The 243,793-nt window shown below is 41.0% G+C and overlaps 1 protein-coding gene and 1 long non-coding RNA gene across 11 annotated transcripts; both read left to right on the top strand.

Annotated features, from left to right (window-relative positions):
• Window positions 1–109,437: 109,437 nt before the first annotated feature.
• Window positions 109,438–234,116, top strand: RET (ret proto-oncogene). 10 transcript variants are annotated; one of them, XM_043551594.1, is made up of 20 exons: window positions 109,438–109,525; window positions 183,788–184,039; window positions 185,493–185,786; window positions 186,109–186,350; window positions 189,185–189,386; window positions 191,178–191,377; window positions 198,712–198,970; window positions 201,590–201,715; window positions 202,767–202,877; window positions 206,971–207,084; window positions 208,399–208,655; window positions 211,100–211,247; window positions 216,374–216,481; window positions 219,250–219,464; window positions 219,586–219,708; window positions 222,346–222,416; window positions 225,163–225,300; window positions 228,234–228,333; window positions 230,090–230,237; window positions 232,157–234,116. In XM_043551594.1, exons 3-20 carry the CDS (start codon window positions 185,669–185,671, stop codon window positions 232,312–232,314), a joined length of 2,838 nt encoding a protein of 945 aa, XP_043407529.1. In that variant the 5' UTR covers window positions 109,438–109,525; window positions 183,788–184,039; window positions 185,493–185,668; the 3' UTR covers window positions 232,315–234,116. The 10 variants fall into 10 exon arrangements, with proteins under 10 accessions (XP_043407529.1, XP_043407522.1, XP_043407523.1 ...); XM_043551587.1 differs by lacking the exon at window positions 109,438–109,525 and adding an exon at window positions 110,009–110,974 and having other exon boundaries at window positions 185,493–185,798; XM_043551588.1 differs by lacking the exon at window positions 109,438–109,525 and adding an exon at window positions 110,009–110,974.
• On the top strand, window positions 132,093–148,060 carry LOC122466614. Its single transcript, XR_006292267.1, has 3 exons — window positions 132,093–132,233; window positions 133,540–133,544; window positions 148,051–148,060. It is a non-coding gene; the product is annotated as an uncharacterized LOC122466614 (long non-coding RNA).
• Window positions 234,117–243,793: the final 9,677 nt, after the last annotated feature.

Below are 243,793 nucleotides of genomic sequence, written 5' to 3' on the forward strand. Positions count from 1 at the left end.
GACTTTGTCTTTAAGGTTGTCCAGTCCAACTTAATTTCTTAACCCCTTAGTGGGTTTTTAGGGCTGGAAGTAGGCCATTACTTGGACAACAAGACCCACATCCTGGACCTTTATAATCAGTGGGAGCTTGGACACTGACTTCAGCCAGTGTAGGTGGTATCTCAGGATAGAAAAGAAATAAATAACTTAAATGTAGGGCTATTTTCTCATATAGACATGCTTGGGCATGCTTGAGTTCAGGAAGGAATCTTTATCCAAGGATATATTGGGGTTTTTCACTTTCCTTTGGATCATTGAGCAGAATGGTTACAAACAGTCAATGTCCTTTGATGGCTGGGGATGGGCATGAGTGGACTTAATTTCCCATATACCACTTGCCTGTTTCTGCATTTCTTCTTTGAACCCTGCACTGGTTAAATTGCAGAATTAAAAATAAATAAACATCAGAAAATATAGAAGCCAAGGTTTCATCAGCAGTGTTAATATGATCACATTAGGTGCAGATTTTATATACATAGTAATATATTAATCTAATTTATCAACAAAAAGGATTAGAAAATACTATATACCAATATGTACAACCTTGAAACCTTAATTTTCATGTTCTGACTTTTATTTTTATTTTAATTAAACAAATGTAACATTGCATTAATGTGTTTTTTAAAATTTAATTTTACTTTTATTTTAGATTGAATGTTAGCATTAAAGTGATCCCAATTAGGTTAAATATATGAAATTAAGAGTATGGACACTCAGATTTGGGCCTCTACTTGTGGTGTCACTACCCTTGTATATTGTTCTTGGGATGCTATTGTGGTCCTGAAAGAAAAGGAGTACTTGTGGCACCTTAGAGACTCACACATTTATTTGAGCGTAAGCTTTCATGAGCTACAGCTCACTTCATCGGATGCATTCAGATGAAGTGAGCTGTAGCTCACGAAAGCTTATGCTCAGATAAATTTGTTAGTCTCTAAGGTGCCACAAGTACTCCTTTTCTTTTTGCGAATACAGACTAACACGGGTGCTACTCTGAAACCTATTGTTGTCCTGCTCTCTGTTCTTTTCAGGCTTTCATACTGCCTTGCGTGGTGAATAATAGTAGTAAGTAAGTAATGTATATTCCACTCAGGGATTTCAGAGCCTGTCATGTAAATTAACTAACTCCCATGACTTCCCCTCTCCAACAAGCCTGGGATGTAAGCCTGATTCAAAGGCAATTAAAGCCAATGGAAAGACTCCCATAGAGTTCAGTGGGCTTTGGATCAGGCCCAAATTAGCAGTGGCCACCCATGAACTGAAAAAATGTGGCCAGTTGTAGAGGTGGTTGAAAAATTTATGATGAAAGTTGCCTGTTGAAACCTAAATGCTTTTTCCAAATGTACTGGTTTTGATGAAAGTTTCAACAGGAAGGTTTCTGAGGTCCAGGATGGAATATCTGGTTTCTCTCCAACACAAAGAGAGAAATCCACTCACCTGATTTGGAGCAGCAACTTGAACCCTGGTCTTCCACATCCCTGGGGTGTGCCTTAACCACCAGGCTAGTGGCTGTTCTGCAATCTCTCGCTCTCTCTCCCATTTGTTTGTTTTTGTTTTCTGGACCAAAGACCAATTTTGAAACCTTAATGTTTTTTACAGTATGGAAATGGTTTCTGAACAGCCCTAGCCAGTAGCTTTTAGCAAATCACAGCAACACTTCATAACAGTTTAGGGTAGGAAGCAAAGAATACCCTGTATAGTTGATTTGCAACTTTCCACAGAAGCTGTGACTGAGCTCCCTAGACGATCCATGATAGTGGATACTCAGTCTATAGGTTGTTATCAAAAGAAAAAGTTTGAACAAAGTGAGATGCCGGATATACTAATCTAAAAGCACCAGATTCAGGATCAGACATGTATCTGGCACATTGGAATTTCAGAGGCAAGGGCCTGCTCTGTTCCTGGCTCTCACAAGCTTCACTCTTGGGGCATTTATCTGGAGCATTCTTTCTGACTTCATTCATCACAGAGGGGCACAAGCTGAAAGCGTAACCTTCAAAGTTAGTTTGAGATAGAGCACATTGCAGTTATCTAGCTTTGAGGTAATAAAGGCAGGGATTACCAGGGTATTCTAGAGGAATAAGTTCAGTCTCTCTTTGTCAGCAGAAGCTAAATGAAAGCATCACTTTCTACTGCTCTCTGGAAATCCAGCATCAGAGAGGAATCTAGTAGGACTCTGAGATAAGTAGATAAATTTGGCCCCCTATTTTGGCCAACTTTCAAAATGCTTCCCTTTGCCAATCAGCATTGCCTCTGACTTACCTAGAGCCCTCTCTCTCTGCTGTACATAGCCAGAGCAGGAAATGGCTTTGTTCTGGTCTGCTGAGATGGAATTACAGAGCAGACTGTCATCAGCCTTTTTCCAAATCCCACTCACCTGCTCCTCATAATCAAACAGACCTCCCTTGCACAGTTTTAAATAAAGTATCATTTACGCTTAACTCTTCGTTTTGTGTAACACCAAGTACATTGTAGTGATTGTACAATATATAGTAAACCTTTGCAGGTCATCTGGAATTATACACCTACATTTCTGTGCATGAATTTATACAAATTTCTGTGGCCAGTTTTGAGATGAAAGCCCAATTTTTTCATTTAATGTCTAATAGTCACATTTAGGGGTTTTTTTTAATTACGAATCTGCACAGAATGGATGTAGCAGATGCCTACCCTTAGTTTAACAATTTAGCTAGTGTAAATGATAACCCTAACTCTTTATAACTGACACATTCAACTTCTTATTTCATGGTCTTAAAACTGTGTATAGACATGTCACTGTTTTAAAAAAGTTTTCTCTTGGCGATTTGCAAGAAAAGAAAAGAATAAACTAGTCACACATATGAACATTCTCTCTCTCTCTTTCCCCCCTTCCTCTACTCTAAAAGCTCTTAGCTTAATACCAACAATGTGTTCTTTTCTCCTTTATTGCAGGAACTATACAAAACTATGTAGCGTTTTGATCCTGAGCGTGTTTTAGGTACAATCAACTCAGTGGTGGCTTTCTTTGGACTTCAGCTAAATTCAAGCAACAGATTACTCATTTTAAATACTATTTAAAACCTGTTGTTTCACAATTATAAAAAATAAAGCCCATTTACACTTGAATAATGTCCAGTATATATTTTTACAGTGTGACATCCAATACGAAACTACATTTTAAAGGCTAGTTTGAAATACCTAGTGGGAAATAAATTGAAGTTCTGGAAAAAAACCATAGAAATTCTCCTATTGGAGAATACCGATAGTTAAGTATCTTGCTTATATAGTGGGCTATAATACATGCTTAAAAGGAAGGCAAAGCCCCACAATGCACCTGGTGAATTGTGCAATAATTTATCTTAGGCAGAAGATTCCTGCCCAATCCCAGCTGGTCCAAACTTATTCCAAATTTGTGACTGTTGGTCTTCTGTGTAGCTGTTACTGAGCAACCTTGATAAATGCAAGCAACTTTTTTAAAGTACTCCATTTGTGTAGCTCCTCATTGGACATATGAGAAGAAATGAGACAAACAATGTGAAAACTGTGTGTCTCAATAGCTCATAACTCTCTAGAAACAACGTTCACATTCGTTATCAGTGAAAAATAGCACAAGAATTGAAAGCTTATCCAGCAACTTTCATGGAAATTTTGAGTGGTTTAGAATTTTCAGAAATAAACAAGGTAAAGACAGGTAAAAAGGCTTGATAGGCAGCTTCATAATCACCTCTGATCTCTCTTTAACTCATGCCTGCTTAACTTATTGAATAATTCCTTTGTCTTAAAAGTTGTTTTTCTATGAAAAAAAATGCACACTTTCCAGAAGATGATACATTTTCCAGTTTGGAAATATCAATATGCATGAAAGATTATAATGTAGGATGCTGCTCCAAACAGGATGCCCAGTGAAGGCTGCACAACCAAATAATTCTGCAACTTAGAAAAATGAATAAGGCAGACCCTTCCTTTGTCTGTGTCAGAATACTAATACTCATGTCAGTGCCCCATCTTCAGAGTGCGGAGATTATTAGGTGAATTAGGCCATTAAACAAAGTGTTGGACTATCACTTGTATTTGAATGCGTACCTGTAAATAATAAATGTATAAATATGTGAACTGTGTAAAAAAAGACCAAACAAACATGCACTCATAAAATATACTCTGTGTCTGCACTGCAATTAGACACCTGCAACTGGCCTGTACCAGCTGACTTGGGCTCGCAGGGCTCAGTCCAAAGGGCTGTTTAACTGCAGTGTAGATGATCAAGCTTGGACTCCAGCCGGAGCCTGAATGTCTACACCTAGCTGCAGGTTTTAATTGCAGTGTAGACATACCCAAAGGAGCAAGAGCAGTCCTGAAAGAAATTTCATTGTCTTTGATGTGGAGTGGACCAGGGCCGGCTTCAGGCACCAGCTTTCGAAGCAGGTGCTTGGGGCGGCATTCAGAATGGGGTGGCAGTCTGTGTCCTGTGGTGGCAATTCGGCGGGAACTCCGCCGCTCTTCTGGGGGCGGCGGCAATTCGGCGGCACCTCCGCCGCTATTGCGTCGGCGGCAATTCAGCAGCGACTGCTTAGGGCGGCAAAATTGGTAGAGCCGCCCCTGGAGTGGACTTTCCCAGGGCCCTGATCCTGCCAAGACTTAAGTACATTCTTAACTTGGGATGCTGTGAGTGGTTCTGTTGCAGTCGATGGGACAACTCAGAATGCATAAAGTTAAATATGTGCATCTGTCTCTGCAAGATTGGGGCCCAAATCTTCGTCTTTAGAGAGGACTATACTGTACTATACATCAAGTACTAATACGTACAGTTTGGGGCAGTTCTTGTTTTTTTCCAGTTCTGGGCCCTTCGGTACCAGGAAGATGCAATCAAATTTCAGGGAATTTAGAGTACAACAAATGATTAAGAAGCAGGAGGAACTGATTTATGAGGAAAGAATAGGAGACCTAAGTTTGTACAGATTGGCCAAATGTCAACAAAATAGGAACATAACTGCCTACAAATATTTGAAGAGTGTAAACAGCAAAAATGGAGAGTAACTTTTCTTTCTTACAAAAGAACAAAGGGATAGAACCAGGAGTAATGGGATGATATTGAGAAAAGAAAAAAATTAGCTTAAATAACAAGAAAAGATTCTTGACAGGGAATTTTATTAGACTGTGAAATCGACTCCCAAGGGAAGTGGTGGGAGCCCTTAAGGTTGAGACACTTAAAACTGGCTGAGAAAAATGTCAGAAAATGTACTCTAGGGGACAATCCTGAACTGCTTTGAGGATGGGGGATTGATCTAATATATCTTTTTCCATTTTTACCTTTCATAATGTTATGGTTCATTAAATGACACCCTCTTTTCTGTACCCTGGCTTACCTAAGAGATGTCTTTCAGGCAGCTTATGAAAGCTCGTTTATTTCACGGCTTGAACAGCTTTTGTTCTACACCAGGATACCCACAAGCATCAGCAAGATTATTTTATGTGGCCTCATGCCCACCTGGCCTGTTGCCCTTTACCTTGAACTCCCATTAAAATCATTTGCAAAGGTGTTTTTTGAGAATTGGGAAGTCCAAGCATAATGTAGGTAATCTTAAAATGTATTGAGGGCTTTTTTTGAACAAAAAAAGTGTCTATTATTTCTGCTTTCTAGCATTTTTAAAGACTTAAGCTGTTTAACAGATGACCTGGGTCCTGACAATGTGAAGGAAAAGAAGAAGAAAACTTTTTTTGTTTTGTTTAAAAAGTTTTCTGAAATGGGACATTATTCTAGTTCTTGGAAAAGCCACCTTTTAAAAAAAGATTTTATGACTCCCTTGCTTACAGACTAGTTACCAGTAGAATTTTTAAACATAAAGCCTGTTAAACTTTATGGGACTCTTGTTCACTAATTTTATAACCGCAGTTAATTCTCAGGCTTGTACAAGGTGTCAGGTCTGTCAGCTGTGAGAGGGAGGATTAGAAAGCAAATCAGAATGAATATTTTCCCCAATGTTTCTCATTTGTTGTCAGTGGCCTTTCAGCAGAGCACTCCTCCAGTACAGCTGCTGTGTGACATCATGGTGTAGACTAGAAATCCCCACAGACGTTTGCTATGTAATTTGCTGAGATGAATTTGAATCTTTCAGGGTATTAGCTCTTTGCTTTTAACCATTTTAGTGTTTTAATGACTCTTGCAAGATATTGTTTGGGTAAGGTTATATCATTTTAGGCTCTTTTAAAGATATTTCCTTTGGATAAGCATAGACAACATATAAATATCTGTTATATATAATATGCTATAATCTACTGTATCAGTGCGCTCATTTGTGTATTGCAAATATATAATGAGCTAGCATATGTACCACTGCCCTGGAGGAAATTTAGAACTGCTTAATTGTCATAAACCCTATAGGGCTAACAGCAGGAGCAATTGGGAAGTGGGTGTGGTTTAATCTCACTACCATCAAGGTTCCTAATGACTGTTGGATTCAGATGTGACAGCTGACGGAGTATATCCCATGGCATAAAATGATCCTTTTTTCTCCTTTTGAGAAGCATTTTCAGTTCACAAATGGGCAGAAAGTTCTATTCCAAAGAGAACAGAATGAGGGTCAGTCACCACTAGTCTTGGTCTCTGACGTTTATTTAAATGGTTTGTTCATATAATATCATAGAAGTTGATGGAAAATGAGTCTAAGTTTATACGTTTTGTTTACTTCCTTCTTGTACGTGTCTGTTTTATATTTATGAATAAGCAGCTTTTATTGTTGGCCTGCATCCTAGGTTGTTCCCCCGCCTCTTCCCATGTAAAAATCAACTGTGTTAAAAATGGGGGAGGCACATTATAGAAGGTCACAGTTGGCAGATTTACAAGTGGCCCACTCCTCCATCCCCACCCATCTGACATCAAGGTAAAAGTTGCCTCCAAAGTTAGTTTGCTGCTGAAATCCATAACACAAGCACCCCTTTTACCTGAAATGTTCTCAGACCTAGTAATAAAAGCGACACTGATAGTGAATCAGCTTTGTCCATTATGACATTAAACTTCACTGCTGTGATTAAGGCCAGTTTCAAGTGAAATTAACTTTTAGAGGTGACAGAGCTGCTTGTGGTTGATTGTAATAGTAGACTGTCTCTTAGAAAGCTTCTGTTCTTGTAAACTCTGTCTTTGCTTGTTACAAAGGGTTTCTAAGATTATTTTTAGCTCTCTAAAAATAGAACCTAACCCAAACCACAAAGATTCATGTTTTAAAAGAAAAATTGATAATCCTCATGTTTTTTCATTCCCTAAAAATTGTAGGTGATCTGCCTAATGAAATACTTGTGTGTGTGCTGGGTCTGAGCACAGAGCAGGGAAGAATCATAAGTAGAGATTTAAGACTCGTTTAGCTGGATGTATATCCAAAGTCTCTACATCATAGGGTATCATCTTATGGGTTGTCAATGGATGTAAAAAGGTTGCAACTATTCTGTCCTTTCCATATTGCTAAATGGGAGAGGGTCCCAGCTAGATGGGAGTCTCTGTGGGAAACACAGTGTGGAAAGGCTAAGAAACCCCTGCTCTAGAGCTAGAGCAAATACTGAAAGAAAAGTGACAGACATAGTTTGTGTATCTGACTGTCCATAGCAGAAGGCGTTTCCGATGAAAGCTCTTTGTGCTGCACCATTGGACTTTTCAACATGACCAATATTTAAGAGTTGCAAGTCCCTGGGCAGCCATTTTAAGAGATCTAGTTGAATGGAACAGTTTTATTGTGGGTGAAATCCTAGCCCCATTGAAATCAGTGATGATAGGATTTCTCTCTCTCTCTCGTGTGTGTGTGTGTGTGTGTGTGTGTGTGTACACAGCCTAGTTCAGTATGTAAAGCCCAGGTAAAGAGGATCAACAGGAATAGAAGTTACCTAACAAATCTTTATTTTCTCCTTCCTTAATTACTATTTTTAAAAAACTTCTTGACGGAGCTTAAGTTATTTTTATGGGGAGAAAAAAATTGCACCCCAATAGGGAACTTGTATTTAAAAGTTCAGCCCAGCCTTCATTAAAATAAATGAGTTATAAGCCCTTTAAAAGAGACATTATTACTGCAAATTCTGATGAGGTGTGTAAAACGTTTCCTTTGTAACAGGAAAACTGAGTTATATTTTTTCAGAAAAGTTTATAAAATTGTTTTGTTGGGTCTCAGAATTATTTGTGAACGTGAATGGCAGATTTTGAATGCAAAAAATGCCCCCACCCCACCCCTTATATTTTGCCAAGCAAAACTTAATGGAACCCCTTAGCAACAATGACAGTACTAGGCACCAGGTGTAAGGAATGGGTTTAAAGCTCAAACAAAAGCAGAGGTCTCTGCTTGGTTGCCAACAATATTTTAACCACTTCTGTCTCCTGCAAATGTGCCTATAGTTCCCCCGCATACACCCTGGCTTATTTTTCATCATTTCTAATTCATAATAGAAATAAGACAGTCCAGACCTTTGGCCTCATGCCTTATTATGCACTCAAAGCAATCATGAGTCGTCTAGAAATTCACTGCTTGTCATGCCTTGTTGCTTAAATATCCCATGTTTATGTCTTCATGCTTCCTTCAAGGACTCTGGACATACACCTTACCAGCAAAGGACAATGCCATGTATGAGGTTAATTGGACAAATTAACTATGGGCAGCCTTAAAGCTGAATTTTAAAGGGCTTTGAGGTAGCAGTCCACAGTGTCTCTCTCTCTCTCTGTCCTTTTAATGTGATGTCTTCAGTTTATCTTGATTTCATTTTTTGAAATAATTTACAACTTAATGCAGAGGAAACCGTGGCTGTGTTCACCCTTCTGTTTGGTTGAAAGCAATCTGCCAACATCATCCATCCTTTTTTGTTTGGCAGGAAAATAAAAAAACATTTTCTAACTCAAGATAAAAAAAGCACAGTGGCTTGGAAAGTGGAGATGATAAACCATGTTACTTGTAGCAACTCTAATGCTGTTCATTCATCTCTTCAGTCAGAAATTTCATTAGCCACTCACTGCCCTTTGCACAAGGGTGGTACAAACAAGAAATCTAGCACATACCTTTACAACTAACTTTATCCCTTTTTAAAATAGCTTTGAAGCATTCTCAGTCTCACAATTAGACTACTAATTCTGTTTAGAGGAAAACTGTTCTTATGGCCTGGAAGCTGAAATATGCATACATTTTATTGCATTGTCCTGCTTTGAGCAGGGGGTTGGACTAGATGACCTCCTGAGGTCCCTTCCAACCTTGATATTCTATTCTATGATTCTATGTTCTGAAAATCGGTTTTTATGAATCTTAGCCTGTGGAACATGCCTTTTTTGCTCAAGGGTAGCTTTGTGTAGTAACATTTTAGTATTTAATATTGACTTAACACAATTCAAATTCATAGCAGAGGAACACTGAAGTCAATGGTTGGAAGTCAGTTTTTGTCAGATTTGTCTGATTTTTGTCAGAGTTTGGTTGAAAAGGGATCCAGAACAAAACCACTTGACATTGGTGCAAAACAAAAGCCTGAGCAGTGTGTTTTTACAGAGCCAAACCACCTGTTGTCCGTTGACATCCATCTCTATTCAAGTCTAGGGACAGGTCAAAACACCTTGAACTCTGTGTGTTTGGATGCAATGGGACCCAAATTCAAAGCAACCCTGCAAAATCAAAGCCAGTGGCACATTTCCCTGTCTTGGTTCCACCGATGTTTAAAGTGTGGTACTGCTCTGAAACTTGACTTAAAAAATGACAATGCAAGGGGATGTATGTTTGTTTTGTTTCCAATAATTTTTATATCAAATGTACTCATTTACAAGTGTCCCCACAGATTGGGGGAAATGAGTGGAGGGCCAGGGTGGGGAGCTTCCTGACTGTAGAGGAAAGTGCATCCCCATAACAGGTGTGTCAGAGATTCTACTCCTTATGCATTAGGATAGGAACTGAGCCGAACTTCTGTAACAATGGAATAAAAGCAGAAAATAATGGAAAAATAAATTGAGACGCTTTATTCTACAGTTCAATTTTTGAACACTTTGGGCCAGATCCTCAGCTGGGGTAAACTGTTATAGCTGCATTGTGTAAGCAGATATATCCCAGCTGAGGATCTGGCCCTCTATGCTCAGTTTAGTGGCAGATCCATATGAACCACTCTGTTTCTGGCTTCTCTACATCTGGACTTATTAGCTACATTGCCATTGTTAAGACAGAGGAAATGCAATAAATCTATTTAGGTAACAGCCACAAGCCAGACAAATTGGACTAACACACTCTGTACCTCAGGACATCTGTATTTCAGGACACACCGGGAGCAAATCCTGTTGGCTATATAAAAAAAGAGTACTTTACAAGTCAGAGAGACAAATGCTGGAATTGCAAGCAAATGAAATGTTTTCCAGATGAGCTGGATAAATCCTGGTGGCCAAATTTTGAGCGGTGTTCAGTACCTGCCAAGCTCTCACTGAAATCAATGGTAGCTAGGACTACTCAACACTTCAGTGTTTAGCCCTAGATTATTACAGACACATTGCACTGTGTGTTGTTATATCATTTATGTTTGTGACTTTTAAACATTTTTTATTGTTACATGCTAAACACACTTTTTTTTTTTTTTTTTACTTTTTTGCCCCAGGTACCAAAAACCAAGGTTATTGTGTTCAGAGTTTTTCTCTTCAACCTACCAAATGTCACTATTCTAAGTTAACAGAGTTTCAAACAGAGAGAGAAAAACCAGTTTGGATAAAATAAGCCTACTCATCTCCACCCAGCCACTCACCAAATTTGGACCTGATATTGTTCTTTCAAAGAGAATGGGACTTTTGAACTTGATCCAATACCCACTAAGTTTAATGGGAGTCTCTCCATTAACTTCAGTGAGTTTTGAATCATGCCCTGGGTCATCAGTTGTAAAGGGAACTATTTTTGGTATCCTAAACCCAAATTCAGATGAAGCCCTTTTTGAACTTGAGAACCACCCACGTTACCTCCCGCCTTTTTTTTTTTTTTCATCTTCCTGTGCTGCTGCTCTTCCTTATCCTCTCAGGGACAGGAAGTGATGAGATACCATGAGGGGAGGGAGCGTCATCTAGAAGAAGGAAGTACTGGAACTCTCTCAAAGTCTTCTTTCTCTGAATTTCTTGCTCAGTTTGCAGACCCAAGCATATTGGATAAACCACACTTGTGGCTAACTTTAAGCACATGCTTAAGTGCATTGCTGAATTGGACCCTTAATGCTTTCTTCAAAATTAACTGGTTTGGGGGTTTTTTTCAACAAAGTATCACACTGCTCCAGACACCTTTTTATTCCTCAGCACAGGAAATGTTTAAGGTCTCCAGATTTTACACATGTATGCAAGTCTTTACTCTCGTGAGCATATGTTAGTGTTCATGGAGCATTTTTAAAAATATATTAATGAATCTGTCATTTTGAACTGGATCTACAACAGCTGCTTATGATTTAACCATTTAACGGATTGATGATTAATGTTTTAATCTCACAAAATGATAAACTTATCACTTGCTGATGAGATCAGTGTTTTAAAAACTCCCAGTGATTTCCCAGACAACTGCACATTGTATTACTTAGTTTGAGTATAAAAAATAAAATTTGATATCATTAATTGGGCGGATGATATTTAGATTTAAGAGTTAGAAAACTCATTGTCCGTTTTTTAAAAACTATCCAGACAGAAATTTCCAATCTATGGTTGTGTGTTGGTAAATGGTGTGCTAAGCTAGGTATCAAAATATATTTAACCTTAGTTGTTGATTTCCGTTGGTTTTGTTTGGTTTTATTTATAATAGTGTGTTCAATAGTGCATTGTCTTTGCAGCATTTATTATAAATTAATGAACCTTTTTGTTTTGACATAGGTTATTGACATTTGCCTAAGTGCAAAGTGTTAGTCAACTGCATGTTTTGGGTTTCTTTCTTCATTTTACCAGGATGTTTCTCTGTCTCATTTATGGTCGGACAATCATCAGTCTCCAATGACAGGCACTGGTTTTCCGACTGACAAAATATTTCACCTCCGAAGCTTAGCTCTGTAGTAACAATACTCTACTTTTTTGTGTTTGTCTTTGACTCTCTTTCTTGGCTTGTCTGCATGTTATCAAAAAGGTCTCTGTTTATCCACTGAAGATGCCACAGAGACAGCTGCAATTTTCCCACTGCTTTCTTTTGGAGAATTTCAAGGTTTCACCAACCCTTCCTTACCCAAATCTCCAAAAGTTTAACTTTAAAATCTGCCTATGGTATGCATTTATGTACTTTCCTGCTGAATCCCACCTCCCTCTCTTTGTTCTTACCGTATACCTGGGCAGCCTTTTGCAGGAATTTTGCTTTAAAGGGTATTATTTATCATTCAACATTAGTATGAGGTGCCATAAATATGTATGTTGCCTTAGCAAGGGTGTGCCTGCACCTGAGCGGTTCAGTCCTTCATTTAGGGCAATGACGCCACTCTACCAGTAAGGCACAAACCTTCTCAGATTTCAAATGTACATGGAAAGTGGGAGGGTCCACTTCTATATCCTGGTGTTTCTGGCCTGAATGCTGCCTCCATGACACTTGCCATTCTGTTCGGTTGTGGTTTGTGTCTGCCTTTTGTGTCCTGGTCCTGGAGCAGTGCATTATATATATTCCAGAAAGTAATATATCCTTTATTTGTTTTAAACTAATTGCCCTGTACTTTCTTTAAATGAACTTGCATGACTATTCTTTAAATAATCATCTTTCAAATATTTGATAATGGTCTCTTCAGTCTAGCAGAGAAAAATATAGCATGATCCAGTAGCTGGAAGTTAAAGCTAGACAAATTCAGACTGGAAATAAGGCATACATTTTTAATGGTGAGGGTAATTAACCACTGGAATAATTTATCATGGGACCTGGTGGATTCTCCATCCCCAACAATTGTTAAATCAAGATTGGCTGTCTTTCTAAAAGATACTCCCTAGGAATTATTTCAGGAAGCTCTATGCCCTGTGTTGTTAAGGAGGTTACACTAGATGATCACAGTGGTTCTTCTGGCCTTGGAATCTATGAAATATATGTATATAGACACGTTCAAAAATGGGTCTGATTTTCATTCTCACTTACTCTGACTGTACACAAATGATTAATTGGATGGTTTTGTGTCTGCATTTGATGTGTTTGTAAATTTGATAACTGCATGTGGAAATTAGCAATGCAATTGTGTGATTATTTTCCACAGAAAGTTGTATTTTGAAATTATATGAAGATTAGGCTACACACAAACTTACATAAGGCATATTATGTCCTCAGTTACATCCTTTTGAAGGCTAACTGGGGTGAACATGTGCACCAAGTGCAGTCTCTCTCTTGCTGGTGATGAATATATCAGAAAGGGCGAGCCCAGGTTGTCTTTCCGATTGCTATCAAAGTTTGTATAATTGGCAGTTAGACGGGGAGGGGAACCTTTTTAATTGTAAAGAGAGAACATCTGATATGGAAATAGTTGTGGAACAGCAGACCCGAAATTTCATAATGTCATTTTTGCAGAGTCACTTTTTAGAGCAGGCCCGCACATGAAGGCTTAAAAGCAGAAAGGAACTGTGAGTTCTGAGCTCTTGCTGTTTCTTTAAGGCAAAAGCAAGCTGTCACTGCAGGTGCACCCTTGCTTTGCTGCTGAATAATTTAATGTGGTGGTTTCTTGGAAAAAATGAAAAATATGCTGAAATCTGAGGATGACCCAAGTTACTCGGGGAGTGTGTATGTATGTGTGTGTGTGTGGGGGGGGGGGCGAGATTGCTCTTTTGTTTTGTACAAACTCTGTCTGGCTCACTCTCTCTGCAGTAGTTTTCCATGACTACAAACTGCTTTTTTAATTCCCACGGGTGACAACGAGCCACGTCACTGTGAAGCTCCCTTGATGTCAATGATGTGACATCACCTACCAGGTGTTGTCTTTAACTGGATTTTCTGTCCTGCCTCTGTCCCTTTCTCTGGGAGACAAGGGGAGGGGAAGGCTGAAATGTGTCATTCAGCACACGTGCATTAACAAGCCTGTTAACAATGACTAACGGCTGTTTTAGGTTCTTGTTGAAACTTCCCAAAGAGCCAGGAGGCTCCCACTGATAGACGATTTTGAGACTGGCTCTTACAAGAGTTGCAGTGCACAGTGACAGGCTGGACTTCATGCTCCCTCCCATATTAGAGGGTAAGCTGCATGACGCAGGTTGTTGAGTGCTGTGCAGAGGTGAGTGACACAAGAGTCTCACCTGGCTGAGTTTTATGTACAGTTTCCCAAAATTCTGAACCTTGTTCTTTATGCCAGCTGCTGATTTTACTTTATTTTTTAAACTTTCATGCTGTGTATTTAAAGAGTTACCATGGGATTGAAAAATCACTTTGCATGATTTCAGGGCCATGAGCCCTCCTGTAAGCTAATATCACAAGCTTTCCATTAGAAAACTAATTCCCCCTCCTTCCATGTCCAAGATTATCCACACAGCAAAATGGGGCCAAAATTGAGATTGACGACTCTTTTTTTTTTTTTTTTTTGCTCAGCCCGTTAGTTCATCTGAGTAAAAAGTCATCAAGTACCTCAAAAGTTGGTCCAATATTATCAACAAAACAAGACCACCATCTTATCTCTTCTGTGATGCATATGGAAAACCACCATATGTTAATGGCTAGGCATGTGACAAGTCGTGATCACTGCTGCTGTTTGGCCAAGAATTGTTTACCTCCTGTTGTTTTAATCCAATCCCCACTCTATGCTGCTTGTGTATCTTATTCCCAGGTCTTTTATGTCTTGTCTTTCAAAATGTAAACTCTTTAGCCCGTTAACTGTCATTAACCATATGTTTGTGCAACCCGTAACACAATGGGACCCTGACCTGCTTATCCTGTAGATTTGACCATAATATAAATATTAGATTATCTTAATTGTTTTCCAATATGTATGTTATCACTGCATTATATCAAGAAATGGACTGTACACTGATATCATCCAGTCTTGTTTGCAATGTTGTTGTGACCATGTTGGTCCCAGGATAATGGAGAGACACGGTGTGTGAGGTAATATATTTTATTAGACCAACTTCTGTTGGGGACAGAGACAAGCTTTTGAGCTACACAGCGCTGCTCTTCAGGTCTGATCATCTAGGTCTATCATCCAGTCTTGTGATTAAATATCATGATCCATTGGTATTACTACTTCTGGCCTTTTCTTTTTCTGGGTACTTTTTTCCATGTTATTTCAATAATCCATGACACAAGACACAAATACAATACAAATTACAGTAATTTACATGTTATATTGTCTTACATCCCAACATACTTATCTATCCATATATGCTTTCTCTCTTTCATGCTCTCTAACATATGGTACACAACTAGGTGTGGGACTCATACAATACATTGAAGAGAGAAATGATAAATTGGATTTATTATGCACTTTTGACTGTATCACCTGTACTCTGCCCAATAATCTCAATTCACCTCAGAACTTCTTGCAGCGGATATTTAAAAAAAAAAAATCAGAGAAACATTTCATTCTTTCCCCCTAAAACTACCCTGGTTTGAGATGCAGTATCCGCTATATTCAATCCTGGACCACTGACCATTTTAAGAAAGGTCCCATATTTACCGAACAGTCAGTGGGACTCTGCATGGCAAGATGATCTATCACTTGGTGCAGGGTCAGGGCTTTAGAGAATATTGACAAAAATTGCTAGTAAAAAATAAGTTTCTTTTAAAAAATTGCTTCCCCTTCAACTAATTTATTCTGTTTGCACTAATGGCTCTACTTGGCAACATTTCAGTATCAATGGCAAAGTTTTATGCTTATCTTCCTGGATTGCTTCCTACCCAAAGAGTAGCGTGGAACAGAGCCATAAACTAGCATCCACTTTCTGCCAGAGGATGTGTTTATCGGTGAACATATTTTTCTATGCAAATGCGTTAGGTAGTTCTCACCTCTGTATTAGTCCATTGTCAGGTCTCAGCTCAGTCTACTAAGTGGCAAAAATCTCATTTAATGTCAGGTGATGACTGTGTGATTTGAAGAGTTTTAAATGTATGTGGAAACAGCTTCCGCTTTGGAGATGCGATCTCTGAAAGAGCTCACTTTTGTAACCTGCTAAGGATCTGCCTTCTGTTGTGAAGTCCTGACCCCGTTGATGTCAATGGGAGCCTGGTCATTGACATCACTGGGGCCAGAATTTCACCCTAGGGTCTGTTATGTGCTCCGCCACTGATTGAGGCAAGTCCTTTAACTTCTTTGTGCCTCTGTTTCCAAAGGTCATATTTATAAAAGTATTTGGGTGACTAGGGAGATGCAGATAGATGACTATGGAAATTTTCACAAGTGCCTGGGGCCTAATTCCCATTGATTTCAGTGGGATCTGGCCTGTGGACCTGCATTTTTGGGCCCCTAAGTACCTTTAAAAAGGTCAAGCCATGTGGCTGTAAAATGGGGATAATGCCACCAATCTCACAATCTCAAAATTCTTTAAAAACAATGGGCCAGATCCTCCCGTGGTCATGGAGGCAGCAGTGGGAGTGGAGGGGCAGAAGGAGAGGCCCTGAGATAGGACAGATGCTTCTGCTCGGCTAAGAGTATATAGTTGGATATATTAACAATATTGCTAGGTGGGTTAAAGGACACCATCTATTCAGGGGACACCATCATAGGGCCTGATCACATCAGCCACACTATCAGAGGCTCGTTCACCTGCACATCTACCAATGTGATATATGCCATCATGTGCCAGCAATGCCCCTCTGCCATGTACATTGGTCAAACTGGACAGTCTCTACGTAAAAGAATAAATGGACACAAATCAGACGTCAAGAATTATAACATTCATAAACCAGTCGGAGAACACTTCAATCTCTCTGGTCACTCGATTACAGACCTAAAAGTTGCAATTCTTCAACAAAAAAACTTCAAAAACAGACTCCAACGAGCGACTGCTGAATTGGAATTAATTTGCAAACTGGATACAATTAACTTAGGCTTGAATAGAGACTGGGAGTGGATGGGTCATTACACAAAGTAGAACTATTTCCCCATGTTTATTCCCCACCCCCCATTGTTCCTCAGACATTCTTGTCAACTGCTGGAAATGGCCCACCTTGATTATCACTACAAAAGGTTCCCCCCTCCCCCGCTCTCCTGCTGGTAATAGCTCACCTTAAGTGATCACTCTCCTTACAGTATGTATGGTAACATCCATTGTTTCATGTTTTCTATGTATATAAATCTCCCCACTGTATTTTCCACTGAATGCATCCGATGAAGTGAGCTGTAGCTCACGAAAGCTTATGCTCAAATAAATTTGTTAGCCTTTAAGGTGCCACAACTACTCCTTTTCTTTTTGCGAATACAGACTAACACGGCTACTACTCTGAAACCTAAAAAAAGCCAGAAACTGATTATGAAGGTGTTCTGGTTGGTGTAATTGAAAATCACCATGGCTTAAAACAAAACACAACAAAACGAGCCAGTGGCTGTTTGCAGTTGATAATGGATGAATGGGGTAGGCTGTAGACAAATTGCCAACACTCGAGACTCCATTACCATTAAAGAAAATCTTTTTTTTTTAATTTTAGTGTGAAAATCAATAAGCAATTATGATATAATATTTTACCATTCCTCAGAAACAATGTAATAAAAATTGGGATCTTTATGGCCATTTAGTGGCATGTTTAATTCGCTCCCCTAGCATAGTGATGGCTGCTAGTTTATGCATGTTAACTATGTGAATAGCTCTTCTGTAGTGCCATTAACCAAATCTGTTTGAACCTATTAGTTAATCTATTTGTTTCACTGAAAAGAAAGTGGGCAGAGGAAACTTTTCATCGAGGCTTAACTGAGAAATGCATGAATTGTTTTTGACTAACCCTTGCCGTACCCTGTTTCCCTGTGGGGAACTTTTTGCACAAGTCTGAGAAGTCTATTTTCCCCCCTCTTCTTTTCCTTCCACTCTTGGGAGTTGCCCACTGGTTTAATAAGCTGAGTTTGTGGTGAAGTTACGATGGGAAACATATAGATGGAAGTGATTCCAGTGATGTTTCTTAATGTGGTTATCGGTGTTTGAAAAAACCTCTCACTGCAGTGAGCTCGCAGAACCAGCTTCTCCCTGGCATTTCGGAGAGTTTTGTCTGTGAGAAGGATCAGGCACTTAGCTAAATCGATATCTACTAAGGACATGTCTTAGAAATTAATTCTCAAAACGGCTACTGCTTCGCTATCTTCACAACTAACAGAACTGATCCCTTCTGTCTGTAGGAGCTCCTATTTCTCAGCAGCTGGGCCATTCTGTTAATGTACAGTAGTTTGACAAAGAAGATGCAGTTTGTCATTGACAATGTTGGGTCAGGATTTCACATATTTAGTCTCATGCCTTGCCCATGCATTTCACTGGTGAGCTGCATTTTTTGTCATCTTAACCTACAGCATCAGACCTTCAAAATGATGGCTTCCTGCTGATTTCTAATGATTCATGTTTAGTCTATTGAAATTGCTTATGAACTTGTTCTGTGATTTACTCTTCTGCTATAACAGTTGCAGTTTTCCTTTAAAGAGTTAATCATTTTGGACTCCCTAACTCAGTCCCGAGTCTATAAATGTTAACTGAGGAATCAGTACCTCTTTGGAATATATTGTATGATTTCTTTTCCTGAGTGGTTTCCCTGTGATTCTCATAAAGCAACTCTCCAAGATTGGGCTGCAAAGTAATTTCATGTTTCCTTACAGCATTTCTCTGCCAGCACTATCTTTGACTCTAACAAATGCTGGCTAGTGTAATTATCTGAGACCTTCCTCCCATCCTTTCCATTTCCTTTCTCGGTCCAGGATTGACACTCTCTAATCCCCAGCAATTAGAAGCTTTATGAGCAGGATATCAGATTTGGGGGTGGGGTGGGGAATAGTATGGATTAGAAAATGAGCCAGTGGAGAATGCTGTTTTAGAGAAGTGGAAATTATCTGTGTATAATTAAACCAATATACAAAGGGCCTATTCTGAAATGTTTTTTCAGAAAATAAATGAAGTCACTGGGAGTTTTACTTATGTAAGGACTTCTGGACTAACTCCCCAATATTTTTGTAAATTCTGACTTTAGAGACATTGATAGCTGCCTGAATCTATAAAGACACTTAATATCTGAGGTACTAAAGTGACTGCACAGTTTTGCACCTAAGTTCAAAGCCAACTTACTTTCCCTTGATTGCAAAATGGGGCAGAAAATAAATCGAATTGGGCCTTAATGAAGTTATTACACTGCAGTCCTTTTAATTAAATGTTCTCTTTTGAAGAGGTTCTTTCAGGTACTCAGAACCTTATCAGATAACAACCTGAAGCCCCATCTGTGCACACTGGCACACAGTATGAGGGAGAAGGAGTGGAGAACCACTGGTGGAGGCCCAGAGGAGCAGAAATTGTCACTCCCAAAATGAAAGAGGGGGGACTCTTATGAGAATATTTTTGTTGAGTCCTGTGTGTTACTGAGCACCTCCTGCAGGGTGCCCTCAACTGCTATTAATTCCGTCTAACAAGAGGTACTCAAATCTCACAGGACTAGGTGCTACCTCTCAAAGGACTGACTCTTCATGCTGAATCGCATACCTTACTTTGTGAAAACAAAAGGAGTACTTGTGGCACCTTAGAGACTAACAAATTTATTTGAGCATAAGCTTTTGTTAGTCTCTAAGGTGCCACAAGTACTCCTTTTCTTTTTGCGAATACCGACTAACACGGCTGCTACTCTGAAACCTTACTTTGTGAGAAAGCAGTGGAGTAAGCATGGAGTAAGGTACTATTCAGTGTGAGTAAGGATGGCAGAATTGAGCCCTAAGTAAACTGTACACAAGTCTGTGGTAGGAGTTGTGACCTGCCACCCTTCTTTTCCTGATATGTCGTTTAGCTTCCCCTTGAGTTCGCATCACATGCTTCAACCTGATCGCAGTATGACTCAGTGAGAGGACAGCTTTTTCCACGTCCCTTCATCAAGACTGACAGGGGCATGTACGTTACAGAGACTCTTTATACCTCAGCACTTCTTGTGGGTTCTCTTTTCTCCTAGGACTACTGTGTGAAACTACCCATTCAGCTGTAATCTTAGAAAATGCAATATTTATTAAAAATACAGACACAAGCCAAGTGTTCATTTTGATTTAATTGGATAAATACATCTAGATTTGCCCTTTTCATAAACTAAGCTAGCCAAGTCTGTGCATGGTTCCTTTCTTTAGAAATTAGCTTGCACCCTTCTGCTGCATCTTCTCTCTCTGCTACACACAGAGATAGCTGAGATTTAAATTTTTCTTTACATTTCTCTTACTATAAAACATAAATTGACAGACCCTAGAACTTCACAGAATCTTATAAGAGAATCCTACAGGGATCCTAGAAACTGTGTCTAAAGTTCCTATAAAATACATTAGGAAACCAGGAGAAAAAGACAAGTCAAGTCACTCTGGCTAAGTGTCATCTGCTGACATAAACATCAGCTGCTTGCTGTTCTTTCTTTGGAGACCACTGTTGCTGTAGGAGTTGAAGAAAAGAAACAAACATTGGCAAAACTGAGATCCTGCCTTCCTTAAATTATACTATTAAGCATATGCTATGGTCTGTACTCTTTCATACAAAACGTATCTTTCAGTTTTCCTTAACCCCTTGCTTCTGTCACCTTCCTTGTAAGCAGGTTATAAATAATATGGTGCTAACAAGCCAGTCATGCCATCTTACTAAGTCGTTAATGAGGCAAAGCTCCCATTGATTTCAGCTGGAGTTTTGTTGCAGCAAGGACATACAATTTGTTCCTGAAAAAGAATACGTTTCAGAGTAGCAGCCATGTTAGTCTGTATTCGCAAAAAGAAAAGGAGGACTTGTGGCACCTTAGAGACTAATTAATTTATTTGAGCATAAGCTTTCGTGAGCTACAGCTCACGTCATCGGCTGCATTCAGTGGAAAATACAGTGGGAAGATTTATATACATAAAGAACATGAAACAATGTGTGTTACCGTACACACTGTAAGGAGAGTGATCACTTAAGGTGAGCTATTACCAGAAGGAGAGCGGGGCGGGGGAAGCCTTTTGCAGTGAAAATCAAGGTGGGCCAATTCCAGCAGTTGACAAGAACATCTGAGGAACAGTGGTGGTGGTGGGGAATGTCCACACATCTATTCAGGGGACACCATCATAGGGCCTAATCACATCAGCCACACTATCAGAGGCTCGTTCACCTGCACATCTACCAATGTGATATATGCCATCATGTGCCAGCAATGCTCCTCTGTCATGTACATTGGTCAAACTGGATAGTCTCTACATAAAAGAATAAATAGACACAAATCAGATGTCAAGAATTATAACATTCAAAAACCAGTCGGAGAACACTTCAATCTCTCTGGTCACTCGATTACAGACCTAAAGCTGCAATTCTTCAACAAAAAAACTTCAAAAACAGACTCCAACAAGAGACTGCTGAACTGGAATTAATTTGCAAACTGGATACAATTAACTTAGGCTTGAATAAAGACTGGGAGTGGATGGGTCATTACACAAAGTAAAACTATTTCCCCATGTTTATTCCCCACCCCCCACTGTTCCTCAGACATTCTTGTCAACTGCTGGAAATGGCCCACCTTGATTATCACTACAAAAGGTTCCTGCCCCCCTCCCACTCTCCTGCTGGTAATAGCTCACCTTAAGTGATCACTTTCGTTACAGTGTGTATGGTAACACCCATTGTTTCATATTCTCTATGTATATAAATTTCCACACTGTATTTTCCACTGAATGCATCCGATGACGTGAGCTGTAGCTCACGAAAGCTTATGCTCAAATAAATTTGTTAGTCTTTAAGGTGCCACAAGTACTCCTTTTCTTTTTGAAAAAGAATAGTCTTCCATCCCCGTCTCAGAGTTGATACATTCTCTCAGGCATTTTGACTCTGCATTGGCTGTCATACTCTTAAAAAAATTGGAAGACAAAATAAAAACAAATCATAAAATCCCCATTTCTAGAGTATGCATTCTACAGCAGTTTCTGCAGAAGAAATGGGTTAGAACAAGAGCTAATTGTCAAATTTCTGATGGAACATTTATCTACTGGAAAAAGCCATTTTGATTAAACCAAAATGTGCCATGTTGATTTTGATGAATTTTTGTTTTGAAAACCATTGAAAAAAACATTTATATGAGGTTTAAGATCTCTATTTCAACCTTTTTGGAATGGAATGTTTTGATTTTAAATATTTCAAAATGACTTTTTATTTAAAAACTCATTATATATACAAAAATAAATCAAAATAGAAATGAAACATTTTGATTGACCTGAAACTATTTTTTTTAAAATTTCAAAATGCTTCATTTTAATTCCAAATCAGAACAGAAACACAATATTGAAATCACAGAGTTTCCCATAAAATGAAAATTCCAGTTCCTGCACAGCTCTGGTTAGAACCCTGTGGATTTGGAATCATATAGAACATTGCAAGCAGCTCCAGTATCATTTGTTTATAAAAGTGGACAAATGCCATAGGCTTTAAGTGTTTGAGAAGTTTATAATGGTGACTGGGTATGCCTAGTGTCCAGTAACTTTATCAGTCATTCTTTACGTTCAGCAGAAAATAGACATTTCTGGGGAAAATACCCTTGTGAAAAATAAGACACATGTTCTGGCCCACCAAAGCAAGGACATTGCGAATGTATTCATTTCAGATTAGCATTTACAGAACATGAACATTACAGCCCCATTTTAACTGTGTATCTGATCAAGTTCAGAAAGTTTGTTAGAAAAACTGTGTACACTAACCCATGTTTGGTCCCTCTAACACACCCAAAATCCACATAAAGATGTTCCCAGTGATGTTAAGATATGCAACCTCTGTTTGAATTAGTAACTAACCTTCAAATAAGGCTAACCACCATGTGGTTTTGCACTGTACTGCATCCATTATTGCAGTACCAGTGGATATAGTCCTCCCAATGCCTTCTCACAGTGCGCTGGTCACTGCTGATATGGGCTGTCTGACTGGTCTCCTTTCTTAACTCCATTGCACAAGTTTCCCATAAGCTGCTTACATATAGCACCGTGAGGCTCAATTGTGAATGATTTTCTCAGTGATCAACTGCTTATACTACTACCTCTCCAGCTTCTCACTGCCTCTAACATCTGCCTGTCTCAGAAGAGGACACTGTATGAGTGTGCTACAAATGTGTTGGGAGACCACACCATGTTTAGCATGCCTACTTTCCTTAGTGCAGAACAAGACCTTACAGTAATCTCTTCCTTGGTGCCAGAGGTTGTGCTTCAGACTTTTTTATACCTATTTTCCATCTCTAACTTCTATAATGTATATTCAACCACAGTGAAGAAGCACAATAGCTGGGCATTTCTGCTGTAGTGAACAGAAGGAGAATAGCTAACAACGTTGACATATAAACTGGTGCCATCCATCACTAGAGTTATTTCCTATTGAATTGAATGGCGTCTGTTTGCAGGCCTCCAGGAGGCTTTTTTTTTTTTTTTTTTTTTTTTTTTTAAGTCTGGCTGCCTGCAGATTCAGGAAGACAGCACAACAGAGGGTCATACTTGAAAGGTATCTTTGCAAACATAAAGCCAGAAACTTTATTTAAAAGAAAGCTTAAGTTTTTCAGAAACTGCTTATGGACTATAAGGTGGCTAGAAAGTTGGCTAGATTGTCGGGCTCAATGGGTAGTGATCAATGGGTCCATGTCTAGTTGGCAGCCGGTATCAAGTGGAGTGCCCCAAGGGTCGGTCCTTGGGCCAGTTTTGTTCAATATCTTCATTAATGATCTGGAGGATGGTGTGGATTGCACCCTCAGCAAGTTTGCAAATGACACTAAACTGGGAGGAGAGGTAGATACGCTGGAGGGTAGGGATAGGATACAGAGGGCCCTAGACAAATTAGAGGATTGGGCCAAAAGAAATCTGATGAGGTTCAACAAGGACAAGTGCAGAGTCCTGCACTTAGGACGGAAGAATCCCATGCACCGCTACAGACTAGGGACCGAATGGCTCGGCAGCAGTTCTGCAGAAAAGGACTAGGGGTTACAGTGGACGAGAAGCTGGATATGAGTCAACAGTGTGCCCGTGTTGCCAAGAAGGCCAATGGCATTTTGGGATGTATATGTAGGGGCATTGCCAGCAGATCGAGGGATGTGATCGTTCCCCTCTATTCGACATTGGTGAGGCCTCATCTGGAGTACAGTGTCCAGTTTTGGGCCCCACACTACAAGAAGGATGTGGAAAAATTGGAAACTGTCCAGCGGAGGGCAACAAAAATGATTAGGGGACTGGAACACATGACTTATGAGGAGAGGCTGAGGGAACTGGGATTGTTTAGTCTGCGGAAGAGAAGAATGAGGGGGGATTTGATAGCTGCTTTCAACTACCTGAAAGGGGCTTCCAAAGAGGATGGATCTAGACTGTTCTCAGTGGTAGCTGATGACAGAACAAGGAGTAATGGTCTCAAGTTGCAGTGGGGGAGGTTTAGGTTGGATATTAGGAAAAACCTTTTCACTAGGAGGGTGGTGAAACACTGGAATGCGTTACCTAGGGAGGTGGTCGAATCTCCTTCCTTAGATATTTTTAAGGTCAGGCTTGACAAAGCCCTGGCTGGGATGATTTAGTTGGGGATCGGTCCTGCTTTGAGCAGGGGTTGGACTAGATGACCTCCTGAGGTCCCTTCCAGCCCTGATATTCTATGATTCTATGATAGGGAAGTGGGCACTATTGACCCCAACAGATTGCCTGCGGCTCACTAAGTCCACCACAGGTTTGTTGGTACTGTAAAGTTATTAAGTGAAGGGTGTTGTTATAGTTTGTAAAGTGGGAGACATATTGTATGATAGGCTTAATTTAGACTTAAGCTCACAATAACACATCGGACCATCCTGTGAGGTGCCGGGGGGTATACCTACAATACAATTGGATGTGTGATTGCAGCATGTGTAGACATACCTGATCTAACTAGCATGGATACCAATAGCAATGAAGTAGTGGCAGCATGTGTAATGGAATGCTAAACTATATTATACTGTTCAGCCAGTAGATGGCACTGTGTGTAAAATACCTTAGTTAATGAACCTCAGCCATATTTGGCAGAGCATTAAATGATCTAATGATGATCATGTCTGTGTGTATAAGCAAGCCCCGTGATCATGTTGTACAGAGGAACATGACATGGTGTCAGGAGTAAACTGAGAACTAGACAGAAGGAACAGCAACTAAGGTTTCAGGATCTCATCAACATGCCACTCTTTAATGCTCCAGAGAACTTCAGCCTTGACAAACCTTCACAATGGACAGACTGGAAACAGTATTTTTGCAAAATTTTGAATTGCTACCAAGCTGCACAAAGAAACTGCAGATATACAGGTATCGTCTTTAACTTATGCTATGGGGAAGCAAGCAGAACCTATCTTTAAATCCTTTGACTTTTCTGAAGACAATCACAAAGATGACTATGAAAGGGTTCTAGCTATGTTTGATGCACACTTTGTACCTCCAAGGAATGTGGTTTATAAAACAGCATGTTTTCATCATAGAATTCAAGAACTAGGGGAAAATGTTTAATGTTTTATAAGAGCTGTGCATACATTGGCTGAAAATGATGATTTTCAGGAATTCAAAACATGAAAATATCAGAGACAGGCTGGTTATTGTGTTAACAGATAAAAACCCTTCACAGCAACTACAATTGAAGAGAGATTTTACCTTAGCCACAGCTTTTCAAATAGCAAAACACTCTGAACTGGTGAAACCGCAAAACCTAGAGAAGCTTGACAAACTTGAAAACTGTGGAACTAGCATAGAAGCTATAAACAGACACTTGAGTATTAAAAGTCATTACCATAAAACCCCTGAGGCAAGGAGAGAACTCCTCCCAGCCTAAGAGGGACAAATTCCAGTCTCCATGCACAAGGCATGGAAAAAGTCATATTCCCAAGAGATGATGCATGTCCAGCCAGAGGCACGTGGTGTAATAAATGAATGAGATATGGACATTTTGCAGTTGTTTGACACACCAAAAAGCAGTCAGAGAATTGACTTATACTGCAGACAATCAAAAGTCATTGTTTTTGGGATCTATCATTTGTGATGACATAAAGCCTGTCTGGAGAGTGAAATTGAATATTCATGGCAAAACTGTTGACTTTAAAATTGACTCAGGAGCTGATCTCACAGTCATCTCGGGAGGGACTTAAAATCACCTTCAACCCCTGCCAGAGCTGAAGTCACCTGACACAGTGACTAGCCCTGGAGATATACTGAACTGCATGGTCCAGTTAATCACAGACAACTTACACTCTGAATGCATACCTTTTGACTTTGTGTGTGATCACAGGACCGCAGATCAACATCCTTCTCAGCTGCAGCATGGCGCAAGGATGGGCCTAGTGAGAAAGGTGGAAGAAATTGGTGGAATATTTGGTAAAACTGAACTTTAGAAAGGAGATCCAGTACAAATAACCTTGAGACAATGCTGAGCCATATGGTATACATACACCTCCCAGGATTCCTGTCCTATTACTTCAAAAAGTGGAAACTGAGTTAAAGAAAATGGAGCGAATTGGTATAATCGAGAAAAATCTCTGAGCCCATAGCATGGTGTGCCCCTGTTGTACGTTATAAAAAAATAAAAATGGAAAAATGTGAATGATTGTGGACCTTTAAAGACTTAATGAAGCAGTTATGAGAGAAAAATGTGTCCTCCCAATGCTGGATGACTTCCTCCCCAAAGGGAAAGGAGCTACAGTATTCTCCAAGGTGGATGCCCAAAGAGGATACTGGCAAATTCCTTTAGTCAAGGAAAGTGCTAAACTAATTACATTTATCACATCCTTTGGGAGATTTTGCTTTTGAAGCTTACTCTGATTTTCCAGTGCACCTGAAATTTTCCAAAGACAGTTGTCAGAACTGTTAACAAACATAAATGGAATTTTAGTTTTCATGGGGAATATTCTGATATATGAATCTTCAGTGGAAGAACAGAACAAAACCCTCAACGAAGTCCTACACCTAATCAATCGGTCTGGACTGAAGCTTTTGGGCCAGACCATAAACAAAGATGGAACCAGTCCTAGCCCTGAGAAAGTAAAAGCCATTTGAGAATTGAATACACCAGCTAATATACAATAACTGAGACACATACTGGGGGTGGTAAATTATCTTGGTCAATACCTAAAAGACCTTCCTACAGTGATCAAACCATTGAATGAACTGTTTAAGTCCATCACATCTTGGCTATGGGGCCAAATCAAGAAATTACTTTCCAAGAGGTAAAAAGAAATGATCTCAACAGCTCCTGTTCTCATGTAGTACGATGTGAACAAACCCACAATGCTCCATGCAGATATAAGCAGCTATGGGCTAAGTGGTGTATTGTTGCAGCAACATGGTTCTGAGCAGAAGCCAGTTGCATTTTCCTCTTGCACACTCCCAGAAGCAGAAAAGCGATATGCCCAGGTTGAAAAACAGTGCCTGGCAAGCGTATGGGCATGTGAGAACTTTTACAGATATCCAAGTAATTGATTTCAAATTACACAGATAACAGACCATAAACTGTAACCCTCATCAACAGAAAAGATCTGGATCAAGCACCACCAAGATGCCATCATCTATTGCTAAGGTTAAAGTGATTTAACTCAAGTGCTAGATATGTTCCCGGGAAAAATTTTGGAAGTAGCAGACAGTTTTTCATGGAGCACAGCATCCCACTCACCTACCTGTGAGCTTGAAGATGATGTGAAGGCGTATGTGGGTGCTGTGGATTCATGCAGACCAGTGTCAGAAAAGAGACTACACTAGCTAGAAAAAGCAACTTCAACAGACATGCAACTTCAGGAAGTTCTAAGTTACATTAGAGGTGGCTGGCCCAAGTATCTAAAGGACACTAACAGTGATAAGAGACTACTTTGTGGTATATGGACAATTAAGCAAAGTCAAATGGACTAATGATTAAAGGCAAGTGCATCATAATTCTAAATGAAATGAGAGGGGAAATCCTAAACCTCGTCCATGAAGGACATTGAGGATTAACTAAATGCCGTGAATAGCCAACCAGTCAGTGTGGTGGTCATGAATTGGCAACAACATAAAGAATAAAGTTTCTGCATGTGAACATTGCAGAACTAACAGACAAACACAATACAAAGAACCTTTAATAACAGCACCTATGCCAGAGAGACCTTGGAAGAAACTAGCTGCAAATTTATGTGAGTTCAGAGGACATCATTACCTCGTCATTGAGGACTATTTTTCCAGATATTATATAGAAATAATGCATTAAAAGAAGTAACATGTCAGTGTTGTTGGGAAATTGAAGTGCACTTTTGCTCACTTGGGTATTCCAGAACAACTAGTGATGGACAATGGACCACAATTCACAGCAGCAGAATTTGTCATTCCAAATGAAATATGATTTTGATCATATTACTAGCAGCATATTACCCACAAGTGAATGGAGAGAATGAGAGAGCTGTACAGACAGCCAAGAAAATCCTACAGCAGGAAGATCCGTTCCTTGCTCTTCTGAGTTACAGATCAACACCAATAGCAGCTGCTGGATATAGTCCAGCACAACTCCTAATGAGAAGATATGTCAGAACTATTGTTCCAACTTTGGAAAAGAATCTATCGCGAAAGTGGCCAGACATGAAGAGAGTCGCCAAATCAGATAAAAGGGCTAGAAGAGCCTACAAACACTTTTACAACAGATGCCACTCAGAGAATGGCTGGGTCTAGTACCCGGTGACTGTGTTCATGTCAAATTGGATGGAGAAAAAGCACGGACAACTCCAGCTGTTGTAAAGAAAAAATTCAGCACACAGATTATATGTGATTGAGACTGATAGTGGACAGTTTTCAACAGAAACCATAGACATATACAGTTAGTTCCTCAGAGAGAACAATCAGAGCAAACTTTTCAGATGGTGGATACAGAGCAAAAGGAAGACTCAAGGATTCTGGACCAACCACAGCCAATCATGGGAACTAATGGACAGCCAGATAATCAGTTATTTTGTGTTTGGGTTGTGTAATTTGAAAACTAGTATTATTCAGAGACACTCAACAGACTGATATATACTGAACTTCAGACAGTGTGATAGTGTAAATACTGTAAATGGTAGGAATGTAGAATTTAAAGGGGGAGATGTAATGAAATGATAAACTGTATTATACTTTTCACCTATGAGTGGCATCATGTGTAAAATGCCTTATTTTAGCTAATCTCAGTCATACCTGCCAGAGCATTAAAGGATCTTATGATGAACACATCTTGTGTTTATAAGCAAGCTCTGTAGCCAGTCCATATCTGATACAGAAGAAAACGACAGCATGGACTTCAACATGGGCTGTACAAGTCTGCCTAGGACCCTGAGTATGTACTTGGGCAGCTAGCCCCCACAGCTGCAACTTCACTAGCACAGGTATGTCTGCATGTGATGTGTTGCAATCACATCTCCGATTGTGGTGTAGACCTACCTTGAGTGTCATCAACTCCCATTTGAAGCTGATGGTAGCTGAGGGTATTCAGCGCCATGTCTCTTTCAACTTCGTGACCTAAAAGAGTAGACAAGAATTCAAAGTATTCTAAATGCTCCTCTCTCTTTCTCCATGCTGGACCAAAGGCTTTTAGCAGAGAAAGGAGTGATAAAGAGTGTAACTTTTTCTTCGTTGTTCCTTCTTTCCCTGGCTGGGGGAAGAGGGGGGAAGAACAGCTTTATGTTGGTTATCAACCAACCAACCTTTGCCTTCTTCTGAGACCGGTCTATTAATGTCTGCTTTTCATTTTGTTTTTCTGATTTTTAGGCTGGAAAGATTATCCTAATGTACCATAAACAACCGCTGAGCGTTGGAAAGAGATTTCTCATCTGGGCTGTTTTGCTGGTGAGTTGCTCGAAGCCTGATGCTATAAAGATAATACAATTAGCAGAGCTAGCAGGCCTCATTATTTTTAATTACTCAGACTGCTGCTCACATACTACATGTAATTTGGTAAAGAAAAATAATCCCTATGTGTTTACAATAATCCAAAGCATACAAGTGTTTGTCAAATCCTGCAGAGGGTTGTGTACTATCAGTGCTGATTTGTGTGTAATATTCTAATTGAACAAATGTCCTCACACGCAGCAAGGCCAGAATAAAACTAGGATAGGAAATGTGGATAGTTCAAAATCTAATTACCTTCCTTTTGCAGCTCACATTTTGGTCCATTCATCAAAGTCAGATCGACTCATTATTATTAGCCTATTATCATTCTTCTAGTTAGCTGGTTTCATTTTAATCAATATTTCAGATTACTCTCCATCAAATGCAGTTTTAAAATGAAGCAACCCAGTGCAGTTTAGGTTAAATGGATGTATGCATTAGGTTCAATGCATTGTGCTTTATTACTCAAGATTTCTTTTGAAATAAGTAAAGCAATGTGTCTGAGGTAGGTATTGCAAATTAGAGCTGATGTTGGATTTGAGTTTTGTTCTGGTAGCAATCTAACCATTATTTTCACCTGGGATATGTGCCTCTAATAACCAGCAAATTACTTGTTTATCTGTCTGTTCTGATAATCATGCACAGAGAGGCTTGTGGAGGAATAGGAAGAGTGCTGAGTCCAGTCCTTTTGAATTCACCCTTTCTGTGCTTCTTACCACCTGCAAAATGAATTCTTCCTAGAGGAAGACATGTGGCACAAATGTCCCATCCTTTGGTGGCTGCTCTTCCCTCATCTGCATCTGCCATGAGGGCTGCTACTATTCTCCCCTTCTGGTCACCTGGTGTCTGTTTCTTCCATTCATCCCCATTTCCCCCACTTACAAAAGTTCTGCCAATGAAGTCAATGAGGCACTCTGCATTTGCAACGATAAAAACAAGAGTAGAATTTAGCTCATAATTGGTAAGTCTCTCTCTTTCAAGGCCTGCACAGCTCCAGGCAGGGGCCTCACCTTCTAGGAAATCATGAAAACTTCACCTACTTTAAACTGGGCTTTATTAAGGGCCCCTCGGCACTAGAGATACATGCATTGGCAAGATCCAGAGCTTCCTTAATGCTTGCAGCCCTGCACTTAACTCATATTAATACACGTACAGTAGCTCAGTAATAAATAAAAAAAGGTAAAGCCTTCTGTGATTAGGAGTGGTAGCACTGATATACAGCCGGGCTCCAGCCAGTAGTTAATTATGCAAGACAAGTTTCTAACTGGGGAGATAGATATCTATACCAGGGATGAACTTGTGCTTCAAAACTTGGACCCAGTTCCAAATTTTCCCATAATGCAGGAGTGTTCGGATCTGGACATATTCCTATTCTGTACTGCTCTACTACAGCAAGAGAATTCCAAGCTCAATTGATGTTATTTCTATCTGTATAAATAGGGTGGCTTCTTTCTGAGGTCGACAAATGAAGGATATTATTGGAAAAAGCATAACTTTGCTGCATATGTATTAAGGTCAGTTTTGAAGCATGAGCCCAGCTAGGGTACAGACTGTTCTGTATCTTTCCAAACACTCCACTTTCTATTTTGTTTTAATCAAATTTGGCTCTGGATCAAAACTTTTCATTTAAAAATAATTCTAATGCCTCCCCTGTCTGATCATATATCATATCTGGGTATCAAAATGTTTTACTGATCACTGCAGATTTAAGCATTTGGCCAAACAGCTGCAAGTTTCACCTTCACATCCCCTGTCTTACACTCCCCCAGTAAGTTATGTGCACTGTTTTGCAAACTGCTCTAGCCTCAGGTAGATCTTTGCCAAAATGCAGGCAGTTTTCTGTGTGTATCGCTGGGGAAAAATTGTAGCTGTGCAGGCCACATGTTTAACATTGTCAACTGTGGAACACAAAAGAATTCCCTCCTCCTTACCGCTGAGGCCTGCCACAAGCAGCAACATCCCCTCCATCCAGTTGCTTCCAGTGAAGAATCATTTAGGACTCTCATGCAAAGCTCCCACTGATTTAATTGGTTGCAGGCTTCAGCCCAAGTATGGATGTTGTTTTATGGGACTCAGTTCAATATTTATGGTAGTCCTGTGACTCTGTGCTGCCTTGAGAGGCTCACCAGGAAACTGAAGGCCTCCCAGAGATATCCAGAATTCAAAGGGAACATGTCTGGTCTTGCCTCCACCTGCTCCTTTGGCCAGCACTGCACACCCCTGAGGGGACATGAGGCTGAGTCCCTGTGGTCCAGAACACACAGTTGTACATAAACCTTCTGCGAACCACACAAATGGGAAAAGCGCCTTGGGCCCATCCCTTCCACCATGCATCTGTGCAAAGAAGGGCCTATATAATTTGTTTCTTGATGAGGTGAAATCTGTGAGAACCAAAATGTAGGTGACTTCCATCTCTCACCTAAGCATTATTTCCATTAGCAAAGCACTGTATCTGGCTGTTCTAGTTTGGCTCTAACGTTAGCAGCTTAGCAGATGTTTTCTTTACTTTTCCCTCTCCCTCCCCTAATATTTACAGGTGTTTCTTGACTACAATTGTGCATACTCTCTTAACTAATGTACTGTAAGTACGATGTGTGTGTTTTCAAGTTGAAATACCACTTTGTCTGTTGTTTCACTTGACTCAGATAATGCCCTCTTGTATATACCATAAGGTCCGTTGCAATTACTTATAACACTGTCAGAGTGGTGCCCTCGTGAAAGGACGTAAGAGCATTTAAGAGCATGAAGCTAAATTGACCAGCACTGTAATGGGATTATAAGTAAGTGCAAGTAACCATATTAAAATATTATAAAGCTCTCTTTCATGTTGTACATATGTGTGTATAGTTTGAAAGAAAGCTTGATAATAATTTAATGGGAATCCCGTTTTATATTGCCTAAAAAAATCTACATGAAAAGAATGTTAGGTAGCAAACTAAGCACTCAGATGTTTAAGAAATGCTAGAATTAAGTTCATCCGTGCTATCTTGATTCAGCCCCCTTGTGCACATGCATTATGATACAGTCTTTAATTACAGGATTACGTATTAATTTGTCTCAATCTTCAAAGGAACCTGTGGGAGTCAGGTATCCAACTCATTTAATTTCAGTGGGATTTCCACACCTAACTCCTTTAGTCTCCTTTAAAAATCCCATCCTGAGTGATTTGCCCAAAGCCATGAAAACACTTTAGTGGAAGAAGTGGAAGTGGAAGAGCTGGAAATAGCACCCAAAAGTCCTGACTTGCAGTCATCTACTCTGACCCCTAGACCATACAGTCCTCTAAATATTTACGTTTTTCATCCCAAAACATCACTAGGAACTTTGGGAACTTAGAAGTCAATGGGACCACTCATCGTATGTAAAAGTTAAGCATGTGGGACCAGGGTTTATATTCCTGATTCTTCTTTTTTCCTGCTGAACGTATTTAGGGTTTTATAAAGTTGTTAGATCCAGTGCCTTCCTAGATAGTTCAAAAAATTCCTTACAGTAGCAACTCCTGCTGTCTAGTGTCTGAATTAACCCTTCACAGGCCAACATACACTTTTAGGTCTCAACTTCAGTGTTGCTACTCATGTGCATTGACGGGCTATGATAAAAGTTTAATTTAATTTCTTCTTTTTTTTGAGTATTTAGGCTTTGGATTTTTTTTCAAAGAATAACATTTTGCAATCACACTTTCTGTTTAGAATATGAGTTATAGAATTTCCTGAGGTGACAAAACTAATATACTTTGTGGCACAGAAAATAATTACTGGGGTATGAATTAATCTTCGTGCTCAATATTCCATTATGAAAATGAAGTATTGAATAAAGAAAAGTGCTAAACTAAACATATATCACCAATATGAGTTGATCATGATTTCTGTCTCAAAATCAGGTGAATGTTTCTGATTTTGCATGTTTTCAAAAATGCAGTATACTGTATTGTACATTTCATACAGCTTTGCTAGGTTATGATACACAGTCCCGGACTGAGGTAAAGGTATCAAAAAAAGTTGAGTGCAGAAGGCTGAATTTGGGCACATATTTACTGAGTGAAATGTCACATTAAAAAAATTCTAGGCATGCGTATTATCACTATTGACTTAAATAAGAGCAGAGTTAGGCCAATGTTTAGCACTTTGAAAACCCATTCAAATGTAATAATGGGCCTGATCCTAGGTTCCTTCCCCTAGACCATACTCCTCTGAAGTTCCTTTGGAATTTTGCCTAAGTAAATAGGTCAGGGTATGTCTCAATATACCTGAATATTTTTGTAAAGATATGGGGCTTGAACAACTTTCCAGTGGACCAGTACTATCTTAGGATATTAATGGGGTTCGACACTTAACTCTTGCTGTCCTTGTTCACATGTACAAATTAGAAATGATCACTGACTTTGAAGTTAGGACTTTTCCCTAAGGCCATATTGATAAAGTCCTTGGAGGACTTTCACCTTGGGAGTTAAGCAACGATTGGGTGAGTGTTTCCCACATGATCAATTAAAGGGCGCATGGACTTCAGCCCTTCATGTCTCTGATTATTTGTGTGTTAATACTGACTTTAAGTATGTTCCATAAGCTTAGCATCCAGATTCTTTATTGCTCATTTCATCTTTCATTCATGTAACTAATGAGATGTAAAATGACTTTCATGTCAGATGAGTTCTATAGAGTTTCTGGAGTTTGTCATAACATTCATGTCTTCTCTGTGTCATTCCCCTGAGCTGCTGTTAAACAGCAGCGCTAAGCTGGGTATGAGAACTTGTCTCTGTGAAAGTGAAGGAAAATGATACCACTGCTGAAAATATTTGTTTTGACAGCTTTTTCCATTGCATTGTTGTTAGCTTATCAGTCAGGGATTTCTTTGCATGTTGTTAACCATAGACATTCCACATGAACACAAGTTGTGTTATTCTTAAAGAATCTAAGAATGTGAAAGGCAGTGTTCTTTGCTAGCTATTTCTTTAGCTACTAGATAGCATTTGCAAGTATAAAATGGACAAGTCTTATTATTGAAGTCTTAATTTTGTCATAAAAATTGGAGATGGCCCTGTACTTGACCTGCAGTAAAATTATCAGTGACTGTAGCCAGACCAGACATAACCAGTTCATCTGGTTGGTCTTTTGAGTTGAATTTCTCCTGATTCCCAATCATCTAACAGCCAGAGTTGTAAATACTTAGCCACTCTCCATTGCTTTTCATCCAAATATCTCAAATCACTAATGAAAGAGAGTAAATATAATGTTCCCCATTTCACAGATGGAGAAAGCTGAGACAAAGAGATGTCAAGTGAGTTGCAGTCAGTAGTCAGTAGCAGATCTGGCAATAGAGCCCATGTCCACTGACACCTTAGGCTTATCTAACACAATGATAAAAATAGGTTCATTCTTGGAAGCCTTTCTTACAGGTTCCCACTGTCTTTAATGCCAAATCAACTGAACCAGTGTTAGAACTGGTTTTACTCCACTGTAAAGAAGACCAGGCACACAGTTTACTCTCTCATATTGTCCTCTCGCTCCTCCATCCCCACCTGCTCAGCAATAGCAGTCAGTGAGCACTGACATGTTATCAGTCCCAGTCAGATGAACACATGGGTCCACATCTATCGTACGTATGAAAACTCAGTGACATGATGCCGTGGTGGCACAAACAGGCAATACCATCAAGTTTAAGGCATTTATCCTCTACATTCTGCATGGAAAAACCACTGGAAACCCTTAATAGAATAGAAAGAAAACCCATGCAAATGAAAATGCAGTGGTTTAGAAGCTGTGAATGTTTGCACATTCTATTGCTTGTGCTGTTTTTCAGTTTCTGAGATGCTTAGGGGACTTTGAGAGTATCCTAATGTTGGAAGAAAAACTTAAATAGACTTTTACACATCCGTCTGAGTTTCAGGTTAATTAAAGGGTCAACATTCTTTGCAGGATTAAGGATTGTTTAGTTTCAGTGGGATGAACTTCAGAAGAATGTCAGTGTTTTTATCCATTCATATGCATTTGTGTATATATAAGTACAGTAGTTAGGCATCTATTATACAATAGACCACTCCAAGGATTTGGATAATAGATCATTCTAATGTAGGGAAGGGTTAAATTCATAACTGCTAACAGTGGGAGAAGTGCTAGTTCCTATGGCAATTTGAAGAAAGCAAATTGCCTAGAAAATTTATAGTACCACTGTACAACAAAAATTATTGATTAGTAGATGAGGGACTCCATTTTTATAAACTTAATCAAGGCTAGCATTTTATATTCAGCCACTAGTCTGTCAAGGAGAAAATGAAAGCTGCAGCCCCATAAAAAAACAAGTTGGTAGTTATCAGGGGTTTTCAAAAACCTAATGTGATTTTTCCATGAGGACCGAAGGATAAACCTTTAACAGGACAGAGAAAAGGGGTTTAAAGGGACAGGTTTCCTGCAGAGATCTTTGTTTTGGTATAGTTGCTTGATATAAAACAGTGACATTTTTACAAGCAGCTGCTATCTTTATCTTTCATCTTTAATAGTACTCTATACAAGTGTCTCGCACAGACCAACTCAGAACATTCAGTGGCTTAGCCAAGGAGAGAGATTCCCATAGAAATGTTGGTTTTGAACTACATAGGTCCCATTTGCACTTTGCAGTCATATGCAGGATGTATGAACATAGACACGAGTCCAGGGCTGGACTTAGGGAAAATGGCACCCTGGGTGAACTTGCATTTTGGTGTTCCTGGCCCCCATGGGCAAGGTGCCCCCTTATTGCCCCTGGCCCCCATAGACTCCCCAGGCTCCTCACCCTCCCTTTGCTCCAAAGGCCTGCTCCCCCTCCTGCACCCTTAATCCCTGCACCCCCATCACTCCTAACCCCTGCATCCCCCTTCTGCTCCCAAGTGGGGAAACTGACCTGGATGCATGAAACAGCTGGCATTGCTGCTCACTCCTCTGCCCTGCACACCCCTAGGGGGCTGTGAGGGGGGTGGGAGAGAGGAGCGACATCAGGGCTTCCTGCATCCAGGTCACTGTCCACGCCTGGGCTGCTTAAGGAGAGGGCCCGAGAGCAGCAGCTCCTGATGCCTCTCAGCACAGCACAGGTGGGGAAAGTGACCTGGATGCAGGGAGCCCAGGTGTGTGTGTTGGGGGGGTGCATGGGGGTTCTGGTCTCCCATGTTTAAGAAGGATGAATTCAAACTGGAACAGGTACAGAGAAGGGCTACTAGGATGATCTGAGGAATGGAAAACTTGTCTTATGAAAGGAGACTCAAGGAGCTTGGCTTGTTTAGCCTAACTAAAAGAAGGTTGAGGGGAGATATGATTGCTCTCTATAAATATATCAGAGGGATAAATACCGGAGAGGGAGAGGAATTATTTAAGCTCAGTAACCAACGTGGACACAAGAACAAATGGATATAAACTGGCCACCAGGAAATTTAGACTAGAAATTAGACGAAGGTTTCTAACCATCAGAGAAGTGAAGTTTTGGAATAGCCTTCCAAGGGAAGCAGTGGGGGCAAAAGATCTATCTGGCTTTAAGATTAAACTCGATAAGTGTATGGAGGAGATGGTATGAGGGGATAACATGGTTTTGGTAATTAAATATTCATGGTAAATAGGCCCAATGACCTGTGATGGGATATTAGATGGGGTGGGATCTGAGTTACCCAGGAAAGAATTTTCTGTAGTGTCTGGCTGATGAATCTTGCCCATATGCTCAGGGTTTAGCTGATCGCCATATTTGGGGTCGGGAAGGAATTTTCCTCCAGGGCAGATTGGAAGAGGCCCTGGAGGTTTTTCGCCTTCCTCTGTAGCATGGGGCACGGGTCACTTGCTGGAGGATTCTCTGCTCCTTGAAGTCTTTAAACTACGATTTGAGGACTTCAATAGCACAGATATAGGTGTGAGGTTTTTTGCAGGAGTGGTGGGTGAAATTCTGTCGCCTGCGTTGTGCAGGTCAGACTAGATGATCATAATGGTCCCTTCTGACCTAAATATCTATGAATCTATGACTGTTTGAGGGAGACTGTATGTGTGAGGGAGTGTGTGAGTAAGAACAGCTAGCACAAGCCAAAGCTGGCCAAAACACCAGCCATGTGGTGCTCCCACTGAAAGGGAACCATCACACTATCTCATCCTTCACATTTCTCAAAGGAACTTCCAGGGCTTGAATTAAATTTTTCTAGTGACATTGGGGCGAATTTAAAAACTGTTTAAAAAGTTTTAAAAATATGAAAAACTTTAATCCATTTTATTTACAGTGTCATTATTCATACTAGTCCTTGCCCCCATGCAGAGAGGCACAGAGACTAGGATCAGGACCAGCTCTGCTTTCAGGCCAACCCTCCAAATTGGACCTGACCCACATCCCTCCCCAGACCGAACCTCCTAAACTGGACCCGACCCACATCCCTCCCTAGACCAAGGCGTTGGTGGGGCGAGGGGGCAAAGGGACACCAGTTGTCTGTGGGGCCCACACCGACAGGGCTTACCTGGAGCGAGGAGCACCCACTGGTTGGAGTATCCGTCCACTGGGTACCGTTGCCACCTCCTGCCCAGCATGATGTGGGATCCCCACGGAGTTCCCCAGCCTCTGCATTCGAATAATGGCGGGGTCAAGGTGGGTGCATGGGGCAGATGCGGAGCACCGCGCGCAGAACCTTCCCACCAGTGCTGCCCCAGGCCCAGCATGGCCCCGAGAGCCCACGGAGGAGGCAGGGGCCGCACTACGGGGGAGCCCAGCTGTCTGCAGCATGAGGCAGCCAGAAAACCCCGAGCCTGCTGCTGAGCCTCCCCCTCCCTCCCTCTCCCTCCACCAACTGGTACAAGCCTCTTGGGGGAGGAGGTGGGGCCGAAGCGGAGCCACAGTGGCTGAGGGCTCCTCTCCATGCCTGTCACAGGCAGGAGCTCTCAGCTGGTGGCCAGCCAAGAGGAGGAATTGGGTGGGGAGTGGGAGAAGGCAGCCTGGGGCCCGCCAGCCGAGAGGAGTTGGGGGGAGGGGAACCACCAACGCGGCTGCTTGGCCACAGCACACAAGTGGAGCGCCAGGCTGGGCCAGTGCATGGCTGGCGCCCTCTTTAGCAGGCCGCCCTGGGCAACTGCCCTGCCTGCCCACCCCAAAGCCTGGCCCTGCACGAGTCCAACCACCAGCCAGGAAACTCAGCTAAGTTCTAGATTTTTCTGTCTTCACCGTTTGGTAGATAAAATAGTGGCCCGTGCTGAAATAGAGTTTAAAAGTTTGCTAGCAAGAATGGGATTTTCCTCAGCTTCATAGAAAATGGCAAAAAGCCTTCAGTGTTTACTGTATCTGCTAAGGGAATTATCTAGGTTATCACATGCTCTGTTGAGTCACCTTCACATCTTTTAGAGCCTGCTTGCTATTCGTGTATATTGAATTAGTAGGCAGCACACTTAGTTCCACAGCTGCACCAGAGAAGAACAGCTTGAGAATATGGGCTCTTGAATCACATGAAGGCTATGCATCTTTGGAACCACGGAGTCTAGTTATTAATCAGTATGTAGTCCATGCCTGTAATATATATCCAATCAATTATACATTCCCAGTTAAATATTTGCTCTTGGTGCTGTAGAGTCTGTGGGGGATAATTTTCTCATTTCCCGACTTAGAAACCTGCTGTTCCACCAGTGGAAAGGGGACTAACTCCTGAAAAGCTTTAACATATTGATCTATTTTAGAATTATTTAGAATCATCCACGATTGTGGATGGTGGGTCCCTAATAGGCTAGTGATGGGCAGGATCACCCCCATCATTTATTCAGATGAGACCCAAGCCATTGATTTATCAATTTAAAACATCATTCGAAAGTTTAATCACAAAAATAATCAGCTGGCATAGTTCTAAATACAATCTTGTTTCCTTCAGGGTAAAAGGCAAGCGCCTGATTAATGGTGACAGCAATTGAGCGAACAGGAAAAAATGCAGCTTGGCCTATGTACCCAGTTAAAGTCGTAACAGAAATGTATAGTTAACATTTTTTGTTCTTATCAAGTTGTTTTTTCCCCCTCTGAATTTTCACTTTTTTATTCACCAGGGATTGGGGAATGGTAGCATGCAGTGTTGATGTCTGAGGCCACAAACCCATGTTATGAAACCTGAGCTACAATTATAGAGGCCCATTCAGGTTCACAGCCCCCTTGGGCCAAATACAGCATACAGGATGGTTCCTGCCTTGAAGAGCTTATAGTCTAACAATGACGATATGCAACCAATGAACATAACAAACAATTTGAAGAAAAAGAGGAGTGCAGCCAAAGCAAGTGCTGAAAAGAACATGCAGTGACATAGGCCAGAGATGTGCACAGCTAGATGTGGTGTAGTGGTGGTTGGTGACTGTCTTCTGAGGGGGACGGAGGACCGGGGGTCGGTGGCGGGTATGCTGCCTGCCAAGGGCCCCTATCCGGGATATTACAGAGGGATTGTTGAGGATCATCTGGCCCTCTGACTACGACCCCATGCTACTCATTAATGTGGGCACTAATGATACAGCAAGGTATGACCCTCAGCAGATTGGAAGTGACTACAGGGCTCTGGGAGTAAGGGTGAAGGAGTTAGGAGCGCAGGTGGTCTCTTAGATCATTCCAGTCAAGGGTAGGGGCAGAGACAGATGCATCCTGGAGGTGAATGCCTGGCTGCAAAGCTGGTGTTGCCAGGAGGGTTTCGGCTTCCCTGATCACAGGATGCTGTTCCAAGAAGGAGGACTGCTAAGCAGAGATGGGGTCCACCTATCAAGGAAGGAGAAGAGCATATTTGGATACAGACTGGCTAACCGAGTGAGGGGGGCTTTAAACTAGGTTCAAAGGGGGCAGGTGACCAAAGCCCACAGGTAAGTCAAGAACATGGAGACCTGGGGGAAGGTTTGGAATTTGGGAGGAGGATGAGCTGTTACAGCAGGGATAAAGGAGAAACAAGACAGAACGGGGGAGGGGGGAATCAAATCAGTTTCTTAGATGTCTGTGTACTAATGCGAGAAGTATGGGGAATAAGCAGGAAGAACTCAAAATGCTAGTAAATAAACACATCTATGACATAGTTGGCATCACAGAGACCTTGTGGGATAATACACATGACTGGAATATTGGTCTAGAAGGGTACAGCTTGCTCAGGAAGGACAGGCAGGGAAAAAAAGGAGGCAGTGTTGCCTTATCTATTAAAAATGTATACGCTTGGACTGAGGTTGAAATGGGAAATAGGAGACAGATTTGTTGAAAGTCTCTGGGTAAGGATAAAGGGTAAAAAAACAAGGGTGATGTCATGGTAGGGGTCTACTACAGACGACCTAACCGGGAAGAAGAGGTGGCTGAGGCTTTTTTTTAAACAACTAACAAAATCAGCCAAAGGACAGGACTTAGTGGTGATGGGGGACTTTAAACTACCCAGATATCTGCTGGAAAAATAACACAGCAGGGCACAGATTATCCAACAAGTTCTTGGAATGTATTGGAGACAATTTTTTATTTCAGAAGGTGGAGAAAGCTACTAGGGGAAAGACCGTTCTAGATTTGATTTTGATAAATAGGGAGGAACTGGTTGAGAATTTGAAAGTGGAAGACAGCTTGGGTGAAAGTGATCATGAAATGGTAGAGTTCTCAGAGAATTGGTAGGTAAGATCCCATGGGAAGCAAGTCTGAAAAACTGTCAACTGTCTTCCCCCTTAGAGAGACATTATTAAGGATGTAAGAGCAACTATCCCACTGCTTAGAAAAGTTAGGAAGTATGGCAAGATACCACACTGGCTTAACCAGGAGAAATTCAATGATGTAAAAATAAAAAAAGAGTCCTACAAAAAGTGGCAACTAGGTCAAATTACAAAGGATAAATATAAAAAAATAACACGAGTATGTAGGGACAAAATTAGAAAGGCCGAAGCACAAAATGAGATCAAACTAGCTAGAAACATAAAGGGTAACAAGAAAACATTCTACAAATAAATTAGAAGCAAGAGGAAGACCAAGGACAGGGTAGGCCCATTACTCAATGAGGGGGGGGAAATAATAACAGAAAATATGGAAATGGCACAGGTCCTTAATGACTTCTTTCTTTCAGTTTTCATGAAGAAGGGGTGGAGATTGGACGAATAACATAGTGAATACCAGTGAAAATGAGGTAGGATCAGAAGAGGCTAAAATAGGGAAAGAACAAGTTAAAAATTACTTAGACAAATTAGATGTCTTTAATTCACCAGGGCCTAATGAAATACATCCTAGAATATTCAAGGAGCTGACTGAGGAGATATCTAAGCCATTATCTCTGAAAACTCATGGAAGGCGGGAGAGATTCCAGAAAACTGGAAAAGGGCAAATATAGTGCTAATCTATAAAAAGGGAAAGAAGGACAACCCAGGGAATTACAGACCAGTCAGCTTTACTTCTGTACCTAGAATTTTATTTAGAAGCCCATCAACACAAAACGGCAACTGACAGGGAAGGGGGCACTCTCCTAGGTGACAACCTGGAAATTGGGTGCTTGACCAACCATGGTATAACAAGCCTGGAAGGCACAATTGACTGCAGTGAGCAGGAAAATTTCCGAGCCATTGATCCAAGGCTTCACAAAACCCTGAATGAAGCCTGTCAGAGGAAGTTAACAATACATTTTAAACTGTCTCCAAAAGAAACTTAGTCCTTGCTTAACAGGAAACTTCCCTCCTGTCCTTGAAATGATTTACAAATGCCTGTGACATTTGCTTTGGTTGATGGGTTTCGAAAGGCAAATCCTCTTTCATAATATGTGGCTCTGTGTGTGTGTGTGTGTGTGTGTGTAGAGAGAGAGATTGATTGGTGGGGAAGCTTGCACAAAGAATGTTCATTTTATAATTCTGGAATGAAACCTTCCCTGACCTCACAGAATCATACATATGTTACATTTCCAAGCACCAAGGCACTGTCCCTGCTCAGGGGAGCAGTTTGTGAGTGCACAGAAATGGTGGGCGGCATGGTCTTCTAATCTACCATGAGATTTATGGGAAATGCAGCACACAAGTGATATTCATCTCGCGATCCAATCACCACTGCATGCTGCTTCCTGGGCCTTCAGGTCACTCAGGAGTTATGCTGCCATTGGCTACCTATGTGTACACTACAACCACTCCTTATGGTGGTAGAAAGCATGGAGCTGCTTCAACAAGTAACACTGACCTGTGAGGGGAATTATGTCACATATAGCAGCTGTCACCATCTTCCTATAAGCAGTAGAACTCCAACTGTGCATTTTTTATATATAGGAGTCTTTTCCATCTTGGAGTTCCTCTAGTTTCAGTAACTACTTCTTGCCCATACCTGTCAGATAGTATTTGCACCTGCCAGTTTAATTGACCTGTTATTAGTCCTTATCCATAAGCCTCACAGAGGTCTGTGAAATTGGCTTAGCTCTTTTCTACCTCCTAAATTTTATTAAGATTGAGGGTTTATTAATTTTTGTGGTTATCCTACAATTATAGATTGTTCATAATGGATATAATATAATAAATAATAATAAAATGAACACAGCTCAGATTTTCTGACCTGTGCTAATCATAAGACAATCTTTATTAATCTCTAAGCTATGATACAACAGTTCATACATCAATACCTCTTCATTTAACCATAAATGGATCTTTATCATGTTGCTGCAAAAGAGCAAAGCTTGCATTTCAGATCAGAAATGCAAAACTCATAGTATTACTTTGGTGAGATGTTGTACTTTGCATGGCACTTTGCGTCCAAGGCTGCTTAAGGTTGATAAAGGTTGGGAAGTATTGGTATACTTAGTTTTAAGATGGGAAAAGGGGGAGAAAGAAATTTTAAGAGATTTTCCAAGATCAGGCTTAGAAATAAGAGGCCTTATTCTTTTCCCATTTACTCTGGTTTTACACTCATGTATCTCTGACTTCATTGGAGTTATGCCTGATTTGCACTGGTGTAAATGGGAAAACAGGCCCAAAGATGCCTAACTCCCATACATTCCTCTCCCATAATCACACTCTGGCTTTTGGACTGTGTTGGTAGTGGCCTCAAACTGAACTCTATCAGGTAAAACTGCACCTCTTAAAACTTTGTATGAGTCTGTCATGATACCCCTGTGAAATAGACTCTTTCAAAAAATATATTGAGTCTCATTTGCCAGGATGGAATATGAGAGAAAATTCGGTAGATTCTGACATGTCTTTTCAAAATAGTTACCTTCCTTCTTAGTCCTTCCACTCCTAGTGAGGAATAGCAGTTTCTATAAACACAAGTTTATAGAACACAAGTTCAGTTCGGGGGAGGAAAAGGACTGCTGAGAACCAACTTAGAGTTAGATTTTAATGAGAGGAGGGTTATCTCCAAATTCCAATAAATTGGTATGCAAAAATCTGGGGAAGTATGGAGCTGTTGCCTACAGGTTTTGTGGCCTTTGTTAGCTTGTACCTTAAACACAAGGTTATAGAACCTAAACACAAGGTTTATAGAACCTAAACACAAGGTTATAGAACACAAGTTCAGTTCGGGGGAGGAAAAGGACTGCTGAGAACCAACTTAGAGTTAGATTTTAATGAGAGGAGGGTTATCTCCAAATTCCAATAAATTGGTATGCAAAAATCTGGGGAAGTATGGAGCTGTTGCCTACAGGTTTTGTGGCCTTTGTTAGCTTGTACCTTATTTTCTCTCTGGATAGCACTTACTATCATTCAGGTGGTCATTATAGCCCATCTAGCCTTTCTTTGTTAATTGGTGTGCTGCCTTTTATTACATTCACATCTCAAGAACAGGGCGGAATGAGTGTGACTCCAGTGACAATATACATTCTGCACAGCAAATTAACCCAGTTATGCATCCCATTCACATGCAGTAGTTGCTCTTCATATGTGAGAAGTCAGATGGAGAAGGCATCCTGTCCCTCACTGAGGCACTGCTTTTGTGCTGTTGCAGTTATGGGCCTGCCATCATGCCCTCCTAAAATAGATGTCACTAATGAACACTGTGATGACATTGACACAAAATCAAACCTAATTTCATTTTGTAAGGGACAGCTGTGACTTTTGGTGTAAACATGATTCAATTGTTTTTCTGCCATAATGATGGGTAGATGCATGTGATAATAAGATAGTCACCATCTCTGGCTGTTATAAGGGACAGAGGAGTCTAGCTGCATTGCATAAAGCTGAAAGTTAATGTTAAAATAGGCCGACGGAGATGCACAGAATTCAGTATCCTGTTAAGTCAGTCTCCAAATTGCATACAGTATTCTTCAGGTGTTTAGCTTCGAGATGTTGGTTTATGTGTTTAAAAAAACCCTCAGCTTCATGGGCTGCGAACAAGCACACTTCAAGCTTTTTCTACATGGTAACGGAAGGACTTCTCTGAAATACAACGAATATTTCAAAAAACTGTGTGCCAGATTCACCAGTATGCTTCAGTTGTTTTCTCTGCTCTGGTGACACAAAGCTGCTGTGGTTGGTTGTGACTGTTTTGTGTCTGTTTTGTGACACTGCACAAAGCGGCCAAAGCATCTAGGAGAATCTGCCCCTTTGATTTTGTACTGAACAGTGCGTATTTTGCACAATTAGAATTTTTGTTTCCTGTGTAAGTTGCTGTACTTTTGGAAATCATAAACAGACTGCAATCCAGTTTTGTCAGATATATCCAGCTAAGCAAAAGTCACTTCATAGGTAAGAGAAATCAATGGGAGAATATCCAAGGAACTAATGTTGGTGGATTGAGTAGTTGGCACTATTTTTTCTATATCAGTATTAAAACAATGCTTGGTATGAGGTGATGCCAGGCTTTTGAAGTGCCACCTTTCCTGAGAGAGGACTAATTTTTGCCAATAAAAATTCCAGTGGCCCTGGTCCTTTAGCTCAGACAGAAAATGCTTATTGTTTTAGATGCAATGGTCACAGCTTCAATCCCTACAGATGGACCCGAGCCCCAGTCACTTTAATTGACTGAGGGTTTGATCATGGAACCGTTAAGAACCCAAACCCCGGTTACCGATCATATTAAATGGCATTTTCAGATTTATAAATAAAAGAAAACCACCCCAGAGAGAAGGAAGAATTACAGGGTGGGATTGCAAAACTTAAGGGCAAGAGTCCCATTAAAAGTCTATGGGACATTAGCTACTAATTACTCAGGTTATTTGGGTGCGGGAGGGGGTGCGGGCTCTGGGAGGGACTTTGGGTGCGGGGTCAGACTCTGGGCTGGGGCAGGGGGTTGGGGTGCTGGAGGGGGTCAGCATTTACCTCGGGGGGGGGCTCCCAAAAGTGACTGGCACTCCTCTCTGGCAGGGCTCCTAGGTGGGGGGCCCAAGGCGGAGTCTCCACGCACAACTGCTTGCAGGCACCGCCCCTGCACCTCAGATTGGCCGCAGTTCCTGGCCAATGGGATCTGCAGGGTTGGTGCTCAGGGTGGGGATAGCGCGCAGAGACCCCTTTCTCCCCCCCGCTGTTGCAGGTATGTGCAGGCCACTTCCAGGAGCAGCGTGGAGCGAGGGCGGGCAGGAAGCCTGCCTTAGCCCTGCTGTGCTGCCAGTGGCGTCCGGGGCTGCTGGGCCCTTTTTTAAATCGCCCGGGCCCCTGGGCAATTGCCCATTTGCTCCTTCCCCGCCCGTTGGCGTGCCTGTGTTCCACGGTTAAATCTGCTTGTTAGCTATTTCTTTCGTGACAACTCCAGAGAGAGGAACTCAGAATACAAGCTTGTTGTAACATTTAACTCCCCAATTCTCCAATAACTAAGTAAACTAGAGAGAGGCATGAACCAGAAACCTAAATCCCCAAACACCTGCACTTTGTGCAGACTTTGAAATTTAGTTTTGAACCCAGATCCAAATTGGGCAGCTTGGACCCATCTCTAATATATAAACTCATCAATTTTGTGGATTTTTTCATATTTATAATTTATAATCTGTTACATTAACTGGGGATTTTTTTAAAATCAAAGCCTTGAGACGTGATCGAGAGATACATAACTTTGGGCTTTAGCAAGCATGTATACGCAGCTTAGGCATTCACACAGCACTTCCTAAACGCCTGGGAAAGAGTCTTTGGTCTGGTCAAGAATCTAAGAGCTATGTCCCCAAGACACTACAGTTGTTAGAGTCTGAATAAAAGTAGCATGGACCAAATTCTGCTCTGGTGTAAATCTGGAGTAATTCCATTTAAACTAATGGAGTAGCTTCCCACGTAAAAATGCTGTAACTAAGAACAGAATATGGCCCTATATTTTAAATGCTTAGTTTATAATTACTATTTTACTTGCAAGCTAACAGCACATTATATTGAATACTATATATGGGTTATTTGAATCTGCTTTGCATTTCCCCTGATAATAGACATTTATAAGGGGCTTTCCCAACACATTATTATAGTTTAACAGACGCTAAAATTTTTTTTTTAATTTCTGATTTTAAACCTGCTATAAAATTAGTCATCTTCTAGTTCACTTTCACATGGCTTTCTTTATTGCAGGTTATTGGCTGACATGGAGAAGTGTTGTCAGGAACAGTTGTTTCTGTTCAATCTCTAATTACAGGGCATCTGTCCTCTTTCCTCTCCCCTCCACCGCCTGGTTTGATTTCAAACCTTTGCAACCTTTCATAGAACATGGAAGTTTAACATTTCATCGAGTCAGTGTCAGCAGTTTTAACTACAAAGCTATGACATTTCCAGGCTGTTGATACAAATAAAAAAAAAATTGGGGTGGGAGGGGAGAGGCGGGGCAAAATATTTACAACATTTTCCATGTGTAAATTAAATGTTTGGAATTATCCTGGAGGTCTAGTCATTAAGCTATTCTATAGAGTCCATCTACTTATATCAGATGCATGGTTAAGAAGCTCCATTTTCTTTTTGCTTGTACTAATGTTTGAACTTGAGCATGATACATAAGCTGTTGCCTACCAGGATTAAACAGAAATACAGGAAAATAAATTTTCTTAATTTCAGAATGAAAAGGTTAGTGAGCCTGTTGTAATAACCTCGTCCAGTAAATTGTCCAAGGTCAGGAAAGCAATATAAAAGCAAACATAACGGACCTCTGCTTTGTGGTTCTGAGGATGCAGTATTACTCTCAATTAACATTTAGTTCGACTCTTTTAGTGTTTGCAGACGATTGTCTCATAAATCTAGACACGCAAAGAAAACTGCATAGCATATAAAGGAATAACGGGAAAAAGCAAAGTTCTAATGAGTGCTAGATGTAACATCAGTTGACACACCTAAAACTTACTGAATCAAATTAAAGTGTATAGTAGGAAAAGTGAAATATAAAGGCAGAGTAGTCTCACGATACTTTTTCACTGCTATAGTGGCTTCCTAAAGGGAACATGTTATAATGCACTGAGCACAGTATAGGACTGGGAGCCAATATCTCCTACGTTTTTGGAACCCGTTCTGACACTGACTGTGATGTTGGAAAAGTCGCTTTATCTCTGTGCCTGGTTTTCCATCTGTAAACCAATGAGGATGTTATGCAGCTTCTTTAATTAATTCTTGTACAGAGCTTTGGAAATGTGAACTGCTGTATGAATAGTAGGTATAATTATTGCCGCAGGTGAGACTGGGGGGGAAAAAGTGAATAGCTGTCCCGCTCCCAGACTATCCCCACAACTCTGCCCATGTGCAACACTAGAATCCGATGCCATTCTCAGTAGATTGTGGAGATCTTCACTAATATATTTGTACCTCTTCTTTCTTGCCTGCTGTGGGTAGCAGTGAAATAGTTCACATTGCTGATGTTTAAATTGTCACCATTGAAACTCAGCATTAACACCCCTTAACATGCTAGTTTTAGGGGAGGGAGGGAGAAGATTTAGCACCACACTGAGATGTACAGGAGCAGTCTAAATTCTTCTCAAAACCACTGTTTCAGGCTCTCAGCAGACTCAAGCATATCATGGCATTTTTTTCCCATTTGGTTCACATTTTGCATCTTATCTTTGCCACACATATGGGCTAGAGACATTTGTAATGAAAGTATTTCAGTTCTGCAGCACAAAATGGTAGTTGTCAAGAAAAAGTACTGGGTTACCAAGGGTCTGATCCAGTCAGCTGAAGTCAACATAAAGAGTCAGACTGACTTCAGAAAAACCTTTGGGTCAGGACTCTAGTCACTGTAAATAAACCCAATTTGATCCCTCATTTTATCCACAAGCCCACCTGGTAGGGTTGCCAACTGTCTAATCGCGCAAACCCAAAGACCCTTGGCCTGCCCCCTACTCCATCCCTTCCCCTAGACCACGCCCCTGTCCTGCCCCTTCTCCGAGGCCCTGCCCCCTGCTCACTCCATCCCTCCTCCCTCTGTCACACTCTCGCCCCCACCCTCACTCACTTTCTTTCACCAGGCTGGGGCAGGAAGGGGGTGAAGGATGCGGGCTCTGGGAGGGAGTTTGGGTGTGGGAGGGGGTGTGGGCTGTGGGAGGGACTTTGGGTGCGGGGTCAGACTCTGGGCTGGGGCAGGGGGTTGGGGTGCAGGAGGGGGTCAGCACTTACCTCGGGGGGCTCCCAAAAGTGACTGGCACACCTCTCTGGCAGGGCTCCTAGGCGAGGGCCCAAAGGGGGTCTCCGCGCGGCTGCTCGCAGGCACTGCCCCTGCACCTCAGATTGGCCGCAGTTCCCGGCCAATGGGATCTGCAGGGTTACTGACTGGGTTACCAAGGGTCTAATCCAGTCAGCTGAAGTCAATATAAAGAGTCAGACTGACTTCAGAAAAACCTTTGGATCAGGACTCTAGTCACTGTAAATAAACCTAATTTGATCCCTCATTTTATTTGGCAATCTCAAGCTGTTCCACCAACATGACCTAAGCAATCCTCACCTTGTGACGGGTGAGTGATGGGTCATTTCACCCAAGGGTGGAGAACAGTAGAGATATCTCAGATCCTAGAAGGCAGCTCATCATTGGATTCCGAGTAAAACGTGCAGCATTTGGTACATAGAATCATAGAATATCAGGGTTGGAAGGGACCTCAGGAGGTCATCTAGTCCAACCCCCTGCTCAAAGCAGGACCAATCCCTAATTTTTGCCCCAGATCCCAAATGGCCCCCTCAAGGATTGAACTCACAACCCTGGGTTTAGTAGGCCAATGCTCAAACCACCGAATGCAACAGGCTTGCCCTTAAGGGCTGGAGCACCTAGGAGGGCTATCCAACCCTGATTACATCAGGTAATTCTCTGTAAAGGGAAGCAGATGGCTGCAGCAAAGGGGGAAGTTCAGGAAACTGCAGGAAGTAAGAGAGGATCTTGCAAGAAGACCCTGGTACTTGGGGGTTTGGAAGCTGTAGGGTGTGGCCGGCAGGATAGGGAAGACAGTGACCAGGGAGCTGAGCTCCAGCCAGAAAGGGCTGGGACTGGCAGCTGTGGGTGCAGCAGCCTGGGATGGAGGAAGAGCTCTGTGTGTGGCAGAAGAACTGGGCTGAGTGTGAACTTTTGTGTTACAGTTACGGATTTTATTTGTGGCACTCTGAGGGTTGTTTGAACCATTTATAATTAAGGACTCTAAGGACTTTTTGCATTTTAATGTTTCAGCGGAGTTTGCTGGCTGCTGCTTTTGTCCAGCTCACCTTAAGGGAGGTGCAGTAGAAGAGTTGGGGTGATGGTGGCTAATCTCTGTATGGCACTACTCGCCGTCCAGTGACAGAATGGCACTGACTGTAGTCCTGCTCCCTGGAACAGGTTTCTAAGTCAGTGGCTGCTGAGCGTGTCGTTCCCACAGCAGGTAGGAGGCCTCAGAACCATGGCATCGAGTAAACTCAGTCCCCGCCTCTCATCATACCCTTTTCCCTGTAGAACGGGGTGCAGCACTGGTGTTCATTTGCCATGCCTAGAACAGTGCACTTTTCATTGTACCGTGCAGCTCAGCAGATCATCTCTGCACTGTGTAAGAAGTTTCTGCATTCAGTCATGAGTTGCTTAAATATTTTTCACTAATCTGTTTTCATTTGTGATGCAGCGGCCACTACAAATGCCTTCTCTTTGTATTCTCCCCCCCAGGGTGTTTGTGTTGTGTGTAGGCCAACTGATAACTTTCATTCCCAGCCAGAGTGCAGAAGGTCACTGTCATGTTCAAAATGCTGCCTGTGCTCCACCAAATGCATCCCCCTGTTTACACTAAGGCTTGAACTTTGTGTGTGGTAGGGAGGATGCAATTACCCTTGTTAAAAGTACTCTGTTTAGTGTAGAGTGCATGATGAGAGGACAAAAGGAGAGGATCATTCCACATGCCAATTGCGCCTAGAGCCAGATTTGCCCTCAGTTACACCAGTGTAACCCAGGGTGGGATTTGGTCTCTGCACATTCATGTTGCATACAGCTGCCCTGCTCTTGGGGAAAGCCCCCTGACTGTGGGAGCGCTCTGCGAGGCGCAGCTGCAGAATGAGGCCCGACGTGTGCCCTTGACTTAATCTGAAAGGAAACAGAATCGGACCAACAAAATGGTACTTGTAGCACAGGGGAAAATCCAGCGTCTTCCATCTGCTCCCTGCTCTGGCAGCTGCAGTGAATTATGGTGTGCTGTCACATTCATAGGGTGATTTCATCAACTGATTTATTTAATTAATTTAGGTTTAACATTGTACAAAGGGTGCGTGATAAAGTGGTGAAATTGTTTCCTTCAGCCACCACACCAGCCAAGATTTATTTTAAGAATCCTCTGTGTCCTCCCTTATTCTTTCTTGAGCTGGTGCCAAAGAGACAGAGTGGTAATGGGATGATCGGACCGAAAGCTGCCGAGGTTTAGAAGTAGCGATGCTGCTGTTGAGTGGAACTGGCTAGTTTAGCTTCTTCATTATAACGCTAGTAATAGACAGTTGATCAGCAGCTCACAGTATTACTTCTCACTGCCAAAAATGATCTGGTGTGGTGCATGGCAAGAAATACAAAGCTGGGACACAACAGCTTCAGCTGCTACTGAGATATAAACACACCCAATGTGTGGAGATGGCCAAAACCAGAGCCTCACGTCTAAGCTCTGAATTCAGAAGTGGGAGTCTATTCAAATTTGAATCACCCAGATTATTTAGGCTCCAATCCTGCAATTTGTTGCCTGCAGAAAGATGGCTGAACCTGTACAGACCCTCATTGATTTAGACGGTAAACTAAGATTACTTTAGAGGTAACCTTAGGCAATGTCTGCAGACTACTGCTGGCATACCTATGTGAGTCATGGGGGAGAAGAGGTGTGATACCTACTTCACATGCCTATGCCAGCGGAAGTCTGTTGTGTAGATGCAACTAGAGCAGCAAAGCTGTGCTTTTACTGGTGGTATTTGTTTTGCTGCTGGGGGGGGTGGTTTTACAATAGTGCAGTTACTGAAGTGCCGCTTCACTGATGTAGCTGTGTCCACCCTTTAGAGCTAGTCCACTCTGGCAATGCTGAAGCGCTGCCGTGGCAGCACTTTAACGTGGCTTGTGTGGTCGCGGCACAGCAAAACCACCTCCACGAGGGGCGTGGCCCCCAGCGCTGGTGCACGGTCTACACTGGGGCATTACAGTGCTGAAACTTGCTGCGCTCGGGGGGGGGGGGTGTTTTTTCACACCCCAAGTGTGAAAGTTGCAGCGCTGTAAATTGCCAGTGTAGACAAGCCCTTACTACCGAAGCACGCCCAGTGTAGACCGAGCGTTATATTCTAAACTGAGGCTGAGACTTTTCTTCTGTTCAGCCTCTGGCACAACAGGTCAGGTCTCTAGCTGCTATTGAAATATAAGTAATAGTAATGCAGACTCATCTTGTGGTTTGGTGCCAGGTTGGATCAAAAGCAGAAAGAGATTTTTCTGGTAACCATTCAGATGTGGTTGCCATTTTATGGGAATTATCATTAGTGTTAGCACAATGTACGTGTACTGCACTATTTCTTAGTAGCCCCAGCTGAGACTGAAGACCCATTCTTGTAGCAGCTGTAGATCCACATAGTAAGAGACAGTTGCTGTCCTGAACAGTTTACTGACTAAATAGACAGCAAAGGGGGGGGGCGGGGGAGGAAGTAGTGTCTCCATAACATTCCAAATGTAAACTGTTTTGATTGGACAGATAGGTCACATGCTTTGATTCTGCTCCCTGAGCAGATAAATGTAACTCTTAGAATACAGTCTGAGGCAGTCACAATTAGTATCTGCTTTCCACTAATGTTCTGCAACATTTGCTCAAAATTCAGTTTCTTCAGCAAAGGAGAGCCCCAAAAGCTAGCAAACACAGCTTAAATGAATTAATTTAACATATCAAGCTAATAGTCATAGAATGTTTGTGCAGCACTAAGCAAGCTTCAGTTATGACACTTGCAGGCAGGTAATTTATACTGATGCAAAAGCAAAAACCACTTAAAGGGGAAAACTTATTGTTGTGGTGCCCAGAGTGGGTCACAGCTGAGAATGCCAAACTTAGCACAGATTGTCAGAAAATAGGGCAGACACCCCGAAACTAGTGGTGTATTCTACCATTAGATTCACTAAGCCAGTAATAAAAGAGTATTCCTGAGTCACTACACTAGTTTTACCATGGAATACAGACAATCCCCATGGCATTCCAGCCCGTTTATCACCCAGGCAAACTGGACTTTATGATGTAAGGTTATTAAAACCAAAACCACTGCACATTAGGTTCTTCCAGTCCCAAAGATCCAGTCACACACCCCAGGTCACTGGATGCTTCAAGATTTCACCAAAAACAAAGTTGTTAGCCAATCCTTAATAAACTAACTGAAAAATTTTTGATTAAGAGAAGAAATGAGAGTTGAGATTAAAGCAGATAATATACATTACAGGTGAATTACAGGTTGTAGTCCAAATGATAGCATAGATTTAAAAAGTGTGTTACTCTTTTCATAAGTTCTCAGGGCTTCCCAAAAATGAATTCCAGGGATCTCTATCCATATGCTTAGAACTCCCCCTGCCAGAATTCAAGCAGTCCCGACATGAATCAGAGATAGCAAGATCATTCCCATGGTCCAGCATTTGTAGTTGAACGCAGCTCGTTGAGGGTTACTGGCATAGCATGGGTTTTCCTCGGACAAAGAATAGGTAATACAGAGAGTTTGAGAGTCTCCATTGTTAAACCAAGGACCCTTACTTTGAAGTTAACTGCCTACCTCCCATGCATACAGAAATAGTTCAGTTACACTGATTTACATTAGGCAATTGTTCGCCATTCATTAAAACATGGATAGATACGTGAGGGCAATACAGGAAATATTCATTAGTTCCATGCAGTGTATACACATCTTTGATCTTAAGGCTAGTTGAGTACAGGATATAGATAGATGTAAATATACAAACAACATTTTCTTTGATTTCTTATCAGCACAAGTGAAGGAGCTGGTGTCTGCAAGCCCATTTAACATCCCTTTGATACTCTCACAATTGAATTGGCCTGATTATATTGCAGTTCCTCTTGACCTGCCTTTAAAGATTACACGCAGGTGAATGGGCCTGTTAATTAGAAAATCTCCTCACTGTATTTTCCACTGAATGCATCCGATGAAGTGAGCTGTAGCTCACGAAAGCTTATGCTCAAATAAATTGCTTAATCTCTTAGGTGCCACAAGTACTCCTTTTCTTTTTGCGAATACAGACTAACACGGCTGCTGCTCTGAGGCCTGTTAATTCTAACCTGAATTGATTTGCCAGCATCACACTTATTTCAGAATATCTCAAGAGAAAAAGTGGGTGGCTGGAGAGAGGGTCAAGTACGTGTTATAAGATAACAGAGGAATAGTTAGACTACTCACTGGCACTCCCCAAGCAACTTTTAGTTTTGTTTTCAGTGCTCCTGAATGTTCTGTTGTGCTTTGCAAAGACAGAGATATGTAGAAATTCTTTCACTGTGTTTAATGTTACTAAACAATGCTTTCTTTTCTAGTTTATATTTTATTGATTTTCCCCAAACATTGAACTTATTTAAAACATAATATTCATTTATAAAAAAAGAGACCTAAATTTCTGATAATATAGTTTAACCATAAAATATGATCCCCTCCTGACGCATAGAGATTAGAGCTCCCCTGATGAAAACCGTACTACTGAAAATTGTTGTTACTTCTTCTTATTGCATAAATCTAGATAAAAATCAAGATGCAGGAAACAATGGTAAAGTAAAAAGAAAAGGAGTACTTGAGGTACTCCTTTTCTTTTTGCGAATACAGACTAACACGGCTGCTACTCTGAAAAATGGTAATGTACAAATTTACACTTCCACTGTGCGAGAATTGTGATTGTGAACCTAGAATCCAACTGCAGATTCATACAATCAAATTCACAAGAATACTGGTGACTTAATATAGGTCAGATAATCTACCTGTAAAACATATTATTACCTATGATTTGGAGGTCTGGAAAAATGGGTTATAATTTTCAAGAGACCTAAAAGTATGTCTACTCTGCAGTGGGGAGTGTTAGTCGGGCCCAGGCTAGTGTGTACGTTGTGGCTCCAACAGAGATTCAGGCTAGCCACCCGAGCTCACACCCAGGGGACCAGGTGCACTTTAAAGCTGGAGCTGCTGCCTGAGCTGTATCATCCATACTCTGTTTTTAGCACATTAACTCAAACCTCGCTAGCCTCGTGAGTCTGTTTACCTGTGCTGGGAGGTTCACTCCCAGATAACTCAGGAGACTGTCCGATTTTCAAAAGTGACTTAGTCATATAGAAGCCTAAGTGTCAGTTAAAGCCAATGGGACATTGTCTCCTAAGTCACTCTGGCCTTTTGAAAATGCTGTGCAGGTACCCTACAAAGGTCTGATCTGGGAAGTGTGAGTGCATCCCAGCCCTGATATTGAATAATGTGCTAAGATTAAATTGCATCAAAGATCTATCTTTGTGCATAACCTTGCCAGATCTCCACTATTCCCTGTACAAATCTATGCCATCACTACATTAGCTTTGCCTTATGCATCACTGTGGTTCATTGACCCTGTGCTAATAAAATTTCTGGAAAAGTCATGTTTTAGTAAATCTGATAATGTAAAAGAACCACATTCTCAAATCAAAGTCGGCTCACAACTGCTATTGTAGAGAGAGGCTGCTCTTCTTGTTAGGCAATGCATCTTTAGATTATCCAATCAATGGAAACACTTAGAGCTTGGCATGGACAGCTGTCCCTTCCCCCACCCCACCCTTTTCTTTTCTTTTTTTTTTCCTTTCTGTGATTCCTGAGCTTGATATGTTATTGCCTGTTATTGACCTATTCTCTGATTTCTCTCCCTAAGGGGATTATCTCGGCTATTTTAACCAAGTGTACATAAAATGAAGGATTCATTCCTGTCAATAAATACTAGTAAGTGCTTTCAAATCCAACTAGTAGAGTTTCCTTCTAAGGAGTCCTGTTAAAATGTGCACGTGACTTGCTTTTTTTAGGGAATACAATAAAAAATGTTTTGGTCAACTACAGAAGTTACGCCAGTTGCTGTAATGTGGCTGTTCAATATTAAATACTTCGCAGTTTCAGTCTTCAGGGGTTTGTGCAACCTTTGGTTCTGTTTTGAATCACTAGGGCTCTCATCCCTAGCATTTTGTATTCAAATTAGTGGCAACTAGAGCCACCCAGTTCAGAACTTTTTCAAAATTTTGGGTCCATCTAGAAAATGAATGTGAAAATTAGCCAATCTACTCCTCTCTCACTGTTGTGCCTCTCCCCATCTTCCAACTCCCACGCTTCTGAGTCTCCTGCTCACATCTCCCCATCTCTGCCCCTTCAGTCTTCTCACCATAAAAAGAAACATCCCATCTTTCAGAACAAGAAGAATGTGCAAAATCAGAAATAAAGCTGGTGTTGATAATAAGCCCCCCCCCAAAGATTTTTGGTTGATATGTGCTGGACAAATGCCAACACCAGAGAATTATCCAAAGCCATAAAGACTGGAGTACATCTGTCTAAATGTCCAAGTCTTTTTGATCAGAACTGAGATCAGCATTCAAAAAAAAAAAAAAGTAATTCTCTGAGATTGCTGTCTGCTAAGAGTCCCATTGCCATTTTTTAAGATCAACTTTCTAATAAAATCACAGCACTCTGGAAGCCAGAATAGCTTTTCCCTTACAGGAATTGGACACTTTGAAACAGTTCAATACGATCTGAAAAATGAACACAAGACCTCATAGAAATCATCTCCATCTAAGATATCTGATAGGACTCTGGGAACCTGTGTGTAATGTATCTTAATTGTCATGCTAGAAAGGTCTTGCTACAAATTCTACTACCTATGTTTCACATAACTGAATGAAGGAGTTAGCCTGTTCCCTGTAAGACAGTTAAATGAAAATTATAGTGAAACTACTGTACTCTCATGAAAGCCCCCCTAAACATGAGATGATTTTGACTTGTATTTTGATAAAACATTGATTAGCACTTGATATTTTAGCTCACAAATGTCCTTTTGGATTCTTTTTTTCTAATTAACTCAGTGGGAATTCACCAAACATGCTGCACTTCTTTCATGTCCTCCATGAAGCATAAGGAAGGGTAATGCCTATTAATGGAGAGTTTTGAACCTTTGCAGGGTTTCAAGCAAGTCTGCCCATTATCTCCAGTACTTTGCACTGTGTCCCTATAAGTAATATTGGAAGAAGCACTTGACAGTTTTAAAAGAGAAGCGGAAATCAATCAGCAACTACTTAGAGCATTGCAGTGTGCAGATGATCAGCCTTGCTAAGGCCGAACTTGTGCTGTAACATCGCTACAACGTGTAGAACAATGGGCCTTAGCACAAGTACCGAAGGAAAAAAAGAGAACTCCTCTTATAATAAGCAAAGAGGGAAGGGTGTTAATGTGTGCTGACAAGAAACCACTGGAGTCATTAGCAGTGTTCACATGCATTGGATGCAAGATCCTTAGCTCCAGTGGGTGGTTTAATGAAATGTGCACAGGAACTGACATGACCCTAAATATATGATGTACTTACATCCTCTCTGCCAAAACAAAACTAATGCTTAAGTGTTTTCATTTCTAAAGTGTACTTAAAAGATAAGAGATCTTTTTGTTAACTATGAGATATGCATGTGGAAAGCTGCTCTGTGAATGAGTATGTTATGTTTATTATAAGTATAACCGTGTAAGTGTTTATGTTTTCTGTATAAGCAATATATTGTATGTGTGGGGTACGAAGATCCTTATTGGCAATCATTTGGGATAGCTGCATTAATGAAGCCGTTAATTAGGGCTGATCTACATTAGAAAAGTAGAGTGACACAGCTACGTCACTCAGGTGTAAAAATCCACACCCTGAGCAACGTAGTTGAGGTGACCTAAGTCCCTATGTAGACGATGAAAGTTCGACTGGAGAGTTCTTCTGTCGACCTAGCTTCTGCCTATCAGGGAGGTGGATTACCTGTACCGTCAGGAGAAACCCTCCCATCAGCGTAGGTAGTGTCTACTCTGAAGCATTCCAGTAGCACAGCTGCAGTAGTATTTCAAATGTAAACAAGCCCGTGGGCTTGTTATCCTAACTATATGTAAAGAACAGCGTGGTAAGGTATAAAAATTTTGGCCTAAATATTCCAAAATAATCTGTCATTTTGAGTGCATCAGTTTTTTTGCACCCAACTTGAGACAACTTAAAGGGGCCTGATATTCAAAAGTGCTGATCATTCTCTGATAATCAGGCCCTTTGAGGCATCTCAGAGTGGCCATCCAAAATTACTAGTCAGTTTGGAAAAGGTAAGCTTTTATGTGTTTTGAATATGCTACATACTGTGCATGAAAGCTGTTTTAGAAACATCTTATAGGGTTCTGGCTTCATAGTACGAGTTTAACTTATCAATGGCCATTAGTCAAAGCCTTAGAAGGGAAAAAAGTAATCCTAAAAATAATTCTAAATATCACTATAATAGCTTTACTCATATCTTCATGCTCTTATCATACCCTTTCCCACCTGCAGAATGCCCACTATGCCCGTGGGGGGTGGGACCAGATGGTAAGTATGTCCAAGGCCTCTCCTAGTCAAAGGGATCCTGCAGGACCAGGGATTGAATCCCTCCACTTGTGTTATGGCCATCCCAAACTCATGGCATTTCAGTTTTGTGGCACTACATGCCATTGCATTAATGTATCTCATCATCTCTGCAACCACGAACACACATACCCTATGCATGTGGTAGTAATATCTGTGTAATAAACTGCACCTTTAATGACCTCACCTGCACTCTGCCGGCTAATCCATCTCCACTAGGGCTACTTTTCACATTCCAAAGCTCTGAGCAAAATAGCTTTAATATTTTTTCCTCTAAAAATCAACTAGCCATACAGCTGCCTCTTTCCCCAGGTTTCCTTCTCCATTGCGCAGTTCAAAGATAATGGAGTAGGGATGAAAATATGGCCCACAAACTCTTCCAAGTTCTGATCAGGACCAGACATGTGTTTCCTTATACCACAATGAAGTCTGCTCCTATGGAAATTCTGGCCTAATGGGAAGAAGGGACTCATGGACATGTCTCAAGAAATCCTATCCAGCCTAACTGGTGGATTTGGAAAGTTTGGAAATGTAGGCAAACTTTTAGGTTTTTATTTGAAGTAGCCCTGGAAGTCTCTTCTTTAAGGTACTCCCATTGCTAGCATAGAGTGGAATCTATTCATAGGTTTATTTTATTTTTAAAAACCTGCCCAGTCAGTAGAAACAAAAAAGGTTTAGGATGCACATCCAGCAATCAGAAACCTCACTGTCTCTCCATAACCAGAATTTTCTCATACTCCTAATTCTCTTGCCATTGTACAGCATGTAAGTAAATAACAGTGTTCTATTCTACTGTCAAGATTAGACAAAGAATTGGCCATCACTAATAACATCACAAATTCAGTTACATCACAGGAAATCCTAGTGCTTTTAACACCTCATCATTCTAGTTCCCAACAGATTGTTGCAAAAGCCAAGAAAAAGAGAGAGTGAATTATGGACATAAAACAAAGCAAAAGGCATGAACATATGAGATGACATCCAACAATGGTTTGGAGAATATCCAGACTGCTGGCTCAAGATCCCTAAAGTATCACTGATCCCAAGAGAGAAAATATACTTTCCAGATTGTGAGCTAGATTCATTATAAACAGAACAGGTAAATATTTCTATATTTATAAATATTTAATGACTGAATATTTTACTCTACTTCCTCATTTTAAAAATGGTTATAGTGACAATTAGTCATAGAAAAATTGAATTCAATTTCATTATTTAATGAAAACCAGCATGGAAGAAATGGCACTTGATTATAGTGTGAACAATAGCAACCACGATAGTTGCTATTTCACAACAGCTTGAATTCTAATACCCTGTTTTCAATCAACTGTAACTTTCTAAAAATTTCACCTTTCAAGCTGAAATTTTCCAGGTTTGGTCTTTGCCCCAAAATGAATATCTTCAGAAAGTTTGAACAAAATTAGCATGCCCATTATTGATATTGGGGCAGTTGGTGGAAAATAAAAAACACTCCCCTTTATAAAAAATAAAATAACATAAAAATGTCGTCCCCCCCCCCCCCCCCAGGAAAAACGCTATAGTTTGTGCCAGAAACTTGTATGTTCAGTATGCAAATAGGCCTCATTAGAGAGAAGTGATTGAGTCGTCTTGTGCAAATTCGTTTTTATTTGACCAAGGTATGACCCTTTGAATATCCCATGCTGAAGTCATGTGGAGTCAGATTTTCAAAAGCGCCCAGAACTAGATCTTCAGCATCTTCTCAGCATGCACGTTTAAGACCAGATTTTCAAAACAGCTCAGCATCCAGCCATTCGCATTGTGACATTGAGAGCCAGACTTACAGAAGAACTCAGTGTCCAATTTGCTGAGTCATCTGAATATCTAACCACTTATTTTGGTCAGGGCTGGCTGTAGGTTTTTTGCCACCCCAAGCTCCGAGAGCGCAACTGCCCAAGCAAAAAAAAAAAGGGGGGGGCCGGAAGGCCGCCCTTGGAATTGTGCCGCCCCAAGCACGTGCTTGCTTTGCTGGTGTCTAGAGCCGGTCCTGATTTTCGTGCTGAAATATATGATCTATTCTGAAAATCTGTTCCATAGTACAATTTGCACAGGAGTTTCTATAAACTTCTGAAGTGTGTAGCTCAGGAAGGCTGCATTGAACATGTGGGCATGGCTAAACTGGTTCCAAAATGAAAATTAAAGGGAAGGTATGCAAGAATAAAAGAGGGCTATTTCCCATTTGTAAGGTGCACAACTTCAGAGCCAAGGGTCCACACAGACCCTTGCCTCAGTGCCTACAGACCTTGTAAAATGTAAAAGGATTAGAGAAGGCTAATGAATCAGTACTTTGTACAGTTCCTAGAAGGGAATCCTGTTCTGATGCATCTTGGGAGTTGCAGAGGAGATGAGCTGTTTCCTGTGAATTTCTACCCTTCAGTGCCTTAACAAGCCCTGACCCAAAATGTCTACCAGTGTGAATAATACCATACATGTTTTAAGTGAGACAGCTTTGTTCTGTGACAAAGTACAAAAATTGCTAGTTACAATTTCCAAAGATGTCTTCTGAAAAATGATTTTGTCTGGCACAGCAATACTTATCCAATTAAGTGTACTATCTTTGGTATGGCATTGAAGGAAATTAAAATCAGGCTGTCAAAGTTGCCCTTCCGAGCACTGCTGTTTTTAAGAGTCTCTGATACTTTGGGGTTCAACCGAGACCAGTAAGAGGTTGTGTCACCACTTGCCTTGTAACCTTGGGTGCCTTAAATCCTATGCAGCAGACCTGACACTAACAGCCAAGACAAGCATGCAGGTCACACCCTGGCTTTCACTGCCTAGTTAATTTTTTCAGGGTGACCCCAACACCCTAGTTCTGAATTTCCCCCATACTATCTGCCTCTGCAGTGTCCAGCCCTCTCACTGAACACTTAGGTAAGTTACGTTTGTTGCTCCTTTAGAGACAAGATAATACAGCTCATTAATTTAACTGAATTGGTGTATAGTAAAAGTAAAACAAGTTTATTTAACAGAAGGGCATAGGATTAATTGATACCAAGTATAAGAAATAAAGACAGACAGTATTACAAGAAAACAAAAGCAAAAATACATTTCTAAGACTAAAATTTTATTTCAGCAAGTTACAATGATTGTCTAAGCTGGTATCTCACATAAACTCAGAGACTTCAATCCGCTTGGCTGAAGGATTCAACATGCTGTGATTTGAAGAGCTCTATCCCCTTGGATCCTTAAAGTGGTGGGCACCAAAGTGGCTTTCTGTTTCTTCTTCTCTCCCCTAAAATTCATTGACCTTGTTACAAGAGACAGGAAAGCTTCCTGCTGTTCTTTCCTTCCTGTGGACTTCCTATTCCACTGCTAATTTGTATGTAAATAGAACTTCCATTGTTTTAATTTCATAATGCTTAATTTACATTGGAGACAGGTAGATAGCTGCCTTCCCTCCAGTCCAGGAGAAAACCTGTTTCTCCCCGTGTTTGGTCACAGACTTTAAAGCATATCATCAGTTAGTGTAATACCTCCTCTAGTGTTAATACAGACATTTCACAAATTATATTAATCACCAGTATGTTGCAGGCTTTGACAAAACACTTTATTCAATTTACTTTTATAGCACAGTAATATTATACACAATCAGTTGATTCAATTGCTTTTCATTTGAGGTTAGACCCCCTGTCTGTATAGCCGAGTATACCTTTGCAGTTTATTCTTTGAAAACTAGGCCCAGACCAAGCATCTCTCTCCCGCTGAGGTGTAGAAGCCATGCTGTCTACCCAAATTACTTTGGCCCAGCTTCCAGAGGCAAGAAGGCTTTTTGGGGGTGCCATCCCCCATCTAAATTAAGTATTCATCTTTTTCCACTTGCTGTGCTGATGGCTTTGTTTACCTCACATGTAAATGTGCTTAGCTTTGTCTTTGGTCACAGCTTGCCTAATTTACAGTGGAGATCCATTCAAACAGGTGGAATCACATTCCTTAGTCATGGCTTAGGCACTACTTGCCAAATACATTTAAGAACACGATTCTAACACATGGTTATAACCGTTCATATACACCCTGTACATACACGCAAGAATATTAATGATCAGTGAGTTACTAGTTTTCCAGTGATATCTTACATTACACCTTTTGGGTATAGATCATGACAACAGTGCGTTCAGTGTATGAGTATGTCAGGGCTGACGAGTTGCTAACACAGAACAGTGAGCCACCAATGGGCCTCTGTGTCACAGTCTCACAGGATTTTCATTTAGAAACCCTTTCTGTTTTCAGAGGGTTGTAAAATGCAGGGATGGCCAAACTCTGAAGGATTTGGTACAGTCTGAAAAGACACCGAAAAGGTGTCTAAACATTATCGCAACATTCTGAATGGGTAACGTTTGCTGAGAGGAAGAATTGTTCAGTGGCTAGAGTGTTGTCCTGGGCTCTGAGACATGGGTTCAATTCCTGCTCTGCCATAAACATCCTGTGTGACCTAAGGACTCAGTCTCCTTGTGCCTCAGCTCCCCATCTGTAAAATGGGAATACTAGTACTTCCCTACCTCACAAAGGTACTGAGGATAAATACATTGAAGATTGTGCAGTTGTACAGTGATAGGAGCCAGATAAGCAGCTAAAATAGATGGCAAACACAACTCCCACTGTCTTCACCACTCACTTAGCACCTCCATTAGGTGCTTTCTGGCACTCAGGTTTGCCTCACACTGATAGCTGGGGTAGAACCAGACTAAGGTGTTCTATCAGGAAGGATTAAAAACTACCAATGGGCCTGATCTTATGTGGATTCACCAAAGGTGTGATATGTTCAGATCTGGGAGCAGAAACTCAGCAGATAAAAATTAAATGTAACTGTATGGAATGGAATTGAATGGAAGTATGCTGAATTATACCACTTGAAGTTCTGACACCTGTATTGATTATTGGTTAGCTATATTACTGTATTCGCTGTAATTACTTTTCACATGCCCTATGGACAAAAGATGTACAGCAATGTTAGCAAGGCTCTTAACATTTACAGTTATCTTTCTAGGTGATCAGTGTGACTGTTTTCTGTGTTTGCTAGGTCTCTTTTTATTATTACTATGCTGAGCTGTTTCTCCTTCATCCTGCTAGGACTAATGTTCTGTGTTGTTGATGAGAAAAACTGATGTGGTGCCCAGCCCTTAATTTTCCAGGTAGGAAACTGGAAATAATTTAGCGCTATCCTGTGGCAGGAGAAATACCAGCAAGAGGGACGTGGTGATGAGAAATCTGAGTTTGTGCACAGTCTCAGTTTGGGTTACCAACCAGTAACTGCATAGTGGATAAACCATCCATTGCTTGTCTAAAAATTGCATAAGATCCATTCCAACTGAATGGAAAGGCTGTTCTGTGATGCATTTAAGTGCTTATTAAAATGAGCGACTGATACCACTTTGAAAATGGAGCGACTGTATCCAGTGGAAGTCAGGGATAAATCACTCAACATTTTGCTTAATCTTAAGTCTCCTTTGGAGCCATTTGGAAAAACTCTACTTAATTATGTGTTTGTTCGGGGATATTGGTTAATAATTTATGAAGCTGTAATGCCAAATGGGCTATGTCTATAATAGGTCATAACTCAGGTCTCTGAGTCTATAGCCTTTTGCTATCATCACCCAGTCCTCAGAATAATATTGTGTCTCTGATGTCCCAGGTGATATTGGCAAGGAAAATGATACAACGCAGTGGTTCTTGTACTCCTTTAGTCTCCTCCTAATCCCCTGTTTTCCTTTTTGGGGCTTGTCTTTAGAGTGGGAAATGATTTTCCTGTCCCATAAAAAATTTTGAAATTTAAAATATTCCTATTCCACATCAGGATAAACCTGAAACCTTCTTTCTTTTTTCTTTTTTTTTTTTGGTGGGGGACAAGTGGGGAAGGGGGAAAAACCCAGAATAGCCAATAGTGATGCCAATCACCTGGGAGGAAATGTAGAAGCAGGTTCAAGTCCTGGTCTGCTTGATACTTTCTCTCTCTCTCTCTCTGTTTTTGAGCAGAAATTTCATCCTGGATCTTAGATGCCTTCCTAATGAAAGTTTTGTCAAAATTGAGCCTGTCCTGGTAAAAGTTTCAGTTTGGATAAACTGGCAGTTTCTGATGAAAAAAACATTTTTTGTCAAAAAAAGAAAAAAAAAATCACAGCCAGCACTCCTTGTCATGCTTCCAGAGTCCCACTGACCTTGGAAGATTAGTCTCCACACACAAAGGTATATCAGTTTCCTCTTGGTATGACCACCCGTCATCTCCAGCGGGCTTCTGTTTTCAGGATTGGATTCAACTTTTCGATCTGCACAAGGTTTTTACATGTGTAGCATTTGTTATAGATAATGTTAATCCTTGGGGAGTTTGAAAAGGTTTCTTTTCATGTCATTATTCAGGGTTCAACTCTATCTTTTTCTAAATCAGGCACTCGCTCCTGGGCAGCTACTTCCTTTTAGTTGCTGATCATCTCTTTCAGGACCTCCTGGGCACATCTCTTGATGTTTTCTTTGCTTACCCCATCTATAAAAAGAAATTCTTCATGAACCATATAGCTGTTTAAAACAGAACAATGATGTTTTTGCCTCTTAGGCTGTGCTGAGAATGATGTTTGTTAAGATGCATATATATTTGGGAACAATGATTCATGTGATTTCATGAAACAGGGAGAGTTAATGACTAGTGAGATGAGATCAGCCAGGTCTCTTAGTCCACAGTAGCAAGAACTCTGAGACCTAATGGTCTGCAACAAATGCATGAAAGAAAAATTAACTCTGAACTTCAGAAAGCCGGAGAGCCATGTATTTCACATTATGTAGAAAAGACACAGGTTGAGGTTTTCAAAGGAGCGATTTATAAACATTCATTTTAATAATGAAAGATACGTGTCCAAAGCCCCTAGACTGCTTTGAAAATCTCAGTCTAAATAACTGGTAAGTATTGATAAGAGGAGCACAAAATTTACATATCCAAATAGAAACCCAAAGCTCAGGCTTGGTTCGCCATTGTTGATTCATGAACTTTTTGGCAAATGTGAGCAAAATTTTGAGAGAATGTGGGTTGGTTTATGGTTACATGGAAAAACAAATAGAACTCAATGCTTCTACATTCTTGGAATGTTGTGTGAATTTGTCCAAGCCACTTAATCTCTGTGCCTTGGATTCTCCATTTCTAAAATGGGGATAATAGAGCCCCCACTGCAGAGTATTGTGAGACATTTGGGGATAGGTGGAAGGAGGAAGGCCCTATAGAATGGAAATGTAATTATTATAGAGTTCATGATTTCAGACTGGTTCTGTAATGACTTTCCACCTAATTCATCATTACATTTTTCCAAAATGATCTGCTCTGTGCAACTATTGGTATATGAATGACTCTGATGTTACTTAGTGCCTGCAGTTTTCCTGGCTGACAAATAGTTGATAAAGGGACATCACTGCTTTGAATCTTGTTCAGGTTAATCAATCAGAGGACAGAAAATGAAGGCAGTTATTAAAATTCAAACTGCATTTCCACTTCCTGCAAAGGTGTTTTTTATTATTATGGCTAACTGTGTCAGCAGTCAGACTAGACATGGACTTGCTGCCAATTAATATAAAAATTCCTTTCTTTGATTTAATGGGCTGGGGGAGGGGGAATCTTCTTTTCTTGATATTTCTTTTCCCAGCCCTCCCTGGGCTGAGATTTGGATCTCTGGGACTGTGCAGCTGGAAGTTATTAAATTAATTATTACATGACAATCTGTTATTTAATGAAAGCTTAAAACAAATAATAAATCAATTGCATTTGGTGCAAATGATAACTGTCAGATGGGATAAGGCATTTCAGCAACATGATGGTGCAGCAGGCCTCTAGCATTAGTAGTGCACCCGCTTCACCTTCTGGCTCTGTGCTTTATGACTGCATTAGTGGGAGCAAGGACTGTTGCCTGAGAATTAGATTTTTTAGCCACTTGTGATGCTGCAGCATGAGACGCAGTAACTGAACTGCTTTGTCACTTACACCATTGTCTTTCCATACAGACACTGGAGTGATAAGGGGAAACTTCCTTAGCCAATATGGGTACTTGAAGATAATAAGCCTTTTTTTTTTTTTTTAGAGTCCAAACCTGGGCTAGTCCTAGTAGCTTAGATTCCTAAAACTGCATTACTGCATAACAAAACTACAGATGTTTTTTCTGTTGTTTGCTGTACCCTGGAGCTACCGCTGAGAGCATGTTCAGGAGAACTTTTCCATTCCACTGAGTGTTTTACTGCAGTACCTTTTATACAACAGCCTAACAGGTGCATCAGACAAAAATGTAGGTGTAGCTTTTATTATTCATCACCTGGAGATCTGGTGCTGCACATCTTTCGGTCTCATTTGCTGATTGAGCTGGTAGAACACATTGCGGTTTTGTAGCTACGCTTCACAGAATTTAGAAATGGAAAAAGCCATATTAGACAATAATATCCATTTTCCTGAACCAACAAAGGATATAGTTCTTGGAGAAAGAATGGATCAAATATTAAATTGATTCAATCCTTGTTGTTTGCCAAAATGCTGAAGTTCTGTAGGATTTTGGATCTGTGATCGTTAAAAGACTTTAAAAACAATACACCTACCATCCATAATGCCCTGAACTGCCCTATCCCATTTTGGAAATAAACAACTACTGTTACTACAAGGTCTAGCCACCAGTAGCAAATACAACAGTATGGGTGCTGGTTATAATAGTAACAGAGTGGGCTTTTGTGTTTACCCAGACAGATCATTTCAGACAAACCTGTGCATCAGATCACTTTTTGGACACTCCAATGTACAGCATACCATGAAGCCCTAACACATCTCCAACCTTCATCCTGATGGTGTGTATATATCTGAGAAGAACAGATTCTCACTGTACAGTGTTTGTATGATTGAAGTACGATTAACCCCCCTATTTTTAACATGGGTAACAGTTTTGGCTGAAATTGCATGTATGCTGCTTCCTTGTGCACAATATCAAAGCGCTCCTTGGAAGACTGCATCTTGTCCCCTGCTTACATTAATGTTAACAATGAATTCTAAAAAGGTCATTGTATGGGCTATGAGTGTAAATATGATGTAGATATTATTCAAAACTGAATCCAGGCAAGTGCCCTTTTGGCTAAGATCAAGTTTAGCATCAGTTTAATATCTGATGTATCCTCGATCCTGCATTTGGAGGGGGACATACTGAAAGAGCTAATACATCATTTCCATCTCTAACTTCCATGGTACTATATATTGTTAAAATCTAAGCATTCCCACACTCACCAATCCTTAAACAGCTGGGGGATAATAGAGGGTGCTAGCCCAATGTCCCTTGAAGAAAACCCTGTTCCATTTGCCATAGTATTTTCCATACATATAAACTTCACGCTTGGAACATTTTCCTGTTGTCAGTATATATCTTGGCCTTTGTAAACTGCTGTCTCCTTCTGCATTCTGTGGCTCAGTTAGCACTTCATTCAGACAGAGGATGAACTGAGGTGCTGGGTCACAGAGTAAATAGGAAAGATAGCAGACTATCTGGTAGTGTACATTGTGGTAATATGAACAAGTTTCAAATGTTACAGTTATGCACATGGGAACCACAGGAATGGCATGATACATTTTTTTCTATTTCATGTTTCTATCATGTAGAACCTTTGTCATGCTTCTTAGTTACGATACAACATGCCTTTATCTATTACCCATATATGTATTATTGATCAGCCAACTCAGATCCTTCCTTAATATCCTAAAAAGGCTTGCACATACAGGATCTAATCTCCAGCCTCTACTTTAGTGCACGTTTTCAAACATGCAAGTCCAAGCTTACCTTTCATGCATGACTAAAACTGTGAGTATTTAACCCTGTAAATGTATAAATGGAGATGTAAAGATGGTTACAGATGTGTAAAGTGTGTGTGTATTTTGTGTATTTGCAAATATGAGCTTTACCTGGGGACTGATTGTATTTGCACCTCTGCATTTACAGAAAATTGAAAACCTCAAGAAATTTAAAAATGTAGGTTTTAGATGTTTTTCCCCACACAGTGATATGCACACCAAAAACTTTGAGAAACATAATACTCTGATTACAAAATAGTTCCTTAAATTTTGTAATGAGTATTAGTGGTGGTTCAATCCATACAAAATGTAGGAAAGGGTCATATAGAGAGTTTCGTCAGTCCAGTTTTGCTACTGTATTTGGCTGAGTAACTGTATAATTTTGTTGGCCCAGCTTCCCGATTTTAACTCCTTCCACCTTTTTTTCTGTACTTCTCTGGCCCTTCATTGTGTCATGGCTAAAATTAGTTTATTACACTTTGGTAGTAGGGTCATGTCTTCTGTATTGTGATCACGTTGTTTTATCTGCATTGTAAGGTGCCTTTTAAACTGGGGAATATTGTAAAATAATGCCTCCATCTTGAACTAAGATTTCCTTGCTATTGCACTCACAGCTTTTACTGGAGCAGAAGTTGCTGCTTATCACTTTGATTGTGTCATGCTTTCTGGTGGTTACATAGAGATGAAAATGAGGAATGAGATGTGGCTAACAAATTTCATTTTACTTGTGATCTCAGGCAGAATTTCAACCAGGCCTTTGCTCTGGTGCAAAGTTGATACCTAGTCCCATTTCATTACTGACATAACTGTAATTGACTTTGATGCATTCATTGTCGTGGAATCCAGTACAGCAGCCCCCGCAATGCACGAGGTGCAATGAAACCATACACAGGACAATGAGGTGGTAAACCTGGGCAAACAGGCAATGGATGCAAGAGGGAGATTTTTAGAAAGTGGTAAGTTGTGGATATGTTGAAAACTGTAGGGAAATTGTAAGCTAAATTTACCATGTGTACAGGTTGGAAAACAGAGCTTTTGATCTTACTGTGTAAAGGGATGGCGGCTTTACATCACACTAGCACCGCAGCACTGCTTTTAACTTGTCCCTCCGGCAGAGCACTAGTAGTGGGACATGATCAGGAGAGCTCCATAATCTTACTAGTTCTCGTATATCAGGGAGAACCATGCATGCTCAGAACATACCAGTGATACTAGTGCCAACTGAAGGCTCATAGGAACATTTTCTGATTTTAGTCACATCCAGTTTTCTTGACTTTGTAGATTACACTGTGTACAGACAGGGCCAATCCTCTGAAGGCTTTGTTATATGATACAGAATACTGACCTTACCAATGTTCCCTTAACAGAAGGCAATATGTGGGTGTGCAGTGGGCTTGAAGCACGTAAGCTTTGTACAAACATGATGCTCTTTCTGCAGGTTAATCAGGTCTTTAATAAAAGACCATGGAAATGTCAGTGAGTCTGAATAAATAAACCAGATCTGTAACTGAACGTTGAAGCAAAGAAATATCAACCCAGTCTTTTTATTCCTGTCCCTCACACACAGAGAGAAAATGGACTGGGATTATAATTAGGAAAATATATATTAAATATGCTCTATGCATGTGCTTCCTACAGCCATGATCTCACTCTGAGGCTTCTGTCCAAATTTAGGCTTTTCTTATAATGTGTGTATAATCTGGGTCGCTGGACTAGGTAAATGCAAGAATCAGATCATTAACCTCACCATGAAGGCAAAGGAAAATAATTGTTTGTCTAATTCAGAAATATTGCAAATGTTGGAAAAGGTGTGTTTTGGTTTTTAAGCATAATGTGGACAAGATAAATAACTCAATCTCTGTTGTTGGACAGCAATAGTAGAATGTTCTTGAGCAAAACTTTTCCTCCATGTATTCAGGAGATATAACCACCCATGAAAATACTCCGTTTATTAGGTAGGCATTGGATATCAACAATGAAAGGCATCTAGTAATTAATACCTGCCATTAAAAATTCTCATTATGACCATTTTAATTCCAAATGACCCTTTGTCCCCATAGATAAATATTGCTCATCTGATAATACTGCACTAGATACTCCTATCGAAAAATATCTACTATTTAGTTCTTGTATATCACTTAATTATTTTTTGCTCTTAAAATACTTTAGCTACAAATCTTGCTTTTATCCATCTGCAAAATATGATACAAGCTGTACTATTGGGATATACTGTCTAGATCATTGATTCAGATCAAGTTCAGTTTGATAGGGAATCAAAACACTCATCTGATGACTTCATAGCCCTTGTGGAATGGACTGGGCTCCAAGTCCAGTTCCCAGTGTAGTTATTCACATCACAAAATCACAGTTGTCACTGCTTGACACCCTTGCTGGTTTTCTCAGCAGAAGAGCCAAAGTGTGAAATGGGCACAGAGATTGAACTATCCTCTTCCTCCTGCCTTGGCAGGATGTAGGTAGGTACCGTATTTTGGCAGGGAAGCTAGCAGTACTGCTGATCATGCAACATCTATATGGATTAATAAGACAGTTCAGTCTCCATGCATGTCAACATTCAGTATCCTTTCAAAAGCAACAAATTCACTTGAAACCAACAGTGCATCAAAATCCATAGTGTCCTCTGCTCCCTAGGCACTCTCCCTGAGTCAGGCTGCTTATGAGCAAGTCTGCTTGACTGCTACTGCATGAGGAAAGACACATTATTACTTTAATTACTTAAAACAAAGGATCATGGGATGGTGATGTTGTCATTTTAAGACCCAGCATGTCTAAGTGCTCTGCCAGGAAGAGGAAAGTTGGAATGATGATTTGTGTGTCTTGGCCTAAAATCAGATAAAACCACTTCAAAAATATTAATTGTTTGAGGTCATTTTCTGTTATACAGGATCCATTCACTGGAGTTTCTTACAGGTTAATAGTGATAATCCAGGAGTGCTCAGAATACATTGGATCTACGGTGGTGAGGGGAGGGAAGTAAGGGTAAAAATATAGATTTGCATTTGTGACCAACATAGATGATTCAGAAAGTCTCACACCCAGAGCAGAGATCTGTCAAAACTGCTGTGTTGGGGAAAATCCACTATTAACTGAATAAAAAGCAGTTCCAGAATAACTGTTCATCAGTTTATCCCACGCCATTTTTCTGATGCTGTGGTGTAGGCAGACCATTTTGCCAGGACATGAGTGAAAGAACTTTGTGGTAGTGTTGTCTGCTATCAATCAATGGTTTTAATTACATACATGATTGACTAATAAAAATCCCCAGTGACTAATTGATTTTTTGATGTGGCTAACGCCTGCTTTATTATGAGGCAATTTTTCATTTAAAATGAATATTTTATTACTGAAATGCAGGTTTATATGTTGAGAGAGAGAGTGCGACAGTAAGGGTGGAGGGGAGTACAGAACTCAACAAAACTGCTGTCAAGAAGAAAGTTATTAAAGGCTGTGATTCCAGCACATTTAAGAGACCCCCTCACCAGCATAAACTTGATGATAAAATGTTAGAGGCTCTATGAAATAATGTGCAAGCACAAAGGAATTGATTTTGAAATACTATTGTCATCTGCCACTAATGGATACTTTTCTTTATGTGTGGTGGTCTTATGCATGCTTCTCCCATGTTTTTTGAGTTTAATAAACAAACTGTTTGTGTCCTCAGTAGCTCGTACACCCAAAACTAGCACTTAAGCTTTTGTGTGTTTTGATTGTGGGTATATGTATTCAATAATAAATCCAAACCCTACAGTGATTAGGTGCACTTCTTCCAGATATGTGCCACAGAACTAGGCACAGAATAAGTGGCAAGAAAAGTGAGCTTTAGAGAGATTATTGAATTGGAAAGAGACATTTACCTGACAGTTTATTTGGTTATATGGCACCTTGATTAGCAGACACAGCTATACCTGTATATCCAGTCTCACCTCTTTTGAATAATTGCATTCCCGTGTGTATTTGTTTTTATGTGAAGTTACGTGGACTTGAATCAATTTCTTGTAAAGGTGAGTGGAAATAAGTCAGTGATGGCACTGACTAAACCCTGACAATCTTGATTCTCAACACAGCCATTTCATTTTATTGGAATCTTGTCTAGCAGCACGGATCTCTGAGAAGGTAACCCCAGAGCTGGGCAAAATTTGACTCTTTTGAAACAAAAATATTGATTTTTTTTCACTTCATAAGAATTTTCATTTCAAAATTTCTTTTAACTTTATTTCAAAAATAAAAAAATATTTAAAAATGTTCAAAGCGAAATGAAACTTTTTCTATTCTGTCAAACAAAATGTTTTGTTCTACCTAAAATAATTTTTTTTTTTACTTTTCAGTCCACTTAAATATAAAAAATGATTGGTTTGGTTAAATCTGAATGGATTTTTTTTTTTTTTTACCGGAATTGCCAACAAGCAGAAACATCTGTTTTGTCCAGCTGTAATATACATCAACCCTGGCCAGGAAGGAAAGGGTTAACAGACTTCATGAGGGCAATGGAAGAGGAACAACTTCCCACCCACAGAGACTATCCACGTTGCCAATGCTGAAATGAGGGATCCTGCTATGCGATTAGGAAATAGGAATAAATAAATAAATAAAATATCTTTCAATTCATACTTTTGTTTATTGAAGTCCAAAGTCTTAGAGAAGGAATAGCCTGAGGTGCTGTATACATAGGACTTGAGGGACTCTTGGGCTGCTAGTTTCTGAACTCTAGGATTGGCAAGGGAGCTCACCAGGAATTAAATTAGAAAAAAGTCTAACTAAACCTAAGTCATCCTGGGACAAAGTTGGTTCCTCTATTTTCCCTCTCAAGCAAGGGATGGGGTTTTTATTTGTTTTTCTTAATATCAGGGGACTGCTCTCCTTTTGTACTGGGGATGGCCTTTGTTTTATTATGTTCCTGTGACAATCAGTAACTACACTGCCTGTTGGAAATGACCCAGGTTGTTTGCTTCGGTGGCAGGCTCATTCCTGAGAGGCCCATTGGATTGGGCCAGGACAGCAATACTGTAGTGTCAATTTTTGGAGGCTCTTGATCACGTATGGGCATAGGAGTGAGAGTTGCTCCTGAAAGAACAAGATGAATTAAAGGGAAACTTTAATTTCTGAGGTCTGGCTGGAAGTATCATTTCATGGAGAGAGAACCCTTCTCCTCCCACTTCCAGGCAATCCTTGTGAATTGTGGTCCAGTGAACAGGGCAATAGAGGAGGAATCATGCAACCTGGGTTCTATTACCACTGACTCAAGTCCCTTCACTTCACTGTGCCTCTGTGTCTCCATCGGTAGTTTGGGTAACTGATCCTTGCCTACCTTGTAAAGCACTTTGTGACTTAGGGATGAAAAATATTATGGAAGTGATAAGTGTAAGTTCAAAAATCTGAGTGCAAGGTGGAATGTGATAATGCTCATATAATGCACCAGAACCGTTCAGGGCACATGTGGATTATTAGTGAACAAAATCATAGCAACATTCTAGTAAGATGAATGATAAACTAGCATTCAAAGTAGAGCAAAACCAAAATGTTATTTTGACATCTTGAGATTTTTGTGCTCATTTTTAGCCTCTTGGTAGGAAGAGGAACTGACCTTTTTGCCCCATACGCAGCATAACTACAAAGGATTCCATTATTGTTTGAGTGCCCGAGCTGCTCTTTTAAATATGGCCCTCGACCTTTAAACTCTCGTGTTCTAACAGGTATTATTAGTTGTAGGTATGGAAGTCATCTGCCTATCACTGACTGCTGATAAATGAACTGCTTTCAAATAATATCATAATATTTTAAACTTGCAGCACCTTCCACACCAGGGTCCTAAAGCACTCACCATACATTCGGTTAACCTTGCCCAACCACTGTGAGGTGGGTGTGTGAAAAGTGGGGGTAACTGTGAGAGGTTAAATGATTTGTACAAGGTTGCAAACCGTCTGTGAAACAAATCTCCAGACTCCATGTCTGATGCCTTCACCACAAGCCCATCGTTCCTCCCCTGAATAGTCTGATCTACAAAACTTCATTCAATATCCAGCTCTAGGCTTCCTACTGCTAGGCAGGCAGCGTGGTCTAGTAGATAGGGCACTGGACTAGGACTCGGAAGACCTGGATACTATTCCTAGGTCTGTAACTGGCTTGCTGTGTCACCTAGGGCAAGTCATTTCACCTCTCTGTACCTTGTGGAACTCTTTGTCTGTTTGTCTATTTGGATTGTCAGCTTTTCAGGACAGGATTCGTACAGCGTGTTAGCACAGTTCCTAGTGCAATGAACTACCAGTCTCAACTGGGGCCTCTAGGTGCTACTGTACTGGAAATTAGTAATAATAGATGCACTGATTCTCACCAACAGTGGAATAATGATACAGAAGGGTAAGAACCACACACACACACACACGACCAGTCTGCAGAAGGCTGGTGCTAAGTCCTCTTTAAAATTCTATTTACTTATTCTAACTTTGGTCAATTGAAATGTGATCTGGAATCAAGTCAATAGTATACATGAATCACCCAAGTGTGGCAAAGGAGATTGGATGGCCGTTAACTGAACAGGAAAATTACCTGGAGAAATGCAAGAAGGGACAGGCAATCAGACGAGAACATTTTAGAAAGTTCAGGGAGATGGATGCAAAGTCAAAAGGGAATAAAGTCAAGAGAGTGAATTTCAGTGCACATATTGACCATGAAATAGCCATTTATTATTCATCTTTGTGCAGGACTTTGCACCAGGATGTAATTGGCTTCCTAGGCTCTTAGTTATTGTTATCAAGCAATGCTAAGTTTCTAATAATAATTAGAAGCTCCTTTACTTTATCCTTCTGTTTTCCATCTATTTCCTGAGGAGTGAATTAGCCTAGGAGCTAATGATAAGAGGAGACTCATTCAGGGAGAGCAGAATATTGAACTCTCAATCCACCAGGCAGAGCACAAAGCAGAATTTTGTTCAAAATTTAGTTGATGTTTTAAAATCGTGAATCACTACTCAACAGGTGCTTTAGTTCATATTCTGGAGTCGACATCATGAATGACAAATCCCACATCACCCTGGCCACTGTTTAGCTGATGACAAACTCTTCAAATCTATGGTAGCACCTATGTAATGAAGAAGCTCTCTTAGAATATTTTTTTATTTTTTATAATGGCTAACCTCCCCCCAAAAGCCTGTTAACTTATTGCAACTTAAATATATAATCAATCGGCTAGATCCTCAGCTGGTGTAAATCAGCGTAGCTCCACAGTACACTGATTTACACCAGCTGAGGAGCTGGCCCATTTGTTCACTAAGTACAATTTGTGCACTAAGCTTGCTTTTTATTTTGAGGCTTCCTTCTTAAAATGCTGGCAGGAATTTGGAAATGAATGAGGACCATTCTATTTACACCATTGTATTATGTGTGTGTTTGTTTTAGAGAGAATGAGGACTTTCTGGTGATACGAGAAAAGTTTGCATCTTCCTATTGAATTAGAAACAGTTCCATGTCCCAGGCAAAAAGGCTTTGTCTTGCTGCTGCTGGTACATTTTGCCTACTTTGCTCTGCTCTTGGAATCAAGATTGTTTTTGGTTGAAGATCATCCAGTAGGAAAAGTGACTAGGAAATCTTTCCTGGTTTAGACCATATTAAAATGTATTACTGCACTGGGGCAACCTCAGCTGGAGTATTTGTGTCCAGTTCTGTGTGCCATACTTTTAGGCAGGATGTAGACAAATTGGGGAGAATTCAGAGGGAGAGCAACAAAAATTGAAAAAGGTTTAGAAAACCTGATCTTTGAGGAATGGTTTTAAAAAAACTGAGCGTGATTAGTCTTAAGAAGCGAAGACTGAAGGGGGAACTGATAAGTTTTCAAATATGTTATAAAGAGGATGATGATCAATTGTTCTCCGTATCCACTGAAGGTAGGACAAGAAGTAATTGGCTTAATCTGCAGCAACGGAAATTTGTTAGGTATCAGAAAGTTTTTCCTAACTATACGGATAGTTAAGCACTGGAATAGGCTTCCAAGGAAGGTTGTGGAATCTCCATCATTGAAGGTTTTAAGAATGGATGGAACAACCTATCAGGGATGGTCTGAATATACTTGGTCCTGCCTCAGTGCACAGGGATGGACTAGATGATCTCTCAAGGTCCCTATCAGCTCTGTTTCTATGACTTGCTCCTGGTTGTTTATGAATGTTGTATTCAGCTCAGAAGAGATGGGGTCTGATGCTGTTACTCATTACCATTGAAGTTTATGGGAGGTTCCCTTGATTAATCAGTATAGAATGAAGGCCATCATAGCCCTGAAAACCATGTACTCCCAAAAGAGCCTGACTCTACAAACCCTTATGCAAGCAGTTCTCTTGATATCAATAATGCTACTCATCTCTATATGGGTGTCATTAATTTCTCATTCATGTCCTTAAAACAAAGACATAATTTTCATAATTCAATATTCAGTTCAAAGGATTTATGCTTCAAAAGCCTTTTGAAACAAAGGCAGATATGATGGGGCATACGGTCCCAACACTAGGAAGGAAGCAGGATAACTGGGGCCTATGGTCCCAGTTGGGTTCTCCTGCAGCAGATGTCAGGTATGGAAAGGACTAGGCCCAGAGGCCCTGTGCTGGAGGCCTCAGGGTCCTGCCACACCCATTCCAGGAAAGGAGCAATAGAGCGGCCTAAAGGGACTGTGCAGGAAGCAGCCAATCAAAAAGGCTGCAGGGAGCAGCCTATCAGGGCCCAGGAGGGCCATATAAAAAGGAGCTGCAGAGCCAGAGACAGTCAGTTCCTTGTGGGAGTCAGAGGAGTACAGGTTGTGCTCCTGGTTGGCCAAAGAGAACTGCAGCACCATGGACAGCTCAGTTCTGGGAACAGGGGAGTGAGGAAGAGCTTCTGGCTGGCTGCTGGGCTAAACTTAGAAGAGCCCTGAGCTAAGGGTGAGGCACTAGTGAAGGTTGGGGCTGGGCCTGGGTCTGCAGGGAAGTGGCCTGGGGAACTGAAGTTTTGCTGAAGGGACACGGTGCCACTGGGGAGGCGGCCTACAATTGAAGTGCAATAAATCTCCAGAAGGACAACTGAACTGCTTTGAGTTCTTAACATTCCTTTGGATTTTAATATCCCACAAGGAGGTGGACTCAAGAGTGCACTAGCTGGAGAGCTAAAGCCCAGACTCCCTATGGGGTGTTAGCCGACTGCCCAAGGTACCATGACAGGGTGAGAAGTGCTCCATTGGGCCATAAGGGCACACTGCAGAGGTGTCCCTCCCTCAGCAGATTTAAAGCAGTCCTACTTCTAAGTGGTGCCACTTGGGAAGTGCAGCACACAGTAGGAGTGGACAACAAAAGTAGCTTTAGGTTACCCTTTGAGCCCCTGAATTCTAAGCCTGGCCTCTAGCATAAAAGTGGCCCATAAATCTCCAAAACTATTGTGTTATAGTTATTAATTATTTGTATTATGTAGCACGTAGGGGCCCTAGTCAGGGTCCAAAACCCCTTCATGCTAGAAACTGTACAAACACACAAGGAAAACTATGATCCCAGCTTACAATTGAAGTATGAGACAAAAGACAATGGGTAGATGTGAAAAACAAACTGAAGAAAGCACCATGTAAAAGGTGATTAGATCTGCTGGTCTTGCTGAGGAGAAATGCATCCTGGGTATTTTGGGGGGAATTGGATGTGAGGCTTAAAATGATATCAAGAGACAGTTTACATACATACACACCCACAAACGCTTTGATGCTACAGCAGCCTCTGAACTAAATCACAGCCTGGGTGGTGCAAGACTGGCATGAAAGACAGCAGGACAGATCCCGGGAGGGGGTAAGAAGAATGGGCAGGTGAAACATGGAATTAGTTGGATGTATCAGTGGAGGACTGGGAGCTCTGGGAAAGACAAGAGGATGGCATACATGGTGTGGGTGAGGGCATGGGGAGAGGGATGAACAGGGGTGTAGGGGGCTCAGGTGTATATATGAGGATCAGGGTCAGGTGAGGCAAGAGGGTGTGTAAGCCTGGTGCCAGGGGAACATGAGAAGAGGTTGAGGATCCCAGGAGAGCTATGGGTAGAAGAGATGGTGTGACTGTACCTCCAGGGAGATAGTGGGAAACATGCAGTGGGTCAAGGAATGAAAGAAGGGGCAGGATACTTGGGGAGAAGAGGGATTGTGGAAAGACAGAAGTCAAGGCATATGGAGATGGCACTAGGAGAAAGGACAGTTTGAAAGGGGATGGAGGGGACCAAGTGTATATAGTAGAGCATGGGGAGAGGAAGGAGGGTACCGCACAAGATGGTGGAAGTGGAATTGAAAGGTGAGTGGGAAAGACAGGCACTCATCTATGTTAAAAGCTTTGAACACTTAAAATTATTTTCCAACTGGGTAGAACTGCCATGACCACATATTCTTAAGGTGAGCTTATGCTTACAGGGGAGGTGCTCTGCTTTGATGGCCTTCATAAGATCTGCCACAGTAAGAGTTCTCTCCTGTGGACCTGAAACAGCTACCTGATGTAAACGTTTCGTACTTGCTCAAAAAAAAACAAAAAACCAGGGGCATTCCAAAACAAACAAACAAAAACTTGGCTAAAAGAGTTGAGGTTAAAAGGTGTGTTCAGTGGAATGAAGCTAACCCCACCCCATCCCCCCAAAAATAACAAGATTTCATTAGAAATTCTACCCCTTTTTTAAAAAAGTACTGAAAATTAAGAGATGCAGCCTGTTCCCCATTGCTACATAATCCTTCATCGCACACCATCACCCTACCTGACTTAGATTGCCCACCTAATTTTAACAGTCAGTGCAGTGTTGTGCAGGCCGCCCCAGCAAGAACCCACCACCACCCTGAGAGGCGGGTGAGGCCAGACAGGCTGGTTGCCTCTCATGGCAATGACCACAGAAGATGTTAACATCCTACTATGGATAAGATCTCTTGCAATACTAAAGTTAAGATCTTTACAGTCCTTGTGCTCACTCTAAGAGGCCATGGGCTTTTATTAACCAAATACGTCTCTGGCTCATCGATGCCTTATGCAAGGCATCACCTCACGAACCAGAATTAAAAATGAAGACAAAAGCTACCTTTCCCATAGGAGCACTTTGTAGGTAAATGTTGATAAAACTTGTCAAGAGTCTCTAAATTGATTTCTTGGGTTCACTGCACATTTTCCCTTTCAATCACAACTTTTTATTCCCTAACTTTGCTGTATATATTTTGTTACTCTGTCAGCAGCTGATTTATGAGTGCAGAGACCAGCTGTGTCGAGTTTACATGGGAGGTATTATAGGAGGACTGAAAAGGCCTGGTTAACTTAGAAATATTAGTGCTGTAAAAGTGCCGATTGTATGTTGACAGAGTAGTGATTTACCGGCTCCTTGGTTACCTGGGACAGTCAAACCAGTTTCTTCAGGAGTCACATTCCAGTATAGTTAGCATACGGCAGAAAAATTATTTCAGGTCATACCTCATTGTACATTGTGGTGAACACCCATTTATCAAATAAATTATACAGCACAATGTCTTATAAAAAAAACAACCAATAGTCAAATTCTCAGTCAGTGCTGAGAATGAGCAATATGCCTGAACCACCATTGTTCCCCTTCCTAAACCTGTTTTGGGGCACACAGGGGGTGGACATATTTGTTCATGTGTTTATTGAGGTTTTTTTTTTTTGTTTAATTAAGCCTTACTGTTCATTCTACAGAAACTGAAGCAAAGAAGTGCCTTGAGTTATATGGTGATCAGTTACACAGTCACCACTGAGAGACAAGAAGTTTTTTTTGTCAGTATGAATGCTACATAAAAATCTAAGCAAGGTAGGTTTGTCTAAGCTACAATACAGGGAACTCAGTGACTATAATTAGTTTAACTGCATGATGCATTAACTTTTATAAAATATTTCCATCAACCATTAGTGGTGGGAGGTGAAGACATGGCTATCTATGTACGTTAGAATCTATGGAGACGCAATATACAGCTGTAACCTACTTTTGTGTTATCTGCTGAAGGCGTTTAATGTTCCCCTTGTCTTTCTCTCTTGGGTCCTTGCTCTATTCTTCAAGTTCATGAAAGTCACAGCCCAAAGGAATGCAGGCAATGTACTCCAACCTTTTTATATTTTGGGGTGGGGAGGGGAGGTGAATGAGTGGATCTCACTGCAGAAAAACATATCTATTTGAAAGCAGGAACAGTAAGTTTTAAACTAGGAAATGGCCCCCCACCATGTAATTCAGTTTTGTTACTCTAAAACAAAATAATGAATAATCTATATTACTTTGTTTTTAATGTATATATTATTGTAGGCAGAGCCTATTGAAGTTGCCTATTACTGTTTGTTTTTTACGGTAGCACCTAGGAGCTGCAGGCATGCATCAGAGTGCCATTTTGCTAGATACTGTACAAACATAACATAGAGTCCTTGCCCCACAAAATATGCAACTGATACAATATGAATATTGCTTCATATTGAATTGTAAATAGGTAGTTTTGCTACTGTTAATTTTTTTCCCTAACCATTTCTTTAAGGCACCACCATGGCTCTGGGGTTTGGAGCAGGGACTTGAAACTTAGCAGAGGAGTGGGGAGGTTGTGCTGGGGTCACAGAGGTAGATTTTGCTGTTTCCATGAAAACACATTTGGGCAAGTTATAAACCTCTGAAACTAGCATTTGCAAACTACCAGAGATTTTCGTTGGCTTGCTGCTAAAAATCCTTGAATGTTCTCTCTGCACCGAATGTGCTCCCAGCTCTGCAGAGCTTGAGCTCCAACAACTTTGCTTTTGGCTCAGGGATAACTGAGTGCTTGTCTGGAAACTAGGATGAAGCCCTGACTTCTAGACCCATCTATTTATTAGTATTAATTAGAACATAAGAATGGTCATACTGGGTCAGACCAATGGTCCATCTCCTCCACTATCCTGTCTTCCAACAGTGGCCAGTGCTAGATGCTTCAAAGGGAATCAACGGAATAGGGCAACTGTGAGTTATCCATCCCCAGTCGATCAGTTCCGTCAGTCAGAGGTTATGGGATACCTGGAACATGAGGTTGCATCACTGACCATCTTAGCTAATAGCCATTGATCGACCTATCCACCATGAACTTACCTAATTCTTTTTAGATTTTTTTTTGGGGGGGGCCTTCACAACAACTCCTGATAAGTTCCAAAGGTTGCCTGTTTTGTGACAAAGTACTTCCGTATATTTGTTTTAAACCGGTTGCCTATTAATTTCTTTGGATGACTCCTAGTTTTTGTGTTTTGCAAAAAGGTAATTAACACTTACTTTCTCCACACCATTCATGGATTTTATGGACCTCTATCATATCCCCACCTCCCCTTTAGTCATGTTTCTTCCAAGCTGAACGGTCCCCATCTTTTTAATCTCTCCTCTCCTCATATGGAAGCTCTTTCGTACCCTTAATCATTTTTTTTGCCCTTCTCTGTACTTTTTCCAATTCTAATATATCTCTTGTGAGCTGGGATAAACAGGAGTGCATGCAGTATTCAAGGTGTGGGCGTGCCATGGAGTTATATAGTGGCATTATGATATTGTCTGTCTTCTTAACAGCTACGCTTTTCCTAATAGTTCCTAACATTCTATTAGCTTTTTTGACTGCTGCTGGACATCGAGCAGATGTTTTTAGAGAGCTATCCACAATGATTCCAAGATCTCTTTCTTGAGTAGCAACAGCTAATTTATAACCCATCATTTTGTATGTTTAGTTGGGATTACATTTTCCAGTGGGCATTTCTTATCAACATTGACTTTCATCTGCCATTTTGTTGCCCCCAGTCATGCAGCTTTGTGAGATCCCTTTGTAACTAATAATTTTGGGCATTTAACAGCTCTTATAATTGAGTGTTTATTATCATATTGCTTAATTAGAAGGCAGCTAAGTATCATCCACCACCCCCTTTTGGAAATAGAACACAGGTTTATAAAATAGCTGACTCATGTCTCATCCACAGCCACACTGCCTTTCAGAAAGAATGTGCCAAATCTGTGTGCTTGTCTGTAACCATTAGACTCCACTCCCCTTCAGAAGAAGGACTAGAACCCAACAATTCTGACTTTCGCCATTCATTGCTGTCTTGCAAACATTTGTGTAAGTCATTGGCAAAGCATGTCATGGCCCTGTGATGCTTCCTGGGGATACTGAGGATTGTGATGCACCTTGCTACCACCTTCCGTTAGCATGAGGGAGCCTTATCTGTGCTTGACTGTGGGTCAGCTCCCCAGCTTCACCAGCCACAGGCAACACAAGCACTCCCTTGTCGGCTCACAAAGGCTCCATTGGTGCTCTCTCTCTCTGCAGGTTAGTGATAGACACACTCCAAAACCTGCAAGCATCTCCCTGGAGTGTCCAGCCCCTGGTCCACTGTGTGTTTCCAGTATTCACAGATTTCCTGCTCCCAAAGTAACAGTACACCGCAGCTTACCAGGTCCACCTCTGATCACCATTCTGCCTAGCACACAGAACTTAGATACGTTTATAGTGAAAAGTACAGGTTTATTTAACAAAGTATAGAGATTCAGATGATGGCAGGTTGAAGCATTGAAAATAATGGTTACATATAAAATCATAACATGCATTCTAGAATCTAGACATATTTAACTAGATACTTTCTGTCTTATAGAGCAAAGCCCACCCCAAAGTCCTTCCAGCATTTTTCAGCCAGGCCTGGCTGTGATCCTTTTTACATGAGTGTGACAGAGTGTCAGGCACGAAAGGCTAAGTCAGCACTCTGTTCACAGCAGCTCCAATCAAGCAAGGCAGAATAGAGCTGACTAAGCAGAGCTGTGCCTAATTTGTGGGTGGGGCAGGGCAGTAAGGCTAATTAAGCCATTAGGCAGAGCCCACAAATAGGCACAGGAGGGAAGTGGAAAGAGGGGGAAGCAGGCAGTAATGGGAGAGCGATTGATTTCCCCTGCTTGTTACAGGAGCTGTATATGTTCTGAAAGTGGTGGGAGTCTATTTGTAAATAAACTGCACAAGATGTTGGACCAGCACAAGAGTCTTTGCATAGTTTGTAGACCGAGACAGAAGCAGGACCAAGGAGGCCCTATTATAATGAGACAAAACATACTGCTAGTTGGTCTCCTAGGTAAAGGATCCTGGATGTCTCTTGGCAGCCCCAGTTACATTAAAACAATCATTTGATATTTATTCATAAAGAGGACCCTCTCCTGCTGTTTGTTCTCTCCTGTAAATGTTGTGATCTCTTGTCGATTTTTGCAGTCTTGATTAGCTGGTGACTTACAATGCCAGTCAATTTGCATACTAAGAGACACAGTGAATGGACAGGAATGTGTCTATTATCCCCTGCCTGAAAGGAACCTATCTGAAGCATGTCACCTTAAGTTCAAGGTTTTAAGAACTGTGACAGGGTCAGGCCAGATGGCTACAGGAGAGTGATAGAAGGCAGATATATTAGCCCCAGGTTAAGTAGGTCCCTTTTCCCTAGGTAAGGTAAGAGGGAAGGTTCCAGAACAATCAGGAACCTTCTGGAGACAATTAAGACAGACAGGCTGATTAGAACACCTGCAGCCAATCAAGAAGCTGCTAGGATCAATTAAGGCAGGCTAATCAGGGCACCTGGGTTTAAAAAGGAGCTCTCTTCAGTTTGTGGCGTGCATGTGAGGAGTTGGGAGCAAGAGGCACTAGGAGCTGAGAGTGAGAACGCGTACTGTTGGAGGACTGAGGAGTACAAGCATTATCAAACACCAGGAGGAAGATCCTATGGCGAGAATAAAGAAAGTGTTGGGAGGAAGCCATGGGGAAGTAGCCCAGGGAGTTGTAGCTGTCACACAGCTGTTCCAGGAGGCACTCTAGACAGCTGCATTCCACAGGGCCCTGGGCTGGAACCCGGAGTAGAGGGCGGGCCCGGGTTCCCCCCAAACCTCCCAACTCCTGGTCAGACACAGGAGGAGTTGACCTGGACTGTGGGTTCATGAAAACGGCCAAACTGAGGGCTGCCGTGAAGCTCTAAGGCGAGCAAATCCGCCAATAAGCACAAGACCCACCAAGGTAGAGGAGGAACTTTGCCACAGAACATAATTTCTAGTATAGGTACATAATGTAAATATCCATACCTATGTTTCACCATGATAATGATGACTGGTAGGCTGCTGGCTTTCCCTAGAGATCTTACATGCCATTCTTTAGTAAATTATTGTGTGCAGTGATGAGCTGCCAAAATCTTAACCGGTTCCCTATAAAAAGTTCTGATTTAAGGGATGTGCCCCAGTATGTATTTTTTGTACCAACAGGGTTACCATACGTCCGTATTTTCCTGGGAGGAATTTTTAAATGATTTAAGAACCAAAAAGCCTGACCTGTCCGGGAAAATACGAGTGTGTGTTAACCCTGCCTAAAGTTCTTTTTTAAAAAGATGGGCCTGAACTAGAGATGAGCTCCGTTTCACATGTGTGGGTCCCCGCCACTCCCTGGGGGTGTGCTAGGGTGACCAGATGTCCCGATTTTATTGGGACAGTCCCGATTTTGGGGTCTTTTTCTTATATAGGCTCCTATTACCCCCCAACCGCGTCCTGATTTTTCACACTTGCTGTCTGGTCACCCTAGGGTGTGCACATGTGTGGGTCCCAGCTGCTCCCTGCCCCCCGCATTGAAGCAGGTGTGCAGGGTTACTGCCCTGGGAACTGCAGGGCACCAGTGGACGTGGGGCCAGCTGCAGACAGGGGCGTGGGGCAGGGCTAGCTGGAGGCAGGGGGTGCAGGGCTGGCTGTGGGCAGGGCAGGGGATGCGGAGCTGGCTGGAGACAGGAGGGTGCGGGGTTGGCTGGAGGCAAGGGGATGTGGGGCTGGCTGGAGACAGGGCAGGAGCTGACTGGAGGTAGGGGCTGGCTGCAGGCAGGGCAGGGGGGGTGCAGGGCTGGCTGGAGACAGAGGCTGGCTGTGGGCAGGCAGGGGCTGCGGGCAGGGCAGGGGTGCCTGGAGATGGGCTGGCTGCGGGCAGGGGGTGCAGGGATGGCTGGAGACAGAGGCTGGCTGCAGGCAGGACAGGGGGTGCGGCAGGGGCTGGCTGGAGGCAGGGGGTGCAGGGTGGCTGGAGGCAGGGCAGGGGCTTGCTGGAGACGGGGGCTGAAGGCAGGGCAGGGGGTGTGGCAAGGGCTGGCTGCAGGCAGGGCAGGGGCTGCAGGCAGGGCAGGGGTGGCTGGAGACGGGCTGGCTGCGGGCAGGGGGTGCAGGGGTGGCTGGAGACAGGGGCTGGCTGCAGGCAGGGCAGGGGGTGCGGCAGGGGCTGGCTGCAGGCAGGGCAGGGGGTGGCTGGAGACGGGGGCTGGAGGCAGGGCAGGGGGTGTGGCAAGGGCTGGCTGCAGGCAGGGGGTGCCGGGGGGGGGGGAGGGGGGGCTGGAGGCAGGGGCTGGCTGCGGGCAGGGTGGTGGGTACTCACGGGGAGAGCAGCAGGACGCAGCCCAGGCCCAGCAGAGCAGCCGGGGACCCACCAGGCAACATCAGGAGCCCCAGGGCCAGGGGAGCAGCAGCAACAGAACTCATGCCCAGGGCCAGGCGGCAGCCCACAGGGCTCCTGCAGCGCAGCGCCCCCGGCGGCTGGAGGAGGAATTACATCACTTCCCGGCCGGAGCCCATCACAGTCTCAGTGCCCCCCGCAGGGAAGCGGGTTAACAACCGGTTCTAAAACTGCTTCAAAATTTAACAACCGGTTCGCACGAACCGGTGCGAACCGGCTCCAGCTCACCACTGATTGTGTGTATATCTGAGACAGGGTTAAAATTCTGTGCAGTCACTCTGCCAGTTGGCATCAAGAAGTCCCTGGGTCACAGTTACCCTGCCCCAGTCCCCCGGTCCAAATAGAGAATAACAGCCTAGTATTGCTATCACTTACCTCTCTAGCTCAAGTAGAGGTCTGTACTGTGGATCTACAGCCGATAACCCAGGCAGGGATCAATAGGGTTCCACATTATGGATTTTTGTTTAAAGGTTTCATTTTTAAAAAAAGAGGAAATTATATGCAAAAAGTCTACTTTGAAATAACATGAAGGTTGCAAAGTCAAGCATTCTAAAGTTTAAAAATGACAGAAATAAGTTTACCTGTTCAACCTTAATTCGACCGCTTTTGTGTTTGCATCATGATATAATCCTTAATTACAGACTGCATACTACCTATTTTATAGGACCTGCTTTCAGTGTATAGAATGGAGAGTAGAGATTTGTAAGAAGAGCAAGGATGTTATCTTGTGGGTAAGCCACTGGACTGGAACCCAGGGAGAGTTGGGTTCTTGTAACAGGATGTCTTGCCTGGTTGGTTGGAGTGCCTGGGAATAGGACCACACAAATTATGGGATGGGCCCTACCTGAGAGGAATCACATGATTCCTGTATAGAAGGAGACTGCAGCTGTGTCTGTAGAGACTGCAAGTTAAAATTCAGCCTCGGAAAAGAAGCTGCAGAGAAGAAAATTAGTAAGGAAGGCACCCTGATCCAATGGGGAAGAACGTGGGAGACCCAAAGAGGGAAGTAAATAGATGAGGTAGGAAGTGCTCCAGGGAAAATTTCAATAGGAGTAAAGAAGCTGACCTAGCTGTGCAGTATAGGGCCCTGGGCCAGAACTCAAGGAGGGGACATACAATAGTGGTCAAGCCCAGAATAAGGGCAGCAGAGTGAACTGAGAAAAAGCCCCAGAGAAGGTAGAGGGATTTTTGTTTCTGTTACACAGTTTTGGACTTCTAGTTTAGATAACTGTGACCGTGGAAGGGTGGACTCAAGATTGTGACCTGGCCGGAGGGCTGAGTCAAGGATGAGTTACTAGGCAAAGAACCCACCACAGCACCAGAGCAGTCATTGGCAGGGGGCCCTAGCCTTGTGAGAGAGCTGGGATGACACTCCTGGCGACAAGGGGGTGCCAAGTTGTGAGTGGACTGGATTACAGTTCTGTTACTGATACTTCCACAGGCCTCCAAAGTGATGGTGGGCAAAACTCTATCATAATGCACATGCAGAAGGTATCAGAATTGTAGCTGCATGGGCATCCTTTCTTCAGGCAATCCTAATTTTTGAGTGCTTGACTTTCTAAATGTAATGTTTTTCAAATTTAGGTATTTCATGTGGGTGTGGCCTAAACAGCTAGCCAAAAATTTGGGGAGCTCTCAGGTTGTGCCAGTTAGGAGGAGAAATTGTTCATTGTAGGTCCATTAGATGCAATCTTATTTATCTACAAAGAATTAACCAAGACCCGTTTCCCTGAACACGGGAGGAATCAAACTAACATGAGACCATATCCTTGTTCACAGTCCCAAATCTTTGAGCTAGCACCTAGCCCAAAAGCGCTCTCTCTCTCTCTCTATGCTTCTTTTAGGGTCACACAGTGTGCTTGTCCATGCTGTGCGTCTTTCTGTTCCTTCTCTCTCGGAGTCTTCTCCTGTGTGTCCCATTCCCCCAACCCTGTCAGGTGACTGGAATGTGGGTGGTCTAGCCTAGTGGTCATAACAAACATCAGGTCTAATGGTTGTCTAATGGAGCAGGTATTAGGAAGCAGGGCCTAGGGTCAGAGATGGACGCAGTAGTCAGGGCCAGATCCACAGGTCAAAATGGAGGTCAGGAAATTTGGTACCAGAGTCAAAGCTGGAGTAGTAACTAGGGTCAAGGGTCAGAGTTAGAATCACAAGAATGAAGCAGGGTAAAAGGCAAGGGTGGGTCTCAGGCAGGGACAGAGCTGAGGTAAGGCAGGGGCATCACACACAAGGCAACACAGGAGCAGTCATAGTGTTGGGCATGGGCATTGAGTAGCCACTGAGCTGCTGCTGGTTTAAGAGCCTGTCTGCTGGCCCTTTCAGCTGATCTGGTGGCATAACCAATCAGGAAGCCTGCTGCAGGCCAGCTATGTTCTTTTGGTTGCCTGGAGACTAGCTCTGCTGCAGGCCGTAATGCCTGACACACCACATGTGTGTGTGCTCACACGCTTACCAAAACAATACAGAGTGACGCCTTCCACCTGCCTAGTTCTAATCCCTGTGCAGACCTGAATATGCCCTCTTTTCAGGTGGGGTTGCTATAAAGGAGCTTATCTGGCTTTTGTTTGTTTGTTTGTTTTATAGCTATCCTAAGTGAAGGGTGGCAATTACACCCTTCAGCTTCAATGACATTTTGCCCAACCCACAGCTATACATACACACAGTCTTATACCAACAGAATCCAGAGTTCGGATGTTCACATATAAAATGCCAAAGGAGAAGTGTGACCTGACTGCATAAGTATTTGCTTTTATGATCCGGACTCCATATATTTCAAGGTACATTTTTAGTCTGGGTGCAGATCTCTTAAATGAGGCCAGGATCATATTTCCATTCCATTCTATTGATTAGGATTTTGAAATGTATGGTGCTGAATGTAAATCAGGTTGCATAGATCACTTAACCCAATGCGGGTTAACTTATAGGTGAAGTCCCCTGTAAGTCCTGAATCTGATATTTTTATGCTAATTCCTATAGTGACCAAATTAATTTTTATTTTACTGAATGTGATCTTTCCTTTATTAACTTTAATATGTCTTCCTACCATATGTCCATGACTGAATAATGGTCATTAGTGTGTCAGCTCTTCTCTCTCAGATTTCACTCAATAATTAGGACATGGAAGATTGTCAGGCCATTTCTCCTCCTCTCCTCTTTCCCTCTCCCTCCCCCCCGCAAGCTTCTGTGACAAATCTATGGCTGGTGTAAATTGTCGTAGGTCCATTTTGGACCTAGCACAATTTATACCGGCTAAGAATCTGCCCCTCTCATTGCACTAAAAACAACTAGCAGGTACTGCATTGTGTTTTATAAGCAGTACGAAGGACTTTCATGGAAATAGGAATACTACCATATGTGTACACGTTAGACTAGTCAGGCCCCATCCTAAAAGGAAGAACTCTGGAGGACTAGATGGGGTTGGTAATGGGTTAGGGAGGAGTTAAAACCTCTGTTAACAAGGGCTGTTTGTGCACAGCATGAAATGGTTTTCAACCCAGTTTCTAGTGGACTGGTGTCCACTGTGACACTGCACCCCATATTCTTCATAGAGATTATAATATATATATGATATGATGATGGCATAATTCTGATGTATTTTATGCAAGGTAAGTCATGGGACATACCACTGAAAAGATTATGATTTACTGAATATGATTATCCTATTTATATGCATGTATCATTTTTGTATCTGAAGTTCGGAATATAGACTATGTATCTGTATTACAAATGTGTTTACACCTGGGGAATGCCCACTAGGCAAAAGATACTGAGTCTAGATGGCTGGCTGGGAAGGACCCATTCAGGTTGATGAGCCATTAGGAGAAAACAATAGGCCTTAGGATGCTGTAAACAGCCTCTGACTCATGGCTGCTATGACACTTCAGGGTCATGTGACCAGGTCACCTGGTGCTGGACTCCATCTTGGAATACCAGTGTATTTCCCCTGCCTGGTGTGGAAACCAAACTTTGAAACAAAGGGTTCCTGCCATGTGCAAGAGGTCTTTAAGGTGGGCGTTCTTCATTGTGGTTCTTCACTGACTCCCTGCCCCAAAGGGACTCTTGGAAACACCTGAGGAACAAGGGCTGAACTGGGGGAAAGTGCTGGACCCAGGCTGAAGGGATTTTTAGCTTGTGAAAGGAACACCTGGGGTTTTTAAGCTGTAAACCAGTGCAGCTAGCCCATTAAGAATCTCTGTGGCCTGCTTGAATCATCATTTAGGGTGAGAATTTGCTACTCATATCCAATCTCTTTAGTATACTAAGCTTAGTTTGTATGTTTTGTTTATTTGCTAGGTAATCTGCTTTGATTTGTTTGCTATCCCTTATAATCACTTAAAATCTGTCTTTTATAGTTGTTAAACTTGTTTTTGCTTTATCTAAAACCAGTGTGTGTGTGTGGAAATAATAACTTGGGGCGGAAAGCTCCACAGTGACGGAGGGGGCGAATTTCATGAGTTTACTCTGTACAGATCTCTGTGCAGTGCAAGACAGTACAATTTTGGGTTTACACTCCAGGGCGGGAGGTGTACTTGAGCAGTTGGGCATTTCCTTAGCTGTAGCCTCCCCAGGCAGAGCTGATCACACAGTCTGTATGTACTGCAGCTGGGTGTGTCCCTACCTATATGTGTGCTGGAGCTTGGCAGAGGGTTTGGCAGGCTGGTCACAACAGTACAGTGTAAAGGGAGCCCAGGCTGGTGGGTCAGGTGGGACTCGGTGGTATCCCAGTTCCAGGTGGCATCCCTCAGGGGAACCCGTCACATTCACCATCATGGAACTGTCACTAGAGAGGTCATGACAGGTGTCAAACATGAGGCTGATTGAGTCAGAAAGGGCCAAATTGTTCCCCCTTTGCCTCTACAGGCGGAGAGCATGAAAAATCTGGTAGACTGGGAGTTGTGGGGAGGGCATGGAAGGGACAGACTTCTCCAACTACAGCATCACCAGCCTTCATTCCCTGCTTCCATGGAAGCTGCTTCCTGGCATCAGTCTGCATAAGGTGTTGGGCTTGGAGAAGGCCAACATTTATCTGCATCATCATCCCCAGGGATAGCCCATCAGGAATTAATGTTGCCTCAGACTCTTGCAGAGTCCCAGGCATGGCTGCTAATAAGAGGATTCAGGGGATTCTGCGAAAGACATTCTGAATCATGCTGGAGCCGTACTGCCAGGGAGCAGCAATGTGGCTGGGCAACACCTCCAGGTGGCAGGCCCTGCCTCTGTCTGTAGGCTTTCAGACCCATGTAGAGTTTTCTAGCTCCTTCTGCTCTTCTTACACAGCAGGGGCTGCTCCAGCCTCAAACAGAGCCCATGGTTACCCCTTCCCAGTAACTGCAGGGTGAGACCAGAGCGGATCAGATTTCAGGGTTTGTTGAGCTTAAACAGCAAGAATTTTACATTGACCATTTCAGCAAGATACATATCCAAGTGGCTTTTTTTTTGCATTTATTATGGTAAGAGTTTCCATATTGCCAGCCCGAATCATTCAAAATTCATGAGTCAGCCCCTCATCCTTTCTCAAAATCATGATAATGGCTTAACAATCATGGTTTTAAAAAAATTGGGGGTTCTTTTTATTTGCTTTCTGAGGCTGGGTATGATCTGGTTATGCTTCCAGGTCTTTGCAACCATGAAAGCTACAAACTTGCCTTTTGTTTTTTGTTTTTTAAATGAAAGCTGAAATTCTCATGTATTTACATAACTCCAGGAGCGGGGGATTTAAGAAAAATACCAAAAATGCTGTTTTATACTTCCCTTGTCAGTTGGGCTCAGCCCTTGGGTCCTAGTGAGTTGCATACACAGTGCACAATGTTACAAAACGTGGGCCTGTCTGGGCAGATTTGACTGTGCATTGAATTGAATTGTCCTCTGCTACCCCCTCCTCAACCCACCTAAGGTGGTTCCTCCATCTTAGTATTGAGGCACATTGGTTGGGGCAGTGCAGGAGTGTGGAGAGAGCTAGCCCTGGCATGGTCATGGCTCCTCTGTGACTGAATAGAGGATGTCGGACTCCATGGCTGTCAGACTGGCACCTATCCCCTAAATTCTGAGGAAAAAGAGAAAATGTAACTTTTTCATTACTAGGATCTTACACTACTATGTTATCTCCTGGAAATGGACAAGGAAAAAAATCCCCTTAAGATGCCTTATATTTTGTCAGCTGATTTTAATGTATCAGCTGCCTGCTTCAACATATTTCTCTAAGCAATTGTACGGTCACTTCTGGAGAAAAACATTCCCCACCCCTCAGCTATTCAAACTCCCATTAGGAGATAAGAATAAAATATGTTCTTGGTGTTCCAGTGCAGTTATGTAATTGGTTAATTAGAAGATGGAGAAATCGAGGTGTCAAAGGTAGGAAGAACTTTAATATCTGGGATCTACTACAGATGTGGGGAGAAGTATCATTTTAATGTAGTTGACGTTGCCTATTAATGTCAGGGAAACTAATATCCCCTGACTAAATAACTGACTAAATGCTGAACCTCAAAGCCAAGGTGGCTCTGGGTTAGAGCTGTTGGGACTATTTGCTATATGGTTCCAGGCAGAAAGGCCCACTGTGAAAATGTGAGCTTAGTGAAACATATGTGGTCTCTGTTCCTGCCATTGATTCCTCAGGTCTTACCCACACTGAGTTTCTAGCCACCAGGGTATCTGCACTGGGTCAACCCCCTACTATAGATGTCCTGCACACATTGTAGACCATGGCAGCTTATACCTGTGCAACTTACACTGCTTTGAACCTCTCATACACTAGGGCTTTGCAATGTTGCAGCTATATTGTTATAACTGCACCAATGGCTAAAAACCTTAGTCTAGACAGGGTGTATGTTTTACTGATGCACAAATAGACCTAAGCCACAACATTCGGATCTAGGTTCCAGACTTGATTTTGAAACAGACACCACCCAGTGCATTGCAATAGAATGTCAGCATGTCCTTAGGGGTACAATCACACTACACTTGCCTTTTGTGTTTGTGCTCTACAACTGATTCATTGAAACAAGTATGCTGAATGTAAGACTAACTTTTTACTAGGATAATATAAACATTGAACATATTTTACCATACCTATTTCCAGAGCTAAAATGACCTGTGATAGGGTTATGTTGCCCCTTACAGGTAGTAAGGCCTACTTGTCAGCTCACTCCATTCTGTAGTCATGGCCCTTTTTGACTTGCCCAGCCTCTTATGTAGGAAAGGATCTGGGAAGTAGGAGACACGGGTGAAGAGGAAGCAGTCCCAAGAGTAAGTAGTACTTGGCGTTGAGAAATCTGTTACTGTTCTTTGGAGGGCTTGGGACAAGGAACCTCGCAGAGTGGGTGGGGCAAGTCTCCTCTCTATCCCAGCCCATTGGCATGAATTTTGGGAAGGGAACTAGCATGTATGTTGCCTCCTCCCTCATAGGAGAGAGACACTTTTGGGGAAGGCTGGTCTGCGGAACCCTCCAAGCTGGAGGACTAACTGGGGAAAAGAGCCCAGCTAAAGGAGAAACTGTCTAAGGCCCTGTAGCTGGCCTGAACCACAACCCCAGCTCCAGAGGAGGGCTGTGGTGGACACCTGTCTTAAGGATTACTAACAGCCTGAAGGATAGCTTCAGGAGAGAGGGCTGGGAATGCCTGTCTGAATAGAGACCAGGAAACTCCATGTAGCACAACGCAGAGGTCAGAAAGACTGGGATCGATCAGAAGAAGTGACTCAGTAGCCAGCTGAGAAGAAGTCATGTGAGGTGATAAAACTACAGAGCTGGAGCCACAGAATCTGCAGTCATGGAGACACAAGGATGAACAAGGAAAAGTAGGAGTAGCGCAGGGAGGTGGCAAGAGACTGGAAAGAGAAGTCCTTTACGGCCCAACACAGGGTCATTGAGCTGGAACCCGGAGGAGTGGGTGGGCTGGATTCCTCCACATCAGTGGTTTTCAAACTATGCCTACAATTTCCAAAGGGGTCCGCACCTCCATTTGAAATTTTTTAGAGGTCTGCAAATGAAAAAAAGGTTGAAAACCACTGCCGTACATCCCTAATAAAGAAGAGTGTATGAGCCTCAGAACAGAGAGACAAAGACTAACAAAATCTCCGAGGGGGACTGAGAGCTGGACATAAAGGCCTATAGACTATGGGAGTCTGCCTTGTTGGATTCTGTTAACTGGAAGGGGACTGGGTTTTAAAAGTGACCTGGAACTCAGAAGTCACAGACTTCAATAAAGCTAGAACACCAGACAAGTAGGGGACACATGAGTAGAACTAGCCTTGCAATACCACATCTTAGCACAAGGGATCGCTCTGATGATGAGCCCCATAACATGACCAAAGTGGTGTAATTGAACTGCAGCTGCTTTGTGAGACAGGAGTAGGAAAGGGCTCCCTGTTGTGAAGGGTTAGAACTTGTGCCCATGTGTTTATTTTGAAATTGCATGACATTGCCGTCTTTGCTGCTTATATAAACTTGCAGCAATGAAGTCAAAGTAGGTGCAATAGTGTCAGATAAAGCAATAAATTAGCTGCTATTTTATGAACGGTTTGTGATAGCATCGACATGAAGGCTTGTTTTGTCAAGGCTGACTGTTGGCCATTATTTTATGATTCAGTGAAACTGAGAAATCCTGTGATCAGAAGTCGGGATTTTATTGTTGCAGCTGAAAACACATTTTCAAAGTTGTGTATTATACTGGCAATGACATCCATGCCCTCTATTGGATGTCAGGTATCAGACTGCCACACTAACAATGAATTTGTGGTGATCTTGCCATGAGTGGCAGGAAGACTGGGTCTAATGTATTCTCTATAATGTATGTTAATGGTTTAGTTAGAGATCATGGTGTCTGTATGTATGGGATCACCAGTGGTTAGGACCAAAATTTGACCAGCCTTTCTTTCCACTGGCATCTGTTGTCAAGTCTTTGGGGTAGATTCTTCTCCATTTCACTGATGGAACCCTCGATGTAATTGCATGTGAGACTGATGTAACTGATTTGTAAGACTGTACAAACTGACCCAAACACACAGCAAAAGTTGGCCCTATATACACGGTTTTTGTATTTTTTAGACATAATTTTTCCTCCCAAAGCACATTACAAATGGCAGCAGCAGAGTCATGTGACCCTACAATGACAAAGCAGTATGTGTGATATAATTAAAATTAAAAATCTTCAGCTGATCAAGAATCAGATTTCAGTCTCCACCTTCTAGAAGGAAACGTCTCCTAATGACGGATATATTTTATAAATGTTCCCTTAAAACAATAGAGACAAGTAAAAGTCTCTGAATGCGTTGTCCTGCTGCTGACCTACCATAGCATAAGATCTCTGATAAACTAGGAGTTCTCTTATCACCAGCTTCAGCTTTACAGAGGGCATTATCATATCAAGACATCTCAGAGTGCCTTTACAAAAGAATGATACAATAATTTAATTCAGTCTGCAGTGCCAAACTAATGACTCAAAGCAAAGCAGAAATAAATGGGTAATAAGCTATAGTTGAATAATCATAGCAGCCTGCAGGAAAGTGTCAGTTTTATCCTAATTATTTTTGGTGGGAGAGTGATGGGAAACATTAGGGAGCATGTGCTTGTGGAGAAAATAAAGGACAGCTGTTTTCCCTGCATTTAATAGCACTGACTTTCTTATCAGTTTTAAAAAGGTCTTCAGTGTTTTAAGGACATTAAAAACCGCATAAATTGTATTTTGCATTTCATGTGCACCATGATAGAGGTGATCTACTAGAAGGAAGTCAGGGGATTAGGGTTGTAATAAACACAATGGCAGTCCCCCACCCCCCACTTCAGTGAGATGCCACATAGATACAGAGTTAGGGCTGGTCTGAATCCTCTCCTCTTTCCCCTCCAGCACCACTAGGACTAATTTTTGGGGGGAAAAAATCAAAACCTGAAATATTTTGATTCTGAAATGCTGCTGTGGTGCCTCATGGGAGTAGTTTGGTTGCCTCAGGCTCCCATTCTCCTTTGTAGGCTGGATTCCCTGCTTGGACAATCTTGCACCATGATCATGACTGTTGATGAGGGGAGGCAGTGCATCATAGAAGATGAGGTCCATCTGGAGAGCCCAGCTCATAGAGATGAATGGGTGCATGAGGCGTCTCGCAGAAAATCCATTTTTCCATTGAAAGCCAGGCTGAAAATATTCAACTCTCCCTATTCAGGGGCCCATTTATATCGGAGTAGGGCCATCGTTTGTCTGGAGCACAGCTCTATGATCCCCGTGGACAGAATATACCAATGGAAGAAACGCCATATTTCTCAAGTTGCTTGTAGTGTGACTATAGTGATGTCCCTGCATTACATTTCTGACAGATCTCACCAGGACAAAATATTTCTCTTCTACAAAACAACTGTCCAGTGTGTATTACATAGCACTCCTTAAGCCTGTAACCCATTGGGCTGCATGTCTTACATGTCTCTCTTTGCCTGATCCACAGATGTATATCATTTTTTAAAGTTTTATCAGTTTTATAGGTCTCCGTTACAGAGTCTGGCTTTGTAGCTCAGGCTGTGGAGGCTATTATTTTCAGTGTTGGAAGTCACTGGTTCAACCCTTGTGTCCTCCAAGAGGGCAACTACGCTACCTTTTTCCACGGAGGATATGACTCCTACATATGCAGTGTTGTTGTAGTTATGTTGGTCCCAGGATATGAGGGGGGGGGGGGGGGTGGATGAGGTAATATTTTTTTATGAAACCAACTTCTGTCTGTGAGAGACACAAGCTTTTGAGCTTACACAGAGCTTTTCTTCAGGTCTGGGGAAGGTAACCAGAGCATCCAAGTTAAATGCGAGGTAGGCCAAATTAAGTATATGAGGTTAACGTGCTGTAAAATGAAGTGGGCAATTTTCACAAAGTGATCACTTCATATTTGATCTCTCTGTCTTCATCCTCAAAGGAAATCTGCATAACACTGTCAAAAGACAAGCCTGGGAACTTAAATTCATAACTCTGCTGGACATTAAAAACCATTGACTTAATAGAGACGCTGGTTTTATGGCTCAATACATCAATTTGTAATACACGCTACTGCCTGCTAATTCTTAACTGACCAGTTCATTTTAAGTGGTTTCCTACAGCATGTGTGAATCTCTTCTACTTCACAATCTGTGCTACCTTGTGTTAGCTTGGACACTCTGGATATCTTTTGAAGAAGAGCTCTCTGAAGCTCGAAAGCTTGTCCCTTCCACCAACAGAAGTTGGTCCAATAAAAGATATTACCTCATCTACCTTTCAGGAAGAATGTGAGACAGGTGTTACTCACACCTTCTTGTCAACTGTTTGAAATGGGCCGTCCAGATTATCACTACAAAAGGTTTTTTTTCTCCTGCTGATAATAGCTCACCTTAATTAATGGGTCTCATTACAGCTGGTATGGCAACACCCATTTTTTCATGTTCTCTGTATGTGTCTATATATCTTCCTACTGTATTTTCCACTGCACGCATCTGATGAAGTGGGTTTTAGCCCGCGAAAGCTTATGCCGAAATAAATTTGTTAGTCTCTAAGGTGCCACAAGGACTCCTTGGTTTTTTTGGCTGATACAGACTAACACGGCTACCGCTCTGAAAGGAATCCAATTGTAACTAGTTATATTATGCCTCTCTTGTCATTTTATTTGCAATTGTTCTTTAAATGCACACCTGACACATGCTTCTGAGCAAAGAATGAAAATATCTGATATTTTCTTCATTCTGTAGTTAATCACATAAGGGTTCCTAACCCGTGTTGGAGTGCAGAATAAGCCAAAGATTGTCAAACAGGAGAGCTGGTTATCATGTAGTACTGGCTTCTCCTTATTTCTTGCTACAAACCTACATGAAAAAGCATTTTAAATACTTTCTCAAAGACTTTATTTCTTGGAAATAATTGTTCATTTGCCACAGGGACGTTCTGTGATCATGAGTAGGAATGTAGATAGCCATGAAACTCTCTATTAAAATGTAGTCCACAGCAGGAGAAAATTAGAGAAACTCTAAAATACCAAATAAAAGAACTAAATTAGCAGGAGCCAGGGTTTTGGTTCAGATTGTCAGGAGCCAGATGTATAATCTGGATTATGATCCTCCCTCCCTCCTTTTCTCTTAAGGTTTCTTTCTAAAAAGATGCACTAATCATTACATAAGTATACACTGGACTGTGGTTTTGTATATTTTCAGGTATAGATAGTTCTTTGAGTGATTGCAAATGTCCATTCCAACGTAGGTATGTGTGCACCCCGAGCACAGTCACCAGAAATTTTTCCCTCAGTAATATCTTTCAGGTTGGCTCTGGTATATAGGGCACAGCCAACCCCACGCCCCCTCAGTTCCTTCTTGCCACCCATGATGGTTGCTGAAACTGCTCTATCATTGCTTTTGCAAGTTTTCCTCAATGGACTTTGTTCTATTTGTTTTTGTCAGTTTGGTTCATAGTCCGTTAAATTTTCTTTTTCTCGTTGTTAGTTTTCTTTGTTTTTAGCAGAGTTTCCTCCACTCGCAGTACTGAGGCATGCCTTGGTCGCTGGGCTTCAAGCCTTGTGCCTCTTGTAGCAAGTGTGTGCCTCTGAGCGACCCGCACTCCAGCTGTCTTAAGTGCTTGGGGGAAGCTCACATTCAGGAGCACTGCAAGATTTGCAGGGATTTCAAGCCCTGTACCAAAAAAGAGAGGAATGCTAGGCTGCAGTCCGTCTCCATGGAAGCAGGGCTCAGATCTCCCTTGGAGCTGAGTCATTCAGACTCAGGACTGAGCTGATGTTGGTGATGTTGGTAAGGAGTGCTCCTGGTGCCATATGAGAACTTCGGCACTGTTGACCATATTTAGTGCCAAACTAAAAACAGAAGAAGTCAGCCAAGAGAGCATGTTCCCCGACCTGCTCCTCTACGGACCATCCTGGTGAAGTCAATAAGGGGGGGCATCCCTACAAGCAGCCCTGGATGCTGTGGATTCAGTGGTCAGGTCCATGGCCTCTGCAGTGGTTATGCGCAGAAGTTCCTGGCTCCACTCCTCAGGCCTCCCACATGAAGTTCAGCAGACCCTCCAGGACTTTCCCTTTGAGGACACTTCACTCTTCTTGGAGCAAACAGATGCCAAGATCCATGGCCTCAAAGATTCCAGGGCAACTCTGAAATCCCTGGGCTTTTACATACCCCAGCGTCTTTGAGAAAGCACTATAGGCCCCAGCAGTTCTGTTGTGGGTATTTTGCATAGCCTACTTGGTTTGCCTTCAGGCTTCCTACTGCCAGGATCACAAACCAAGCTAGTAGATCATCTTGGCAGATCCTTCTCTGATCACCATGAGTGGTCCCTTCACCCAGATGTCACAAAGCTCATTTTCCAGTGCTGGGGAACTCCCCAGGTAGACCTGTTCATGACCTGGTACAACAGGAAGTGTCATCAGTTCTGTTTCCATACAGGTCACAGCCCTGGGTCCCTCATGGACGCTTTCCTCCTTCCATGGACTACATTCCTTCCTGTTCTGCTCATGAACAAGGTCCTGCTGAAGATCAAGCGGGATCAGGCATGGGTCATCTTTATAGCTCTGGCTCATGGTTCGTAGTCTTTGCAGATAGGATGAAAGATCTCCCCACCTCATCTCAGAGAATTTAATCATGGATCACATTGTGTATCCGCACATGTTACAAGCTGCTGCGTATTCCCACACAGTCTGTCCTAACTGCTCATTCCACAAGGGCACACGCATCTTCAGCTGCATTTCTAGCAAAGGTGCCTATTCAGGACATTTGTAGAGTAGCAACTTGGTCATTGGCACACGTTTGCTTCTCATTACACCATCACTCAGCAAGCTAGGGATGATGTCGGATTTCGCTGAGCTATGTTGCAGTCAGCATGTCAGTAAATCCAAGCCCTCCACCTGTACAACTGCTTGGGAGTCACCTGCATTGGAATGGACTCGTGCAATCGTTGGAAGAAAAAACGGTTACTAACTTTTCTGGAACTGTTGTTCTTCAAGATGTGTTGTACAAGTCCATTCTAACAGCCACCCTCCAAACTCTCTTATCAGAGTTGGCTGGAAAGAAGGAACTGAGGGGGTGTGAGGTGGGCGGTGCCCTATATACTGACGCGCGGATGAAGTGAACTGTAGCTCACGAAAGCTCATGCTCAAATAAATTGGTTAGTCTCTAAGGTGCCACAAGTACCCCTTTTCTTTTTGCGAATACAGACTAACACGGCTGTTACTCTGAAAAATACATGTGTGCCTCAAATGGTCCTTCATGGTTAATTTAGTGGTTCTTAAATGTAGAGCCCACAGTGGAGTTCAGTGGAAGGTACGCACAGACCTATTTGCTTTGGCTTCACACATTTATCAGTAGGTATTTTGTGTTAATATCTTTGGCGCTTCTTAGACACAACTGTGACCCAAATAATAATTCAAGGGCATAAGTTTATTATGACACCTTCAAAAATGTTTAAGTGATGCTTACTTAGAAAGCTTTTGCACTTCTAAGGTCACTTTCTAACATTAACACTGAGGAAGGCTGAGAGAGAGAATTCACAGAGCACCAAATATTAGGCAGATTGGAGGATAAAACACAGGTCTGAAGAAGAGCTCTGTGTAGCTTGACATCTTGTCTCTCTCACCCACAGAAGATATTACCTCACCCACCTTCTCTCTGCAACATCTGCTGGCAGACTTAGCCTCACTCTGATCATGCAACAACTTACGCATTGTGAATAGTCCATTGACTTCATAGTGCATAAAGTAAAGCATATGCATACATCTTTGTACCATCAAGCCTTAGTTGCAGAGGCTTTTTTTGATATATCTGGAGGTTGAGGGTTCAACCTCTGAGGATGACAAAAATTATAGTGGTTACTTTGTTCTTTGTAGCTTTTTTCACGACATAATTGAATGACTATCTGAGTAATGGCCTCTAGGGATTACTTTCATTTTCTTGGTCTTATTACCAGACTCCTCCTTTGTGTCAGGCTTTTGACTCCACTCCATCCATTCCTCCCACCAATCTCTGGTTTTGCTGTTACAAGAAAAGACAAACAGTCAAATGGAGCCAGAGGTGGTGCTGTTGTGCAGAAAACACCTTCTCTGTAAGTTCAGCCATTGCCGGCCATCCCCTCTTAAAACAAACACTACTTTGAGACCGGTGTGAGTCTTGCTCTAAACCTGGTAAGTGTATTTGGGGGGGGGGGGGGTATTCATAAGGAAATACTAGAATTAAACCAAATACAGGATACTCCCTTCCACCTTTGCCTCTTTTGATGTCTATGTGTATATGAGAAACAAAATACTTTCAGGTTTCAGAGTAGCAGCCATGTTAGTCTGTATCCACAAAAAGAAAAGGAGTACTTGTGGCACCTTAGAGACTAACAAATTTATTTGAGCATAAGCTTTTGTGAGAGTGAGCTGTAGCTCATGAAAGCTTATGCTCAAATAAATGTGTTAGTCTCTAAGGTGCCACAAGTCTTCCTTTTCTTTTTGAAAATACTTTCAGACATTTTGAAAACAGGGGGGTTGTGTTCTGAAAAGTAACTAACATTGGTACCAAAGGGCTCAATATTCATCATATTTTACGATTCCATTTGCTCAAAAAAATAATGTTGTTCCAACTGCTAGCCCTGCAAATTCAGCTTAGGATGTGAACATTAAGTTGGATACTTTCCCCTACCCAAGTATTGTTTAGCATAAAATTAGTAACTGCAATGCAACGTTCTCTTTAGATGTAATTCAGTAGAGTTTCCTAATCAATATAGCAGCCTCCATCTCCCATGGTAGGGAAGATGTGTTCCTTATAAATAATCACCTCAACACAAAGTGTGAAGTTTAACTCCATTGATCACATTTAGCAAAGCACTGTTTCAGCAAAGCACTTAAGCGTGTACTTAAGACCCTTTGTTTTGCTGAATAGGGAAGAACTTAAGCATGTGTTTAAGTGCTTTGCTGAATGTGAGCCTTTGGCCTAATTCTATGCCCTTTGAAATCCGTAGAAAGACTCCTGCTTACTTTAATGGGAATTGGATCAGTGCCTTAGGCCCTGTTTACACTGGGAAGTTTGGGCACAGTAAAGCAGCTTTGAGCGCTGTAACTCCCAAGCTGTACACACTGCGAAGCCGCTTAGTGTGCAGAAACTGCGCAGATGCAGTGCTCTAAAAAAACCCACCTCGACGAGAGGTGTAGAGCTTTCTGCTCCGGGGCTACAGTGCTGCAGTGCCAGTGTAGACATTGTGGTGATTACAGCACTGCGATTAGCCTCCGGGAGGTTTCCCACAGTGCCTGTTCTCATCTCTCTGGCCATCGGTTTGAACTCTACTGCCCTGCCCTCAGGTAAGCAACCATCAGCCCCACCCCATAAATTCCTTTGGAAATTTGAAAGTCCTCTTCCTGTTTGGTCGGTGATGCATGCAGTGGTCTCAGCGCATCTTTCCAGGTGGCCACGCCTGCTCCACGCACCAGGCGACCCCCCATTCGGAGCAATGCCGAGCTGCTGGACCTCATTGGTATTTGGGAAGAGGAGGCAGTGCAGTCACAGCTGCACTTCCAGCCATCAGAATTTTGATACCTATGGACAGATTTTGAGATGCACGACAGAAAAGGGCCATGACCGGGACACATTGCAGTGCAGTGTCAAAGCGAAGGAGCTGCAGAACACCTACCACAAGGCGCAGGAGGCAAACTGCCGCTCCAGTGCTATGCCCACGAGCTGCCAGTTCTACAAAGAGATGGACGTGATACTCAGTGGTGACCCCACCATCACTGCGAAGTCCCCTGTGGATACTTTGTTGGCTTCATTGCCAGACAAGAGGGGGCCGAGCCAGGAGGAGGCAATCTTGGATGAATAGGGGGAGGTGAAACCAGAGGCAGAGGATGACTTGAGGCCAGAGATTCATGCAGTCAGGAGCTCTTTTCTATCCTGGAGGAGCCTAGCCAGGCACAGCAGGTGGATATTGGTGAAGCGCAATCAGGAGAGGAGGCCCCTGGTAAGTGGATCTGATTTTGGAAATTGCTGAAGCAAATTGTTGAGGGTAGGAGAGTTGCAGGAAGCAGGCTTGTCTCCTACCTCACGCCTAGTTTGAGTGGTGGAACAGGCTGTTGATACACTCCCTCACTTCATGGGAATCTCCCTCAGATCTCCAGGAAACTCTCGTGGAGATACTGGAAATCCGCTCCCACAGGTTCCTCAGCAGAGCTGCTTTGTTGCCCCATTAACAGTACCTTTCCCGTGCCACTGTGCAGTCACGGTGTGGGGACAGGACCATAGCTGCACACAGGCTAGCCCCACCTAGGGGTCAGGGCGGAAGCCGCAGGCTTGGAGAAGACCCGCCCTTCATTCCCTGCTCACCCTCAGCAGTGAGAGATCTTCGAAAATGATCACCTCCTGTGGGAAATGTGGGGACAGGAATGATTATCAGGCCCCCCTACAGTGCTGGCTCTCCCCAAGTGCCCAAAAGCCACATGCCCAGTGTACAGCAGAGTCAGGGAACATTGATTTACCCTGCCCCTGCAGCTACTCACCATTTTGGGGGTCTTGTGGCTTGTGTGCTTGCCTGGGGTCAGCCAGTTAGTGTCAGGTGTGTGAGTACTGGCTGTGTTTTAAAGCACTGAAACAGTGTTGTCTGTGTTGCAAACAATACTACTTCTGTAAAATGTTGCATTTAAACTTTACAGAGATGACCCTGGGAGACCAGCCTCCTTTATCGGCAACAGAACAGTTGCGAAGAATTCGAAAGATGCCAAGAACTAAGGAGGACTTTATGCATGAGGTTCTGATGCACTCCGCCGACGAGAAAAAGGAATTGAAGGAGTGGCAGGACAGCGAGAAGAGGGAATGAAAGGAGAACGCGGCACAGCAGAAAGAAGCCACGGAGCGGCTCTTAACAGTTATGGAGCACCAAGCGGAGATGCTTCAGGTGATATTAGCTCTTCAAACCGAGTAGCTCCGTGCCCGCCCTCCCCTGAAGCCGCTGTTGCAAAACTCTTTCCCATGCGCCCCACACACACTGCCAACACACTCTTATCAACCTCCTGAAACAACTCTCTACCCACAGCATTCCACTCCTCCCTCCTCACAGTCCAGCAGCGTGGCCTCCCAATACTCACTGCACTCAACACCCATCCATCTGCAGTTTGGCCCTTCTGAAGTACAGCACCCACTGCATTGTACTCCAAAGGAGAAGGCTGGATATGATCCCTGGACATACACAAGTCTGTAGCTGTCCCGGGACCCCTCCTCCTCCTCCTCCTGAGACCTTCCATTCCCCCATCCCCTCCCTGCTGATGAATTTTTTCCTTTGACTCTCTCCTCTGGTTGTTGTCTTTCAATAAATGCTTTCAAACAAACAGAATTCTATCTTTATTCTATTAAGTGAAAGCAAAATGAGTACTGCAAAGCAAAATACATAGAGCTATGTTAAGGCCTCTTCTTGCATCATGTGCACCAGTCACCACCTAGCATTACAAGCACTGCAATCCTGAGCATAGCAACAAATATTCGTGGCTTTCAGCTTCAAATTGCTGCTTCAAAGCATCCCTAATCCTTATGGCCCCGCACTGTGCCCTTCTAATAGCCCTGGTCTCTGGCTGTTCAAACTCAGCCTCCAAGTGCTGAGCCCCTGTGGTCTACCCCTGAGTGAATATCTTCACAAATATTATGGAGCACACAGCTATAAGAATAGGAATATTATCATCGGCCATGTCCAGCTTCCCATACAGGCATCGCCAGTGGGCTTTTAAATAGCTGAATGCACACTCCACAGTCATTCTGCACTTGCTCAGCCCGTTGAACCGCTCCTTGCTGGTGTCAAGTTGACCCATGTACGGCTTCATGACCCATGGCATTAAGGGATAGGCTGGGTCTCCCAGTATCACAGTGGGCATTTCAACTTCCCCCATAGTGATGATCTGGTCTGAGAAGGAAGTCCCTGCTTGCAGCTTCTTGAACAGGCTCATGTTCCAAAAGATGCATGCGTCATGCACCTTTCTGGACCAGCCTGCATTAATGTCCATGGAACACCCATGGTGATCCACAAGTGCCTGGAGAACCATAGAGAAATACCCCTTGCAATTAATGTACTTGATGGCTAGGTGGTCTGGTGCCAGAACTGGAATGTGCGTGCCATCTATCACCCCTCCACAGTTAGCAATCCACAATCTCTAACACATTGCCCAGAGTCACAGTCTTTCGGAGCAGGATGCGATTAATGGCCCTGCACACTTGCATCAACACGAGTCCAACGGTCGACTTTCCCACTCCGAACTGGTTAGTGACTGATCTGTAGCAGTCTGGAGTAGCCAGCTTCCACAGTGCAATCACCACGTGCTTCTCCAACGGCAGGGCAGCTCTCATTCTCATATCCTTGCGCTGCAGGGCTGGGGCGAGCTCATCACACAGTCTCATGAATGTGTCTTTCCTCATGCGAAAGTTCTGCGGCCACTGCTTGTCATCCCAGACGTGCATCACGATGTGATCCCACCACTCAGTGCTTGTTTTCCGAGCCCAAAAGCGGAGTTCCACAGTGGTCAGCACCTCCATGAATGCCACAAGAGATCTCGTGTCATAGCTACTACACGTGGCGAGATCAATTTCGCACTCCTTTTCCCTTTGTAGTTTTAAGGAATAACTCCACTGTCACTCGTGACGTGTTGGTCAGTGCAAATAGTATTCTGGTCAACAGCTCGGGATCCATTCCTGCAGCCAGAAAGAGGCAGGGCAGGACACACAATACACAAACCATTGAAAGATGGCGCCAAATGTGGACGGAAGCACAGGGATTGCTGGGATGCGAAGCAATGCATCATGGGACATTGGGACAGGACCCAGGATGCCCCACGACCCCTTCTGCCTTCCCACAAGTCTTAGCAGCAAAAGAGAAAGAGGTGCTCTGTGGGACAGCTGCCCAGAGTGCACAGCTCCGAATAGCGCCGTAAGTGTGAACACGCTATTGCGCAGGCAGCTGACAGTGTGAACGCACAACAGCGGTTTTCCTTTGGCAGTCTCTGAGCGGCGCTGTAACTGCTGGTGCTGTAACTTTGACAGTATAGACGTGCCCTTACTCTGCAGTACCTGAGAGCAGAATTTAGCCCAGCGAGTTTGGAGGAAAAAAGAATGCAGAAAATTACTAAGAAAGGGTCCCTTGCCTTCCAATAACACAGAGTTAGGTGGTGAGTGTTTAGAGTTGAGATGAGTTTTTAGCCAGTTTCTGAAAGACTGACATCTTTCACTTATCATACTCACAATTGTACCTTGTGGAAAATGTAAAATGTGATGGTTTGTTCGCCATTCCCAGAGGACCAAGGGTGAGCCTTAATCCTTCTTGTTTTGGGATAACTTTTTTGGTTGGTGTGTTGCAATGCTGAGTAATAAAACCATCTATGTGGCTTTCACAGAAAGTCCTTCTGATCACACAATAGTGCAAAACAATGTTTTTAGAGTAAAAACTCATGAAATTTACATGTGATAAACATCATTTGAAAATAATTGTTGTTGGAACATATCATTGTTTCATTAAATACATTGTATCAGGTACACAGAAAAATGGGTCAGTCTCCTGTTTTAACTGCACCAGAATTGATTTACCCTACTCATAAAGGACTTGATGGTATTTCTATCTTAGATTGCAAAGGGTGGGGCATAAACCAGAAATTAGAGATGGGCAAAGGCTGTTAAGTCATTTAGCCCATATTCCTTGTTAAAACAGGTTTGACTGTTGAGTCAGTGTTCAGGATGAGATTTTAATCATTTAAAAATCAGAGAAAAGATTCTCATGGCAACCTTAACTCTTCCCTCTTGGGTGAATGACATGACAATTTACACAACTAGTTGTAATGCAGCCAGCTTTGAAATGGAGTCCATATCTGGCACAGGAATGCGTATTTGGCTGCAGTTGTTAAGATGCCAAGAGAAATCTGAAGGCATTGAAATTCTTCCAGGAAGTCACTTTATGTCCTGGATGGGAATTGATATTTTTCAGTGCAGATGATATTGCCTTATTTTAGATGATATCAGAATTGATTTGTGTTAGTGTGAGCTTTTAAAAATATGATTTAAGGTAAAGCTCAGTTTAAGGTAAAATATTTCTCCTCAAAGGATTGATTTAATACTAAACTGTTTGTTGTTTTCAATACATCATGAGTATCCTTCCCTGACACTGTTTCCTACCTTCTGTCAGGCTCCTCTAAGGACTCAGTTCTTCATAGACTTATGCATGTGAGTTAAGTTACTAAAGAGCTTAAATTTTGCTAGATTGACCCTTAGGTTTATAGTCTCATGCTGTCCATCAAGTGCCCTCTCTCTGTACTTCAAATTCAATTCATTTATCAAACTGGCTAGTGTTGATCTCCACTCCATTATTATCCATTTTTGAGCCTGGGTTTGTGCTGGTTTTTATCTCAAGTCTGATTTACATGCCAATGCAGAAGTCCTACTTTCTACATGTACCACATATTTTAAAAAACGACTAGAAGTGCTTTCACTAATTTTACTGGAATCGTTTTTTCTATAAAGTCAGGTTCCCTAGTCCTTGAATCTATATATGCAGGGATCAGGGGAAGATAAATTTCAGTTTAGACCATCTTTAAATTGATCTAAAATAGTTTTGCTAAACATAAAAATGGCACGACAAAATACTAGACCACTGTGTTTGGTCCCACTGGAAAGAGGGAATCTTTCCTTTCCAGTGATACAAAGATCCCATTTCTGGTTCTGCAGGGTTGTGAAGTGTCGGGTGTTTAATATTGCTGCAGGTCCAGGTTTGACTATTGCCCATCCTACACTTCACAACAATGCAGCTGTAGAGGGAAAACTCCATATTTGAGAGAAAGGGAGAATATTTTTTTCCGGCACACTGAAATATTATTATTGCAAAGGCCTGGCAGATCAGATGAAAGAAACTTGGTCATGTTAAAACAAGTAGCCACTATTTGCTCCTTGCCAAGTGAGATCAATGTGTAATAATTCTGCACTCTTTGCCATTGTGTACCAGGATTCCATCTCTAAGTTCATTGTAATTGTTTATATGTAGGTGTGTATTGGAGTGGACTATCATGAATTTGTTGGTTCTGGAGTGTGTGTGTGTGTGTGTGTGTGTTGGGGGGGAGGTTAAGTGAACTTTTCTTGAGTGTGAAAGAAATCTTACTGACTGTTTAGTCATGGGAAATGAAGATGTTTGAAGTGTGGCTGGGCAAAGTTCCAGGTTAAATCAGTTATCGTTGGCCCCTCACACCAGTATTATTGAAAAGGAACTACGTCCATCCATCACGTAATATTCTAGTTATTCCCCCCCCCCCCCCCGCCCCCGATGTACAGACAGCGGGAACGGAGCGATATTAACACAATGTTTCTCATGAAGAATCGTGTGTGTGTGTGCAAAGGCAGCAGGTAATAGACATCAGCTCAGTAACTGATAACCCGGTTATGAGAAAGAGGCAAGTGTTGCAGAAGCCTGGCTAGCTAAAGCATTACTGGAGCAAACGCTAGCTTGCTGGTAGGACAGACAGTTCTGTCGTCGTCACCACTGAGTCAGCAGCAGGGTCCCTTGGCATTGTTCTTGGCAAGCCGTACGGTGCATGAGAACGCAGCAGGTTAGGTAAATTTCCCAAGAGAGAATGGAGGGGCGGGGGAATCTCCGAGCCGTGGACTGAAGGGCACTGGATGCTGATGGTTAATAACAGTACAGTTAATAGCATTATGCTGCATTTACACCACCCCCAGGAGTAAGACTCTGGTTAGAGACATGTGGGTTTCTTCTCCTTACGTCTCAGCTGCTTGGTGAAGTGTAATGCCCGCTCCCTGACTAGCACCTGGGGATAGTCTTGATGTTGGAAATGCCCCATTATTAAAGTAATCGACTTTGAATAACGCTTCATAGGTGTCCGGGCATGAAAAGGACAAGGGTATGCACCGATCTCTTCCCCGCCCCAGTCCCCAGAACTGAGACCAGAACTTACTGAAACTGGTGCCACCAGAAACCTTGCTTTGAGGGCGGAAAGAGCGCGGCTGTTCGCAAATCGATTTCAGAGACCCCTTTCCTGGGCAAGATTGTTTTAAATTAAGCAGATTGCGTTGGCTGTCCCGCAAATCTGTCTCGATGACGGAGGGGCTGAAGCGGGAAACTCCTGGCAGTCTGTGCCCGGTCGGGAATCGCTGTAAGGAGGGCTTGGGCGAGGTGCCCCTTGTGCTGTCGGGCAGTAAATGGGAGCTCAGCTGTTCCGTGCGGCGTTTTGTTTGCAGTAGCCGAGCTGCCCAGCTGAGCAGGCTAATGTGTTGTTAAAGGCTCTTCACTTGTGCTTGAAAAGTGGCTTTTCACTAATAAACAGGATGAGCGCGTTCTGGGTTACTTTGGTCGCTTGCCAGGTAGAGATCGCCTCTAACAGCATCCCCCTGTAATCAAGCAAAAATATCTCCTCGCCCAAGGATTAATTATTCAACACCTTTAATGTATTTGGGGGGGGGGGGGTGGCTTCTTTTAATTCACTACATTTTCATTACCTTCGAGTTGCTGGGGCGAATTGTTCCTCCTTTGTGCCTCCCTACACCTGGTTAGTTTCGTTTGCTTTACCTTCCTTCGCGAGCCCTGTCCTCTCCCCCTCCCCTTTCCCTGTCATCCCCTGCAGTTCCTTTCCTTTGTCATCTCTCCCCGCCGCCCTGCTTGGGGGGCGCCCAAACTCCCCCTGGGGCGGGTTGACTGTCACTCGCAGTGCACGAGCGATCCCCTTTGAACCCTCCTTACTTACCTGGCCAGCTACCGGCTCCTCTCTTTCGATCCCTTTTCGTTTTCCTTCTGTCACTGAGAACATTTCCCCTCTGTCAGCCCCCCCCCCCCGCTTTTTGTTTGTTTGTTTGTTTGTTTGTTTTGTTTTTTTGCAAGACAGAGCCCCTGTCCTCTGCCCAGAGGATGCTGTGGGTGGATCTGATAAAACAGTCTCTCCTTGAGATCTCTCTTCCCCTCCAACCCCCCGTGTCGCTTTCACACTCCTCCCCGCCGGCTGCAATTTATTCATTAAGTGGGGAAGAGCAGGCGGTCCATTTGCTGCTGGGGGCTGAGTGATTCGCAGCTCTACCGCCAGGGGAAGAACCCCTGCCTGCACCAGCAGCCTCATTAGGAAATCTGCAGCTCCACCAACCACAAGGACCAAGCAAACCCTTTCTGCAACTTCCAGCTGCGAAATCCCGGCTCCCCCAGCCCAGCAGACCCCAGGCTGCAGCTCCCCCAGCACCGACTCGCCTACATGAGGCTGATGGGCACGCAATAAAATCCCAACCAGCCGGGCTCTGGCTAAGAAGACAAACCACCTCCTGCCACTGGTGAAGACGCGGCAGCCGGCGAGAGTGCTCAGCATCGTGTTCTGCAGGACATACCCTCCCGCTGAAAGTTTCGTGGCTCTCTAGAGGATCAATAGCCTGGACATCCAGAGTCAGCACAGGCAGTGGCCGTTTCTCATCGTGTCCTCCTGGAGGAAGGAAACTTACCAGAGCCTGGTTCTTGCCCCCTCTTTGAGTCAGTGATCCAGGTCTTCATCGCAGCCCAAGGCACCACGAGACAGAGTTTGTCAGTTCTCCCAGTCAGGGGAGGAGAGGCAACTCTGGCAGCAGGACTTTAAAATCTGCCCAGCATCTGGTTAAACAGAGCTACCACCACCGGGAGGTTGAGAGAGAACAGCCCGGCACCATCTGAGCAGGTTCACTGCAATCTCTCTCTCCCTCTGTGTCTCTCCCCCTCCCTTTCCCCAGCATCATTATATCACCGCTCTTAACAGAGAGAGTGAGCGCAGAGCTGAGAAGCCCCAGACTATGGCTCAACCCGACTGAGGAATTACGTGCTAAAAAGACTTTCTCAATTTACTGGAAAGCTTATTGTAATCATTGACAATAGCCGGGCCAGGAGTACTCTCAGCATCTAGACCCTGGGGAGGGGGGAAATAGGATTATTGAAGGGGCAAAGATGCCTTTCACTGGGTGGATAGTAGGTTTTCTCCTCCTTTGTGAAGGTAAGTAGTTCTGAACTAATCCCTCCAGGAAGTTTGTGGTGATGGGTCATCAGGGCTGCTGGTGGCTGATTAGAATAAAAAAAACCTGCCCCCAAATATAAACAAGATAGAAATAAATTCTGATATATCTTTGCTCTGCGTTTTTAGGCTCTAAAACTAAGTTACAGCAGATGTGTGTTTCCTTGTTCTCTAAATTTTATGATGTGAAAGATGAATATTAAAGTGTTTCTATTTTAAGGGTCTGAAAGATTATTAATTCTGTTCCCCCCCCCCCAAGTTTTCTACATCATCAAATTAAATTGAGTTTGGGTTGATAAATGAAAAGGAGAAAGATGAAAAGTTATTGGCTCATAATGTAGCTGATGCTTTCACAGCTGTTAAGTTTCTAAGGCAAACAGAAAATCCATTATAGCTCTTTCCCATCCATATGGTCGTGTTTGCCAAAGTGTTTCTGATGTTTACTTGACTAAATCAAAGTTGTTGTTTTGTAAAGAACTCCTTCAGTGCTCTCAGGGGCCCAGGGCACAGTTGAACACATTCGCCAAAAAACACCTTTTTTAAAAAAAATAGATCACTGGTTGATTTAAAGGAGAACAGAGTGAGGTGTTATGTTTTGGTGGTTGTGACTTCCATCAAATGTATCACTTGTTCCTTCTCATTATTGCTGCCAAGCTAAATGTAATAATTATGATAAATTCATTCTTAGCATCTTAAATTGTTCTCAGAGAGACTTTAAAGGCTGCATCTCTGTTAACACAAAGACCCCTTGACCCTGTTCCCTACCCTTTTGATCTTCCTACATTATTGTAAACAGCTACATGTCTTCAGATTTTTCCAATAGTTTTGCTAATACCTAAAAAGTAAGATCTCTGAGGTAAAAAATGGGTGGAATGTGTTCACTGAGAGTCCAAAACCTCATGTAGCTTTTAATTTTGCAATGGCTTGCACCGCATAGATCATTGTACTGTAAAAAAAGATTTTAGACATAGCTGCATTTTAAATCTATGATACCTTTTTTCTTTTAACTTTTTTTAGTCCTGGCTAATCAATTTTCTTTACACTTGCGGTAAAGTTGGTAATATTCTAACCTGTGTCGTCTTTGGCTTGATGGTATTTCCCACGTACGTGCTTTGGGTAATAGATTGTGTATAGTTCAGGTATTCATTTGAAAGTGTTTTTTATTGATCCTTATCCTAGTTGAATGAATAAACTTGCTGTCATTAATGTGGTGGTGGACCAAACTATGATGACGTATAGCAAATGTTTGTGAAGTTTTGTACTCAAAATTTTCCCCCCCAATTTTTCTGTCCAGTAAGATTGCCACTCAATTTGACTTCTATTTCTGTGACTTCATGTATTTTACTCTTGCCTTCAATTTTTTCCAAATATGTGTGTTAAAACCATTTCCTCTTTAAATATCAAATCACCAGTGGGTTTTTTTTAAAGTAAATCCATAAATAACTAATTTCTGGATTCATCTATAGCATGGGTGTAAGTGATCTGACTCTTTTATGTGGGCCTATTTGAATAAAATAGACTGCTAGTTACCACCTGTATGTTAAGCTATGTTAAGCTTTCTCTTAGTCAGGTTTGTTTTTGCAAACATTAACGTTTGTTTTTGCCCTCCGTTTTGACTGATGATGTTTGCTCCTTCATAAATACCCCAGAAAAGTTTGGGTGACTGATGTGTTTTGAAGACTCTTGTTCAGAAAAACTGTCAGTGCGATTTAGGGTAATTATATTCATTGTGACTTCAAGAAGTCTAGCATATTAGCAGTGTGAAATGGGTGTCTATGGCTGGAGAGAAAGCACTGTTTCACGTTGTACAGCAGTGTGACACCAGCTCCTATTTATGTCACTTTAAGCTGAGTTCATAGTGGTAAACAGTTACGTCTTGGATGTATAAACAAATTTCTCCTAAGTAACACAGGGAGCCTCAACCCATTTAGAAGCTGAAATGCCCCTATCATGATGCTGTGTAAATTTTACATGTGCTGAGGGACAGGAGCGGAAAACTAGTTAATTTGTCTCAGATTCTGTTGCAAAAGAGAAGCACAGACACTATTCTACAGTAAAGTGTTTTATTTTTATTATGGGTTGTGAAGAAACCACAGATCCTATTACCTGTGTAAAAACTCAAGGTTAGTAACACAAAGAAATAAGCTTACACTCAGATCCTCTTAATGCATGTTTGATTTATCCATAGCTGCGAGTGTCTGAAAGCTTAAATTTGTAGATGTTTAGTGAACACAGGTACACACTTGAATTGTTAACCCAAAGATTTCTCTAATTTGAATAAGAATGTTTTTGCCAAGTGACTTGGGTTAACTAGTTTGGTGAGTATCCTGCTAGCAGAAAAGATTAGGATTGGTTCCCCTGTGTTGCTAGGTTCGGAAGAGTATGGGAGACTCCTAGTTTAAAGCAGTTCTGAAACAGAAAAGATAGGATAGCTGCTATTAATTGCATCATGGTAAACAACTGGCAACTTGTGAATCTCTTGCAGGCATTGATATTGACATTTAACGGCCTAGAGTTAAGTAGCATAGGGATGATGTTTCTTCACCCATTCAGACTTGTTTTTCTTCAGTGTCAGATGAAAAAATGCCTACTTTTGCCTTATGTGTACGTTGTAGATATTTTCCAAAAGTTGTACAAGTCCACAGCTGTTCTGAGGCTATAGAATGTTCATATGCATGCTACATGATCAAGTTGCTGTGGGATTTTTGATTTGGTTTCTAAAAGTTCCTCTTGAAGTGACTAATTGGGAAAATGGGACCTTCTTCAACTAAGGATACTCTGGGTTAATACCATAATTAGCCACTCCAGGTTCTGTGTTGTGTGGAATATAGTTTTATTTCTAGAAGGAAATAGGCATCTTGATACTTAATTGCCAATAGACAGACTAAGTTGTGCAAGCCTTACATTATAAACATGCCTCATAATATTAGAAGGAAAAAATGCTCCAATATGGGAATACCACAGGTGGAAACAATGAAAGTCCTCTTGTGTACAAGCCATTTAAAATATAATTTGTTTTTTAGATTACTATGATATGAAACTAAAGATGAATTTAATGGTTTTGGTATTCAGCTAGGGGCTGAGCTGTACTCAATTGATCCTTACTGTGCAGTTTTATGCTCTTAGATTTATTGTTAATGCTTTATTTTGACTGGCTGCAATTTACAGTACATTCTGCTCAGCACATACTTATAGAGTGAGGACAGACCTTCATAAACCAACAGCTCAAAGAAGTGACATTTTTCAACAAAAGTTCAAGTTGTTCAGGTTATATTATTTGTATTTCTTGGTGGGGAAAAATGGGCTTTCCCTGGAATATCTGTAAGTTCCCTCTAAAAGGACCCAGTATCCATTAACCTCTTCAATTCAAGGAAGTGCTAATGAGATCAAACTACAGAGCAGGTCATCAAGTGGCTCAAGGACCTTGATGCATATTTGGCTGCGTGTGTGTGTGTGTGTGTGTGTGTGTGTGTCTCTCTCTCTCTCTCTCTCTCTCTTTTTTTTTTTTTTTTTGGCAGTCCGATGTTCAGGCAATATGTGATTTCCATTCTAATTTGTTTAGATTATAACCCTGACCATAGGGCAGGAGAAAATGGAACCTGGCCCTCAAAAGAGAGTCATTTCAAGAAATCTTATTCATTCTTTTTTTGAAAGGGAGATGAGAATAAAAAGGAAAGTTCAAAATGTCCTTGGTCCTAATTGCCAGGAATAATAACACTAATGGGACAGCCTGGCTCCTGCCTATCTCTTCACTTTTCACTCTCTTTCATGCCCCCTCCCCTCCTCCAGGTTCTTCCCAAGCCATGTGATTACAGGGGTCCAGTGTTACTTCCAATGGAGCCCTCTGCACATATGGATCTTTGAGGCCTATTGATGTTAGAGGTCCATTTTGCACAGAGCTCATTGCAGGATCAGGGCATACATCAATAGCAAAACTACCATTAATTTCAGGGGGAAGCAGGTAAAGGGCTCGATGTCCATCCAATCTAGCTGGACCCCTTCTCTCCCCCCATTCATCCCTGGTCTCACATGCCCCAACTTTTTCCTTTTTCCAGTCCCAAAGAAAATCAACTTCTGCAAGGAAGCCTACCAATTCCATCTCATTCCTTGTTCCACCAATTCACTGTAAATTGTGTGCACATTTTAAAAAAAGGGTGACTAATAAGTTGCACCTTAAATTTTGTAATTCATCCACTTTGCTATCCCTTCTTCTCTAGCTTCCTGCCCCAAATGGACACGTACACACACATTTGCTACTCCGTGTGCTACTCTTCAGGGCAAGGACATTGTCTTCCTATCAGTCTGACGAGCACTGTCAATTAGTCTGTTTGGAGCCCTCTTGACAGTGCAATGACATTGCTTTCATTGATGGGTTTTGTCATGACTGCAAAGTTCCCATGAAGGAAATTAATAGGAAAATTAAAATAAGACAACATCTTTATGTTTAAACACTGCATTCAATGGATTTTGATCAGTGGAAAGGCTGCTTGGAACGTAAACATGAGCAGTCAGTTCATATGACAATGTTGATCTTGTATCTGCATACTAGATTTCTGTATAGTGTCAGTATCCAATTTTCTCTCTCTCATATTACAATGAAGATAATTTTCCTTTTTTTTTCAAGTGAACATACTTTTCATTAAAGGTGCCGGTCTGAAGATCTCTCGCTCAAAGAATAGGTACATCTCTGGTAGCAACAGTGTAAGTGCACCCCTCATCTTACCCTTTTTCTGGAGGGACCCCTGTAGGAGTTAAGAAGATTTGTTAATTCTCCATGCGCTCTAAATGGTTGGCACCTCTGTTCAGATTGGCAACAGGGCAGGTTGCACTTGTGACTGGAGGCTTTGAAAAGGCCTGAGATTGGCCTACAAAAGTCAATGAACAGCTGCTGGGAAGGTGGGTGGGTGGTAAGTTCCTTGATTTTCTCCCCCAACTTTAATCATGTTCTTTTAACTTTATTTGTATGTGAGATATATATAATGGTAGTATGTGATACTGTGAAAATAATCTGAAGGTAAGACTTCATACTTCCTCTCTTCCCCTCCCCAATCCTTTGTCCTTGGCTGCTCTTCTCCACCTAGAACTGAAGCAGTAAATAAAGTATCTCATGGGTTAGGAAAATTCAATAATGTAGGAGGCTAGTATTCTCCATAGAGCTTTTCTGTGTAAAGTTCACTTGGAGCCTATCTATGCGCACAGTGTGTAATACAGGCTTTCTGTAGTCAAGCCCTGACCTTCAGTTCTCCAGCACTAGAATGGCCAACAGTAACATTTTCTGGTGACTGGTCTGAATCATTTGATTTTGGTTTTCAGGGTGACCGTTACGCTGCCTGATGTTGTTTATTTTTAATTGTGTTGATAATGCTGCACAACATAGCTGTGTTAGTGTAAACAAGATCTGAAGTAAACAAGGTCTGTATTAGCAAGGGTTCTTGCATATTCAGAATAAGATACGTTAGCAATGCTGAGTGGGGGAATTTTCTAATTTTCTTGGTACTTGCTCATTGCTATCTCTTGATTTGGCAGCTTCTGAGCATTAAAATCCACCAAGTTATTGTCCAGTTGGTTTCTCCAAACTGACTTCTTTTTAAACTCCTCATTTTTGAAAGCAAACACCAGAAGCATGACAAGAATAAACATGGGTGCAGGAAAAATAGTGGGGGTGCTAAGAGCCATTGAACCAAACTATAAACCTTGTATATAATGGAAACCACTTCAAGTCCATGGGTGCAGCAGCACCCTCCCCCCTCCACTCCTCGTTCCAGCATCTATGAGAATAAATACAGTAACCGCAATATAAGAAAGATGGTTTTGTGGTTCCTGTGCAGGCTGAGGCTGGCTAGATTTGAGTTTAGTTACCCAACTGTGCCACAGATTTGCTGTGTGACTTTGGATGAGTTATTGTGCTTCGGATTCACTTGTATAAAACAGGAATAAAAATACTCCATCTTGTCGAGAAGGTAAACTCAGGGACTGTGCAGTGCATGATATCCTGGTGTTTCAGTTGGGGACAGTAGGTTCTACTGGAATACAAACACTTGTTGTTGAGTTGTGCTTATATATTATTTTCCTGGAAGGAAAAAAGTTTCCTCCTGAAATGGGTCTGTAAATTGGCTCAAAGTCTTTTAATCTGGAAGAGGCGCTGAGTAGAATGTCTGCAATGGAACACAAAAGTGGTCAACTTAATTAGAGGCCTTAAGGGGAAGTTACAGTGGTCACACACAGAAAGGAAATTAAAAAGTTTACTGAGTTCATCTTTTTAATAATGTCCAACCTAATTACCTTAGGAATCTGAGTAACTAAATCAGCTTTCTCTCCAATTGTACAAAGAAAATGGGTACAGTACTTCTAATGGTTAGCTAATGGCTTTTCAACTTGTGCATTTAGAAAACTAATTGAGCATTATATTTGACTGATATAACAAAGGTGCTTGTGTTGCTCTAAAGGGTGTTTTTAATGCCCGTTTTGTCTAAAAGAGAAATCCGCGTGTCAGGAGGTAATAGTATTAAAGTAAGTTTGGTAGGTTTGTTCCCAGTTCATCAGAACTGAGTTAATGCTTTGTTTACATGGTTTTCCCAGAAAGTTAGCTGCTATAAGTATGGATCTCCTCCCATTCTGCTCTCAGTAAAGTCAGTGGGGATTTTTCATTTCCTTCAATAGAAGCAGGATCAGGCCCTCTGTATGTGTGAAATCCTGACCATACGATATCAATGGCAAAACTCCCATTGACCTTCAGTAGGGCAGGTTTTCACCCAGTATATTCTGTAGTGCACTGTTCTTGGACCAGACTCACCATTGTCATGGAGCACCTCCCTTTGACCTCTTACCTCCTATCCAAACTCTGTTTCACAGCCCCAAGCATGGCAAGAGGTGCAGCTGGGGTGGCCCTGCACTCTAGTGGTTGTATCCCTTCAATGGCCCACAGGAGCCACTGAAGCAGAGGCTATCCAGTCCTGTACCAAGGGCTGAACCTGTCCCAGCAGCCCCTGAGTAGAGATGGTGCAAGGCACCTCCATTCTGTCTCTGTGTTGGTGCTAGTACAGAGATGAATATGCCCCAACAAGTTTTGGGAGTGCTGCTGTTCTTGACACCTTTTTCCTTCAGGGAGCTGTGTCCAAATATTAAAGAGAGAGAGCAGCCCTCTAGCTACATAATATTCTTTATCTCGTATACCGGTTCCCTTGCCCAGCTTCTACTGGTAGAGTGGTCAGCTCTTCCACATACTAATGCATTAATATCTCAGTGCAAAGGGAAATGAGAATCAAAGAAGTGATCTGTTGGCAAAAGCTGTAATTGAAAATGGCTTTAACACAATCTTACGTCTCTTTTCAGTGCCAGCCATCGGGCCAAATTATGCTTTTTGTTCTACTGATGTAAATCCAGGACCAAGACATTGACTCTGCCCAGAAGTAACTGAGAGCAGAGTTTGGCTGAACAGAATGTAATGTCCAATTGTATTCCATAAACTCTGGCTTGAAAGGGAAGCTACAGTGTGCTCAAATGTAGTCCATGGCATCCATCTGTGCCCTTAAACAATAGGATCCATTTGAAATGAATTATGTATGTTTCGATAGGGAGTATCCAATATAGAATGATTAATATACACATTATGACAGTCAGTGGAGAAGCGGGTTAGAAATATGTGTGCTCTAGGCCTCTCTAATCAAGGCTTCTTTTACAAAGAATAAAAACAGACACTGGCAAATTGGTTGAAACTATTTTCTAAATTAAATTTCTGTTATGTGGTCTACAGCATTTTAAGACAGGAGGGCACAGTTCCTGAAGTCTAAATACTGAGGGTGGAAAAACACTTTATAAAGCAAAGTCCTCTTAGTTCATAAAATTGCATAGGTCATATTCAGAATGTAATATCACTAGTTGCAGGGGAACAAGCTAATTTCAAAAACTTTTAATTTAAGGAGTATGCTGAAATAATAGACCTTGACGAAGGGAGTTCTCTCTGCTCCTTGTCTGATGCACCTACCTGCGATCACATTGTGACAACTAAAAGGGAAAATAATCTTTTTAGAAGAAACTTCTAACTCTGTTAATAATACTAATACATGGCACTTCTGTTGCGCCTCTTGTATTTGAATCTCAATATCTGTAAAGTATTTTAATTAACCTTCCTCACTTTTTGGTGATAGGTACTCTTAGAACATATTTCAGGAAGGTATTTAAGGATGTTCTTTCCTTGTGTGGAAAAAGAGTGAGATTTAAACAGCTCAAACTACCTTTGCTAAAGTTTCTCTGCCCACTGGTCACAGATTCAGAAGTTCCAGAAGCAGCACTTTGTATCTCTCTGGGATCAGGCTGACAAAGCGCAGTGGGCACAGGATGGCAGATGGCACACAAGTTTAGTACCTCCAGGATGGGGAAAACCATAGAATTTTAAAAACATGCTTCAGTCTTTTACTCCACGAAGGCCTGGAGGGTCAGGGGGATATTGGCATGTTTCAGGTTCTTCAGCATGAATGTATCTTAGTTAAGCAACAAAATAAGTGTGCAAATAATGCCATTGGCCACGGTCTTCAAAAGTGACTAGTGGTTTTTTTGGGGAGTGCAATCTGAGACACTTGAAAGGGGCGGTAAGGTCAAAGTGCTGAGCACTCACCTCTGAAAATCCAGCCCTTTTTAAGCGGGACCTAGTTTGACCAACTTTAAAATTATAGCCATTGTTATTTCCAAGGCATAAGCAAAGATAGGTAGTCTCACTCATAGGCCTAATATTGTACCTTTTATTCCAATAGGTAGTTTTTACTCAAGTCCAGTTGACCATTCTAGGTAAGACATGGCAGGATTTGGTTCCAGGTCTTTGTATCAGCCTCCTGGTTCTTTTTTGAACTAGAAATATTTATTATTTATGGTGCAAAGCAAACGTTGTATTATTTAACATCATTTGTGTTGCTGCTTAGGTGTATGTGAGTTATATAGTGCATACCATATTCTGTGTTATATCCCCAGAATATCTCTGCAAACAGTATTGGATGCAAATACCAAGAACATGTGATTGTCTCTTATTGATTGTGACCTATTCTGGGCAGGGTCAGTTGATAACTCTTTGGGCAGCCTCTGGATGCTACTACAGTACAGAGCTGCTGCTGCTGCTTATTTTCTGTATATGTAGCCAGCCAATCCGGTTTGGAAGAAGGAATAGCAATGTTAGAACATACCTGAGTTTTTTGCTTTTGAGCACCTGGGTTTTCAAGTAATGGGGAAAAAAAACAATATGGTTTTAGTGTGGAATTTTATTGCAGATTTTAATCTAACACCCCTGACACATTCTGAACCAGAAAGTACCATAAACAGTTCTTCTTGCCTGGCTGTACTTTTGCCTTAGTGAAGATGGCAGGACTGGTCCTAAATTGCTTAGTTATAAGTCTGTTTCAGGCATCCAGAGAGTTTTTAAATACTCCTTTTTTTTTTTTTTTTTTTTTTTTTTTTAATAATATGGAGTCTGAAAAATCTATGTAAGTGTTGCCAACTCAACAGCAAATGAGGTGACCTGAAGGGAATCAAGCTAGGGGATCTTAAAATCCCAACAAGAACAAAAATCCACATATATAATGGCTTTGTTCATCATCTAGGGGTTTTCAAGACACATGATGCTGGGGGAGAACAGGCTTTTTATATTATTAGGTTTTGGTCTGGAATAAAGTGCTCTGTTTTGAGGTGTGTTCTACATCTGGGTGATAAGTGGTTAAAGAAAGTCACTGGGTGTCAGGACTCCTAGATTCTATTCTCTGTCTCAACCAGGTCACCATGGGCTCTCAGTGCCTCTCTTCTAGTGCTGACAACTTGCACAGTATTTGGTGGGTTTTTTCATAATGCCTTGGCTTTTGGAGCCATGTGATTGTGAGAATCTCAGCGTCCTTTTTATTGAAATAATCGTTTCTAGCCTTTATGGGTATGCAGAAAAGATGGCCCAAGTATACCCTAATGGCTGAAAACCAGAAAGCTAATAAAAGATCCCCCCAAATACAAACTCTATGGATGCCTGATAGATACAACAATGAATGATTTTTAAGTTGGACTCGTGACTTATTGGGGGCCTGACGCATGATATTTGAATACTCAGGGTTGGCAATGCTGCAGTTCACCCATAGGATAATAGTGATTCAAGGTAAAAAGATGTTGAGGCTTGCATGTTCATAAAATGCCCTGTTAGTACGAGATCTTTGACACAAGTTGTTATAATACTTCGCTTATTAACACTGCACTCCTCTCTCTTGCATTCGTGCCACAATTGTGATCACCAAAGGCTTTGGGCTGGAAGCCCCATTATTTATAACTGAGAGAGCAGCTGGTAGGGCATTTTTGTGCAGGCCCTTCAACTTTGGAAGTCATGTTGCTACCTTGGTCTGAAAGATCCTGAATTTGTTGACCTCAGGGCACATTGCAAAGTCTGTCTCTTGCAGCAGGCTCTTGGGGGAGGGTTGAGTTCCTGCTGGGACCAGGGGAGGGCATTTTTAAGGGAAGTTGAAATACTTCTTTGACCAGCCTGGGTGAATCGTGTTGCTATAGAGGGTGGAGTTCCCATTGAAGTTAATGGTTTGTATTTTATAACTGTGTTTTTTTAAAAGATCATAAAGCACCTAGAGCCTGAGATGGACACAGTTTCTGTATCTATATATCCAAATAAATAGATACATACATATAATTAATCATCAACAGCCGAGTAGCCTGGAGCCCCATCCCTTTAATGTTGAGCCAAGCTGCTGGAGTTTCCAGCTTCCAGAATGACCATTGGACTTTGCACTTTACATTTGTTTCATGGTCTTCCGTGCCTTTCTTGAGAGCAATTCTTGTCATGTACCGAGCACTCTCAACACCTATTGAGTTGGAACTTCGCATTGATGGAGCTCAACGCCTCTCCCAGGGTTCTTATCATTAGGGCAGGGAACACTGAAGGGCTTTACCATTAATCCTTGTAAATGGGCTAGATTACCCACATATTTTCTTAACTTTGCTGTCCAGAACAGCGCACAGACAAGGTACAATGCAGTTAATTGGTAATATCTTCCTTTACTTGCCATACTGTGCCTGTGCGCACGCAGGCAGAGACTTTGGGGAAGGGATTTCTCAAGAGAGTTAGAATTTAGATCTACATCCTGAGATTAGTCATTTGATTGGATGTTAGATAATTTCATGTTAGCATGAAAATCATAAAAAAAATCAAGGATAGGAAAAGCCTTTTAGGTTGTCTGCCAATGGTCCTCAAACCTTTCCATACGGCATCCTCTGCTCACCTTTCTGTGACCCCCTATTTTGAAAACCCTGATGTAATTTATTCTCTTGCTAATGCAGGATTGTTCCCTACCAATACAGGATGTTCCTGTATATTTTTTTATTTTCAGTGCTCAGCTGGTTTTAAACTTCCCTAGCTTCTACAGCTTCCTTTGGGAAGTCTGTTTCACAGGCTAATACACTTAATCATTACACAGTTTCCCCTCTAATTCCAGGACACTCCAGAAGGAAGCATTTTATTTAAAATGCACTATGCTCTGTATAAGGAGTATTTGAGCATCAGCTGCTTCCTAATAGCATATGGGAAATGCTACAGATTTAATAAATCCACTGAGAAAGAAACAGAGGCTCTTGTTTTTTCTTCCCAAGCACTCACTGGAATCCTACTTTATTTTGATTTAAAGCTGAGCTGCTGTTGCATCACCCTTTCCTACAGCAGAACAACAGAAACCCACAAACATGTGGAACTGCCATTGAAAGTGAAAGTGCTTAAGCACATGGGCTGTGCTGTGTGATTAAATGTCAGATGTCAACTTCTCAGTGCAGACACTCTCGTTACATGACTATGCCATTACATGCCAGAATATCTGATTTTTAGGCACATGCTGTTGTCTGGAAAGAGGCTTTTTAAAATTTAACAGTTGCGTAGCTCATGGGTACCACTAGCCTTACAAAAGCGTTGCTATCATGGGTTTTAATTAGCTAAAAAGATGATGGGAACTAGGGCTATTCATGCATATTTCACTTGGAACACTGTAGAATACCGTTTTCCCCATCTAAAGATGTACCCATCCTTAAACAGCTTCCAATTATCACTGGGTATTACACAGACACATGCACACACAGGCACACACATGCACACAAACAAAATGTGGAACATAAACCCACCATTGATTTTTAAATCTAGCATGCAGAGTGCACGCACAACCCGGTTTTTAAACACGGACTCCCAATTTAGGTTGACCAAAAGCCCACAGTTCTACCACTTTCCACGACAGCTGTTTAAAGCTATGGACTTGGAAATCTAGTCAGTAGAAAAAAAGAATGAGTTAAAAACTAGTTTCCAGTATTAAACCAATTGGAGTCCACCTTACCAGTTTGGGGGGTTTGCAATAATATTTTTTTTTATTCTTAAACTGCATGTCTGTGGGTCTCGCTCTCTTTGCTGTCAGACCTACATAAACAGGAGAAAAGTCACTGACTATGCTGGGGAAATACATGGAAATCTGGCCCTTAGCACATAGTCAAATTCACTAAGTGTTTGCTAATGTGTTTAAGAAGGTTACAGTCTGTTCCAAGGTAAATAAACAAAAACTCTAGCCCCTTCCAGATTTTAGATAATCTGTAACAATAGTAGATGTGTAATTTTTTTTTCTTTTTTAAATAGTGGTCTCTTTTAAAATGAAATTACATTTGCTGCTGTACTTGCTGAAAAGCAACTGTATTTTAACAACTTCATCCATCCCTTCTGCCACAGTAATCTTCCCAAATGGGAACTCAATGTAAACCAAAGCAGTGTTGAGTTGAAGTACAGCTGTGACTCAGATGGACTCTCCCATTTATCTCAATGAGGCATAATTCTTAAGTCTAAAGATTATTTTCATGTCATCATTGCCAACTGTTTCATTGCTGATCATTTTAACAGCACCATTCAGATATAGCACCTACCTATTAGAATATGAAGGATACAGTGGAAAAATGAAGGAGTGGGACAGATGATTGCTGCCCAAGATTATTGGGATGTGGAATAAATTCAAGCCTTTCCCCCTCCCTCCCAAAAGCCAGTTACTTCCAATCCTGCCCAAAAGGTGAGGGGAAGAGGATATGTATCCAACTCTTTAGTCCCAGAAGCCTCAGTTGATTCCTAGGTAACACATCCCCACATTTCCCCTACCCGGCTACCAAAACTTCCAGAATTTCCACAGTATATTTTATGCATTGGCAATATGTTTGTAGCTTGTTGGCAAAGTGGGGGGTAGCCTAAAATAAAGTGAATACATTAACAATTAAATCCTACCACAAAGACTACTCTGATCATATTGTTTTTCGTGTCTAATTAAATAAAACTGCCATTATTATTTCACCCAACTCTGCTGCAGCATATTCAGCCTGCTGCAGAACAGCAGGAACCTGGGGGCCTTGGTGCAAAATGTAGAGTACACAGACCATTGTGTGTAAGTTTCCAAAACCTTCACTTTCAACGCTGGCAGAGGACAACAGCTCTTGTTAATGATGAATTCTCTCAGTGCATGATGTCAAACCCATCCGTCAGTACTTTAATTGGGTTTGGATTATGCCCGCATAGAAATCAGTGGGAGTCATTCTATTGACTTGAATAGGCTTTAGATCATGCCCTCTATGGCCAAAACAAAGATATTGGGAATTGTACTTGACAATACATTTTTACGTTTGTTTACATCTTCTTTCCCCAGCATCGTCCAAGCTGCTAAGCATTATGAATGTTGGTTTACTGCTGCTATTGGATTGACCTCTTTTTCAGCTTAATAATAATTCTCCATTCTATTCAAAATTTCAGCTTTCTTTTACCTCCCCCAAAAAAGAACCTGAAATATATATCTTTAAAAATACAAATCATACAAAGCCTGGGAAATTTGAAAAGCAAAACACTTAACTCGCTCTCTCCTCTCCCCCACAAACAAACCTGCTTATGATTGGTAAGAGCCACGTTGCAGAGTGACTGCAGTGTAGTTGCCTATTGCATCATTGCAAAAAAAAAAAAAAAAAGGGGGGGGGGGGAACGCACCACACGACTTAAATATCTCAATGAAAATGGAAAATGCTTCATTAAAAAAATCTTTTTGAATGGCTTTAAAATTAATTCAGAATTGAGTCTCCCTCCAAACGGTAAAGAGTGGTTAGGTCTGCCTTACAGCTGTTTACTTATATTCTCTTTCTGTTCTGTTTGTACAGCACCTAGCACCACAGTTCCTGGTCTGTGACTGGGGCCCATAGGCACTGCTGGGGAGCAGGTCCTGCAGCAGCGCCAGTCTCTAGGCAACCAAATGAATGCAGCTGCCCTGTAGTAGGTCTCTGATTCCCTACACCATCTGATTGATTGGAAGAGTCAGCAGACTGGCTCTTAAGCCCTGTAGCAGTTTAGGGGCTGCTTAAAGCATTTTTCCATGGCTGTGATAGCCCCTGTACCTGTTTGTTCCCAGCCTTTCATGATGCTTGTCAGAGTGTCCAGAAATGGGAATCACCTTGTTACCTCCTCCCCCATCGCCAACAAAAGAGAGACTTTCCTGTGCTTAGCTAAGTGTCGGCTCCCTGACATCGCCAGCCTCTTAGCCACCCAAACAATCGCCTCCAGGCAATACTAGTCTTCTCTTTGCTTTGTAGGTTAACAAAAGATGCCCCCTGTTCCCCAAGCCTCTTTTGAAGCGTTCCCCTGAGATATCCTGTCACTGGCAACTCACAGAAATATCAGGTGTGCTGGACAGTGTAGACATGGGGCTTGTTGGATTTAACTGTGAATCAGCTCTTATATAACATAACAGGACTGAGCTGTATTTATAGTGAAAACCATCCAAAGTTTATCATCAAAGATTAAGGTTTGAGATGGTAAGGATAATGGAAACAGAAACATTACCTGTACAACAAAATTGTAACATGTTTCCTCAAGTCCAGATGTAATAGGCTTGTTTAAAGCAATCTCCCAGCATTTCCAGCCAAGATGGAAGGGATACCTCTTTAATTGATGCAAAAGCACTATTCTTTTGCTTCCTTGGTGAAGGATAAATAGGTGTCCTTTTAACTTCTCATTGTATCCCCCCAAATTTATTTATTTTTTTGTCCCTAGAGTCAGGGCTGATCTACACTGAAAAGCTACACTGGCATAGCTATGTCTCTGGGGGTGTGTGAAAAATGAGAGATGTAGTTAAGCTGATCTAGCCCCCAGTGTAGACAGTGCTAGGTTGACAGAAGAATTCTTCCATCCACCTAGCTACTGCCTCTCGGAGTGATGAGATAATCCCTCCTGTTGCTGTAGCGAGTGTCTACACTGAAGAGCTACAACAGCTCACCCAGAGCACTGCAGTTGTTCTGCTGCAGCGTTTTCAGCGTACACATAGCCTCAGGACGACACCCTCAGTTTTATTCCCTGGTGTGTTGACTTCGTGGTGCCTTTATATGCAAACAGAACATCCACTGTGTTGGCTTACAATGCTTAATTTACATGTTTACTGAAGCAGAGAGGTAAATATCCATCCTTTGTCTGGCAGAAACCTCTTTGTTAACCCTGCCTTGAGTAGGAATTTAGGAATGTATTTTCATCTTACATACATAACTTTTTACTTAGTGTTTATACATACATTTCACAATGATATTAATGATCAGTATGATCTTGGCTTTCATTTAAGACCTTGCATGATATTCTTTATGGATCAATATAGTGAAAGCAGCCAGGGCCAGCTCTAGCTTTTTTGCTGCCCCAAGCAAAAACATTTTGGTTCTCCCCCCCCCGCCCCCCCCCGCCCTTCTTTTTGGCTTTTACACATGTTTGCACTTCAAAATGTTTTTGTTTTGTTTTGACTGTTTAAAATTTAAAAAAAAATGAAAACAGAGAATTTGTAGTTAGTGAAATAAAACAATTTCCTACTAGTGTACTCATTTAATTTTAACAAAATCACAATTACAAACAATTTGGGTTCAACGATACACTGTAATGAAAATTAGTGTCTTCTGGTGAGCCCAGTTTCTCATAAATTAAAAGAACTATAATTGAGTAATATGTGACATGTTTCAAATCCGATAAAATTCATTACTCACTCCATTAGAAATTAATTGTATTATCTCATTTTGTGTATTTTTACCCAAATAATGGGTGTGAATCTCTCCATCTTTCACTCTTCGTACATGCTCAGCCATAACACTATCAAATTTTGCCAATAACTCAACCAATTTCAAGAAATTTCCTTTGTTATTCTCATATTAAAATATCTGAGGATCCACGGAATGCAAGGCACTGTTTGGCTAGGAAATGAATGATTTCCAGTAAATGTTCCAACACAGCTTGCCAACGTAGAATTTCTGAATTTAGTAGACGTTGCTGTACCGCACCGATTGTCGTACCAGAACATAATCTGTTTGACAGCGCAATCCAATTTGTCAACGAGCATAAATGATTTTTTGATCTTTCAAATGCTGATGCAAATTTCGCCAGTCATTAAAACCTGCAGTTGCCAGAAGAATGTCCGAGTTACAGAACAGTTTGCAGCAAAAACAAAAAACTAGATCTTTGGTCTGTGAATACGCTAACCACGATCTATTAGTTTGTTCCCCATTTTTCATTTTTTTTCTTCATACTGGATGGCATAAATCAACAATTCGACTCATTATATGGATATTCAAATGTAGGATCTAGTTTTGAAGGACCTTTTTTCACAATAATCATTAGAATTGCATCAGTAATTATTGTCGGCCAGGTATTGGATCTCATCCTGTGTCAGTCTCTCCACCTTCCCATAATTGTTCTTCAGTTTTAGATTTGGATAACAGTTCTTTTTTTCTGGACTCTTCAGCTGAAGAAGTAAATCTTTGGATGGATTGTGATTGTTCGTCTTTATTAGTTAGCGAAGATAATCTTTGGTCGGATTGTTGTTCCTCTTTATCAGTTGATAAAGATAATCTTTGGTTCGATTGGTCTTCATCAGTTGATGAATAATCACTTTCAATGCATTGCTTAGACCTTTCTCCTTGATTGTCAACTTTTTAAAAATACTTATTTGAAGTACGAAATAGTTTTTCTAATTCTTTTTGCTGTTTTTCTCTTTGTTGCCGGTAGGCAGCACCGGAAAGTCGTTTTTGTTTTTGTCCTGGCATTTTAGCACTATAACCACTGGCACTGACGTGACATGGAAATTGGCGTGAATGGCACTGATAGGGTGGCACAGTACACACAAGTAATCATGATTCCTGATTTAATTAATCATAACCGTTAACGTTTACACATTTACCCCCTTTCACATTATAAGTGACCGTGTCACTACGTGACTCGATATTTTTCACGTCACGCTCCTATCGCACTATTGGAGATTTTTTTGATCTTCATGTATTTTTTTTCGTACATTGGTGGATTTTTCCGATTTTAAAAAAAAAAAAAAAAAAAAAAGGATGGCCGGAAGGTCGCCCCTGGAAATGTGCCACACCGAGCACCTGCTTGCTTTGCTGGTGCCTAGAGCTGGTCCTGAAAGAAGCGTGCTAGGTGTAATGAGTTTGTCAGGCTTGTTCGGAGTCACTGTCACAAAACACTGAACCCTTTGCCAGCTGCCAGCAATGGGCCTCTGTGTCATACCTTGTTCCAGTCCTGCTCTTGCTTTGTTTCTGCTTTGGACCCATACCTGCTCCTGCCTGGCCTTGCTGCAGGGAATCTGGTCTCTAACAGCAGTTCTGATTCTGGGTTCCAACTCCTGCTCTGACCACTGGGCTGACTGCCCATGTCCTGGCCACTGAAGTTGGCACCGCAATACAAATCATGAAATAGTAATGATCGCTGACTAATTCTGTCTCTGATATACACCTATCAGTGCCATCAAAACTTTGTATGGTTTATAAGTGAAAAAGCGGAATCAGTTTCTCATCATATTGTCCCATCTCCCCAAATTTAGTAGCTGTGGCACTCCCCCTAACCATCCTTGTGTTCAATATACAAGATGAATGAACTGTTCTGACTTTAATGATTCTTCTGGTTTTTACAGCAAACTGGGCTCTGGGGTAGCCTGTGCTTTCAAACCCTCCTTGCCAATAGTTCAGGGTTTTTTAACTCCCCTTTCCCTGGCAGTGGAGATTATGCTATAGTGAGTTAAAGGGTAACTCATCATCTTGTGTGATGACAGGAAACATGGGGGAGCGTAAAGGATAATGGCTAATTCAAAGCAGATTGTTCCACTCCGCCTCTGGAAATCCATCAGCCCCATTGAAACTCATGATTCAGTATTTCAGAACGAACTCTCAAAGCTCTCTCGCCCTTCTTCTGCCTCAATAAATTCTGTCTGAGAGAGGATGATGCAAGTGCCCTTGAACTGTGCTGACCCTCATTACTAGGGAGCAAATTGCATGTTGTTCCAGCATGGCATTCAGAAGCCTTAAGGATTTAGGGGATTAATTCAAAGAGCACTGTTTGCCTAAATGAGGACACAGGGTTGGTAACCGATAGGGTGATACGAAAGGTCTGTATGGCGTTACCTGGAACTAGTTTCCTTGTTTCCAGCAACAGAGACCCCAAAGCGTGTCTGATTGAAAGTGCACTTGCTGCCAGAACAATAATCTCTGATCTGAGATTGGACCCAGCTCCCGAGGCAGAAGGGCCAGGTGGAACAGCAGGTGAACTGAGTCTTGAGTAAACACCTTTGTTTGCTTTTTTTCTGAAACCCAGCTGTCGACAAGAACAAGGAAAATCTAACACAATAACAAGCTATAGAAGTAGATTTTAAAATCTGTATTCCTGAATCGTTTCAGAGAGGTGATTTTCTTTTCGAGATGGATCAGAATCAGAACCATTCATCTGGCATTCGCATCCACTTCTCTCAGGTTCAGTCACATTCACACCAGAATCTGAATCATCCTAGGTTGGTCTGTGATTCTGCTTTGTCGAAAAACCAAAAAACATGCCTGCAACAAAGTTTTTGTTTTTGGGGACAAAGGCTACTTTTCACTGACACGTTTTTCAAACAAAACATGCTCACCAGCTCTACTTCTGTTTTTCAACACTGTCAGTGAGACAGGATCCAGCTATATCAGCCATCGTATCTCTTGACTTCCAAAGATAGCTTCTCCTTTTTAGGACGTCCTGCAAAAATCAGGGTGAAGCACATGAGAATTGGGATAAAAATGTTCTTTGTTAAGAAGGCTTAACTGTGAAATGACCTGTCTGAGGAGACTTGGCTCAGCCAAAGACTAACTGCTTTTAGAGCAAACTGCAGAACCCTCCCTTTTTAAATCTTTTTCTCTCCATGCAGGATTTTTAAAAAATTTAAAGTTACCGGCACCTAAACCCAGCAGGGCTTCCGAGAATTGGTGAGGTGTGAAGAACAGACTCTTCCATGAAGTCTAGTATGATTCTTGCTGTGCAGAGCTAATTGACTTAGGCAACATTTAGATATGACAGTGATGAATGCTAGAGAAAACCCTAAGATTGTTTCTGCTAGGCAGTGATTATAATTATTCACAACTATAGATATACATCATCTATTCTACTCCGGGCTGTTTTTAATTTCCTGGGGACAATGCACCCTGTGGCATTTTTTCTTCATCAGGTCATCTGATTTATTCGCAAACTGCTAGATCCTTATATCTAAAACTCTGTTAATGATCATTGTGTATGACGACAGGTGTACTTAATGTGTTAACGTGTGTGTGTGTGTACACATTTTAACGTGCTGGCTACTTCCTCGGCCCATCTCTATCAAGCAGGTAAAGCAAACATTACAAGAAAAAAAACCCTGTACAAATAATACATAGAGCAGCTTTTTAATTAAAGCGTTTCTGCTTTTTTATTACCACATGCAAGAGAGATTTATTGAATATGGGTTAGCAAACGCTAATGAAATAGACAAGTCTGAGGTGAAAACCTTATCACAACAGAGGTGCAGTGTTGGGAGAAGATAGTACAGCCAACAATATGATGTTCCAGTAAGGCTGTATTTATTTTTTTGCTATGTCTTTTCCAAGCTGATATTTGTTTTACATTGAAGGTAGGAAAGGCTGGTGGACAGAGACCTGACTTTACACAATTAATTTTATGACAAATGTAATGATTACAAATAAGCTTATTGACTGAATTACCTCGTGTTATTTTTGCCCTTTATGAAGCAAAAATGTTACTTGGGAATCAAGCAGTTCTTAGGGTGATACAGGAAATAAAATAGTAATTCAATAGCCAGGATTGAGGGCCTGATCCAAAGCCTATCAAAGAGTCCCATTGACTTCAGTGAATTTTGGATGAGACCCTGTGGTAATATTCTCATGTTCTTTTTCAAAAGACCCTTTTTCACATTAATACATCATGTATTTTAGGAAGATTCAGGGAAGGATCTGTTATAATTGCACAAAATTCCAGAAGTAAAAAAATGCAGTAACAACTTGCTCAGCATAGAGCTATTTAATAAAACCATTTTATTTGTAAGCAGAGTCTGCATGAGCTGTCCTCTGACATCTAGTGGTGAGCTGTGGAAGAGGACTTCCAGGAGCTGATCTCATTTGCATGGACACACCCACCCTGCCTAGGTGCTCAGCATGATGGGACTGCTTGCCCAAACGCTCAATTGGGGCTGGTATTGGATCCCCAGTCGCCTTGTGATTGGGACAGGAGTAATAAAGCGTTGTTATCCTTGTTATGTGAACCGAGGGCAGCAGAATTGTACCTGGCATACCCCAATTGAGGGACTCACCTCAACAGCACTGGCTAGGCAAGGGACATGGGTTCCACAGCCCAATGAGTTGAGAGAGGGTGGGGACAGCTACTTGTATCTGGTGGTGTGGGCCCTGTTTAAGGGCTCTAGACACCATTTGACCCTTTGTGTCTCCATGGTATAATAAAAGAGCCAATTTAGACTCAACTGAGAGTCTTGTTACACACTGCAGAGCAGAAATCACTGGTAACTAGGTCTAAGTATTAGACCTACTTTTGCAATAGAGACACTGCCCAAGAGACTGCCCAGTGTGCACCAGCAGTGAGGCTCCCCTACTCAGCTGAAATCACTGAGAGCTTTGTTAAGTGTGTGTGTGTGTGTGCGGGGGCTCTGAAGACATCTTGGTAAGTGGGCAGCTGGCGGAGAGGCATGGCAAGCGGCTAGCGGGGCGGGTGGTGGAGAGGAGTGGCAAGCAGTTGGCCATTGGGGCGACAAGTGAGTGCCCGAGCAGTGCAGCGTGTAAGGTGCCTCCTTTACCCCCAACCCCGCCTTCCACACAGGGTGGGAGGTGGACTCTGTGGATGAACCTCTGAACTCTGGGGCTGCACTGGCCAAAGACAGCAACTGTGAGTGGGGTTGAGAGAAGGGATGGACATGTTTAAAGGGACTTTTGGGTTGCTGGACATAAGACCCTGAGGGGAAAAGGACACTGTCCACCTTACTTGGGGGGGTGGGTATTTTGCTCATGGTTTGTGTTTATGAACCCTAGTTATGGTGTTTTCCCAAATTAATGCTGAGTTAATTCCCTCCTTTTATTAAAAGTTTTTGCTACGCTCAGACTCTGCTTGCGAGAGGGGAAGTATTGCCTCTTAGATGCACCCAGGGGATGATGTGTAATTGCCCCATGTCACTGGATGGGGTCTCAAGTTGGTTTTGTGTTGTATTGTTGAAAAGGAACCCCTAGATACTGAACCCGGCTCTTGTTGCTGCTGGCTGAACCTGGCAGAAGGGTTATGTATTTTATTTAGAGAAAATTTACTTGCTTTTCCATGTAGTATTTTTGCATACTTAAAAACATACTGTATTGTTCAGATCATTAATACCGCCACAGGTCATTTCCTGTGGTCTTTTGAGTGGCAGTTTATTTCCTATCTGAAACAGTAACAACTCATATTCCACAATAAATCACCAAGATATGAGTTAAATGGATGGACTGGATATTTAGACAACAGTTTTAAGGCCTGAGACTCATAGTTGGGGAAATATCCAAGTTACCGTGGAAAATGGTATGGGTAAACAGATAACCCAATCAGCTTGGTGCATGCAGGTGTATATGAAGCAGAGGGGATCAAAGATGGATATTGTAGAGGCAGTGTCTGGATCTCCTTTGTTACTGATTGCTAGTACTAGGCTGCCATTCCAAACAAGAATTGAATGGGAGCTTGAAGTTTGTTTAACACTATGAATTTTCCCATTGTAATAGCTCCAAAGACACAGAAGCTAAATCACTTTGGGTGAATTCTTGCCTCGTTAAAGTCAATGGCAAAACTTCCATTCATTTCACTTGGCTTGTGCGATTAAATACAGAGTTTCAGAAACCATGACAGGTTTCTCTTTATCTGGTATCTGCATGTGCCTGGAAGATACATTGGTGCTTTCTATGACCTGCATCTGCATTTAGACTCAATGTGTAAAAAGAACAGTGAAATCTGGTTTAGAGAGGATATAGCAGTGCAAAGGTGTAAACAATGGATTTGACACTCACAAGAAGGGTTCAGGCCAGGTCGTGGGTAGCCAGACCTAGTAGTCGGAGCCAGGGTCCAAAGTCACAGGATGGGAGTCAAGAGTCAGCTGGGTCAGGACACTGGGAGATTAGAAGCAGAAGACAAACTTAAGAGCAGAACCATGAATCAGTAACTAGAGTCAGGCCAGGTATGGTTACTGGGGGTCAAAGGCAGGAAACAAAGTGGAGGTCAGGAGTCAGTCAGGCCAGATTAGGATACCAAGAGCCCAGAGGTAGGAGACAAGCTGGAGATCAAAACCACAAGTCAGGAGTTAAGCCAGGTTGGTATGCCAGGAAGTCAAGCCAGGGGAGCAGAGCACCAATCCAGAGCAGGGTGGATCCCAGTTACATGGACAACTTCCTGTGCTGGGTTTATACAGAAGCTATTGACAATCAGGACATCCAGTAATCTGCCAATCGGGTTCCAGAACTGGAGTCCTCTGTCAGGGTTCGGCTTCTGCCCTAGCAACTGTTAGCAGGTCACTGCATGGCAGGTTTGAGCTTATCAGCTCCTAAGAGTCCTGTGGACCAGGGTTCAAGACCTGGGGTACCTGACAGATGGGTGGAAAAGTACTTGATTGTCACAAAAGTTCACTACAATGGTTATAGGAGGTGCAATGATAGTTGAGCAGCCTCTAATGTATTTGCCCCATATTTAGCTATAACTGGCAGCTGTAGAAGTATTGACGCAGGTGAGAACCATGTACTGGAAAATATCTTGAGAGAGAAATGATCAAGAGCCTTGTAAGGAGATAACATAAGGTTTGCTCCCATTATTCAAGACTACAAGTATAGTGCACATGTTGATAGCTTTTTAATGGTTGACAATGACTATAAGTGCTTCGGACATCCACTTGCATGTGTTTCCCCCTAAGGAAGTGAATGACTCATTTGTTGTCATAGGATTCATGTTACCGTGATGGCACATTAAACTGATTAGTCAATAGGCTGTACACATTGTGCTCCAGTAGACAGGGTATCGCACTGAGAGTTGAGAGAGCTGGTTTCTATTCCCAACTCTGCCACATGTGACCTAAACCAAGCCATTTCACCTTTCTGCATCTGTTTCTTCATCTGTACAATGGGCTAAATAGCCAATTCTGTAAAGCACTTTAAGCTCTGTACCTGGAAAAAGTGCATGTAAGTAGAGTACTCCTCTGGTGGTTGATTTTTAAAAATGGTTGGAATACCTACTTGTCAGCTTCAAGGTGTGGGTTTGTGGGTTGAAATATCTAATCTAGTGGCAAATGTCATCAGTTGTTGTTGATTTTTCCTTTTTATAACCTCTAATGGCATATCTATACTGCAGTGTAATCCCATGCTTGAGCCTGGCCTCAGGGCTTACCATCCTTGTGTCTACAGTGCAATTGCGCCAATTATGCAGTTGGACCCAGGATCCCAGGACCCTGCAAGGCTGGAGAGTCCAAGCTCAAGTCAAGCCGGACCCAGGGTCCGAGCCCTATTGCTTTGCAGTGTAGCCACAGCCCTGGTTGACTCAGGTCACAGGAGTCATCTGGAAGTATCCCACAATTCCATGGGACAACTTCCTTCGTCCTCTCTATCCCAACAATCTGCAATCAACTCTACTGAAAATGGCAGCACTCCCACCTCCCTTGGCAAATGGCAGCATCTCAGGTCAGTGTTAACCCATTCTGTTCTGATCACTGATCTGCAAGCATGCTATCAGAGAGCCTCATCGGTTCGCAATGGAGAGCGAACCGATCAATTATTTTGCAAAGAGAGCTGCGTCCTGGTAATGTGCAAGGAGGGGTCAGTAAAGTTTTTCCACAGTGCACTACAGTCCTAGGGCAAGAGCGGCCACATTTCAGGGGGCCGGAGCTTCTGGGATATGGTTACTTTGCCTTGGGTCTGCACACTGCAGTGTGGATGCCAGAGCCCTAGGTTTGAGCATGAGTCAGAAAATTCATAACCTAGGATTAAAATAAAATGTAGACACTGAAGCCCAGGGCTCCCTAACATGGGTCAGGTGATTGGAGTCCCACTAATCTTGGGCTTACATTGCAGTGTAGACATACCCTAAGTCTCTTATCAGGTGCGTCTGTTCAATTTATAGTGGGAACTGAAAACAAAACTTGTATTCCTGCTGTTTAGTTCCATTATATTAGGGCTCTCTTTTGGGTATTACTCCTGTTCTGGACAATCAGCCAGTACCTGTATCTGTTCATTATATTTGTTTAAAGGGGAAAAAATCCAAATAAATTCATTGGCTCTTCCCCTTAAACAAGAGACTTTAGAGATTTAAATGTGCTGGGTTCTGGTCTGCTACTGATGTGCAGGCATAATTTCCACTGACAGTAATGGGAGTTAAATGTGTGTACAGAGAGCAAGAGAGACTCCTAAATAAGTACAGCTCAAATAACAAAAGCTAGTCTAAGGAGTTATTTATGGAAGGTAGAGATTGGAAGTTTTAACTTCTCTCTACTCTAATGTCCATATTCTCCTCTCCACTTATGTTAGATTAAATCCACTTTCAACAATGAAGTTACTCCTGGCTTACTCTGGTGTGAGAGGAAAATCAGGCCCCATGCGGAACAGCTAAACAGAAGATGTTTTTAAAATAAGGAGAGAGAGATGCCAGAGAAAACTTACAGAAAAGCAAACGGAAGCCTTTTTCATATCATTGTAGTGAAACACTAATGGAAGTACATACATAGCACAGTAGTGACAACAGTTATAAGCACAGAAGTAAATAACACAGCAGTGTTGCTACTATTAATGTGATTTTGTGTGGAGTTGTTATTGCTCACGTCTTATTAGCACCACTATATGTATTGTTTAGGGGTGAGAGAAGTGGTCTGGATGAATCAAGTTCCATCATGAATTGAAACTGAACATGAGCCAAAACTACCAGATTTTGGGGGTTAACTCTTTTTTAAATAAATTGTTGTGTGCCTCACAGCATTCTAGCTGCAGGCAGAAACTGAAATCTGGATATATTTTGACAAAAGTTATTCTTCCTTGGTTTGAGTGGGTTGAAAATCTTGAAGCATTGGAAATCTCTCAGAAAAGCCTGCACTGGTGGGATACTCAACCTAGCTTTCAGTGGGGAGCTTCTGAGATGGTCTGGATAAGACCCCCAGATGCCTGTTAATTCAGAACATCCCCTCACTCTTAACTCCTCAGTGTATCTGGTTTCTAGATACAAGTCCAAGGGTCAGGTTCTCTACTTTCATGTGCCTGCAGCTGCAAGAAAGTGAACTGTGTTGCATGCAAAAGCCCCATTCAGCCTAAAAGATGTAGGCTGGGATTGTCAAATGCACCTAAGGGAGTTAGGTGCCCATCTTCCATTCCATCAGTGAAATTCAATAGAAGATGGGCACCTAATTCCTTAAGGCCTCTTTGAAAAGCCCATCTTGAAATCCTAATGTAATTGGAACAGCATGGCTGGGAGAAACTAAAATTAATTGTGTGGTGTGCAGGGTCAGCCCTAACCACAGGGAAAGCCAACTGGCTGTTAGCTAAAGCTGTAGAACAGGCTCATTTTATCTCGCTTTCTCAGTGGTCTCGGTGCTACTAGAGGGGACACAACACCACACCCAGAAAGTGTGCGGGTTACCCCTGTGCTACATGTTGCTTGGGATTACATCTGCAAGTCAGGCACTGGGACCAGAACAGGAGGAGATTTGCCAACTATGGCCCACCTGTGCAGTGCAGGATCTGTAAACTTTTGTCTGGCTTCACTACTTGGTGTCCAGAAGGTCGGTCGGTCTCTCTCGTGTGTGTGTGTCTGTCTATCTATCTATCTGTAACTGGTGAATATACTGTATACCTTGCATACAGCTGCAGACCCTGAAAATATGGTTTTTGCTAGTTTGTATACAATCATAATTTGATGAGTAAATTACTCAAGAATTGAATGAGTGGAGAGAGGAGAGGGGAGAACTTCATACCAGAAGGACAGTTGGACCTGGCGATTGGTATTCCTTCACTCACTTAATACATTTTCATTGTGAGTGGATAGGTAGCGGCCTGCAGAAGAAATCAACCTTTGGAAGTGGAAGGAAGGAGGAAAACAGGTTGGGAAAGCCAAGCATGAATGAAAAGACTAAAAGGCATAAGGAAATACTTGAACATCATGCTATCTTTGCCAAAGGGAGTGCTACAGTATGCTCTCTGGATAAACCTCAGTAAAGCCTCTAAAAATAACTACATAGATATAGTCTAAGTTGATTAGCAGTAATTGCCCTGACTTAATGTAGTCACAGTTGGATGATGTCATGTGTAATATTCCCTGAAAGTAATTTTAGTAGACAGAGCCATTTGAAGTCCTATTGTAGCCAGCATAACCATCTTCATGTTGTTGAGCTGAATGCTCAGACTGAAGCACTCAGAAAGCTCTGACATAAGACTCCTTTATCTTGTTTCTTTGCGCGGCTGTAGCTCATCCATTACAAATAGTTTTGCAATAACAAAAGATTGCATTTGTCTTGAATGAAAAATGAGTAACTATAACATATTTTAGATTTTCATCTAATTGGGAACAGCCTAGAATTATTATTTGTAGAAGCATAAAAGTTAGTGATGGATAAGACCTATTAGGTCATTTGATCCATCTGAATGCAAAAATTGCTCCATAGTGTACATTTCCAATGCTTTGGCCAGTATGGTTCTCAATGTTCCAAGCTATGACGGCTTCTCTTCCTTCCCTTGAGTTGCTACTCCACAGTCTAATAAACTGCACCAGAAGGAAGGTTTAAAAAAACAAAAACAAAACTATTTTCCTATGCTTTCTTCCATGCTTTTGCAGCTGGCTGCATGTCCATTTGTAACAATTCTTCTCTCTTGTTGTTTTACAGCCTTCAAACATTTGTAGTTGGTTACTGTAGCTGGTGTGTGATTCCACCATTTTTGTTGCTTGTTTCTGAATTATGATATGCTGATAACATTGCAGGATTGAGGATTGAATCATTCATAACACAGCAGTTTTCTCAGTGTATTCTGATGCAGAGAGGAATTGCAGATTCACTTATCTGTGATTCTTTTCCACGTCGATCCCGAAAATTGCTTTGACTTGTTTGATGTTATATCGCAGTGATACTTAGACTGCGAGCCACAAGTGGCTCTTTAATGTGTCTCCTGCGGCTCTTTGCAGCACATATTAAAACTCTGTGTGATTTAATTATTAACTAATCAGGATGTTTTTACTATGTTGTTAACCAATTGTAGTTGAGAAAATAATATTTGGTCAGTCATTTTTCTGTGAGATATATATAAAACAGTAATGAAACAATGAATTCACACAGCTGTGGCTCTTTTGGGTAATAATGATAGCTAATTTGGCTCCTGAAACACTGAGGTCTGAGTATCACTGTTATATCCTATTAAAAGCTCAGATCAGATTTTGTCTTCATCACCCCTAGGTGGGTCTTGGTATTGATGCTTTCTAAGTTTGTGCCATTGAATATCAGGAGATAATTGATGTACATTGGTTGCTTTTAAATACTCCATCAGTGAATCAAACAATATCCGGCCTCTGTTTTGCATTATTTTCACCTGTGCAAAGTCCAGTATTCTGGTATGTAAGATTTCCAGGTGCCATGTTGATCTTGTCCACATCTGAGGTTCACCAGCAATGCTTTGTGAAGTTCCTGTCCTGGGGTGAGCTCTGAACAATATTGTGGAGATGTGGAATTTTGCTGTGGATTCAGTTGCCTATCTAAGTAAATGTGCCTCAAGCTCAGACCTTTGTAAACAAGAAGATTTTTGCATGTGTTCACATTTAAGCTCCATCTCAGGCTAATTCTTCCAGGTTTTTAATACTACTCGAACCACCATAGTAGCAGAATGCTTTACAAGCTCCCAATCTGTTGGATCTTACTGGCTTGGCAGGGCCTTTATCTGTTGGAAATAGGGCCCCCGTATATTCCTCTAATGTTCTCAGGAGAGAACATTTCATGAGTCCTGCTTATCTGTAGAGCTCTGTGCAGATATAAATCAATATCCACGGCACTGCAGGGCTTTCCCGGGAACTGCAGCAGCTAAAGGAGCAGAACGTGGGGCCGATAGTGCCCCAAGCCGGTAGCTCCTCCGGCGCAGCTGTACCGCCCCTAACCCCGCCCCAAAGCTTCCATGCAGCTGACTGTGTCTCCTGTCTGGGGGCGTGTGTGCCACTGGAATGCAAAAGCGTGACCAGGGACAGCTGCCGGTGAGCTTGGTGCCTGCCCCAGTAGGCAGGGCTGGGGGCGGTACAGCTCCTGGGAGCGGCGGCCCTACATTCTGCTCCTTTAGCTGCTGCAGTTCCCGGGAGAGCCCTGCAGTGCTGTGGATACTGATTTATATCCGCGCAAGGCTCTATTCATCTGTGATCTGACTAAAGTGAATTAGAATTACAATCTCTGGGTATTGGTTGTTCCAAACAGAAGGAAGTCCTTTCTTCTAGGATTTTAATTCATCTGTGTGGGCAGATAAACCTACAGTTAGGAGACCTCTTGATTTTACTGCAAGGTCTCTGATGCCACAGGAATTGGTGTCAGACGTTATTGACTGGTAAAACATGAATATGATTAGCACATTAAAAACCTGTACTAAACTTTGGAAACTGGTTGTAAATTCAATGCGCCAAATCCTGAAGGCCCTATTTAGGTAGAATTCATTTGTTACTTGGGAGTTTTGCCACAGCCAAGACTGATGGTTTCTGATCCTGTATTATTAAATATAAGAGGTTAAATTGTGCTAAATTAATGTATTTGATTATTTAAGTGTTATATTGCGTGGGTGTTTACATGCAATAACTGATGGGTCAGATACGTTAATAGATTTTCCTGTTTTTTTCCTCCTGGTTTATGTGATGTGTAGGCCCATTAGGAGTAATTAGGGACAGGCCTGGAGCACGTTCCCCTCATGCTCCTCTCTCTGATGACGCCTCTGTGTACAAAAGAATCTGCGGTTTCTCTTTCTGAACGTTAATTTTGTTTTCATCAACTCTGCCAGCTCTCCTGCTTGAGCAGTTTATTTCTCCCAGAAGACCTGGGAACCATTTTTTTTTTCAGCCTTTTTTCTTTTTAAGTTTGTGGTGGAGAGCTAAGCTAATTGGCTGTACAAACTTTTTTGAGGCTGTCTTCACTATACCTTTACCGCGAAGGGTCAGAGTTGTGAGCTCCTATAGAAGCTTGTTTGGCAGAGTTCACATCTTACAGACTTTAGAAGTTGTTAGCAAAACCTATCCTCTTCCCAGGAGTAGGAAGTTGACAAGAGATATATTAACAGATTTTAGAGAGCTTCCTTCTGTCTTTTTAAGAGTGGCCTTGGCTGTTCAAGCTAGACATTATGACAATTTAGTACAGTTTGTCCTGAGATGGTTGCAGAACATTATGCACAATATTAATAATGGATGTGATGGCAATCTATCTAGCTGTCTCCTGCAAAAATGTCATATCAGTTGTTTGTATGTGGATAACAACTTCTCATATTTGTGGTGGCCATTTGATAACATATGCATCGCTCTATTAGCTGTTTTGGCGGATAAATGCTACCATAGTTATTTAAAGACTTGGAAGTCATGGTCACTGCGAACCTGATCCCCAAGCCCTGTGAATTCAATGGGTTTATTTCTATTAATGTCAATAGGTTTTGGGATCAGGGCCATAGAGATGCTTAGAAAACATTGACATGCATCAACTTTAGGAATCCAAGATTTCTTTCCTTTTTCACTATGTCCCTGAAATTCTTAGTCATGAGGTTGAGGTGAAGGCGATGTGTGGATTCTCTGTACATTTAATAATTCTGAGCTCTTGAGACAAAACATGCTATTTACAAATATTACATTTTAGAAAAGCCGCCCCTGTGGAGTAGCTAAGTGTTATACAAGAATTTGTGGATAAATTAAGGCACGGAAAGGTTGCATTACTTAGTCAGGAGTTGAGAATTCAGTGACTGAGCTGGGAATAGATCTGGACTCCTAATCTCTCTATCTAACCAATAAATGTGTTTCCAAATATTGCTCTGGTGGTCTCAACCCTGACGCTTGCATAAATGTCTAAAATATATATTTAATGTGTGTTAATTGTAATTTTTCAAACTTGTGTACTTTATTAAGTGCTAAGCGTGTGATTTGTTTTTTGTTATTTTGGAAATCAGAGGCTAGAAACAAGGGATGGCATTTATATAGAATCAGGGAGCTTCAAGCAGTAGGTGAGCTGTAAATGGTGAAAGTATTATGGGAGAAGAGACAAGGAAGTGCGATATTAAAAAGTATAGGGAGTGGGTTACAGACTAGGCAGAGATGAGGTCAGTACAGCTGGATGACAAATTGATGGAAATCTTGAGATTAGATGTTACAGAGCATTCTGTAATGGACAGGAAGCCAATGAAATTTCTGAGGTCAGATGTGTTTCCTAGTATGGATGAGGAAATAAACCATCCAAATTTGAACAAATTAAAGAACTGGACCATAGGGTCACTCCAAAGTAGGCTGGATACTTGAAATATCTAAAAGTTACTTTCTAGTGTACGTACACATTTGGTGACTATTACTGCTGCAGTGGCTTACCACTTGGGCCTTCAAACATGACATAACTGGTATTGAGTAATGCTTGAAAAGCTAGCCATCAATTTCATACTTAGATCTCTCTAGAAGACTTTCTATAAGACACAAGAAGGATCTTGGAAACATAGTCCAGTGGCACAGGCACTAGGCTGTGTCTTGTGAGACCTGGGTTCAGTTCCCTGCTCCACTACAGATTTCCTGTGTGAACTTAGACAAATCGCTTAGTCTGTCTGTGCGCCACTTCTCCACTCTAAAAATCAGGATGATAGCACTTACCTACCTCACTGGGGTGTCATGAGGATAAATATGTTAACGACTGAGAGACAGGTACTACAGTAATGGGGGCCATGTAAGTACCTAAGATAAATAGATTCCAAACCACACTTAACTATTTTTTTTTTTCAGTATTGAGATCATCAGGCTGTGCAATAGCTATCTTGTATAACCTCATGATCTTCTGTTCATTATTCGATGTGAACTTCATGTTTCAAATTAGATTGTAAACTCTTTGGGGAAGTGTAACTTAGACATCCTCTACATTTGTCTATAGAAATTTTTAGTGATCTAGTTTTGCATCTGCTGTACTTTGTTCTAAGTAAAAAAATAGAGAAAACCTTTATTTAAACAAAGGTTAAAAAGGGTCTTCAGCTTGTATAAATTGTCAGCTTTGCTCAAGTCAATGGAGCTGTGACAATTTACACTAGGTGAGGATCTGGCCAAGAATATTTAAGGGGATTTTGGGAAAATGACAGATGCCAGTGAAAAATGACTAAATGTGCCATGTGTTTTTTGTTTGTACAAAATATAGTATATAAATTCATAAATGTATTCCTAAATAAATGTGACAAATCATGATTGATCTTACTGTTCTCCTGCTATCAAAATTTAGGAGTGAGTCCCCAATCTACATGCAGATAATGGTAATGTCGGAAAGTCTGGAAGTAGGAAATGGGGTTGAACTGAAAACATCATATGATGGGGTTTCATGGGCACTTTCGTGCTGACACAGCCATACGTTTGTTATGTCTGCATCTTAAGAAATTGATTACATGACCTCCACAATGCTTGTATGTATTGTAGGGCTATGGTATGTTTATAATTTCTTTGAGTTGTGTCTGTGTTCCTTGTGGAACAAGATATTAGAACAAGGTTGCTCTAATGATTTATTACACTGCAATGTGCAGCGAGACCAGCCTGAAGTCATAAGATTTGTTGTTCCTTCATAAGTTTTAAATCCATCTTTAAATAGTCTTTCTTTTGCAGGAGGAAATAACATATTGTAATCTTTCCATGTTGGATGCTTCCGTGGGAGTCTCAGATTGTTTGTGAGGCTCAATGTTTGTCTTATTTCCAGCTCCTTGGCAATCTCTTTAATTCCCAGGTTTGTTAAAGTTGCGAAGCTAGACTGTTATATGATCCAAAAGACCAAGATTCCCCCAGAAGGTACGTTTTTCAAGCAGTTGTCAGCAGTTCTAGCCCATGTTGTATTTCCCTAGCTATTGAAGCATTGTGTGTTAGATCAGTGGTGTGGAACAGTGATCAACGCGGTTGACAATTTATTTGAATGCTTTCCTGACAGGAGATAGACTTTCTTAATTGCAATAAGTGCCGATAAAATCAGGAGCCCATTGGTATGCTCCCAGCCTGCATACATGTGAGTTTTTCCTGGGATGGTTTGATTTTCAAGACCTTCAGGTTGTTACAAGAACATTTATCGCTGCACCTGGCACTTTCTTGATAAAATCCAAGCAAACAGCTCAGTTGAAGGATACTGTAACCCAAAGTATATCCTTAAAATAACAACAAAAAAATCTTAACATCTGAGCTTTGCTGGAAATTTTTTTCTTCAATGAAAAGGCATAGTAGTTACACTAATCTGGAAAACTGCCAAACATTGCATTTACATTCACTGCAACCTTAATTCAGAAATCAAACTTAAAAGCTATTGGGAAAGGTTTAGCACTATTCACGCCATAATTTTCCCCAAGATATACAGGTTACAGTGGAGATGAAAATTTTCTTTCTTAAATGATAGAAAATTGCAGTTTTGCATTGTGTAGCAATTAACACTTTAGGTGCTCATTTGTTCATTTTGGCAGCTAACATGGATGGTTTGACAATATCTATAAGTACATGTTTATCTGTCTATATACACCTATAACTATCATTTCTTTGATACACATATCAAGATATAATCCTGGTAAGGCTGAATAGTGTAAATGTTTTAAGATTAACAAAGAATAGAATGATTTATTACTAAGTGGTGGAGGTGGCTGGTTGGTTTGTTATTCCAGTATCAAAGAACATGGATTTAGTAGTATTTTCCCCATAAGAGGTTAGTTCAAGGAAGCAGTTTCCCATATTTTCCAAAAATGTTGTCCAGGAAAGCAGACATTGGAACAAACTCTGTTAAAGTCATTGGAAAAAGCAAGGCTGTTCTCCTCCTGGAAAGAATAATGGCAAATTTCAGTGGGAGCTCTGTTTGGTTATTTGAAAAAAAAAAATTCTAGTGGGAAGGTAACTTTAGTTATTCCCCCAAAGTGGTTATTTTAAATATTTATAAATAAATTGATTGGAAATTAACATTTTGGTTTTTAATTGAATATATATCAAATGCTGCAATAAGTAGTATGAATAATTCACCTTACTGCACTGCTCCCATGTTTCACGGGGTTTAGAGAATGACCGGGATGATGAATCTAACCCTTATTGTGTAATGTCTTAAAGCAATTTTTAAAATTACTTTTCACTGTTCAATTGGAGATTTTGAATGTATCACTTGGTGTTTGTGTGTAACTTAATAGTACTGCCTTTCTAACTGCCACATTTTGATTGAATGTTAAACTAATTTTAAATACACATCCCTTCATGTAAATGGTTGTGTGTGTTATTGAACTTGTTTGTGATAATGCCAACCTTTTCGTTAACCAGGTTTTTCTTTCTCATTGAGATTCAACAAAAAAAGAGTGTTGAACATCTTGTTGATTTTTATGATCAGTTCAGTTGGGGGAAGGTCTGAAGAGGTCATGTACAGATCCAAACTAGAATTAAAACTTGGTTTAGACTAAGGATTGAAAGTTGGCTTTGAGGCTGAATTGGGCTAGAGCAGATTTTTATGACATCCTTCATCCTGAATGGTGGAAATCTAGTGAAGTCAACTGTTCTGATGATCTGAAAAGGAAATTGATTGTTCCAGTTTTGATTTGATGCAGAACTAAAATGGCGAGTTTGAATATGGGAATCTGAATCCAAGTCTCTTCTTTGTTCTTCTCTGCTCTCCTTCCTCCTCCCCCCTCACAGGTTTGACCAGTCAGCATAACTTTTAGTTAACTTGAATGAATTTTTCATAACATATCTGCTAAAAAATACCTAAAGCACCTCTAGGATACAGCATCCTAGAGGAACAGATCTCTGGACTTTCTGAATGGTTGGTGCTGAGCTGATAATGGGGAAATCTTCGTACTTTATTTGTATTCACTTAGATCTATCTCATCAGCTCATCCCACTTGCATTACGGCAGCTTTTAGAACTGTAGTAAACATGTGTAGAAATGCAACATACATTTTAGTACATTTGCTGAACATTCATATATTTTAAGACCAGAAGGGACCATTGTGATTATCTACTCTGACCTTCTGCATAATGCAGGTCATAGGATTCCCCTTCACGTCCAATAGCTGTGGTTGATTTAGAGCACAACTTCTAGAAAAACATCCAATCTTGATTTAAAAATTTGCAGTGATGGAGAATCCACCACAACCCTTGGTAAATTGTTCTAATGCGTAATTACTCTCACTGGTGAAAATTTGCAGTTCATTTCTAGTCTGAATTTTTCTAGCTTCAGCTTCTTCTTTTACCTTTTTCTGCTAGGTTGACAAACCCTCTATTAGCAAGTCTGTTACACATGTAGGTACTTACAGTCTGTTATCAAATCACCCCTTAACCTTCTCATTGAGATTGGAGAACAGCAGAGGCTTCTGTAGTGTTGCTGCCTGGATTAAGCATTGTTTCTCCCCTATGAATTACTTTTTTATGTACCCTAGCAACATAGATAGTGGTTTTGGTTTGTTTTGGATTAATTTTGTGCATTAGAAGAACCAGGCTGGGGGCTATAAATTAACCATCAGTGCTGTCTACATACATGCAGGTCACAACCTTCCAAATTTTTCTGTCATGAGAGAGAGAGAGAGAGAATTAATTACAGTCCTAATTGACTGTTTCTTTGGAAATAAGCAGGAAGGAACTGCTAGAAAGTAAAGTGATTAATCAGTTAGCAAATTACATAAATCAAATTTGTAAGAAAGTTAATCATCATAAACCTTCAGAAAACAGAAGCTATCACTTTTTACACAGGGCTTTTGCTGTGTGTCTTTTACCAGTATTCAAGGGAATGTTTAAAGATACACCAGTGACATGTTTTGTGCTTGACAGTCTGTCACTTCCTGCCTTTCCCCAGAGAATGCAAGATGTGGTAAAGTAATATGTCACGGGTGGCCAAACCACAGCTCATGAGCTTCATGTGACTCTTTTACAGTTAAAGTGTGGTTCTCGGAGCCTTCCCCACCACCCTATTCTCCGCATACCAGACGGTTTAGGGGAGCTCAGGGCTTCTGTCCAGGAGGGGAGGGGGTCTCAGGTCTTGGGAGGCACCTGCTGGGGCTGACGCCCTGAGACACACCCCGCCCAGGGGTGAAAGTGAGGCGGTACGGGCCGGTATGGCGTACTGGTAAGAAGCTGGTACTGGCCCGTACGCAGCCCACATTAAAGCACTGCTGCTGCTGGGCGGGGCAAAAGGGGCAACGACTTTAAAGCCGGGCCTCTGATGGGGAGGGGCAAAAGGGCAGCTGGCTTGGGACCAGAGCCCCGGGCCCTTTTAAATCGCTGCTGGAGTCCCGGGCGGCGGGGGCCAGGCAGCGCGGATGGGCTGGCTGGGGAAGGCTGACCCCAAGCCCCGTCCCTTCTGCCGAGGCACCGCCCCTTCTGCGGACCAGAGCTGGCCCCTGGACTGGTAAGAATTTATTATTACTTTCACCCCTGCACCCTCCCCAACCCCACATGGCAGAAGCCCCTAGCCCTCTTTCTCCACTGCAGGGCTGAAGCGCCAAGCCTGAGCAGGCACGTCCCAGGTCTCAAACTTCTGAAGACTGTACTTTGTGGCTCAGAGGGTCAGTAAGTTTGGCCACCCCTGTAATATGTGCAGATATCAGAATTTACCTGTAGAGCTCTTATTAGAAGGCACCAATTTAGTTTATCAGCATACATGGACAAATAACTCTATCTGCATAATAAATAATTTTTAAATGATAATATTGCTATTTATTTAATGACTGACAGCCAGGACTTTTGTGCACTTTCACTTTGCCACCTGAAGCCTTTCAGTTGCTATTTCATGTAAAATACTTAGGTGCAGGCTTAACTTGGAGCATGGATGTCAATGGTACTACTTGTGTGCTTACATTTAAACTGTGTGTGTGTAAATGTGTGCGGGCTTGAGGTCTTAGCTACCATAAATAATTCTAGGAAATAATCCATTTTCATTCATTCATTCACTCTTGTCAGTTGATGACCAGCAGCCTCATACAGAAGGAAATGTATGAGACATGACAATCCAAAGCAAGCTCAGGAGATAGCGAAGCTGCATGGGATCTAGAGAGGAGAAAGATTTGATGCAAATTAACTTCCTGCCTTGCAGCAGCTCTGTAATGTTTAATTCTTGAGTGCCCTTCATGTCCTGATATGGGGACTCACTGGAGTCCTCCTATAGTCCTAGGCTTTCAACTGATTCCTTCATGCAGACTCTAGTGAAAGTGGAGGGAGAGCCTTCTAAACCCCTCTTTGGGGTGGGTCCTTCTTTACCATTTCCCTGGATTTTAGGGGCTGTGTCTTGACACCTTGGACATGTCTGGCTGTTTGTTTGTTTTTTGGAAGAGCTGGGAGGTCCTGAAGTCTTCAGGCTCTGCCTTCTTTAAATATTTGCTCCTGGTCAACCGAATATGAAACAAGTAGAAAGCACAGCCTACTCTGGGATGTCCAAGGCTGGACTGACTTATCCCAAGTTCCCAGCTGCCATATACTTGTATAGCCATTGGGCCAGGCAGGCAGATTCTATGAACTGGACCATGAGAAGGAGCCAGCCATAGCTGGCCTAATACAGTATTCCACAGCTGGTAACAAGAGGCTGTTCCAACATCCAGAATTAAGTTTCCAAGGTTGTGTTTCTGAGGGTCACAATCCACATCACTATTCCAACGGAGGAGGGTAAAACCTACGGCATGGGGTAGAATGTATTTGATATTGTTGTGCCCTATGATACTGAAAGAGAGTGAGCCAAGAGGAAGCTGTGTTGGCAGGTTCTGAACTTAATTTGAAATAACATTTGTGGACTACAGTAAATATACAAATTACAGCTCAAGCTAATGTAACTTTAACCTTTGACTCAAATCGCTCTCTGCATTTATTGGCAATCTGGGTTCTGTTCCCAACTGTGGATATGTTTCCAGAATAGCTAGTGCACTGAGCACTCACTTATCCTATCTAATCTTCATTCATTCTTATGACAGTGTTACGCTTATAAGACAGCACCCATCACCTTAGTGTCTTGAGTGCTTCCAAGTGTTAAATAACCCAAATCCTAATAAGCAAGTAGCCCGTTTTTCCTTCCCTTTCCCCGAAGCAGTCAGGACTACTGTTTTTTTATTTTTTTAGTTCTCTCCTTCTTGCGTGCTCTTTGTTGCAGCTCTGGGAAAGCTAAACTAATGTGGCTTTTGCCCTGCATTCTGAAGGCTGTAGGATGTGTGGTTGTCCTTTCCTCATGCTCCTCCTCCTCCTTGTAATGCATTCCAAAGATTAAGATATAAGAAGAAGAAGATATAAAAATGTCTTCCAAAGAAGATATAAAAATGTCTTCACTATAAAGGAACAGTATGCATGTAATACAATTCAGTATATCGTGCCTGAGGCCAATATGAGGATGTTGATAGTAATGTGGCTTGTACAGTAAAGAAACATGAACCAGAGAAATGTTATCAGCCATTATCAACGTACTTGTAGTAAGAATTTACAGTATTCTCACTTTCGCTTTTAAATAACTCATTGAATGGCCATCAGTAATTTCATTGTGAAGAAAGGCTGATAAAGTGCCTAGGGATTCAGACATTCTATGGGTCTGATCTGTCCCTGGACTTTGGAAAAGCATACTGGGGAGAGGCTGTCATTTTCATTTGGTACTTTTCTCTTCTACTTTGTAATCCTGCTGTTCCTCAATTGAACTTCCTGTGTTAGCACCAGCATGTAAATAAAATAAATACATTTGTGACCTTCTAGGAACTTCACAGTTGTCAGTGTGCTACAGCCTGGGACCACACACACCTTTATGGTAACTGTAGACAGAGAAATCATTCTTCTTTTCCAAAAGTCTAGATACCTATCACTTGAACTAGAGGAGACTCTCCTTTATCTGTTAGCAATATGGGGCAGATGACACAATTGAGTAGTTGTGTTCTGTCCATCAGAGAAGAGTGATGCATATACACACTTTTTACTTAACAGACAGTAAATACCTTAGTATAATTTTGTTAGCAATTATTTTCTTTTGCCTGTAAATTGGACACTACACTTTTTAAAAAAAACACATGAATTGATATGAAATGAGATGCTTTTGCTTTTATTTCTTTTGCTCTCAGCAGGTTTCAATACCTTAATTTCCGATATACTGATGAGCATTTTGGTAAAAGACAGTGAATGTCTGTTATGGAGCTGGCCTTAATGTTTGAAGAAAAAAATCTTATTCAGCTCTTACAATAAAAAAAAGGCTCAAAGTTATAATAACCCCATATTATATATACTTCTATCTAAAAAATCATTAAGAACCTCACAGATAGTTCCTGATCATATTAGAAATGAACATCTTGCAAAATATTTACAACACTAGAGCAGAGCCTGTACAAAATATGAAGTGTCCTTTAAAGAGTGTGGTTAGGATTGGAAAATTTCAGCGTAAAATGTTGTCCAGTCTGCTGGATGTAGTCTCACGTACACGTGCGTGCATGATAGAATATATAAATATAAGGCCATCCATACTGGGTCAGATCAATGGTCTATCTAGCCTAGGGGTTCTCAACCTTTTTCTTTTTGAGCCCGTCCCCTTTCCCCCCCATCTAACATGCTATAAAAACTCCACTGTCCACCTGTGCTACAATAACTGTTTTTCTGCATATAAAAGTCAGGGCCAGCGTTAGTGGGTAGCAAGCAGGGCAATTGCCCATGGCTCCATACCTCCAAGGGCCCTGCAAAGCTAAGTTGCTCAAGCTTCAGCCCCGTACGGTGGGGCTTTCTGCCCTGAGCCCCAGCAAGTCTAATGCTGGCTCTGCTTGGTGGACCCCCTGAAACCTGTGCACGGGCCCCCAAGGGGCCCCGGATCCCTGGTTAAGAACCACTGATCTAGTCCAGTATCCTGTCTCCCGGCAGTGGCTGGCGACCGATGCTTCAGAGGGAATGAACAGAACAGGACAATCTGTCGTCCAGCCCCAATTTCTGGCAGAGGTTTAGGGACACCTGGACATGGAGTTGCATCCCTGACCATCTTGATTAATAGTCATTGATGGACCTATCCTCCATGAACGTATCTCATTCTCTTTTGAACCCAGTTATAGTTTTGGCCTTCACATCACCTGGCTGAAAGTTCTTCAGGTTGACTGTATTCATGTAAAGAAGTGCTTCCTTTTTGTTTCTTTTAAACCTGCTGCCTATTAATTTCATTCGGTGATCCCTGGTTCTTGTGTTGTGTGAAGGGGTTAATAACACTTTCTTATTCGTTTTCTCCATACCAGTCATGATTTTATAGACCTCTGTCATATCCTCCTTTAGTCACCTCCTTTCTAAGCTGAACAGTCACAGTCTTTTGAATCTCTCTTCATATGGAAGTTGTTCCATACCCCTAATTATTTTTGTTGACTTTCTCTGTCCTTTTTGCAATTCTAATATATCTTTTCTGAGATGGGGCATCCAGAACTGCATGCAGTATTCAAGGTGTGGGTGTATCATGGATTTATATAGTGTCATTATGATATTTTCTATCTTATTATCTATCCCTTTCCTAATGGATTGTTAGCTTTTTTGACTGCCATTGCAGTCTGAGCAGATGTTTTCAGAGAACTATCCACAATGACTCCAATATCTTTCTTGAGTGGTAACAGTTAATTTAGACCCATCATTTTATATGTCTAGTTGGGATTATGTTTTCCAATATGCATTACTTTGCATTTATCAACACTGAATTTTATCTGCCATTTTGTTGCCTAATCACCAAGTTTTGTGAGATCCATTTGTAATTCTTGTAATTCAGTCAGCTTTGGACTTAATGCAAAATTACTCAAAGTAGTTATCTGAAAACTTTGCCACCTCACTGTTTACCCTTTTTCCCAGATCATTTATGAATATGTTGAACTGTGCAAGTCCCAGTACAGATCCCTGGGGGACCCTGCTGTTTACCTCTCTCCAGTGTGAAGACTGACCATTTATTCCTACCCTTTGTTTTCTATCTTTTAACCAGTTACTGATTCATAAGAGGACCTTCCTTCTTATCCCATGACTTCTCGCTACTTTTAAGAGCCTTTGGTGAGGGACCTCGTCAAAGGCTTTCTGAAAGTCCAAGTACATTATATCCACTGGATTACTGTTGTCCACATTTGTTTGACACCCCTTCCTTCCTCCCCCCAGAATTCTAGTAGATTGATGAAGCATGATTTCCCTTCAAAAGCCTCCTTGATCTTGCAGAAAATCATGTTCATCTGTATATCTGAAAATTCTGTTCTTTACTATAGTTTCAATCAATTTGCCTGGTACTGAAGTTAGGCTTACCGGCCTGTAATTACCAGGATTGCCTCTGGAGTCTTTTAAAAAAAATCAGTGTTACATTAACTATCCCCCAGTCATCTGGAGCACAGGTTGATTTAAATAAGTTACATACCTCAATTAGTAGTTCTGCAATGTCATATTTGAGTTCCTTTAGATCTCCTTGGTGAATATCACCAGGTCCTGGTGACTTATTAATGTTTAATTGATCAATTTATTCCAAAACCACCTCTTCTGATGTCTTCATCTGGAACAGTTCCTCAGATTTGTCACTTAAAAAGAATTGGTCAGGTGTGGAAAACTCTCCTCTTCAGTGAAGACCAATGCAAAGAATTCATTTGGCTTCTCCACAGCAGCCTTGTCTTCCTTGAGTGCTCCTTTAGCACCTCAATTGTCAGTGGCCCCACTGATTGTTTGGTAGGCTTCCTGCTTCTGAGCTACATACAAAAAACTAACAGCAATTTTTTTTGTCTTTTGTTAGTTACTCTTCAAATTCTTTTCTGGCCTGCCTAATTATACTTTTACTTTTGACTTGCCAGAGTTTATGCTCTTTTCCTCAGTAGGATTTGACCTCCAATTTTTAAAATATTTGTTTCTAACCGCCTCTTTTACCCTGTTTAGCTCTGGTGGCATTTTTTTGGTCCTCTTAGTGGGTTTTTTATTTTTTTTTGAGCTTCTGCTCTGGTGTTTTTAAAAAGTTTCATGCAGCTTGCAGGCATTTCACTCTCGTGACTGTTGCTTTTAATCTCCATTTAATTAGCCTCCTCGTTGTCTAGTTCCCCTTTTTGAAGTTAAATACTAGTGGAGTGGCTTTCTTGTTGTTTTCTCCCCTACAAGGATGTTAAATTTAATTACATTATGATTGCTATTACTGAGTGGTTCAGCTATATTTGCATCTTGAACCAGATCCTGTGTGCCACTTAGGACTAAATCAAAAATTACCTCTCCCCTTGTAGGGTTACAGGACTAGCTGCACCAAGAAGCAGTCATTAGTGGTGTCTAGAAATTTAATTTCTGACTCCCATCCTGAGGTGTCATGCTCCCAGTCAATATGGGGATAGTTGAAATCCCCCATCGTTATTGGGTTTTCTGCTTTTTTATAGCTTCTCTGATCTACTGACCATTTCACAGTCACAGTCACCATCCTGGTCAGGTAGTTGGTAGTATATTTCTACTACTATGCTCTTATTATTCAGCCATGGAATTTCTATCCATAGAGATTCTATGGTTCCATTTGATTCATTTAAGATTTTTACTACATTTGACTCTTCTTTCTTTCACATACAATGCTTCCTCCCTCCCAGTGCAATCTATTCTGTATTACCATGCCTCAATGATTATCGTCATTCCACCAAATTTCTGTGATATCTATCATATCAATATCCCCATTTAATACCAGGCCCTGAAGTTCACTCATCTTAGTATTTAGTCTGCTTGCATTATATAAAAGCACTTATAAAAATTTTCAATATTTAGTTGTCTGCCTTCATGAGATGTAATTGAATGGATCTCTTTTTCGTTTGACTGTTTCTCTTCAGTTCCTAACTGTACTTTATCACTTTCTATCATCTTCTCTTTACTGGGATATAAGTATCCCCTTTAATAAATCCTCCCCGTCTGTCTGAACCGTGTGCTCCTCTGTACCTGTCGGCTTTCTCCCAGCCCTTGGCTTAAAAACTCCTCTACGACTTTTTAAATTTGACATGCCAGCAATCGGATTCTGTTTTGGTTTAGATGGAGCTCATCACTTCTTGTATAGGCTCCCCCTTTCCTAAAATGTTCCCCAATTCCTAATAAACCTAAATTCCTCCTCCCAACATCAGTATCTCATCCACGCATTGAGACCCTGCATTTTTGCCTGTCTAACTGGCCCTGCGCATGGAACTGGAACCATTTCAGAGAATGCAACCATGGAGGTCCTGGACTTTAAACTCTGAACTAGCAGCATAAATTTGGCCTTCAGGACCTTTCTCCTTTTCCCTAAGTCATTAGTATCTATGTGTACCACAACCACTGCCCCCAGCTTTGTACATAAGCCTCTTTAGATGTCTTGAGCCATCCACAGTCTTGACACTCAGCAGGCAATTCACCATCCAGTTCTCTCAGTTATCGCAAACTCAAATATCTCTTTCTAATTAGCAAATCCCCCATGACTATAATCTTTCTTCCTAATAACAGGGGTCCCCTTCCCTGGAGGAGTATTCTCAGTGTGAGAGGATACCATGACATCATCTGGAACTTGGGTCCCAACTGTTGGATTTTTTTCCCCTCTGTTCCAGCTTGATATTCCCTTTCCCCTTTGATCCTCATAAGTAGCACAGCAGCTGTCAGACTGGGGATTGGGACCGCTCTGCTGTGTCTCAGGAAATCTCATCTGTGTACCTCCCTATCTTCCTTAGCTCCTTCAGTTCAGCCACCATCATCTCAAGAACCTGTACTCTGTTTCTGAGGGTCATGACCTTTTTTGCACGTCTGACACTTTCCCAGAAGGCAGGGAACTGGATAGGCCCTACTCTGATGCTGGACTTCTGTCTGCATTATTTTTAACCTTGTGTTTGTGGGTTTTGTTTTGTTTTGAGGGGGGTGTTTATTGGCTTAAGTGTAGAGAATGTTTGTTAGGTGAATATGACTGTCATACACCATTTCTAAACACCACTGTTTTATATATTATATTTATGTATTACGAGTGTATATATAGAAAATCCATACTAATATCTACACATACACAATAGTGTATTATATCATGTATTATGTATTTTATATTTGTGTTTATATATATATATATATAAAAATACATACTTTGTCACACATTGTAATGTATTAACACTTGCATTAAATATTTCTTAATTGTATCTAACAAAGATTACAGATCAAAATCTGTTTGTTTATATTCCTAGTGTATTTCTTTGGGTAGAAATTCCTAGATAAATTAATGTTCTCGAACAACTGTTTTCACTTATGAATGTGCATAATCCCACACATGACATTTAAGTATAGTAATGTAAATTGTCAAACTGAATTTCAATACTAGAAATATTAATTTTTAGTCTTGTCCTTTGTTTCTTAGTATATCAGGCATGGCGCTGGGTATTGATTGATCATCTATAAAGCACTTGACAGTTTTATTTATCAACTGTGAAGTGTAAATTAATTGTTGTTAGAAAACATTGTGTCCTACACATTTTAAAAGATTTAGCTATTCTCCAACTCCCTTTAAATGAAACCTGACCACAGCTTCAGGCACCAGTTTAATAAATCTTTGTTTCTTGTAATCAGGCAATATTGAATACGCTGTCTTTAAAATATGGGTAGGTACGAATTTCATTTATATAGATGCATTTGTGTGTATATGTACTAAATCTATAACTTCATGAAAGAAATGCAATGTTTAACCTATTCAGCATGCTGCTAAATCTTTGGTAGATGGGTGATTACATATAGTGGAACATTTCCAGGGTAACATTTGTTGAATGAAAGGCAAAATCTAGAAAATAATATTGATTTTAAAATTTGCTGTGCAGCAGCTGTTCTATACCTGGTTTTAATATTGTTAAAATATCCCAGAATCAAATACACAGCCTGGTGGTCCAAACCCGGAAAGGATTTTGGTTTTACCATGCTACTGTATTTACAATCAGAGATATCAGCCTCTTTGATAAAAGCCACGCTTGAAATATCTGTGATGAATAGGAAACTTTTCCAGGCAAGTGCCCTCTGCTTCTGGCATTTAAGATGGCATTTGAAAAATAAAAGGCTGAAATTTTAAGTGTTCACTAATCTTGTCAACCTTGGACAAATACCTCAAAAATAAGACCCTAAAGGTTGAGATCAAAGGATCAAAAATGCTGAACGCTCAAGGTGTTTACAGTTACAAAGGTAACCCACATTTGAAAATTTTGGTCTTAATCATGTTTTGATAATTAATAAGTAATCATTTGTCAATCCATAGCCAATTAATTGATGATTGACCATTAATAGAAATGTTAAAGGCGATTATATGTTTAGTGAGAGGGATTCTCTCAAGTCTGGATAAGTTTAATAATAAACCTTCGTTAAGTCAGTTTGATTTTATTTGCTGATTATCAGTTAGTAAAGACAGCACATACATAGAGAGGCCTACAGTTACCAACAGCTGTGGAAGATCTTCCCTGCAGTTCTCTGACAGTCTGTGTCCAGCCTGCAGATGATCTCATTTCCTTGTGATCTTTTAGTGTAATTGTACCCTTTGTTGTTCTCCTTGTTTATCATTCTAACCCTTAACTGTTTCCTCCTTTTTTGCACTTTTCCTTATCTCTCCTTATTTCCTGACAAATTTTGCGGTTAATGTGGTAAAATAACTGTAACAGCCGTCTTCATGTTTTGCGGTTAAGATTGCAAAAAAATTCTGTAACAGAACTTTAAAAAAAATATGCTGAAGGTTCAGGTGTCTTGGTAGCAGAGCATCATGGGAGTCTTGCTTCCAGTCAAGCCTTAAAATCTTTCTTGGCCTATATTAAGTGTCTCCAAGGCGATTTAAAGATGTAGCACAGATCCAAAAGCCCATTGAAATCAATGGGTGCCTTTCCCCTGAGTTCAGTGAGTGTTGGGATAGGACCTAAATGACCAGTCAGTACAACTTACAAGCATGAAAATAATTAATAATGTGTCCAATCCTAGAAAACAAGCCTAAAGAACCCTTTTAAATATGCTTGGTGAGTTGGTCATTATTTTTCCTCTACATACACTTGATAGTGTGTGTGGTGGGGTGGATTTTATCTAGCAATTCAGTTATTTTAATAGTAATTTTAACTGTAAAATACTATGGTGGACACATTCGCTGCAGCACGCTGGCAAGAAGGGCAGTATTGGGAGAAAGGACTAAAAGTTCCATATTTAGGTGGAGTCCTATTGCCCTGCACAAATAACGTACAGGTGCATAAGCCACTATATTCCAGACCATAGACTAGAATAATGATTGTAGAGGTCTGCTATCTGGGTTCATTCCCTACCCCCGGGCTAGGAGGCATATATTTTGGTCACTGATTTGGCTTTATTCGAAAAAATAAATTAACCTACAATGAATAACTCTAATTTTAAAATTATATTGCAGATCACCATTGCATTGCCATGATAAACCCTTCCTAAAGTTTTCCAATCCAGCGTATAAAGAGCAATGAAAGATGGAGAGCATATGCAGCTATTCAGTCCCGTAAAGCAGATATTTCTGAGTGGTCATCAAGAGCCAAAGCCATGTGGCCTTTCTGAAAGGTAGTCTTCTATCAAAATTTTACCTACCAGGGAGCCACGAGGTTGGTGAGATTTAGAAATCCCTCACCACATCACCTTCAAAGTGCTTAACATTATAGCATATAATAAAAATGGCATTTTTAATGATGTATGTAGATTGGCTGTTCTTGGACTTTTTCTATAAAATATTGTTTCCCTGAAAGATACAGAATTGGGGCTTTTTGACAATTTTAATGCAGATTAAGATAATTAATAGGATAAATGGCTCAAATTACATGTAAAGGGCATCTGGCCAGACATGCTTGATTTGTTGTACTGTGATTATTTTATTTTATTTTATTTTATTTTATTTTATTTACCTGAAATTCAGAGAAACCCATTACATGGTTTAAGAAGATTAGTGTTGTACCCAATGACATTCGATGCTGTGTGTTAATCTCAAACTTTGTCGGGAATTTGCTCCTCCCATGTTGATCTAAAACAGTCCAAATCTGGTCATCATGCTGGCATTCTGCATAAGCCACTTACTCCAGAGGGATTTGGGGGAAGGTTGAGGGCCTGTTCGGAGAGACAGTGACGGTAGAAAACAGCTTTTGTCGATGGTTCAGTGGCTGAGGTGAGTTACATTGATTTTGTTCCTTTGGAATGTTTGTATTTAATCCTGCTGGGTGCATTATGCTGTTGCAGGATTAAGTAAATGTAAACCCCCTAGATCTCTTGTACAGGAGTCCTTTTATTGTTACTTGTAAATCAATGTACAACTTGTTTTCTGCTCTCAAAGTGCTTAATTATTGTTGCCGGCCTGGTAACAGATGGCAGGGCCTTCCAAGTCAATGTCCTATTAAAGGAGAAATCAGTGACATGGAGTCTTCAGATATTCTTAATGGAATTTGGTTTTTTTACACTATATGTACCGGTCCTTGAATGGAGGCGCTCACAAACAGCATGGAGGCAATAATCTGTTTCAGGAATCTCAGCTCAAACTCCAATGCCCCAGTCCCAGGGAGCAACTTTGCCTCGAGAGTCCACTCTGATTAGAGAGATTAAGACAGAGAGCAAACTCTTTTGCTGCTTGCCACAACTTCCCAAAGCAATTTGCTTCAGAAAACCAACAATGCAGGCATTTCTTCAAGAACTGAATGATGTCTGCATGCTGAGAAAAAAGACATTATAAAATTGTGTGCCACAGCTCCACCAGGGGACTCTGGCCACACCAGTACTTAACAATTAAATAACCAGACATTGACTCACCCAGGTGTCTTTTGATTAAACATTTGTAAAGAGAAAAGTAACTGTAGCCTATTTGGAGCCATGTGTTGGTACAGTTCTCCACTTCTTAAACATGCCATTCATTGAAGTATTAATTTCCATTATGGTCAAGACTCTGCCAGTTATATGTAGTGGAAGCCAACTATAATAAAAGTCCTCTTAAAGTGGACTTTCAGAGTAATAGCCATGTTAGTCTGTATTCGCAAAAAGAAAAGGAGTACTTGTGGCACCTTGGTTAGTCTCTAAGGTGCCACAAGTACTCCTTTTCTTTTTAAAGTGGAGTGAAAGTCCCAGATTGTATCAGTGCATTTCAGTTGACTTTCACTCTTCTTATAGTGGAACTTCACTCAGTTTATAGCGAAGTTTCATTTCATTCAAAGGATGAATCTTAGATGAGGAAAATGAGGTGTGTTTACCATTTGTTAGCTAACACGTTTAGTACTTAATATGATTTTAAACGCCATTTTGTGCCTACTGTAGTCAGTAGTGTTAAACTTAATACCTGGGGGAGAGGGAGAGGAGCTTTTTTCCTGCCAACTTGGGGTACATTCCTTTCCCCTGTCATAACTTTAAAATTGGCAGCTTTTGCTTATGACACTTCAAAAATTTTACAGCCAAAAGTACCCAACAACCCCTGCTCTCATGCCCTCCTATTCTCACCCCGCACAATATTTGGTGGCAGAAATGACAAAATTTGTATGGAGATAATATTATAAATACTTGCAAAGTGCTGTTTTTACATCTGTATGTGACCTGAGTTTCAAACTCATTGAAGTCGATGAGATTCTTGACTTCTGTACATTTGGATTCTGCTCTGAAACTTGGTCATTTGATAGAGCTGTAATTATATAGGTTCTTTCTTCCAGTAGAAAATGTGTGATAGTTTTGCTTGAGAACTACTAAAAATGACTTAGGCCTTGCCAGTGGTTTTGTAGGCAAATATCTGGCCTCCTCATAGGTATGTGCTTACTGTTGTATGTGGAGACAGCCAGATTTATGTAGCTGATGCATCTTGAACTATAATCCATTTAATAATAATACGTCCATGTTATGTCTATTTGTGTTTACTCCTTTTAAAGCACTGGATTGGCGCAATAATAGATGAAAGGCCATGTAACCCATAAAGGCAACGGGGTGGGGGGGGAGGGGGGTGTTGTTGAGGCGTGAGGTCAAAGGCGGAGTGCTTCCTATACTCTTGGCACCTTTAGTACAGTGGTAACAGGTGCCACACAGTACCTTATTGCTTTTATAAAATGTCTTGCTTGAAGAAAGGGAGCATTACTTTTTGACTTGGAACTTGTTTATCTCATCTGCCACAATGAAGCCATAATGTCAGTGTGGAATACTCCAGGTCCACAAACCTACTTCTAGTTTTAAAAGGCAGTATGCAAAGAGGTGCTTTAAGACTTAGGGGCAGATCCTTAGCTGGCATGAATTGGCATAGCTCAATTGATTTCAGTGGTGCTATGACAGTTGACTTTGAGTATATGCCCCCAAGTCAGTTGTAGCCATGAGAATCTAAAATGCCAGCTATAATGTGCAGAAAACCAATTACCTAAGTAAAGAGCTGCATATTCTTATTACCACGTATGACACATAATCAGACTGGGTCAGCTGAACCATGTTTATTCCAGTGTATGGTAAAAGTTGGGGGATCAGCCTTTCTGTTCCATTGGTGTAAATCCAGAGAATTGCCACTGAAGATATTGTACTTGAAGTCAGAATACAGTCCTGTAACTTGAAATCAACATGGACTAGATTGATAGTGTGTTTAAAGAGGGGATAAAAATGGGTTTATCTGGTTTTTGGTTTTTGTTCCCCCTCCCCAGTCTTGCCTTATTACATTCATATAAACTAGTTTGTGGACTCTCCCACAGACTGCTATTAGAACCTGTCAGATAATGTTTATTCCAGAACAGAGCAGTGCAAAAGCTATGAAACATTTCTACCATTACAAAATGCTGTATCCAGTTTTACTGACCCTCATAACTGTGCCATCAATCATCAAGCTGCAGACACCTTAGAAAGACGTGCATATGTCCTCTGCATTTCACGGTCAGACTGAAAGCATATTGATATGGTGAAAACTGCCTCCTGTGGTTGGCTAAAGCCTTCTGCAGCATCATTCATGCTCGCAGAGTTGAGTTTGCATGCGAGTGCAGATGCTTCCTCCAGTGTTGATCCATATGGATTCCTTTATCTACTACATCCTTCATTTTGCAGCCCAAAATTCAGTTAGTCAAGAATGCTAAGTTATCTGGTTTAGCCTGCTGTTGTGTGAAAATTTAATGGTGCAAAACCTGGTTAAACACTGAGACCAGTGGTTTGGTTCTTTTTTTTTCTTTGTGACAATGAGTGGACCAAATATGATGATGTGACTTTGGGTGCAACCTCTGCCTGAAACTCCTAATCCAGCATGTGTTTAACCCAGTGGCATGTAAATCCCAGGAGTTTGTTTAATCAAGTCCCCCCTCCCCCGGTACCAGTTTAGGGAAACTACAACTCTAATCTTAAATCGTGTCCCAGTTGGCAGAGAAGATGTATGAAAGGGAGAATACATCTTAACACACACATTTTATCAGAAGCCATAGCACAGGAAGATAGCCGAAAGGCATAAATATTTGTATGCTGGGTCTGTTCTTTTTTTTTTTTTTTTTTTGGCATCCCCATTAATAACAGAGCATGTTTCCATTTAATGACATCTTAAGCAAGCTGTGTTAGGAGTTAGTGATTGCATGTTTAATCATGGAAATAAGCACCAACCGAGCCAGTCATTCACTCTTACCCCAAGGGAGCTATATTTCTTGGAAAGCACTGATGGAAAAGTCAATGTGCTTGAGTCTCAGCTGTGGCATAAAACCCATGGCACATTTTGTTTATGCCACTGTGTTCATATCATTTCAGTGTATGTGTCTGTGAACAGGAGGGGTTAAAGGTACATTTGTGAGCTTATATGTTGGTTTCCGTCATGCCATTGACACCTACTTGCATGATACGTTCTTGTCTCTTTTGCCCTATCATGGCAGGGAATATGAGGTGTTCCTTAGATATGTGAATTAGATATCTAGATGAAATTACTCAGGAACGACCAACATGAAGGGATTTGGAAAAGAAAATACTCCAGTAAACAGTATATTAGGGAATTTAGCTGAAACAAGATTAGATTACTCCTGTGTGTTTACAGATATTATATGAGGTGATTGAGCTTATAAAGCAGAGAGGGAAGCCTGAACCACTGGATCTTGACACTTTTGAAAAGTTTGTATCCATGTGTGAACTTTGTTTGCCAACCCCATCTCTGTTTAGGACATGTCTACACTTTGAGCTGGAAGTGTAAATCCCAGCTTGAAGAGACATTTCCATGTGAGCTCTGATTGAGCGAGCGTGCTAACAATGAAGTGTAGCGGTAGCAGCATGAGCAGTGGCTAGTTTGCCCCTATTACGTACCTGTCCAAGTTACTATGACAGGTGGTGCAGGGTTTTTTTGTTTTAACTGCTCGCTTGTTTGATTTAACTAGGTACCAGTCCCTGCTAATCTGTCAAGCAAGTGGAAAGGAAGGGGAAAAATCTGATCTTTAATTTGTTTGAGTTGTAAAGGGAAGGTCTGAGCCACAACGCTATTAGTCAATATAATATCACCTTTTTTTCAAACTTTGTTAGTACATATTCTCCTTTCTTCACTGATAGCATTTACAGTTTAAGATAACCACGGTATACAGCTTAATGGTTCTCTGTTGTATAGTAACAGGAGCCCCAGATCTATTGTTTTCGGTACACTGAAGAGAATGTATATGTTCCACAATGCGATATTACGGTTGCAAATGTAGATCTATACAAACTTTCCTTCAGGTGATCTTAAACCTTTTTATTTGCCATCTATATCTGTGTTGTTAAAATGGGAATAGTACCCGTACAAATAAATGCTACCCAAACTTTCTTTCCAGTGTTTCACCCCATAGATCACCTGGTATTTAATATCGTAGAGTGGGACTTTTCTTGATTTACAATCACACAACTTAAAAAAACAAACAAAAAAAAGGGGCAAACTATTACAATGGTATCCACTTCTTGCATTGAAAAATGAACTGTGGTCTCACAGCTCCCTTGAGTGTTTGGAAGGAGAATAGCATCTCTTAATAATAAAGCACTTTCCTATGAGCGGTGCACATTCATATAATTATCATTTGCCTGGCAAATTTTCAACCATCAACAGAGAAAGTTTTCATTGATTGCCTCCTGTTGTAAGGAAGTAATAATACTGCTGTCTCTGCCTTTCATGAACTAGACAAATCAAAGAAAACAGAAAGAGCTAGGGAGACTTGGTGGGAATAAAATACAGTGTTGTGTGGGTTATTTCCCATATCACTGCATAAAAGTACAGGGTCATGGTCTCTGTGCATAGGCACTAAATATTTTGACTAAGGTTTTCAGAGATGGCTACTGACTTTTGGATGCTCAGTCTGAGACACCTAAAAGGAGCCTAATTTTCAAGAAGTGCTGAACCATCCTCTGAAAGTGAAAAATCAGACCCTTTGTAAGCTGCCTCAAGTCAAGGACCCCAAATTGCTAGTCACTTTTGAAAATCTTGGCCATTGTGTAGTAATTTGGAAAATAGAATGTTACCATTTTGCTACAGGGTTGCAAATGGCTCAAGCTCCTAGAAACCATGAAATGAAAGCTACGTATGAGAAATATTGTTATAACTACCCTAAGCTTTGTTAGCCGTGATGGACTGCTGTTGAAACAGGAATTACTCTGAAGTGGTTGCGATCATTTGGACCAGAGTCTCACTGAGTTGATCAGAAAGTGACACTATGCTTGATCCTAATCCCATTAAAATCAATTGGAAAACTCCCATTCAGTTTGAAGGTGATGGATCAGTCCCACTATATTGTGTGGGGAAAACAGGGGGAAACCATTATGTATAACAGTAATGCAACCCTTTGCCAGGGATGTGTGTGGGTACACATCTTCGTATAAATCTATAAAAAAAAATGCAATTGTGATATTTTCCTCCCAATTATGTTGTTTTATGAATCATGACTGTGTTAGTGAAATAACTTATTATTTTTTAAGTGACACATTGACACAAATTCTTGTCCCGTTGAAGTGAATGAATTTTGCCATTGACTTCAGTAGGACTGGAATAAATAATTTGCACTCAGCAATTTTCACGTCCTGGGATCTGTCCATCCCATAAAATGTGTGCATTACTCCTACCGATAAGACAATCCTGTGGTTTCAGTTTTTGTGCATAAATTGAACTTGCTCAGTTTCCAGTAATTTGGTGAAACTTACCCATTGTTTTCTTGTGCTGCTATAACGTATACCCAGATTCTATCATTTTTTTTTTTTTTGGAGGAAATGTATAAGAAAGCTAATTGAGGTACAACAGGCGTTGACAGCTTGTATCTCATTGCAATATAAAAGGGGAGGTTGAGCTGCAGAGTAGGCATAACTAGATGGCAGTTATCTTCTGTTTTTCAGACTTATAATTAGTTTGGCAATTTTTTGTAACAGACCAGGAAGAAGACAAATCTATCTCTGTGTGTTGACTTCTCAGACATCAAATTTTCAGACCTGTACAGTTGGTACAAATAAGTTCAGCAGACTTCTAAATGGAGAGAACTGACATGAAGGATGAATGAAAAGATGCCTCTTTTGCCTCTGATATGAATCCAAACTTAATATTGTTTTTTCAGGTTCATAGCTGCCTATGAGTGGTGTACTGTTTTTCTCATTATTTTTCACATGCACCTGTATTTCAAAGTTCCAATCCGTATACAAGTACTAAAATATCAGGGTTATGTTTTAACAAGTGTAACCAGAAGCAGGAAGTATGAAATGAGACAATCCTTGTTTCTCATGGTATTTCCAGTCCAGTAATGCCTATCTAATAGCACTGATGATTTCAGATTAGAATCCAAACCAGATCTGAACTCAGAAACTTTTTGGTGGTGCAATTGAAGTAGATGATAAAAAGAAATAAGAAGAGGTGGAAGAAGACTAAGTTAAATAAATTCAGGCATAGTGAACCATCTGTCATTTCCTTTCTCCAAAATTTCCTATGTTTTTATGTCCTGAAGTCACAAAAACATTGTGACATTGGGTACAATTTTCAGAAGTACCTAAGGGACATAAGAGCCTAAGTCCATTGCAAGGAAATTGTGGTTTAAAAAGATTTAGATGTGTTGTGAAAATTTTACCCAGTATGCCATCATTCTTCCAAAATATCAGCTGTACAGATCCTGTGTTCTTCATGGATACCCAAATGTTTTAACAGTGAACTGACAAAATTAATCTAAGCAGAGATCGTTATGCTGATCTGTCTGTCTAGGCTGAAATAAGTCTTGAAATATGTCTTGACATGAAATAAGTCTTCAGTGTTTTTGATTATTTTAATCTACTCTGGCTATCTTAATTCTTCCTTGAAGGCCGTCACAATGGTGTATAAATCCTCCTGGTCCAGAATGTACCACTGTGGACCGCCACTGCACTGACTGCAGTGAGACTGCTGCGTGGCATACATTCTGAGATGTCTCCAGTGAATCAGGAAGTACCAGAAAGATTTTGGAGGAAAGCTACTTTAAAAAGAGAAGTTGAAAACTTATTCCTGTACTAAAAGTCTCCTCACACCAGTTAGTTGAGATGTCATGTACACACAGCAAAAATGTCATTTTTGCTTTGCAATTCATCTTTAATATATATTCCAAATAGTATCTAAAAGAGAGACAGAAGATTTGGGATTATGTTCTGTGCTCACTCTTTTTAGAATAATCTCATTGGTACAAATAGAAGTCCCCTTAATTAAACAAAGATAGCGTACACCCTTTGTTTAGGTTTCAGAGTAATAGCCGTGTTAGTCTGTATTCGCAAAAAGAAAAGGAGTACTTGTGGCACCTTAGAGACTAACCAATTTATTTGAGCATGAGCTTTCGTGAGCTACAGCTCACTTCATCGGATGCATCCGATGAAGTGAGCTGTAGCTCACGAAAGCTCATGCTCAAATAAATTGGTTAGTCTCTAAGGTGCCACAAGTACTCCTTCCCTTTGTTTAATTAGTCTGGGCTGCTCACTGTTGATGAGAATAAAATTTTTTAAAAAATGGAAAAGTTCCTTCATTCTTGTAAAACCTAACTTTCAAAAACTGATTTGGATACATTTTAGTAGAAAGTATGACTGCAGCATTTAATTGCAAGTATCAGCATTAACTTTTTTCTGGATAATCATGTTACCCATGATACTTGTAAATGGTTGTAGAAGAGAGATCAGTTAAAATATAAGCATAAGTGAGCCCCTTCCTTCCACTGCCTCAATCTTGTAGAGGTGGGTTGCTCAACAGGTACTGTTTTGTGATCTGCTATTCAGTCTAATGTTGACTGACAACACTGTCATTTGAAAGAGATGCAGGCACATATTCGATTAGAGGATGTTTCAGTTGCTTTTTACAACAGTAGTAGAACAGTTATAGCTATCCCATCAAACAGAGGGATCCCATGCTTCCAGTTCTGGGACTGTGAAGGCTTTGTTTGGCCACTAGGATACAGCCAGTGTCTTTTAAAAATATATCTATGCTCTGAGTAGCTTTGGTTTGCTTCTGGTGGACACACCTATAAATACTACGCTTCCAGTTGGTGACAGTAGTGTTATGTTGTGTTTTTCAGTGCTGTTCAGGTTCATATCATGTACTTTTGGATCACAATGTTCTATGCAGTGACTGGGTTGTTGTACATAAGGCCTAACTTTTCCAACCAATAATTTGAGTACTGTTCAAATTCTGGATTTCACAATATGTGAAGGGTGTAGTTCAGACTGTTCAGACCAAAAGATTTCGCTATGAGATTGATCTGATAATGGCAACTCGAGGTATCCAGTAAACGGTGAGAAATCTGACTGCTTTCTCCTCTTCTTTTTGATTTGAAAGATTTGGTTGTGTTTCATATTGCTCAAAACATTTTAGCTTCAATAAGGCTTCCCTTAGGGAACTGGATCTTTATCCCTGTGTCTTATTGTCTAGTCTACATGTGGCTTATGGCTGTATTTAGCAATTTGTTCTGTATGGTTGGTGATCAAACCAAATGATAACATGGCTTGGCAGGGAAAACACCTATAACTTGTTTGACTTCTTTTTAATGTAGGTTCCTGCCTAGGCTAAATTACATTTTTAATGTAATGTAAAAAGTGTTAACAAGGTTAAAAAATGAGTTTTGATTTTACAAAATTTACGGTTGGTCATAGGACTTGTTACTATGAGGAGTGCCATTGGACTAATTAGTGTGTTTAAGTATATTATGTGGATTGGGCCTTGGAATGAGCAGAACACTTTGTGTGTTAACTTAAATGAAATAAGTTACAATTTCCAAAATCATGGTTTGATCTTCTGTCTTGGTTGTGTGTGTTACGATGATGTTGGAGACAACTTGGAGATGTTCCCAAAAGTTTTTGCAGGGAATATGGAATCACATCCTAGGATCAGTACTTTCTCTGTCTCCTATCGAGTTCCTATTATTAAACATATTTGTGTCTGAAGAGAGGCTTGCGCTCTCATTGTTTCATTTTGGCATGACCGCAAACCACTTAGAATCATGCCTCTTACTTTTCATCCAGCCCTGCAAAATAGAGTAAGGAAACAAACCTTGTTTAATCCCCAATATCTATGAGAATTAGTGAACATATCATGCAGTATTTTGAAGAACCGATGAAAGGTGATTAGATTTATAGCCAGTTTGTCTGATACAGTGAAATGTTTTCCCTAGACTGTTTCAAGAGACAAGGTGGTTGCGGCAATACCTTGTATTGGACCTATTTCTGTGGATCGGAGAGAGAAGTGTTTTTTAGCTGACATAGCACTCTTCTTCAATTTTGTGTAAGTTTGAAAGCTTGTCTCTCTCACTAACAGAAGTTTGTCTGATAAAATATTACCTCACCCACCTTGTCTCTGTAATATTCTGGGACCAGCATGGCTGCAACGCTGCATACTGAGTCAAGAATCGTTCAGATAAAGTAGTATAGTAGTGTGCATTACATTCTTAATTACGAGGATTGTCATAGGGTAAGAGTAACTCATTTCAATTTGATTTATTGATGGAGGGAGGAAGAACACAGTATCTACTCCCTCTCCACCAGATAGCTTACAGTTTTTGAGGTGTTCTGAGATGCATTTGGGGAGATAGTGCCAGCTCAAGTCAATCTGCTGCCCTGGCCAACCTCCCTTTTCACTCCCACACCTCCGTCACTTGCTAAAAAAGTTGTTATAAACTGCTGCTGTTGATATTTTGCTCCCTTAGCCAGCCACTTTTTTAACCAAGTTTCATTTAGGGTCTCCAAAGACTAATGGTTGTGGCTGAAATGCCTGAGTGCTGGCCTTTGGTTGATTGCTCTTGCATGTTAGTACATTTTTCTCTGTCTGGAAGCTCATACTCTTTTTGAATAAAATAAGTTAGAGCCTCAAGCACCCTTATGCTTTCTTCCACACAGCCCCTTTCATCTGGGACCTCCCACCCCAGTCAAAATCCTTAAAATTATCAGTTAAACCTCCTTCAAGTCACTCCTCAAGATTACCTTTTTCCATGTTACGTACAGAAAACTGCAACCTGATGATGGCTAGATATGTGATGAATTATGATCTCTGCTCCTGATTGGCTAAGAATTGTTTCAGAGTAACAGCCGTGTTAGTCTGTATTCGCAAAAAGAAAAGGAGTACTTGTGGCACCTTAGAGACTAACCAATTTATTTGAGCATAAGCTTTCGTGAGCTACAGCTAGCTCACGAAAGCTTATGCTCAAATAAATTGGTTAGTCTCTATGGTGCCATAAGTACTCCTTTTCTTTTTAAGAATTGTTTGTTGCTCTGATTTATAACATACTCTTCCTGTCTTACAGGGATATTTTAAAAGTCAGTGGAGCTTTGAGAACCTCAGATAAAAGGTGCCACATTGTATGCAGTAGAAGCACAAATTATTTTTTAAGAAGTGTCTATAGCATGCCTGGCCAAAGCTTTCAAACCTGAGCGCCTACCATTAGGCACCTACATCCCTGGTTAGGCTCAGAAATAAGGTCTCTAATTACTTTTTCTGAAGGTGTGGGACACCAGCAATACTGGTTGGCCTCACTGGCAGTTGGAGTGTTCAACATCTCTGAAAATCCAGCCAGTTCTACTTATATGTGAGTGCCTAAAATTAAACTCCTAAATCCAGATATGAAAATTTTGACCTCTGCCGTGTATTTTGAAGAGAGTGCTCCAGGCCCTGTGAAAATGCTCAGATTCACAAGAAGTACGCCTTAGTCTTGAACCAGGTGAATAGAATTGTGTGATACCATGACTGGAGCTGTGCATTCACACTAAGATGATTGTATCCATTTTCTCAGTGAAACCTTCCTGTCCTATCCCTCCCAGTGAAATTCAGCGAGACACTGACTCAAAACTAAATAAATCTTTTTGTGCCTACAGGTAAACTTTTCTCTCTCACTGTCACCTATGCAGTCAAACCTGTCAGTAAAAATACCATAGGCAAAGATAGGTGTCATTGTCAAAGCAACTCACTCAGTCTCTGAAACTTAATTTCAGTATGGCCATGTCTCCAGATGTGTGCCCATTGCCTCTTAATAGGTATTATGTGAGTAAAACTATTTTCAAAAGAATTTTAAAATCTTTAAAATCCTTTGCAGTGCTAAAAATAGGTACAATTCAATTATAAAATAGCTATTTGTGTTATTGAATACAAAAATAAAAATGCTTGAAGTTGTCGCTAGGCTGCCAGGTTTAACCCTACAGATGAATGTTAGATGAGTCCTCATGGTTTATGCATGAAGATACAATTTAATGCAATCATTAATTCTAGTTTTTATTGTCTCAATAGCATCTAATGGCTAATATAGATAGTACTTCCTGAGCAGGTAGTGCCAGAAATAATGGTCTGGCCTATAGATTTGTGAACCAGGATTTCTATTGCTCTTTCCAGGCGCTGGCTTTGTGTTCCTGCAGATGATCAGTCAGCTGAGGGGTTCCCAGTGTTGTTTTTTTATGTTAGGCACAGAAATGTAGGTTACCTTTCGCCTCTTGATTTCAAGTGTATTAACAGGCTGAGAAAAAAATCTCATTGTCCAATAATTGTGCAAACTTAACCCTTTACAAATTTGCTGAAAAGACAGCAGTGGATACACATCATTCCCATCTAGAGCTAAGTTTATTGAAGTGATGATTTGCACCAGTGATGGTTGTTATCAAAGCAAAGAGTGGAGGTATGTGACCTTCTGCAGTGAATTCTAGTCTTTTTCTTTTCCTGTCTCTCTCCTCTCATTCAAGCCCAGGGTTGGCCACCAGAACAAAACACATGCAGGTCACTGGCGATCCAGACTTACACAGCACAAAATAAACTATGTCTGTATAGAGCTCAGTGGGAATGGACATAATGGTTCATTTTTACTTGTCTTCATCCTGAGTTTTTGCTGCCTTGCATATGCTATAAATTTGACCCAGATGTGACTTGATGCCATTAACTGCTGTATTGATGTAACTTTTGGGCTGATGTGTATTCTGCAGTCAGTTCCCTTTTCCTATATTGCAGACCTTTACTAACGAAAAGTTCAATTATATTTGATTATTCCTAACCTTTTAAAAATAGGGTACCCTTAAAAGTTATGGTTCCCATAGACTGCAGCAGTATTAAGAGACCACGTCACTGTGAATGGTCTCCAGTGTTAACTGCTTATGCTAAACAATCTGTTCCACTTTGTATTTAGTATTCTGAATACATTTCCCAGACCTGCAAATCTCTGTGTAAGCTCGAAAGCTTGTCTCTCTGACCCACAGAAGTTGGTCCTGTAAAAGATATTACCTCACCCGTGTTGTCTCTCTAATGCCCCAGTACCGGCGTGGCTGCAACAGCACTGCATACATGGTTCACATAGTCCTGTACCAAAAGAGAGAAGGAATCTGGGTTTCTGAAGAACTTGCAGAAGTCTATAGCTATTCTCTCCATCTCTTTCATGTGTGTCCCACACATGATATCCATATAATATGTAATATTCTCTAATTGACTATTATTATGTGAGGTATGAGAAATCCAAACAATGTTGGCTAAAATTGCACTTAGTATAGTCATTTGCTTTCTGTCAAACTGCATACCTCTAAATATATGCTCAATCTCTGGAGAAATAAATTAAGAAAAACATTTTAAGATTAACTAGCATTTGTTTTTTAAAGTGATGTTTCACAGCAACAAGGCATCCCAACCTTGCCTTCTCGGTGGAGTTTAAAATGGAGGAAGGACACCTCCCATCATCATAGCAATTAAAACGAATTAGAAATACACAGAATTGCTCTAACTCGCTTAAAATGTAGAGAGAACTTTTCAAATGAACAAATGAGAATTAGGCACCCACCTCACTGATATTTATTAGGTTGGGACTGGAGGAGAGCTGGACAGGAAACAGTTTTCCAGTACTGTGAGAATTTTTGAGATTTTTTTTTTAAATCCCCATCCCAAAATGGGACAAAATATCAATCTCAAAATTTTTTGCAAACTGAGAATCCAAAAAAATTGCTTGGGTCAAGTCAATTGAAAGGTATGGGTTTGGTAATTTTGAAATGTTTTACTTCAATTTTGACCTTTTGCATTTTTTGACATGTTCTTTACTATAAAATAAATTTCAAAACAAAGTCATTTTGCTCTGAAAAAACTGAACTTCTTTGTTTAGAAAATGTCACAATGGGACACTTGGACAATTTTGAAACTTATTCCAAAAATTTTTTTTGAAATGGGAAATTCTTCCAATCTGACCCTTCCCTGTGAACATGAATTTGCTTTTCTCAGAGGTTTTTTTCCAGCCACAGTCTCTAGGTTGTTCTCAATAGAATGCACGTGGAGAGCTGCTGAATCGAATAATAATGCGAGAGAGAGAGAGAGAGATGCATATAGACTAAATTAAACCAGGCCAGTTCAACAAAAGTATCCCAGAAACTGATCTGGAATGTATTTTAGTTTAGGATTGCTTCTGCCTACCATTATCTCCTCAAAATTCCTGAGAAAATGTAAGTACCACATTGCATGAAACCTATGTATTCCATTTATATTGGTGTTGTTGCATTCGCTATCCCTTCTGTCATTTTTACGTGTGTACTACAGGTGAAATGCTACCAGTAATCTACTCAACTCTCTAAAGTTCAGATATAAACTTAGGCTATGTCTGTACTTGGAGCTGTGGGTGAGTCCCAGCTCGAGGAGACATACTTGGCTAGCTCGCATCAAGCTAGTGTGCTAAAAATAGAATGTAACCATGGCAGCATGAGCCTGTCCTGCCATTGGCGTTATGCTCTGCTAATGTAATAACGGCACAAACTTCACTCAGTGAAGTAATGGCAGAATCTGATTTCAGTCCTCATAAAGCAAAGAGTATTGGCTAAGACTTTGTAAGACATTGTCTAGGCTCAAGGCATAACCACGTACAGGGCTTGATTCACGTGCAAGAAGAGGAGTTACTCTGCCTAAGGGGGGAATTGACTCCCTCGTGATGTCCAGGGGGAGGACAGCTTTAACTGACACTGGGGCTACAGGACACCTTAAACTATGCTGGGCGTGCCCCTTTCTGATAGAGCTGCAGCTGTGGGAGTCCAGGTGGAGTGGAGATGCACTGCTGCAACCTCTCTCCGGGCAGAATTTCTTCTGCTGCAGGCCCTTTGCCCTGATTTATTATGGCATAACTATAGGCTGAATCAAACTCTCAGCACACTGAAGCATCCAGTAGGCATAGTTTCCCTGCAATACCTTACAGTAAATCAAGTTTTAGCTCAGAATTTCTTTGCTTTCAAATAAATATAGATAAACAACAAACTTCCTTTTCCCAACTGTTGTAATGAAAAAGGGAAGCATTTATCTCTCTGCAGTGATATGTACTGTAAGTATCAGCTATCCCAATGGAGCAGTTATGATTTAACCAAATTGTGTATATTTGATCCATTCACAGATGTTCTAGTGGCCTCTTCAAAGTACATTATTACAGTACAGGGTCTATGCAATAGCACATATGCTCTTGATCACTATTAACATTCTGCCTTCTTACTCCATATCTCCTAATAATTCTCAACAAGGACTATTTCTGAGACGGTTTCTATTCCTGAGATTGCTCTTTTTCCCCCCTGAACACCAGTGAGGTGATGAAGGCTTCTCTCAAGAGCCCCTCATTTAAAATTCTGCCACTGGATTGATTCCCCTGCATGAAGTGCAGCTTGTCCCCTCTCTGGCTACTGTTAAATCAATCCTGTCAGAAATGACATATCTCTAAGACTTATAAAAGTATTTCTGAAGGGCAATTTGATACTTGTGGAATGGACAAGATTGGCAGGTATTTTCAGAGAGTTTCCCATGGAAAGATAACTCTTGCAGGGTCCTAACTCCCCATGACCCTCCTTCAAACTATATGAGTTGAACTCTGTTCCATACTGTCTGTATACTCTTCAGGAACTAGGTATAAACATTCCCAGCATGTGACAACATAGTGGTCTTGCCAAGTGGTTTCCTTGGATTTTGGTCATGAAGAAGTGTTGGTTTTTCGATAAGTAGATTCCTTGATTCTTCTCTTCTGCAAGGTCCAGAAGAGCACAGCTTATTGCAGACTAAGTGGGAAGGGAGGAATTTTGTGGCAGATTGCAGATACTGACAGTGTATCCCTGCCACATGCTCTGAGTCAAACATCAGGTAGATGAATATTCATAATGGAGCATAATGGCCAATAAACAATAGTCAAAATAGGGACACAGTGCTAACCCCCCCCCCCCACATCTAACTGATTGTTGAAATCTGATGCTGTGCCACAAATGGTGGAATATTAACAGCACACTCCCATGTTTGTCAGCTAATATCATTTTCTCCTCTACTCTACAAATGTCCTGACTTGAGAGGGGCATGTTATTAGTGTAATCATACACCCATTTCAGTAAGGCATAGAGTAAATTCTTCAATATGGATTTTGTTCCACATCAGGGAAAGGTTTGTTTCTCATGAATTGTAACACTATCCCTCAACAATATGGAGAAGGCCTGAGTAAATTTTGCTAGAGGAAATTGGTTGTGTCACATATGTATATATTATTAGTTGAAAGAAAACCAACTCTTGTTCCAGTTTCCATATTGCTGCTGAGAATCATTTTCCCTATTATTTTAACTTACAAACCAATTAAAGCTCTGTTAATGCAGTTCATATTTCAGCACATGAAATGTGGTGGGTAAGATTACCCATACATCTAGCAGAATAAGGCTAACCAGAGCCAGTGGTTGCAAGTTGAAGCTAGATGAATTCAGACAAGAAATAAGGCACACATTTTTAACAGGGAGGGTAATTAATCACTGGATCAACTTACCTAGCGATGTGGGGATTCTCCATCACTTGAATTCTCTAAATGAAGACTGGACATCTTTCTAAACTATATGCTTTAGCTCAAAGAGAAGTTATGGGTGTGAAGCAGAAATTATTGGGTTACATAGATTTATTCTTTGGTTTGTGTTATGCAGGATCAGATGATATGGTCATAATGGTCCTTTAAAGCTTTAAAAATCTATTAATTGAGAACCGCAAAATAAGACCATCTGTGCTTAGGTGTCTGAGTACAATGCACTTGGATAAAGAGGCATGTGACAATTAAGGGATTAAAAACACACACACAACTATGAAAATAGTGTTTTAAATAAAAATTAGATTCTGTAATATTTTCTAACTTCCACAATCACAGAGATCTGTGCAAATGGGTACACCTTATGTTCTACCAGTTTCTGACTCTACTCCATATTTTACCTAATGTCATATTTCTTTTTACTGGGGATATGTACGCATAATTTCTTTAAATGCCAATGGACGTTATACCCATTGATCAGGGAGGTGAGATATTCTAGGTTTATTCAAATGCAGCATTTGGATTCTGGGAAGCTTCATTGGTTAGTAACTTTGCTATTTGCACACCTCTGGTACTACAGCTTGAGTGTGGAGTAAGTGAAGATCAAAGCTCAGATGTAACTGGATGAAACTGACAAAGTATTGCATCAAATGTAAATGTAAACATAAAGTAATGGTACTGAAGAAAAGCAGGAGGCGGCTTCTTCTTATTAGCATGGTCTTTTGGATAATGCACAGGAACATGACTCGGGAGATCTGGGTTCTGTTCCTAGCTCTATGACTGATTTGTTTTGTAACTTGGATCAATGAATGTAGTCTGTGCCTCAGTTTCCCCTTCAATAAAATGGGGCTGATAGCACCTTCCAGAGAAATTTTGAATATTAATTGTATAGTTATGTGAAATTCTCTGATGGAAATCCCCGCTGTAAGTGTAAGGTTGTATTCAAATCTAATTTGAATTGCTTTCACAATGTCAAAAGCACCGAAGTTCCATTTTCAAAAAGTGACTTAGGCACTAAGAATCTAACTTTCCACGAGACTTAATTTCCTAAGTGCCCGACTGAAAAGAGGGCATAAACTCCTCAGTTGCTTAAGTGCTTTGAAAATTTTATCATCCATCTGAAAATGGATAATTTTTTCAAGAAAAATATGTAATGTATGTTTAAAAATAAAGTTAAAATGCTAAATATTTTGGCTAGCTCTGATTATAATGTGTGACAGGGTCGGGCCAGATGGCTACAGGAGAGTACTAGAAGGTAGATATATTAACCCCAGATTAAGCAGGTCCCTTTCCCCTGGGTAAAGTAACAGGGGCGGTTCTAGAACAATCAGGAACTTGCTAAAATCAGTTAAGACAGGCAGACTAATCAGGGCACCTGGTTTAAAAGGGACCTCACTTCAGTTAGTGAGGGGTGTGCAAGGAGTGGGAAGTGAGAGGGCATGCTTCTGGAGGACTGAGGAGTACAAACGCTATCTGGAATCAGGAGGAAGGTCCTGTGGTGAGGATAAAGAAGGTGCTGGCGGGAGACCATGGGGAAGTAGCCCAGGGAGTTGTAGCTGTCACACAACTGTTACAGGAGATGTTGTAGATAGCTGATATCCCCAGGGCCCTTGGCTGGAATCCAGATTAGAGGGCAGGCCTGGGTTCCCCACATCCCCGCAACTCCCTATTGGATACAGGAGGAGTTGACCTGGGCTGTGAGTCCCACCAGAGGGGAAGGTCTCTGGCCTGTCCCCCGACCCACTTGGTGGATCAGCAGAGACTGAGGGGATTGTTCTCCTCCCTTTCCCTATGCTAGCCAGTGATGAAGTTAGCTGAGTGAACGGCAGGTTTGTGCCACTGACAAAAGGAGCCAAATTGAGGGCTGCCGTGAACCTCTGAGGTGAGCAAATCTGCCAGAAAGCGCAGGATCCACCAAGGCAGAGGAGGAATTTTGTCACAAATGGAAAACAACAAATACATAGCGTTCCAAGCTAAGACAGAATCTGAGAAAATAGAACTGGTTGAAATTTTCCAAGTTGCAAATTTTTCAACCAAAACGAGAAAACAAGCATGTTGAATACATTTTATATAAGTAACTGTATGAAGTGCGTTCCTGTGCACCCTGTGAGTAGGGCAGGAAGATGTTGGAATTTGGCTTTGGTTCAGATACGCCATTGTAGGTTTGAATGCTTAGCTGAATCTGACCTGAACAATTTGAATCTGCAAAACTCATCTTTTTAAAAATCCGGCTCCTTGGAGATTACATTTTTTCTTTTGATGTTTGAACGGCTTCTTGTTCAGGTCAGGACTCAGAAAAAACACAAAAATAGGTGGTAATGCATAATATTCTCACTTCTGTTCCTGGCCAAAACCTAGAAGTGCCTAGCAGAATTATTAGACCTTAGATAAGTTTTGTTTTATTCCTTTTTAGAAATGAACTTCAAAGTTTTAAGTGGATTTCTAACTTTGTTGAAACTGATTCTCCCAACCCTACTTGCAAGACACAATGCCATCGGCAAAGGAAGAAGAGTAGCAGGTGCAATGTAACTGAATTTTCAGTGGTGGTAATGATTTGCCAAATATTTTTGAACATGTCTAGATATCAGTTGTCTTGGTTAATTAATCTTCAAGCATATCTCTTCCAATTAACTGTTATTCAAAGGACAACCGAAAAAAATGAGGAGTACTTGTGGCACCTTAGAGACTCAACAAATTTATTTGGGCATAAGCTTTTGTGGGCTAAAACCCACTTCATCAGATGTACGCAGTGGAAAATACAGTAGGAAGATATACATAGATATACACACACACACACACAGAGAACATGAAAAAATGGGTGTTGCCATACCAACTGTAATGAGACCAAACCAATCAATTAAGGTGAGCTGTTATCAGCAGGAAAAAAAAAAACATTTGTAGTGATAATCAGGATGGCCCATTTCAAACAGTTGACAAGAAGGTGTGAGTAACGGTAGGGGGAAAATAGCATGGGAAAATAGTTTTTACTTTGTGTAATGACCCATCCACTCCCAGTCTTTATTCAAGCCTAATTTAATGGTGTCTGGTTTGCAAATTAATTCCAATTCTGCAGTTTCTCATTGGAGTCTGTTTTTGAAATTTTTTTGTTGGAGAATTGTGACTTTTAGGTCTGAAATTGAGTGAGCAAGGAGGTTGAAGTGGATGGGTCATTACACAAAGTAAAAACTATTTCCCCATGCTAATTTTTCCCCCTACTGTTATTCACACCAACTGTTTGAAATGGGCCATCCTGATTATCACTACAAAAGATTTTTTTTCTCCTGCTGATAATAGCTCACCTTAATTGATTGGTTTGGTCTCGTTACAGTTGGTATGGCAACACCCATTTTTTCATGTTCTCTGTGTGTGTGTGTATATATGTATATCTATATCTTCCTATTGTATTTTCCACTGCATGTGTCTGATGAAGTGGGTTTTAGCCCATGAAAGTTTATGCCCAAATAAATTTGTTAGTCTCTAAGGTGCCACAAGTACTCCTTGGTTTTATTTGCTGATACAGACTAACATGGCTACCACTCTGAAGCCAAAGGACAACAGTTATACTCTGAAAGTTGACTGTGAATGTTGTATGGGATTCCTTGTTTATTTGTCTCAGAGATTTCCTACCAAATTTGCTCACTTTATTAATAAAAAAGATGTTTCTTCTGGTACACTGTCAACTCAACTTGGGGATCAGAAAGTCAAATTCTGCTCTTGCTCATTATAGCTAGTAATAAAGGTGCTGGAACTGGAACACAGCAAAAAATTATCTTGATGAGGAATTTTAGCCAGGGTTAGAAGCCTCTTCCTCCTGCAGCATAGATGGCAGATGGATAGTTTATTGAGTTGGGTTTGAATTTATCAGAATTTAAGGAATGAACGTAACCTATCAGAAGAAATGAGAAGAAAGCTCTCCTTCTATATAGCGGACTGTGCATATAAATATAGAGTGAGGTGTGTGTGTGTGTATTTATAATCATTACAGTATAGTTGTGACCTGAACTACCTGTTGCAGCTACAACTCTTGCAATGGGTTAAATTAAGCAGAAGCAATACACAAATGGGGGCTTCCAATCTCAGTAATTAATGGCAACAGCATTGTGTAATTTTGTGATAGCTGCACCATTAAGAAGTCTCAATGTCGTATTGGGTCAACAATTCAGAAATAACTGTGAAAAATAGCTAAATAAAGTACCGTAATGTTCCAAACATTCTAATCTCCATGAGACCTTAATGTGTAGAAAAGCTTTATTGTTTTAAATGGTAGCTAGCTTTGCCACAGCTTAGGTGATGTAATTATGTTCCCAAATGAGGAAAGCACTGACGCATATGTTTAAGTTCCAATGAGAGGTAAGCATATATTTCAAGTTCAGAATATTCTTAAATGCTGTCCCGAACAGGGATGTGTTCCTGAATCACAATCAAAGTCAAGACCCAATAAAGCTGCTAATTACACTGCCAACATTCTATTCCAAGGTTTTTAGTTTCGAAGAGGGGAAGAAAAATCACCCTTTCCTACTAGCAAGAATGTATCATGTTCAGCTTACAAGTGAATTTATATATTTAACACATTTCACAATAGTTGATCATGCTGCTTTATATCTGAGCCCTAAATATCCTTTTCAAAATTCTAAGCTTTATTTTCCACATTACCCCATGCCAGATGAGATTTTGGATTGCAGCCTTTTTCTAAAAAGAACAAGGAGTACTTGTGGCACCTTGGAGACTAACAAATTTATTTGGGCATAAGCTTTCGTGGGCTAAACCCACTGCATCAGATACATGCAGTGGAAAGTACAGTAGGAAGATATATATATATAAAATACAGAAAACATGAAAAAATGGGGGTTGCCATACCAACTCTAATGAGAGTAATCAATTAAGGTGGGCTGTTATCAGCAGGAGGAAAAAAATTTTTGTTGTGATCATCAGGATGGCCCATTTCAAACAGTTGACAAGAAGGTATGAGTAACAGTAGGGGGGAAAATTAGCATGGGGAAATAGTTTTTACTTTGTGTAATGACACATGCACTCCCAGTCTTTATTCAAGCCTAATTTAACGGTGTCCAGTTTGCAAATTAATTCCAATTCTGCAGTTTCTCGCTGGACTCTGTTTTGGAAGTTTTTTTATGGAAGAATTGCTACTTTTAGATCTGAAATTGAGTGTCCAGGGAGGTTGAAGTGTTCTCCGACTAGTTTTTGAATGTTATAATTCTTGATATCTGATTTGTGTCCATTTATTCTTTTGTGTAGAGACTGTCCGGTTTGGCCAATGTACGTGGCAGAGGGGCATTGCTAGCACATGATGGCATATATCACATTGGTAGATGTGCAGGTGAACGAGCCCCTGATGGTGTGGCTGATGTGATTAGGTCCTACGATGGCGTACCTTGAATAGATATGTGGACAGAGTTGGCAACAGGCTTTGTTGCAAGGATAGGTTCCTGGGTTAGTGTTTTTGTTGTGTGGTGTGTGGTTGCTGGTGAGTATTTGCTTCAGGTTGGGGGGCTGTCTGTAAGCAAGGACTGGCCTGTCTAGTAAGTGAGTTCCTACTGTGAGCTACTATCTATGACAATTTGGGTTTGTTTGTTTTAAAAAGAGGAAGGTTAAATATACAATGAATTACTAGTCTCTGTACTATTTAAAGCTGTGATCTTGTAAACACTTAGGGGCAGAATTTGGAGCCAGATTTTCAAGGGACCAGATCCTCAAAAGCGCTCAGCACCCAGAATTCTGAGCTCTTTTGAAAGTCTGGCTGATGATGAAATTCAAGCATCGGAGTAGCCACTTTACAGTGAAACTGCTCAGATGCATAAAGTTAAACATGTTCATTAGTTTTTGCAAGGATCTCAATTACTTAAATGGAATGGAGGTGTTCTGAAAAGCACTTCAGTGTTCTAGACCTCAGGGTTCCAATTAAGTAAAATTCTCATGCTGAAACACAGAAATCGTAATTGCTAACATTTTTTGACAAGCCTGGTTTGCTTGCTTCTTGTGATAGGACGACTCCTTGTAAGGTGAATGAGATTTGGCTCAGTTGTTTGTTACAAACTTTACTGGCCTAAATGAGTAGGAATAGTGTCTCCATTGAAAATGCACAGTGGTGTATTTTAATGTTTTAATTTTTAATCAATAATCAATTCAGTACAGTATTAAAAGGTACATAAAGCAAACCTGTGTTTGAATTGAATCATAGGAGTTAGTGATGGAAAAGTTCTATTAGTTCATGTAGTCTTCCCTCCTACTACTGGATAATTTATTTGGATCTCACCAAGAGGAGTTTCCCCCAATATTCCGGTTAAATTTAGACCACAGGCAGGGACCTTGCCTCCTTTTTGGTTTGTATAGTCTTACCTTCCTTAATTTATCTCTATTTTGTTACATCTTGTACCACCTTAAATAATTTTTTTCACTCCTCTTTGCATCTTTCTGATAGAAGTATATCTCTCCTAAGGTATGTTATACATATTTAATGCTTGTATTCCTGAAAATATTGAGTTGCAATGATGTGTGGACACAATGTTTGCATAGCCTTCAGTTAGAAGCAACAGTAGATTGAATGGGCCAAAAGTATATCTTTGAAGGTACCTTTATTAAACAGTGCATGTTGCTGACAAAATCTCAGTGCTGAATATCAAATGGAAATTGTTTTGCAGAAAACGCTCTTTTAAAAAAATTAGAAAAGGTTTCTTGCAATTACAAAAGTAGGAGACTGAAAGAGATGCATGGAAAATTTAGGAAGAATGCTCATGAATCTAGTTTATGAACTAGATACATGCTAAAAGGAAATATAGCAGAAGGAAAATAATATTTTCCTTTCAAAGAAAAGAAGTTGGAGGGGGACTTTAACTCAGGAGTCATTGGTTTTTAGCTCCCCGCTACCCACCGGCTGCCAAAAATTTATTGTATGCTCTTTTTAAAAGATTACAGCTGGCTGCCTTCTTAATTCAACATTATTTTGGTAAGTTTTTGCCTGCTTTATTAATTTATTTAATGCAAATTACATGTAGCTAAATAACAGCCAACTGTAAAACCTGAGGATGTAATTCCAAGCAGCAATGCTGCTGATGTAATCATGAGAGAGAATAGTGTGGCTTGTGTAGTGTTTCCAAGTTCCATCATAGGACTTTAATTCACAGTGGGTTTGCCATCTTCCTTTTCCTTCTTTAAAATGGATCCTTCAGTAATCCTTCAGTAATGAGGAAATGTTAGCCCACTGCTATTCTGGAGATGCTTTGGCAGCCTACTTCCCATTTCTGCTGGGGCGGAAATGCGTCATCATGGAAAAATGTCCAGTAAAAGTGGGCCCAGTTTTGAGCAAAAAGGGCTTTGCACCAATAAAATGGATGGGGTGATATCTTTTATTGGCCCAACTTCTGCTGGTGAGAGAGACAAGCTTTTCAAGCTTATGCTGAGCTCTTCTTTGAGTCTAGGAAACTAATTCAGAGTGTCACAGCTAAATATAAAGTGGAACAGATTATTTAGCATTCAAGGTTAAGAGGGCCGTTAACATCCCTCCAGTCACAGGGAGGAAAAGAAGGGGAGGGGAGCAGCTAGGGGGCAACTGTTGTAAGTGGGTTACAGATTGTTGTAATAAGCCATAAATTCAGTGTGTCTGTTCAGGCCATGATTTTTAGTGTCCAGAAAAGTTATGAATTTAAGCTCCCAGGCTCGTCTTTTGAAAGTGTTGTGTAGGTTTCCTATGAGGACTTATAGGTCAGATATAGAGTGATCGCTTTGTGAAAAGTGTTCACCCACAGGTGGTGTGGTGTTTTTGTCTTTTATCATTTTCCTGTGTGAGTTCATTTGAGAGCATAGTGATTGTCAGGTACTCAGATACCACAGAATATGCTGCGAGGAGAAAGTCCAGGATATACACCTGAACACACTCAAAACTGCCTTCACCAAACAAGGACACTCCACCATAAAAATAGATCACATCACATCATGGCATGGCCCACCGAAATACCTCAAGAGAACCTGCTTCAATACAGAAATAAAACCCCTTCTAACCACACACCCCTAGTTGTCACCTGCCCCTACAGGGAAACCTTAGTATCCAACAACTACAACCAGAGGTGAAAGTAAGCCAGTACGCCCTGGTGTGCCGTACCGGGGTGGATCAGCTTCCCCAGGCGCAATTTAAAGGGTCTGCGGCTCCCAGAAGCAGCTGGAGCCCCTGGCCCTTTAAATTGCTGCCGGAGCCCTGGGTAGCGGCAGCAGGGCTGGGGCGGTGATTTAAAAGGCCCGGGGTGGTAGCGGTGGCTGAGCCCTGGGCCCTTTAAATCGTCCCCAGAGCCCTGCTCCGGGGATGATTTAAAGGGCCCAGGGCAGTAGTGGCGGTCGGAGTCCTGTCCCTGGAGCCCTGCTGCCGGAGCGATGGAGAAGTGGTGGTGGGGCTCCGGGGATGATTTAAAGGGCCCAGGGTTCTGGCCCCCGCTACTGCCCTGGGCCGTTTAAACTGCTGCCAGAGCCCCCGGCTGCCGCTGTTACCTGGGCGGGGGGAGGAGGAAGGGGAGGGGGAAGGAGGCACTTGCCGGTACAGGGTGGTCCGGGGCTGGCTCTGACCCCCCCCCAGCCCAGCCCTGTATCGGTAAGTCCCTAGACTTACTTTTACCCCTGACTACAACCCATACTCAATGAGAACCCCATCCTGAAAGATATCTTTCCTGAGCCCCCTCTTCTGGCATGCAAACAACCCCCCAACCTCCCCAAGCTCATAGTCAGAAGCAAGCTCCCCACAGACCAGGACAGGCCAAATCAAAGCTGTACCAGTGATCAACACCCACCCCCACCTCCCACCACAACACACCTTTCAAGATCTAGGGGTCCTACACATGCCTATCACAACATGTATTGTAGCTCATCCAGTGCACTAAATGCCCTAATAGCAACTATGTGGGCTGAAACCAGACAATTACTACGCTCTCAAATGAATTCACACAGGGTGAATGCATCCAAATTAAAGTAAATGTCTACAACCAGGGAGAGGAAATAAACAGTACAAAGGCACAATGGGTCAGTCGCACCCATTGCATTAGAGAGAGATTAAATTTCTCTAACCTTATTTGGTGTTATCAATCCTGAGTTTTTATATCTCTGAGACCTATATCTTTGTATGAGTTGTAATATTACTTAAGCACCTCCATGGGGAACAGAACATTGATAATAGAGGGCTCTTCAATCTACTGGCAAAAGGTATAACAAGATCCAATGGTTGAAAGTTGAAGCTAGATAAATTCAGCCTAGAAATAAGGTGCAAATTTTCAACAGTGAGGGTAATTAATCATTGGAAGAATTTTATGAAAGGCTGGGGTAGATTTTTCCATTACTGAACATTTTAAAAACAAGATTGGATGTTATTCTAAAAAGATATGTTCCAGCTCAAACAGGAGTTAATTGAGGGAAATCCCATGACCTGTGTTATGTGGGAAAGTCAGACTGGTCCCTTCTGGCCTGATAATCTGTGGATTTATTTAGTTGAGTGGAGTACCACTTACTTTAGGTAAGGTGTAGGGTGGGTTGGTTGGTTTGTATGGGAAGGGAGGTGTCCACAAGAAAAATCACTACTTAAAAAGAAGTCCACACTAGGGAAAAGTTTGAAAGCCCCTGATGTACTTGCACGTTTTTCCTCTGGATAGAAATTGAGTGTTTGGACTGTGTGACTTGAAAGGGTGAGATTCATTTTACAGCAGTACCTCCTAATGTTTTTTCATCTAACTGTATTTATTGCCTCAATAAGATTTCACCATAAATGATATTATTCAGAGAAGAAAACAATTTGTGTGAGAATGGAAAAGCAGCTGGGAATTGCTGATGTGAATTTATCTGAAGTTTGACAAGAAATGCTCCATTAGGCTCTCTGCTGTGGCTATGGTCTTGTTTACAACTAAGCAATTTGGCTTCTAGGGGGAATTCTCATAGCTTGTACATAAATTATGGGTCAAATCCTCAATTGATAAACATTGAGGTAGTGCCATTGAACTCAGTAGAGCTATACCAATTTACACCAGCTCAGGATCTGGGTCTGCTGTTATATCTTCCTATGCACTTACTAAATGGAGCTTCCAATTCTTTAGAAATGCACCTCTTACGACAATGTCTACCCAGAGTTCATTCAGCTTTAACAGTTCTCCTGTTGTTTGTGTTCCTTTGCAGCTTCCTTTGGTCTCTACTTCCCTAGGAAAGATTATTCTGAGACTGTCTACATTGATCAACCAGCCGGTACGCCACTACTGCACATCCGTGCCTTGAGGGATTCACATGGGGAGGTGGCCCACTTTCAGCTGTGCCAGCATCTCTTTATCTATCGCGTTGGAGCCTATGAAAATCATTGGTTTCAAATCAAAGAAAAAACAGGGCTTCTCTACCTCAATAAGAGTCTGGATAGAGGAGACTTCGATATCCTGTGTAAGTCTGAGAGGAGTAGCTGCAGTTGCGATAATGTCCAGAGTTGAAGCTAAACACTTACATCTAATGGGATTTATCCAGCAGCATATGAATAGCAAACCAATACTTAGGGATCAGATTGGAAGAACTGTTTGTTTACTTTAAATGAATTTTGGGATTGAAAAGAACCCTCAGATAGACACAATGGTATTAAAGCCAAAATGAACACTAAGGCCAAGAAGAAATTGCATTAGTTGTCAAGTGGTGGAGTTTCATCAGGAAAGTTTCATCAGTTTAACTAAATCAATGTAATGAACCTAGACTAGACCCCAAAGAAGACACACTTAAACCATTTTTAATCCTTGCAAGTTTATTCTTATTTAGTAATTTACCAACAAGTTATATCCATTTATGTATTGGTTAAAATTTTATTTCTGCATCAGTTCAGATAGACTGGTTTTAGTTAAATTGGTGCAACTTTTCTAATGTAAGCAAAACCTTTAATTACAAAGACCCAGCTACCTGGAGCACTTTTTTTATGGGGTAGTAAATGAACCACTGCTGAAGGGGTTAAGTGATGCCTATTTATATTGCTTGGGATTGAAGTGAGGTTTTTTTTGTAAGAACCGCATACCATTGAACCATAGAAATGAATTGTTTCCATTCTCCTCTTGCATTCAATAGACAGAACCTATATCTTGGTGGTTTTGATCCCTGAGGAAATTAGGTAGCATTAGATGAGGGAGGAGAAAGTGGTGTAAAGTAAGATCCAGAAGTAAAGGCTGCTGAAAAGGCCTTTACTTCTGGATCAGTTTCAAAGATCAGTAGGGTTTCACTGTGGGGTAGTCTGATAGTCTGAAGCAATAGGAGAACCTATAAGAGCCATATTTTCCACCTTAGCCTGTAATTTTGGGTGGCTTGGTCCAACTTCAAACATGTAGGACCTTATTTTCAGAGGTGCCAGACATCACGTATTGTCACTGAACTGGCCTTTACTTCTGGATCAGTTTCAGAGATCAGTAGGGTTCCACTGTGGGTAGTGTGATAAGCTGAAGGAATAGGAGAACCTGTAAGAACCATGTTTTCCACATTAGCCTGTAATTTTGGGTGGCTTGGCCCAACTTCAAACATGTAGGACCTTATTTTCAGAGGTGCCAAACATCAGGTATTGTCACTGAACTGGCCTTTACTTCTGGATCAGTTTCAGAGATCAGTAGGGTTCCACTGTGGGGTAGTGTGATAAGCTGAAGGAATAGGAGAACCTGTAAGAACCATGTTTTCCACATTAGCCTGTAATTTTGGGTGGCTTGGCCCAACTTCAAACATGTAGGGCCTTATTTTCAGAGGTGCCAAACATCAGGTATTGTCACTGAACTACTTGGTTTACTGTAGAATAATGGCTAATGAAGGAAAATATTAAGAGGAATATTTGCTTGTTTCTTTGTCAACTGTTTCTTTGTTTCTGTTCTTGCAGTTGGAAGAAATTGGGTGTCATTACCAAAGGTGACATTTCATGTCTACCTTTCATCCCAGCCCTTCCAAGGGAAGGAATGTGAGACGCCCATTTCTGCCCTGGTGCATCTCTCCATCCTCAATGCCACTGTACCAGCTTGCAATGCTTTGACATCAAGGGAGCTTTGTTTCTCAGAAATGGATCTCTCCTTTCACATCAAGGAGAATAAACCACCTGGTACATTTCATCAGCTTCAGTTACCCCCAATACATCACCTGTGCCAGAATGTCAGCATTTCCTACAAATTACTAGCAGGTAAAACTGGAGGTAAACCATTCAGTCACGGTCATATTAATGAGATTTTTAATAGAGCAGATCTCTCTTCTGTTGGTTATTCTACTCTGCTTCCACACAAGTCCTGTAGACTTCCTCTTGTGCCCCTGATATAGCTCCTCCACCTTCCTCCATATCTCTTCCTAGACTGATTTTCATAATACAGAGTGAAATTCTTCCCTCTACATGGATGCAACCCAAATGGATTCATTGGGATTACACCAGTATGTCAAAGAGGAGAATAATCACACACCACTAATAGGAAAGGATTATTCCAGTTTATGCTCTGCATGTGTTGTTTCAGTTGATGGGCTGCCTTTTCGCTACAATGAGAACACCACAGGCGTGAGTGTTGTGCAGCGTTTGGATCGGGAAGAAAGAGAGAGGTATGAGCTGATCGCCAAGTGTACAGTGAGAGAGGGCTCCAAGGAGATGCAGGTCGAGGTGCCCTTCCTGGTCAATGTGTTAGATGAAGATGACTCTGCCCCCTTCCTTCCCAATGGCACTAGCACGACGGATGCTGTTGTGGAATTCAACAGAAAAGAGGTAGAGTTCTCTTCTGCTTGGACTCTGAGATGTTCAGTGGAAATGCTGTGGGTTAGGCATGTCTACATGGAAACTTCAGACCTTGTATGTTAGCTCCCAGCATCATATGCCCTAATTTACGCTACAGTCCAGAGAGCTCTGACTGCCTAATAATAGTAACAATATGAGGAATGTGATGAGCACCTCCACTGAGTGACTAATTATCTGAGTGGTCATTTGACAGATTTCCCTGTGTGTGTATATCCGCCTATATATTACATACAAAAAGCTATGTTAAAATATAATTTAGGTGGGAAAGTCAATCACTGAGAAGTTAAGAAATGCAAGATTTATAGCTGTCCATGCAACCATGATTCTTCTTTGTGCAAGTACACTGACTGAGGCCTGGGTTCTGTGGAAAACAATAGCGTGTGTAATTAAAGACTGTACCATAATGCATGCACACAAAGAGGCACCATGTCAAAGGCCTGCTGCAAACAAAGAAGAGGTGAGAGCTTCTCAAATAAAAGGGTTTCAGGAACCTTTTGTTATGGAAGGTCTTAGGGAATCTAAATATTGGGGTTGCTACCAGCTCCTCATATAATGTATATTTGTGAATATCAATTGATATTTCTTTTATTTATTTATTTATTTACAATGGGATTTAAACAGGCACCTGTCTGCTGCCTTGGACATCTTTTGGTGTTACTTATAAAAAAACAAATACAAACAGAACAAAACCAGCAGCAACTTCCTGGAAAATTCCACCTCAGACGCTAACCAACTTTCCCCACCAACGCTCCCATCCTACATAAACCTTCCTCAGATATCTAGGCAAAATTATGGTTCTTGCAGTGTCCACTGAAAGTCAACAATGCCAGAGTATTCAGGGCCAAGGGTAGGATCTTGTTCTGTAGCTGAAGGTTGCTCATTGACAACCCTTTACCACCTCCATCCCCTCTGTACTCCATGGCACCCCTCCTGTTACAGTGAATAGAGTCCAGCTTGAAAGTAGGCACAGCCCATTTCTCGTATGGCTTTATAGGTGAAACCCAAGATACATATGTATAAAACTAGTAGAATAACATTCCGCTGGGACTTACTCTGGGAGAAGAAACACTCATAAAAGCTTTAATAGATGGTTGTTATGCTTGAGCCATTTCGATGTGCATTCATCATAAGCCATGCATAAAATTCCAGCAAGTACTCAGTCACTTCCCTCCAGGGATTTCTGTGTAATAATATTTCTCTAATAGCTGTATTTCTTTCCCTTGGAAGTAAACTGGATTTTGCATATCTGTTCTGGAAAGAGAGCATACAATTTTGGATGTTTGCTGCCACCTACAGGCTTGACATATCAGTGCCACACACCGATGGGCATAACTAGTAGAGCTGCTTGAAAAATGGAATTCCCATCCCATGGAAAATTCTGACTCTGAAATTTTGTTTCTTCTCAAATCAGGATGAAAAGCAGAAATCTCAGTATTTGTCATGCAATGAAATATTTTTGACTTTAATATGATGTATAATATAGTTGAAACAAACCTTGACAATCAATTTATTCTCATGAAACATTTTGATTTAATTAATTCAATGTTTTCCAGCAGAAAAATCTGTTGCTGGAAAACTTCCAAAATACCTCTGATAATTTGTATATTCAAACTTAAAAGGAGAAAGGATTTGTATGGGAATCTCAGTGGCCAATGGAATTATAACTGTACAAAATGAGTTTGAGGCCTACTGCCAGGTAATCAGAAATCTAGTGTAGAGTCAATAAAGAGCAATCTAGTGAAATGAGCACAAGACTGGGAGCCTAGAACATCTGATTTCTGATCATCCTTCTGTTACTAACTCTCTGTGGGGCCTTAGTTATGTCATGCGGCCTCTATTTCTTCTTCCCTGACTTTTTTAAATGTGGATTTGTTGCTCACCTGCAACAAGAATATTGAGGATTATTTTTTTATTTTGGTGAGTGAAAGCAAGGTATGATCCTGTTACTTCTGCCTTCAAACGTCCAGTATTACATTTGAGCACAGCCGCTTAATTAGTCTCTCCCGGGGGCTAAGGGAGAAAAATCTCTGCTATCCCAGCCATTCTCTGTAAATTGGGGATTAAATTTTTTTAAAAATCCCACAGCACATAACAGAGAGTGAACTACAGGTCTCAGGGAGTGGAGACTGCACTACATGGGACACATTCTCTTGTGTGTTCCAACCCTTCTTGCCATTCACACAGCTGAGAATTCAAGCCACCCTAAACTCTGTGAGGTTGAGTTGGTGCATTGCCAGCCAGAGAATGAGGATCAGTAACTGGTTCCCTGAGGACTCCCCCCTGCCCCGCTCCTCCTCACCTTGCTGACCCGAGCCAATATTGGCAGTCCCATATTTTTCACTTGGCTTGTCATTCTGTGCATCACCTCATGTTTATTCAGTGATATACGCGAGTTGCAAAATTCCCCCAAAGATCATCCTAGCTACAAAGTCTCTGGGGTCATTGAGACCACTAGTTGGGGATTGCTGGAATCAGATATGCTATCTTTACATAGGTCTCAAAACTGACGGTTGCTACAGTAATTTTGCAATTCACTGGCTTTATGAAATGCTGTTACAGTGCTCATCTGTCTCCAAATAGGTGGTAAGCAGTAGGATCATCAATCTTTGCCCTTTCTGTTAAAGACCTACAAAGACTTTGAATGGAAGTGGATTTGTACAGAATGTCAGGGAGCTTTATATGGACAGGACTTTGGTCTCCAGATCATATCACTTATTCAGATAGTAAACCAGAAAGCAAATCTGGAAAAAAAATAGTGTGGCAGTCATTGATTTTTCTCCATGTTGTCTATGATTTTCTTGTAGGGAACTGTCCTAGCCACACTGACTGTGTGTGATGCAGACACCACACCTATTTTCCCCATTGAAAGCAGCAGAAAGAAGTACACAGGCACCATCAGTACAACTGATCCGTGGATTAGCGAAACATTTCGGGTGGATCACATCTTCCACGAGATCTATTTCAGCCCCAATGGCAGCCAAGTGAGGGGAACGCTGCATGAATACAGTAAGGTCTCTTCCTTCTAACAAAGAGTGAAATTGCTTTGCTTGTAATTGACCAAAATTGTATTTCACTTTTCTATGCATCTGGAAAATACCAAGCCGATGGAAAATGAGACAGAAAATCCCAGTATCAGAACAGATATTTGGGACTGAAAGAGGGGATTCTGATATTACAGTCTTTCCTCCTATATATAACACAGTGACTGTATAGGAATATGACAGTTGCATTATGTGTTGACTAGCCAAGAGAAGTTCTGATTGTATTGCATTTCAGAATGTGATTCTGAGCTAATGACTACAGCTGGATGGCAAACATTTTTCCTCTACCACACACATTTTTGACATTTTTAAGATTTTCCAGTTTCACACTGGGGAGAAAGGGAGACATTTTGAAAAAAAATCATGAAAAAACAGAGAGAGGCCCATCCGCTTGCTCCAAAATAGTTAATAGCCGGATGGGGAGGGCACTCACTTGGGTCCCCCAGTATACATCTACCCAGCCAAAAAAAAAGCCAAAACCCACAACACAGTGAGTCAGCTGACTCAGGCTCACATTGCTGGGCTGAAAATAGCAGTGTAGATGTTCGGGCTCGGGCTGGAGCCAGGGTGCTGAAACCCAGGAAGGCTGGAGGGTCTCAGAGCCCAGGCTCCAGCCTCAGCCTGAAAGTCTACACTATTTTTAGCTCTTCAGCTCAAGCCCATTGACCTGGGCTCTGAAAGTCACTGCTGCTGGTCTTTTTTTTTTTTTTTTTGCTGCGTAGACATATTGCCACATCCCAGGTGATAGTCCTAACCACCAGGCTATTGGCTATTCTGTGGTGGGTATCTCTCATATTGACCAGAAGATATGTGAAACGTTCCTGTGAAAAATGTTGATTTTGATGAATCCACATTTTCCTACTAAGTACCGTTTCATCAAAACATTCCCAACCAGCTCTAGTTGTGACATATCTTTAGGCACTTTTTGTTGAATGGAATGGGAGAATATCTATATTTCTAGTTTTAATTCAACCTCTCCCTTTACCTAGTGTGACAAAGTTCCTGCTCTACCTTGGTGGGTCTTGCGCTTATAGGCAGATTTGCTCACCTTGGAGCTTCACGGCGGCCCTCAGCTTGGCCGTTTTTCTGAACCCACAGTCCAGGTCTGACCAGGAGTTGGGAGGATTTGGGGGGAACCCGGGCCCGCCCTCTACTCCGGGTTCCAGCCCAGGGCCCTGTGGAATGCAGCTGTCTAGAGTGCCTCCTGGAACAGCTGTGCGACAGCTACAACTCCCTGGGCTACTTCCCCATGGCCTTCTCCCAACACCTTCTTTATCCTCACCATAGGACCTTCCTCCTGGTGTCTGATAATGCTTGTACACCTCAGTCCTCCAACAGTACACATTCTCACTCTCAGCTCCTAGCACCTCTTGCTCCCAGCTCCTCACACGCACACCACAAACTGAAGTGAGCTCCTTTTTAAAACCCAGGTGCCCTGATTAGCCTGCCTTAATTGATTCTAGCAGCTTCTTGATTGGCTGCAGGTGTTCTAATCAGCCTGTCTTAATTGTCTCCAGAAGGTTCCTGATTGTTCTGGAACATTCCCTCTTACCCTACCCAGGGAAAAGGAACCTACTTAGCCTGGGGCTAATATATCTGCCTTCTATTACTCTCCTATAGCCATCTGGCCCGACCCTGTCACACTAGTAGCATGCCATGAGCCTGTGCTTGAAGAATAGATTTGATATTTATAGTTGGGATTTTGTGCTGCCTAAAAATGCATCGACATGTGAAAAGCCAATCTTCTCTTTTGCAGAACTGATGCTGAATAAAAATATTTCAGTCACAGAGAACCGTTCCTTCCAGTTGGATGTTTTGGTGAATGACACAGAGTTTCATGGCCCTGAAAGATCTGTGATGCTCCACTTCAATGTCTCCATTCTTCCCGTCAGCATTCAGTTCCCTAATGTGACTTACCAGTTCGCGGTGAACAGAAATGCTGAACGTTTTGCACAGGTAAGGACTGTCTTAATTGCTTTCGATTTTGGCATTGTTGAAGATAAACCTTGTAAAAGTGAGACAGCTTGGAGGGAAATGTGTACATAAAAAAAACAAAAAAACTACCCTCCAGGATTTCAGAAAGGTCCACAAATACCAGATGACATTGCAAATCTGTTCTGACCCTGAGGCAATGTTACCTAGTAGTTAGAACCCTGGACTGGGATTCAGGAAACCTAGGTTGTCATATTGATTCTGCTACTGGCCTGCAAGTCACTTTGCTTCTCTTTGCCTCATTTTCACCCGTGTATAAAATGATGTGTGTATTACAGAGCCTCATTTTGCAAGGTGCTGTACAAATACATAGTAAGGGACAGTCCCTGCCGCAAAGAGTTATGATCTAAATAACAAAGCATTGTGACCCTCTGGATCACTATCACACTTATATGTGATTACTGCTTTGCCAACATCCAGTCTGTGTGGCTCTAGAAACTAGCACCAGCTAATCTGGAAGCAGAGAATTTTTAGATGGCTGTACTCTGATATGATCATCAAATCTGAGTCTTTGAAATGAAGCATGGTACTTCTGAAAGTGAGCAGTGTCTTAAAAAATGCTTCCAAGCTTGGCTTCATCCTCACTGCATCTGTTCCCTCCCAAAGTTTGCAGAAGATAGTGTCAGCATTCCCACTTCTTTGCACAGAAACAAAAAGGTGGATTCTACCCATCAGGTGGACATTGCCACCCACTTCTAGGTGGGCTTCTCCTGGTCTGCCTAGCTCTGATAGGACAGATTTCCAGCTGACAGGCCAAGCGCTTGTCCTTGGTGAATGGCCCTAGCACCTGGGATAAGGGAGGCTTGAGAAGTCAGAGATGTGAGCATGTGTTTTCCAATATACACATAGCTCCAACCGAAGCCTTGTCAGACATTAAACAGAAGTGAGCTATTGTAATGCATAAAGTAAATATGACCTTGTCACAGTTACGAGGTGAACTACACCTCTGATGTCTCCTAGTCTTGTGGAGGTCACCCACTTCCAGGTTGCAGTCTCTAGCCATCACCTGGCTCAGGGTGGAATCCCCTGATTCTCCCATACCCTGGGATGCAGTCCCCTGGTACTATTCATGAATTTCTAGCAGGGCTGATTTAGGCTCATATCCTGCAGTTGTCTTCCCTCCAGGTCAATGACAATAGTAACCAGTGACCAAACAGCTCCTTAAAGCAAATAATTATTTATTTAGAACCAGAGCATTTAAGAGAAAACAGATCTTAAGACCACGAAACCCACCACTCTAGCTTACCAGGTGTTTAACCATCTTCCACATGGGCATTCTAGGAGCATTGTTCTCTATAGACTCTCTTCCACAGAGCCGCTCTCTTTCTGAGCCTGTCAGAGCTCACTGATGCTCACTGGACACCCCCTAGCAACTCACCCCCCTTCACAGGAATCAGTTTACTTTTAAACTGATTATAACCCTTTGGCAACTCCTAGCAGTGGCAAAGCAAGATTTACAACCGGAGAGGTGGTGTTTGAAGCTAGCAAACAGACCCTTTGTATTTCTTGATTATGCCTGTATGTTTTTATCTGGGAAGCCATTTTGTTGCTTCCCTGCTTGTTGTTCCCAGCATCCCCTATTAAGCTAGATCAGTGCATTCATGCAGGAATGTCACATACAGTGTTCATAAAATTGTTACATGTCAGTATTTGTGACATTATTATAGATTATTACGTAGCAACTCCGCTTCTGTTAAAGGCCCTATATTAACATAAATAGAGCAAACAAATAGTTCCGTAGGTTGTTCACTGGACAAAGCCTTTTGGACCCTAATTAAAGTGAATTGTAGGAAAGAATGACAATGGAAAAGGGTAAAAAAATCAAGTGGAGAAGATACTCCTACTGCAATATGTTCATGGATTTTCCCTAGATAATGGCTACTCATTAATTAATGTGCTTCCTAATTTAACCCTCATTTCAGTTTAATCACCATCATCGCCATTAATAATACCTTCTAGTAACATTTCGAACAGATTGACATTAATCAGTGGTAAATTACAGTGAAATTCGTGCAGAACATGCATGTTAATACTAAACTAGCTCATTATAATGAATGTTGTGGAAAGATGAAATGTTTCCGTATTCTAAAACCTTGTGACAAATAGAGACGTAAGAAGTCCTGTGTAGTTGTAACACAGAGCAGTGTTGAGACTAACCTGTTCACCCCGCCCCCCATTGTGAAGGAAACTTAATAATCAGATGCCTTACTTATCTTTAAGCTTCTGGTTAGTCAAGGAGAAGAATAAAAGAGGAAAGCAAGATATATTATGGTCTAGATAATACTAAGCCCTGCCGTGAGTGCAGGGGACTGGACTAGATGACCTCTCAAGGTCCCTTCAAGACCTATGATTATCTGGCTTCACATTTAATTTTGATACCAATTTAATGCTCACGGAATGTGCTGCTGGATTGGCAGCCTTTGAGACTGCAGAACAGGCTCCACAAAGATAATAGTAATGATGACTTCCCAATCAATGGGCATAAGGCAGGGTCTGCAGTTACCATCCCTAACAAGTAGAGGCTACTTCAATCACTGGGCTCTTTACAAAGAGTGCCAACCAGGGTCCAGACTGTGGCGGTTGTCTTTATTTGTGGTGATTGTTCCTTTTTGTTTGGTGCTTGGGGTTTTCCTGTTTAGTCTTGCAGACTCCGATCCAGGAGAAACTTGCATGCAAATGCTGTTGCCCTTCTGGTGCTTTTTGTAAAGAAGCACAATCCTTTTAGTGTTACATTGGCTTTTGTAGTGCCAGATTGTGAACCTCTTACTCTCAATGGTGTGCATTTACTCTCATTAGCAGCTCCGTTGAAAGCAATGGGGTTATTCAGGGGAGTAACTGCTTAGTCATGTGAATTAGATATTCTCAATCGGGCCCTTAATACTTAGAGATGAACCTGAGCCATATGTATCTGAATATTGATCCAAGCTACTCCAAATCCAGCAACGTTATTTTCTGTGGCTCTAGCTTGGGCTTATCTCCGTTAAAAATCATTGTTCCCAAGCATAACAAATCAGTACAGAAAGGCAATGTGTGGAAGCCGCAGACTTTTCATTGTGTTGGGACCATTGAACATTCTGCATTTTCAATGGAATTCCCCTTTCTAATCTCAGCAGCTTCATTTCCTGACATGTAACGGTCTCGGTCTCGTTTCACTGGATGGCTGTAGTAAGAGGGAAATGTTCCTGAGATAAAGAGCTCTGTGTCTGTGGAAGCTGTGTCTGTCTGTGCTTGCTGAATTCTAATTCCCAAAGAGATTCTGTTCTGAGGTTTAACTGGAGGGGCCTGGAATCAAAGCCAGAATGGGAATGGCTTTGTCTGTCAAGAGTCACTTCTGAGAGATGGATTTGAAGGTTCAGTGTGGTCTGAAATCAGCCCAACTAAGATGCTAGCAGCTTAGTTCCTAGAGAATGGCATTCCATGTCATCGAAGCATTATGCATAATTAAGTATAATTAGCCTGTGCAGTGAGGAAAAGTGTAGAGCCAAATGAATATGAAGGCTGAAACAGCTCTCACTCGAAGGAAAACATGAGTGTGTGTTAGTTAACCTTCCGGCCAATGCCATTTGTCCGTTTTAGCAGCCAAATGAATGGAGTAACAGGATCATGGCCTGACAGAACCCTGTGCAACTCATTTAGCTCTTCAAAGGACTTAGAGCCCTGTCCTTATTTACTCCAACCATTGATGAAAAATATAGGCCGAAATTTTCAATTTACTTCTGGCAGTTGGGTACCCAAATCCCACTGAAATTCAAGGGAAGGGGCACCATAATCCATTATCCAAACCTTCCTAAGATTACCTGTCTTGTACCTCTCTAAATTAATTTCTCCCTTCCCATCATTTCTGAAAACCAAGATATTTGTGTTTTCACTGATGGCCTCTCTTTTAATACCATCCTGCTCCTTGCCTGAATCCTGCCCTGATATTGGATCACATTACTGCTGATTACTGAAGTATTTTCTGAGGAGGTAGCAGCATTCCTCTTAATAAGTCAGAAGCGCTGTCTGCCTGTTTCTGCCTGAGTCCAGTGAGGCTGCACTGCGGTATGTTTAAGGTCACCAAAGTTTCCATTAGACAACGACTTATAGTCGTGTAATCCTGGGGCAGTAACGCCTGGGAAAGAACCATCCAGATAGAAACGGCTTCTTTTCTTTGACAAAGTACCTCGGAATCCCCTCTGTATAGAACAGAGGAGAGCAGAGCTGTTGTGGGGCTGCACTGAGGGAAACCTGGCTGTGAAGGATGCTTCTCCATCCCCTAATGATCTGCGCAGCCTTTCCCATCCCCTTCACAGGAAATCTCTATGGCTGACAGGCTATGTGGAGAAGGTGAGAATGGCTTGATGGGAGAGGAACAGACAGGGAACACCCAGTGTCTCCTCCTACACAGGCTAGAGTCCATATAATAACTGTGGTTAATGCTGCTTGGAGAGGCTTTCATTTTCCCCTGCTGCGTTCTGGAACCACTGTGGTAGGGATTGCAGAGCTAGGTCAGTGGCAGTACAACACGACATCTATCGTGCTGTCATTGCCAAGAGACTTGGTTCTAGAAGGGGACTGGAGGGACCTAAAGCTACCTTGTGTCCAGCCAGGGATTTGAGAGCAATCTCAGCCTTAACTCTTTTTACCTCCACCCGCTGCTTGTTTACTTGCCAGTTCCATGGCGCAGAGGAGAGAAGGCAGCCCACATCATAAGCAGCCTAGCTTTTGGAATGTTTTATTCCTCTCCCTGCATTCTTCTGCCAAAAAGAAACACATGGCCCTGAGTGGAATGGAAATAAAGAAATGTAAAAGCAGTTAAATGGGACCTTCCTATAATAAGATTTCTCATTAGTCTGAATCCAAGAATGACGGTTTCACTTCAGGAAATGGATTTACTTAGATTTATTTTAAAAATGCTAGAAGCAGCATTTATCTGTGTGTGCTAGACCCACCTGGCATAACTTTAAAGCATATCTTAAGTGTTTTAAATTTAAGATGACCCACCACAAATCTCCCTGCACCCTTACCATTACAGTTCTCCCCATAAACAAAGCAAATGCTGTATTGGTCCTGATTCAAATCTCATTAAAATCAATGGAAAGACTTAGATGGGTTTTGGATCAGGTACTATATGAATTAGACAGGATATAAGGATTTACATTCCTGTGCTGCTTAGATAAATAGTTTCAGAATGTAGAGTGGTCTAGTGTATATACTACTCCAGGCAGAAACTCCTACAGCAATAATCTTCTCCCTGTTTTCATTTTAAATGACAGTGCTTAACTGCCACCAGCAAATTGAAAAAGATGAGGTCCTTCTTTCTTTAGAGACTTTTGGATGCTTCTGTTGGCCAGAAACTTCTGACCATAATATTGTGCCACTCATATCTAAGCAGCGAATAATTAGAACGTTAGAATAGTGCTTGCGTAATTGCTTTCCATTAACTTTCTGTCTTCCTTCATTAAGAATGTCATCTCTTCAGTTTTTGGACTAATTACTACATTGTCTTTATGGCACAAAAATGTTTTACTCTGTCTAATTTGAAGTTTCAACCTCTGGAGAATGGAGTTTGAGGTTATACAACTTTCGGAAACTTTTGTGTTTTTTTAGAATTTTTAAAAAAAAAGTTACTTGTCACCTGCCAATGAATATATTGCCATGAGGTCAGATAATTTATTTCCGGTATAATCTTTCTCCTGAGTGGTAGGAAATGTGGCTTTTTTAGCTCTTTCTTCCTACCTTCATTATTTATTTATTTAAAGTTGTTCCTAGAGACTCCTACTGAGATCAGGGCTCCTTTCTTCTAAGGCATCCTTACAAACACGTACAGCCCCTGAGACAAAAAGCTTGCAATAGGCAGACAAAAGGTGGGAGAGGAAACAGAGCAGTGAAGTGACTTGACTCTAGTCATGCAGCAAGTTAGTGGCAGAGTTGGGAATAAATCCAGGTCTTTTGAGTCCCATTCCAATACCCCGTCCAGTGGACCACACAGCCCTGTTTGAAAGGGTCTCCAATTTGTGCACACTACACCAAATTACACAGTTTCCTCATGCCGGTGTAGTGTTTTCACATGCATTTATTTGCTCAGATATACAGCAGGGACGCTTTTCAAGTCTAGCTTTGAAATAGCAACTTCATTATATCTCCTGGGAGCTCTGATTGGTTTATTTTGCTCCATTCTAAAAAGCCCAATAGAAAAGGAATAAAAAATTGCTTTTTGGCAACACTGCAATTTTTTAAACCAAAACTAAGTCATCTGGAAAATATAATAATAATTATGCTGATTCTGCTTCATTGTGTGTGTGTGAGAGAGAGAGAGAGAGACTTTCAGTTCTTAAGTCATCCATAAAGTCATCGCAGTTTAGTAGAGTGATGAAAAAAGTCTCCATGAAGTTTCCACTAGGGCTGGGCAATAAAGAGAAGGAAAAGGGGAATTGTTTTTGATATTTTCAAAAACAGTTTTGATTACGGTTTTTGTTAGTTTATTTCCAAGTTAGGAAAATAAAAATGTCAGAATTTTGGAACCTGAAATATTTCTACCGGCTCTATAGCTTGCGCAAAAAAAATGGGAAAACTTTACAAAATTTTTCAAATGTCAAGATTAGAAAAATTTCCATCAATTCTAGTTTCCGCATCATGCTTCTAACACAGACAGGCCTGATTCTCCTCTTGCTCGCTCTGAGTGTGCCCATTGACTTCATCAGCAAAACTGAGAGCAGGACCTGGTCCAAAAACTCTAGCACATGCAGTGTGCTTCTGTTCATCTGTAGAAATAACGTACCTATTTTGAATTGAATAACATGGTTTTGTTGGTTCTCAGAAAAGAAATAGATATTGGGGCCTGAGGCTGCCATCGTTTTCCACTTAAAAGTCCTGCTGTTGTCAGTGGGAGTTGTGTGTAGATGAAATGTGTGACATTTATGATAGCGTCACTATAACTAGTATCCCAGTATTTTCTAGTGAATTCCTTGCAGAGGATCTTTGAAAGAAACATATTTTGGCTGCATGGAACTGGATAGGATGAAGAATGATGGTCTGGTGGATGGGCCACTAGCCTTGGATTTGGGAGACTTGGGTTCAAATCCCTGCTCTGCCTTGGGCAGGTCAGTTAGTTTCATGTTTGTAAAGTTGGGATAATGCTACTTCCCTACCTCACAGGGGTGCTTTGACGCTCTCAGATACTATTGTAATGGGGACCATGTAAGAACAGTAGACAGAGAGATGCTGAATGTTGCATGTATTTAACTAACTTTAATCACTGAGAAAGATTTGTAGTGAGCGCAAAGTATCGTGATCGCTTTGTTGTTGTTTGAGCCTAGATAGGTAAAATCTGCATCGAAAACTGCATGAAGTTCTGTGGAGTAAACATCACCTACAGGTTGCTGTCTCCCAGTGCCAGCTGCTATGCTGTAGGGATACTTCAGGGCCGAGAGGACAAGTATGGAAGCCTCTATGTGAATGACTCCTCTGTGCTACTCAGACCCGAATGCAAAGAAATTCAATACACCATTGTAGCCTCAGACAAGCAGAGTAAGAAGCATGCCAAAACCCAGCTCACTATTACGCTGGAAGGAACAGGTAAGTACTTGAGATGGATGGGGGAAAAAGGTTGGGAAATGTCGATATTAACACTGTATGAGGAATTATGGATACTCACTGATATTACGCTTTAAAGTCTGTGACCAAACAAGGGAAGAAACAGGTTTTCTTCCAGACAGGAGGGAAGGCAGCTATCTCCCTGTCTCTAATGTCAAGTAAGCATTGTGGAACCAAAACAATGGAAGCCTCTTGACATACAATCAACAGGAGGATGGGAAGGCAAAGGATGAGAAGAAAACCAGGAGGTCTTCTTGACTCTGGGGACAAAACAATGAGTTTTAGGAAATATAAAGAGAAGCAAAAAGTTATTTGGGCATCCATCACTTGGGGGTAGTGGGACGTAAAGGGACCAGCACCCTCTGATTCTGTGAGTGGTGGATCCTCCAGTCTGAGCGACTGGGGATGCTGATAGCTTGATGTAAGTGAGGAAGCCACTTAGGCAAAAGGCTGTAGCTTTCTTAAATTAAGTTTGGTCACTAAAAAGCGTGTGCTTTGTGTTTTATTTGTTACCAGATTTGTCTCTGTTTCTCTTGCTTAGAATCACTTAAATCTATGTTTTGTGTTAATAAACTTATGCTTACTTTTCCTATAAGCCACCTCTGCTCTGTTATACTACAGTAAAGGTGTGCTCCCTCAGTTGATCCAACAGGCTGGTGTATGTTCTGTCTCTTTGGAGACAGCAGATTTGGTAATTTCTGGGAGTCAGAGGAACTGGACACTGCAAAGGGAGACGTCTCTGGGGAATTTGGGAACTTGGGTACACTCATTGTTACTGGCAAGACAAGGTTTAGACTGGCAGAGTGCAAGGAGTTTACTGCTGTAGCAGGGAGCCATCACACAGTGTAAGCTCCAGCAAAGCTCTCTCTCACTGCGGTTAACACAATGGCTTATGGTGCTGAGCTCCCTGAGGAGAGCGTCACAACTTGTTTAGCTGGGCTTGTCTCTTTCAGTGTTAATTTTTAGGCAAGTGCCTTGTTAGAGCAGTTCATACACTGGTGAAATTAACAATAGAAATGAGCCTGAGCCACCGAGTTCAGATCAGATCCCGAAGTTTGGGTGTTTGGATTAGGTGTTTTGGTTCAGACTCCTTTCGAATTCGCATTTCTAGAGGATATGTGAAGATAGATATTGTGTTAGCTATAAAAGGAGTTTCATCAAATGCAATTCCTTATATTATAAACCATGATTAGCTTTGTAAGAATCTACTTTTTGTGTGTGTTTGTTTCATATACATGTATCCCGCTTCAGTTTTGTCATTGCAAAGCACTTCCTTGTCAGACACACCTTTCTCCTTGTTTGTTCCTCCTCTTAATACTCATGCAGAACATGAGGTATAAAAATTTAGGCTTGTGCATAGAGTTGAACACATGCTCTGGAAAAGGGCAGTAAATTAGCCATTTAGTAGCCTCGTAATATTCAGTGTAGTGCATATGTAGCAATAAACCCTGCAGTCCTTCACTCTCCTGGACTGAAGTTTAAAACAACAAAATGTTAGAAAATGTGCATGGGAAGCACTGAAGTTATGTTAGATGCTTCTCATTTTGTTGTTCATACTATAATCATTGTCAGGCTGCTTAAAAACAGGCAAGGGAACATTATAGAAACGGGACTAGACAGCATGGTAGCACGTGTGGTCTATATTAGGGGTCAGTTCTCTTCCATTTGTTTCTTTTTCTGTACTTTCCACTTATTTAATTTTATATGTCCTTATGGTAGCCTCCGAATATGTAACCCATGACTCTGCTGCACAAAGATGTCAGTGTGAATTCCAATGGGCTTGTTTACCACCAACAACCATTTGTATTGTATCTATTTTTTGCTGGTTTAGTCATTTTACCCAGCCTTTGCCTAGTACTTAATATGGTACCACACTTGGTTCATTGTAGCAAAAGTGTCAGGGTTCAAACTTCACAGAAAACGGAAGATCTGTGTAAGTAAAACCGTATAACACCTCCCTGGATTACAAGAACAGATTGGGACTATACTTCAATCTACCAAACCATTAAATACTCTCTAAGAGAATTGTCCGTGCAGAACAGTTAACTCCCAGCAGTTGATTGCCCCTATTCCTTTGAATTATGTAAATAATGTGACCTCAGATGTTAAGTTTTGGGGCAGATTGGGGAAATGGACACAGGGGATCAGTCGTGCTATTCCTCCCGCCAGAGTTTTGTGCTAGTTGCAATCAGAACCTCTCCGTGCCACCTGCTGTTTGCTGGCCCAGTGTCACACCAGCCCAAACAACAAGGGTCATGCCTTCATCAGCTGTCTTTTTCTGAATCCATTGTTTGTATTATAATTGGTATGTTAGTGCATCGTGCTGCCTTTCTGTAATTCCAAGCATTATGCCCAGCAATCAGAGAGGGCAATGCTACTGCCACTTTGATACTAAATAGGAAGAAGATACACAGCCCTGGTCCCTTCAGTCTTTATTCTAAATGTATTGAGGGATAGGTCCTCAAAGTTAACTGTGTTCTCTCATTTTTAATCTAGAAAAAGGAATTTCTCCTTTTTAGAGCCCAGCTGCCTTGAATGTGTATTCACCTCTATCGATCCAGCTAGTGACACCTCACGTTGTCTTGCTTCCGTTCCATGCAGTTATTAAGAAAGAAGAGGACTGTCCTGAATCTTGCGCTGTTAATAAGCACCGTGCTGAATGTGAAGAGTGTGGTGGTGTAGGAGTGCTAACAGGAAAATGCGAGTGGAGACAGGGAAGTGGAAAAGGTACACACTTCTGCTGCGTAATTGGCCAGATTGTCAGCTGATGTTAAATTGGCACAGCTCCGTTGACTATGGTGTAACTGTGCTCATCAGTTCCAGCTGAAGAGATACCCCAGGGTATTAAACCATCCAGAACTTATGGTGTAAATAATACACAAATTAAACCAGCAGGAGGGAGGAGAGCAGAGTTACGGGGAAGACGTCATTAATCCAATCCCTGGGGCCCACCCATCATAGCACCTGCAGGTATCAAATTAACAATCACTGGGAATGAAGAGAAGAATATGGCCTGTTGTATGCAACATAACCCCTTGCAATCATGACCTGAGTTTGGAACAGCTCAAATTCTACAAAATCCCACCAGCAGATACTGGCTGGTACAACAGAGGTCTCAGTTTGAAACCATTATCCAAAACTTGAGAATGTGTGCTCTGTAACACTTACGACACATTGCTTATGTGACAAATTATGGTATTCTTAAATATTCCATAGGAAACTTGATGTTTTACTCTTGCCCTTCCATTAATATCACAATTTCCCTCCAACTATTTGTAAACCTTTTGTTCAATCACAGGCTTGTGAAAATACATTTAAAGAGCGATCGTCAGTTTTAAAAAGCAAACTTTGTACTCAGGATGTTTCACCTACCTTTGTTGCAAATAACACGGAAGATCACCATAACTGAAACTGACAGCGCACAAAGGGCTGTCAAATGCACCAAGTAGATAAACTGAAAACCCAGTGAAAAACAGGTTTCAGAGTAGCAGCCATGTTAGTCTGTATTCACAAAAAGAAAAGGAGTACTTGTGGCACCTTAGCTCACGAAAGCTTGTGCTCAGTGAAAAACACACTCTTTTTGATCGCTTTCAGTTATCATCATCTTGCATGTTAGTTGTAAAAACAGCAGGTAAAGAATTTGTAAACAGAGTGTGATTTTTTTTTTAAACTGACAGCGTCCCCTGTGTCTGTGTGTCAACATGAACCAAGAGAGTGCAATGAACTTCTCTTCAAATCATTGTGGTATTTTGACTGTTGTGTGCTTGTGTGTTCATAGGAATCACCACAAATTATTCTACCTGCACCCCAAGCATCAGGACTTGTCCAGATGGCACCTGTGATGTTATAGAGAGCAAAGATCCATCAGTGTGCCCCCAAGATTGCACAAGTATGGAGTGTTTTAACGTTAATATAAAATATAATATATAAAATAATAATTAGTATGTTAAAGCTGTGTATATTAGTCCAAGTTCTGCTTTCTTGTTTCCAGATCCTTTGCATATATTAAACACAAATATCTATTTACAGTCTTATAGCTAATGTCTGAGTTGTGCAAAGTTCAGAGTTATGAGCCCAGTCTTCCGCCCTTTAGAGTCAATAGCCAAACTCTGACTGAATTCACTCAGAGCAAGATTGTGTTTGTCTACACTGTGCTTTTGCCTGCATCAGCTGGGGGGCAACTTCTAATGTGCACCCTCATGTTGCACACTAACTGGTGCATGTGGACCCTGCTGGCATTCACTAGGGAACTTTAGTGCACGCCAGCACGGTCCACATGGGCCAGTTAGTGCACAACATGCTGGTGCATATTAGAATTTACACCCCAGTTGATGCAGGCTAAGTCACAGTGTAGAAAAGACTTTGGTAAATCTAATTCTGCTTGTGAACAAAACATCAACTTTAAACTGGCAGAAATGCTTAAAGTGATCATAGATATTTTACTATCATCTGAAAAAATCTTCACTGGTTATAAGAGGAATCAGCTGTCACTTTACAAGCATCAAATGATGTGCTAGAGGCCACCTCCCTAAAATCTGTAATGTTCAACATATGTAGTGGCAGATGGTTTGCTTGACAGAAGACTGAAAGAAATGGAATCTTATTAGACAATAGAAACAGGCAAGTAACACAAGCTTTCTAGATGTTATGTATGCTATCTTGTTAATGCATAAATTGAGAATGTTGTTCTGACTTAGCAGTTCAGGACACAGGGTTGGTGGTTATAGCCAATATGTTCACAGATGGAGAAATTAGTGCATTTCAGGAGTTCAAATGTGCTGACAAGTACCATTATCTCCGCTTTTATCGGCAGAAGGCATTTCTTTGGCAAAAGCAAACAACGTATTATAAAATTCTGGATGTTGTAATGCCAAGTATGTTGTGTATATATAAGATCGCTGCTAAAATATTTATTTTTATGATTCATCTATCATTTTGATGATAGGCACTTGGTGCTTAAATCCCAAAATTATACAGGTTTCAGAGTAACAGCCGTGTTAGTCTGTATTTGCAAAAAGAAAAGGAATACTTGTGGCACCTTAGAGACTAACCAATTTATTTGAGCATAAGCTTTTATACATACGTGCACACCCATATGCACATATTACATATGCCACTTGCAATGGGACCCTACAAACAAGCTAAAACAATTGGTTCTACTGTTGTCACCATCAAGCACAGGAAACCTATTTACGTACTAAATAAAGTCATAGAATCATAGAAGATTAGGGTTGGAAGAGACCTCAGGAGGCCATCTAGTCCAGCCCCCTGCTCAAAGCAGGACCAACCCCAACTAAATCATCCCAGCCAGGACTTTGTCAAGCCAGGCCTTAAAAACCTCTAAGGATGGAGATTCCACAACCTTGCTGGGTAACCCATTCCAGTGCTTCACCACCCTCTAGTTATCCAACCTAGATCTCCCCCACTGCAACTTGAGACCATTGCTTCTTGTTCTGTCATCAGCCACCACTGAGAACAGCCGAGCTCCATCCTCTTTGGAACCCCCTTTCAGGTAGTTGAAGGCTGCTATCAAATCCTCCCTCACTCTTCTGCAGACTAAATAAGCCCAGTTCTCTCAGCCTCTCCTCGTAAGTCATGTGCCCCAGCCCCCTAATCATTTTCATTGCCCACCGCTGGACTCTCTCCAATTTGTCCACATCCTTTCTGTAGATGCCTCAGTATAATATGTAATTACTTTAAATATAATAGTAGAGAGAATTCTAAATGGTGGTGGGTTTTTGGTCAGGGCTGGCTGTGCCATGTGAACCCCGCTAAGAGGTTTTGAACGATTTTCACTGGACCAACCATTGCTGGTTCATCTGTGAGATTAGGTTCTACAGAACCTGAACTTCAAAGAAAATATGGGTGCTGGGTTCAATTTTGTTTGTTTACTTTAGTGTTCAGTGGTAGTGTGACCATCCAGCATTCTCTGCTCCTAGCTAAACTGCAGTGTTTGTTTTCTGATCTTCTGGAGCCACCAGATGGTCACTCCCACATCTTTCAGCTTTGGGGAGGGTTTCTTGGTAAGGGCCCCAGTTTACAGGATCTGAAGGCAGGGCAGAAAGTCCCTGCCCTCCATCAGGCAGTGAAAACAGCTGCTGTTTGAATGAAAGGATGGGCATAGAGACACAATGTAATCTGTAGCACCGCTGGTAATCTGTAGAACTGCCGGAGTTTCCCTAGTAACTGTGCTCTAACTTGAGTAAGCTCCATTGGACCCAGTGGGGGAAGCCCCATTTATATCCAGAGTGGAAGTGTTTTTTCTCTTGCTGTCCTATGCAAGGAGACACTTCCCCCGCTCTCACAAAGAACTTTTGGAGTAGAAGCAAATCGTTATCGTCGTCCACTGCCATGAGCTTGCAAGCTGGGAAGCAATCAGTGCTCACCTCTCCAAGACAGAGGAATAATTAGGGGAATTAATTTAGGTCCCATAGGGGACCAAATGACAGGTCTGGAAACACCTATGTTTTCTGGAACAGGTCCTAGCTCTGACGGGGTTGACCCAGCATAATCTCCTTAAATCACACGCAGTTTAGTACGTGTGGACCCCTGAGGAAAGATCTCTAAGACTGAGGTCCAATATACTCTGCAAGGATGCTGAATTCCCATTGCACTTTCCCCGCACAAATTAGAGGGTTGCTCTCATGTCATTGGCCAAAATGTCCTGTTCCCCAATTTTGGAGCACATTGCTTTACCCACCCGTCCTCCGTCACAGAGACAGCTGCATTCCCTTTTGGAAAATACATGTAGGATTCAGTAGAAAATCATAACCTTTCTAGAGGATTTTTTTTATCCTCCTGCAAAATTTAATAAGTTATATCCCTGGTATAGAATTCTATAGGATGGTTTAAAAATATAACTATAGAAATGATCTCTTTCTCTATTTTAATACCTGTAATTTCTATAGAACCTGATTACATTTTTATAGAACACAGTTGATTTCATCCTATTAAATCTTAGGGATGTAAAGCACTATGTAGATAAAAAAGATTATTACTACTAATAGTTTCTGTATGGAAGTATGTTTTACAGATTTTCATATGATGGTTTCAAAAGAGCCTGATTCTGCAGGAACTTTGCCATTTGGAAATCAGGCTAGCTCTGTACATAGGGTGGTTACATACAGTGTGTCCTTATGCTAAATAATAGATTATCCTAGACAATAAAACATTCATTTACAGAGTTTTTAGTCTTTCATATCGTGCCTCTCGCCAGAATATTGCAAAACACTTTGCAAAAGTAGGTATCATCATCATCTCCATTTGAAGATGGGAAAACTGAGGTGCACAGTGCTTAACTGATTGGTCCAAGATCAGAGCAAGTGGCTGTCAGAACCAGGAATAAAACCTGTCTCTTGACCACCAGTTCCTGGCCTGCTGTAACAACTAGACTGCTGTCTCCTACATATATAAGGCACACAACAGTCACAGAGCAGCAGTGGGAGAGAAAAATTAAACTAAATAAGAGAAGATTTTGAGGGAAGATTTTGGAGAGCTGACAAGGTAGAGAGAGGTCAGATGTCAGATGAGTTGGGAGTGGGAATCAACATTAAATAATAGATATACATATTCAATATTTAAAGGCCATTTTAAATAAAGGCGGTATCCACCCATTGTACACATACAAAGTAAAGACATAATCCAAAATAAACTCTATGTATTCTATACCCACCTTGTCTATCATTTGTAAATCTATAAACCAGGATCTTCTATAACAGCAGTAATTGCTAATCAGACCAGTGAGCCCAGAACTAGTATTCAAGTAGTCTTTGAGTTCCCTAATCTCTTTACATTAACCCCCAGAGACCTTTTGTCCATTTTTTTTCACCTATCTTCATTTTTACTGCTTAATCTGAGCTGCACTGTGAAATTTCAAATACTTAGTAGGGTAAGCCCACAAAAACCCTTTAGTGGAATGAGCTGTTGAGGTTTGCCTTTTAACTACAGTGTGAGAATCTGAGCTTGCGTTTGTATTTGATTAGATGGAAACATCATTGGTGGTCATGAGAGAGGCGCTCATGGAATTAAATCAGGACATGGGATTTGTTACTGCTTCCCAAGACAAAACTGTTACTGTGAGAAAGATGATATTAAAGGTAAGTCTAAAGATTATTTAGCTAGTTTTACAGTTATCTTGCTCTTGTGACACTAACCTTTCCTACTATATACAATACTCCTGTCTTTGATATATAGAACCATCTAAACTCATTTACATAGTGAGGGGTAATGTTCACGTTCATGGCCTGCCAGTGTACAAAGCATTAAGAAGGGAGCTCCTGGATTTGGACATTAAGGATTCCCCATGGATTTTGTCCCTGGGTTTTTGGCATAGTGTCCCCTCCCATCCAGTGTTGCACAATACACTGGTTGGCTGCCCCACAATCCCCAGAGGTGGCTGCATTTCAGTGGAAGGGTGGCATGGACTTGTGGTCTGAAATCTTCAAAGGTGGTTAGGGGATTGCTTTTCACTGGACTTGAGTTAAAAATCTCAACTACAGAACTCAGAGGTGGAAAAGACAGTTGTGGAAGGTGCTGGAATCACCTTATCCATTCTCCTGGGGGTAGATTGCTACCTAGCTACACCTCTTGCCCTGTTTTCCAAGGAAGGCAGAATGGGAGTACTTGCAAAAGGAGAGTAGTGATTTGTTTTCTAATGAGCCTTCTCCATGAAGGACTTGTAGCACTGGACAATATATTATTAAGTGAAAAGCAAAAAACAAAATGAAAGCAATAATACAACTAAGGACCCCCCCCCCCCCCACCTCGACCCTTCTGAAGTTAGAGAGGAAAAAGGGGAAAGGGAGACTTGAGAATACTCATAACATAGTTATACATGGTCCTGCCTCCGTGCAAGAGGATAGACTAGATGGCCTTTCGAAGTCCAATCCAGGCCTACATTTCTATGATTCTATAATAATATACACTTCTAGGGGAAATGTTAGTTGGTAGGGAAATGGATCTGACAAGGATATCAAGGGATTGTGTTCCTAGGGTCTGCAGTGGTGTTGGCAAGTGACTATATGATAGGATAAGTCTCAAGGAAGAGGTCTCAGATTAAGTCAGTACCTGCACTACTAAGGGCTGTAAGACTCTCTAACGAAATCTAGTTACAGTTTAACAGGCATTTAGGCTTGCAGTTGCCCACAGAACTTGGGGGAAATGTAGGATTTTGCAGCTGCACTGGGTATATTTGTAAATGCATCACTTCTACCTTTCTTTGAGAATTAGATCCAGGGTTTTAGTGTCGCTTATGAAATTACTGTTATAAGGTAAATTTAATTCAAAACCTCGAAGTAGATGCTGTTGTGAATGGTAACTAGCTACCAAAGGGGGGCGTGGAAAGAGATGACATGGGAAAAAATTGAAAACGAAACCAGCAGAACTGTAATCAATTCCCCCTCTGCCCACAGAGCCGCTGTGTGATGACGTGTGCAAGACCGTGATTGCAGGGGCAGTTCTGCTCTCCTTCATTATCTCAGTGCTGCTCTCTTCTTATTTCATCCACCGTTACCACAAGAATTCTCCGAAACCACCGATTGCCTCAGCAGAGATGACCTTTCGGCGCCCAGCCCAGTCCTACCCCATCAGTTACTCTTCTACAAATGTCCGTCGGCCATCTCTGGACTCTATGGAGAACCAGGTGCCTGTCGACACCTTTAAAATACCTGTAAGCTTTTATATTTTACGCTTTTAAATTGTGTACTGATTTGTCTTGGCTTTTTTGTTTTGCCACGAATTGGGCTTTCTAAGGAAAGTTGTGTGTCGTCTACTGAATATGTTGTGGTAGTGCCCCAAACCCCCATTTTGATTTGAGGATGCACTGTGCTGGACAAACATTTAAGGTGAAATTCTGGCCCTATTCACTTCAGCAGGCCTAGAATTTCACTATTAGTAAGAGAGAGGCCTTCCTCCAAAGAGATTGCAGTCTAAGATTCAAATGAAATTAAACAAAAATCACCCACATGGAGGGAATAAGACAAAGATATCTAATGAATGCATGGTAATTAAACAGATCATAACTTCCTGCACAAGCCCACTGCATTCTCTCTTACTGTTAGTGTCTAAAGAAATGTAACACTCTAGGCACAATCTAATCCCTTATTTCTTTTGCCATTGACTTCAGTACAGGGTTAAGCTAACTGAGGTTAAACTGATTTGTCAATGTTTGAAATCTATTTGCTGACCAATATCTCTATCGTGAGGATAAATAATAGTAGCATCTATCTCTCAAAACACTCTTTGCTGGTAGATTTCAAATCACTTTTTCAAAGGAGGCCAGTAGCGTTATCCTCATTTTACAGGTGGGGAAACTGAGGCATGGAGAGGCAAAGTAACGTGCACAGGGTCACACAGGAGGTCATTGGCAGAGTGGGGTGTAGAACTCAAGTCTCTTGAATCTTAGTCCATTGCTATCCACTAGGAAACACTGTCTCCCTTGAATGTAAGGTAACACTGTCTAGTGATTTAAGCACAGACCTGGGAGTGAGAAGACCTGAGCTCTATTGCTAACTCAACTACTGACTTGAAGTCTTTTCTTGGGCAAGTCACATCATCACTCTATGTCAGTTTCCCCATCTGAGAGACAATGGTAACTTTCTGAAGGATTTAAAATTCTCGATGAAAATTGTCATGTACTGCAAATGGAAAGTATTTAATTATTTATCAAATACTGAGCAGTAGCCTGATATCAGCCTTGCATGGGCTATTACTGTACCATTCATTTGTATAACACTTCTTGTAGTGCAATAGTTTGATTGTGAGCTAACTGTCCTGGGGTGTGGAACTAAATAATGGTCGACTAAAACAAACAATTGAATTCAAATTCAACTAGTTCCCTGGAAAGTTTGCGGCTAATTACTTTTGTTCCCTAGTACTGTCATTATTGGCTACTCCCGTTTGCAGCTAGCTGTACTATTTGCACTTTCATTGTAAACATTATGTCTTTGTTTTAGTAATATCTTCCAGCATTCAGTTGGATTGCACGTGCTGCACTGTGGAGCTTGATCACAGGACTTTATTTTAGTGCATTGACTAAATTTTAATTTATATGGCAGGATTCTAGTTAAGGGGGGGAACGTCAATATCCTGGCAGTATTTTATTTCATGGGCTAATTGTAGATGGCCAGAAATTGTGTAAAAATGCAAACAATCAATGGGTTAAAAAAATTCATCCAACTAACATTACATTAACCGAGGTTAACAGCTCCATAACATCTGGTATCAGCTAATCTCCAATACAGGATTTTCCTTGGACATCGACCTACAGCACCACACTAAAACCCGATTATCTTAATTTCACTTATAAAGCTTAGTTTAGGGTGGGTTTATCTGCATACTTTGGAAGGTATGCATACCCTGCCCTCCCACCAGCCCTTTGATGCAGTTTCTGTTGTTTGATTATACTGTATGTAGGATGCCTGCCAGTTTGTGTATTTTTTATTTATTTTCTACCTGGGCCAAATAGGATGGTGTCTGGAAAAGTCCTGTGCAGTGAAACACTGTTCTCTTGTCTGACCCATATGGCAGCATCTGATACATTTGGATGTTAGATATGGATGCCTTCATAGTAGCTTGTACTCTATTTGCTTTTATTTCTTGGTTGGTTTATACATTTTATCACTCTTCTGTAACTGTAAGGCTCAATAGCATTTCATAACAGATGGATTGTTGTCTGTGATGAATTCTTAAAGGAAAACCTCCTCCCACAAGTTAAACAGAAATGCAAGATCAAATATGCATACTTTATTTTGAAGGTGAGCATTTATTCAGTTAGTGTTTCATTTATACAGAAAATCTCAGGTAGGCCTGTAAACATCATCGATATTGATAGTGCCTTTTTATCTAGAGGAAACTAGTAGCTAATTGAAAAATGCATGCAAAGAGCTTTTAGAGGGTGTTGTAGAAGAGCAAAGTCATGGTCTTTTGTCTGATAACAGAACAAAAACAAAAATTAATCAGATAACTGAGCCTAACGTCTTCCCTGAAATATAATACTGTATTAAACCTTTGTGATTTGAGCTACCAGTCAGCAGCTGGCCCCTTCTGTCTCATAAGATAACCCCTTCCATCTCATTTTTATCTGATAGGATTCCTTTTTTTCCCCTCATACAGGAGGACCCCAAATGGGAATTCCCCCGGAAGAACCTGGTTCTAGGCAAGACACTAGGAGAAGGAGAATTTGGAAAGGTCGTCAAGGCAACAGCGTTCAGACTCAAGGGGAAAGCAGGCTATACCACGGTGGCAGTGAAAATGCTAAAAGGTACATTTCCCTGAAATGATTTGAAAGCTATCTGGGAACCTTTGAATCTATTTCACAAGAGTCTAGTGTGCACGCAGGAGGCCATGTGGGGGCAGGCCCTGCCAGCATCCTGGCAGCATTTCCTCTAGCATTCTATTTGTGTACTGACATATTCCCGTCGAAAGGGAGAGTGCCACATTGATGCAAACAAAGTAATTTCCAAAGGCCCTAGCTTGTGCTGTGCAAGGGCAATGTGATTTACTGTGGCAAATGTATCTCATTTAAGTTGTCAATGATTGAGGTATCACAGAGGCTTTTTAAAACTCTGCACAGCTTTTTGTATTAATCTATCTCAATTTTTCTTCAAATATTTTTAAGTAGACCATTTGTGCTAGATACATAGACTCTAGAGACAGAACAGACCTATTAAGCTATCCATCTACTTCCCTGCCCGTGTCAGACTGATCTGATGTATTTACTCGACAGAGGTGTGGTCTAGTGGTTTTGGGCAAGGGGCAGGAAATCCAGGAAGCCTTCAGCTCTAATTGTAGGCTGGCCATGATCAATTCACTTCATCTCTCTACTTAAATTTTCCAATCTGTGTTATAGTGGGTAATAATACTTACCCAGCTAATATGGCTATAGAAAAAAGCAAATAGGCAGTTTGTAAAGCACTTTGTATGCACAGGGTGAGATTTTGGAAAGCTTTCAGCCTTGCTCTAATTATGCTGCTATTAAAGTCCATGGAAAAACTCTCATTTGAAGTCAGTGGAAGCAAAGCTAGGCTGATGCTGAGCACTTTTGAAAACCTCACCTGAAAAGCCCTACATAAGTGTTAAGAATTATTAATTTAAGACTATTGTTTTGTCCAGTTGAGTTTTAAACGTACAGAAACTGAGGCTACAGAGTTGGAAGAAGACCTACACTAGACAAACTCTGGTTGATAAGAAGGGGGCGTCTGTATCCACCTATCTCTACCTATTGTATTTTCTTTCATTAAGGAAACTGACCCATATGTCCTTCTTTTCAAACCCAGCTATACCTACCTTTCTCCTACATTTGCCATCTTTAAAAGGAGAGCAAAGTAATGAAATAATGAGTTGTCACTTTCTGTAGATCAGACCAAGTACCACCATATTCCCCAAGTGAAGTTAGTGGTAGGCTTTGGTTTATGCCACCTTTCGCACCTAATGGCTACATCATCTGGACCATATCAGTGAGATGGGAGGCCTTGGTCATAGGTCAAAGAAGGCAAATGGAGGCCTTTAGATCACATAAGGCCCCACAGAACCTAGGACTAACCCAATTGTTTTGACAGAAGGGTAATTTCAACTGCATTGTCCTGAAGGATGATGTAGAAATGAAAAGAACAGAGAGAAATAAGCCTGCTTTGTGATAGAATTTGATACTACTTTATAATGGTGTGTTGTCCCTATATACCAAGGAGATAAGCACCCTAGGAATATGAAAGACACAAAAAAAGTATTCAGAAATGTTTCTGGGTAGAATAGTTTCTTTCTTTTGGAGGGGAGCAAGCACTGGCTGGATGACCTTAGTCGTTAATTGCTGCTGTGAATAAGAAAACACAATTATAATAGGATAATGGGCTTCTTATTAGCATTTTCATTATGTGCAAGCTTAAAAAAAAGTCCATCATCCTCTTACTGAGTGCAAGGAAATTGCATATTATATCAATTTACCAATGAAATAAATGAGTTATGAAATACATGTCTACATTTATAAAAAGGCTTCCTTATAATGAGGGTTCAATGGAGATGAAATCAAAGACAGAGCATGCAGACGGAGCCCTGGAACTTAGTCTTGCAGAGACACAGATGAGTATAGCTCTACATGTAACACTAAAATAACCTTTTACATGGTATTATAAATGGAATATCCATAATTTTTACAGCGTGCCAACTTTATTTATACATTTACAAGTACTTGTGACTTTTTAGCAGGTTTTACATCAATAATATGAGCTAAAATTCTGAAATATGCTGTTAAAAAGTGACATTCTTAATTCCAGTTGACTTACCATTTGACTTTCCCTAGCTATTATCTGAAGCAGAATTGATAGCAGCAGGAGTAACCCTTTATTTTAAGCATCCTCCTCTAATAAATGGCATTCATATGGCATTTATAGTAATAGCACAAACTCTAATGAATTCCTTTTGCAATGCATATTTCTCTCTCAGATAGCTCCCCCAAATGTTCCATGAGACCTGGATGTCTCTGGATGTCATTACTTGGGTAAACATTTGTGTGTTGCTGTTGTTTTTACTTTGTTAACAAATAGAAATGAAAATAAAACCATAACAAAAAAATCACTACCCCAGAATGTTCTCTAAAAAGTTTTCTGCAGGCAGACAACCAAGGGATAGTATAACTGAATCAGTACCCATCCTCTGCTCTTTAAAGTCATTAGAAAGATTCCTGTTGGCTTCTGTGGATATTGGATTAGGCACAATATAAATGAGAACATATCCAGGGTCAAATTCATCCTAGTGCAAAGAACAAGGCCGTTTGTGCCTTCTAATCTCCGGGTTGGGACACTGGCAGAGCAGATGTGTAGAGAAACCTCCAGCTCACAGCAGCACCTCGAAGAACCAGTCATGGTCTAGGACTCCATTGTGCCTGGCTCTGTACAAACACAAAACAATAACATAGACTTTGCCCCCAAAAGCATACAATTTAAGATGGATACAGTCAGGCAGATGGGGGAGTACAAAGAAACAATGATACCATATTAAAATGTTATTATCAGGGCAAACTATTAGCAAACAAATATTTTAATTGTGTGTTAAAATAAATAGTATAGACTGTCTTTTGGGTTTAGTATGCCATGTAAAAATGTATTATGTGTTAGGGTTCAATGTAGATTATTAATGAGAGGACCGATAACCAAGACTCAATCAGTTTATTAATCAAAGATTATTAGTGAAAGATTAATCATCCTGACACAGAAAGGCAAATACATTATCGATCCAGGCAAGCAGTCCTGCAGCCCAATCCATTCCAAATATCATTCAGAAATTCATGCCTTTATATATGATACGTGTTCACAAAAAAGGGACAAAAAAATTCTGTTCTCTTGACCTATTGACCATTGGAGTTCCCTTCATGGCATCCCAACTTACATAATTGATAAGCAAAAGACATCTGTGCAACAAGTTGTTATCTTCCCAATCACAGAAGACATCTTTAATAACAAATACTCCCTTTTTTGATTTCCTGGACATTTTCTAAGGGTCATTGGGTCAGAGCAAGAGGTCTTACACAATCCATCACTTGACAACGCACCGAGATCTAGCCTGAGTACAAAACATGTTGGTTCATCTACAAAGGATCATGACAGTTTGGTTCATCTGCTAACAAATGGAATACCAAATGATGGGCAGTATGATATAGTCACAGAGACCAAAGTTTGAACTTGGTTTCTATGAGCCTCTGGTAACAGTGATTGTTTATTTATCAGCCTCCTAATAAAAATATTGGCTGTAAAAGCAACTGTCAAAGCCCTTTGTGTCAAGGAGATTCAGGATGGACAGCACACAGAATTTTCTTGCTGAAATCTAGTGTTAGGGCCATAGAACTCCGGGGAGCCCAAATGTGTTCAAAGAGGAAGACAGGAGGCCCTGCAAAAACAAAAGACTGGGGGAGCCTCTAAAAGCCATATACTATCCTGGATGCGCACAGTTTTCCCACAAACATCAGCAAAGAAGTCTGGATAGGTATCTTCTATTGATGTCAATACAAACTCTCTACCCAGCTCCAAGTTTAGAATTCTGGATATGTACTGCAAGATTAACAAGAGTAGAATGGCATTTTAGCTTTAATTAGATATTTGGGGGAAAGAGGGTTGAGGCGAGCCATGGATGTTTCTGTAAGCTTGGTTTGAACAAGGGAAGCTCTGGTCAAGAGAAGTGCTTGGCTTATGTAGCCTCCCAAAGCTCAGACCACCCTCATTGGGTTCATCACATAAATTAGCTTTAGGCCTACTGGAGATCTCCTGCTATATCAGGTGCTGAGCCCTCTAAATCTTGTCTACTGTATGTAGCGTGGAAAAGGGATGCAGTTATTTCAATGCAGTTATATGGCACAAAAGGCTCTGGGTTTGATTCTTCAGTGCCTGCAATGTGGGAGGACAGAACGTGGTCCTCCTACATTGCAGGAAAGCACATTAGCCATTGGGCTATGGGATATTCTGGTGTGAGGATCTTTCAATATCTCCTATTGAAGCTATTCCACTTTGGATGAAATACTTGAATAGTCACTGGGAAAGAGAAGAGTGTGCGTGAGAATGACTCTATAGCCTGGTGGTTAGGGCTGAGAGGTGGGAGACCCAAGTTCAAATACCCCTCTGCCTGATATGGAGAATGGGAATGCTAACCACTGGACTAAAATTTATAAAGAGGGCCCATGATGACCTCCAGTTCCTCCTGCTGTTTTGTGAATGACATCTAAGTCCTGAAAATATATTTTTTTGGCCAAAACTATTAGGCAAATGTGTCAAATTCCTGAATAGTTTGGGGTCATCCAAAACTGCATTTTTCAGTGAGTTAAACCACTAGCTGAAAAATGTCACCCATCTCTACTTGGCAAAGATGTGAATGACTGAACATCAGTGAAGACTAAGGCCCTGTCTCTTCTCTGAAAACTGTTACAAAGCTGATAGCACTTGAAGCTTTTCATCTCCATGCTCATTTCAAGAGCATTCTGAAATTCTTGTTCTTAGATTGTACCTGTTTTATACTACAGTGATTAGTCCCCTGCAAGTACCTAAAATAAGTCAAAGTCTGCCCCGAGCCACAAATGGCTCATCAGGCTAACGCACGTCAGTTTCCATAGCCAACAGTACACAAGGGAGTGATGTGACTAGCATCATGCTGACTTCCTTTCACAGCCCTAACACTATGGATCAGGTGCCCATTTTGCTGCTGGGAGAATTAGCCTTCAATATGAGATGGAGCGAGAAGTGAATCCATGACCTCTGGAATTGCAGTTGAGCACCTTAATCACTTGGCCAGTGTATCTCAATACCTCAAATAGGTAGCAGTATGCTAATTTACAGCTTAGTCTATAGGTGGTGCATTCCTTTTGCAGTGTTTTATTAACCAGATGTCTGGTTTTGATGCCTTCTATAGAAAACGCTTCCCAGAGTGAGCTGCGAGATCTGCTCTCAGAGTTCAACCTCTTGAAACAGGTCAACCACCCTCATGTCATCAAACTGTATGGAGCATGCAGTCAGGATGGTAAGTGTCAGCAGCTACTTAGTAAGAGAGAAACAAATAATGGATCTAGCCTGGGGTTGGAGCACTATTTAAAATGCAAAACACTTTTATAAATTTGCTGTTGGTTAAAAATGGTGATGTTAAGAATGAGTGAGAGAAATAGAAATCCTACTTTCAGATAAACTAGCCATAGATTTTATGGATACCACCTATATAGTCAGAGACAAACATGTTTTGATTCTAAAGCTATTTTAAAATATTTCCTGGCCAGTTTCTTTTTCTGCTTCTATTTTTTGACACTAACTTGGTTCTCAGTGAGCCTCTTCTAATTTGGCTCGACTGGATTTTCCATATGATCATTATTTTGTATTCTAGTAGCACCTAAAGGCCCAAGTCAGGGATTGGGGCACCATTTTGCCAGGTGCTGTGTGAACAAGTAGTTAAGGGACAAGCCACTACCTAACCCCTGACTAGGTTGCTAGTTAGTTTCGCTTTCAGTTTTTCTGCCCCAGAGTTTTTCTGCACTAGCATGATTCTGTTGTGTGGTGCTTACGTGAATGCTTACATTTGTCAAAAATTGTTTTCACTGAAGTGTACACTGTACTTAGCTGCAAATACATGGGGGAAATAATTTTCAAAAAGATGTATTATAAACAGCCAATGGGGCAAACTTTCAGTGCAGTTCATGGGGATTTATCTAAATAATTCCCATTAATGTTAAATGGAGTTGCATGGCAACATCTTCTGCCATAAAATATCTGCTGTAAGTTGAACTTTCAGTTGTTATGGAGTGTGAGTGATTTACATGGCCACAAATTCTTAAGGCTCAGTCCTGCATCCCCAGAACTCCTGATGATGTAACTGTTCGTTCTGGGGGCACGTAGAATTCAGGATTATGCATCTGGGAGACGCAGTGAGATTTAAAAAAAAAATCAGGGTGTTTTTTTAATGAACCTTGTGGAGGGGATAAAATCATTGTGCTGTGAACTGTTTCTGAGTCGAACGCTTCTCATAAATATGAAGGTAATTCATTAATGCATAGGTGTGGGAAGGCTTTGATACAGCTGACAAATGTACTCAGCATTGTAGCACAGAGTGGATATTATTCATGTGGGTGGTGGGGAGGAGAAGCTTGCTAATGGATTGAAGTGTGTTAGGATTTTTGTTGAGAACCTATACTTGAGTGCTTTGAAAATGAAGTGCTGGAAGGAGAAGATGCTTTGTGAGCTAAATATCATACACTCCAGAAAGTAATTGTGATTTTTTTAAAAATCAAGTTTCTTAAGCAATTCCTTATACAGGCTTGATTTTCAGCTAGGTTTAAAAGAAAATTAAAAGGTGAAAGCTAAGGAGCTCTATTCTTTAGGCCAGTATTTCTTCATCAGTGTGAATCTGGAGTCATTCTAGTGACTTCAGTGGATTTATTCTGAATTGAAACTCAGATGAATGAGAAGAACAGATTTTGATCCAACACCTTTGTGCAGCTGCTTATTGCATGAGTGGATTGTATTCTATTTGCTTTCTTGAATCCTCCTGACCTAATTAAGGTTTTATCTTCTTGCAGTCAATGAGACTATTCACCTGCATCAGGCAAGCAAGATCTGGCCTGGTATTTGGTATAACATTGTGTGTGCATGACTCCATCAATAGAACCAAAAGAGCATTAAATAAGCGTGTCACTAGCCATACACATGAATTTACACCTAATGATAAAAAATACCATATGTACTCCAAAACCTACACAAAATGAGGCAAATCAAAATGAGGCAAATCATGGAGAATTTTGAGTTTTGCCATTGACTTCAGTGGGACCAGGATTTCACCCCACAAATTTAAGATGGCATGTGTCATGCACTGGATTAAATTTTTTTTCCAATCTATTGTTTAATAATTGTTGCCGGCACACCAAAATTTAGTGTGTGGCTAGACAGAATAAAAACTAGCTCAGTCTAATTTTATATATAGATATCACAAATATTTTTCATTCAATGAAACCTTTTTCCTTGTAAACATGCTCCCCATATCCAAGCAAAGACACTGTATAAGGCTTTGTGCCATGATGCCTACAAAACAACCTGACAACAGAGAGGCATCTGGTGGGCTGAGACCACTGCCTGCCATGCTGACCAGTACCTTCTCATTGTTTCCCTAAAAACAGGCACTGCTTGGGTATGTAGAGAGCCCTACAGGGTACACACCTTAAGGTTCTGACATGAAAACACAAGGCTAGCATAGAAACTGTTTCGCAACTTTAGCTTTGGTAGGTGCCCTTTATAGCTCTGAGCAATTATGTACATGAGTACCTGGGATTGTAGCATGAGCGAATTCCCATAGGACATCCACTTAAGTGCATGTTTGCAAGATTCTGAATCCTTCCCATGCCATCAGACGTTTCTAGGGCATGAAGAAGGCTCTGCCACCCTTGTCTATAATACTGTTTGCCGGAATCACTACTTATTGTTTTTCTATAATTTAACTTTTTTACAAGGATAGGTTGTTGGCCTCTCTCTCAAATGCCAACCTAAGGGGCCAATGGACTGCTTTTCATGTGTTCCCTGACTGGCTTTGATGGCCCTATTGGGAGCTAAAATCCCCACCAGCATAGCTCTTAGGGTTATTTGAAAGCACACATCATTCTACCACATCAAGTTGCAGTGCCCAGGGAAGGATGTTTACAGGATTGGGACCTGTAATTGTTACAAACCAGTCCGTGATGTTAACTAGAAAAATCTTTTGCAAAGTAGAGCAGAACAACCTGACTGGTTTGTATTTTTCTTTCTTTTCCTCAGGACCTTTGTATTTAATTGTGGAATATGCGAAGTATGGTTCCTTGCGCAGTTTTCTCAGGGAAAGTCGGAAAGTAGGACCTAGCTATGTGGGCAGTGATGCCAACAGAAATTCAAGCTACTTGGACAACCCAGATGAGAGAGCCTTAACAATGGGAGATCTGATCTCATTTGCATGGCAGATATCTCGGGGGATGCAGTACCTGGCAGAAATGAAGGTACAGTGCTACACCAGTGTACTGACCATATCTCTCTGATAGACATAAATATATCTGGAGGTTTCTCCATGCATCTTAACCCATAAGAATAATAACCATGATTGTTGGTTTATTTTAAAAGCTTGTTCATCGTGATTTAGCAGCCAGAAATGTATTGGTGGCAGAAGGACGCAAAATGAAGATTTCTGATTTTGGCTTGTCCCGAGATGTTTATGAAGAAGATTCCTATGTCAAGAGAAGCAAGGTACAGTGCATGTTAAAACCAGGGCTGGAATCCTTGCTTAATCAAGGGAATGGGTTTACACTGAAGCACTTGAACACAGGAAAATAAATACAACAGCTAATTCTGATAAGGAAATAGGGAACAAAAAGTAAAGATTAAACAAAACAATTAATTTCATCATTGGGGCCACTATAAGTCACTAGACTACACTATTTACCGGTATATCATCAGCAGAAAACATTAATTCCAGTCCGCTCTTTCTTCTGCCTGTGTGCAATAATCTTTGTATTTTACTCTAATGACCCATCAACACAACATCTACAACCCAGTCACAGGACATGGTGACAATACAGATTCAGTAGGACCACCTGTGTCCTTGTAAGTAACTTACTGGACTATTTTTGGAAAGCATGTATCCATGCATTTTATAACCACGATTTCTCCTGTGTTTGTGTTATAGCTATCGTATGGGCAGGGGCCTTAAAAATAATGGGTGCTCTATCAATAATAAAGACAAATATATTCAAATATAATCCTATTTCCTTTCAAGTATTTTTCAGGTCGTAATTTTTTTTATAGCTGTTAGTATGTAAGTTACTTAGGGTACAAAATCTAGGGCCTCATCTTGCTACTTTATATAAAAAAGCCATTAATATCTCTCTCCCTCTCTTTTCATAACTGCCAAGCTCACAAAACAAGGGATTGAAGAAAAAGTAGGCAGAAAGAGCTGGCAATCATTTAAATCAGAACTAGTTCTGTCTGAAAACTGCATACTTGGAATCTAAATCCAGATCCTAGTTTCATGAATGCTTCTACTATAGCTATGATAATCTGAACCAAAACCCAGCTCCAAACAGCTCTGAAATATACAAGGTTCAAAATCCAGATACAAATGCCAGAGCTTGGGCCCATCTCTGCTATAGATAGTAGAGATACCCATCTGCCAGTTTGGAATGCCTTTCTTTAAAGCAATTATATTTTTCCTGTTACAGTATATTATTATCAGCTGTCTAGAAATAGTTCTGTCTGCTCACAGTGCTCATTGCAGAACTCAGCATATGGTTACATTTAATTTGTAGGATTGTGCAAAGGAAATTTGTTGGAAAGCCTCTCCTGTGGTATTAGGAGAACTCCTCTCATTGTTTAGCCGTATCATGGCTTTCCCTAAAAAGAACTATTATGATAACTCAAGATTATGAAACAAGTTCAGACTTGTCATTATTTATTATCATAGCAGATATCGTCATAACGCACTGAGCCGAATTCTGCCATCAGCCTGTATGCATGCAACTCTTACTGAAATCAGTGGGCCTTTTGCATGTCAATGAGGCCAGTATCCTAGCTCAGTTTGTGAACTTCAGTCATACTATTTTATGTTGACCATTCAGTCTTCTGTGCTACTGCTTCAGTTCCCTGTGGGGGTTAGTGTGAAAGTGCTGTCAGCACGAATTCACGCACATGGAGAATTTCAAATATTGGCTTCCACAAATACTGTGACTTTTTGATGTTTGTTTTCCAGTACAATTCCAGCCAACAATGCTCAATTGCATGATGTTTTCAGGAGGCAAATACAAAAGTGACCATGGACAAAGACAATTAAAAATATAACTAGATAGTATATTAGGAAAGACTGTGCAATATGCACTCAGTTCTATTATGTATGCTTTACACTGAAGGAATGCTAGCTCTTTGTATCTATTTCTCTGCAAAAAGTATTGAGAACAATTTATTCTAATATATAGATTTTCCCCCATAAAGTTAACAGATACTGATATAGCCCTCCTCACCATAGTATCTCCGAGTGCATATTCAATTTTCCAACAGAAACAATTGTTTGCTGTCAAAAATAACTTGGGTAGAGAGGGAGCAGGAGGAAAGAATGGGAGAAAGAATGGAATATATCCAGAAATTTTTTCCAAATACATGTGCATTGCCTGAAAATTTATGAAAATACAAATCACTGTGGATGTTGTGAAGCATCCTGGAAATCACATTGGCATTTTGCACAGCCACAATCTTTGTGAATAGCTGGTATAGATCTGAGATTTTACCACGTGAATTTCAGCATGCAGAAGGCAGCGGTTTGCACAGCTTGTTAAGCAGCCATTGAACAAGTGTAACTGCCTGAGTGCAACCTGAGTTCAGAAGCCAAAGCTGTCCTAAACCTGAGTTTTGAAGTTGCGAATCAGCATACATCTTTCATTTGGGATGGATCTTACTCCTATAGCTTCATTCTCCATCTCCTTTTGCACCTGCACAACCCCCACTAGGCTCTGAAAGTGTATCTCATGGATGGCAAGCAATTCATGTTGATAAGTATAGGTTTAGTGTGATAGGAGGGGTCTGTGGCCTGAGTTTGCCATGTAATATGTCTGAAAATCACCGTTAATTGAATGCATGTCCTTTCAAAACTGGGTCCTCCTAAGTGGGTTAGGTTAGAATGAATTGTAAAGTTCAGTGGTGATTAAAGAGAGGTTATACCTGTGCCCCCTAACCTATACTGTTCCCTTTTATTGGATGAAATGTCATTTCAGTCATTCCACTGAAGCATATCAGAGAGGCACAGTGCAGTGTAAATAATCTTATTGTGAAAGCAAACGCACCAACATTAAATTTACCCTTCTAACTTAGTAATTTTGCTGCTGTTTTTTCTCTTAGGGTCGAATACCTGTTAAATGGATGGCAATCGAATCCCTATTTGATCATATCTATACAACACAAAGTGATGTGTAAGTCTAAATTGTGATGTGTCTTACAATTTATATGTTATACAGTTTAACAAAGAACATGGTAACATATTTAACAGCCACAGCTTTTAAGTTGGAAGTTTTAAGTTGGAAAAATCAGAGACCCCAGATGACTCGGTCTCTTAGTAATGGTGGGATAAATATGGAACTTTAAAATTGTAGGTGACCCATTACATTAAATTAAAACCTAAATCACGAGTGACTGTATGGTGTTCCAATCCGATTGTCCTTCAGTGGCCTGTGTGGAATGAGATTTGATGGTCTCAGCCCCGTTCTTAGTGTGCACACCACAGAACCCACTCTTGTTGGCAGACCCAGCAAAAAGACTAAGGATTTAGAGCCTGAGTCGCCTCCCATTGAAACCAGTGACAGAACTCCAAATGACTTCAATGGGAATAGGATCAGACTCTTCATGAGCAACCAAGTTGCAGCCACATGATGCACATACATGCGCCGGTTGTTAGAGAGTGATTGCATGGGCAGATTTGCTTTCCACTTCCCTTCTCACATGACTACTTCCTTCCTCATCCAGGCCGGTAGAGCGGCAGGAGAGGAGTGAGTGCCGGGCTAGGGAGTCCTCGGGGGAATAGGCTGGGCAAGGGCAGGGCCTAGGTTAAAGCATGGGTGGGGCCTCAGGGTAGAGTGTGGGTGGTGCCCCGGTCTGAGCCTTGGTGGGCCTCCCCACTTCTAGGGAGCTTCGTTTCCAGCGCTCGAAAGGCGCATCTCCAAAGGGAGGTGACCGGCACTGCATCTGCAGCATTTGCACCCCCTGCAGGGCCAGCCTTATTTGGGGAGGCTTAGTCTCCTGCAGCCTCTTATAAACAGTCCCCATGCTCCAGACTATGGCTCCAACAGTGTAACGCTGAAGAATTAAAGGGTTACTTTATTGGAAAATTGATTTTTAAAAATTGACATGTTCACAAATATAATCTACAAATATTCAATGCTGTTTGGGGTGATGCAGTTATGGTTTTAGTGACCATCTATTACTATACTTAAAATCCATTCCAGAATGCTGGATTTTCCTCATAAATTCTATATCTCTTTTTTTCCAGCTGCTTCCTTTTAAGACCCTTGTATATAGTCAGTAGTTGGCAGTGATCTAGCAGTCGTATAAGTTGCCAGCTTCTGTAATTTCTTTTTTCCAACCCTGCTGCAAAAACCTTTGCTTTTTATGTTGGAACCTAGACACACATTGTACCGGTGCCAGCCCACAGTCTTCCTGTCCCCCTCTCTCTGATGGCATTTTTATTCATCCACAAAGACCATAAAATGGAAAATATTCTCCCCACACACACACACGTAGTTAATTTTCATTATGTTTACAAAACTAAGGTACAATATCCTAACATACAAATCTGACAAACAGCTGCAGCTAATTGAGAAATTACCAACATGCTACACCCTCTTACAGAGCCCCCAAAAAATTCACTTAAAGAATCTTAAAAATAAAAACCCACAATGCCACACACTTTTTCTGGATTATTTACAGGTCAAATTATAACTTAATGGGCTGCACGGAACGATTGGCTCAATAAAGGGCATGAGGAAGAATAAAAGACTTAATCAAGAGCAATGGAACGTTATAAATATGCATTAGCTTTGAGGAAGATATAGACTGGTTAAAAATGAACTTACAGAATATCAGCAGGAAAAAGCTGTTTGAAAGTTTCATGTAAGGCTGTGTGAGACTAGCAGTTGCTTTTTTTTTTTTTTTTTTTTCCCCCTGTGCACAGCCATTTTGGAGCTGAATATGTCCTGGCCTGGGAATGCCATTTCTCTTGTTTAAAATAAAAATAACTTAAAGAACTACAAGGAGACAAGCGAAGCCTAGTTAGGAGGAGAGCAATTTCTGTGACTAAAATTTTGAGGTGGGATTTTCAAGGGAACCTCAGGGAATTAGGCACCTGACTTTCATTGACTTTCAGTGGACTTTAGGGGCCTAATTCCTCTAGGTCTCTTTTTAAAGGTGGAGCTCTTGCATAAAAATCAGACGGCAAAAGTGAATGTTTATTACACTTTGTACATAACTCTATTCTCAGAGGTATCCCATCAAACCTGAGTGGAAAAATGCACTGTTGCCTGCTTTCCTTCACCCCGCATTGTGAACACTGAAATCTTGGGGGGGTTTGAAATGGGGTTCTGGGTTAGATTTTGGTTGCTCAAGCCTCTCTCTCTGAAAGAGGGCTTCCACTCAAGAAGGGAACTTTTTTTTTTGGCCTTTGAGTCAAGGCCTTTCTACTAGAGCTGGTCCGAAAGTGGATAGAAAAATTGACTCAATTTTTTTCCCTTTTTAAAAAAAAAAAAATCAAAATGTCACCATTTTTTTTTGTGCATTTCAGATTTCCAAATAGAATTGACCAGTGCTGCTTTCTGTATTCGGCCAAGAACAAAATTAAGGCCCTGATTCATTAAACGAGCACAAATAAGCCTATTAAAATAAAGGGGGTCATTTAGATAAAATTAGACACCTGCATGCAAAGAAGGATGGATTGTGGTTGATGCCTTGGTCTGTCTTGTCTATTTAGAATGTAATAGATGGGGGCAGGGATTGTGTCTTACTATTTGTTCATACAACACCTAGCATAATGGAAACTTGATCTTGGAACCTTTAAGTGCTACTGTACTATTTGCTGGATAGGGGCCATGTTAAGCTCTTAAATCCTAGCAATTCAAGTGAATGTTTCCTTCCTTCCTTCCTTCCTTCCTTCTTTCCTTCCTTTTTCAGCTGGTCATTTGGAGTTCTGCTGTGGGAGATTGTAACCCTGGGAGGTAACCCTTATCCTGGAATTGCTCCTGAAAGACTCTTTAACCTCCTGAAAACCGGCTATAGAATGGAGAGACCTGAAAACTGCAGTGAAGAAATGTAAGTATTTCTTGCTTTGTTTGGATTAATAGAAATATCCTTGAACAAAGGGAGGAAACAGTGTCAATAACAGCCATCTCCAGCATGACTTTTAGAGAAGTCTGAGAACAATCTAATAAAAGTAAAGAACTCTGACATCATAAAGTGGCAGAAAGGTGGGGTGACAATCTGTGTTAAATGTGCACAAAAAGAAATGCAGTCCCCAAGTGCCTGCAGCTATTGCCAAAATACCTGCTGAAAATTGGATAAAGTACTCATCAGGCTAATGAAAAAGTGTCAGTTGAGTATTCGGAACTTGTGGCTGGGGAGGGGAAATGCATCTAACATAGTGATGATTGACCTCTTCAAGATGTGTTGAAGCACATCCAAATACTGGGAACCCACTTTCCTGAAAATAAGGTGGTTATTTTAATATCTGTGCCCCATCTATTCCCTGAAAATGGTTTGTAAGCTGTCTAACTTTTCTGGTAGTGCACAGAACCCTGAAGAGAAGATACCTTCACTCAGAAATCAATACCTCTATAACACAAACATTTTGTGAGTGAGTGAGTCATTTCAGTTTATCTGTGACTGTAAGACAGTTCATATGTTATTAACTGTCATATTTACAAAAGGCAATTAACCAGGAAAATCTCAATGAGAGAGAAATATCTCATCACCCTGGATATTCCCTGGTGTCTGAAAATGAAACACATGAAATGAGCTTGAAATATGTTAATCAGCCTTTATTAAGGCATATTCACATATTCAAATGAGACAGCATTGTTTCATTTGAATTTTGGAGAACAAGAACGAGATCCCTTCAGGTGTTTCTGAATGACCTTGCCCACGTGGTAAATAGTACAGCCATTTTTTTCCGTGCATCACATATATAGAGATACCATGGAGACACTGTTGAACTTAAATCTGTTCAGAAATTCATAGATCTCAAGTCCAGACTTGCCCCAGCAAAATTAAATATTTTAAATTTTCACCTGTCTTCCCTTCCTCAAGCATTCACTTCAAAGGTCCCCTTTCCCACCCCCAATTATGTTCCATTGTTTATACTTTTTTGAGTTACTCCCGTTGCGTAAGTTTGCGGGGGAGGAAGGGTTGATGGCTTTATTGTTGTTGTCACTCTTAGATGGACAACCTGGGTAGATGTTTATCTTAGGACATTAAAGACTGCATTAAGATGAACCACTTAAGACCCTTTTTTCTATGCCTGCTCCAAATGATCCAGTCTAGCAATGAGGGGGTGATGCATAACCATACCCTTTTTTTTTATATAGGTATGCAAACTTTTCTGACGCAGTTCACTCCATCTTTAATATAATAAATCCCAAAAAAGTGAGATTAGAAGAATCTTATTTAGGTTGTAAAGTCAAGTGCTAAAAAGTTAGGAAATGCCAGATTTATGGTTTCCTGGGCAGCCTTAATTCAGCCAGCCTATGCACATGTGTTTTTGAGACAGTCTTTAATGACATGATCACATAGTATCATAATGCATATGCCCAAAGGGGAGGGTGTGAATTAAGGTTGTACAGCCAATCATATATCTGGCATTTTTTAACTTTCAAGTGCTTGAATTTGCAACCTAAACAGCATTCTTATAATTTAGGGTTCTTTAATATAATTTCAAAAGGTTTTTTTGTTTTTTTTTTAAGGAAAAAAGTAAAACCACTTTCTTCTGTGAACAGCTGAGCACGATCAGGGTTTGAATCCTGAACCATCGGCACTGCAGCAGAAGTCATTTAAGCTATAGATCTAACTACGTTATCTGGGTGGGCTGCTGAGTCCAGAAAGAGTGGTCATGGGGGAACTCAGCCTGGCCCAGTTCATTCTTTCTTTCTCTTCCCTTCTGGGAGCTGGGGGAGCTTCTGCCCTATTTGGTGTCCGCAGAGGGAAGAATGGGCCACTCGGTCCAGGTGCTGGATCAAGAGGAGGGAAGCCCAGTCTAGGTTTTTCTCCTCCCCGCAACTACGGCTGCTCCCAGCTATTCCCAGAACAATGTGGCGGTGCTGCTGATTTGGTGGCAGTGGAGCTTGGCCTTAGAATATTCATGTGTTCAGTTATTATTTTAGCAGGCTGCCAAAATTTTGAAGGAAGGAGAGCAGGAGAAAGGAAATTATTTTGAAAGCTTATATCTCAGCAAAAGCTGAATGGAATTTCATACAACAAAGAGAAAAGTACTTCTGTAGCCAGAGGAACTTTCCCCTGCCAAATACCAAAGGCAAACAATGGAGATGTGAAAGTTTCTCAAAGGAAAGGTTGCAAGAATCTTGTAGGTGGGAAGTGTTAGGCAGCCTAAACATTGGTGTCACTATCAACTCCCCCTGTACTGGTTGTTTTGTTGTTCTTCCAGGTGACCATCCGAGAAAACAGAAGTCATAGGAGAAGTGTAAGGGTGTCAGCAGGGAGGTGTGATTACCAGCGTAAGTAGGCACTCGCCATACCTCAGCTCCAACTAGTGTGTTAAAAATAGCCGTGTGGAGGTTGCGGCACTGAAGCTGGGCAGGCTTCGGGTTGAGGGGCTAGCCCACGCCACCACCAGTGCCACAAAGTTCACGCTGCCTTTTTTAGAACAAGAGCTCGAGTTGAGCGAGGGCGAGAGTCTACCCATGCTGGGAATCCCACCTTCCAGCAGCAGTGTAGACTTATTCTTTGACACCAATTTTGCAAAGAGATCCACGTGCCTGGGCCTTTAATTACACGCGGCATCTCCTGGGAGTAAAGGTTCACTCCTGTGACTCTCAGTGCAGTATTAGGGCCTCGTCCCATGGAGAAATTGTTTAGCTACATAAATAAGAAAAAGGAAAGATTGAGATATTTCTTTGAGTGGCATTCACAAAAGTGTCCAGATCACTGTACTGTATGTTGATTTATTTGAGCAGAAAGGAAAACCAAACCATTTGTGAATGCAGGAGCTTATTATGTGTTACTTTGGTTCATAGGTATAACTTGATGCTGCGATGCTGGAAACAGGAACCAGATAAGAGGCCAACCTTTGCTGACATCAGCAAAGAACTGGAGAAAATGATGGTGAAGAGTAGGGTAAGTCTGCTGCAAGCTGAGTTTTGCACAGTTAATGAAAACTAGTAGGGAATGTTAACAATCCAAAAAGCTTGGGTGTAGCACAGGGAAATAAGTTTCTGATAAGAAAAGTTCTGATTTTGATCAGGATTAAAGGCATCCAAAAACCTTATTTCTTCCAGATGGCAGAAAGCTTTCCAAAAGCAGTTCCATCTTTTTTTTGTATGGTGATTTTGAAGATTTCAGACCTAGAAATGTTGTGTGCTTGATTATTTTACCACTTAGTTTCCTTAGTATTGTTTCCAAATGTATTGTTGCAGAGTTAATTTTAATTTGCATTACTCAATAATTAAGCAATAGGAAGTCTCAAATTAAATGACTAAAATATTGCAATGTATTGTGTCATTTCTGACTTGGGATGTCTTAAAGATGTGATAACAGCAACAAAATATTAAAGCGGTTTGGTTCCAAATCTGTCTACTTTAAAATGCATAATCTGATAAGAGATTTTCATGGGAATTCAAAGGACCTCATTGTCAGTGTGGAGCCTTTACACATCCTCATCTAGGACTTCGTCTTACACACTGCTGAGCACTGTCATCCTGATCCAGGAGAACACCTATGCATGCGCTTAATTTAAAGCCCATGAGAATCTCCGTCAGTACCTTGCAGGATCGAGTCCCTAGTACACACTGCAAATGTATGTCCACCTCAGTGGACATTTTCCAGTATTCATACTTGTACGTGCACTTATTTGATACGGCTTAGAAAATGGAAGTTTTTCATGGAAAAATCCAGTGATCTGTGTGTGCTGGAAGAGGGCATGTGTAGCTGAATGAGCACACATAAGAGTACATGTGCACACAGAAGTAGAGGCTGGTGACTAAAAATAAGTGTGTGTATGTACTTATATATTTATAAAATCCCTGTTTTACAAAAACATTAGAAATCTCCAGCAATAGTTACTCTCTAGGTAATGTTGTTCTCTGTTACAAATCCAGCAGAGGGAGAACATATGAACTAGCCCATTCTGGGCTTGGGCATGTGTTCCTGGGCACAGATTAAGAAGTGAACAGAAGGGAGCCTTTATGCGCCTATAGGAAAATTAAAAAATCAAAGTTAAATCAGTGGTGGTGAAAGGCAAAGTAAGAGCAAAGTTTTATTTTTTGAGGTTCCAAAAGGCTATTACAAGAGCAATATATTGAACTAAAAGTAGATTTCCAACCCCAAAAGTTGTCTGCTTTGTATGCCGTATACAGACAGAATATCTGGGATAATCTAGTGACTGGACAGTAACACTGAACTGGGCAGTGTTGTCTGAAATGGTTATCATAGTTAAAAACAAAACCACCAGCAACCTGAACAGAACTGTGGGCCAAATACTGCGAAATGGTGAGAACACCTTCCAGGCATTGTTAAGCGCCCTATCCTCCCATTGAATCGTAGGCTTAGAGGAAAGCTGAAGTTAAAGCATATCTATCATATATAGATTTTTGAGTGCTGTGTTGACTCGTTGGCAAGCAGCATTCAACAGGAGAAGCACTAACTGAGCATGTTTCTATTGAACCACGTCTAGTGTTTCTGCAAACAAGTGCGTTGCCAAGGACACTACTCTTGCAGAAAACAGGAGATTAAGCAGCTGGTATTCTCTATAGAAGGGCCCACTTTGAGTTTGCAGTTGCCCAGTTTAGGGAGCCCAGAAATTTGTTAGCAACTGTAACTGAGGAATGACTTTGTTGCTTATTGTAACCTAGCCTTTTATTTATTTATTTGGTAGGACTACTTAGATCTTGCAGCTTCCACACCTGCTGACTCCTTACTTTATGATGACGGGCTCTCAGAAGAGGAGACACCACTCGTGGACTGTAATAATGCTCCCCTCCCTCGAACCCTTCCCTCCACATGGATTGAAAACAAACTCTATGGTAGAATTTCACATGCATTTACTAGATTCTAGCAACACACACAAAAAGTGAATTTTTTCTTCTGCACTATCTTCAGACTCTGTAACCCCATTAGAGTGTTTCTTGTGTGAATGAAGCCAATCAAAATTTGCTTGGAAAGCTTTTTTTATTTGTAAATGTCAAACTTTGCATCAGGATTATACTTTAGGCGTCTTGCAGCTGTGTTTAAAAAAAAGATTAAAAAAGGATGTGAAAATAAGTAAAATCACCATATATATCTATATCTATATATCATATGATAAAGAGAAATAAATAGATCAGGGAAGTACTCTCAGGGGAAATTTTAAAAGGCTAAGAACTGAATATCCGATTAAAATAGTCTTTTGTGTTGGGGGGTGGAGTTGGGAAATATGTTAGATTCTACATCTCTAATTTAAGTAATAGATTTAAAAAAAACATTTGCTAAACATTTTTGCGGGGGGGCTCAGTTGAATAGTGAGGCCCAATTTGTTACAGTTTTATGTTTATCCAGACGGATTTCTGAATCTCCGCTGCTGCTTGGGCAGAAAATTCTGCTTAACATGACATGGGATGGGATCAGGTTACAATTTACAGAAGACGGGAGACTGAGGGCATCTATACAGTCTTTTGGAAATTGAATTGGTGATAGCCACTGTAAAAATACTTTTAACTGTTTTCACATCCTTTGGTTTATCATGCAAATGTCAGCACTAAGCCCTGATTGAATGATGTAGCAAGTGTTTTGAAAAGGAACATGTGCTTTCATATTGTGGTGGTGAGATGGACAGTAAAAATGGTTCTTGCCAAAACTCCTATATTTTGTTTCCTGATTAAATATTCTACATGTTTTTGGCTGTTTACTAACTTCAAAGATAATTTTTTTTTCATTCTTCAAGCAGTAAAACTTTTTTAAAACCTGAAGCTTTTCCATTACTCTCTGTATTTGTAATTAGTAAATATCTTTGGGTCTTTTTTCCCTCTGCTCACCAGACATGACTTTCAAAACTAGGTGCCCAAGGTTAGGTTCCTTAATACATATTTGAGATTTTAAATAAGTGGTCAGCTTTTCAAAAGGTTCCAATTCAACAGTTCCCAATGAAGTTCCCATTGCTGAATGCTTTTGAAAATCTCGGCACTTATTTAGGTGCCAAAATAGGCAACAAAATTAAGCTTCTATTTTTGAAAATGTTGGCCTTGGTATGTTTTTGCATATAGTGCTGGATCTGCAAGATGCTGAGCACTCTGGGCCCAGTCCAGCAAAATATGTAAGCATGACCTTAACTCTACATTTATGAGTAGCACACTGATGTCAGTAGGACTACTTATATGCTTAACTTTAAACCTGTATTTAAATATATAGCTGGATCAGAGCCAGAGTGCTCAGAACCTTGCAGCCCATTGTACTACTGGGAGATCGTGATGGGTGATATGAGTCTCATCCTAAACCTATTGAAGCCAATGGAAAGACACCCATTAATGTCAAAGGAAATACTTTCATTGACTAGAATGGAGATTGGGTCCTGCCTTAAATGGGCGTATTACTGCTTGGAGCATTGTTTGTACAGCAAGAACTTCCAGTGGCAATAAATTCTCTGGCAAAGCAATTTGTAATCATGTTGTCATGAAACTATAAAATTGCAAAAAGTTGGAGGCTATCAGAAGAAAAATTAACAACTTTTATTGGATTATATGAGATACATACTTTTTTTTATCAAGACAGCACTTTATTTGTTCAGGGTGTTTGCCTTCAGCAGAATTTGTGCTTTGGGGCTTTGAAACACAATTTATATCAATTGATTGGGGACAAAAACCAGTGGTCTGGCTTAAAGTATTGAACGGAGTTTTGCCAAGGGCCTTACTGTCTGCACATGAAGTTATGGTTCTTCAGTGCAGAAAAAATTATCTGTTTTCATTTTTAGGCATGTCATACCCGAACTGGCCTGAGGAGAGCCCCGTTCCACTCACAAGATTCGATGGCACTAACTCTGTGTTTTCAAGATATGCAAATGATAGTGTATATGCTAACTGGATGGTTTCACCCTCAGCGGCAAAATTTATGGACAAGTTTGATAGTTAAAAATTTCTTTGTGAAAGGTAATGGACCCATGAGGGGAGCAAACATGCAAAGAATGGAAAGTCCATTGGCTCGTTCTTTGTACAATTAAAACTGGTTAAACCAACGTTAATTTCTCAAATGGCAAACTCTTTTTTGGTAGTTTCTCGAGTGGTTTTACGCATGATCAAGACTATAATTGATTATTTCCCCTTTCAGGAAACATATCAAAGTGGATAAAAGTTGTGGTTCCAGTACTTATTTTTTAGTCCACCATTCTGCACATAGTCCAATTTGGTAACTGTTTATTGCAAATGGCTGTGCACTTCATGCTTACAATTTTTTAGGTCAACTGTCCTGCATTACAGCTTTCTTGGGTGGGAAAATGTTGTTGTACTTGAACTGCTACTTTTCTGGTTATTAACAAAAGGCCACTTGATCTAAGCATGAAGCACAAACAGTATATGTCGGGGGAAAAAACATTTGGCTCAAAATAACTGAGCTTACTATAGAATCCAAAGTGTTACCATGATGTTGGCACTAATGAAGCCTATATTTTGGTTTCGAAGCAAACATTAAGTAACTCAGTAGGGAACTTGAGATTCAACATTTGAAGTCTTGAAAAGCTGTAAAAATGTCTTGTCTTGTCTTAATGAGAAAAGAGTTTGTTTTATTATGTTTAAACTATTCTTACCTTTAGCACAATGGAGATAAATTTGATACCAGATATGCTATATAGACTGATGTCAATCAAGAGCGCTCACCTGGCACAACTTATTTTCCATCACATCCATTTTACTCATGTTACAATGTCTGTTGTACAATCATAATTCTGTTTGAGTTCAGTGTAGACTGTACAGGATATTTTGAACTAAATTAAAGCAAAGAGATTTTGTTTGCAGTCATGTTCAATGAGTTGGAGTCTTCCTCTAAGTTCAAAATCTGATTCTACAGTCCAATACACTGCTAACATAGGATATCACATTGACACCATTCCAAATAAATCTTCTGTCTTGCAAGTCACAAGTAGACAATTCTTTTCCTTAGCATAGCTTATCTGATGCTTTTATCATTAGTTAGTTAATTATTCCCTACAAGCAAGAAAAAAATCACCTGATTTTGTTAAGGGTAAATTTAATTCAAATGATGTGCAACAGTATTGACATGGTATTTAGGAGAACGATCTGACTCTTATAGAGCTTATATGGAAGGGGATAAATAGGTTGGCAGTACTTTTCTGTCTTTTATTTGTAATTTAATATTGTTGAAGAGAATATTTTTTGTGTTCTAAAAATGTTGGACCATAAACCCAGACTAACATGTTGTTACATGTGTAATGGCTATTCTTAAATAATCCAATTCTACCAAAGCTTGTTCCTGTCTCTTAAATTCCAGTTTAGCTGTCTTCATGTGTTTGTTTTGTGTGTCAGCACAATGTGTTTCCATTAAAGTCTGTGATTTCAGAAGTAAATGAGTCAGATTGCCAAAAACTTAACACAGGTCTTCATACATACAACGGAAGTACAGATGTAAAGCACTGTGTTAGTATTTAAACACTATTTTATAAAGGAATATTGTATTTTATTATAACTTGTTTTCAGACGAGCAGTAGCAGTGTGAATTTTTCTTTGTGTAAGCTAACTACTGCACTCGGTACTCTGTGCACAGCATAAAGATACAGACATGCATAGGAAGAGAGGATGTAATGAGTTTAGTTGTGATACAACAGTGGCCTCTCAAATGATTCTGGAGGTGTGGCACAGCCCTGAATACACTGTAACAATGCACGTCAAATAAGCATAAAATAAATGAAATGGAAAATTAAACCCCCATTAAATGGGCTTTTTCTTCACTGTCACTGAGAGAGAGAAACTAAGTATAAATGCCGTAACAACATAAGGGAGGTCTACAATCAGTGACAGCTGCTGTGGTAGCTTTCAGTGTTACTCATTAAGTCTGGCCATACACTGTTTTCCCACTATTTCAGTTCATCAGTGAGAAATCCGAATTCTTCATTTGTCATGAGCAATCCGGAAGCATCAGGGAGATTTTTTCATCAGCGGCAGCATGTGACAGAAATTCCTGAACTAGAACAAAAGTCCCCCAGGCAGAGGTACTTTACTCCAGTTTCTAATCAGACAGAACCTGTGACAACAGTGTCATTCTAAGACAGGTGAGTGAGATGACAAGTGGTATTGAAATAACCAACTGATGGAGAAAGCATTGAGTATCATCGTATTTCAAACTCTGAGCATCATCCCCTGGTTAGTTCAGTTCACCCCTATGAAAACTGGGGTTCCCAGTCACATTTATCATTAATTTCCTTATGCACACATCTGACATAGGCGCTGTATAGAACACAGAACAGCAAAAAGTAATTACATTTATGTCATAATTACATGCCGGCCCACTTTCTCAAGCAGAGCTGAATGAATGATTCACAATGAACAATTTATAATCCAACTAATTTAGCCTTCCTTATTGTTCTCAGAATACCTGTAAGAAGCAGCTTGTGACTTCCTTGCATACTTTCATTATTTAACATTTTTTATTTCCACACTGTAGGTTCATTGTGAATGGTTCATGTGGAGCATTTGATATTTGTTCTGTATTGGTTAGTTGTGGTTAAAGTCACAAGGTATTTCAATTCTCTGATTGGATGAAAACAGATGCACTTCTGGAATGAATACTCACACATGAAAATTCTAGTTTTAGTTCCCGCCAATGTTCGGGACAGTAAAACTCAATTACTTCATAACTTCTTAGATTTTTATTTTTAAGACCAGAAGGGGTCTTATACAGAGGTGTGAATACATGATCTAGCAGGCTACGAAATTTCCCCCAGTACTGAGCCCAATAACTTGTATTTCCTTGCTTTCTCTCAGAAAAAAGAGCATGAGAAGAGCCAGCATGAACTCATTTATATATTTGAGGGAATAGTGACAGAATATTCTTCCAGCTCTACCAACATGTCAACAAAAACCACACCACATAAACATTGTACACTTGGGGTTCTGTAAGATGTGGCCAGCTGTAGAAATGGGTGAATCCAAAAGCATTTTTCTCTTTATAAACACACCAGGAAATGATTTAAATGTACATTTCTTTTCTATTTGCAAATGTTTTTCTTAGCTGTGATCCTCAAAATCCCTCATGTAAATGTATGGCAGCTCATACAGTAGACTGCAGCCTGTCACATATTTTAGACAACTTTACAAATATGCATTCTTACCATTAAATCATGAAGGGTCCAAGATGGGCATCCTGTTTTATTCATTGTATGTGGTAAAATAATATTAAATTGGAAATATAAAGTCTATACATACAGCTCATGGGTTTGTCCTTTTAAAAATAGTATTCAAGTACATACAATAAGACCATTTTTGTACTAATTGCTTACTATATTTAAAATTTTAAATCAGTCACATTTGAATAATACAAGCACTCAAATATTCCAAAATAGACCATTGTTTTATTTAAAAAAAAGTATATGATTTCAAAATGATCAAGCTAATTTGCCTTTTTCATTAAAAAAAAATCCCACATTCTAAAATCTTGTATGCAAAATTACAGCCCACACAATTCTTAAATCTATTACAGGGTTTATAATGAAAACACTATGAAACTCCTAATTGTACACCAGCAAGCAGGCCCTGATATAGTATCACCATCTTCCTGGTGCCTTAGCCAGTCACATAATACTAGGTTTGATCTGTTTAAAAAAAAAAAAGTGTACCTGTCTGAAATGTTTTTTTCAAAATTCTACTGGAGATGCATGAAATAGTTGTGTATCTAGTCTGACTGACCTTAATCCACCCTAAATTGTGTTTTCCATATTGTCAGCCAAATAAGTGTGTAGGAAAGTGTGCATGTATATATGTGCACGTGATATTCTCTATATAATCCTTTCTACATTATTTTATACCTATATAGAGATAAATACAATATATCATATAAAATGAGTACATATATGCAATGGGCCTGGGTATAAATATACTTAAATACAGATATTATAAGCACATACACACAACTGGTGTCTTATACATAGCTTCTGTACTCTCCAAATGTTTAGTCCTGATTCTGTTCAGGCCAAACTCCTACTGAATTTAGTCAAGAGGTTGTGTCTGTGTAAGCATTGCATGATAGATCCAGCCAACAGTCCATTACAGTAGTCACCATAAAAAGCCTTGACAATTACAATAGTATTTGTGATATTCCATAATGCAAAGATAGAGATATTGCAAAAAAAAAAAAAAACTACTGTAAAGTTACTTTTATCTGCAAATACTGGTTGTACTCTTTTAATGATCATTTTGCGAGGCTAAAATGTATCAGTAAGGTTAGAAATGCTGCAAAGATTAGGTGTTAATGAAAATACAATAGATTTTATGTGTAAGGATGTTTTCTATGTATGAAAATGTTTATAGACATTTTAAAATGTATATATTTTTTGAGAAAAGAGAATTGGTAAATTAATTAATCCCCAAGGATCTGCACTGGCACCAGAGCTGTTCAATGTATTCATAAAGGATCAGGAAAAAGGGGCAAACAGTGAGGTGGCAAAGTTTGCAGATGATAGAAAATTACTCAAGATCGTTAAGTCCAAAACAAACTGAAAAGTTACAAAGAGAGGTCTCACAAACTGGGCAACAAAATGGCAGATGAAATTCAGTGTTGATAAATGCAAAGTAATGCACACTGGAAAACGTGATTCCGACTAGCCATACAAAACAGTGGGCTCTAAATTAGCTGTTCCCATTCAAGAAAGAGATCTTGGAGTCATTGTGGATAGTTCTCTGAAAACATCTGCTCAATGTGCAATGGCAGTCAAAAAAGCAAACAGAATGTTGCAAAGCATTAGGAAAGGGATAGATAATAAATAAATAATCATAATGCCACTATATTAAATCCATGATACAGCCACATCTTGAATACTGTGTGCAGTTCTGGTTGCTCCATCTCAGAAAAATACATTAGAATTGGAAAAAGCACAGAGAAGGGCAACAAAAATGGTTAAGGGTATGGAACAGATTCCATATGAGGGGAGATTTAAAAGACTGGGACTGGTCTGCTTAGAAAAGAGAGGAATGGCAGGGCGGATGTGATTAATAAAATCATGAATGGTATGTAGAAAGTGCATAGGGAAGTGTTATTTACCCCTTCACATAACACATGAACCAGGGGTCACCCAATGAAATTAATAATCAGCAGGTTTAAAACAAAAATAAGGAAGTACTTATTCACAAAGTCAACCTTTGGAACTTGTTGCCAGGTGGTGTTGAGAAGGCCAAAAGTACAACCGGGTTCAAAAAAAGAACTAGATAAGTTCATGGAGGACAGGTCCATCAATGGCTATTAGCCAAGATGGTCAGGGATGCAACCCCATGTTCTGGGTGTCCATTAACCTCTTACGTCCAGAAGCTGGGGATGGATGACGGGATGGATCACTAGATAAACTGCCCTGTTCTGTTCACTCTCTGAAGCATCTAGCACTGGTCACTGTTGGAAGACTGGGCTGGATGGACCACTGGTCTGATCCAGTATGGCCGTTCTCATGAGTTCTAAATTGAATGGTATTTTGCTAATTATTAATCTCTCACTCTGCTTTACAACTGGAACTGCAAAGATTAGACACATGCTTATCATATTAGCACATGTTTTCAAAGTTCAAATGAACTTAGTAGGAGGTTCATTATTTACATTCACCAGGTTTTAGGCTTCTTACCACTAGTAAACATTTTCATCCAAAAAATCAAAACCTGAACAGTGTAGTTTCACACAGCATGCATATACATGTATGTGCATTTTAAAATTAATTGTCTATGTTTTCACAATTAATCATTAGCGGATTAATCATTAGCCATACTTCAAAAACCAGGCAAGACTCCACAAAAACAAAGTGCCATGTGTAGTGGATGCACAAAATGACTGTTTTATCATAAACTTCCCTTCCAGAAAACTCCCCTTAACTTCAGTTTCACTTAAAAGCACAGAACAGTGCTCAAATAAATAAACCTAAGGGCCCAATCCTGCCAATACAATGTGAATAGCTTTACCTAATGCAAACAGTCTCATTGAAGTCAATGGGACTACTCATGTGAGTAAAGATACACGAATAATGTTTGCAGGATTGGGCCCTAATAATGAGTTTTATTCCCCTGGCAAGAGGTATGAAAAATATGGCTAGGAAAGGTAACCTATGAAACAGTAGCTTTGATCTAGGTATCTCTAGCCCTAAAATATTTTGCTATCCCCCCAAAAACAAATCCTTATCAGTCGACATACACAGACAGAGCATAGATAAATGTACTGTACATGTACAAAAGTGAAAGGAATGTTTATCAAGAACTGCTTGAGTAAAGCTAGATCATTCACAAATACAGTATCCATTACATAAATTGTTTCTTATGCATATTTCTTATTTACTAATTTTGTGGGAAGGAAGTCCAAACTATGACTTTCAATAACAGCAAATATGTTTTTGAAAGAATATTTTTCTAACAGTGGCCATGATTCCTTTGTTTATTTTTGTAGAGTGACATGATTTTTCTAATTTAACACCTTTTCATACTAAGAGATGTGTGTGTGGGCACAAGCTGTGGCATTTCCATTTATTAATGACCTTCTGCAATTAAGCAGAGTCACATCCATCAGCTGCGTTAAGACAATTAAGTTTGCCTTAGATTTACCTGAAGTACTTCACTCCTTAGTGGGGCTAATACAGCACATTTCTTTAAAAAAATCCAGCCTGCTTGTATGATTTACCAGCTGTCATGTTTGAATGATGTGCTAGTCACAAATGGTAAGAACATTTAAAAATATTCTTTAGGTGTATTTTTGATGTTGGGAAAATAATTTTCAAAGTTTTTCCATTAAATGTGTGTCTCGAGTAGTCATAAAAGCCTTTAAAAGGAGTGATATCACCTAATGTTACAATTATTCTATCAAACTAAGTGCTTGACCCTGTCCATGCTGAAATGGATTCATAGCTAGTAGCTGATTTTCCAAAATAATTGGTGAAACATACATCAGTGTGTTAAGAGAAGGATCAAACAATAAATATTTTAAAATAATTTCCTTATTCTATACTACAGGAAAATGTCTTCAAAAGTACTCTGCCTCACTGGGAAATGTGTAGAAGCTTAAACAAATAGTGAGAGTGAGTGATGTACATACTTTGAATACAAATAATGATGCTAACTCTATCTGTCTCTGGTGTTTGTTGGCTCCCAAATATAAAAGACCGAAATATATGGATGGTATTTTCAAAAGCCCTCAGTGTTGGCCTAACTCTGCTCCCATTGAAATCAGTGAAAGTTTGATCATTGACTTCGATGGGTAGAAATGCTGAGTGCTGTTGAAAATCCTTCCCAAAATAAAGATATCATAAGGATGGAGTTTTAAGTAGGAGCTTTCTGGCAGCATGTGGTAAGGGCCCTAGAGGAAAGCTTAATTGCTCATATTGCCAGTAGATGCCCTTCGGGCCCAATTCTGAAGGATACTCCTACTGCGATAGAGCCCTGACTCAGTAATGCCTTATGGGTAAAATATACCCACTAAAGGAGGCCACAGGCAGGGCCTTCTGCACCCTTTAAGCCATATGGGTGAATGCAGTCACACCAGCCAAACAGGGAGACCTCTTCACCCATGGTAGAATTCACCCCCATGCAGAGGGCAAGCATGAGGCCTGGGCACTGCTTTAAGTCTGAGGTTCTGATTTCACCCCTAATGTGCAACAAGGGGGTAATGCTGTCTGAGCTTCAAGTAGGCAGAGCAGAATGGAACACTAGGGGTAGGGAAGGGGCCATCAGATGCGCACTTACACAGAGACAATGGCCCAAAACACTTGCATAAGATGAGCAGCTCTATGCATCCCGAAAGTGTTTCTACAAAGTAAACAGCTGACATATTGTGTACATCAAGGACCTGTTCCTGTGAAGCGGCAGATCATTGTGCCCTCCCAGTGATTTCAATATGAGTTAAGAGCGCTTAGCTCATCATAGGACTTGGTCCTCACTGCATACCAATCTCAATTTATGAAATAGACCTCTGTAAAATCACAGCTGTCTTGGGTCCTGTGCAACGTTCTTGATAGACCAAAAGAAACCCTCTGAATTTTAGGAGAGCTTCCCCAGATCTGAACCTGTTGTTGTAATTCTGGCTTGGATCTGCAACTAGAAGAGACCCGGTTTTGCATTTGGATGCGATGAATATGTATTCTCAAAGATTTTGGCTCAGGTTGGTAGAGATCTCATTAGAACAACTTATGAAACTTTGGACTGTCATACTCAAGCCCATGATCTTAGCCCTGATTTGGCTATGAAATTTAATCCCAGTCTAAACCTACTATAGATCCAAATACCACTTCTTTGGTCCTTCCCTCTTTTCACTGTCTGGCAAGATTTTATATTCTACCTGTGGTTTTTGGGGCCATTATAAAGGAGACATTTACATTTCAGGCCTGGTTTACACCTAAAACTTAGGCTGACCTCACATTATCACTCAGGGCTGTGAAAAACTTCATGCCTCGTGTGACAGAGTTAGGTTTCCAACTCCCACACTGTAACGAAGGTAGGTCAATGGAAGAATTCTTCCATCAATCTAGCCACTGCCTCTTGGAGAGGTGGATTAACTACATTGACAGAAAAATCCTTTAAGTCACTGTCGTAAGTGGCTATGCTACAGTGGCGTAGCTGCAACTGTGCCACTATAGTGATTGTAATGTAGACATTGAAAAATGTGGCTTTCCCCTTGACATTACACCTCCTCTGAAGGAGGATGGGGCTAGCACTGCTGTGTTTTTTATTCCTAACAGTCATATTTAACAAGTGCCAGTTTCACAGTTCTCTTCTCATTCACTGCATACAATTTACTACACCTGAAATATTTTTAACTGACAAACAGAACTGATTGAATAATTACGTACAATTGTTTGCTTTACCGAACATCTCGATGCGCCACCTGAACTTTGGAATAATTTTTAAAAAGTTATTTGGGAGGAAGGGAAAAATTGTCCCCCCTTTTTAAAAGATAAATATTAAGGGTCTGATTGTAAAATCCTTACATACCTAAGGACTCATTGAAATCAGTGAAACTACAGGTTCAAGAAAAGATTACTTAGGGCAGTAAGATTTCAATATATGGCTCTAGGTGTTCATCAATTCACTGCCAATAATCATACACACTTTAATACAGTATACGAGCAATATAGGAGGAGGTAAGAGATTTGGAGCGATCTCACAAAAAGCCTTAGGGCCATCAAAGTTCAGGGAAAAGATTCCCTTTGAAGTCAGTGGGATTAGGTACAAAATGATTTGGTGTATGTTGCTGGCAGACTGTCTGTTGCCAGTAAGGATTTTGACTCCACTGAAGGTGGATCATAGTGAACCTTCAAAGAGGTAAGTAAAGGGGTGCTCTAAAGTCAGTGGAAATAGTCCCATTGACTCCAGTGGGCTTTGTATCAATCCCTGAGAGAGAGGTGTAAGAAGCAGGAAGTTTAAACACACTTGGAAATATATCTAAGAAATTAAAATAATTGTTTTGTTTTAAAATTAAATAGATTTTAAGGATTCAGAGAACCAACCAAAAAGACACAAGCAAATATTTCAATGCTGTCCTGAGGGGCCTTTCAGTAACAGTGCCAACGACAATTTCACAAGTAAGAGATTCTGCTCTGCTCTGTAATTTTTCGGGATTTGGATCTTGATTCAGGAAATCACTTAAGCACTTGCATAAATGCTTCCCTGAATAGAGATTCTGGGGCCTAATTCATGGATGACAAAGATAACTGAAATTAGTTTATCCTTATAATTGTTATCAAGTATGAGACCTGAAAATCTCATCCAATTCTGCTATGAAAAATATAAACCTGCCTTCCCAGTACCATTTGTTAGACTGAATTGTGACAAATTTGTTAAATCTTGAGCAAATAAGGATAATGCAGGTCTTGTACAAACACTACTGAGCACATTTTCATAACACAGAGAGACCATTTTTCACACTTATAAACAAATATGTATGTAATAAATTACATTTCAAGCCTATAAAAATGCATTCTTGCTGTCAAATTTCATGGATTAATTTTACAGCAGTTAATTATTTGATTAACAGATAATTAACTGAAATGAAATATTTTTTATTAAATCATTTGGATTAGCTCAAATGACTTTGCTTTAAGTTTTACAAAACAATTGCCTCTGTCTTTGAAGACTTAGAAAAATGTGTCTGTTTTAAATGTATAACTAGGACAGTTATTTGTAGAGTGTTTTACCATTACAATTTTTTACATTACGAATATAACATTAAAAATGTTATTTTTACTGCCCTTTGACTCTGAAGTGCCACTCAGAAGAATAGCTACAGATAAATCTTATTGCTGTAGTATGTTTTTAAAGTACTGTAGGAATGTAACTATTGCCATACAAGACCAGAACATGGCTCATGTAGACCCGTAACCTGCCACTGGCAGTGGCCAATAATTTATGTTTCAAGAGAAAGGAAAAGAGGGGGAAAGTACCCTCTAGTGCACCTTGCCAATTGTGCAGTGCTCTATATGGGGTCAAATATCTTCCGGATATCAATAGGGCAACAGCTTAATGTACATCCTAAAGCAGGAGTTCTTATTGAGCTCTTTACATTTTGCATAGCTATAATCCTCTTTACCACAGTGCTATTTTTAGGAAGTGTACTTTCAAGGTTCTAAATCAGTTTGAAGTTTCCCGTAATGAAAAACCTTGTTAGTTGCATCATCATCGTGTTTTAAATGTGACTTGTTATCACTGCCAATACAGCTATGTCCTCAGCACTTTAACTACTGAAACAAGCAATCTCCTGGTAACTGGTGTAGCCTTGAAGTCTCTGCTGCATAAAGAAAGAAAAATGATTTTTCACAGCCATGGACCAAGAAATTGTCATTTAAAAATCATCCAAAACCTGTTATCAGAACACTTCAGAAGTCAGAAAGGCCTGACTTGACTTAACAGGCTGTCACATTGGCCTCTCTGTAATTTTACCTCCAAAAATAGAATTTGGTGGGGAGGAAATTGAGATGCTTCCAAAGCTGAGAGTTCTATACTTCTGGTCCACATCTTCTGATTAGCCCCAAATTAATTTTTTGAAATGTAAAGTCTTGCTTTAGACTAATCTGATTGGGAAATTCTTTTTTAACCATTCAAGCAAGGAGTCAAGGAATTCATGGGCTCAGACCATGGACCATATTTTATTCTTTGTCCCTTCATCAGAAAAGCCTTTTTTGAAACAATGACTGCAAACCGATAATTAGAGCATGCCCTGTGCTGCAGGTATGCAGATCCAAACTTCCCCAAAGTGCAGGGACATTTGGCTCTGGTGTTCCAATTTGGGCCCATCTCTACTAATTTTAAAACACAAATATCCTTGGTAATAAAAACAATGCCACGATACTAGATTATGGAAATGTTACCTGAAGAATACTAAAACTAAATGTATTTAACATATAATATTTTTTAACAATTGGCCTATAGGT

Source organism: Chelonia mydas, chromosome 7, assembly GCF_015237465.2.
Source record: "Chelonia mydas isolate rCheMyd1 chromosome 7, rCheMyd1.pri.v2, whole genome shotgun sequence".
NCBI classification, from domain to species: Eukaryota; Metazoa; Chordata; order Testudines; family Cheloniidae; genus Chelonia; species Chelonia mydas.

Excerpts from the sequence above, each read along its gene's own strand:
- RET (XM_043551587.1), top strand. The coding sequence starts at position 110,929 with ATGCCTTTCACTGGGTGGATAGTAGGTTTTCTCCTCCTTTGTGAAG. Across the intron at positions 110,975-183,787 it reads TTTTCTCCTCCTTTGTGAAG|CTTCCTTTGGTCTCTACTTC; the intron begins GTAAGTAGTTCT and ends GTTCCTTTGCAG. Across the intron at positions 225,301-228,233 it reads GAAAACTGCAGTGAAGAAAT|GTATAACTTGATGCTGCGAT; the intron begins GTAAGTATTTCT and ends TTTGGTTCATAG.